The following is a 278471-nucleotide window of genomic DNA, read 5'->3' on the forward strand; positions in this document are numbered from 1 at the left end:
CGTTTTTTTTCCGTAGCGTGGGCATGAGATTTTCTGAATCTCATCCACTTTGCTGCTACTGTAAACCCTGCGGAATTTCCGCACGCGTTTCCGTTGCGGAAATTCCGCAGCGTTTACGCTACGTGGGAACCCAACCTAAATGTGGTTACACAGGCAGATATTCGACCGTGTTTAACCACCTTTAACAGGTTCCCGACCGCTGGCCGTAAATATACGGCCAGCGGTCAGGGTCTCTAAAGTCCGGCGTATAGTATATATACGGCCGCACTTCAGAGACTGTGCACGCGCGATCGCGTGCACACAGCTCTATGCCCTGGCTGTTGCTAACAGCCATGGGCACTGGGCAGAATGTCAGGGGTCAATCTTTTGGCCCCTGAACATGTGATCGCTGTGACAACCAATCACAGCGATCACATGCATTTCTGCATAGAAAACAGTGTGCACGCGATCGCGTGCACACAGCCCTGTGCCCTCGCTGTTACCAACAGCTCTGGGCACTGGGCAGAGTATCAGGGACCAATCTGATGGTCCCTGAACATGTGGTCGCTGTGACAACCAATCACAGCGATCACATGCATTTCTGCTTATAAAACAGTGTGCACGCGATCGCGTGCACACAGCCCTGTGCCCGCGATCGCGTGCACACAGCCCTGTGCCCTCGCTGTTACCAACTCTGGGCACTGGGCAGAGTATCAGGGACCAATCTGATGGTCCCTGAACATGTGGTCGCTGTGAAAATCACAGCGACCACATTTGTTTTATTTTGAGTTTTCTGGCAGTAAATCTCCTGCCTCTTTTCTTCTCCTCAAATATTGTTTCAGTTTGAGGAGAAAAAGAGACTCGGGAGAATTGCTGCCAGAAGATTACAGTGAAAAAAAAAAAAACAGTTACACTATAAAACATTCTCTGTATAGATAGATTTCTATCTATCTATACAATCTATCTATCCATCTATCTTTTTTTCTATCTATCTACCTTTCTTTCTTTTATTCTATTAGAATAGGCAGGTAGGGAGTATATAATTATATATATATCCACATATATATAATATATATAGCAATAGCGGTTTATTTTTTTGTTAGCGGTAGTGTAGATATATATAGCAGTTAGGCCCCATGCACACGACAGCAAAAAACCTCCGTTTTTGCGGACCGCAACTGCGGTCCGCAAAAACTGAGCCATTCACTTTCATTGAACGCTGACACCTTTCAGTAGCACTACGGAAGGGTGTCAGTGCGGTGGAAATGTTCCGGGAATTATGGAACATGTCCGTTCTTTCGCATTTTGCGGGCCGTGCTCCCATACTTTGTATGGGAGCACGGCCCGAAAATGCGGCTGTCAGTCAGCGGCCGGCCGTGCCCGCGATCGCGGACAGCAATTGCGGGCACGGTCGTGTGCATGGGGCCTTAGTTTGTGTGTTTTATAAAAAAAATAAAAAAATAAAATTTGTTTAGTTAGTGTTAGTGTTAGTTACGTTATGGCGAGGAAGTTGTTTAGCGCCGAGGAGGCATACGCCATGCTGTGGTCTGAGTCGGAGACCGCATCAGAGATGGCGTCCGAGATGGAACCTGTTTTAGGTAGTGACGATGACAGCGTCACTTCAGGTTCATCTTCAGGGGACGTTGTCCCTGATGCAGTCGAAACTGCAGAACATGAAAGCGCAGGGCCAAGTAGCGCTGTAGCACGGGACAGCCTGGTCCCTCCAGTCCAGGCTCTTGTATGGGCACCTGCCCCATCTTTTGGGCCTAGAATCCACGGATTTACGACCACTCCTGGCATAACCGTGGACAATACAAATTTTGTCCAAATGGATTACTTCCATTTATTTATAACGGACGACATCCTAAATCAGATTGTCCACGAAACAAATTTATATGCCACGCAATATATAAGGCAGAAACCTTCATCCACCCATGCCAGAGATTGGACGCCCACCAATTTGCAGGAATTAAAAAAAAATTTGGGGCTCACCCTAAATATGGGTATTGTCAAAAAGCCCTCCATTAGGTCTTACTGGTCAACAAGACCCGCCCAAGCCACCCCAGTATATTCTGCAGTAATGCCCAGGTCTCGTTATGAGACAATAATGAGGTTCCTCCACTTCAATGACAACGCACAGGCCCCCCCAAGTACCGATGCAAACCGGGATCGGTTGTTCAAAATAAGACCGCTAATAAATTCCCTGAATAATTTATTTCTGCAACTCTACACCCCTGAGCAGAATGTAAGTGTGGACGAGCAGATATTTTGGAAGTGTTATAGAAACTCTGTTGAGTTTTGTAAAACCAGCTTTGAAAAAAAGCGATATGTGAAATAATCTTCTTCTATCCTCCGCCCTCCTACATCTCTATGTGATAAATAAGGCCACATATTTGGTATCCCCGTGCACGGGAGAAGTGGCAGAATGTGAACGGAGATTAATTTTGGCCGTGGTCTATGCCGTGTGTGAAAAATGCTGGTATAAACTGACGCATTTGCTAAAAAATTGCTAATTTTATTTTGTTCCATCTTATTCAAGAAACTTTCAGAAGAAAACTGGACTGTCTAAAAATATGATAAACCCCTTGAAGAAAACCTTGTGGGGTCTGCTTGCGTGAATGAAGTCATTTATGGGGTGATTCTAATCTTTCAGCAGCATTAGGCCCCCCAGAAAACAGTATGCGGCTATAAAGTCAAGTGCAGAATTCCTGGACCGAAAAGGCCAAAAAGCCTCCTTTTATGCCAAGCCCTGGCACATGCCCGCACAGTGAATAAGGCACACATATTTGGTATCCCCATGCACGGGAGAAGTGGAAGAACGTGAAAGGAGATGAATTGTGGCCGTGGTCCATACCGTGTGTGAAAAATACTAGCCTAAACTGACGCATTTGCTAAAAAAGTGCTGATTTTATTTTGTTCCATCTTATTCAAGAAACTTTCAGAAGAAAACTGGACTTGCTAAAAATATGATAAACCCCTTGAAGGAAACCTTGTGGGGTCTACTTGTGTGAACGAAGTCATTTATGGGGTGTTTCCAATGTTTCAGCAGTATTAGGCCCCCCAGAAAACAGTATGCGGCTATAAAATCAAGTGCAGAATTCCTGGACCGAAAAGGCCAAAAAGCCTCTTTTTATGCCAAGCCCTGGCACATGCCCATGAATAAAGCACACATATTTGGTATCCCCATGCACGGGAGAAGAGGAAGAATGTGAAATGCGATGAATTTTGTCCGTGGTCCATTTTGTGTGTGAAAAAGCTAGCATAAACTGACGCATTTGTTAAAAAAAAAAGCTAATTTTATTTTGTTCCATCTTATTCAAGAAACTTTCAGAAGAAAACTGGACTGTCTAAAAATATGATAAACCCCTTGAAGGAAACCTTGTGGGGTCTACTTGTGTGAATGAAGTCATTTATGGGGTGTTTCTAATGTTTCAGCAGCATTAGGCCCCCCAGAAAACAGTATGCGGCTATAAAATCAAATGCAGAATTCCTGGACCAAAAAGCCTCCTTTTATGCCAAGCCCTGGCACATGCCCGCACAGTGAATAAGGCACACATATTTGGTATCCCCATGCACGGGAGAAGTGGAAGAATGTGAAAGGAGATGAATTTTGACCGTGGTCTATACCGTGTGTGAAAAATGCTAGCCTAAACTGACGCATTTGCTAAAAAAGTGCTGATTTTATTTTGTTCCATCTTATTCAAGAAACTTTCAGAAGAAAACTGGACTTGCTAAAAATATGATAAACCCCTTGAAGGAAACCTTGTGGGGTCTACTTGTGTGAATGAAGTCATTTATGGGGTGTTTCTAATGTTTCAGCAGCATTAGGCCCCCCAGAACACAGTATGCGGCTCTAAAATCAAATGCAAAATTCCTGGACCGAAAAGGCCAAAAAGCCTCCTTTTATGCCAAGCCCTGGCACATGCCCGCACAGTGAATAAGGCACACATATTTGGTATCCCCATGCACGGGAGAAGTGGAAGAACGTGAAAGGAGATGAATTTTGGCCGTGGTCCATACCGTGTGTGAAAAATACTAGCCTAAACTGACGCATTTGCTAAAAAAGTGCTGATTTTATTTTGTTCCATCTTATTCAAGAAACTTTCAGAAGAAAACTGGACTTGCTAAAAATATGATAAACCCCTTGAAGGAAACCTTGTGGGGTCTACTTGTGTGAATGAAGTCATTTATGGGGTGTTTCTAATGTTTCAGCAGCATTAGGCCCCCCAGAAAACAGTATGCGGCTCTAAAATCAAATGCAAAATTCCTGGACCGAAAAGGCCAAAAAGCCTCCTTTTATGCCAAGCCCTGGCACATGCCCGCACAGCGAATAAGGCACACATATTTGGTATCCCCATGCACGGGAGAAGTGGAAGAATGTGAAAGGAGATGAATTTTGTCCGTGGTCTATACCGTGTGTGAAAAATACTAGCCTAAACTGACGCATTTGCTAAAAAAGTGCTGATTTTATTTTGTTCCATCTTATTCAAGAAACTTTCAGAAGAAAACTGGACTTGCTAAAAATATGATAAACCCCTTGAAGGAAACCTTGTGGGGTCTACTTGTGTGAATGAAGTCATTTATGGGGTGTTTCTAATGTTTCAGCAGCATTAGGCCCCCCAGAACACAGTATGCGGCTCTAAAATCAAATGCAAAATTCCTGGACCGAAAAGGCCAAAAAGCCTCCTTTTATGCCAAGCCCTGGCACATGCCCGCACAGTGAATAAGGCACACATATTTGGTATCCCCATGCACGGGAGAAGTGGAAGAACGTGAAAGGAGATGAATTTTGGCCGTGGTCCATACCGTGTGTGAAAAATACTAGCCTAAACTGACGCATTTGCTAAAAAAGTGCTGATTTTATTTTGTTCCATCTTATTCAAGAAACTTTCAGAAGAAAACTGGACTTGCTAAAAATATGATAAACCCCTTGAAGGAAACCTTGTGGGGTCTACTTGTGTGAATGAAGTCATTTATGGGGTGTTTCTAATGTTTCAGCAGCATTAGGCCCCCCAGAAAACAGTATGCGGCTCTAAAATCAAATGCAAAATTCCTGGACCGAAAAGGCCAAAAAGCCTCCTTTTATGCCAAGCCCTGGCACATGCCCGCACAGCGAATAAGGCACACATATTTGGTATCCCCATGCACGGGAGAAGTGGAAGAATGTGAAAGGAGATGAATTTTGTCCGTGGTCTATACCGTGTGTGAAAAATACTAGCCTAAACTGACGCATTTGCTAAAAAAGTGCTGATTTTATTTTGTTCCATCTTATTCAAGAAACTTTCAGAAGAAAACTGGACTTGCTAAAAATATGATAAACCCCTTGAAGGAAACCTTGTGGGGTCTACTTGTGTGAATGAAGTCATTTATGGGGTGTTTCTAATGTTTCAGCAGCATTAGGCCCCCCAGAACACAGTATGCGGCTATAAAATCAAATGCAAAATTCCTGGACCGAAAAGGCCAAAAAGCCTCCTTTTATGCCAAGCCCTGGCACATGCCCGCACAGTGAATAAGGCACACATATTTGGTATCCCCATGCACGGGAGAAGTGGAAGAACGTGAAAGGAGATGAATTTTGGCCGTGGTCCATACCGTGTGTGAAAAATACTAGCCTAAACTGACGCATTTGCTAAAAAAGTGCTGATTTTATTTTGTTCCATCTTATTCAAGAAACTTTCAGAAGAAAACTGGACTTGCTAAAAATATGATAAACCCCTTGAAGGAAACCTTGTGGGGTCTACTTGTGTGAATGAAGTCATTTATGGGGTGTTTCTAATGTTTCAGCAGCATTAGGCCCCCCAGAACACAGTATGCGGCTATAAAATCAAATGCAAAATTCCTGGACCGAAAAGGCCAAAAAGCCTCCTTTTATGCCAAGCCCTGGCACATGCCCGCACAGTGAATAAGGCACACATATTTGGTATCCCCATGCACGGGAGAAGTGGAAGAACGTGAAAGGAGATGAATTTTGGCCGTGGTCCATACCGTGTGTGAAAAATACTAGCCTAAACTGACGCATTTGCTAAAAAAGTGCTGATTTTATTTTGTTCCATCTTATTCAAGAAACTTTCAGAAGAAAACTGGACTTGCTAAAAATATGATAAACCCCTTGAAGGAAACCTTGTGGGGTCTACTTGTGTGAATGAAGTCATTTATGGGGTGTTTCTAATGTTTCAGCAGCATTAGGCCCCCCAGAAAACAGTATGCGGCTATAAAATCAAATGCAAAATTCCTGGACCGAAAAGGCCAAAAAGCCTCCTTTTATGCCAAGCCCTGGCACATGCCCGCACAGTGAATAAGGCTCACATATTTGGTATCCCCATGCACGGGAGAAGTGGAAGAATGTGAAAGGAGATAAATTTTGGCCGTGGTTCATACCGTGTGTGAAAAATGCTAGCATAAACCGACGCAATTGTTAAATTCTTGCATTTTTTTCCAATTTTGCCCACTTTAGAGAAAAAAAAAAAATGATATATACTGACAAATGCCACTAAAACAAAGCCCTATCTGTCCTTTAAAAAGAGTGTAAAATTCAAAGATGAACTTTATTCACCTGCTGAGTTATAGTCATCTAAAGAAGCGCATAGCAAAATTGTGAAATTTGCTCTGGTCATTTAGCTGTAAAACAGCCTAGTCCTTAACCGGTTAAGGAGTGTTGACAATAACAGCTTGTTGATCATCGCTTGTTTGCTCCATTTAAGTGGAGCAATCATCGGGAGCAAATCGATTGTTCGTCCCCATACATTTGCATCTTGTCAGCAGCACATACCCTGTTTATACGGGAATATGTGCTGCAGACACGTGACCATTTTTATGACTACAAACAAGATTGGATCAGCCGACGAATAAGGGCATGACCACACGTGGCGGATTTCCTCCGCAACTGTCCGCATCAATGCCGCACAGAATCTGCGTTGCAGATTCTGCTGCGGATCTGCACAAAATGTGCAGAAAATTGATGCGGACTGGCCGCTGCGGACTGCAGGAAAAGTGCTTCCCTTCTCCCTATTCAGTGCAGGATAGAGAGAAGGGACAGCACTTTCCCTAGTGAAAGTCAAAGAAATTCATACTTACCGCCCGTTGTCTTGGTGACGCGTCCCTCTTTCGGCATCCAGCCCGACCTCCCTGGATGACGCTCCAGTCCATGTGACCGCTGCAGCCTGTGCTTGGCCTGTGATTGGCTGCAGCCGTCACTTAGACTGAAGCGTCATCCTGGGAGGCCGGACTGGAGACAGACGCAGGGAGTTCTCGGTAAGTATGAACTTATCTATTTTTTTACAGATACATGTATATTGAGATCGGTAGTCACTGTCCCGGGTGCAGAAACAGTTACTGCCGATCGCGTAACTCTTTCAGCACCCTGGACAGTGACTATTTACAGACGTCTCCTAGCAACGCTCCCGTCATTACGGGAGCCCCATTGACTTCCTCAGTCTGGCTGTAGACCTAGAAATACATAGGTCCAGCCAGAATGAAGAAATGTCATGGTAGTAAAAACAATACGCTCCGCAGCACACATAAGATCTGCGGACTTCATTGCGGAATTTTGACTCTCCATTGAAGTCAATGGAGAAATTCCGCCATGAGTCCGCAACCAGTCCGCCACTGCTCCGCAACAGACAGAGCATGCTGCGGACACCAAATTCCGCTCCGCAGCCTATGCTCCGCAGCGGAATTTTACGCCTAGTCTAAACGAACACTGCTAAATTAAAGTGTAAGTCAATGGACAAACGGCACCGCTGCGGATTAACGCTGCGGAGTGTCCGCAGCGGAATTTCAGTGAAATTCCGCCACGTGTGAACCCGCCCTAAGAGTTTGCTCGTTCTTCACTTGATCGCTTCCCTGTTCACACACGGCAAAGATCTGGAAGATTCAAGTACAGTCTAGACTGCATGTCAGTGCTTAGGCCGGACTCTGTGGCAACAGGTACAGCATTTTGCATGACAGTGGCAGGAAAATTAGATAGTGAAGCAAATACTGCATTGGATGAATACGCTTTCTAGCTTTATTTTATAAATATTCTGTATTTTTGTAACTAGAACATAATAAAGTTGTAAAACGTATATTCTTCACCTGGTTTCTAACATATGTGCTGTTTAGGTATTAGTACATTTTCGTTGATGGTGGTGATGTGAGGTGAGCTAGACGGGAATGCCTACGGGAATGTGACTGCTCAGCAGATTTACAATTGTAGATTTACAATGCTGACAGCACAGAAAAGGAAACAATGAAATTCTGTATGTCACATTCTGTTTGTGACTCAAATTCTGAGTCATCAGATTATATACAGGAAATGCAAAGAGCTGGTACCTCATGTCTGCAGCGGCAGGATTCCTATTGCATATAGAGAATTTCTGTAGTGTCATTGGTGACAGCATTTAGATGTGGTTTAAATACTCCATAGCAATCGCTAGTACTGTATGCGTGACAGCCAAAAGCGATGTAGAAGAGAGAGGCCCCATAGTAATAATTTTAGTCTTCGGGGTTTGCCATCCTGGATGAAAGGGCCTCGTGTGCCCCCCCCCCCCTCATATCCTTTCCATGAACTTTGGGCAAATCCTCACCCCCTGTTGGCTAACAATGCAGTACCCCTAGAGAGGAGAGTGCTGCACAGCTTCTCACCACTTAGTAGAAAAGCGGATGGGACCAACATAGGCTTGGCCCCCACTTTCCAAGGGCCCCATACTCTGCATCTTTGATATGTATCCGTTGACGATAGCCCTGGCTACCTCCACAGTAGCTTGCTGTTCCTGTAGAAGGTTATGTTTTACAATAAGTGATTATAGTTTTGTTCCACTATTACTATTTTAAAATATATTCTACATGTTAAAAGGTCACATGTTTGGGGCAATCTTGGATTGAGGGTTTAGCACTCATTTCAAAGTAGCTATGAAGACACCAACGTTATCTAAAACGAAATTTATGAAAACTTATGAGTGCTCCGACTTGAAAGTTAAATAATTCTCATTGATATCAAAAACATTTTCAACATTTTCGGACTGTAGTTGTGCGTAGTGTATTAACACTTATTGTGATCTATTTTGTGCTGCAGCACCATCTCTTAGATTCTTCAAGGCTCCCAAAACCCTTTTTATAAACCAATGCCTCATATGCACGGTTGTTGAGCCACAGTTGTTGTACCATATATAAACGTTAATTTAGCTTAAATAATGTCCTCAAGCTATACCATATCTAATAGAATAATTGCAAGAAAATCCCCATAGTCCCATTGCCTTCAGATGTGCTTAGGAATGAACAATTAATTGAATTCCTTATTTATATTTTGAGTATGGTATATGAAAAGAGATTGATCTTCTGGAGGTGCTGCTGCGTGGTACGGTCAAAGAAATATCAGAGAGATTCGGTCCGATATAAATTATGTTTTACTGGAATGGTAGGCTACGCGTTTCAACGCCAGACTGGCGTCTTCATCAGGCAAGTTAAACAGACAGAAAATAAGCATGTATATATACAGATGTTGTGATAGTCTTAATTTGGTCAACAGCTCTGTCTGAATTGGCCCAATTAAGACTATCACAACATCTGTATATATACATGCTTATTTTCTGTCTGTTTAACTTGCCTGATGAAGACGCCAGTCCGGCGTTGAAACGCGTAGCCTACCATTCCATTAAAACATAATTTATATCGGACCGAATTTCTCTGATATTTCTTTGACCGTACCACGCAGCAGCGCCTCCAGAAGATCCATCTCTTTTCATATACCATACTCATCCTATCAAGCGGTTACCTATGTGAACCGGTTCGGATCTGGCAGCAGCACCTGTGGACCACTATTGCGAATTTATTTCTGGCTTTTGGTGAGCATGGTAACGTTTCTTCTTCACCTGCTTAACCTATTGACCTACACCATGTGGCGCCGTGGTTTTTGCTCTTTTTTTCATATTTTCAAATCTTGATAACTTAAAGTCTGTGTATCTATATATACATATACGCCTACTCTTGCTTTTGTACAATTGTTATGCATTTTTAGTACCTATGCCAATTTTACTATGATCTCAGTAAAATGTACCTTTAAAAATATATATTTGCCCATCTTCAATCCCGTTGCTCTTTATTAATATGTACCCCACAGACTCATACTGTATGTCTCACAGAAACTGCTGTCCAGGTCCCACAGCATCAACTCTTATGTTTATACCGTGTCAGGAAAATGTTCTCCATTGTGCATTGTGTATTCCGTACCAGTCCAGCACAATGCTTTTGTTTGCAGAAGACACAACTTCTTGTTTCACCTAATAACTCCAGCCAGTAGTAGCTGGAGCTCAAACACTGAAACAACAGGGTACAAAATATATTAAAAACATATATGGTGATGTCACTGCAAGTTCTTTGACCACATTTTCTTTCTCAAGGCTACTCCATCTGTGAATTTATTAAACATTATATGCCAGTTTTCTGGCATCGAAAAGACACAATTTATGCAAAAAATGTTGTAAATTTTTCATTTTTACGCCAGATGTTCTTATAGTGGAATGTGGTGTTAGCTTTATGCCGATGCAGCAGGACCCATGTTTTACAAAAAGTTCCACCTTTGACTTATCAGTACACTGAATATTTTCCCCAAAGTCTTGGGGGTCATGTAGATGTTTTTTGGCAAATATCAGATGCGTCTTTGTGTTAGTATTGGTCAGCAGTTATTTTCACCTTTCAACTCTCCAATGGATGCCATTTTTGCTCAGTGTCTTTCTTATTGTGGAATCAAGTACATTGACCTTATGCGAGGCAAAACAGGCCTGAAGTTTTTGGGATGTTCATCTGGGTTCTTTTGTGACCTCCTGGATGAGTCATCGATTCACTCTTGGTGAAATTTTGGTGGGCTGGTCACTCCTGGAACGGTTCACCACGATTCCAATTTTTCTTCATTTGTGGATAATGGCTATCACTGTGGTTCGCTGGAGTCCCAGAGTGTTAGCAATGGATTTGTAACCCTGTCCAGACTGATAGATTTTAATGACTTTGTTTGGCATCTGTATTTGAATCTCGTTAGAATGTGGAATCATGTGCTGCTTTTTGAGACCCTTTAGCCTGCTTCACATTGACAGAGATGTTTAGATTCAACTGGTCTGGCAGTAATTATGTCTGGTTGTGGCTAGTGACATGGAACATAATTGTCAATTGAATTTGGTTAAGTGGTTGATTTAGTAGCTAAGGGGGCAATTACTTTTATTATATAGGGCCAGATAGGGCTGAGTAGCATTTTCCTTCGATAAATTAAATCATGATTTAAACACAATATTTTGTACTTACTTGGGTTATCTTTGTCTAATATTTAAAGTAGTTTGATGATTTGAAACATTCAAGTGTGACCAATATGCAAAAATAAAAATAAAAGGAATTGGTAAGGGGGCAAATAAATTTTCACCACACTGCAGTTTAAAACTCCCATCTACCCACCTACAGGCTGGCACCCGTTGGAAATAAGTTCCCCATAGTTGGAGGTAATAATGATCCAAAATTATTTCTATGCATTTCAGATTAAAAGATACCTGCTGAGGCTATAGATCCACAACTTTATTTGAGAAGAATTCTACAGCCTCGCACTTCTTGTTGTCTTTTTATTAAAGAAGTTGTCCCCTTTCAACAATGCCTTTTTGTTAGAAGGGTCCTCCACTGCTAAGTTAATCATAGGGTGCTAGGACCCCAAGCAATCATCTGTAATCTGTGGTGGAACCTGACAACAAGTGTTTAATTACCCTTCAGCGCTAGCGCTGTCACTGTAAGGGCCAGTTCACATGGAGTTTTTTTACAAGTTTTTTGGACGCAGAAACCGCGTCGTAAAATGCGTCAAAAAACGGGCGAAAATGCCTCCCATTGATTTCAATGGGAGACGGAGGCGTTTTTTTTCCCACAAGTGGAAAAACCGTCTTGTGGGAAAAAGAAGCGACATGCCCTATCTTCGGGCGTTTACGTCTCTGACCTCCCATTGACATCAATGGGAGGCAGAGAAAGCGTATTTGGCAGCGTTTTTTTGCCCGTGGCGCTCAATGGTCACGGGCGAAAAACACTGCGAAAAACGCAGGCAGATTTTAAGACAGATTTTACGCCTGCAAAAAACTCAGTGTGAACCCAGCCTTATGTGGCACTGTAACTGTTAATGCTATGGGGTACTGTTGTGGTCACTGTTATGAGGCACTGTGGCTATCACTGTTATGGGGCATAGTGGCTGTTACAGTTTAGGGGGACATTGTAGCTTTCCATGTTGTGTGGGCATTGATGCTGTCATTGTTATGGGGGGCATTGTGACAATGTTCCATTTTAAGCAACTTTTTTGTCCAACGAGTTACATTTTTCGCCTATTCACACGGTAGGTGATACATTTATGATCGCAGCAGTTCCGACGGCTGGGACCACCAGCAGTCACGAGGGTCCTGGGTCTTGTGTTTTCATGGATCAGTGGTCACGCATGCGCACTAATGCTCTAATCATTGTTAATTAGACTGAGGGAAATAGCCTAGTACAGCGCTCGGCTATCTCAATAAGTCCAATAAAGAATGAATGGAATGGCAATGCACACGCGTGACCACCGCTCCACCCAAAGAGGGGACATGGGACCCACTTTTTCCCCTGTGGATAGGGAATACCTGTTTTTCATAGGTTAACCCCTTTAAAGGTGCCCTCTGGGAAACATTGATACACTGTGTTATGACTAGTATAGGGCCTGGGTGGGGTGGGCTGCATAACTTCTATCTTTGGTGTCTTTCAATCCCTGTGTCATACACCAGCCCCTCAGGACCTGCAATAAGCATAACACAGTGTATCAGTTTTCCCCAAATATTTCTTCAAGTCTCATTGTGGCCCTTGGAGGTAGTCCAATTTGTAATGTAGCATTCAGACCATTAAACGTTGTACAACCCTGCCCACACTAATCTTGTAAATTGATTGGACAATATTTTTCCATATATTCCCAATATATTCACAAGACAGGGATTCTTGGTCTATGGGGCCGTGCAAAGTGCATGGGAGAAGGAGGAGATTTTTTTGCTCCCTGTAGGAGCGGAATCCCCGGTCACAGCATTTCCGAAACTGCGTCCATATATGAACAGTGAAGTCAGGGACTTCTCCTGGAGTGGAATCACCAGGCCTGACGGGCCGCTGTGGCCTGGGATTCCGCTTTAGGTGCAGGAGACCGCTCCAGGAGTAGTCCCTAACGTCACTGTCCATATATGGATAGTGACGTCAGGGATTTTTTCTAGAGCGGTCCCCTACTCCTGAAACGAAATCCCCGGCCACAACGCAGGGTGATTTCGCTCCAGGAGAAGTCCCTGATGTCACTGTCCATATATGGACAGTGACGTCAGGGACTTCTCCTGAAGCCGTCCCTGACACAGCTGTGGCCGGGGATTCCGCTTCAGGAGCAGGAGACCGCTCCAGGAGAACAGCATATGTACATTCTCCTGGAGCAGTCCCCTACAGTGGCTCTATCTACAGGAAGGGAGGTTTGCCAACTCGGGGGTGTGTGCCATCTAAAGGATTGCTATGTACAAGGGGGCTTTGTCACACTACCTACAGGGGGCCTGTATGGCACTACCTACAGGGGGCTGTGGCAGTATCTACAGGGGGCTGTGTGGCATTATCTACAGAGGGCAGTGTGTGGCATTATCTACAAGGGCTGTGGCAATATCTACAGGGGGCTGTGTGGCATTATCTACAGAGGGTAGCGTGGGGCATTATCTATAGGGGCTGTGGCAGTATCTACAGGGGGCTGTGTGGCATTATCTACAGAGGGCAGTGTGTGGCATTATCTACAGGGGGGCTGTGGCAATATCTGCAGGGGGATGTGTGTGGCATTAGCTACAGAGGGAAGTGTGTGGCAAAAAATTGACAAATGAAATTCATCTGTTTGGAAACACGGTCTGGAAGGGAAACAGAATGGATGCAAAATGGCAGAGAAAAACGCACCAAAACGGCCGTTTTTATCGGCCGACACTCGGACCCTGTCGTGTGAATAGAAGACTATCCTTTAAATAACATACAATATATGTACCCTCGTCCTAGGTAAGGTAGGTGTTATGAGTTTCAGTCACAGGGCTTACATATGGAGATAAGGAACTGATTGAGAGCTAACAATGACCTGGCAGAACATAACACAAACAATAAAGCCGCTAAGATTACTTAATGAATGGAGAGATTATGTTACTGTGGGTTTCTCAATTATAGCTATGCTAATCATTTACAGTATAAAAGACTGATAGGTTTTCTAAATCTGTCACTCAAAATCTATGTATGTGAACCTAGTCTAAATAATAGCAACAGTTCATCATTACTATGTGCATATGGAAAGCACATTTTGAGAACTATTATATCATTTATGAGAAATTCGGTCCTTTTCGGTTGGCAAAGTCCTTGGAAATTATTCACAAGTCATCTCAACCTCCACATAGAAATACTGATGCTGAGCTCTTGGGACTGCTGCTCTATGGGAAGTGTGTTTATGGCTATGCATACACTCGCTCATACAGTGTACAGCTAAATCTATGTAGATGAAAATGAATGTACAGTCCTGGCCAAAAGTTTTGAGACTGACAAAAGTTTTAGTTTTCACACAGTTTGCTTCTTCAGTGTTTTAGATATTTAAGGCCTCATGCACACGACCGTAAAAACTCCCGTTATGACCTGTAATAACGGGCTCATAGACTTCTATTGGCCACGGGTACATTCCCGTTTTCTTACGGGAAGGTGCCCGTGCCGTTGAAAAAGATAGAACATGTCCTATTTCAGGCCGTAATAACGGCACGGGCAGCCCATAGAAGTCTATGGAGCTCCCGTAATGACGGGTGGCTACGTGTGTGTTTTTTAAAACATAGTGTTTCACGCCATTTCACCCATGTACATAAATGCCAATTTAATCAAATCACAGTTACACCTATTGAAAACATACAACATGATGTTCCCAATAGATTCAATAAGCTTAAACAGAGGGAAAACTATTGGATCTTTAAATTACAGACATTACATCCAGGGGGCCTAAACGATATCTCTGAATCTACATTAGATTAACCCACACCTTTAGTATCCGTTAAACCGCAAACTAAACACTTGAAGTCAAATACTCTGGATATATATAATTTCACAACAACAAATATTTACTAAACTTGAACGATAATATTTATTGATACACTATACGTTCTCTTTCTATTACCTTACTATCCACAAAGTTCATTCATGCAGTGGCTTTCTTCCTTTATTGTAAATACTAAATATGAAATAATGCTCAATCAACCTTCTTAAACATGAATAATAATAATTTTTTAATCATCCACTCACCTGCAGCATGCTTTGCCCGTCTCGTTCCCGTCCGTTTTGGGATCCTCTGGTCCCGTTGCCCGACAGTAGCAACCTAGCAATATAATTGCGAATTTTAACTGTGTTCAAGACTATTAGTTTAAAATTTAAAAATTCAAAACCTAATATTCCTTCTATAGAACTACATACTAGAGCTAAAAATACACTGTGTATTTCTACTTAAAATAGAACTACTTAAAATAGAACTGCTCATTTTTAAGAGTTCTGTAAGTTCCAATTTTCTTACTTGTATTTATCCTTGTAGCTTCAAAAGATTGATTAAGACTAATACAGTATTTATGCACATTCTCTAATCTTACAATGTATATTTTAACCTTTTTTAAGCTTTCAATATCTTACCTATAGCAAGCGCAGATCTCTCCATTGGTTCCGTCGCTTCGCTCTTTGCTCGGTTGCCTTGGCAACGAAACCGCGTCCCGGCTTCTCTCACTGTAATCCAGCAATACACTGATTTCTACTGTAGCCCTATGTCGAATCATTTCTTACTATTTCATATACTTATCCCATTGGTCTTACCATACTATGTTAACCGACTAATGTATGTTTTTATATCCGTATATTAATGACACTGAGACGTTTGTGAATATTTTACTTAACAATGTATTTATGTATTTATTATCGCTGTTTTTCACTGTTGCCCCTTCGTTTGTTTAACTGCACTTTTATATTTAACCTTTTAGATTGTATACTAAATTTAATATGTACTCATTGCTTCGCGGTATGAATGAGAGAAAAAAACCGGGTGTGACGTCACGATCGCACCTTGACCTTTACAGATTTGGCGGTTTTTTTCACTCATGGTAAATTGAACCTAGATGCTATATAAGCTATGTTGTTTGTAATGTGTACATAGCCTGAGGAAGACGACTGTCCGTCGTTGAAACGCGTAGCCACTCATTCAATTAAATTGAACTTATCAATATCTCTGGATTTCGCTCCCATTATTCCCACCACACAGCAGCACCCCTGGAATGATCCACATTTTTTTTCCTGCAATTGTCTACACCCGTCACTACGGCAGCGTTGCTAGGCGACGTCAGTGGATAGTCACTGTCCAGGGTGCTGAAAGAGTTAACTGATCGGTAATAACGGGAGTTTTTACGGTCGTGTGCATGAGGCCTAAGTCAGATGTTTCTATGGTATACTGAAGTACAATTATAAGCATTTCATACGTTTTTTAACTTTTATTGACAAATACATCAAATTTATGCAAAGACTCAATATTTACAGTGTTGACCCTACTTTTTAAGACTTCTGCAATTCGCCCTGGCATGCAGGATATCAGATTCTGGACCAAATCCTGACTGATGGCAACCCATTCTTGCCTAATAAGTGCTTGGAGTTTATCACAATTTCTGTGTTTTTGTTTGTCCACTCGCTTTGTTTGTCCACTGAATTTTTTGGTGCGGTTTTTTGCCGTGGAAATTGCGGTAAAAGCGGCTGAAATTGCCTCCTATTGATTTCAATGGGAGGTGGAGGCATTTTTTTCCCACGAGAAAAAAAACCGCTCGCGTGAAAAAGAAGCGACATGCCGTAACTTGAGGTTTTTTCCGCCTCAAAAACCCCATTGAAATCAACGGGAGACGGATATAAATGCATTTTTTGACGCATTTTTTGCAGCGATTTTTGAAGCGTATTTTGGCACATTTTTCGGCAAAAAATGCTCACGGTTATTCCCCGTCTGTGGAAGAAATAGGCAAAAAAAAAAAAAAAAGCCTAAAAAAAACGCGGCAAAAATAGCAGCAAAAAACGCATGTGGTGTTTTTCCAGGGACACAAAATTTTTGAATTAATACTGTAAATATTTAATAAAGTTCCTAATATACATTCTGTATTAAATCTGAACACTTTCCTTCCTATTCTCCCTATTTCTGCCGGAAGTTCTGCTTTTCATCTGTGTCTTTTTTTTATCTCGACACAGGCTTGTGCGCGAGAGAAAGGGTATGTTCACACGGTCTATTTTCGGCCGTTTTTCGGGCCGTAAATGCCTGAAAGATCGGAAGCAGAACGCCTCCAAACATCTGCCCATTGATTTCAATTGGAAAAATTGCGTTCTGTTCCGATGCGCCGTTTTTTTACGCGGCCGTTTTGAAAAACGGGCACGTAAAAAAACAGCCGCGAAAAAGAAGTGCAGGTCACTTCTTGGGACGTTTTTGGAGAAGTTTTTCATTGACTCTATAGAAAACAGCTCCAAAAACGGCCGTAAAAAACGACGGGAAAATGCAGCTAAAATCGTGAGTGGCTTAAAAAACGTCTTAAAATCAGGAGCTGTTTTCCCTTGAAAACAGCGCCGCATTTTCAGACGTTTTTGAGTTTGCGTGTGAACATACCCTTAAAGGGAATGTGTTGCTAGAAATTTTTTTTTTTTATTTTTTTTAAACAGTTAGTGTATACATGATTAGACATTGTTATAATTTTTTTACATTTTTTTCACAAGTCAGGAAATATTATAAATTAGATTCTAATTTATAACATTTCCCTGTGCTGGTCACTAGAGGGAGCAATTCCCAAAATTGCAGCATTGGCATGTGGTAAAGCAACCACATTGCTTTATGCTGCAAATTTGGTGTAAACACACACGCTCTGGTGAGCTCACAGAATCCCCCCTCCCTTATCCTGGCTAGTGCCAGAATTGAATGTTCAAGCCTCCTACACTGTGTGCCGCCATTTTTTGAGCGAATACACAGTGTAGTATGGCTTACATACAGTGGTAATTACACAGTAAAACATGAACAAACACTGACATAACTTACCTGCTCCTGCTGCCGCCGCTCCCTCTGGTCCGTCCGCTCCGTCTGCTCCCTCCGCTCCTAGTGCTTGCTTCAGAACACATGTCCGGAAGCCGCGAGCGGAAGACGTCATCTTACTGTCTGGCCGCAACTTCCGGTCCACAAGAAAATGGCGCCGGATGTCGCTCGGCTGAAGACCTTCCATTTGGACTGTGTTCCCACACAGACGGCGTACAGCATAGTGAATGGAACGGCTCCCGTTCGCATTCTCTATGGGGTTGTATGTGCCGTATTCCATTTCTGTATGTGTCGTTAATCGACACATACAAAGATGAAAAAGAGATGAAAAAGAGATGAAAAAAAAAAATGTAAAACACAAACACACAAATAAATCAATTTTTTTTAAATAAAATACTAAAAGCAAATTGATCTTAAAAATTTCTTTTTCGCGACACCCATCCTTTAAGGTATGTTCACACGCTGAGTCAAAAACATCTGAAAATACGGAGCAGTTTTCAGGGGAAAACAGCTCCTGATTTTCAGATGTTTTTTAAGCCACTCACGATTTTCGCAACGTTTTTCGCTTCGTTTTTTACGGCCGTGTTTGGAGCTGTTTTCTATAGAGTCAATGAAAAACGGCTCCAAAAACGTCCTGAGAAGTGTCCTGCACTTCTTCCTGCTATTCCTCAATTTTCAGTGCAGGCAGCGCACGAGCACTGAGGAATAGAATGCACGCAAAGAAAATTGTGCTGCTATTGAAGTAGAAGCAAAGAATGAATGGAGCGGACATTAAGGAGGCTATGGACCAATGGGATGCTTCAAACCTGGGACTTCTGACGGACACCCGGGTTTGAGGCATCCTATTAGTCCACAGTCTCCTCAATGCACATCCTGTTGAATTCTTTGCTTACGCCCCAATGCCCGCCCCATTTTCTTCCCATTAATGAAACTCCTCAGTGCTCGTGCGCTGCGCGTATAGAAGAAAATAGTGTCCCTGGAAAACCCCTTTAACCACAAGGCCTCAATGGAATTGAGATCTGGGGAGTTTCCTGGCCATGGACCCAAAATTCTAATGTTATGTTCACCGAGCCACTTAGTTATCACTTTTGTGTTGTGACATGTACTCCATCATACAGGAAAAAGCATTGTTCATCACCAAATTGCTCCTGGATCATTGGGAGAAGTTGCTCTTGGAGAATGTTTAGATACCATTCTCTATTCATGAAAGTGTTTTTAGGCAAAATTGTGAGTGAGCCCACTCCCTTGGATGAAAAGCAACCCCACACATGAATGGTCTCAGGATGCTTTATACCGCATTCCAAATTATTATGCAAATGTTATTTTTCGCTGATTTTCCTAAATAGTCGATGCAAATGACAGTCAGTATAATCTTCAAGCCATAAACCGTTGGAGTAAAATGCAAATTTTGTTGAACAAATCTCCTAATGATAACAGATTTTTTTTTAGAAGTAAAAAACTCAAAATGCAGTTTCAAATTATTATGCACAACAGAGATCAAAACATTTTAAAGGTTGTAAAGAGAACTAAAACGGTAATTTGTTGAATTTGCAGCATCAGGAGGTCATATTTACAGAAATCAAAAGCTCTTTCAACCAAAAAAAAAAACTTAGCAGGCCAAGTTACATGTTAACATAGGACCCCTTCTTTGATATCGCCTTCACAATTCTTGCATCCATTGAATTTGTGAGTATTTGGACAGTTTCTGCTTGAATATCTTTGCTGGATGTCCGAATAGCCTCCCAGAGCTTCTGTTTTGATGTGAACTGCCTCCCACCTTCATAGATATTTTGCTTGAGGATGCTCCAAAGGTTCTCAATAGGGTTGAGGTCAGGGGAACATGGGGGCCACACCATGAGTTTCTCTCCTTTTATGCCCATAGCAGCCAATGACACAGAGGTATTCTTTGCAGCATGAGATGGTGCATTGTCATGCATGAAGATAATTTTGCTACGGAAGACACGGTTCTTCTTTTTGTACCACGGAAGAAAGTAGTCTGTCATAAACTCTACGTACTCTGCAGAGGACATTTGCACACCATCAGGGACCCTACCAGCTCTCTCCCCATGATTCCAGCCCAAAACTTGACTCCACCACCTCCTTGCTGACGTCGCAGCGTTTTTGGGACATGGTGGCCATTCACCAACCATCCACTACTCCATCCATCTGGACCATCCAGGGTTGCACGACACTCATCAGTAAACAACACGGTTTGAAAATTAGTCTTCATGTATTTCTGAGCCCACTGCAACCGTTTCTGCTTGTGAGCATTGTTTAGGGGTGGCCGAATAATAGCTTTATGCACACTTGCAAACCTCTGGAGGATCCTACACCTTGAGGTTCGCGGGAATCCAGAGGCACCACCGGCTTCAAATACCTGTTTGCTGCTTTGCAATGGAATTTTAGCAGCTGCTCTCCTAATCCTAATAATTTGTCTGGCAGAAACCTTCCTCATTATGCCTTTATCCGAACGAACCCGTCTGTGCTCTGAATCAGCCACCAATCTTTTCACAGTACGATGATCACGCTTAAGTTTTCTTGAAATATCCAATGTTTTCACATTGCACTATTTCACGCTTTTCGGCAACAGAGAGATCCTTTTCCATATTGCTTGAAACCTGTGGCCTGCCTAATAATGTGGAACGTCCTTCTTAAGTAGTTTTCCTTTGATTGGGCACACCTGGCAAACTAATTATCACAGGTGTCTGAGATTGATTACAATGATCCAAAGAGCCCTAAGACACAATACCATCCATGAGTTTAATTGAAACACTAATAATTAAATGTTTATGACACTTAAATCCAATGTGCATAATAATTTGGAACACGGTGTACTGTTGGCATGACACAGGACTCATGGTAGCGCTCACCTTTTCCTCTCTGGGCAATCATTTTTTCAGATGTGCCAAACAGTCTAAAGGGGGCTTCATCAGAGAAAATAACTTTACCCCAGTCCTCTGCAGTCCAATCCCTGTACTTCCTGCAAAATGCCAGTCTGTCCTTGATGTTTTTCTTGGAGAGGAGTGGCTTCTTGACACCAGGCCAGCCTCACTGTGACGCCTGCCTGCTGCCTGCTGCCATTCCTGAGGAAACTCTACACTGGTGTTGAACCGATCTGGTAGCTGGACTTTCCTGGGTGCCCTGAATCCTTCTAAACAGCAATTAAACCACTCTCCTTGAAGTTCTTGATGATCCGATAAATGGTTGATTTATGTACAATCTTACAAGCAACAATGTCCCTGCCTGTAAAGCCCTTTTGATGCAAAGCAATGATGAATGCACGTTTCCTTGGAGGTAACCATGCTTAACAGAAGAAGACAATGAGTTCAAGCACCATCCCCTCTTAAAGGGAACCTGTCACCAGCATTTTAGCTATAAAGCCAGCAATACCTGGTGAAAGTGGGTGAAAAATCATTGTCATCTAAGCTATAAATATGTTCTAAGTAAGCTCTGTAACGTTAGCATTCCGTTTTTCAGTGGTCCCACGCCGTATGCAAATGAGCAGAAAAGAGTCAAATCTTCATCTGAAAAGAGTCAGGTTTTCATTCCTCCAGCATCTCCACCTCCTTCTTTTTGATTGACAGCTCCTTAGCCAGTCAGGGCCGGACAGGTGGTGGCAGTGGGCGTGGTTAAGAAGCTGCATCCCAGAGGGAAAAATAATTACCATAAAAGGCGGGAAAAGTTTAAACGACTATATTTACCGACAGAGGAGGGCTTCAGGAAAGAAGAGAACAGGAACGAACTCTGGACAGCTGCGGCCATTGAGGGGTCAGGTGAGTTTAACAGGTAAGATGTTGATGACAGGATCCCTTTAAAGCCTCTGGTCTGCTTTTATAATTTAATCAGCATGACAGAGTGATATCAACCACCTTATGCTCGTTAACACTTCCTCCTGAGCTAACGAGAAGATCACTGAAATTATGTTAGCAGGTAAATTTGTGACAGGCTCAAATGCAGTGGAAATGGGTTTTTTTTTCATTAAGTTTATTTTCATGGGAATGACTTTGCAAATAATTGCAATTCATCTGATCCCTCTTCGTAACAGTCTAGAGTTAATGCAAATTGTAACTATAAAAACTGAAGCAGCAAACTTTGTGAAAATTTGTTTCAGTACCAAAACTTTTGGCCAGGACTGTATGCGGCTCATCCGTAGAGTAAGCCGCATGCGCTGTTTGTATACAAACCTTATGAAACTTCAAGCACAACTAACCCCTTAGTGACCAGCCCATTTTAGGCCCTAATGACCAAGCTATTTTATTTGTTTTTCTATAGTCGCATTCAAAGAGCTATAACGTTCTTATTTTTTCGTCTACATAGCTGTATGAGGACTTGTTTTTTGCGGGATTAGTTGTGCTTTTTAATGGCACCATTTTTGGGTAAATTGACGCCGTTCACTATGCGACGTAAATAACATGTTACCTTTATTCTATGGGTCGGTACGATTACGGCGATACCACATATGTAGAGTTTTTTTTATGTTTTACGACTTTTGCACAATAAAAACACTTTTGAACTAAAATTATTTGCTTTTGCATCGTCGCTTTCCAAGAGCCGTATTTTTTTATTTTTCCATCAATGTAGTGATTTTTTGGGCTTGTTTTCTGCGGGACAAGACATAGTTTTGAATGGTACTGTTTTGGGGTGCGTGGGACTTATTGATTCATTTTTATTATGACTTTTTTGGGGGGCAATGGAAAAAAATTGCAATTTCGCCATGGTTTTTTGCGGTTTTTTTTTACGGTGTTCACTTTGCGGTTTAAATTACATATTAACTTTATTAATGGAGTCATTACGGTCGCGGCGATACCACATATGTGTACTTTTTTTTTTTTTTTTTACACTTTTACTAAATAAAACCACTTTGTATGGAAAAAAATGGTTTTATTTATTTTTTTACTGTACTTTTTATTAATAATATTTATTTCACTTTGATGACTTATTTTATTAGTCCCACTAGGGGACTTTACTGTGCGATGTTCCGATCGCTGCTATAATGCTCTGGTATACTTCGTATACCAGAGCATTATTGCCTGTCAGTGTAAATCTGACAGGCAATCTGTTAGGACGTGCCTCCGGCGCGTCCTAACAGGAATATGTCCAGGGCAGACCTGGGGGCTTTTATCAGGCCCCCGGCTGCCATGACACCCCATCGGAGACCCGCGATTTCATTCGCGGGCCGCCGATGGGTGACAGAGGGAGCACACTCCCTCTGTAAACAAAGTTAAATGCCGCGGTCGCTATTGACGGCGGCATTTAACGTGTTAAACGGCCGCGATCGAAGTAAACTTCGATCGCGGGCGTTGGAGCAGGAGCTCAGCTGTCATCAGACAGCAGAGCCCCGGCTCCTGCCTGCACGGGAGACCCGTGCAGGACTTAGACTAGGCTGACGTGAAAAGGCGTCAGCCTAGCCTAAAGCCCATTAGTGACCGACGTAAAAAGGCGTATTAGTGGTCACTAAGGGGCTAAAGGAGTTTTCCCACCATAGAGATTTCACCTCTGGGAACCTCACCTATTGGGTCCACTGACCTTCGTTCAACCAGGTGGGAAGGTCTCTAGTTACGGAAACAGTCTTAGTGAGCTTGATCATCTGTTTCCATGACCCCTATAGACTTGTAATGAAAAATTTGTCCATTACATTTTTGCCTGGATATGGTAGCCGCCTCAACTGGCAGGACAGGGGTCACAGACCCCGTTTGTCCCAATAAGTGGGAGTCCCAGACATTTATAACTATGGTAGAAAAACACCAATAAATATTAATCTCGTAGAACTATTTTTTATTATTGTAGATAGACACCAGGGCAATGGAAACTGTATCATCATGTTCCGGTAAAATGTGTCTCTGGGGTTTTCAGGCTATATATATTTTTTTTTTATATGACGTGCATGATATGTAATGTTATATTGTCAATTTTTATTTCAGATTGATGTCTTGGATAGAAAAAACTGAAATAGATCAAATCATAATTGATTCTCTTGGTTACATCTATCTACACACATGTTAGGGCTTATTCAGACGAACGGGATATACGTCACACGGACCTATATTAGTCTATAGGGCCGTGCAGACAGTTGCGTGATTTTTACGCAGCGTGAGTCCGCTGCAAAAAACTCACGACATGTCCGTTCTTTGTGCGTTTTTCGCGCATCACGCACCCATTGAAGTCAATGGGTGGTTGAAAATCACGCGCACCACACGGAAGCACTTCCGTGGGACGAGCGTGATTCGCACAACAGCTGTCAAACTATGAATGTAAACAGAAAAGCACCACGTGCTTTTCTGTTTACAAACATCCAAACAGAGTGTCATAATGATGGCGGCTGCGTGAAAATCACGCAGCCGCGCATCATACGGGGCTGACACACGGAGCTGTTAAGTACCTTTTGCGCGCGCAAAACACCACGTTTTTTGCGCGCAAAAAACGCACACGCTCGTGTGAATCCGGCCTTACCTATTGTAATTTTCTTTTATGACAAAATTGGGAACGTATCCCAGCAAAGGGGGAAAGAAACCTCTACTTTGGGAAAGGTTTTCTTACTTCCATCTGATAGGAACCAATCCCATTTCCATGAAGTCAGTGTGAGAAACCTTTTGATATTACTGTCTGAATTTCTTACATAGAAAAGCCGCTCTACTGAAATCCTTAGCATCTTAAATTCCAAAAATTGTGATCTAATGTTGCATACAATATTGATCTAGATAACACAATAAATCATTCTGTGTAAACGGTAATTTCTTCCATTTAAGCATTGAATGAAGGTGGACTTTGACCAGTTGCAAGTATAAGGCTGGGTTCACACGTGGCGGAATTTCACTTAAATTCCGCTGCGGACACTCCGCAGCGTTAATCCGCAGCGGAGCCGTTTGTCCATTGACTTACACTTTAATTTAGCAGTGTTCGTTTAGACGAGGCGTAAAATTCCGCTGCGGAGCATAGGCTGCGGAGCGGAATTTGGTGTCCGCAGCATGCTCTGTCTGTTGCGGAGCAGTGGCGGACTCATGGCGGAATTTCTCCATTGACTTCAATGGAGATTCTAATTTCCGCAATGAAGTCCGCAGCTGTCATGCACATGTTATGTGTGCTGCGGATCCGTCTTGCTTTTTTAACTTGACATTTCTTCATTCTGGCTGGACCTATGTATTTCTAGGTCTACAGCCAGACTGAGGAAGTCAATGGGGCTCCCGTAATGACGGGAGCGCTGCTAGGAGACGTCAGTAAATAGTCACTGTCCAGGGTGCTGAAAGAGTTAAGCGATCGGCAGTAACTGTTTCTGCACCCGGGACAGTGACTACCGATCCCAATATACATGTATCTGTAAAAAAAAATGAAGTTCATACTTACCGAGAACTCCCTGCTTCTGTCTCCAGTCCGGCCTCCCAGGATGACGTTTCAGTCTAAGTGACGGCTGCAGCCAATCACAGGCTAATAACAGGCTGCAGCGGTCACATGGACTGCCGCGTCATCCAGGGAGATCGGGCTGGATGCCGAAGGAGGGACGCGTCACCAAGACAACGGGCGGTAAGTATGAATTTCTTTGACTTTCACAAGGGAAAGTGCTGTCCCTTCTCTCTATCCTGCACTGATAGGGAGAAGGGAAGTACTTTTACCGCAGTCCGCAGCAGCTAGTCCGCATCAATTTACTGCACATTTTGTGCAGATCCGCAGCAGAATCTGCAACGCAGATTCTGTGCGGCATTGATGCGGACAGTTGCGGAGGAAATCCGCCACGTGTGGTCATGCCCTAAGACAAATACATTAGTGTTAACCTCATGGAAGCATAATGTATTCTTTAGTGCAAGGGGGGAAAATAATTTCCTTTGGAAAAGATAACATTTATTCAACGGTTAGGCTATGTTCACACGCAGAGTCAAAAGAAAACAGATCCTGATTTTCAGATGTCTTTTGTGCCACTCGCGAATTCGCAGTGTTTTGTTACGGCCGTTTTTGGAGCTTTTTTTCAATAGAGTCTATGGAAAACGGCTCCAAAATCGTCCCAAGATGTGTCCTGCTCCATCGGAACAGAACGCCGTTTCCCATTGAAATCAATGGGCAGATGTTTGGAGGTGTTCTGCTTCCGATTTTTCGGGCGTTTACGTATTTTTTCTATTTTTTGTGGTATAGTGGAGCTGGAAAAGCTACAGCTAGATACCTGCACCGTATGTATATACCACCTGGAGACCTTTTTTTTTACATATTTTAGGAGTTGTGTGCTGTTGATTTCTACATTATGTAAATTATAATGCGTATCTTATGTCCGTGTGACGGCCATCACAACGGCCGTCACACGGACGCATGTATTTCATAGGGGCCCTTCAAACAGCCGTTGTTTTAACGGAACGTGTGAAGGGTCCGTTGAAAAGTAGAACATGTTCTATTTTGGCCAGTTTTCATGGAACCCTTCATAGATTCGAGTCTATGGGGATCCGTGGAAAGGGAACCTGCACGGGGGCACCTCAAACGTGAAAAACATCACGTTTTTCACGTCCAAGTTTCCCCGCGCTCGTCTGAATCTAGCCTAACTATGCACTAGGATAAAAATGTTAATCAGCAGCTGAAGGGCGGGGGGTGTGAATATACTTGGACTTATACTTGCAGCTGGCTGTGCACCACAGATATAAGTTAGAAATTCTTCTAAACAACTTAACGTTAACCCCTTTAGGACACAGCCTGTTTTGGCCTTCAGGACACAGCCGATTTTTTCAAATCTGACATGTGTCACTTTATGTGGTAATAACTCCAGAACGCTTTTACCTATCCAAGCGATTCTGAGATTTTTTTCTCGTGACATATTGTACTTTATGTTAGTGAAAAAATTGGGCCAATAAATTCAATATTTATTTGTGAAAAACTTCAAATTTTAGCAAAAATGTGCAAAAATCAGCATTTTTCTAAATTTAAATGTATTTGCTTGTGAAACAGATAGTAATACCACACAAAATAGTTACTAGCTAACATCCCCCATATGTCTACTTTATGTTTGCATCATTTTTTTTCACGTACTTTTATTTTTCTAGGACGTTACGAGGCTTAGAACTTTAGCAGCAATTTCTCATATTTTCAATAAAATTTCAAAAGGCTATTTTTTCAGGGACCAGTTCAGTTCTGAAGTGGCTTTGAGGGCCTTATATATTAGAAAGTCCCCATAAATCACCCCATTTTGAAAACTGCACCCCTCAAGGTATTCAAAACCACATTCAGAAAGTATTTTAACCCTTTAGGCGTTTCACAGGAATTAAGGCAAAGTAGAGGTGAAATTTACAAATTTCATTTTTTTTGCCGAAATTAATTTGTAATAAAAAAAAATCTGTAACACAGAAGGTTTTACCAGGGAAACGCAACTCAATATTTATTGCCCAGATTCTACAGATTTTAGAAATATCCAACATATGGCCCTAGTGTCCTAATGGACTGAAACACAGGCCTCAGAAGCAAAGGAGCACCTAGTGGATTTTGGGGCCTCCTTTTTTTAGGACTATATTTTAGGCACCATGTCAGGTTTGAGGAGGTCTTGTGGTACCTAAACAGTCGAAACCCCCAAAAAGTGACCCCATTTTGGAAACTACACCCCTCAAGGCATTTTTCTAGGGGTATAGTCAGCATTTTGACACCACAGTTTTTTTGCAGAATTTAGTGGAATTAGTCTGTGAAGAAGAAAATCACCTATTGTTCTGTGGAAACATAGAATTTTTTCATTTTTACAAGGAATAAAGGAGAAAAAGACGCCCAACATTTGTAAAGCAATTTCTCCCGATTACGGCAATACCCCATATGTGGTCTTAAACTGATGTTTGGACCCACAGCAGGGCTCAGGAGGGAGGGAGTGCCTTTTGGATTTTGGAGCGCAGATTTTGCTGGATTGGTTTTCAGTGCCATGTCGGGTTTGCAACGCCCCGGAGGGACCAAAACAGTGGAAACCCCCCAAAAGTCACCCTATTTTTGAATCTATACCCCTCAAGGAATTTTTCTAGGGGTATAGTGAGCATTTTGGCCCCTCAGGATCTTTTTTATAGCTAAGGTGACCAAAAAACAGCAATTTTGGCGCTTTAAATTCTTTATTTATTACAGCGTTCACCGTGCGCAATAAATTACGTTTTCATTTATTCTGCCGGTCGGTACGATTACGCCGATACCATGTGTATAGTTTTTTTTACGTTTTGCAGCGTTTGCACAATAAAATTAAGTTTCTATAAAATAATTTATTTTCTGGGACACGCTATTCTGAGCCGTAACTTTTTTATTTTTTCGTCAAAAAGCTGTGGGAGGTCTTGTTTTTTGCGGGACGGGTTGTAGTTTTTATTGGTACCATTTTGGGGTAAATGCGACTTTTTGATCACTTTTTATTCTATATCTTGGGAGGGGTGGTGACCAAAAAATAGCGATGCTGACAGTTTTCCGTTTATTTTGTTTGCGGCGTTCACCGTGTGGAAAAATTAACATTATAGTTTCATAGTTTGGGCCGTTACGAACGCGGCAATACCAAATATGTGTACTTTTTTTTAACGTTTTCATTTTTTCCCTATAATAAATGACTTATTATAGGAAAACAAAACCTTTTATTTTTACACTTTTATAAAATATTTTTATTAACTTTTTTTTACTTTTTACACTTTATATTTTTGTTTATTAGATTTTTTTTTACTTTTTACACTTTCTTTTTTTGACCTGCAGCTCTGATCGCTGCTAGAATACATTACACTACCTAGGTAGTGTAATGTATTCCAACTGTCAGTGTGACGTCACAGTCACTCTGACAGTTGGTCTACGAGGATCAGCAGAGGCTGATCCTTATAGGTTGACATACATGGCAGACCTGGGGGCCGTTGTCTGGCCCCCGGGTGCCATCACAAGCATCAGAAGCCCCCACGATTGCATGGGGGCTGCTGATGCGCTACAAACCAGCTACATGCGGAGATCGCAATCGAGCCCCGCATGTAACGGGTTAATTGCCGAAATCAGCGGCGATGAGCCGCTGATCGGCAACACTGGAGAGTGTCAGCTGTCGGGGACAGCTGATCTCCAAGTTCCCGATGCACACTGTCGTCGACAGTGTGCATCGGGAACGGCACAGTGACTTTCTGTCACTCTGACAGGAAGCCTATCAGGACCAGCCGAAAGTTGGTCCTGATGGGCTTCCGTCCATGGCAGACCCGGAAGCCATTGTTTGGCTTCCGTTTGCCATACTAACTATCGGCAGACCCCGCGATTTCGGACGGGGGTCTGCCGATATGCTAGAAACCCCTAAAATTCGGCGATTGCACCCGATCGCCGAATTTAAGGGGTTAATTCGCCGAAATCAGCGGCAAAGGACCACTGGCCGGCAAGAGGGGAGTGTCAGCTGTCGGCGACAGCTGACCTCCCGGTTCCCGGTGCACACTGTCGCCGACAGTGTGCACCGGGAAAAACTCAGTAACTATACGTCCTCGTGCGGGAAGTAACCTCCCGCAACGACGGACAGTTACGTCCTGGTGCGGGTAGGGGTTAAAGTGGTTGTCTGGTTTCAGCAAATTGAATGTTATTTTTTGTATAATTAAAAGTTATACAATTTTCCATTTCCAGTGGATAAAATTCTGTCCCTGATGATGTGATGGACACACTGGTGCACCGCTCGTTACAGTACAGTAATCAGAGACGTGTCTTTTAATGAGTTATGGTCATGTGATGGACACACAGGTGCTGGGATTGTTAGAAGACACAGCTCTTGGGGTATGTTCTCACGCAAAGTCAAAAACGTCTCAAAATACAGAGCTCTTTTCAAGGGAAAATAGCTCCTGATTTTCAGATGTTTTTGAAGCCACTCGCGATTATCGCTGTGTTTTTTGCGGCATTTTTTACGGCCGTTTTTGGAGCTTTTTTCAATGGAGTCAATGAAAAACGGCTCCAAAAACGTCTCAAGAAGTGATCTCTGCACTAATGACAGAATTGATCTGATTTGATTGGATCTTCTCCTCAGTATATGTGCGTGAGGAAAACCTCATTTTCACCATCCGATTGTGCACATGAAGCATTGAGTTTCTCCAAATACCTTGCCATTCGTGAGGACATTCATGAACTTGATAACCTTTTGTCAAAAGACTCGGGCTACCAGATCGTGTCTATCAGTCGACGATTGTTCTGGCAAGAGCTCCTGGCGAATTTCTTTCCATGTTGGGTCAGGTCTTCCGTATTTTCGCACATATGTCATGGAGTCTTGAGTGTATTCGTGCATATGTCGAGGGCTCCCTGTGAAGCTGGAAGGCAAGATAACCATCTGACCAACATTGCTCGTGTTTCCATCGTTGACGACAGCATCTCGAAGGTGGATATAGCTTTCAGTGCAAAGTGCCTTCTGATTGAAACGGATGAAGCGAAGTCGCTCCATTTTGATTTTGGCATACATATCAACCAAAAACTGATGGAAAAGATTTCGGCACATCAAGAGGTGATTTGAATGGCTCGCCCGCATCATAATTCGATAGGCGTAGAAGGCCATGCACGAAACTTTTTTCCCGGCGGTAACAATTTCCGGTAATTGGATTTGTTTGGAAGATTTGAATATCGTCTTCGCCTTGTCAAAAGATCGGTGGGTACTGAAGTGCGTCATATGATCGATGGATTTCAGAAACTCTCTGCAGTTGATTATCACGCTTCTGCAGCACAATATCCCGATTTTCAAATTTCCCAACGATGACGACAGCAACTTCATTGACAGTTGGTGCGTTGTATCGCCGCTCATGCTCTCCTGTTGGCCTTCGGTCAGCCTTGATGACCACTTTGTAGTTATCCGAAGTCATCATTTCCAAAGAGCTCTTGAATATCTTGACATAACAGTGATGTTCGTGAAGCATCTGCTGTAGTTCCAGCAAAATGTCGGCCCGAGTTCCAGGGACAATGCTCTGTCGTTGCTGAACTTGAAGCTTTTCATCACCCATGAAATAAATCTGCAGAAACTTTGGTGGTTCATTGGGCAATGGCAGGAGCGATACAAGTCGATGGCAAACTTGTCCTTGAATTTTGAAGGTGGGCATGAAGCCTCTCTCTCGAATTTCGTTCACACCAAAGTCATCTGAAAACAAGAGTTGTAGCGCCTCACATTTCCCAGAAATTGCGTGGTTTGGGGAGTGTTCGCAGTCATCAGTGACTTGAGTGGTTCTGGTGGTGCAGTAAGTGGGGGGAGTTGAACCTTGCCAGCAGAGCAGCACATGCCAGGTGGCTCTGACTTCCCCTTCTGGGCTTCACAATGTTCACAGGTCGTGTCCATGTTTCTAATATTGACCAAGTCATGCAGATCATATTCAATTGTTGGGTCGTATTGCATAGCAGCTTTGTTCATGCAATCCCAAGATGTTTGTCGAGAAACAATATTTCTTGCGCCTTGTGCTAGAACCCGACGATCAGTTGCTTGAGGTGTTTCTTCAGCTCTTGCGGTCGCTTGTCGCAATCTTTGATCTTCAAGCCGAGCATTGGTCATTTCTGGTGTTTCTGCTGCTCGATGTATTCTTTGAGCCAAGCGTCGACTTTCTCTTTGTTCAGGTGTTTTTGTTTTGGGAGCCATGGTCAGTGAAAAGTCAATTTCAGTAAAAGTGACTTTTAAACCAAACAAAGGTGGCAAAAGGAGACAAACTTTGTTCGAAGTCCAATGCAATCACAAATCGCTATTGGTTTGTTTTTCAACCAATCAAAGTGACTTTTAAACCAATCAAAATCTACAAAAGCAGGCAAACTTTGTGAAATGTCCAATCCAATCAAAAATCGCTACTGGTTTGTTTTACAACCAATAAAAAATCGTGTTGGTTTGTTTTTCAACCAATCATAAATCGCAATTGGTTAGCTTTTCAAGCAATCAAAAATCACGATCAGGCAAGTGTGTACTTCGATGAAAATTGAAAAGTGAAAGGCAGTGAAAAGTAAATTTCAGTAAAAGTGACTTTCAGTAAAAGCGATTTTTAATCCAATCAAAAATCGCAAAAGGAGGCAAACTTTGTTCAATGTCCAATCAAAAATAGAAATTCCCTGATCGGGCTTCAAACAAACAAACTTTATATAGTTCTATCCAGTATCAGGCTGCTCACACCAACTGCCTTTGACTGTAACAAGATGGCTGCCATCACCATAGTAACCAGCACAGCACATTGAGCCGAATTTATCAAAACTGTTTAATAGAAAAACATATCCTGTGGCCCGTAGCAACCAATCAAAGCTCAGCTTTCATTTTTTTTTCCCACTGTGCTGGAAATATGAAGCTGCACTGTGATTGGTTGCTATGGTCAACAAATCCAGTTTTTCTATTAGACAGTTGTGTTAAATGAGGTTCAATCTTCTCCCATAAGTTCCAAGATGTCTGCCATTGCAACCAGCACAACACATTGTTCTCATATAAGGCACAAGATGGCTGGTATCACCATAGCAACCAGCACAATGCATTCTTCTGACATAAGCCCCAAGATGGCTGCTATCACCATAGTGACCAGCACAACACATTCTTCTCATATAAACTACAGTGGCTCTCATTATGAGACATATATAACATTGTCATTTTCAGTAAAAACTAACATTGAAAGTCTAATTTATATCAATAACCAAAAGAATTGTCTGTAACATGGATATAAAAATGAACGATATAATGGATTGTGTCAATAATAAATCTGGAGAAATTTCCATTACAGAGACGTCCCGTTACTGCACAGAGCGTTAGGTCTTATTCACACGAACGTATAATACGTCCGTGCTACGCACGTGGAAATCACGCTCGTCGCACGGACCTATGTTAGTGAATGGGGCCGTTCAGACTGTCAGTGAATTTCATGCAGCGTATGTCCGCTGCGTGAAACGCACAACATGTCCTATATTTGCCCGTGTTTCACGCAGCACGCACCCATTGAAGTCAATGGGTGCGTGCAAATTGCGCTCGGCACACGGAAGCACTTCCGGGTGCCGCGCGTGATTCGCGCAACAGTAGTAAAATAAATGAATGAAAACAGAAAAGCACCTGGTGCTTTTCTGTTTGTAAACATAAAAACAGAGTGTCATAATGATGCCGGCTGCGCGAAAATCACGCAGCCACGCACCATATGCTGATGACACACGGACCTTTTGCACGCGCAAAACGGAAACGTCCGTGTGAATAAGGCCTTAGTGTGTGGATGAACACATAGGTTATAATCTCACTCATACCCCTCCCCCGTACTATTTATCATTACCAATCAACCCAAATCCATATAGGACTGTGATGTCTCCCATGTTACATGTAGGAAGTTGTTCTGATCATGTCCCAGGTAAACACAGCAAAGATGGCTTCTCTTTGTAGCAGGAGATGGAGTATGGTCTTGTGAGGAATATTGTGCGTCCTCTCCTGGATGTGGAGTCTGGTGGCAGCACGCGGTGTATTAGATGTGTGTCTGGTCTCTGAATAATGTACCGGGAGGCAAATTATGATGTCAGCAGCAGCAGCAGTGTGAAATCACTCTGGTTTTAACATCCCTACCAGAAGCCAATCAGGTAAGCTTTTATAATTTCCAAAGCAGGTATTAAAAATCCAAGCAGCGATCTGATTGGTTTGTTATGGCTTACAGATGACGTGATCCTTTTTAAACCAATGAAAAATCGGGCTTCAAACAAACTTTCGAAAATATATAATAGATACTATGGCAGAGAACGGAGCTCCCTGCTCTGCCATTCACTAGGCTTCAGGCCACGTTAGGCCTGCAGCCTATAAAACACTCGGACATGATCCCTGCGCATGCCGGCACGATGAGGTCACTAGACTGCACCGGCTTACGCAAGGATCCGGTGCCTCATAAGCTGCAGGACTGAGGGGACTGTGGAACTCTGTTCTTCGCAGGAACGAGGCTAGGTGAGTATAAGTTTTTTTTAATTTGTTTTGGGGCACCCGGGCACTATCTACACGGAGGCAATGTGGCACTATCTATAAAGGGAGGAATGTGGCACTATCTATAAAGGGGGCAGTGTGGCACTACCTATAAAGGGGGATCAGTGTGTTGTACTATCTACAAAGAGGGGAGTGCGTGGCTCTATCTACATAGGCGGGCTGTGTGGTACTATCTATAAAGGGGGAGTGTGTGGCGCTATCTTTAAAAGGGGGAGTGTGTGGCACTATTTATAAAGGGGGGTGTGTGGGGCACTTTTTTTTAAAAGGGGAGTGTGTGGCAGGATCGAAAAAGGGGGAGTGTGTGGCACTATTTATAAAGGGGGTAGTGTGTGGCACTATCTACAAGGGGGGAGTGTGGCACTACCTACAGGGGTATGTGTGTGCCACTATACAGGGGTGTGTGGCAATATCAAAAGGTGTCTGTGTGTGGCACTATCTACAGGGGTGTGTCATTGTATACAAGGGGTGTGTGGCACTATTTATAGGGGTCTGTGTGTGGCAGTATCTACAGGAGACTGTGTGGCACTATCTATATGAGGCTGTGTGTGGCACTAACAAAAGTTTGTGTGTGGCACTATCTACAGGGGGATATGTGGCACTATCTATAGGGGGCACTGTGGCATTATCTACAGGAAGAAGTGTGTGGCAACATTTACAGGGAGCAGTGTGTGGCACTATCTATTGGGGGCAGTATGGGGCACCGTCTACAAGGGGCACTGAGTGTGGCACTATCTATGCTGGTTTTTACAATAACAGTCGTGGTCAGCACATATCACCTAGCCCTAGTGATAAAGAGAGACATCACCTGCCTGTAAACAACCATATAACCAGAGAGATTTACTGGCCACCATAGTAGTTGTCAGCCAAACTAGTGCGGAAATTTTTGTTTATTTATACGTATGCAGAAATTCTGGGAAGAAATCCACGCCCCATTAGCCACACCCACCAGAGTAACCAGGCCACCATAAGACACACCCACTAGATAAGCCACACGCTGAGTGTCCCTGAATTTTTTTTCAAAATGTTGACAACTACGCAACGTCTGGGCCCCATAGCAGTTGCTATGGCTATAGTTATGCCCATATATACCAGTACAACACATGTAGAAATCAGCCCTCTGAATACAATTTGGATGCTTCTACCACCCGCTTTACCAAGCCTTCCCAACCACTTTTTAACAGAATGGCAAGGGACAGTACCAGTAATGCCAAGGTTATCACTCTGCTGCCGGTTTCTGCTTACTTCTCATTGAAAAGCACAATAAATATTTGTATAACACAAAGAAGTCCTTTTATTGGATTGTGGTATTACAGAAGTTCTACAAGTGGTTCACTATCCTTCAAAAAGAAACAATCCAAATAAAACAATATTTTTGTGTAAGTATGAAAAAAAAATAGTCTGATGACACTTCCCATACACTGAATTTTTGTGGAATGGACTAATAATCTTTGCATTTTGCAGAATGTCATAATATATTTGGTTATGCCTCAGAACAGCTAACTGTAGAGACGTAGCAGATATGAATTACCGCTTTTTATTTCTTTGGAGCCCTGTTAATGCTATTTCTTTCGATTTCTAAATAGATCAATCAATAGAACTTTATGTGCTAAATTTGGGCTTATTACCTTTCCAGATATGTGCCTTAGGGAATTATCCAGAAAGCAAATGTTTTGTCGTTGACTGTAGGAGTGACACCTGGTGTCAGAAACGAGGTACTACATCATGTTAACGACAAAACAACATGCGTTTTCATTCTCGCTTGAGCTCTACCAAAATGCATCTGATTGTTTAGCAAAAATATAATGGTTATCAGCGGAGCCAATTACAGAACTGAATTGAAGGCTAGGTTCACACCAAATTTGTGCCCTCGATCACACCTTTTCGTTATAGAAACAAAAAACATTGCAAAACAGGAAGCCAATGTATGCCAACTGTATTTTTTTTTATTGAACATTTTTAAATATGTATTCAGTTGGCATCCATTTTTAAAGCAGAAGTTATAATTTTTTCAGGTAATATTCACATGTGACTAGTTAATACTATAAATAAAACTCACATATACTCTGAATGGCCACTTTATTAGACACAGCTGCCGTTACCAGTTTGGAGCTTTACTTTATAAATATTAGACAAGTAACCCCGGAGGGCAGCATAAAATAAACAAGTTTTCCGTGGCTCAGTTTCAGTGAAAACCCACGTTAGAAGTGGAAAATCGAGCGATCTGAGTGACTTTGTATGAGGCATGGTCATCGGTGCTAGACTATCTAGTATTTCAGAAATTGCCAACCTCGTAGGGTTTTCACGTGCAGTGGTTTTGAGAGTATACCGAGAATGATGTGATCGATGAAAAACACCCAGTGAAAGTCAAGAATCGTTCTGACAAATAGGCGGAGCACGGTCAAGCAAATTGCAGCCAAAAAATTGCTCCGGCTAAGGTGTCTGAACGCACAACTCGTCCTTCCTTAGCACGGATGAGAACACAACCAGTTCAAATGTCATTGCTGTCTAAGGGAAAAAGAAAGGCAAGACTCCGGGGGGAAATAAAGCACAAAAAGTGGCTCACTGAGCAGTGGAAAAGTATTGCCTGGTCAGATCGATCCACATTCATTTTTGTAGCACCATGCTGATAGGAGGGTCAGAATTGGGAGCATGAATCGATAAACTCTTCCTGCCACGTGTCAACAGATCAGGCTGGGGTGGGGGGTGATGGTGTGGGGAATGTTTTCTTGGTACACCCTGGGTCTTCTGATACCTGTGGATGAACATTTGAACAGTATGTCATACCTAAGCATTGTCGCCGACCACGTTCATCCCTTCATGGCAGCTGTTTGCTTAAGAAAGAAGGTCACTATAGTGGCAACTGCAAGAAACTAAACTGTCCGCAATGGCAAATGTTCTTTCAGAGAGTTATTAACACCTAGTGGAATCAATGCCACAACAAATTGCTGCAGTTCTCAAGGTTAAAGGAGGTTTAACGCGCTACTAGATAAGTGTCTCTAACACAACAGCCATTCCGTGTATGTACTAGAAGTAAACATGGTTAGATTAAAAATGACCCTTGTAAATAGTTCATGCAGCAAGTATTATGACATTTTTCAGTGAACAAACGAAACAATTTTTCTTCTGTATTTTATAAATTTTCCAGATAAGTGCATTCGAGAATTATCCAGAAACCAAATATTTTGTTGTCAACTGTCGGAGTGACATCTGGTGTCAGAAATGAAGTACTGCGTGACATTAATGAAAAAAATAAATATGCATTTTTATCAATTCAATGCAACGTAGATGAAGTAAAGGACAGCTGCTCTTATTTGCATTGCTAAAAAGATACATTTTGTTCTTTTAAAAAAGTAATTTTAAGGCCTGTTCACATGCTGGCTTCCGTTCATGTGTTCCGTTCAACCTTTCCGTCAGAGGAACACATTAACGGAAAGCCAAACGGAAACGATCGCTTCCATTTGCATTACCATTGATTGCAATGGTATTTTTTTGTTCACTTGCTTTCAGTTTGCCTCCGTGCCGCTAGGGCTCCGTTCTTTTCACGGAAACAATAGCGTAGTCGACTACGCTATTGTTTCCGTGAAAAATAAAACAGAATGGAGGGAAACGGACACCAACTGAAAGAAAAAAAATTACCATTGAAATCAATGGTAATGCAAACGGAAGCGATAGTTTCCGTTCATCTGACAAAAAGGTTGAACGGAACAGATAAACAGAAGCCAACGCTGGTGTGAACCGGCCCTAAAGCATACCTGCAATTTCATTGAAAAATTATTATAGTGCAGGAGTATGCACAATAATCGTTTTTCTAAATAATGTACATTACTGTTTCTGCCTCTAGCAGCAGCACGGACTGTATATAGTCCGTGCCGCCGGTAGCTCATAGCGCTGCAGTAGGAGACAGGATTCTATAGCGCTGGCAGTCATTCTGCATAAAGGAACCATGGAGACGAGCAGGACACTATGTCTCCTACTGCAAAGTTATGAGCTGCCAGCAGATGTAGCAATCTTTAACTTGACTCAACGCAGTAAATTCGATGCGGCAAGAAACTTTAACTTGACCTTTTCAATTGCATATGTTGTGTGATATTACGCAAGTTATCAGAGTCAAGTTAAACTTTGCTACATCTGTATCCTCAATCCGTTTGGGGGTACTTAAAGGCTATGGAAACTGTTGAAAGCAATTAAAAAAAAAAAAAATCTATAAAACAGTGTATCAGTGTGTTCAGTGCAACTTTGTAATTACGTTTTATTAAAAATGATTTTTACTTTTTCAGATACAGCTGCTTTCAGAACTGACGGGTTCAGTGACAACAGGAGACAGGCAGGATCGAGTTGTTATCAATCACATCTAAGTTCATAACTTAAATTAGATCGATAAAAGGTGGATCATGTATTTCAGAGACACGCAAGACCCGCTATCCCTGAACCTGCTGACCGGATGTATTTTTAAAAAAAAAGTTTTCAAAGGTGTACATATCCTTTAAGGGTTGAGAAACACTGATCTAGTGGACAGTCTCTTACTCCTCTGCTCCTTTCCAAATGGCAATTTCCCATGCACAGACTAGCTTACTGAACTCTAGAGCATTTAACTGAGTTAAAGTGTCCCTCCAGTTGTACTCTTCCGCCCAAACTGAAATCAGGTGTAGAGACACCCTTCTGTATGTTTGGCGGTAGAGACACCCTTCTGTATGTTGGGCGGTAGAGACACCCTTCTGTATGTTGGGCGGTAGAGACACCCTTCTGTATGTTTGGCGGTAGAGACACCCTTCTGTATGTTGGGCGGTAGAGACACCCTTCTGTATGTTGGGCGGTAGAGACACCCTTCTGTATGTTGGGCGGTAGAGACACCCTTCTGTATGTTGGGCGGTAGAGACACCCTTCTGTATGTTGGGCGGTAGAGACACCCTTCTGTATGTTGGGCGGTAGAGACACCCTTCTGTATGTTGGGCGGTAGAGACACCCTTCTGTATGTTGGGCGGTAGAGACACCCTTCTGTATGTTTGGAGGTAGAGACACCCTTCTGTATGTTGGGCGGTACAGTTTCCGTGTAAACTCTACGACGCCCGGAGAGTATGATGCCTGGGTCCTATTTATTAGAAAGAGACCCGTGCACAATACTATCCAGGTGTGCAGGATTGTCTCTCCACGTCCAATGTCAGTTCAGGCGAGAAAGTAAAACCAGAGAAACGCTTTAACCGTGCGCGTTCGCTACTGCACCACTATTGGACCAAAACAGCATGTTTGTATGCGTGGATATAAGGTGCGTAGCATTCCTGCTTTTAAGTTCCTAAAACAATTTCCTATTGAACACCACATGTAAAATCTTACAAGTGATTAGAAAAAAAATGCAGAAGGCCAATAAAACCATTGTGTCAAATTATAATTTCCCATTCACTCATAAGAAACATCTGGCAGCTAAGAACCACCGAGAACTCTGAAAACTGCAAAATGTGAATGTTGCCTATTCGGGAAACGGGAGAAGGGCAGAATAACCCTCTCACATGCTCATAAGTGTGTCATGTAACTTGTATATCTTGTTCTTGGCTATGTACGATTCACCATGCCACGACATTTATAGATAGACATCATTTGTTTTTCATTGTTTATTATCTTTCTCCAGGAGAAAATGAGACAACAGCAGATTTTCAGGCTGATAAATAAAACCTCTGCATAACTGTGGTGGGATGAGATCAGACAAGAAAAATGAGAAACAGAAAAAAATATTACCCTAACTATTCTTCCTGCAACCGTTCTATAGAACACATTTCAATGAGATCAGATTTGCGGTCACTTGATTCATTGCAGAAATTTCCTACACTGTATGTTATACATAAAACAGACCATGGCTACATGCAGTATAATGGAACAGAGTTCACCATACGAAGGATTTCAAATTGTACATTTAAATTTACATTTCTAACAGAAACACCTATGGATCTAAAATATGGAGTCCATCGTAAAATAAAAAAAATTAAATATATATAATTCCAATCAAACAAAACATTATTGCTAGTGAGAAGCGTTGTTGTCTTGTGTTACATCCACCAAAATGATTCTAGTTATTTTGTTAGGTGGAGGTTAAGAAACGTGAAGGGAAGGCCGGCCACAAGTCCAGCTTTGGCGCTGCCATTCTCTACTTGGTACGATCTGGAGGGAGGGAATCGGTGAGGCATTTCAGCTGTTCTTCTCCCAGTTTGATTTTGTCTTCCAGTTCTCGTTGCTCGAGGATGAGTGCGGATTTCATCTTCACAAAGTGCTCATAGTCTGCAAGGTTCTCTTCATTAAGATAATTAGCCAAAATGTCAAAGACGGTACGTTCACGGCGGTCCAAGTTTTCTTTCAGCTCCTTTGCGTCTTCATGCTGTCTGGTCAGCAACTTCCGCTTCTCAACTAATGTCCGCTGAAAAGATAGAAACAAGCGATGATTACTGTAGGAAATAGGAACAAGAGACTTTTGGCTTCATGTATCAACCAGAAGCCAATTTGAACACACAAGGTTCATTGCATATGCAGGGGCGTAGCTAGGGTGGGCAGGCGGGGCATGTGTCCTGGGCGCAACTTGAAGGGAAGGAAGGGGGGCGCCGCAGTGCCGCTACTGACCAGGTGCCGTTGGTACAGCTGCCTCCAGTGGCGGAGCTACTGCTATAGCATCCATAGCAGCTGCCAAGGGGCCCATGATGGCATGAGGGGGCCCATGCCGCCCAGAACCAGGCATCTGGGGCCCCGGATGACTGCCAGATTCAATTGTATCTGGGTTCTTAGGACGCAGATACAATTAAATACTATGGCGGAGCTAGCATCCTGCTGTGCCATTCACTATGGTGCTGGGACAGGATCAATGTTCAGGCCGGCACGATGACGTTAATGTATCACGCCGGCCTACGCAAGGGTCCCGTCTTATAGGCCGCTGAGGAGCTGCTCTGTTCATCGTGGGAACGGGTATAGGTGAGTACAAGTTTTTTTTATTACAACAGGCGGTCTGTGTGGCACTATCTACAAGGGGCGCTGTGTGGCACTATCTACAGGGGTGTGTGTTTGACATTAACTACAAGGGGGGTTGTGGCACTATCTACAAGGGGGGGCTGTTCATTATGTCACCAGAGTCACATTAGCCTCAGTTATACAATCTGTTTTAGTCAGGCACTGACCTCTTTAATATATTTTCTTCTAATATATTGTTATGTTAACTACCTTATATAACTATATTGCTTGTAAAATGTACAATGCTTGAGTTACATAAAACATTTTTATGCTTATGTTAGGAAAGAAGTTGGGGGGGGGGGGGAGCGCCAAACTAAATCTTTGCCCCGGGTAAACCTCCGGCATAGGGTAATTCAGCAAAAAAAAAAAAATACATTAAAAAAAATAGATGGACAATGACTAACATGTAGTCAGTATCCGTTCTATGCAGTATGTCATGGATAATCAAGAGAATCTAACTGCCTAGATAGATTTATATTATAAGAGTCATCTGGAAAGGCGGCTCTCAATCATTATACTTGTACATACCCTTTCTTCTGGGGAGGCATTCTCGTCCAGGTTATTAAGGGCATTTTCCACCCGAGCGAGCCTTCCAGAGAGCGACAACAAGAGATTCACAATTTTTTCCAGATCACCAATGAACATTCGAAACTTGTCAAATTCATTTGGTTTGCAGACTTCTTTCACTATAATCTCAACCTCCTCCCCTAAAGCGTTGTTACATTGGATATCCTCTAGGAGAGTTTCTCGAGCGTCACGTAGTACTTGTAGCTTCTTACTGATGCTGTCGATGAGTTCTTGCTGTGGTGAACAGAGAGAAAAAAAACATGTTAAAAACGACATCTACTGGAGTATTGCTTCACTGATCTCCAGTTTGTTTCCCCAGCATATTCAGAACAAATTCACTGATATTGTGTAGATTGAGATTTATTAAAATATCACTTTTGTTAATCAATTATTACCAAGCTCCAAAATGCATTCTAAACAAAAAGAATAAAATATTGGACTCCCAGATTACTGGGATAACTATATCGCTCGCTTCCAATCACAATTGTGGGTAAATAAAAAAGGTCAGATATAGATATATATCAAGTATATTTATATGGGGTATAACTCCCTGTCTATACAGCTGCCCCTACTATATGACTACCTTATTAAAGAGGTTAAAAGTGGGGTTATAATACTTATTTAGGAGTATTTGTATAGGGTATTACTCTCTATCTTGATACCAACCCCTACCATATGACTAATATATTATTCCCTAGGTTCTGTTCTGTTTGATGAACAATCCCAGTGATGCTGTCCATATAGATCCAGATGGATGGCTATCATTGAATTGACGCCGACAATCGGGACCGTGACCCTCATTACCAGGGACGTGTTGTTCTGTTTGGTGGTCAATATAAAGACTGTCCATATATTATTATTTTTTTCTTGGATATAGACCCAGAATGGTCTATCTTTGAACCGATGACATTTGGGACCGCGATCTTCGCCAATACCGGATTATGATCCTATTTGACTATTTTGGATAATGATTGCTATATTTAGGCAATGCCCCTGTTACCTTGCTAAATAGGGTTATAGGAACTGTCACGTCCTACAAATTGGGGATGCCCTTGTAATCCATTGTCTGGAAGCAGGAGTGAACTCATAATTGCACCCAGGGTTTGGTGTTGATCTACCACAATGGCAGGCAATGCAACCGATAGGCTCTAAAAACAAGCCTCCTTCCCTACTGACCACTTGATTCGTGAGGGGATGGTACGGAGATACACGGGAGGAGCATGCTCTTTAAATAATGAGCGTGCACACCACCACAAGCGGCCTGCATCTGTGCTGACTGGCACCTATAACCGAGGGTGCTATCGTAACTGTGTCTCTAATGAATATATGATGCCAAGTACCGGAGCCCCTGATCAGCCACAGAATGACTCAGTAATGAGGACTAGCAGTTATGGCACTCCCTGGTGTTTTTTTTAATTTCCTCTCAGCACATCCACCTAATGTGTCCAGTGCTGGTGGTCACACATGCCCAGTAGCTCAGTCCCACTGCCCAGATTCTCTTGTACGCAGGAGGTGGAGTGATTCCTGCTATTGTGCAAAACAGCCAATAGAAATCAGAGCATTAGATGCAGTTTCTTCTTACCAGTGCCGAATACATTAGATGGACATTCTGAAAGGGAATCAAAAGAACAGCAGGGGGCGCCATAACAAGTATGTAACAGCAAACACAGTAGCAATTTTTCAATTGTAACAATTTTAAAAATGTTTAACTTTTGAGTGATCAAACAGAGAAATTTAATATTAATAATGGGACAACTCCTTTAATGGTCTAAAGCGATGAAGGAGTTAATGTCTCATCCCTAGTGGTCAAGGGTGCCAATAAAAGTTTAACGTTAACATCTTGGTGGTCTAGAGAGGTAAAGTTGGTAGAATAACTAGTGGTCTAGGATATGAAAGGGTTAAAAGGTACCATCCCTGGTGGTTTAGGGCAGTGAAAGGATTCTTAGAGACATCTCTGGTCGCCTATTGTGGGAAGTGGGGTTTAATGGCCAAATTCCTGGTACTCTAGGGTGGTAAAGGGTTAAGAGACAGCACTGGTAGTCCAGGGTTATGAAAGGATTAATGGAGACATCCCTGGTGCATCCCCAGATATATTTATTTTGAGGGGCATTGTGTTTTCACATATCGTCTCTTTATTGTTTATACAGAGACGAGGAAAGGAATAGTAAATGGCTATTAGATTGAAAATGAATTCTGTGGTGATGCTTTACGATAGCAGGTTTCATTCAATTTCAGTCCGCTCATCTCCGAGGGAACACAACATAATAAGTCTTTTCAAGAGATGAGCTGGCCTGGCTTGTGCTCCAGAGATAATAATGTACTATAGCTGAGGCATGAATAATCTGGAGAGGAAAATCCCACATACAGAACATCAGTCACTAGCCGGTCTCAAAAAATGAGCGGCCCAGTATTGTGCTTTTAGATTTCAAGAAGAGAACACCATTTTTCCTTGTAATAAAAATTCAGTGCAACATGTTCCCCCAGGTTAACAGTCGGTGGATGCGGTAGTGGCAGCACCACTCAGAACCGCAGGCATTTCCCTTCTACATTGTACATGTAAGCGATCAACTGACACATTATATCGTCGCCCTTCAAATCACAGGAGCAATGAATGGCTCTACTTTTTTTTACCGTTTTATAGGAGCAGAACAACGAAAATGCAGATTCCGTTGAACGACGAAGACAACCAGCGCCTGACGGAACCCATTAACTTTAATGGCTTCTGTCAGGTTTTCGTCAGGGTGCCCATAGTTTTGGAGGAAATAATAGTGCAGCATGCTGCGCTATTGTTTCTGGTATTTTTGCCCCGATCTACGTCAGAGGCCCCTAACGGAGCCTCCAACACAGATGTGAACAGGCCCACCGTTAAGCACAATGGTGTGGTGTTCAGGAACATGGGAAGCTCTAATTCTACATTTATCTCTTAGTATTTACAAAGACAGACATATGGCAGAAGGAGACATTGCTTGATCATGGTCTTGATCTTACTTGTTCCTACCAGTTGGAACATAACATAGTTGAGAAAGCAGAGTCTGATCTCATAATATAGTATTAAAATACAATGTGCAATTCTCATGCACCTCTTTGGCATAACCTGATCCTATAATTTAATATAAATGTTGTGCTGTTAAATACCAGACGTTAAAAAGGGTGTGAAGGGTGATCAACTTTCCATGTCAGAAACTAAATTAAATATTTCAGTTCATATGATTTCTAAGTAGGTTGTTTGCTTTTGACGATCTCTACTTGTTAGAAGGGTCCTGATTAAAAGCTGATCAAAGTCTCGTCCTTCTGGGATCCCAGGCGATCAACTGTCATTTGGAAAGCCTAGTAGTAAGTGTTAACTTTCCCTGCAGCGCCACCACAGGGGAAATTAAGCATTACAGCATCCTTTCATATCAATGGATTGTCTGTGTAATGCATGACAGGACAGGTACTTCAGAGGGAGAGACGCTCTTTGTTAATGCGGTCTACTCTTACCTCCCACTATTCCCTTATAGGGTATATAGTAATGGGTTTTCTCAACTGGACAAGCCCTTTAATTAAGCATTATAAGATTGTAACATACAGTCTGACACCTTTTAATTACGAAAATGCAAGCATGATAATAGGGGGTGATGTTATCTGCCAGTCAAACAACTTTTATCCAGCTGTTATCTAATGGGTATTGACAGCTTCAATGGGCTACATATCTGGACATCAAAATGCAAAGGTGCCATTGGTTACACTTGTATTGACATCAATATTTTATACAACAGATTACTGTATTAATTAAAAGGTATCGGAGGCAATACAATATAAGACAAGTTGTGGCTCCTTGTACATGATATGTAAGGCCTATAAACGCCAACCGACATTTATAGTAGCAATGCACATTCTGATTGTTACCTTTTTCTCATATAGATTGTGATCCAACTCATCCTCAGAGCTCTCCTCATTGTGCTGATGTTCCTGCATATCTTTCATTTTAATAAGAAGCTCAGCTTTAGGTGCAGACGTGCTGTAGTATGTAGAGCTGGTTGTCAGAGAGATGGCGGCTGCTTTATTTGGCTCCTCTTTTCTGTAAGATAAAACGCGTAGTTTTTACTATACAACACAATGCACTCTATTCTGAGCAGCCAATGCCCAGTAGACGTTTTTCGTGAAATGGATTCTTGCTATCTGCCAAGTAATGGCATTGTCCACTAGGTGGCGACAATGCAGTACAGTATATCGTGTTTATAAAGGTCACTGTAGATCAACATATAACACAATGAATGTTGTAGAAATGTCACTGTAGATAAATATATAACACAATGAACGTTGTAGAAGCTGTATTTTTATTTTCATATACTGCTACATAGATATGTACTAAATTCAAAACGTGGTGCCAATTTGTGTCTTTACTTTGAAGCGTGTGCAGCTTAGGTAGCAATTTCCTAGAAATTTAGCAAACAGGTCAACAAGGTTGTGCTGACCCCGCTGCCAATATCATTCCAAACCTTCTGGATCACCCTTCCATTCCTTCTCTGTTTGGGTCTATTCATGCTGTGTATGTCGGTGGGATACGTCGGGAAATACCTCTGACAGATGCCACTGTATAGGTACACAGTGGTATCCGTCACCCATATACTCCCAAGCTTAAAAAACCCAAAACAAAAACATATACTGCGCGGTATACTTATTTTGCGGGATGCCTCTGTATGTAATAGTGCAGCAGACTGTGCATACGGACGCAGCCCGATGGAGGTCAAAGGGAAACTCGTTTGGCCTCCCTCAGGTGTATAGGGAACCATGGATACATTTGACGTACTGTATGCGCCAGGAGCAGTGTGAATTCAGTCTTCTTTTATGCCAGTCTGTCATCAGTCCTCCAACTATAGACTGCTGTAAAATCAACATGTCCCCTGAGGAAGCCACGTTGTGGCGATACGCGTCTGGCATCCCGACCCCTTCTTTCTCCTCCCCTTGAATATTCAATGATCTGGTAGTATTTGTATACCTCATGGTTGTATACCTCATGGTTTGATGCAATATTCGGTTTACTTAGATCTATACTACTACATTTATCGGTGAAGTCTTTAGGTAGGTCTTTTTCCTGTTTTTTTTTTGGAGACTGGCCACTTATCAGGGTGGCATTCCCCAGGAGACCAGCCCTAGCATACATTTGCTTTTTAAATGATTTTAACTATGTCTATGTGGTGTAATTGTTATCAATAGAATTAATATTTTTTGTGATTAATATAGTGTCTATACACTTTTTGCCATATACATACCCTTGTGTGTGTTTCTTGTCTCTACTATTGAAGTTGTTCAGGGTATGTGGCAATATATAAGCGGTGCCCGCCGGTGCGTTTTGTGTAAAGTCTACATGTGTTATAAAAAACATTAAGAATTGACATATCAATACATACTTTTCCTCCGGAGGCCTTGGAGATGGGACCTTTGGATGCATTTTTCTACGTTGCTGAGCTTCTTCAAGAAGATGCTCATCCTTTCTAAATATCCCTTCCATAAGGTCCATAGTGGTCATCATTTTGGCATTAGGATCTAAAATGTCCGCAAGAGTCTTATCTTTTCCTACAATTTCTCTCATCAGCTCCTCGGACTTCAGGTCTGCATAAATCAAATCTTTCTCCTTTGAGTTACCAGCTGTTAGAGATGGGTCAGGACTTGTGTTCTCAACAAATTCATGGACTGACTGACTGTTGCTTGCTCTGAACTGATCTTCTGGGTCATGGTCATGTCTTGTATAAGCACAAAAGCGGGAATAGGACTGTTCAGATGTGCTGAGAGTTTTGATTTGGTCTTTGGTGAGACCAGTGGGTAAGGCAGGCGGCTCAATTGCACTCAGCAAGTTGTTCCTGCTTTCCTTCTCTGCATGACTTTCAGAATGGATTATTTTGATGGGAACCATCTTCACTTTAGTGTTGTCTATTACCCTTTCAATTCTAAAAAAAAAAAAAAAAAAAAAAGTCAAGACTATATAGTGCCTTCAAACTAAATTTTCATAACAAAATGAAATTACAAAAAAAAAACAAAAAAAACATAAAATGCACCAAAACATAATAATAACAACAAAGCAAGTATATTGTGGATTGCAGGAATTTAAAATGAATCCCCAAGCTTTGCTAAAATATAGCTTAGATGTTAAAAAACATAAATGCTATGATTTTGTGTTCTATAAAATTACATGGAGGGTAACACAAACCTTGAGCAACTTGAACATCATTCAAGTTTTCTTATTTCTTTACAAAAATACACCCACTAAAATTGATAGTTTAAGAAAATGCTGAGGGTCAAGTGACGGATAAACGGATACATTCAACTTTAGTAACAAGGGGAAGGATTGTCTGTATCCTTATTCTACAGGTTTATATGATTCCAGCAATACCAAATTGATGTGTTTTTTTTTATGTTTTACCACTTTTAGAAAAAAAAATAGCTAAAAAAAAAAATTATTGTTTTGTGTCGCCATATTCTGAGAGCCATAACTTTTTTATTTTACGTCAATTGAGTTATGTGAGGGCTTATTTTTGTGCGGGGCAAACTGAAGTTTTTACCCATACCATTTTGGAATAAATGCAAATTTTTGATCACTTTGTATTCCATTTTTTCGGAGAGCTAAGGTGACCAAAAAAAAAATGCAATTTGCGTGTTTTATATATTTTTTTTTACGGCGTTCACTGAGCAGGTTAAACAATGCCATATTGTGATACTTCGGCCTCTTACGGAGGCAACAATACCAGTTATGTTAACATTAAAAAAATTGACATTGTTTTAGGAAAAAACTAAGAAAAGGGGGGGGGGGGTCTTTTTGAACTTTTAATATTTTATTTTAATATATATTTTTTGTAACATTAAAAAAACCCTTTATTGAACAGTTTTTTACTTCTCCTCCTAGGGGACTTGAACCAGCGATTTTTGGATGGCTTGCATGATGTACTGGAATACTAATGTATTGTAGTATATCGCTATACTGACAGTCTTTGAAGCCTTCATTAGGCCCCCAGGCTGCCATTACAACCATCAACACCCCCCGATCGCATCGTGGGGGGGCGATGGCACGTTGGAGGGGGTGGCCCCCCTGATTCTAACAATTTAAATTCTCACGGTTGCGATTGACCGCAGCATTTAAGGTGTTAAACAGACGGTATCAAAGTGATCTTTGATTCCGCCCGTTGCAGGACCCGCTGACACTGGACCCCGTCCGTTCCGCGAACCTGACGGATTAAGGTCTTAGCGAACGATACAGCTGCTCTGTATACAGAGCAGCTTTATACCATTTCAAAGGTGTACATAGCCTTTAAATTTTCCGCTGAATCCTTGTATAAGTATATATATGTCCTTTTTTGTGACTGATCCCATTTCAGTGAATAATATATTTTAATGTGTTTGATTGGCTTATGGTTGTACGGGACATCCCCTATTCGGAGTCAGAAATCTGCTCGGAGTTATTGACACGAAAAGTTGCATAATGGCTACAATTGTGCTTTAAGCAAACAGTAATGCTACGTGAAGCAGGGGCAAGTCACGTGTGGCCATGTGCTCAGAAGACCGCACCACATGTGATCTGTAAGTGACCTTTCCAAGGATAATCATTTTCTCCCTATTTCATTTTTTAATGCAAGCTGGAAAAAGAGCAAATGTTCAATGCCAACGAGAAAGGACAAAAACCCTATCGTTCAATACCTGCAAATGGAAAAACAATTAAATTTTTCCTGACTGAATTTTTCAGCAGCTTGTAACCGGAGGCTTCCCGTGTCACTGTACATTTCACATGGATACTTTGGGAATGTAAATAATCTAACCTTTCACTCTGATATATAAGAAAATATATCCTCCATTTAAAAAAAAAACAAAAAAAAAACAGCTATAAAAAAATATTTTTTGCGCCAACCATCATCCATAATCTATAGCTTTGTTCATCTACGGACCTGCATGCGAAGGGTCTACATACAAAAATGTGATCAGCATATGTTGGTTAAAAAGTGATGTTTATACCCGACAAGCAAAGCAATAAAACATCCTTAAATGATTGTTTACATTTTTATGGATGAGCTATCATTTTTGTCGATTGTTCTTTCATCATTGCTCATTTCCACATTGCAAATATCGTTCAGATCTGAATGATAACTGCTGAACATTAGTGGGTGTAACAACATATGTGATAAAACAATTATCCATCTATTATAGATCGATATATCTTAGATATAGAATGATGTCATAATCCCATGTCTAAAATCCATCGATCGATCGATCGATTGATATAGATATATATACACACACACATATCAACGATCTGCGCAGTTGTGCCTCACACAAGAAGATTAAAACAACCGGAGGAAGATGCAGTTGAGAAAAAGGTGGTCCAGTAGCTAAGGTAACCACATAATGCCGGAAGCCACTGCTGCAAAACTTTTGCCGAAGACACAGCTGCTATCATTGGAGGTGCAATTGAAATATTTTTTGTGGACCGATCCCTCCTTATGTAACACTGGGGGTCTCCAAACTGTACCCCGATGTCAGGGGAAGCGAGGATTGGGCATTTTGAATTTAAACACGCCCAGTCCTTTGTTGTGCAGGGAGGTAAGAAGGTGGTAAGAGTGTATGGCAGCGGCCGGTCTCTCTCCTCTATTAAAATAAACATGCATGCTTGGTAAAGCTGTGCATGCATGTTTATGTGGAGGTTGGGGAAATACTCCAGCTGTCATCCTGAACCAGCGTTCAACCAACAACTATGTTACGTGTATGACAAACGTATTGCTTTAGTTGTTTAGATATGTGCTAAATGTCGAAACGTTTAACTGTTAATGTTGGGTTAGGTCATGCAAGAACTTCCTAAACCATGTAATTAAAATCAAATTCCATGTTATTTACGTAAAATAAAGCTTTATGTATGAAATCTGTAAATTTAAAGATGTTATTTTTAAGAAACCTGTATCTTCCTCCAACCACCAAAACACTATGGGGGGGGGGGGGGGGACGACATTTTCATACGTCAGTCTTAATTTAAAGAGCGCTGGAGTAAGATGCACTTCATTTATTAATAGATTAATAAATTAGAGGCATTTCTGGCTGTTTGTGCACCAGAAAGTGAAATCTACTTTAGCTCATAGCTAGATTTGCTCTATAATTTACATCAATTTATGGCAGAGATTATAGATTTGTCGGCCTGTGTAAATCCACACCCACATTTTAGATATAGGGTGTGGGCGGCACAAATGCCTAATGCTTTTTAATCTCTTTTTTTTTTCACCGAGCTAAGTTTTTTTCCTTGTGCTAAGCATGGCGGATATTATTTTCTTATAAAAACACCATCAAAAGTGTAATATATCCTTATTACCAAATCTGTTGTTTTCCGGGTGAAAAATCTCTCTAAACACATTGCCACTATGTGTCTCACTTCTGAGCTTTTCGCAGTCCACACCCCGATGTCAGGTTCTTAACGTCTCTATTTACAGACAAGCTGGGGCCGGAAAACAGGAAAGGGAAGTGTCATAGCAAGCTTGATGCGCACAATCCGGACAGCACAGAGCTTGCTAATAACACTAGGTAATAACAGAGAGGAGGGGTTTCGGACCAAACAGCTTGCGATTCGACAGTCATAATGCGCGGAATCGGGTGCCAGGGACAGTGTCAAATAGAACATGGAGCGATAAAAACCACCTGTATTACACAGGTTAAAAAAACACCTATTAGATTATGATAATTTTCAAGTTTTGGTGAAATGACAGGTACTCTTCCATTTTGATCATCAAAACATCTGTTCTGTTTAATGCATTTTTTAACTATTTTCTTGAAATCACTTTAAAAAAAAATAAAAAAAAATCATAGTATTAGATGTTCCCAAACATACTGTCAAGGATAGATATTTTGTTTACAACCAGCATGTTGTGAAGACTTGGAATAAGAAATGTAGAATATATTAGGTTAGGGCAAATAAAATAAAAAGCAAAAAAAACATATTTATAGAAATCAGAAACAAGAAAAACTTTCTATTTAGCGGCCTTTTTGGCAAGCCTTTACCTGGCCAAGCTTTCATCTTGAACTAGAAGGGGAGGCTTATCTGTAAGCTTCTGAGGAGCAAATTGAGGAGATGGTGATCGTGATGGCTCCATCCCAGGTTTCTGAAGATAACCGGGTTTTGAGGACACTTCAGTCTCAGAGCTGTTGTGCTTCTTGTCTAGGTGCTGGCTCACATTCTCTGATGACCCAGAAAATTTAGGGTGGTGCAAAAGGACATTTAAATGTTTATCCGAAGGTTGCACGGGACTGTGGGCCGGTGTTACCTGCAGTTTTACAACATCTGTACTGCTGCCTGGGGAATAAGATGCACTTTTTCCATGAGATGGTGTCAGTAAAGATTCTGTAGATGTAGCAAGTGATGATGTGGAACCGTTCTGACGCCAGTACTTATCTAGTTTTGGCGGCGGTGGTCTTTGCGGAGCTGGTCCACGCTTCTTGTTCACTGGTACTGGGTCTTCCCTTCGATATTCTTCTCCCAACTTTGGGGAATTCCTAGTGCCAGATTGAGATTCTGAAATAGGGACAGCTGAGTAGCTGATATCTTTGCTCCTTAACCTTACATTTTCATTCACAAATCTGTAATCACTAGGCAGTGTTCCAGCCCTTGCCCTGCTTTGTTGGGGTACATTTAGTGTATCTGGTACTTCAGATGATTCATTGGGCAGCTTCCTTTTGTCGTCATATGTAATATCCTCTTCTACTACTGCTAGATCCCCTTTATCTTCTAGCTCCACAATCCTGAAACAAAACATAGAACAAATAGAACTTTAATCACGGTAATCTAAATGCAAACTATGTGTACGTAATTTGACATTATTCCTAAAACTAGCTTTATTAGTACTGATGAATCGGTCATAACATGATGAATTATGGTGCGTTGACGAAATGTTTCCTTAAATACAGTAATAAAGTTAGTAGCTTCAATAATAAATTATGTTGGCCACAAAGTCAAATCAAGACGACATTGGATGCCTAGAGTGGTTGCCTGGAATTTTTTTTTTTTTATCCAGCCGTCGTATTCATGAATAAAAAAGGGATTTGCAATTTACTGTTTTAATAAAACCTTGCTCCCTCGTGCGCCCCCTGATCTGAGCATCGTTGCATTTTGCATAAATTTTCCTGACTCTCTGTGCAATGTATGGGACATCCGTACTTTGCATAGAAAGTGTTTTCCCAGCATGTTTGACACGGCCACAGCGGGAACACACTCTCTGTGCAACACAGGGGTCTCCAGTACATTGCTCAGAGAGAGCGAGGGGGTGGCCCCATGACCTGAGCACTGCTGCAATGTTTACCTGCAGCGGCGGTTAGCTCAGCAAGCCCCAAAGGGAGGGAGAGAGGGTGTTTTAAAAAAAAAACAAAATAATAATAATTTAATTACAAAGCCCTTTACAAAAACATCATATTAAAAAAAAAAATATGTTATTATTTAATTCATTACCAGAATCCTGCCCTGGCCCTTCGGCACTACATGCCTTGTTATTGGTAGCCAAGAGGTGTGTACTTACACATTGGCTTACATCACAAATACCGACCATTCATGAAGTTTCGGTACAAATGAAGAGATATATTTTGATGGATAGACTGGAAACGGAGAGGGTGGCAGAAACGCAAACTGCACAATTTAAAAAAAAATGGAAGATATAGATCTATAAACATTTTCAAACCAGTGATATTGTAGAATTGATGACATCCTTTGGGCAAACTTCATGGTATCACAGTTAAAATTTGGCAGATACATTGGGAAGGTTGAAACAATGAAATTGGGGAAGGTGGGTCTTTATAATTTGAAATGATTCTTTTGGCTCGGACATATATGATCTGGATGTGTGCCTGAGATCCATTTGCATTGGGGGGTGGGAGGAGAACATTGGGTATGGTTGGGTGGTATTTTTGGGGAAAATACATACCACTGTTTTTTGTACTGCATTGTATAATCCTTTGATATGAGACCCTAATGTGGGGTGTAGTTGTGTATTATGTCCAGTCAAAGTGAATATATTGTACATATATATGTTTGTCTATGAGTGTTTTTGAAACTCAAATAAAAAAAAATATAAAAAAAAAATTACAAAAAAATGTTATGCACAAAATAAGTGATAGGTGAACTTCACTCAAACTGTACACCATAGAACACACTATTAAAGAATTATGGTTCCAGGGATTTGTTCATCTCTGCCAAAAAAAAACCCTGTTTTTAACTTAGGCGATGTTCACATCTGCGTTCAGTATTTCCGTTGCTCTGCTCAGCCATAGGTGCAGATCAACGAAAACACCAGACACACAGGTTCATTGCACCACGGACACCACCACCGGCTGACTGAACCCATTGAATATAATGGGTTCCATCTTGTTTATCTGCGACGGAGGCTCCTAACGAAGCTTTCAACACAGATGTATTTAACGAGGCCTTAGATTTCCATTTGTGGTTACTCATCTTAGATGTTGCCATGACAAATATACAATATCATTTTAATTGCTATATGGTCTGCAAAGATCTATCCCTGTGAGCTTCCTCACTCGAACAATTCGGAACATATGTTTGTAATGGTGAAAGATACATATTACGTACCTTGACAACTAGCAAGACCAACAATATGTTCTACAAGTGAATATGAAACAAAACACTAACAATGTGACCACTTTTCTCCATATACACACTCATTGTTCAGAAAACCTCAAGACAAATAGAGCTGTATACAGATTGGATTATCAGGAGGTCGATAATCACTCTATAGAGACTAAAAAGTCTATTTCTATTGACTAGCGGAAAAATATCTTATTAAAGGGGTATTTGTATTTACGACATTTATGGCAGATCCATGGCATATGCCATAAATGTCTGATCATTGCAGGTCCCAAATCCGGAACCCGAACCTATGTCCAGGAATGGGGGTTAGCTAACCCCCGTCCCGTCTGGTGAGGATGTGAATGAAAGGAGAGGTGGCCTCGCTTTACTTCTATAGGAGTTACAGAAAAAGATGAGCACGCTTGCTTGACTGTTTAAGTAACTTCCATAGAACCGAATGTAGAGAGCCGCGGCCATCTCTCCATTCATTTTCGACTACTTGCAGCGGTAACTCTTGTTCTGGTGATAGGTGTGGGGTCCAGAATTGGGACCCGCATCTACAGTATCAGGGATTTATGGCATATTCCATGGATCTGCCATAAATGTCTAAGGTGGAAATAACCCTTCAGGATTTGGTGAGGAAAGTGAAGCAAGTTGCAATGATGAAGCAGTATATATGGCGCAGCATAGAGCACATAGAAAAGCAGGGAATAAAATTGGAACGTAAAGTACCTCAGAGGCTCAGAAAGATCGCAGGGTTGTTGCAAATCAGGAGACTGGAAAGACACCGTATGCTGAGAGAAGTAGCTGAAAGTGGAGAATGCATTATTGGAATATATTTACATATTATATATTACACTGCAGCTATAGGGCAGTAAGAGGTCTATTTGTAGGAAAATTAGCAATGAAATGGTTTAAAATGAACACCTACAAAACAGACACACTGCATAAAATAAGAGATTTATAAAACAACATACAATGGGAAATATAATGTAATCTGTACGCGTTCCTACGGTGAATAAATACCATTACTGAAATATGACAGATCCCATTATAAATCAAAAGATTCTGTTACAAACTGAATTCACTGTGAATCTTTTAAAAAATGGAAACCATGATGTCAGTGTAAACAGGCCTTCGACATCATTCATGTATCACTTCCGTGCGTACCAAGATCAAATTTATGTAAAAACTGGGGAATTTACCATTTTAAATTTGCTCCTTAAATCTGGTAACACTAATTAATACCGCCATGTTTAATAACAAAATACAGTGCGGTATTTAAAAGACAAATTCTAATTTATTCCCCCAATTCCTTTATGTGGTTGTGTGACTTGCAGCCTACAGCGGATTGCTAGGGGCTCCAGACACACTGTGACCAGCTATTTGTCAGAGGACCCTTCTAACAAAAAGAGATTGTCCATAAGGGACGATCCCCTCAAAGTAGAATTCCACTTAAAATGATTAAACAAGAACTTTAGTCATTACACAATGACTGTGGTTGAAATCTTAAAAAAAAAAAAAAGGAATGTGAAAATTCCTTATTTTTTAATTATTTTAGTCCAGTCACATGATGCATAATTTGGACTTTTTACATGTTCAATAGACCGTGCTTAGCTATGACATGACGTTATACATAACGGATACCTAGGTAGAGTACACGGGCTGGTATGGGAAATGTGTCATGAAGATAACAGCCGTGAACTGCTACTTTCTAGAAACCATACTGGAACAGCAAGATCAGTGTGCACGAATCCTTTACAATGTACATATACTTTGGGATAGCCGATTTTTCATTTCTGAATGCAGTTTACATTTATGTGCATGATGAAACACTAAAGATACTGTAACCAGGAAAAATTATTAGTTATCTTCCAGGGAGAATGCCTATCCCAAATGTATGATTAATCTAATTTTTATAAGCAGTTGCTAAGACTGCTGGATATAAACTAGTGCTGCAGTAAGGAACATTTTGCAAAGAGCTCAGCATACATTGTCATTTCAATTCAGACCTGGGACTGTACTATTCTTTTTCAAAAATGACTTCTTAAAGGGACGGTGTCGAGATTTTTTATTTATTAATATTATTATTATATTGCTTTTAATATAATATTAACACAAATTGTATCTAATTGTGTTCTCATTTTTTACTTTTTAATGTATTTTTACTTTTACTTCTCTATGGGGGCTGCCATTTTTTTTCATCTCTGTATGTGTGTAGATTAACGACACATACAGAGATGGAATACGGCACATACATCCCCACAGAGAATGCGAACGGGAGCCGTTCCATTCTCAGAAGCGTACTCTGTCTGTGTGGGAATGGCGCATGCGCCTCTCCCACACAAACCAAAACGAAGCTCGTTCGTAGAGCAAAATCCGGCGCCATTTTCATGTGGACCGGAAGTCGCGGCCAGACAGTAAGATGACGACTTCCGGCCATATGTTCAACGAAGCGAAGGCGCAAGGAATAGGAGCGTAGACCAGCGTAGGCGCCGGCGGCAGGAGCAGGTAATTTATGTTCGTGTATGTGATGTGTGTATTATGTTCATGTATGTTCGTGTTATACTGTCTGCTGAGCACTGTATCTAATCCTCCTACACTGTGCAGTTGCTCAGAAAATGGCGGTGCACAGTGTAGGAGGTTTGAAGACATTCAAACCCTTCCTTCTCCTGGCACTAGCCAGAAGAAGGGAGGGGGGATTGTGTGAGGACACTAGAGGAGAGAGTGCCCACCCCAAATTTGCAGCATAAATCAATGAGGTTGCTTTACCACAGTGACCATGCTGCAACTTTGGGAACTGATCCCTCTAGTGGGCAGCACATGGAAATTTTATAAATTAGAATCTAATTTATAATATTTCCTGACTTGTGAAAAAAATTAAAACAATGTGTAATCACTTAAATACGAATTGTTTAACTGAAAAAAAAATTCTAGCGACACATTCCCTATAAGGCTTCGTTCACATCTGTGTTGGAGGCTCCGTTATGGGCCTCTGTCGCAGATCCGGCAGAGATTACAGGAGAGAATAGCACAACATGCTGCGTCTCTGCAAAAACTGCGGACACCCAGACGGAAAGCCAACGGTACCCTTTAAAGTCAATGGGTTTCGTTGGCGGAGGGTTGTATTGTTATGCTCCTCTGACAGAGAACAACGGAACACACCGACGCAGGTGTAAACTAAGCCTAAGTACAATACTAATAAAAGGTGCGCTGGCTTAAATGGGTTTTTGGCCACTTAGTAAAAACTTGCTGATGCATTGTTTTCTAAAATTCTAAGATCAGCCTATTTTAGATAGTGACATCTGCTGACATCTAGTGACAACCACATTTGAGAGCCAAAATATGGAACATAAAAGCATCTGTATTATGACTGTATAAAATGGACCTAAAGTACATACAGTTGCAAGAAAACATAAATGAATCCTTGGGAATTACCAGGATTTCTGCATTGATTACTAATAAAATGCGGTCTGATTGTTGTCTACAGTAAGCCACTATTATAGAAATTCACAATCTAACTAAAATAATAACACACAAACAGGTGTACCATTCATGTCTTTTACTGAGCACATTGAGTAACATCCACAGTGGGGGGAGAAAAGTGTCAGCAACCCTCTATAAGCTAATTGGCAAATTGTTTTTCAATTAAATTGGAAGTTTAGACATTGGAAGTGTGGGTTTCACGGGTGCTTTGTCCGTTAAATAAAGGCACACACAGCCTGGTTGATGACAAATCGGCTTATCTCAAGAAAAGATTGGCTAGTGTGAGCCATGCCTCAAGGCAAACAACTTTCAGAAGTCCTTAGATGATGTGTTATATAGACACATGAAGCTGGAAAAGCATCGCTAAAGACCTGGGTATACAGCAATTGTAGACAAATTGTCTACAAATTGAGAAAATTCAGGACTGTTGGTGCTCTCCTTAGGAGTGGGTGTCCTGTTAAGATCATTCCATGAGCACAACAATGGTCAATCCTGAATTAGGCGAAAAAGAACCCAAGGTGCCCCCCACTATATTGCACCACCATGGCTAGCTTTCACATACTGTACATTATATTGCATGAGAGAAGACAAAGAAGAAAAGAGGAAGAAGGGAAAACATCAAAAAGGAGGAAGGAAAAATGTTCAAGGAAGAGAAAGAAGGAGAAAGAATGAGGAGGTTGAGGAGGAGAAAAAAAAAAGTGGAAACTTTTAAGCAGCTTATCCATGAGGAGTTCGATCTATGCAGATTTTTCAATTTTTTTTCTTTAGAGGGGCTTTTTTGGGTTCCATAAATGTAATCTTATATTTTGTAAAATTAAAAGTTATACCATTTTCCAATATACTTTTTGTATTTATTCCTCAAATTTTTCAAGATCTGTGCTTGTTGTTATTCAGTAGGAGCATTCATTGTTTATTTCCAGTGGATAAAATTCCGTCCATGGTCATGAGATGGACACACAGGTGCACGGCTCATTACAGTTACAGTATGTGGATGAGAGCTCTGTCTTTTAATGATCCCAACACCTGTGTGTCCATCACATGACCATGGACAGAATTTTATCCACTGGAAATAAACAATGAATGTTCTTACTGAATAACAACAAGCAGAGATCTTGAAAACCATGAGGAATTCATACAGACAGTATATTGGAAAATTGTCTAATATTTAATTATACACAAAATAAGAAATTTCCTGAAAGTGGACAACCCCTTTAATTTTTTAGGAGCCAAAGCTATTATAGTGCCCTTTCTGAGGGCAGCGTAAAGTACTGACAGAGACCCTCAATACAGCTCTATGTAACTTACTTTGAAACACTTAAAATCCTGGCTTTCTAGTCGCAGCGCATGAATGTAGCGCTGAGTAGTCCTCGACATTCATGAGCTACCCACCCGTCATTGTTTGGCAGCTTTCTCCCTATGCACAGTATATGAGTATGTGGAGAAAGCTGTCAATCAGCAGAAGTAGACGGGGCTAGTCGCAGCTCATGAATGCGTGCTGCCGGAGAAAACCGTGATTTTATTAAAACCACAAAGTATTTAAAGTAAGTGACCACGCTGGAATCAGGTTCTCGGTCACTACTTCATGTTGCCATCAGATAGGGAGCATCCCGTTGAAGTGACATTTGTCACTTTTAAGTCAGGTTCAGACAGTTTTATTACCCGAACTCCAGTGGTTCTACTAAACCAGACAGATCAACATATGGGTCTAGAATGGGTCTATTCATGCAAAAATAGCTAGTTACAATACGTAAAAATTAGACACCTCTGTGCATTTATATATTGACATTTCTGATTATCACTTGGAATATTCTAGATCCTGTTTACTGGGACATGGGAGAACATTTCCAAACAATGTGAAGAAAAAATAGATAAGATTCTGATAGAAATTAGAGTTCAAAGAGAAATTACATTCGGTGGCCATTTCTCACCACCCTGAAGAGAGATCAGTTTTGGCCTATCCTCCAGCCGCTACTATGGGTTACATAGCTACAGACCCATAGGCACTGGAATATAAGCCAATAATGGAAGGAGGAACTGGCCTTGGGGGAGATAGGAGGACGGTGGTATGAACCTGCATCATATAATATAATACCCTGTGATATGTGAATGTTTTTGACAGACTTCTAGAAGTTGCACCCCATGTAAAATGAAATGAATGCAGATAATACAGTATGTTCCTGAACATAATTCAGATTTCTATTATCACAGCAGTGGTGACAGTGATGAGTCTCAATTTGGCTCAAATTGCCAACGAACATTCCACTTCTGAAAACCAACATAGACATATTACTCCTGAAAATGTGAACTACCGTCAGCCCACATTTGCTAAATTTTAGCTGAGATGCTATGATTTTTTTGTAAACCCATTGTACAATAAAATCATTAACATTGCCATCATTGACCGAGTTGTTTCAGTGCAAAAACTGTGAAACCTATTAAGAACTTTATCTTTAAAGCTCATAAATGGTCCTGTTCCCTTAAGGCGGTTTTACACTGGGCGATTATCGGGCAGACGATCGTTCATAGAACGCTCATTGCCGATAATTGCCCTGTGTAAACAGGGCAGCGATCAGCAGACGAATGAGCAAACGCTCGATCATCTGCTGGTCGTATCGTTTTAAAAAAGTAATAGATTGTTGTTGCCGGCAGCTCATCTTCCTGTGTAAACAGGGAGACGCGCTGCCAACATGATAATAATGTATTAGGACGAGCGATCGGAGTAACAGAGTATCCATAGCTCCGTGTGACAGGCGCAAACGAGCGCCGATCAATGAGGTCTCGTTGATCGGCGCTCGCTATACTGGCCGATTATCGGCCAGTGTAAAAGTAGGAACGATACTCGATTCCCCCCCCCCCAGTCACCTGATTGGCTCCTGTGCACTGGTCCTCCTATTGACGCTCTATAATGTTTTATAAGCCTCAGACTTGCGGTTTCCATCGCAATTGCCCCATTATACCCCTGAGGACGCCATCTTGGTCAAATATGTCAGGGGGGATTTGTTGAATGTTTTTAACATACCATCAGCTCAGAATCAATTCTGGGATAGCAGTCTGCAGACGCTTCCCTCTAGTATAGACAGCATATTAATTATATACATTATATATATATATATATATATATATATATATACTTATATATGTGATAAAGTTTCTGGGCTCATGGGTTGCTTTTAGAATATAGGCTACGTGCCTTTAATAAAGGTTATTTTCATTATTAGGAATTATGTGAATAGAACAATTCAATACCTTCTGTTAGTAGTGTGGAATATAGGGTTAGTTGCCTTATAGTATAATTGTGTTTAGTCATAAAATTTACCTGCCACCTACTAGGGCAATTATTTTTATTTATTTATTGTATTACATGTTCCCTTAGTCTGCATGGTTTATCACGTATTTAAAGAGGCTCTGTCACCACATTATAAGTGCCCTATCTCCTATATAAGGAGATCGGCGCTATAATGTAGGTGACAGCAGTGCTTTTTATTTTAAAAAAACAATCTATTTTCACCACTTTATTAGCGATTTTAGCTTTATGCTAATGAGTTTCTCAATGGACAACTGGGCGTGTTTTACTATTGGCCAAGTGAGCGTTGTACAGAGGAGTGTATGACGCTGACCAATCAGCGTCATACACTTCTCTCCATTCATTTCTTTAGCCCATATGGATCCTGTTAGATCAGTATGTGCGGTCTTATACCAACACATTAACGCTACTGAAGTGTTTAGACAGCGAATAGACATTCCACAGGATGTCTATTCACAATCTCTGCACTTCGTTACTGTTTCTGTGGTACTTACAGCAGAGCAAGCGTAATCCCGCGAGATTACGCTGTAAATGACAGGTTACAACGAGATTACGCTTGCTCTGCTGTAACTACCACAGAAACATTAACGAAGTGTAGGGATTGTGAATAGACATCCCGTGGAATGTCTATTCGCTGTCTAAACACTTCAGTAGCGTTAATGTGTTCGTATAAGACAGAACATAGTGATCTAAAAGGATCCCTATGCGCTGAAGAAATGAATGGAGAGAAGTGTATGACGCTGATTGGTCAGCGTCATACACTCCTCTGTACAACGCCCACTTGGTCAATAGTAAAAACACGCCCAGTTGTCCATTGAGCAACTCATTAGCATAAAGCTAAAATCGCTAATAAAGTGGTGAAAATAGATCGTTCTTTAAATATAAAACACTGCTGTCACCTACATTACAGCGCCGATCTCCTTATGCAGGAGATAGGGCACTTACAATGTGGTGACAGAGCCTCTTTAAGCAGAAGTTTGTGCTCTAGAGCTGCTCTTCCTACTATAGGATGGTACAGGAAGTTGCAGCCATAGTGAGACTTTATTACAGCTCTGCACAAATAGACTCACATTCAATTCTGTTCTCTTCTCCCCTTGTGAGACAAATGTGGGCTGATGGTAAGTTCACATTTTCAGCAGTTGTCATAGAAATGTTGATTTTTAGAGAAAGAATGCTCGTTGGCAATTGCAAGTCAAATTGAGACTCATCACTGTCACTGCTGCTGAGATGATTGAAATCTGAATTGTCATGTTCAGGAACATACTGTATTATCTGCATTCATTAAATTTTACATGGGGTGCAACTGCTAGCAGTCTGTCAAAAACTTCCGTCCTCAACTTGAGAAACGGGCACCTTTACCGCAGGAAGGCTCTTCGAAAATCCGTCCCTGCTGAAGTCAATGGTCACTTCAGTAAGGAAGTAGCTAGCTTCTCCTCTTACTTGGGTTTCTAATAGTAACCAATATAGCTGACGGCTTGGGAAATGACTGCATGAAAAGAAAGGTACAATAGGGGATTTCTTGCAAAAAAAATGAGCACTTCTATTGTACATCCTGAGACACACACTGAACATATTTTGCTCATATACCTGTAAATAGGCTTTTTCTACGGCTTCTTATCAGCCCTCCACAGACTATAGGCTGTTTTACAAATATCTGTCCCATTCATAGGATAAGATCAGAGGTAACCAGCAGCTACTGCTAAAGCGAACAGTACCGATAAACCAATTGTTAATAAATCAATGTCCTTACATATAAGTGTAGGTCCTTCATAGGTGGCTGTGCAATTCAGAATTCTTTTACTATGGGAAAAACAGTATTGAACTTCTGCAAACATTTTGATCTCACATGAGACTACAAAGATATCAAGCGTCAAAACCCCCCCACAAAAAAAACAGGTATTCAAAATACTGGTGATTCTAGAATATCGGAATGAAATAATCATGTTCTATATCTCATGGGATACAGTCAGTGAATGTGCCCCTATGAGATGTATATACAGCATGTTTGAAAATGTTAGTGTCAGAGAATAGTTATGGATACATGTAACATAGGAACAAGGGTGGAATATTAACACGGAAAGGCACCATGACACGATAACTTGTTTTATGTAGGGGTTCTTTAAACATAGTGAAACTTTGTTTCAGTAGTCATTATATTCTTCATTCATACATTCAGAAAATAGAACAAAACACACACACATATATATATACACACAAAAAAAAGTCACCCCAAAAATTATGCTATAATCCATTGAACACATAAAACATAATGGATTTGTGATTTAGGGATAAAACATATAGTAAAAAGTGAAAGATACACCCATGGTGCCACTTTTTCAGACACAAAATGCGTCGGGAAAGTGGGCTGGGCTTCAGGGTGGCACTCCATTACACTCATTTGTCAAGTTTTTGGCATTGTGATTTTAGCCCATGCTATAAATATAAAACGGAGCAAAAACGAATATTAATATTTTTGTAAATGGATGCTCCCCTATATAATAACACAGATTACAATATTTTGCTCCTATGCCCAAAATACAATAATGCATAATAAATGCAGCCGGTCCAAGACAGTAAAACACCTTTGAACTTTTGCTTATGTGTCGAATTGGCAACTACTACAATAAATCTTGCAGAAATAAATCTTGCAGAACTTGTCTTTGCCTGTTTTAAAAATATCAACCAACTGGCAAGTTTGTGCCAAGAGGACGCGCTGCCAATTACAGTCCAATTTATAAAATATGGATAGTATTTTCTTATAATTTTCTTCCTTTTATCCTTTATCAAATTCTTTTATATGCTTATAAAATATTACAACTTGGAAAACTTCCTTAAAGGAAACATTCAGCTGAGGACTTGTGTACACAGATAGCTGGCAAAGGAGGAATATTGCAGAATACGAACACAAAGTCGTGGAGAACATCTAATAATATATCTTCCGCTTTGCTTCACAGCATTTACAAATGATTATGCAAGGCTATTGTAAATCAACACTATGTAGTCAGCAACCTCCGGCAAATAAGAAAATGTTGATTTAGTCAATTTCTACACAGGGTATATGAGACTCGATATTTCTGATGACTTATTAAAGTTAAATAGGGCTGACGATACTGCATATGGTTGAAAACAATCGCAATGCCCAATGCTAGCAGGTGAGATAATTTGCAGCAAGCAAAGTCACGCGGATTCGCATAATCTCAGACTGATTCTGTTAGGCCACATGCACACGACCGTAAAAAGGCCCGTAATTACGGGCCCATAGACTTCTATTGGCAACGGGTACCTTCCCGTTTGCTTACGGGAGGGTGCCCGTGCCGTTGAAAAAGATAGAACATGTCCTATTTCAGGCCGTAATAACGGCACGGGCAGCCCATAGAAGTCTATGGAGCTCCCGTAATGACGGGTGGCTACGTGTGTGCACCCGTCATTATGGCAGCGTTGCTAGGCGACGTCGGTAAATAGTCACTGTCCAGGGTGCTGAAAGAGTTAACTGATCGGCTGTAACTCTTTCAGCTCCCTGGACAGTGAATTCCGATTAGAATATAGAGCAACCTGTAAAAAAAAAAAAAAGTCGTTCATACTTACCGAGATCTTCCTGCTTCCTCCAGTCCGGTCTCCCGGCCGTTGCCTTGGTGACGCGTCCCTGTCGACATCCGGCCCGACATCCCTGGATGACGTTTCAGCCCATGTGACCGCTGCAGCCAATCACAGGCTGCAGGCTGGATGTGAAGAGAGGGACGCGTCACCAAGACAACGGCCGGGTAAGTATGAATTTCTTTAACTTCTTTTATTACAGAAAGGGCTGTCCCTTCTCTCTATCCTGCACTGATAGAGAGAAGGGCTGCCGATTAGTGCAGTGCTATTTTGCAGCCAAAAACGTGCCCGTAAATACGGGTGGAATATGGGTGGAATACGGGTGAAACCGGACCCATATTTACGGGCACGGGTCCGTAAATACTGGTGCAAAACGGGTCGAATACGTGTGACACCGGACCCGTATTTACGCCAGTATTTCCGGGTGGGAAAAAATACGGTCGTGTGCATGAGGCCTAAGTGTGTATTTTCTGTGCAGATTTTTCTGCGGCAAATCCGCAGCGTAATACAATACCAGCAAAGTAAATACGATTTTAAGTAATCTCAAACCTAATAACCTAAAACGCATATGAAAAACAATAGAGTGCAGATTTCACCTGCGGTTTTGATGCAGATTTTCACCATAAAATTCCGCAACATGTGCATGTAGCCTTTATTTACATTTATGACGGGCCAATGATTGGGTAAACGAGCGTCTGCACGAATACTCGTTCCTGATCATTGGCTTGTGTAAATAGGGCAGCAAATAGCCGACAAACGAGCAAACAATCGATTGCCGGCGGATCATATCTTTAGAGCTGGAGAAGTGACATTGCGGTTCAAATGTGGTTTATTGGTGTGAACCGCAGAAATACTGCACTATTGCAGCGATTTTACAAAAATTGTGAAAGAATTACACGGTTTTGGCGTGATTTGTGGCAAAAAACATTTGAATCGCGACGTGAATTTTCGGCCTTATGCAGACCTAAAAATCTTTGTTGTCGGCAGCACATCTCCCAGTGTAAACATGGGATTTGGTGCCGACAATATGTAAACTGTATAAGGACCGAACGATTGTTACATCGGCCCATGTAAGGGACCTTAAAAAAATTAAAAAAATTAAAAAAACAGCCATCGATCTGTTATCAGCAATTGTTGCTCGTTATGGGACAAAATCTGTCCGTGTAAGACATCCTTTTATATATGAATATGATTGAATATAGGGAGGAGGGAGCAAAGGTCATAGCAGCACCTGGATATTGGTGTCTGAGGAGGTCCAACATTCCCTCTGGCACACAGGGACGATGGTACTATAAATGGCATGTGATTCGGATAAATTACAGATTCTACATCAGGGCCATGGAGCTCCCAGTTGCCTTAGGCCGACAGATTCACTATTCCTATGCTCTCATGACAACACATACAGTTCTACTGCTTCACCCTTGTCACAGGGACATTGTTTGAATCCAAACCACCATCCACTACTGTTAATATATAAGCCAAATCTTTTATGTACACTTTTAAAAATGCTATCAGTTAGATCTTTATCTTCCAAGTTGCAAAAATAATAATAAATTAGAAATGAACCGATACTGAAAGGCCCTATTCACACAACAGGTTTTAACAACCGTGTGATGGCCCTTCTTTAACGACTGTCACACGGTTGAATTAAAATCGGTTAATCCCAATGGGGCTCTCCACACGGCCAATTATTTGACAGCCCGTTTTACCGGGCCGTCAAAAAATAGAACATGCACTATTTTGGGCCATTCTCACGGCCCCTATACAATTCAATGGGGCCATGTAAAAAACTTCCTTCACTTGGATGAAATCCGAGTGACGGCCGTGGTTTCTGCCTCTTCCTCATTTTCTCCTCCTCCACACAGCGTGAAGTGCATGTGTGGAGGAGGAAATTTGGCCAGCATCGTAGTGAGGACATCGAGGAGAGTGTGTTAGACGTTGGTAAGGGGGCTGTGTGCCACTATCTATGGAGGGCACTATCTACAGAGGGCACCGTAGCATTATTTAACGAAAGTACTGTGGCATTTTTATAAGAGAGCACTGTGGCATTATTTAAAGACAGCACTGTGGCATTATCTAAAGGGCACTATGGAATTATATACAGAGGGCACTGTGACTATCTACAGAGGGCACTGTGGCATTATCTACAGAGGGCATTGTGGCATTATAAAAAAATCTAATGAAATTCATCCGTTCATAAAATGGACAAAACTTGTCACAATCGTCCATCAAAAACGGAAACACAGCCCAGAACAGGTGCAAAACGGCCATCAAAAACAGACCAGGGCCAGGGCTGTTTTTAACACCCGGACCCTGTCGTGCCAATAGAGCCGACATTCTGTATCCAAATATATACAACTGTGCCAGATATACAGGGATTTATTTCTAAAATCTTATCTTATTTATTTCTATCTTAATCTAAACATTAATGGGATATGGCTTTCATACAGCAATTTCTAATAGTTGGTGTCCCAGTAGTCAAACCCCCGTCAATGCCATGGTGTGGGGAGAGGCGGACGGAGAAGAATATTTATTTACTAACTTACATACATGTGTCCTTACATATATTTCTATAAACAGATGCCAGTCTGAATGGATGTAATAACAATTCTCCAGCTATCGGAACCGAGATCAGCACTCACAGACCCAATTCTTAAAAACACCTCATTGGAAACAGGTATTATATGTGCAAGTTATTTAAGCTTTACAGATGAATAAGTATAGGACCCCCTTACCTTAACTTGATACTATTGCTTGTGCTCCAATTCTGATAAAATTTCTACTGTATATCTTGTTTGAAAATGACTGTGTATAATATCAATGACAAGTTCAGTAGTATTCCGAATCAATGAGACATAGTGGAACGCAGAAATTGACTTTTTTTTTTAATGGTGAATCACTACTTTATTATTTGTTCTTAAATACATCTTGAGCAAAATTCAGATGAGACATTAGATACGTCAGTTGGATACGCATCTGAAAAGTTATCCTGTTTTGCTATGGGTGACGATCAGCTATTTACCTCAGTTCACAGCTGAATCTGTTACATTACTTCTAGTGTCTCTTCATACAGCGATTGCTTTAAAAGGCAAATCCCAGAAAACCTAATTTAAAGCAGATTTTTGGAAAGTGTAATAGCTGGTGTTTTCATTTGACATTACTAATAATGTCCCAGAACTAGTTTTCCACTTCACACTATCCAAGAACTGATCACTTGAGAATGTTGTGGCTTCCGGTCATATAATTTACATTTTTTTTGTGTTATTGTACTAATCATCCACAAAAAAAGGGAAAATACAGGCAGCACAACACTGGCATCATGTATAAAAAAGAAAAATCATTCATGGTGTGAATGATGTCTACAAAACTTGGGTAAGTACATTAAGGCAGATTTACTAACACTGGCGTTTCAAACGCCAGTCTTCGTATTAAGCCCACAAGAATAAGATGTGGCTAAGTTATTAAGGGGTGAACACCTCTTAAAAACTGTGTCACATCTTCACCCATCTGAACGCCAGTAAGGGAAATCCTCTAAAATTTCTTGTGTAAATGATAGTAAATATGTGTCAGGTTATAGGTGACCCTGCCACCCTGTGCTAAGAGCACTTTTTTTAAAGTTACGAGAGCGGCATGAATTTAGCCTAGAATATTTTATAAATTCCCTCCATTGTCCCTAGAATTCTGCTTACTGACAGGGCTACCCTTAGGGCTCATTCAGACGAGCATAAAACTCGTCCACGTGCTGTGCGTAGAAATCACTCACAGCACACGGACCCATTGATTTAAATGGGGCTTTTCACACATAAGTGTGTTTTCATGCAGCAAGAGTCCGTTGCGTGAAACTCACTGCATGTCCTGTATTGGTGCGTTTTCATGCTTAAAGTCAATGGGTGCGTGAAATCCACGTACTGCACAGCCGTGTGCTGTCTGTTATTTGCGCATCAATTCCATTGAAGTGCTTTGCGAGTGCGTGAAAATCAAATGCCACTTGCAAAGCACATTGATGCAAAACGCACGTTTTTTTAAGCAGGTAAATCTGACACGCTCGTGTGAATGTAGCCTCACATTGTCCTGCTAGACTCACTGTCTAGTTCCCAAAAGCCTCGGAACCCAGGAGGTGTTTTCAGAGCCTATTAAGTTTAAAGAGGCTCTGTCACCACATTATAAGTGGCCTATCTTCTACATAATCTGATCAGCGCTGTAATTTAGATTACAGAAGTGTTTTTTATTTAGAAAAACTATCAATTTTACGGAGTTATGACCTATTTTAGATTTATGCTAATGACTTTCTTAATAGACAACTGGGCGTGTTTTTACTTTTTGACCAAGTGGGCGTTGTAAAGAGAAGTGTATGACGCTGACCAATCAGCGTCATACACTTCTCTCCATTCATTTACACAGCACATAGTGATCTTGCTAGATCGTGATGTGCAGTCAGATACTCACACATTAACATTACTGAAGTGTCTTGACAGTGAATAGACATCACCGCCAGCCAGGATGGGATGCCTATTCACAATCCCGACACTTCGGTAACGTTTGTGTGGGGCTGAGAGCACAGCAAGCGCGATCTCGCTGTAAGCTGTCATTTACAGCGTGATCTCGCGAGATTATGCTTGCTGTTCTGTAAACCCCACTCAAATGTTACCGAAGTATCGGGATTGTGAATAGACATCACGCCCTGGCAGGAAGCGATGTCTATTAACTCTCAAGACACTTCAGTAACGTAAATGTGTGAGTATGTGACTGCACATCATGATCTAGCAAGATCACTATGTGCAGAGTAAATGAATGGAGAGAAGTGTAAGACGCTGATTGGTCAGCATTATACACTTCTCTCCACAACGCCCACTTGGTCAAAAAGTAAAAACACACCCAGTTGGGCATTAAGAAAGTAATTAGCATAAATCTAAAATAGGTCATAACTCTGTAAAAATGTATCTACATTACAGCGCTGATCACATTATGTAGGAGATAGGGCACTTATAATGTGGTGACAGAGCCTCTTTAAGTGTACCTTTCTGTTCTAAAAGAAAATCTAAATGAATCCCATAGATGTATATTATAAGTAGTTTAGCCAGAAACGGTCTTACTTTGTTTTTTGGGTCTTTTTCCATTTCTTTACATGCATTTTGAAAATGCAATTTGACCGTGGCAGCCATGAGGTGTGAGACGTGTAGTTGCACAGGAAACCTCACTCTCACTACTGAAAGGATGCGCCAGTAGCTCTGATAGAGCTTGCAACCCTGATCCCACACTTGGTGCCTGCATCTATGGAAAGACAGCCCCGCAGGGTGCAGTTACATTCCCTAGTGTATGGATAGAGCAGTTTCACTTAGGTAACTGTCTGGCGGCGTTATTTTGCCATCGTTCAGCACTGTATCATATTATTTGGGCACTATGTGAAATATATGGGGGTTCAATAGATGTTACTGTACAGAGGACCAACCAACTTAAAGCCTACATGTGAGTTTCTCCATGGTCTGATATTAATGCTGTGCTCAGTACTCTGTGCCAATTTAATGTTTGCCCATGTTTCTCCCCATCTCTTCTCACAGCATGCAGCCTTACACATACAATGACAGAGAAAACCTGCGGCAGCATACCACTCCTACCGCTTGTCTTTTATTTACTGTTTTACACTAGATGGATTTTTGGTGGACTGAGGAGGTTTCTGAAAGTCCCCGCATTCAGGGAAAGGGTGCTACAAGGCACAGGACGGTGAGGAAGATGCATCTTTCCCTTATTAAGATATATTACAAAGTTCAGTCTACTACTGATTTATGCAAAATAAAATAAAAATTACATTGAAGGCACCATTTAACCCATTGGGCGTCTTGAAGATTATATTGTTTATAGTGCATGTGTCTTATGACAGATGCACTTTAAAAATATTGTAGTAGTGAGTCAGACTAGATTACTGAAGTAAACAAATAGGTATTCTTGAGTAAAGAAATGGTATGTTAATGGCTTACTAAAAGGAATTACTGCACAATGAAAAGTGTTTACTAGAGGCAGCATAATGAAATGATCAGTCTATCGCTGATGAAGGAGACTATGAAACAATTACAGTTAATAACCTTTCTACGGAAGTTACGTATTGGTACACGACTCATGCACACGACCATAATTTTCACCCATAATTACGGAATCTGTAATTACGGATGAAATTGCGGACCCATTCATTTCTATTGGCCACGGACAGCTTTCCGTATATTTACAGATGTATGTCCGGGCCGTAAAAATGATCCGCAAATTATAGAACATGTCCTATTCTTGTCCGCAATTGCGGAACAGACTCGCCCATAGAAGTCGATGGGCTCTTCCGCAATTGCGTACGGCTACGGATGTGTATCCGTAACGGTCAGATCTGTATTTGCGGACAGTAAAAACTCTTACGGTGGTGTGCATGAGCCCTAAGAGAGATGACTTTCAAATTAGAAGATTTGACTTAAAATCACATGTTCGCTATAATACTGTTTTATATTTCAGACCAAAAGTGGAAATGACATGTTATAAGAGTCTTTCCGTATACAATTCAACGCAATATATATTCAGAACAAAATAACAGTATTGGAATCCTCTAAAATACTTAATATATTGCCAAAATATGTTTAGACCAACAGCTTTAGTTTGTCTATGGACATAGAAAAAAAAAATAAAAAAATATATATATATATATATATATATATATATATATATATATATATATATATGTCTGCGTTATATTTATCTTAAAGATAAACAAATCTTTCAATCTTACAGCTGTAACAATATAAAATAAAGTTGCATAAATGGGTTTGAGTGTGTGTATTAATGATGTATATAATCACACGTGTGTGTGTACTGTGTATATATATATATATATATATATATATTTATTCATGCCACACACAAAACTATATATGCAACTCTATTTGAAATGGTTACTAGACAGATTATTGAAGAAAAAAAAAACGAAACAGAAATTCATAGCAGATTTTGATCTTGAGACATGACTTGCCGTTAAAATCTGGTTGCCTAGCAACCTCTAAATATGTATGTCTCTGTCAGAGACATGGGCACCTCCCTGTTGCCAGGCAGAATGTTGCATTATTTTTTTCAATTGCATTGCAATTTCATCAGTCTTTTATCTACGGAATACCTTTTTTTCCCAGAGATTCTACAGCACATAAACAGTAAACAAAACAAAAAGCAATATTGTTTATACAACATTATACAAGATGAGCTTAAAGAGGACCTGTCCCTAGGTCATATAAGTTGAACTGGTTAACTGACCTGAATAGCGGTCTCCCTGATTCCAGCACTGTTTTCTTTCTTCCTGGAACCCATTCCAGAGATATGGACCACTGTTGTGTTGGCTCCCTATATGCTAATTTGCTGGTTAGAAAAGAGGGTGTGAACTACCCTCAAGCTGCCCTGTGCCGATTGATCAGCATCAGAGGCAGATAAGCTAGCTCCGCCCTGTTGGCTAACTACAGGGAATTAGCATACAGGGAGAAACAACAACAGTGGCCTATATCCCTGCAACAGTGCTGGAATCAGAGAGACAACGCTATACAGGTCAGTAAACCAGTTCAACTTATATGACCTAGTGACAGGTTTTCTTTAATATAGTCAGTGAGACATCTGTCTATCTTCAGTGCAGGAGAGTTCCAGCCTAAGGCTGTGTTCACATCAGCTTTGCCCTTCCATTGAGGGGTTCCATCGAAGGTTTTCCCTCGGGTTAACCCCTCAACGGAAAGGCAAACTGAAACCTTAGCTTCCATTTCCCTCATCATTGATCTCAATGGTGGCGGAAACGTTGCTAAAGGTTTTCGTTTGTCACCGTTGTGACAGGATTCCATTGTTTTGACAGAATAGCGCAGTCGACTGCGTTATTGATTCCGTCAAAACAATGGAACCCTGTGACAACGGTGACAAACGGAAACCTTTAGCAATGTTTCCGCCACCATTGAGATCAATGATGAGGGTAATGGAACCTAAGGTTTCAGTTTGCCTTTCCGTTGAGGGGTTAACCTGACAGAAACCTTCGATGGAACCCCTGAACGGAAGGGCAACGTTGATGTGAACAGGCCCTAATCCTTTCCTTTTGAATGGAGGAATAATTGTTCACTGGCACAGAGGTCTGAAGAACATTTAGTGCATTATCAATTGCTTCTCTTATTGCCAGAACTGGATATGCCTAATGCGGACAGTAAAAACTCTTACGGTGGTGTGCATGAGCCCCAAGAAAGATGACTTTCAAATTAGAAGATTTAACTTAAAATCACATGTTCTCCATAATACTGTTTTATATTTCAGACCAAAAATGGAAATGACATGTTATATGTATATGTCTGTGTGAAATCTATCTTAAAGATAAGATATAGTCAGAAACATATAGTCAGACTATTGTACAGTCTGACTATAAAATGGGCCATACAGATCAGCTAGGGTATCATCAGCTTTTTTATTAAGGATCTTACAGATATCTGGGTAGCGTTCATAGATATAAGTACACAGCCCACACGCAACATAGACCATGCATTATCTATAAACATTCCTCTTATATATTTAGATTCTAAGTTTAAAAAAGTCATAATCCCGAGCTACAGGTTACCATAGTCACAAGATAACGGCAAAGGAAATTTTGGCTGCCAGGTATCAGTCTGAATTCTTACAACTATACGGAAGGTGTATGTTATTTCAATAGAGAAGATGGACAGGTATCTGCCATAAAGCGCTCATGCTAGTTACCCCTTGGATTCCGGTTTACCCCTACAACACACTTGGGGGTCTTCCGGCTGTATGAACATTCCATTGTCAGTGGATTCTGTCTTAATAAGCGGAATCTTCAGATAAAAAAACCTAATATCTATAGTCCGCTTTATAAATTCCTGAGCAGATCATATCTAAAGTATATGTAAATCAGACAATTCAGACGTTCATACAACAAGATACACAAAGCATGTAAGGGCAGGCCAGAATATAAACATACTGGATGGCTGTGATGCTGCCCTATACTCAAGTCTCAAACACTGACCTCCTAGGACAGAGAAAGAAAGATCATGAAGCTGCATTCATTCCTACCGTCCGATGTGGTCTTGGAAAAGGAAATACAGGGATTCTTTGAAAAGACACTTCAAAATCCCTCCACGTCATGTTATTTGAGAACGGCTACTGTTGCCTTCTGGATAGGGCTGGGCGAGTTGGGTTTATGTTTAAACAAGATTTGTTGCAACAAAAGATACTGAACGGATTACAACATCCACCTTCTTGGCACTATTAAATAACTTCACGTCAAGCACTTGGCACCAAGCAATCTGGGTGGTTTAGTCACATTATAAAGGCTGCATGTAACACTAACACACACTAACACACACTAACACACTCTTCAGACTTTGTATTTAGATGATATCCACCCAGCAGCGGCCTCTGCATCTCATTTACTAGAATATTACACACATGGTTCTTCACAACAGCTGCCTCCTCACTGTCGCTCCGTGCAAGCGCCGTCAACTTTAACCCTGTTGACAGAAGGTTTTTGCTGCACACTGTGCCACTTCATCAGTACACTGCAGCACTGACCGCCCACATGAGCTGCCATGCTAATGATAGAATTCTTCACAGGAAATTTATACTCCCTGGAATTCCATCAAAACAGTAACAATATGATGGATTACTATTAACAGGAATGCTAAAGGTAAAATCTGCAACTTATAAAAATGTGGCTGATACAAAGTGACTGATATTCACACAGTCACATATGTACGTTTCTGCAGGTTCTCCGAACTAGACATATGTGAGGTAGAGTAGGGATAGTGATTGTAGACATTTTTATTTTTGTATTAATCCAATTGAAAAAGTTAGAATCTCCCCAGTGTGACATGGCTGCTTACAGAGAGCAGCAGATCACAGTCAACTGCAGAGCAAGTGGAGACTTGGATGGGTCCCTGGAAATCATTATAGGAGTGGGCGACTAGTCCAACCATTTACCGCCTCTAAAGCTGACTTTTCATTAGTCTTGTGACTCCTAAAAATAAACCTAGTCGCTGCTGTAGCTCTTCTAATAAATATCCAACTGATTCTCTTATCACACATTTATGGAAAATAATTTCTACGTATATGGAAAATAGGGCTCGGTATAGACTTTTTGGAAATCACAAAGTGGACCATCATCTAATTATAATATGACGTGATATTTGCTACTCTACAGGAGGACACAGACATCAATTTCTCTCGCTTATCTCTGTAGGGGTCTAATATTGTATACTACTAGAGGTACTAGCAACTACTCTCACACTATGTACATCACCCATGACTATATATTCAGAGTTTGTTATGTAATGTCGTGACTCCATCTCATACCTAATCGGGCACAAAGGAAGAATAGATAATGGAGGAGACTTCTGAAAATGGGAAGCTGCTCGCAGTGCTGAAGACCGGCTAATGGCTAACCTCAGTTGGTCACATGGATTACAATTATTCCCCAAACCCAAAACAAAAAAATGGCATGTCTACACTAATGTTCAGAATCTATTTTGCATGGTCAGTACCAGAAAGTCACAAGAGTAAGGACATTGATGTGTCAGTTTCTGCAGTGAAGGGGTAATGGCGCTCCAGTGTGCGCCGCTGCCCGTTTGTTCTGCTGACTGTGGAGGTCTCAGGAGAAGGCGGCCTCCTAAAGATAGCCAATCAATGTCAAATCCCAGGAGACCATTTTCACTTGTAGTTGCACCTATCTAAACCCACCAATCCTGACAAACTGTATTAAAGGCTGTCACAGGAGCTAAAAAAAAATCCAGTACGTTTATGTACGCTGCAAAAACAATAACGCACAGACCATTTATACCGTCAAATGACAAACTCCGCTCTGCCGCATTTATACATTTAACTAAACAGATGAAATACCGGCTATTTTGCAGAAGTCGATTTCCATACGAATACATTTCCAAAGGAGTTGTATAGGACTGCAAATTACATGACAATATGATGAGACTATTTTTCTAGATGCAGCTACCGTACATGGGATTTTTCGGCAATTTGCGTAACCAGTTTTTTTAAAGCGATTTTGATCATCAATGAAACAATCTATTAAAAGAGATTTATAGCAGGGAAAAAAGTATGTTTATCTATCATTGGGGAGAAAACCGCAAATACAAACTCATGCAATGTATATATAAATGCCTCTAAAGTGTATGTGTATGTCTCCTTGCATAAACCTGTCTGCAAATGATGTGTTTCACTGTGCCCAATAAAATCAATAGGTGTCCATTGATTTTAATGGAAGTCATCACAGTGCTACAAAACAGAGCACCATGCTTGGTTTGGCTCGGTCGGATAGAGGGTGGTCTTGATCGGAGGACTCCGCTCCATTACCTTAAGATGTCCTAATAGGGCATTTTAAAAAGGTCTCGTAAAAAATATATATTCAAAAGCATCAAAATTAATTCTAATACAAAAATAAAATTATGAGTAGTTCCATTAAATATATCTCACCTTTACTTTCTCGAGTCAAATATATAATGTTTCACTAATGCGGCCTCCAGCAGTTACACCATATTAACAGGTATTAAATGCTGACACCTTTCCCATAAATACCACAGTAGTAGGTTTTATTTCTAACTCAAAGCATGATTACATTAAAAAGTGATGACTTCAAATAAATCTGATCTGCTGTCTACTTGTGGGTCATTAAATAGTTCGATATAATACACCTTTTGCCCTTGGAGACCTTGAATAATTGCCATTTATTAATGTTGAGAATTAGAACTAAATTCCAGTAGAGATGACAGAAAAGCTCATTGCTCATATAACCGCTCCACTCACAGGGCAACGACATCCCCTAGCATTGGCTGCATCCGGCGTTGCCTAAGAAGCTCTTTAACCGTAACATCTATGCTTCATGTATTCAACCATGCCACTTATGTTACCCTTTACCGTACATTTTATATATTTTTCCAGTATATCATAGACAGGTCTTCGCTCCTCTTAAAGGAGTCTTCCCACAATATTAAGTGATGGTATAACACTATCTGATTGGGGTCTGATTACTGGGTCTCCCTTCGACTTTACCTCTGCACATTACTTCTTCTGACCAGTTGACATGCGGAGTTCTTGCCCAGCTCTGGGATGGGAGTAGAACAGACTAGAGTATTTCTTAATTCCTGCACGCCTAATGCACACGGCTGTTATACAGATCAATGTTGTACACAACAGTGATACTGTGCCCAAAGCCTACTTTTGGCCCATACTGTACTTTTATGTGCTTCTGATTTTAAAATGGAGGCACAAAGAAAAAATCATGGCATGTTCCATTGCATACCGTATTATGGAGGTATTCTCCTCTAGAAGCAATTAATCTAGGAGAGACTACTGTGTTGTATGTAGACACTATATGGCGACCCACGGAGTGCGGTAATAAGGAACTGTAGGGACCTGTATGCTTGAGTTTAGTGTTCTCTCTAGTACAGTTTTTTCCATGCAGGCTAGTAATAAGGATAATCCTGTTTTAGAAAGAGAAAATAATGAAGTTCAGTAGCTACCCAAGTTGATTATTACATTGAGCCTGATTTCTGGCATTTGGTTCTAAGTATTTCATTTCATTCTTTACGGTAATTCTTTTTTCCAGTAATCAATTTCTACTAGTGACTCCAGCCCAGTGATATTTCACAAAACCACATCCAGTAACAGCATTTCCAGGGTCGATACACATGATGATTACACGTCTTATGGAAGTCTATAGTTATATATTCCTTTACATAACCCTCTGTGTCTCCACAAGGCTCACAAACTCACACACTGACCATTAGGTTATGGCATAAGCTGGCATCGTAATAGCATACACAAACTCTACGTAGTTGTTGACCTAGATTTTAATGCATGGTGCCAGTACTGCAAGTCATCAGTGCGAACATGCTAAGTATCTTAGGATTCTGAAATGATATAGCTTTTTATATTACTAAATATCTAGGCCTCATTTACACAGCAGAATTTTCACGTGGAAAATCTGTGTGAAATCTGCTTGTATTTCACGTCTGATTGTAGAAAATTCACATTACAGAAAAAGAGTAGTGTTACTGCCGGACATGATTTCCGTGTAGCCACGAGCAGATTACCCTCTTTGAATGGGACTAATCCACGTGCGGATACACAATAGATGAATCTGCAAATTTGTGGCAGAAATCCGAGGATCAGCCTCGGATTTCTGCTGTGGATTCATGGTAAATCCACAACAGATATTTATCTTTAGCAATTTTAAAGCTGTTCATACACATTCGATAAAAGTTGGCTAAACCTGCCTATTTCAACATGAATAATCCATTTTTCCTCATAGAACATAAGCTGCTTCTAGAGAAGTCTGGCAGTAGCGTATTCCTCTCTCTCCATTGAAATAAAAACACACATTCTATTCAGCTTAGGCCTCATGCACACGAACACAGTGCTTTTGCCATCCGCAAAACCACTAATCCATTGCAGTCCATCTGTTTGCAAAAAACATTTGTTGTGCATCTGTGTGTCATCAGGATTCACAGTTTCGCAACATAAAACATTTATGTCCCCATTTTAGTCAAGCCGCAAATCCGGACCGTAAAAGGACTTGTCCTGAGTTTTTGCGGCCCCCACGCAGATCCGTGATATCCATGGACGTGAGAGTGGGGCCATAGAAATGAATGGGTCCGCAATTTATCCACAAAAATGAGGATAAATTGCAGACATAAAAGCACGGTCGTGTGCATGAGGCCATATGGTGGACTTGGAAGGAATAGCTGTCAGTATATAGTGCATGGGCAACGTAAGTATGCTATTATCCTATTATATATACCAGAAACAACTTCCATAGATAGTGGCCATGAGCACTATTCTTCTTATTCAATTATCTTGCATTATCCGTTTTCTTTTTTTACCCTAAAAGAATATCCACTAAAATAAAATAAACAGCAATAAATTAGATTTTTATTATATAAATATTTTGGAGTTTTAGAAATTGTCAAATTTTTAGAAATCTTGAAGGAACATGCAATGTCAGCGTGAATTACACATGTTATACATTATACATCTCCATAACCAACAAAAAAGAATAATAAAACGCTAAGATGAGTCATTAGACTTAAAGGTATGTTCACGTCCCGGCATTTACAGTTCACAAATAATCCACAACCAGATGTTGCTTTGTCTAAGGGCTGTAACCACAAGAAGACTAAGCTACAGCTCATCTTCCTGATACCTGGCTTCTTAGATGGACTTCGTAAGTAGAGAAATAATGTGTTAATTTGATTTTTAAGTTGTAGTTATTTATTTTGTAATTTTCAAAAATTCCCTGTTGCGGCCATATATGAGATATACCCTTCCTTCCTGTATTGTCTGTATAGACAGTACAGCAGGGTGTGTTTGCTTTATGGCAGTTGAAAATGAATAAGAACCAAATGAGAAAGAAAAGTCATAGATTATGTTAGCCTCCTGGAAGTGAGTACAGCCCTCTCCCCCAGAGACCATAGAGTAAGGCCCCATGCACACGACCGTGTTTTTGCGTCCGCAATTCCCCCGCAAATCCACGGGAGAATTGCGGGCCCATTCATTTCTATGGGCCCATACACACTATCCGTGTTTTCACGGGTCTCTGCATGTCCGCAAATCCGTGCCGCAGAAACTCAGGACATGTCTTATTACGGGCCGCAAATTCGATGCGGACATGCCAATAGAAGTCAATAGGCCCGTGGAAATTGCGGATACACCTCCGTGTGTCATCCGCAGTTTGCGGATATGTTGCTAGGCGACGACCGGGAATGAGTTCTGTCGTCATCCTGTTTTACCTAGGCTTTTTTTTTTTCATCCGCATTTTGCGGATTACATACGGATGAACTGCGGATTACATACGGATGAACTGCGGATGACATTTCACGGAACACGGTCCTGGAATTTGCGGACCAGAAAAACACTACGGTCGTGTGCATGAGGCCTAACAGGAGAGCTGCATACAGAGCCTTATCTGTGTATAGTGTTACTATCCTGACTTATACAGCAGTACAGTGGAGCCGTCATTAACTTACCCACCCTCTAATGATAATGTGATGACTTTCCTCATTCTTAAGGCCCTATTACACTGGACAATTTTGGCCGGTGAAACGAGTGCTGATCAATGAGACAGCTTGTTGATCGGCGCTAGTTTTCTCCTGTCACAAGGAGCTATGTATGGGGACGAGCGGTCGTTACTCTGATCGCTCGTCCCCATACATTATCATCTTGTCGGCAGCGCGTCTCCCTGTTCACACTGGGAGATGCGCTGCCGACAACAATAATATCTAAATGTTATAAAACGATACGACCAGCAGATGATCGAGCGTTTGCTTGATCATCTGCTGATCTCTGCCCTTTTTACACAGGATAATTATCAGCAACGAGCTTTCTTTGAAAGCTTGTCTGCATTATAATTGCCCAGTGTAAAAGGGCCTTTAGCTACATTCAGACGAGTGTCTCCGACTTGCGCGTGAAAAAATGAAGCGTTTTTCCTACATTTCTTGTCCATGTGCGTTGTGTATTGGCATCAAAGTGCTTTGGGTGTGGCATGCGTTTTTCACGTCTGTGCAAGCACTTCATTTTTTTTAAATGTATTTCTCTGATTCTTAATGTATTTGATACGTGGAGCACACAAATGTAGTCCGTGTGCTGTCCGTGGTTTTCACGCACCCATAGACTTCAAAGGTGAAAACGCACCAGTATAGGACATGCAGTGAGTTTCATGCAACGGATACAAGCCACATGAAAAATAATGCATGTGTGAATGGCCCCATTGAATTGCATGGGTTCGTGTGCTGTGAGTGATTTCAACCCACAGCACATGGACGAGTATTACGCTCGTCTGAATGAGCATTTACGCAGCAAAGGGCTGCAAAAAAAAAAGTAAACATGAGCCTCCAGTGGCCAGTGTGGAAACAAGAATATTTAAAGTTTTGTTTTTTTATGTGGATTGTTTAAAAAAACAAACCAAAAAAAACAAAACGGTTTATAATAAAAATCTTGCTTTATTATACTTAATTTTCAGGTTATACATTCCAGTTACATTAACACACTAATATGGTGCATGACTTACCTAAGTAGCTGTTTTCCCTCCTGTGTGCTGCTCATAAAACAGAGAAAATAAGAGAGCGCGGGATCGGGCTCCTAGGGTCCTGTAGTCAGTGTATTGATTATAATAGGAGTCACAGAGCAAGGCTTCTATACTAAATATGTGGGTCCTGTCTTCCACGCTGTCTTCATATTGCTCTGTGACTACCATTATAATCAACAGGAGCTTTGCAACAGAGGTTCTCGTAAGAGGACTAAAACGAGCAACAGAGATATATTCAAATTTTATGTGTCTTGGTAAGTCCTAGACCATGTTAGACCTCCCATAACTGGGGGAGGGGGTCAATTGAAGGATTTTATTAGTAGCATTTATGTGTATTTTTAGAATTCTAAATCATAATTGGAATACTACTAATAATAATTTGAATTGGAGAATGTGATAAATATTAGATTTTTTGCCAAAGTTGACGGTCAATGGACATATATTATGCAAATGTTCAGCTCTTAAAGACATAGGTCACTTTGTATGAACACTTGTTAAACGTGCATTAAATAGAAATGAACAAGATTTGCAAAATCATCATTATTTTACACTAGTTTTTATGTAAACAATGGAAACCTGCGGTCTCCTCCACCATACAAAGTAACACGTTGGCGGTCACATGAGAAACACGTGTCCACCGTCTCGGACTGTGCTGGTTTCTGTGCAGGTGCTGAACTACTAAGCCCAATGTAACAGGCACCATATGTTCTTGCAGATTCATTTGGGAAGAATGTGAAGATCTGTTGGCACAACCGGAATCTTAAAGTACCAATATGTTATGAGAGCTTGCCTAATATAGAAGGCCCACCTGGATGCAGGATAAACCAGAAAACATTGGAAAACCTAGCATCTCAAATATGCAATTCTTCTCTTAACTCACACAAAGGGATTGTGATCCTTCAGATGCATTACCAGCCATAGGAGTGTGGACAGCCGGAAGAGGTCTTATTAAATGTTTCATACGAGACTTGTCAACCTGGAGGCAATTCTGATTGTCAAATAATGTGAATAAATCATGAAATAAAATGAACCACCAACACAAGAGCGAGTACTTGGTACGTGTAGAGTTTGTGTATACCCTGGCATCATTCCAAACTTTTCCAACAGGTTAAACAAGTTTTAGTGATCGTTAAATGCATCTACAAATCCGGGTCAGAGCTCACAAAAAACATTTTAAGACCATTTCCAGAAAGCTGTGGAGGATAGAACATTTTTGCTTGATATTGTATTATTCCCAAGCCATCATGGGCTTATGGGCAAAAGTGAACGTCCATTCGTTGCAATGTAGCTCCCCCCATTGCCAACCGCACTCCCCTGCAATATGCTGCTTATAAACCTGTATAGGTATGAAAAGGATTAAGTCATCCATACCAAAGTATAATAATCTGATCACATAGAATAAGCAGAGTAAAAACGATACCCATTTAAAGAAAACGTATAGTACAGTATATAATATTTCAAAGATGTTCTTGTTTTCATTGCACTAAAGAGCCCCTTGAAATGTACATGGCTAGTGAACACGATAATCACAAAAATGACTGCATGTACATGACGGGCATACACAGAGGCGTATAAAGTGCCCAAGTCAAAGCATGACTTTTGCACAACGACCAGCAGTACAGAATTGTCCCATGACAATGATGGGGACAATATATTAGGGGATTTCCACCCAGAAGTTAAAATTGGCCATAGGTTAGTAAACCAGAAGTTTGTAAATGGCCAAGACTGGTAATGATGGTTTTGTTTGTTTTTTCAAATACAGAGATATTGGAATTTTTCAATAGAAATGCAGCCATATTGGTTGTCACTTTTAAATAAGACACAGTTCACACTACGTTTTTTTGATCTATATTTGATGTATACGCTGGGAAAAGCTCCCAACGTATATGTTAAACATAGGTTGTAACTAATGCGTAAGTTTACCCATAAACTATAATGGCATCCATTTAACATATACGTCATAATAAAACTATTATAAAGCTCATGTCTTATCAGTTTAATGGATGTCAGTGACATATGCCATACATTGGCATTCCTCATCCATAAGCTACCATATTAGAAAAACAAACAACATACATTTAACGGACTCTGTGGGTTGAAAAGGGGTATTACGCTATTCCATACCAACAAGCCAGAGGCTAAAAATATGCTATTTCATCCTGCATCTGACAATGGAAACCTATGGACATGTTTAGCATGTAAGTCGGGAACTTCCCCAAAATACAAACTAAACGTGAACAAAAAAATGGGATGTGCATGTGGCCATAGCTGCTCAGAAATGGATGGTAATACCGTCACTTTGTTTTTGATTTAATATGCTGCCAGTTTCAGATAAGTGGCAGCCAGCGTGGATGCAGTAATGGCTGCCACAACTGAATAGAGAATTACCAATATTTCTAGAAGTAAAAAAAATACATAATTAGCACTTTTTTTTTGCTATTGCTCTAACTTTTGATTTACTATCATGTTCATTTTTAGGTATTGAGTGGGAATACACTTTAACGGAACAGTCTGGCCAAATTACGATACACTGTGATATGACAAGTGAAGGGCCTGTGGGGGCATGACAAGGATCAAAAGAACACCATAGTGGGAATCCTTGAATTGGCCCTGCACTAGGTATAATACAGACTTACAAAGCAAAAAGCTTACATTTATGACATATCAGAAGGTCATTTTGACTAGATTTTCCCACTAAACCCATTATTTTAAACAAAGGGGCCGAATTATTTTTATGCATTACATTACTATAGAATAGAAATGTAATGGTCGCTAAATGCATTCCAGTGTTCCGGATGTACATAACAAACAGATAAATAACAAAAACGAAAAAAAAAATATCATTTTCTTTTATTTGCTTTAGACATTTCATTTTTGCAAACCTTTACTTTACATGTCTTTTTGCATTAGATTTATGCTGATAAACACTCAGCTCCGTGCCATGAGCCATTGAAATAGCTGAGAGCTGCAAATGTATTTGCACAAGTCTGCTAAAAAGAAATGCATACCCTCCGCTTTAATTAAAACACAAAAAGTTAAAATAGCAAAATAAATCTGACTCTGCACATTGGTATGCTAAAAGAAAACATGTGGCATATGTATAAAAAAACACATATATTCTAAGATGTTTGCCGCCCTGTCAAACCGAACACCACCCCGCTTATTACAACCCTCACTTCACTGCAGAGGACACTGCATGCGATTCACTCCTACACACAATGGCTTGTAATATAGGCATTAATGCTATTTTCCTGCTATATTTATACATCACTGTGACTATATACAAGTCACTTGTGTTTTCTTCTAAATTCAGCGCTGTCTTGATCTGATGAAAGAGAGGACAAAATTCCAATGGGGCAGCTGCCTTAATTCAGCTATTCATGCAGAATACCCTTCTATCCAAGGCCAGAAATTGCATCAATTCCCCTAATGTTTTGGCTACAGAGGAAATATTTTGTAAGGATATCCTGCGCACTATGTTCACACATGCTGGTGTATGCATTTTTAGGGAATATTCTGTTCTATCCTCCATGTTTTTGTGCCATTGATGTAATGGTCTTCAATGGGCAAAAAGTGACATCACAATGGTATGTAATACCAAAATCAATGTACCAGGATGCGGTTTTCTATAGTAGTTCTTGGAACGTTTTCCAGAACTAACGACATGTCTGAATCCAGTCTGACAAAGGGTTACATTTTTACTTCCCATCCAAGATATAAATTCCACTAGTTATATCTATAACTAAAGCTAGCCATACATACTGGCTTTTCTCACAGTGAGACATCCTTATCCCCCCCACCCCAACTTCACCTTTGGCATATTATATTAGGAAAGGATTGGGACGTCACAAGTACTTTGTCCTGCATAGCACTAAATATTCTGACAGGTCCCTTCATGATAAAATTATTAAAGGCCATTTACAATTAATGGATAGCTTATAATGCCCATAATGAAATTTGTCTTTTGCAGAGCATCCAGCCTGAAGGAGACATCAAGACCTTCATATCTTGACTTACCATGTTTGGATTTATACTAAGGGTCTATTCACACTAGGTTTAGGTGTATCTGTTGGACGTATAAGTCAGGGAGCACTCCGACATATGCAACCGTATGCCCACCACTATAAAAAAAAACTGCACTTTTATATGCAGCGGAAGCAAAGATATGCAATCGTATGCTAGCCTTTAGCATATGCCGTGTCCATAGGGCTCAATTAACCATGTCCCAACGCATACACCGAACGTACATTGCAAACACAGTGTGAATAGACCCGAATTGTTGAGGAGCATGACAGACGGATCATAAAAGGTCAGAAACATTTAGACAGAAGATTAGTAGTATGTGCCCACTAGTTATTTCATCTGGTGACTGTATTTAGGCCTCATGCACATGACCGTATCCATGTGCACGGCCGTGATTTTCAGGTCGGCCGTCCACGGAGTGACAGCCGCAAGCCGGCCGCAAATCGCGGGCCGTGCACATGGCCGCGGCTATTCTTTTCAAAGAGCCCGGACCGCAGAATACGGCCGTAATAAGACTTGCCCGTTCTTGCTGCGGTGCCGGCTCCTGGCCACGCACGGACAATCAAAACTAAGGTCGTGTGCATGGCCCCATAGGAATGAATGGGGCCGAAATTCTCCCGTGGATTTTCGGGGGAATTGTGGCCGCAAAAGCACGTTCGTGTACATGAGGCCTAACTCTATGTAAACACCAATTTCCATTGCTACATCTAAAGTCTGATCTGGTACTATGTATTAATGTGTCTAGTCAAACGATTTCCATATAATTAAATGTATTGTAAAATCTCCCTCTATAGTCATGCCATGAAAAAGAACGGTTTGCCAGCTGCCATTTTTCTATGGTCATTGCACGATTGTGATGGTAGTCTCCATTCTAGGTATTTGTCCTGATGCTGACTTTCTATGTATTCTCTCTTGAAGCTTTGATCTGCCATGTTGGATTTTTATTTGGCCGCCATTCTGTTGGGTTTAGATTAAAGAAAAATAACTTTGCGATTTATGTCAAACTGCCAAATAATGCACGTGCGATCGCTTGACATCGCTATGGATGTCACTTACGCCACGGCAGGAGAGAGTTACAGTGGGGGCCCAGAGTCGAATCATATAAGTAGAAGTGTATTGTAAAGTTTACGTTTTTCACAATTATGGTTCAATAAATTATATTTCTACAAATTGGATAAACTATATTGACCTAGATGCCTACTGCCAAGTCAACCATTTAAATCTAAAAATATTACTAAGAAAAAAAAGTGTTGTTATATGGAGCCTATGACCGGAGTACAACCTGCCCATCTTTTACTAATCTGTCACTAGTTTATTAATTCCCTATCTCCTAACTAATCTAATAGGTGCTGTGATGCTGATATCACACTGTAGTTATGTTCTCAAAAACTTTTATTTGCAAAGTTATGTGCATTTTTCTAAATATGCTAATTTGGCTGTACTTGTCAAATGGGAGGTGACTTTCTTTTCCCTCTGGGCGGTGTAATATTTTCTGTATGACGCTGTCATATAGTTCTTCTCTTCCCAGCCGCACAACACAGCGCGATCATATAATATACAGCTTCCATTCCCGACTGTGTATTTAACTGATGATATCTCCTGTTGTTTCACAGCTAGAACCCGCGATACTGGTGCCATATGAAAGATTAGAATAGTCTTTCATATGCCACCAGAAGCACTGTTCTAGGTGGTTCACAGTCGGAGATATGGCTATTTGAATTGATACCCCTTACCTCCAGCCTCAGTCTGTCATACTGTGTGTGAAGCAGCTTCATGCTGATAGGACAGTGTCAGAGGCTGTCAGGTAGCTCCACCTCAGGAGAATCGCTGGTGTTGACGCCCATTTGTCTAGTATAGCTTATTTGCATATTTGGATAAAAAATCATAACTTTTAAAATAATAACGTTTTGGGACACAATTTTCACTAGCATTATCAGTGTGGCAGCGTCTATTACATTAGCTAGGAGATTGGGCATTAATAAACTAGTGACAGATCCTCTTTAAGGTGTATTGCCAAATAGATGGACTAGAAATCTTTCCTTGTAAAATTGGCAATGAACTCAGGTAAACTTTATATGTGAGTTTAAGCTGTACATTTTGTACAAATAACCGCACTCTCACACAGCTGGTATGTACACCGATCAGCCATAATATTAACCCCTTGCCACCGCAGCCACTTTTCAGTCTTTCATTCTAGTTTTTTCCTCTTACATTCCAAAAGCCGTAACTTTTTTATTTTTCGTTGATATAGCCGTATGAGGGCTTGTTTTTTGTGGGGCGGGTTGTAGTTTTTTGTGGCACTATTTATTGTACCATATAATGTACTAGGAAACTGGAAAAAAAGTATTTGTGTGGTGGAATGGAAAAAATCCCCAGAGAGTCCCACATAGTTTTTTTGTTTTTACGGCGTTCATCGTGCGGTAAAAACTATATTTTAAGTTTATTCTGGGGATCAAAACAATTACGGCGATACCAAATTTATATTGGTTTTTTAATTTGTTTTACTAGATTTTCAAAGAATAAGTTAGCTGTGCGAGGACTTGTTTTGTGCAGGATGAGCTATAATTATTATTGGTACTATTTTGGGGTATATGTGACTATTTGATCACTTTCTATTTAATCTTTTTGTGGGAGATGAGGTGATTAAGAATCCTCAATTCTGGCGCTTTTAGGCCAGGTTCACACGTAGCGTAAAAACTGTGGATTTTCCACAACAGATTTCATTGCGGAAAGTCCGCAGAATGATACAGTATCATAAGAGTGGATGAGATTTGAAAAAACTCATCCACACGCTGCGTAAATAAGAAGCGGAAAAAAACGCTCAGAAATTATTAAGCCCTGCCTATTATTAGGCCCCCAGGTTGCCATGAAAACCATCGCACCCCCACGATTGGCTGTCGGAGGGATCCACCCCCTCTTTTTAATGGCTTGTTTAAGTCAAGTGTCGGGTGTAACATACAGCCAACACCCACTGAGTATGGAGAGGGCATAGCCCATAAGCCAGTTCCAAACGTACACGTACGTCAACTGTCGGGAAGGGATTAAAAACACTGAATGGTGATGTAAATAACAATTGTTATCTTGTTACAACGGCACCTGTCCAGGGTTGGAATATATTAGGCAGCAAGTGAACAGTCAGTTCTTGTAGTTGATATGTTGGAAGCAAAAAAATGGGCAAGCGTAGGGATCTGACCAACTTTGAAAAAGGTTTCCCAGTGGTATATGCGGTGGAGAGTACCTACCAAAAGTGGTCCGAGAAAGGACGATCGGTGAACCGGCAACCGGGTCAATGGCGCCTAAGGCTCATTGCATAGCAAAGGTTAGCCCATCTGGTCTGATCCCACAGCTACTCAAGCACAAACTGATGAAAATGTTAATGCTGGCTATGATAGAAAGGTGTCAGAACACACAGAGCAGCACAGCTTGCAGAGCCGCAGACTGTCAGAGTGCCCATGCTGACTCCTGTCCACAGCCGAAAGCACCTACAACGGGCATGTGAGCATCAGAAATGGACCATGAAAAATTGGAAGAAGATGGGCTGGTCACGTGGACGGTCATCGCTTAACTGGAGAAGAGATGGCACCAGGATGCACTATTGAGGAAGTTAAGCCGGTGGAGGCAGTGTGATACTCTGGGCAATGTTCTGCTGGAAACCTTGGGTACTGGCATTTTCATGTGAATGTTACTTTTACAAATACCAACTTTCTAAACATTGTTGCAGTACACCCCTTCATGGCAACGGTTTTCCCTACAACATTGCTAAAGCGGCCCACAACACTGCATAAATTGTTCAGGAATGTTTTGAGGAACATGACCGAGTTTAAGGTGTTGACTTGGCCTTGATATTCCTACAGATCTCAATCTGATTGAGTATCTTTGAGATGTGCTGGAAAACAAGTCCGATCCATGGAGGCCCTATCTCGCAACTTACAAGACTTAAAATATCTGCATCTAACGTCTTGACGCCAGATACCACTGGACACCTTCAGAGGTCCTGTGGAGTACATGCCACGGCCATCAGAGCTCTTTTGGTGGGACGAGGGGGACCGGCACAATATTACGCAGGTGGTTTTAACGTCACGGATAACTCACGTATAGCCTAGACAAGAAACATTGTAACTATTAACCCAATTTCCCTTATTTGATTTTCCAACAGCCCCGGACCACCATGGGCTATCATATGCACTGTGCCGAGTCTGTTCATAAAGATAAATCTATGCGTTAACAGCCTCTCTAGCTTATGCTTATAATCAATGTAAAGCTCCACCCTAAAAGAATAAAAAAATAATTGCATAATTATTTACTTATATAATTTTTCTACAAACATTAAAGGATTCTGATCATGATCTCAGAGGACTGCGACAGATTAAAATTCCCATACCGTCAGCAGAATACATATGCATTCTATTGACCGAATATTTTGCTGAAGTCATCTGGAGTGAAATAGCGGGGAATTTCAATTCTCTATAGCTCTGAAGAATTAAGATCACATAAGTCGATGATACGTACAATTACCTAAAACACCAAAACTCCAATTATACAGCATCGGATGGTCTAGAAATTCTGCTAATCCGGCATGCGAAAAAAACTGCTCTATGTTGGGTTTTCAGGAATTAACCAGGTAGTCCAACACATGACCCCCTCATAAACACTGCCTGATCTGCATTGGCGTGATCGCTGCCAGAAAACATATATGAAGGTGTATACATAGAAATGCATCTAATATATCATATACATCCAACAAAGGCTCTAACATTTAAGGCATTATATATATTTCTTCAGATTTATGAAGCCTATAAATAAGATCCATCATCTGAGTGACAGAACAGACAATACACACATTGCTATGTAATTAACCCTTTACAGTCAGGCTTGGATTTTGCACAGCCAAGTGAAATACCCACCCAGCAGTACTTTGATGCAGAAGACTGCATTCCACAAATCCTTCACAAAAATAAATTCACGTCGATCACATTCAGAGCAGAAATGGTAACGTCTTTCTATAGCTAAAACACTCGGTGGCTGGATTACACACATCAGACACTGCAAACAACTCTGGGCATGGTTATTTCAGACAGTGATTTATGCCTCCTACACGGATCTAGAAATCAAATGGCGGCAAGGAAGAATACAATATATACATGCAGCAGAAATAGGGTTCTGTTCAGAACAAGGGCCGATTGTGCAAGACACACAGGATGTTCTCTGCAAGGAATTTACTATTTTTTCTGTCTGTATGATTCAGTATATAGGAAATTCAATACAATACAATACTCTGTATCGAAGACACATTAACCTATTACTATATACACAAAAAAAATAATAGAAGCCATCAATGATCATGTGGGCATATGGAATAGACAGCTGGTAGCAACATGATAACAGAGAGTGTAAAGTGCAGGTTCCCCTTTGTTAAAGATAAATGGATACTATAGGGAATTTCATAGCTATTCCGTAATATAGGGTTTTATTGGGATCACTCCCTTTAACAAAGAGTGTGGATTTTCATAACATGCAAGGAATGCAAAAGCGAGCAATTCTGATACACTATTATAATACGGTATTGCTATATAGGGATTTCCCTAAAACATTCAAAGAGAATCTTCTCTTATTGCATACAATAATAGGATTTTATTAGTGGGCACAATATTTTGCAGTATTATTAGATGTAATATGGACATATAAATGGAAGAATATAGGTGACTAGTGTATGCAGTGAGTGGCATAGCATCACCAACCTCTGCCTTGGTAACAGAGGCAGAACATGCACCTTACCTTACAGGCGAGCCGTCTCTGTTATTGCTGCAGTGTGACAAGCGAGCGCTCTCAGCATTTTCCCTCTCGCTGGCAGTCTGCTTCGTTGACTCCACAACTGTTCCCTGCAGAAATGATTTCAAAGCACACAGTCAGTCAGACACCCAGTCATCAAGTTTCAGGATGGAGAAATTCTGTTATTATGGAAGCCTGTATTTGTGGGTTTGGTCTGCTCCAGAATGCACAAAGCCAATAGTATGCTGTCTTATCGTGCTAGCTTGGCTGAAGTGTAGCAATGTACCACATGACTCTCTGTGAGCAGATTTGCTGTGACTTTGCCATTATTCATTGTGCTCTTATCTTGAAGGAACGTGTAAACAGCACAAAATGAAGAGCCAAGAAAACTTCAGGCACTTGCAGTCACTTGTTTTAAAAAGTATTGCACGTAAAGAAAGCCCTAGGTATGAGAAAAAGGTGGCTTTTAAATGTGATCATTCTCAGTTCGTGATCGGCAACGATTCCAGAGGTCAATCAATCTATTAACGTTAAAACAAGCATTCACGCTCCCTAAGGGTGAATTCAGACGCTGCGAAATCATCGCAGATTTTCAGTAAGGATACTGCACTAAAAATCCGCAGCTATTTACAGTACAATACATCTAAATAAGGTTTGCAAAACCCCATCCCCATGTAGCGGAAAAAAACGGCATGGAAATGAGGGCATGCTGCAGAATTTTCAAAACTGCAGCATGCAACACGTGTGGGTGCTGCCGCAGTTTCCTTGCAGTATAATCTACCATGTAGAATAACCGCCATGTCTGGCCGAACATTAATAAGAAGAAGGGCAACTGGTGCCTAGCAGCACTTCCTGCCCCCAATGCCGGGGAGAGAAAGATGGTGGCCAAGACCCACTGATAGGTTTGTGTATAACTAATAAACATCTGAGAGGGATAGGCTTGGTACCAACTGGAATTTTTGTTCACCTGATGGAAAATATTTTCGAACCATCGCTGCAAGTATCTGCGCTTTTTTAATGTAGTAATTGTAAATGCTGGACAAGGCGCATTTACCATTATGCAAATTCATTTTTATTCGGTTTGAATGATCAAAAATAAACAATAGTTTTATCAATTATAATTATTTTGTGCATTTGGATTAGGCATTAAATATTATGATCGCTTGTAGAAAACAAAAAATTGTAACTATTACTATGTGTAACCTGGCCTTAACATATGAAATATTACGTACAATGTTTTGCTCCTCTCAGGGATCGGCAATACTCTTAAAGGGAAACTCCATTAAAAAGTTCCCCATTGTAATTATCAAATATTGAGATTTTCAGAAGGTGTTTATGCCCCTGTTTAGCCTCAAATGATACAGACTTCAGCTTACCAACATCTAGCATTATTACGAACATTCAATCGAAGTACTGGCAACGTAGAGGGGACACTCCTTGCTTAAGTTTATCTTTCAATTGGGACACAGGTGGATGGCATTATTATGTATAAATATATACAACAAAGGTTCACGTTTGAACTGGTCCACCAGAAGACTAAAAAGGAGCCAAGAAAGGGCCCATAAGGTCCAGCAAAGACAACTTCACACAGTGTCTGCCATCTGGTCCAGCCACACAGTGATTCCCATTAGTGTCAGCCACACAGCGATTCCCATTAGTGTCAGCCACACAGCGATTCCCATTAGTGTCAGCCACACAGCGATTCCCATTAGTGTCAGCCACACAGTGATTCCCATTAGTGCCAGCCACACAGTGATTCCCATTAGTGCCAGCCACACAGTGCCTCCCATTACTGCCAGCCACACAGTGATTCGCATTAGTGTCAGCCACACAGTGATTCCCATTAGTGTCAGCCACACAGTGATTCCCATTAGTGTCAGCCACACAGTGATTCCCATTAGTGTCAGCCACACAGTGATTCCCATTAGTGTCAGCCACACAGTGATTCGCATTCGTGTCAGCCACACAGTGATTCCCATTAGTGCCTGCCACACAGTGCCTCCCATTACTGCCAGCCAAACAGTGCGAGATTTAGCCATTAGAACTTACCTGTGCACCAATGCTCTTTTCTCTGAAATGAAAGATACATGTGAGCAGTCACCAAAGGGCGCTCACATGTATCTTCCAAGACCTGCACCGATATATTTGATCAGTGCAGGGAAGTGAAAATAGAGCTGCCGTCTAAGGACCACACTGTTCTCTGCATAAGAACGATGCCGCTGTATTTTAAGAACTGTGGTTTATTAAACTATCATGACACAGAAAAGCATGTCAGAACATAAGATGGATCATTCTGCAAATAATTATAAGAGTTGTGTAATGTCCTACTAGTTATCCATAGCAGATTGCTTTAAAAAGTGTGACAGATCCAGGTATTTCTTTGGATCACATAACTTGTAGTGGTATGTCCTTGCCTTCCTCTGGATCAACACACTTGGATGTCTTTTATTGAATTGGCCCTGTAATTACACCACTGCTCATTCATTTCAATACATTCTGAGGTCTGTTGATTTCTCTCTAAAGGATGAACGTGATATGTGTGATATCTACTGTTTTAGCAAGGAGTTATCAATCAAAAAGCGATATGTAATAGTCGCTTTAAGAAATGCAGGCCATAGTCCATGGGAAAATGGTCGCCTGGAGGTTTCTCTTGGTGGTGTGCAGTGTACCCTCTAGAAATACACTGAAGACAAGAGGGTCCGTGATCAACCACGACCGGGACAACCTCGAGTGACCACAACAGTAGGACAAATTTATCAGAGTGTTCTTAACGGGAAAAATGTAAACAACTCATCAGATACGTGCTGCTCCAATGGAAATGAGGAAGAAAAGCTTGTCAATTGTGAGTGCCATTCCCCGCCATTTAGTCAGAAGCTCGAAGGGATGTGTTGCAGCCTAAAAAACGTTCCTTAGGCCCATTAATAAAAAGAAGAGGCTATTGACGGTTATAAAGCACAGGAGCTGGACCACTAGTCAGCGGAAGAAGGTTCTTTTCACAGACAAATCAAAGTTTGAGGCGTTTGTGTCCAAGAGGCGAAAGTTTGTTCGTGTGTGACAGTTGAGTGCATGCTTCCTGCTTGCTCACAGTCAAGCATGGAGGAGCTTTTATTATAGTCTGAGAATATTTCGGAGGTGGTGCGGTTGGTGACTTACTAAAATTCAAAGGAGTCACAGACTCAAAGTGCTACCACAACATCCTGGTGCGCCATGCCATCCCTTCCAGCACACGTCTGATTGGTTGTGGTTTCAGAATACAGAAGGTGAATGACCCAAAACATGCCTTGTGTCTGCAAAAAGTATGTTCAGTCAAAAACATGGTTTGGCCATCCATGAGTCCAGATTGCAATCCAACTGAACTGCTTTGGGATCATCTGGACAGGTGTGTACGAGATGTGCAAATATACACTGTATATGTCATCAGTATATGATAGGTGGGGGTCAGACACCCGGACCACGCTGATCAGCTGCTCCAGCTGCCTCCGGGCACCGGACGTCCATGTCGTTAGCAGTTGGCTCTGGTCATGGAATAATGGCCGAGCTGCAGTACTGCAGCTCTGCTCCTATTCAAGTGAATAAGAGCAGAGCTGCGGTTCTGCAGCATGGCCACTATGCAAGGTACGGAGCCAACTGCATCCGGCTACGTACACTTTACAGTGTGCACGGACATCCAGCCCCCGCAGGCAGCCGGAGCAGCTTCTCGGTGCGGGATCCATGTGTTGGTGGATAGGTCATCACTTGTCTGGTAGTGGAATACCCCATTATTACTAATTGACTGACAGAATGTCCTGCGTTTGCTCTGCTGTGATCGCTACTATGAGTGAACACTTTGATTAAGGAAAGATTTAAGGATGAGAAGGCTCAATTCATTTGTAAACCATGTTTATGACCACAAAACATGTTTATTTGCCTAAATACATTAAATCCATACTCATCACAAACTAGCTTTTATTTCCAAGAAACTTGATGACTTGGGTGGTGTATTGAAAATAATGAGCAGTGGTGTATAAACATTTTGTCCAGCTTGAAGATATGATTGAGCTGTGCTCATTGTAAACCTGAACTTGTACCTATAAAATACATATTAGGTTTGCAATGACCTTTCTTCACAAATATCGGATCCCTTGGATAGGCATTTATAATTCGGTAATAGAAAACTATGCCACCATAATTTTCTATTAATCCATTTTATGTTAGCACAATCATCTTTATTTCAACAGGTCTACGGATAAGGGGAAGAGATAATTTCGAGGAACATAGAAAAATCGGAGCCTTTTTGCATTCACTGTATTATCCCGCCTGCAAAATTAAAAGAAACAACATATTCTTGATACTAGAGCGACAGATCATAACGTCTAAGAAACTAAAAAGTTTGCGACCATAAGAAAGTGACTTTTTCATCATTTATCAGTCATTTAGTGAAGGTGAATTTAAAAAAACATGTAGTACATGTAGCAAAAAAGACTTATCTTGGTCATGTAATTCTGAATACACCTCTCAAATTACTTCCATTTTGTTTTCATTGTTACTAAATTTTGATTGTCATTGTTAATTCATGAACAGAAAAAAAACAGGAAATAAAAACACGGATCCATCATTCACAATATTTATCTTGGAAACTCTGTTTTTGTGGCGAAGGGCTGTGCCCTCTCGGACTATGAACAATGTAATAGATGTGTTTAAGTGGCTTAGGTGTTGCTTTTGTACACAATAAGTTGTGGTTTCAATTCTCATGATCTGCGTGGACAGTCAATTATCTTGCTATCAGGAAATTATTGCCCCAAGTACCGTCAAATTATACAAGGAACTTACAAAAAACTGTAACAACAAATTCAGCTATTGTCAACTTTGTCAACAGTTGAAGCACAAATTTAGCCAAATTAAACTGTTGAAAACCAGTAATTCCCCTCGTAGCTTTTAATTAGGGAATCCTACAAACTCTAAATGAAATTATTTTTTGGCCTCATACTTTAAGTGCATCCTTAATATTTCGGCTATTTCTTCTCAATGCAAGTCATGCCAGTGGGTAACACATCTGGATCTCCACACTCTCGAGAAGATCTGGACTCTTCTATTCAGTAGAAGTACTGCTGGTGAGTAAAATGCACTGGATGTCTCATTAAATATTTGATATAGTATAAATTTCTCTTAATGGCACATTTCGAAGGGATGCGGTTGGTGATTTGTACAGGAAGCTCTTGGGTTTGTAATATAATGTTGGGTGGCAATGACTGTAAAGATGCACAGACTAAGGGGAAAAACTTGCCAAGGCTGATTGGAAAAGCAGCAGCCCCTTACTGTAGCCTACATTTCTAAATGCTTCTAGTGAGATTACGCAAAAAGGTGTAAAATTGGTAAAATCAAACAATAGTTCACCTTTCAACTATCTCAGGGCCACCCGTTTAACCTGTAAATATCTTGTATTTCTTTTCTCTAAAGGTCTAATAGACTTAAAGGAAGACTAAACCTAGAAATGAATGATAAACAGGAGATAAACTTGCTCATACTGTTTGTTAGTCTGCAAGATGTAATACATGTTCCTGAAACAAACAGTCTCGTATAAATCTTGCTGAGAACACAGGGGTTAATTTCCTGCTGATCTCTTCTATTTACAGCCAGTAAAAGACTGAGGGGTGGAGCTTAAAGCGACCCTCCGTTCTTGTGACAACATTTTAAATATGATGGTGTATATGGAGTAATATTACCTGGTGCCCTCCAGTTGTCCCCCTCTGCCGTTTCCGAATCCCCTCTGTGCTGTCCCAAAATGGCTGCAGCGCTTCCTAGAATACGAGTCTGAGACACTGTCACTGTCGTCAGATTGGCCAGAGATTATCACATAGGAAGTTCTGTCCCATCCATGAACAGAGGGAGTGTCTTAGACTCAGTCTGAGAAGCGCTGTGGCCATTTTGAGAAAACACAGAGGGGACCCTAAAACAGCGGTACCAAGAGAGAGGGGGCAACCGGAGGGCAGAAGGAAATATAACTTCATATAGCCCAACACATATATAATTTTGTCCTGAGCCCAGAAAGTAGCTTTAACAATTCTTGCGTCCTACTGCAGACGTGCAGAGGGAGGAGGCTCCTGTTGCAGCCAGTTGTCTTGCAGCCAGACATGGGATTGTAAGGACAAGAAGTAGGGGAAATTGCTGGAACACATGTAGAAGAATTCTTAATATTTTTCTTAGTATTGCAACATGAGACAAAATAGATCAAAGGAAAACAGAAGAGGGAGGAATTATATGTTTAGTGTTCCTTTAATTTATGTTTTATTTATAGTCCCACTTTATGAAGTAACTTTTACATAATACACATATTTGGCTTTAATACAGTAGCATCATATACCGCATCAACACCTATTTTTAACACGGAATTACTTAAAGAGGCTCTGTCACCACATTATAAGTGCCGTATCTCCTACATAAGGAGATGGGCGCTATAATGTAGATGACAGCAGTGCTTTTTATTTAATAAAACAATCTGTTTTCACCACTTTATTAGCGATTTTAGATTTATGCTAATGAGTTGCTTATGTCCAAGTGGGCGTGTTTTTACTTTAGACCAAGTGGGCGTTGTACAGAGGAGTGTATGACGCTGACCAATCAGCGTCATGCACTCCTCTCCATTCATTTAGGCAGCGCATAGGGATCCTTTTAGATCGCTATCTGCTATCTTATACTAACACATTAACAATACTGAAGTGTTTAGACAGTGAATAGACATTCCACGGGATGTCTATTCACAATCTCTGCACTTCGTTACTCTGTCTGTGGTAGTTACAGCAGAGGAAGCGTAATCTCGCGAGATTACGCAGTAAATGACAGGTTAAAAGGGATTACGCTTGCTCTGCTGTAACTACCACAAACAGAGTAACGAAGTGCAGAGATTGTGAATAGACATCCCATGGAATGTCTATTCACTGTCTAAACACTTCAGTATTGTTAATGTGTTAGTATAAGACCACACATAGTGATCTAAAAGGATCCATATGCGCTGCCTAAATGAATGGAAAGGAGTGCATGACGCTGATTGGTCAGCATCATACACTCCCCTGTACAATGCCCACTTGGTGTAAAGTAAAAACACGTCCACTTGGGCATTAAGCAACTCATTAGCATAAATCTAAAATCGTTAATAAAGTGGTGAAAATAGATAGTTTTTTTTTTTAAATAAAAGGCATTACTGTCACCTACATTATAGCGCCGATCTCCTTATGTAGGAGATACGGCACTTATAATGTGGTGACAGAGCCTCTTTAATGTTCAATATCCCTTTCACACGTGGAAAACCAAACACATTGAGTGAAAGCCAACCTGCAGCAACTGTAGATTGTGCTTTAACACAGAAATGTTAAGAAAATGCAGATGAAATCGAACTATGGTAGAGAAACAAATTTACCTGTGCGTAGAAGTCAGTTGTCGGAGATGATCTTGACCTCTCATGCATGTATTGTGATTTTGGAGTCTGGTCAAAATCAGAATCAAGAATGTTATCAGCTGAATGGCATCTGCCAGAATTCTTCCTTTCGAGAGGTTTCTTTTGCTCTTTCCAAGATGCTTGGTATTCTGCAAAAGTGCCTAACCTCGGAGGTTGTTGTGATGATATATTATCAGTAGAATTATAACTAATGCCATGATATTCATCTTTACGATTTCTATCTTTATCGGGTAGATGTTCAAATCCTAGGGATGCAGCCCGAGACCTCTTTTCATGCCATGATTCTACAGGTCTTTTTTCATAATCCTTGGCATTATGTGTCTCATACTTGTCAATGTGGTTTTCTTCTGTTACATTATAAGAAGGTGATTTTGGAGCAGCTTCAGGTTGTGCACTTTTGCTTGTCTCTTCAAAAAATTTCCATCTGTCTGCAAAAGAACCCACAGTTCCTCGTGTGGCATCTGGGTTTCGAAACTGGGGATTATCCTCATAAATCCCTACTTCATTCATCTTTTCAGGCTCAGAGTAAGATTTCACTTTTTGTTGCGCTGTAAATCTTTTTCTGCCACCAATGCGAGATATGTTTTGAGAATTGCTTGTTGCTGTATTCTGCTTTGGTTTAATAGTGTCAAATTGGAAAGAAGCACCATCAGTAGGTAGAACAGCTTTCGAAATGATATACCCCTGGTTTCTCCGTTCTGGAGAGAGTGAAGGATCAGCAAGACTGGGTTCTAAATCTCGGCGCTTAAAAGAAGTAGCCCTTAAAACTCTGGCCTGGGCTTCCTTTAAATGATTCTTGTATGTGTTTGAAAAAGATCCATCAGAAGAAGGGTTAACACTTTCTAGAGAATCTTGGTTCCAGTTTTCTGCATTCTCTCCGTCATTTGATTCAGTCAAAGCAGCTGTACTTTTACTCTTCTGTAAACGGGCCCGTCTTTGTTGTATTTCATTTCTCAATGTTGTTGCAAAGCGGTCACTTCTTCGAGAGTCTTTGGTTGATTCTGTGAATGGCTGTTTTTTATTTGTATCAGGGGAGCTTACTGATCGATTTCTTCCTTCCTGAGCTAGAGAATGTAACATAGGCGTAATCTGAGGTGTGATCTTGTGGTCTTCTTCTTCATTCCAAGAATAATCTTTCTGATGTGATCTATATTTACTGCTTGAGATAGCCCTGTTTGCCAGGTCATGCTGTGGAAAATTATGGCTATCATGTTGTAGTTCATAGTAATCACAATTTTTTCGCGGTTTCATCCGTTCATTACTACTTAAATGACCGTCTTTTTTTCCAGTCATTTTAGGACTATATTTCTCACAGTTTTCTGGGGAAGGCTGATTGATCTGCTGAGGTAGGCAATAGTTGGTCTTTAGGGCAGTATTGTCTTGAGAGATGGATCTTCTGTCAGAGACATCTACTTTACCATGCTCTTCTCTATATTGATGTTGTGTGATGGGTCCCTGAGGTGGCAGTTTTGTACCTGGACTGCTAACACGGCTCTGTCCATTACTTTCTCCTTTTACCTTTAATCCAATATTGCTTTCAGGAGAACTGGGGATTCTTGACTGATGTGTACTGTAAGCATGTGTTGGGTCTGCCATCAACTCATGAGTTCCAGAGTAAAAGGCCACTTGTTGAGGCTGTGCTTTGATGGAGGCTGAAGCTCTTGAATTTTGATAAAAAGTGCTTTCATCACTGTACTGACGCTGGTGATGGTAATTGTAAGACGGTTGTGCAAACCTTACATCTGTGGTGGACTGAGAGAGTTGTAATCTATTGGAATGAGGTGCGTTGTTTTGATATCGGTCTTGTAAGGACGATATTTGATCCAAATGGATTTCTGACTGATAAGAAGAATTACTAATACGTCTCACATCTGCTATGTTCCTATCTGTTCCTCCAATATGTCTTTGCTGATAATCAGGAAGATCTGAATTCCATTCAAGTCTTGAATGAGACTTATTTGCAACATTAAAGTGCTGAGTGCCTGTTAATTTTGAGTGTGTATGAGGAGGTTTCTCATGGGTTTTAGCAATGGCATAACTATCACTGCGGAGTGGAGGTGGTGGAGGGGGAGGTGAAGATGATGCAATTTTCTTATCAGGAACATGCCAAACTGGTCCAAAACTTGATCGTCCGGAATGTTTTGTATCTCCAATATCATCCACTCTTTGAGACTTGTTACTCTCATAGAATGTAGAGGGAGACTGGTATCCCTGTTTATCTTCTGTTCCCTTGGTTTCATGAAGAAACTGAGCAGCATTTCCATGTCCCTGTTTTGTATTTTCCCATTCATTAATTTTATACAATATATTTTCAGTTGAAACAGATCCAGTTTTAGACAGTGCATGCTCTGGCGTGATAAAGCTGGTAGAGAAAGAACCATATGCTGAATCCCTCTTACTATGGTTACCTACATAATCTATGCTGTTATTAGATTTTGCAGAAGCTAATCTGCCAAAATTGTAGGTCTGGTCAATACTGTCCATGCTTCCCACTGAACTAAAATGTCCAGAAGTTCTATGCAAGTTGTTTTGGTCCCAAGAGTTTGTTAAGTCATGAGATGATGAGCTATGAGAGAAAACAAAAGACAAAATATATTATGTAAGGTTCTGAATAAACATATTGCCTCAATTTATTCCTATGTTTAGTTTATCAATATAGTTAATGTAACCAACAGGGATAAGACTGTTCTTAAGTTATTTATTGTAATGGAGTTGGAAATGATGGCAGGTAGGTTTGGTTTCTGTAATCTAATGATCTATCCTCACCAGGGATGCACGATGCATCAAAACTTCGTTACTGTTTCGATACTCTGAATCCCGATAGTGTTATTTCATGTAATTCGATACTTAGCTGTGCACCCGCACAGCTCAGTTTTGTAACACATGAATGTATGAGAGCGGGGCCGCGGCTGTGTAATACCGTCATTGCCGCGCTCCTGAGTCCTGATAACAAGTGCGCGGAGTCAGGATGATGCGATGCGGCAGGCGCTGCACTAATGAGCGGCGGCACTGAAAACAGAACATGGCAGGCGCACTACAAAACACCCCTGTAGTGCCTGAACCGCCACTCGTTAGTGCAGCGCCGGCCGCATCTCCTCATGCTGACCGCACACGTACTTCCTGTCAGGAGCAGGGCAGTGGCTGTATTACACAACCGCAGCTCCGATGGCGGAGATCAGAGAAACCTCATCTCCGCCGTTATTCCCGTTGGCAAAGTATCGAATTGGTATCGAAATCGCAATACTAAACAAAGTATCGGTATCGAAGTCCAAATTCTGGTATCGTGACATCCCTAATCCTTACTTAGTTTTACAAATGACTGATTGGTATCATGCCATTAATGAAGTTTAATCCTAAAGCTTGGTTCAAACTTTGAAGTTTTTCTGTACATTTTATTAGCCAGAAGCAGGAGTGGAGCCTACAGGGAGGAGAATTGTAATTGAACGGTTTAGGGCAAATTCACACGCTGCAGAATTGCAGCAGATTTTTAGTGTGGATTCAGCGGTGAAAAACATGTGGATGGGGTTTTATAAACGCTATCCACATGTGGCGGAAATAATATTTGCGAAATTGGGAGCATGCTTTAGATTTCTCGAATCCGCAGCATATCAATCCTGTTGCGGATTTATGAAATCCACACTAAAATTCTAATGCAATACATGTGAATTTTGTTGTGGTTTAATTGCGGATTTGCTTATTAGTCTCCTCTTTTAGAGATTAATTCCCAGTTATGGCCACAAAAAATTGTGTCAAAATTAAGCATGTGAACTGGACCTAAATGCGAACCCTTTAGTAAGCTAGATATACACCCACCTGTACTGAATCTGGCCTTGCCAGATTTCCCTACAGATTCCAGCTGATCACTGGGGATCTCAGCAGGGGGAGATTTTGTGATCTATTTATTGTTAAGAGACCCTTCTAACAAGTAGTGATTGTCCAAAGGGGAGAACCCCTTTAAGCTGAGTTTATTATAAAGATATGAGTTTGGCTAAGGAATCAAAGTATCAAGCATCTACATGGGCCGCTATTATTAACAATTAGCTATTTAGACCTTTTCAGGTCTAAAGTACTAAAAGTTTTTGGAAGACATTTTCTTTAAAAAGTGGCAAAAGAAAAGGCATTCTAGAAGATTAAGGTATTTATACAGAACAATGCTCAAAGTACCGGTAGTTAGTCTTAAAGAGGCCCTGTCACCAGATTTTGCAACCCCTATCTGCTATTGCAGCAGATCGGCGCTGCAATGTAGATAAGAGTAACGTTTTTATTTTTAAAAAACGAGCATTTTTGGCCAAGTTATGACCATTTTTGTATTTATGCAAATGAGGCTTTCTAAAGTCCAACTGGGCGTGTTTAAAGTAAAAGTCCAACTGGGCGTGTATTATGTGTGTTACATCGGGGCGTGTTTACTTCTTTTACTAGCTGGGCGTTGGGAATGGGAGTGTATGATGCTGACGAATCCCTAACACCTGGCAGTGCACAGACACAGCGTGTTCTCGAGAGATCACGCTGTGACGTCACTCACTTCCTGCCCCAGGTCCTGCATCGTGTCGGACGAGTGAGGACACATCGGCACCAGAGGCTACAGTTGATTCTGCAGCAGCATCGGCGTTTGCAGGTAAGTCGATGTAGCTACTTACCTGCAAACGCTGATGCTGCTGCAGAATTAACTGTAGCCTCTGGTGCCGATGTGGCCGACACGATGCAGGACCTGGGGCAGGGAGTGACGTCACAGCGTGATCTCTCGAGAACACGCTGTGTGTCTGCACTGCCAGAAGCTGGGCGTTCTGAAGAGAAGTGGATGATACTTCTATACACAACGCCCAGCTAGTAAAAGAAGTAAACACGCCCAGATGTAACATACACAATACACGCCCAGTTGTACTTTTACTTTAAACACGCCCACTTGGACTTTAGAAAGCCTCATTTACATAAATATAAAAATGGCCATAACTTGGCCAAAAATGCTCGTATTTAAAAAAAACAAAACGTTACTCTTATCTACATTGCAGCGCCTATCTGCTGCAATAGGAGATAGGGGTTGCAAAATCTGGTGACAGAGCCTCTTTAAGTATCGACTTGGCCCCCTTTCTCACTAGATTTCGACCTGAAAACCTGTTGGATCTTTGTGAGATTTACGTAGAAGACAACATTTGTGAACAAATCATAAAAAACCACAAATTCCATGGCTGGGAGGTTAATGAATTATTGATAGAAACGGTGGCTAAAATAACAAATATTTTTTATTGGCAAAAATATTAATTTAATATAGATATTTATTAATTTATATATATATATATATATATATATATATATATATATATATATATATATATATATATATATATATATATAAATTATTCAACTGTCCAATACAATTACATTTTATTTTGTGGATGAACTGTCAGTCGACAACGGCTTAAAAAAATCGAACCTGACAGATTACATTTTTGGCAGACACTAATCTGCCATTGGCCATTTCGAACGATCGTTCATGTTTGATTTTCAAACGATGGTTAGCTGAAACGGTCAAAATCTTTCATTTTGGCCGACTTTTATCTTATGTGTATGTTTATGGGTTTCCACATACAGACTGCCACTGCTGTAAACTTCTTTCATGCTGAAAGTTTCTACAAGTGGAGGGGCACATGAGACCTACCATAAGAAATGTATAAGTGTATTTGAAAATATTACTTTGCTGATATATGCTTGCCTAAAGTTACATTGGATTTATAAATGTGCACATACACACAAACATATTTTCCACTACTCAAGCATACAGGATTCCTAAATGTTAGGATGTAGATATTTATGTAGATAATGATTTAACTCTACAAAAGGTCTCTACGTCAAATGGCTGTATTTTAGATGCCGATATTTTATTAAAAGGAATGCACATCAATAGTATATATATATATATATATATATATATATATATATATATATATATATATATATATATATATATATATATTTTAAATAAACGTAAGATAATACAAGTACCATACATTATTAAAGTTACCTGGAATGATATCTATTGTCCCATGTAGGGTTGAAATTTGAGTTTGCAAGCTGTACAGTCAAAGTATCCATTGGATTTTCAATATATTTTGTTGAGTGCCAAGAATGAGGTCTGTAAGCAATATCATTTTTCCTATAAAAATAAATAAAAAGAAAGTTCTTATTTATAGGAAAATACAAAAGAGACATTTCATTACAGTAAATGGAAACCTTATTTACCATAAAACTAGTAAAATACAACTCACGAACTGGTACACGCTAAACAATTGTCAATAATGATGTTGAAATAATCCAATTTTACGGTTCGAGATTTAATTTTAGGCCGTTTTATAACTGAAAAACACATCACACACAAATTATTTCCAGGATAAAAAGATCTGAAGCTAACAAACCCCTCAATAATATGTAAACTTACTTCATGCGAATGGGCCAGAGAAAAATAAAGTGGTGGAAGCAGATTTATGATGTGATGAACCAATAAGTATTAAAATAACATTTGACTACTTAACAGGGACATCTCAGAGGAATTTATCGACTGGAATCCTGTCAGAATGATAAATAGACACGAGTCATGATATCCGAATTAATTCCAAGATCATAGCGGTGTTTACATAGTGACCAATGCCCACTTATCACCACTTTTTTTTTTTTTTTTTTTAAAGTCGGAAATACCAGTACAAAGAAATAAAAAATCTGTTATGCATAAATCCCATAATCTATAGTCCGAACTCTAGTTGTGGGTCTATGCTTTTAGAAAAAGAACTGAATCGTGTAAGTAGGGGTGATAAATACCAGTTTTACGTGGTGTTCATACGTAGCGGGTTTTTTTTTTTTGCGTGGTTTTATGCCTTGTAAAACGCAAAGACCTAAACTCTATGTAATTGCATAGAATAGTTTGAACGTCACATTTATACACCGTGTGGTATTGCAATGCAGTTCCAGTTTTTAAAAACAGCAGCATGTCCTTTCCGAGGTTTTATCCCGTTGACATCAATGGTGAAAAGTACAAGCGCATTGCAAACCATATTGTTATTGGTTATTGACTATTTGCATCACAAAAATAAAATGCAACAAAAACGCATACAATTTAATAAACACATGCAAGTTTTACAATGCATTATAATATGTGTTTTTTAGTGCAGTTTTCTGACGCCACGTGTGAACGCACCCTAACCAGGGCTGTCCCATTTAACACTTGTAAGTACAATGGGTGACCAGAAATAAGACCCCAATGGATCACTAGAATAGCCAACTGATCCTCAATGCAGATGTGGTGACTCCCATGAAAATTATTGAAAGTTTCAGAGATTGAAAGCCCTTGGAGGTTTTTGTCATTCAAATTCAATAAGAGATGACCCTGAATGTATGGCCAGTTCTCAAGTAAGGCTGGGTTCACACGAGCACATTAACGTCCGTAATGGACGGACGTATTTCGGCCGGAAGTCCCGGACCGAACTCAGTGCAGGGAGCCGGGCTCCTAGCATCATAGTTATGTACAATGCTAGGAGTCCCTGCCTCTCTGCAGGACTACTGTCCCGTACTGTAATCATGTTTTCAGTACGGGACAGTAGTTCCACGGAGAGGCAGGGACTCCTAGCGTCGTACATAACTATGATGCTAGGAGCCCGGCTCCCTGCACTGAGTTCGGTCCGGGACTTCCGGCCGAAATACGTCCGTCCATTACGGACGTTAATGTGCTCGTGTGAACCCAGCCTAATGGTCATCCAAAGGACTGGATTATTCCCAGGATCTGAATTAACAAGGTGAGTAACTACTTCTATCTGTAATATTGTAAGTAAATGTGGGAGAGAGAAGATACAACCTGCTCAGACTGCCCATTAGGAAGGATGGACAAAAGTCCGTATATTGGAGCCAATATGATTTGGTTTTTAGCTTTTTTGTTTCATTTTTCATGCTATTTCTGGAGATTTGTCCAAACTAGAAATAATCGAAGTATTGCTATGAGAGGCATAATGAAAGAAATGTGCGGGGGATCTAAATGGAATTACAATCATCCATCTGGTTCCCCTTTAAGGAAAATTTTCGCTTGGAGTTTGTTTCTGCCATTGGCCGAGGCATATTTTTTCCCGGGGATGCATGTCCTTGGGCCAGAGTTTGGGTCAGGTGACATAATGCCAGGGGAAAAATTTAGGTGGCCTGGTAATGGCCAGTTAATTGGTCTGGGGTTAGGAATTCTATTACTTGCATTTTCTATGTCAGACCATCAGAAGAGAATTATTAAGATAAGGTAATAATTTATGCATGTTACATCAAGGCTCTTTGTTCTACAGAGAGGTAATGTCAGTCAATTTGGACATCTTTGGTTTATATTTTGACTTGAGTTTATTGCTAAGCCTGAGCGTTGTTAATATTGAATTTTATATCTTGCAGAACATTTAAAATGGTTGGTAATTTTAAAAACATTTGATAAAGGGGTTAATTGTGTATGTATATATATATATATATATATATATATATACATATATATATATACATATTAGTGTGACCTGTAATCCCACGATTTCTCTGATGGTGGAATGGCTTAAGCACACAGATAAAGAGTCTACATGACAAACTATCTGGTTAGCTTTTGTGAAAGAGTGAATTACCTCAATAAACCTCTGTATTGACTGTGAAGGAGAGTTTAACACCCATAACCACTAGAAATTTGACTAAAATAAGACTCATATGATAAAGTTTGATAACAACTTACAGGAAAACACAAGAGCCATCGCTGACAATGGAATATGAAAATAATACAATACTACATATTTCACATGAATCTGGTACTACAGACTGCGGAAGGCATAAAGCACAGTCACTATTAGTTTAGATTTATCAAGTATGATAGAAGATAAATCTAAAATACATTAATACAAAGCGAGGACACATAAGGGAGGGGCACAGAAGTCTAACAGGTATTACTATGGGCACACCAACTACTCAACCATGGTCACGTATAAGGGACACTACACTGGACATCAATACTGTACCTCATGGAACTTCTCAAGATGTTCATGAGAAAACTCCTCGCCACAAGAAGATCTTTATCTGATGGCATGTTCTTTGTTATAATATTCACCATAACGTGCCTCTTCCTGAGCAGCGGAGCAATAAAGGGGACAAACCAGTTTGAGACGTGGAACCATTAAATAAAATATATTATATAGAAAAGTCCCAGGCTATAGCAAGTTGTACAAGAATAATGAATAGTATAATGCAGCAAATATTTTAGAACTTATTCCTTCGGCCTCACACCTGCACAATATACCAGATTTCTCTACTCGGATACGCTCTACTTTTCTGCCCACAATAGGCTAGGGCTTCACCATGACGTGGCATTGCCCACAAGATGTGGTACAGTGTAAAGTTGGCCAGAGACATTTGATAGCTGTTGGCTAATCGATCATTTGGGCGATTATCCCCAATCTGCCATGAACCTGCAAACTTAGTTGGGTGTGGTGGAGAGAAGCAGCTGCCAGGTCCTGACCATCTCCACAGAACACAATAGGATCAAATAAATTCAACTAAGGTGGCTTGGCCTGGCAGCAGGGGTGCTTCTGGGCTTCTCCTTATGTGGGTGCAGTATTGTGGTGCTGGGCGCCTCCACGCAATGCTGCAACCAATAGAGTAGGGACCCACAGTTTGATTAAAATGTTAACAAAGAACTTTATGTTCATGTTTATTGATTAATATTGTGGATGTGCGGTCCTGAATGGCACGTGTTTCCCCAACTTTAGACTTATGTCTACGTAGAGCTGGCCATAAACATTCAATTTTTCATGGTGATCCCGAGGAGATCTGAGTGGGCATGTTCAAGAGTCAGAAAACACACATTTCTTTGTAATTTCTTTGACAGAAACGTAAAAAAATTTTAAGCCACAAATATTCCAAAGCCCAGATAATTCAAGATAATTATCTGAGCTCTGAATTCCGGCAGAGATGTGTTGCTACCATGGAAACAATTTTTACTGAAAAATGATTTCCGTTATAGCAAAAGAACTGGTATTCTCCGCACTGGGGTAGTTATCTGTGTTAATGATCATAGAAACAACAGTAATTTTCAGGGAAAAATATTAAGCAAGCCTGAAAAATGCCCTGCCCTTAATGCATACAATTATTATTATGCCCATTTACACACGGTGAATCTTGTTATGAGACTTTTTTTTATTAGATTGCAGCGCAAATTGCTGTGAAAAAATACGCTTAGTAACGTGGGTAGGCTTCATCCAAATCCTAATAGTAAGAACATCTATAGTTGTCCAGCATTTTTTTATGCACACACTCACACATTTATATCATATCCACAGGATATGCCATAAATCTGTGATCGGTATTCCTAAAGGTGGGAGAACGAAGGTCCCCCGAACCGTCTGGGAGAGTGAATGGAGAGGTGTGTGCGGCTCGCTCAATTCAGTTCTATAGGAGTAACAGAAACAGATGAGCTCACTTGTGCCACCACCTAGGGCTGGGCAATTATGACCTAAATCAAAATCACGATTAATTGAACATGTAACCTCCATTACGATTATTGAACGTTTATTTAGGCCACACCCTTTTTGCATACCACGCCCCCTATTTACATGCTACGCCATTGAATTAATATTTATCCCCTGAGCCTGCTGTGTACTATTAGTATATAATATACCCCCGGAGTCTGCTGTATACTACTAGTATACAGAAGGTTTAGAGCCAGGGGGTATACATACAGCATATATATTATACAGCAGGCAGGCCCAGGGGGTATATATTATAAACAGTAATATACCATTCCACTAACACTTGGCTGAGGCATCTCAAAGTCAAGTACTTCCTGACAAGCGTGTTCTTAATCTTCGAAGTCCTTCTAACAAGCTTCCTTCCAGCATCAAGAAAAGTACACACATTGAAGCGTAGCAATTTATACGAGAGGAATCACAGGCCTGTTTCACATACTGCATGTCGCCAGAGGTGGTCAGGCCGTGCTCGGTTCGCAATGTCAGCTGCCTCGCTCGCCACTCAACCCCCCCCCCCCTTTGGACGGTCCTGATGCTTTTTGCTTTGTTTTGTGCTGTAACTGATAACCCCTCCCCTCCAGGCAGCCATACATTCAGCGTTCTGGAGGTGTAGCGGTGATGCCGTCACATTGAGCCTGTTCTGCTATTGGCTATCTCAAATGTCAGTAACTATATGCTATCCAATCAGAATCGCTGATATGTTAATCACATATCAGCGATTCTAATTAGATAGAATACAGTTACGGACGGCAGAGGCTGGGCTGCATGTAATAACCGAACCGAAAAACCAGAAATGCGAAGAGGATGTCGGTTATCTGCACTGATTTTCGGTTTCGGTTATTTTCTTATTAATTGCCCAGCCATACAACCACCTCTCCATTCCATCTCCACCCAAAAGCGGCGGCCGCCTCACTAGACGGGACAAGGGCGGAGGATTCCAGTTCTACACATAGTGGAGGGTCCAGAGGTGGGGCACGCACCTATCACACGATGATGGCATAACCAGTGTACATGCCATAAATGTGTGGGTTGTGAATATCCCTTTAAATGAGACTGGAGCCTGGATAGAATATAAGCGACTTTGTGTTGATGCATAACAATCAAAAGGGACAAACATTACAGGAGCTTTCCTAAGTATGGGCCATCAATGTGTCAGTGGTTGGGTCCGAACCCGAGGGAACCCTCTAACCAGCAGAACCGCAGGGGTGCTCACAGGAATACACAATGAATGGTTGCGTGCATGCTGGACACTTACAAACTTTTGTATTAGGTTTTTGACTGATCCTTTTTGCTTTGTGCTTAAAAACCAAGCAGGATTTAGGACTGCACATTTATTTTAATTCTGAGTCTAGCTACATTTTAAGTCTGATTGGGAAAAATGCCACATAAACAGTAAAAAACGCAAATGATAAAAGCAATTTGCACCTTGACGAACAACTACAGGATGTCATAAAACTGTGTGGAGCTCAAATGCATAATGTGAATGGGGCTCTTGAAAATCCTATTCCCAGCCTTGTAACATATAGCTGCTTAACCTAAAATAATGCAGAGGAAAAAATGAAAATATGGTATAAGTAGACAAAAAACAGAGAACCGCAAAAACTGTGAAACATGTATGTACCCTAACCCTATGTGATTCAGTTGTGAACAGATGTTGTAATACCTGTGATTTGCATCCGTACTTGATGGTTTCCAAACACATTTATATCAAGGTTATGCAATAAATGGTTTTATAATGTTTATTTTACCGCATCCTCCAGCAAAGGCGGCTTGCTCCTAGAACTAACAAAAGCATGTTGAAAAGCAATAAGCTGCTAGATAAAGCGAGCAAAGGGCGACCTTTCACGCATATTTTAAAAATCAGTGAAGAAATCTACGACTGCAGAACAACAAAGGTGTTGCACATTTAACAAAGGAAAAAAACACAAAAGAGCTATTGTTTTCGGGTCCTCTATTACTTACTGAAAGTTGTGGTTTAACTGTTGTGAACCAGTCCTTTATAATTGCTTCCTCTTCATATGCCTTAGGGGTAAGTGGGAATGGTCCAAACGTGGATTTGAACTACTGCTTGTTTACCAATTAAATTCTGCCACCTTGTGGCTCACAGTGGGAACTGATGAATTGAGAAGTAATATACAAAACAGCCACTAATGAGCACTCTTTCGCCATTCTTATAGTCATTAGGTAATACACACCTGTACGTGGTCATTTATTAAAACAAAATATAGATTGCTTTTAATATAATAGCATTAAAGTGTTTATGTTTAAATAAGAAGAATGAAAGAAAAAAAAAGATACATTGAATTAACAATCCTTTTCAATTTCCGTGTGGATGCACGGCAGGATGTGGAATGGCACGCGCTTTCATATTTTCTGTCGGTCATAACATCTCCAGTTGTGTCTTCCTCAGATTCACATATATCTCAAGAGTCCTTTTTGGAGGAACAGTCCTTGCTTTTGATGCAAATCTCCTTCTTTGCTCCTGAAATGTCCTTCTTTAGGAACGGATATGACAACTCCTGTCCATATGCGCGAATAGGGCAGAGGGAAGTCCTATAGAAGGGTGAAGGTGACCTGTTGCTGCATAGCGGCTTTTGCTCGGTGGACTACCCATGACCTTGTAGAACTTGGTTGCCCATTGATTTAAATAGGAGCCGTGTAATGCTACCACTGCAGGAATAAAAATTAAGAGGCCCCCCCTTTAGAGCAATTAGCACGGAGGACACATGAAATCACATTGCCCATCTTGGCCCCTCCTTTTTTCCTACCTTTTTCTCCCTTTAATTTAGTTTATTGGTTTGTTCCGGGGTGCGGTTAGTTCTTACTTTTCTGGAAGTTTCCACAGACACACGCGTGACCAGGCAGATTCTGGCAACAGTCCAGGGATTGGTGGAATCAGCTGAGCGGCGGGAAAATCCTGAAGATATAAACCCGCACTCTGGTCCGGTCGGCTGCTTGTCTGAGAAGAGGATTCTGGAAGCAGCCCGGCCCTCCCTCCCTGATTTTTGTGAAGAACATTGTCGCTGTGTTTTTTAGTAGGTTGTCGCCCAGCTAACGCTAGCTGGACAAGGGATTTATTTAATATTGGACATTTTTTCTTGGACATTATATATTGGTTTATGAAGATATGCCATTTGGTTTTTAAATAATTATTGAATTGTTTTTAGGTTACCCATAATAAACATTGCGGCCTTTATTTCGAAATATTCTTCTTATTCAGGTTTCGTGATCCCACGATCACTGGAGGATTCAATGATCGGACCTGTGGTGATCCTGCCATGACTTGTCAACATGTAAAATACACTTCTTCAGGGCTCGATTAAATCTAGAGATCTAGGTGGCCATGTGCCTAAATATTTGATTATGATATCTATGGAAGTACGTACTAGTAACTGCTGGGCTAGTAAAAATTCCAAATTGGCTCCTAAAGTCTACTTTACATGATCAATCCCTGTACAAATTGTTATTGCGTTCATACGTTTTGCATATTCTTTTTAATGTTTTATATCTCTGTTTTAAAGCTGAATAAATTTACCTATAAAAGAAATATGTGAAATGGTCCAGATTTCTTCTTTTGTTATCTAGTGTGTTATGTGTTCCAGGAGAATACTGATGTTTGATAGAACTCCGTGTAACATAATACATCACATAACCATGATTATTCAATGGAAATGCTCCAAGATGAGATGACTGACTGCATAGAGAGACGGACATGGAGAAACACTAGACGGAGGCAGCCATATTAATCTATGTGTAAGGGAATAGCAAGGAATAAACTGCTCAGTTACAATCTGATCTATTAAGCTAAGGGCTCGTCCTCACGCTGCAGAATTGACCTGTTTATCCATCCAGAATTGCGAACGGAAAAAACACAGCAGAATCCAGTAGAAGCATAGTGGATGAGATTTAACAAATCTCGTCCACATCCTGCGTAAAAATTCAGAGCAGAAATCGTCCTGCGGTGCCTATTTTTCGGACCGCAGCATATCAATTCCTGCTATGGAAAGTGGCAAGAATTGCTGCGTTTTTGAGGAGATGTCACCAACTCCTAACATTGTTAAAACCGCAGCAAAATACGCTCCATTTTCTGCCGTAAAAAAAGCAGGAAATGGTGCGTTTTTGCCGCAGTGGAAAGTCTGCGATTTTCAACGGAATTGCTGCAGAAATTTTCTGCAGCAATTCCGTTGTGTGTGAACAAACCCTAATAGTTAAATCAGGTTGTCCCATCATGTCTTATTATGAAATATGGAACTGAGGGCGGGAGGCTTTATGAGCCAGGGGCAAAGAGATGCCGAGTATCAGTGGCCCCTGCTCCAGTGGACACATCCCCTCCACGTATTACATGTATGGCTATACATCTGAATGGCCGTCATGAGAAACTACATTTCTCAGCATCCTCTGCAGGGAAATGTATGACTCGTGAACATACATTTGCTTTAACACTATACATCAGTGCTTCTCAGGAAGTGCTGACAATCAGGCCTCATGCACACGAACGTGTTTTTGCGTCCGCAATCCATCCGCAAAAGTGCGGATCCATTCATTTCTACAGGCCCATGCACACGATCGTGGTTTCCATATTCTGTGCATTGGCCAGGAGCACGGAACGCAAAAAAATAGTACAGGTCATTTTACGGTCCAGGCTACTTAAGATTCAATGCACATCTTGTATGTGCATGGTCCGTGATTGCGGACGGCCCGCGGATGACAGCTACGACGTGTCAGCTACGGTCGTGTCCATGATGCCTCAATCTGTATGACGGGGAAAGCGGGACTAATATGACACGTATATATTTAATGTACATGTCGATCTGACGCAGCAAAAAATTGCTCCATGTAAAATTATTTTTTTGTTTCTTTTTGCACTTTTCTTCCATTAGGTCTTTGCTTAGAAAAGCTGTGACTTTTCCTTCTTGATCACTCATAGACTTCACATAAAAACATAGCGCCACCTTTGATTAAAATTGGCGATATAATCCGAGAATGTCCAAGAAATCTTATTTATATTTTTAATTGCAATGTCCAAAAATAGGTTAGTACTTGGTTGGGACCCGGCTGCTGTTGGCAGATCTGTTACTCTGTTCAGTACTTTGACTTCATAATGCTATCCAAATGGGCTTATTGATACTGGACAGAACTAGTGCGTTCTGGCCTCTGCGGGAAAGTTAGTTATACTACAATGAATATGATTTTTAGAAATCTGGTTCTCAAAATGCACTTGAACAAGTTTTTTAGTGGAAAATAACACTGCATGTCCTAGCACTAGTTTTCTTGCATTTCGAAGCCCTTAAGGACGCAGCCTAGTTTGGGACATATTAAAGAGGCTCTGTCACCAGATTATAAGTGCCCTATCTCCTACATAATCTGATCAGCGCTGTAATGTAGATAAGTGTTTTTTATTTTGAAAAACGATCATTTTTGAGCAAGTTATGAGCAATTTATTTATGCTAATTAGTTTCTTAATAGACAACTGGGCGTGTTTTTACTTTTTACCAACTGGGAGTTGTACAGAGGAGTGTCTGACGCTGACCAATCAGTGACCAATCAGCGTCATACACTTCTCATTGTTCCAGCCCAGCTTCTTTCACTGTACACACAGCGTGATCTGATTGGTCAAAAGTAAAAACACGCCCAGTTGGTCTTTAAGAAACTAATTAGCATAAATCCAAAATTGCTCATAACTTGCTCAAAAATGATAGTTTTTCCAAATAAAAACCACTGTTGTTATCTACATTACAGCACCGATCAGATTATGTAGGAGATAGGGCATTTATAATCTGGTGACAGAGCCTCTTTAAACACAACTATTTTTTTCTAATATTTTATCTCCGCGTTCCAAAAGCCATAAATGTTTTATTTTTTGTTGATGTATGAGGTCTTGTTTTTTGAAAGAGGAGTTGAATTTTTCAATGGCTCCGTTTTGGGGTACATATAATGTATTGTATAACATTTTTGTTAAAATATTTTATTAATAGGATTTTCAAATAACAGTAATAAACAGGTGAATATACAAAAAAAAATATGCATCATAAATGTAAGTGCTCACTGTACAGAAAAGCATGTCCTTAAGAAAATACGAAATAAAAAGAGACAGCACAGTGGACACCTCAGAAGCCTCAGCGGACTTTGTGAGAAGGAGAGTTCCGCTATGTAATATCACTGTTGCTCCCTGCCTCACACCACCTTCATAACCAGCCATATCACAAACACTAATGTGTCCTCCCCAACCTGCACGGCCACTAGACCAGCGGACAGTATACAGATAATCAACTAAATAGACGAACATCCTAATCAATCTGTACAGGAATTTATAGAATTGTCTCCTTTAATTCCAACCATCTATTCTAGACCGTATTTTTTCAAATTGTTGCAGACAGTGCCTGTAAAATGGGACATAGTTATTAATTAGACGCAGCCAATGGATTCTGTACATTTCCAGGCCATAATGTGTTGTGGAACTTTTATCAATTTTTTATTTTGGGGAGGGACAAAAAACAAACAGCAATTCCGCCATTGTTTTTTTTTGGGGGTTTTGTTTTCACTTTGATCAGTGTGCGATATAATGGACATCGTGATGATTATGAATACCACATTTAGTTCACACAGAGTTTTTTGGAGGCAGAATAAAATCAGATTTTGACCTGCCTAGGATTACTTGACGCGGTTTTCGCAGCGTTTTTCGTCCGCAGCTAATGAGGACCGCTGGCCAAAACCAACAGAAAAAACGCTTGGAAACGAGTGTCGCAGTTTTTTTCTGCCTCCCATTGATTTCAATAGGTCAGAGGCGGAACCCTGGCAGGAAAGGACATGCCGCTTTTTTTCCCCCGAAGCGGATGAAAGCCGCCCAGGAAAAATAACGCCTCTGCCTCCCATTAAAATCAATGATGGGGGGGGGGTGATTTCGGATGATTTTTGGCGCCGATGCGGTTACCTTTTTTACATAAAAAAGAAAAAAGATTGTGTGAACATGGCCTTATAGGTTTTTTTGTTTTACTACTTTCGCACATAGATGATTTTTTTAACAAAATAATTTGTTAATGTGTAGCTGCAACAAACGATAGCATTTTTATTTTTCCGTCGACGGAGCTTAATGACGGCTTGTTCTTTGCAGGATGACTTGTAATTTTTCATTAGCACCATTTTGAGGCACATACGACTTTTTGATCACTTTTTATTCCAGGAGGAGAGACTTTTGGGAGGCGTGATGAACAAAAACAGCAAATTTGGCATCACTTTACTCCCTGTACTGCACTCCCTGCATGGGAAATATGTTGTTCATGGATTGTTATGGATGTAGCAATGCAAATTATGTATGATTTTGTTTTTTTCCAATAATAAATGATTTTGTAAGAGGAAAAAACTTTTTCTGTGATTGTTTTTTATTTGAAGTTCTGTATATTTTTTTCCCCTTTTTTTAAATATTTAGTTTTAGTCCCACTGTGGGACTTGCAAATGTGATCCTCCGATCGCTTCTATAATACATTTCCATACTACTGTGATCTCAGTCGGCTGTATAATACGGACTGCACACGCAAGTGATGGCGCGGCACAGCTTCTGTGCTCCCATCATCACTGGGACAAACAACTACATTTTTACAAGTACGTCATAGGGCGGGAAGAGGTTAATACAATTTTCCCCCCATTTTTTTCAACAGAACTTTCTCTATTTCCTTAAATTGACATAACGGAACTAAAACCGCATGTATTTAACCTTTTGACGCAGTTTATCTAGTGATACAGTTTCCTGTTGTACCACAATGCACAATGAGCCATATAAACATACCTTATTACCCTCTGCAGTCCTGATCACCAACATATGAATACTCAATGCATGTATTAGGTATTCATGTGTTAATCAGACTATTAAACTATGCATATATCAGATCTATACTAAGATCCATTAACAGCAGTTTATATATATATATTTATTTTTTTAAATACCCGCAAAAACAATACTTACACAGTAAAAAAAAAAAAAAAAAAAAAAAAAATGAATAAAAAGTATATATATATATATAGAATAAGAATATATGTAGTGCATTCGTAAAGCGCTCAGACCACTTTTTTCCAACTTTTGTTACATAACATCCTTGTTCTGAAATGGATCATATTAATTTATTTCTCATTAATCTACACATAATATTCAATAATGACAAAACAAAATTTGTTTTTATATGAAATTTCTGCAAAATGTGCTAAAAAAAAGAATGACATTTGACATTTACTCTGTACTTTGCTGAGGCACCTATGCAGCAATCATAGCATCAAGTCTTTTTGGGTATGATGCTACAAGCTTGGCACACCTTTATCAGAGGATTTTCTCCTATTCTTCTCTGTAAATCCTCTCAAACCCTGTCAGATTATGGATGGGGCGCATTGATGCACAGATCTATTCATAGATGTTCAATCAGGTTCAAATCCAGGCTCTGGCTGGGAAACTCAAGGTCTTGACTGCGTGCTCAGGGTCATTCGCTTGTTGGAAGGTGAATCTTCACCCCAGTCTAAGGTCCACAGCGCCCTGGAGCAGGTTTTCTTCAAGGATTTGTATGTACTCCATTCATCATTCCCTCAATCCTGTCTAGTCTCTCAGTTTCCTGCAGCTGAAAAAAAGATCACAGCATGACGCTGCCCCCACCATGCTTTACCGTAGGGGTGGTGCCTCCCATTGTGGAGTGGCTTGTGTTTGGTTACTGTACCCGATGGATGTCCTTCTGGATGGTTCTCCAATCTACACAGAGGAAATCTGGAGTCCTCTCAGTGTGACCATGGGTTTTTAGTCTGCTTGACCAAGACCCTCTCTCCGGAAATTGCTCAGTTTGGCTTGGTGGCCAGCTCTAGGAAGAGTCCTTGTGGTTTTGAACTTCTTTAATTTAAGAATGATGGAGGACACCATGTTCTTCAGGATCTTCAATGCTGCAGTACTTGTTTGTACCCTTCCCCAGATCAGTTCCTCTAAACAATCTTGTCTTGTAGGTCTACAGACAATTCCTTTGTTCCTCTGACTTGCACTGTCAACTGTAGAACCTCGATTAGAGAGGTGCATGCCTTTCCAATTTAGCAGAATCAATTGAATTTACCACAGAGGAACTCCAACCTAGTTGTAGAAATATCTCAAGGATGAATGGAAACAGGATGCACTTGAGGTCAACTTTCAGTGTAATAGCAAAGGGTTTGAATACATATTAATAATAAATTTGCACACGTTTCTACAAAACTTGATCTCACTCTGTCATTATGGAGTTTTTGTGGATGAGAAGAAAATGAATATTAACCATTTTAAATAAAGTTTGTAATGTAACAAAACGTGGAAAAAGTAAAAGGGTCTGATTACTTTCTGAATGCACTGTATTAGGCCTTGTTCACATCAAGTTTACAATATAGGTTTAGTGTGTATGCCAGGAAAGCTCTTGATGTACATACTAAACGTGTCCATAGTGCTTCATTAGCCCGACGGAGGCCAAAAGAGTGTCCTCCTAGCTTCTTTTGGGCCGGTCTACGTAAATATACCACAAGAAAAATAGGTATGGACGAGTGTGGTACGCTACGCAATTTCATACAATGGAATCAAGTTAAAAAAAACAAAAATTATACCGCGCGCAGTATTTATATATATTTTATTTTTTTAAACATGGAGGCCTATGGGTGACGGATGCCACTGTAAGTCATCCGTTACAGGTGTCCGTTTAATGCATATATCATGAGCTTTTCGCCTAAAGGTGACAGATGCCAATGTATGGCATCCCCACATGCATCCGTTTAATGTATACGTTGGGTGCTAAATGTTAAACGGAGTAAAAAAATGTGATGTGAACACTACCTTACAAAGATGCCAGATTTTACAATTGCACATCATCCCGACAGTGGGCAGCAGGAAAAAAAACAACAACAAAAAACAGATAGTGATTTACTTTTTCAGTTCGACCCAATGCAACAGTCTCCACTGCTTATAACTAGACCAGGGGAAACTTTATTTTGAAGTGTCATAATGTACTATAATTCAAAGACTATATATTTTTATTCTTTATAATAAGAGCCAACGTGACTTCAGTAAATGTATAAAGGAGATTGGTCTATATAACGTACTAAAGCGAATCACGCGTAACACATTTTTTTTCATGAATTTAGAGCAGAGAACAAAACTTGTTTGAAGAATCTACTGCACTCGAGAAACTATTCAAAAAATGTTATTGTACCTGGTCGGATCATGTGCTTTACATGGACTTTATCTTGTGTAAATTCTCCTTAGGACAAAGCGTTAATCCAGACTTTTCTTGCCTTGTTGAAATTAATTATGTCAGTTACACATTGGCAGCCAAGTGGAAAGAGAAGGAATTGATAACTGTATAAAGACTGAGGAATGTGAAATAGAGAACATTCCTGCTGAAAACGAGAAAAACTAAAAGGTTCTTGAATCCTGCCAAGGAAAAAAACGGTCTTAAATATTTCAGTGCTTTTCAAAATGTGAACTTAACGCCAGTAAATGGCTAAGAAGCAGTTTCAATTATTGCATTAGTGTAGTGATCTCCAAATTGTGGTTCTCCAGCTGTTGAAAAACTACAATTCCCAGCATGCCCTGAGAGCCTGAAGTATTGTAGCTCAGCACTATTTAATTAAGTGAATGGTGCGAAGCTGCAATACTTGAAAAATTTAATGGGGCGGTTTCTGGGGAGGGGGGGGGGGGCAACTAACTCTTATTTCTAGTTTTATAAAAAGGTGTATTGAGAGTAATATTTCCTAGATAGGATTTGTCTAGCTTTCATTCAGTTTAATATAGTAACATACGGTGGAACTGGCAAAAAAGCTAGGCCTAGGTATAGCAATTCTGCTGCTACATAGAAGAGGGAGGTATTGTGACTATCACTCTGATAGAAGTCATGTCACGGCTATGGAGGGCACTAAGGCCATCACTTATGGGAGGGAGACTGTGGCTGTCACAGTGATGGGGGCAATGTGGCCATTACTATTTTTGTGGTCACTGTGGCTTTCACTGCAATTGAGGCTGCCATTGTTATGGGGGCATTGTGGCTGTCACTGTTACATTTAAAGCAACTTGACGCACTCTGGATTAGACGGATATGTTGGTTTCATTTATTAATAAAATAGGTCTTACCATGACACCTAACAGGGCCTTTTTCAGTTCGGTATGCAGATGACGGTCATCTTACACCAGTCTTGGAAGGTATCAATCATTTACTTATTGTGTCTGTGTAAATGACCAGCGTCTGATATCAATATTGAATGGCATCTGACACAGGTTTCATTGGGCTAGCATATAATCCATGTGCAGGTGAATTAAAATAAAAGGCTGATGTCTTACAAGACTGACAAAAAACTCGGATCTAAAACGAACAAAAGCCAAGTCTGAAACTCTAGACTAGTGCTGGTAGCAACTGATGGAGAAGAATCTCCAGTCATTGTGTGACAGAACTGTACTGCTGTCAATGATCCTTTTTAAATTAACACATTACTAAAAGAAAAATACATAAAAGTTAAGAGTTTTGATTAAAAATCTGGTCCAAATTTTCCAAGAAAAAAAAATTGTAAATACAGCAAGACCGCTCCAAAATACCATCTCCTTGTCAAGACCACTCCTGGATCTAGGAGAGGTTTTCTGTAACAACTTTTTGATTCCATTATATCCAAAGTCGTCTGAAAAAGGTTTTACTGTATCAGTCCATAAAAGAGTGATCAGTTCCTAGTGGGCTTTTTCGCAAAGCTTTCAATTGCTCGTCCATGGTGTGTTTTCAGAGTTCCCATGGTAACTTTTGCCACCGGGTATTTGTGGAGACAAAGCAGGACTTAAATCTATTGTCCACCAGTGATAACAGTACAGAAGCAATTTTTAATCAGAATCAGCAGCATTCTAGAGATCTGATACAACAGGCTATCGAATGGATGTTCTGAAATTTCCAGCAAATACCATAAAGGCCCTTACGGGGTTGAAGAAACATTAATCGTAAAGCCAGCAGCCAATATGAGTGGAACTATTATAAAAAGACTTTATGTTTTCCGAATGGGAGAAATCACTTATCACATTTGGGAAAAAATATGCAACCTCTCCCCAACCTGAAACTGCTGCTACCAGCAACAAAGCAGGATAACAGCACAGTAAATAGATATATGGTAGACCAGGGGTCTCAAACTCGGCCGGGTAAGTGGGCCGCATATAGAAAAAATAGGAAGTTGACGGGCCGCATTACTTTCAAATTTGATACAATACAAAATTATTGTTAATCAATTAGTTATTTGATCTACTATAACACTATATTACTAGAATAATAATACTACATTACTATAATAATAGCGCTAGGTTTAAAATTTGAGATATTTCTCCACGTGCTTATTTCAACAATCCAGCTTTCCAGTTTAAGGGTATGTTCACACGGCGGGGGTCCGTAACGGCTGAAATTACGGGGATGTTTCAGCCTGAAAACATCCCCGTAATTTCAGCCGTAGCGGCATGTGCAGGCGCTTGAACGCCGCGTCAATTACGGCCGTAATTAGCGCTGCTATTCATTGGAGTCAATGAATAGCGGCTCCAAATACGGCCAAAGAAGTGACAGGTCACTTCTTCTACGCGGGCGTCTATTTACGCTCCGTCATTTGACAGCGGCGCGTAAATATACGCCTCGTGTGAACAGACAAACGTCTGCCCATTGCTTTCAATGGGCAGATGTTTGTCAGCGCTATTGAGGCGCTATTTTCAGACGTAATTCGGGGCAAAAACGCCCGAATTACGTCCGTAAATAGGCCGTGTGAACATACCCTAAGTGTCGCTAAATGCAGTACGGCGGCTCAGTTAGCACACATGTCAAGATTGGGCAGCCCCTTTTTAGATAGTGCCGCAATGCCCTCTGTGGATGCTGCCGCAGTGCCCTCTGTGGATGCTGCCGCAGTGCCCTCTGTGGATAATGCAACATACCCCTAGATAAGGCCACAGTGCCCTCTGTAGATAAGACCACAGTGCCCTCTGTAGATAATGCAACACACCCCTAGATAATGCCAGTGTCCTCTTCAGATACTGTCACACACCCACTTGTAGATAACGCCACAGTGCCCTCTATAGAGGCTGCCACAGTGCCCTCTGTAGAGGCTGCCACAGTGCCCTCTGTAGAGGCTGCCACAGTGCCCTCTGTAGAGGCTGCCACAGTGCCCTCTGTAGAGGCTGCCACAGTGCCCTCTGTAGAGGCTGCCACAGTGCCCTCCGTAGAGGCTGCCACAGTGCCCTCTGTAGAGGCTGCCACAGTGCCCTCCGTAGAGGCTGCCACAGTGCCCTCTGTAGAGGCTGCCAAAGTGCCCTCTGTAGAGGCTGCCCCAGTGCCCTCTGTAGAGGCTGCCCCAGTGCCCTCTGTAGAGGCTGCCAAAGTGATGTCAGGGGCTTGCCCAGAGCTGGAGTCCCGGAGGAGAGCAGCTTCTGGCACTCTGCCTGGGATTCCAGCTCTGATCCTGACATCACTGTCCATATATGGACAGAGATGTCAGGGGCAACCCCAGAGCTGGAGTCCCAGGCAGAGCGCTAGTAGGCTCTTCCTGGGACTCCAGCTGTGCTCCTGACATCACTGGGACTCCTGCTCTGGGAAAGCCCCTGACATCATTGTCGATGTATGGACAGCGATGTCAGAGGCTTCCCCAGAGTCCCGGAGCAGAGCCTGTACTAGCGCTATGCCCGGGACTCCGGCTCTGGGGAAGACCCAGACATCGCTGCTCATATGTGGACAGCGATGTCAGGGAATTCCACAGAGTCCCGGAGCAGAACCGACACCAGAGCTCTGCCCGGGACTCCGTCTCTGGGGAAGCCCCAGACATCGCTGTTCATATGTGGACAGCGATGTCAGGGAATTCCAGAGAGTCCAGGAGCAGAGCCGACACCAGCGCTCTGCTCCGCTCTGGGCAAGACCCTGACTCACTGTCCATATATGGGCAGCGATGTCAGGGAATTCCACAGAGTCCCGGAGCAGAGCCGACACCAGCGCTCTGCCCGGGACTCCGGCTCTGGGGAAGCCCCAGACATCGCTGTTCATATGTGGACAGCGATGTCAGGGAATTCCAGAGTCTCGGAGCAGAGCCGATACTAGCGGCTCTGTGTCCCGCGGGCCTCAGATGACAGCCCCAGGGGCCGCATGCGGCCCGCGGGACCCGTGCTTGAGACCCCTGTGGTAGACTGTAGTTATAGTGTCACTTTAAACAGGCTCTGTCACCAGATTTTGCAACCCCTATTTCGTATTGCAGCAGATCGGCGCTGCAATGTAGATTACAGCAACGTGTTTTTTTTTTTCAAAAACTAGCATTTTTGGCCAAGTTATGAGCATTTTTATATTTATGCAAATGAGCCTCTCTTAAGTACAACTGGGCTTGTTTAAAGTTATGTCCAAGTGGGCGTGTATTGTGTGTGTACATCTGGCCGTTTTTACTTGTTTTACTAGCTGGGCGTTGTGAATAGAAGTGTATGATGCTGACGAATCAGCATCATCCACTTCTCTTCGTTACCACCCAGCTTCTGGCAGTGCACAGACACACAGCGTGTTCTCGAGAGATCACGCTGTGACGTCACTTTATGCCCCAGGTCCTGCATCGTGTCGGACGAGCGAGGACACATCGGCACCAGGCGACAGAGGCTACATCGACTTACCTGCAAACGCTGATGCAGAATCAACTGTAGCCTCTGTCGCCTGGTGCCGATGTGTCCTCGCTCGTCCGACACGATGCAGGACCTGGGGCAGGAAGTGACGTCACAGCGTGATCGCTCGAGAACACGCTGTGTGTCTGTGCACTGCCAGAAGCTGGGTGGTAACGAAGAGAAGTGGATGATGCTGATTCGTCAGCATCATACACTTCTATTCACAACGCCCAGCTAGTAAAACAAGTAAAAACGCCCAGATGTACACACACAATACACGCCCACTTGGACATAACTTTAAACACGTCCAGTTGTACTTAAAGGAACAGTGTCACCAAATTTTTTTTTTATATCAGTTTTATGTTAGGGTTTTATTAAAAACGTTTATATTTATTTGTGTGTTTGTGTGTTACTTTTTTTTATTTTTACACTTTTTCTTCCCTATGGGGGCTGCCATTTTTTTTTCCATTTCTCTGTGTGTCGATTAACGACACATACAGACATGGAATACGGCAGCTCCAGTCCCATAGGGAATGCGAACGGGGCCCGTTCCATCCACTATGGTGTACGCCGTATGTGTGGGAACGGCGCATGCGCCGCTCCCACACAGTCCAATTTGAAATGCGCGCCGTCCGGCGCCATTTTCCTGTGGACTGGAAGTGGCGGCCGGACAGTAAGATTACTACTTCCGGTCGCGGCTTCCGGACCTGTGCACATGGAGCAGGAGCAGCGGCAGCAGACGAAGCGGACGGACCGGAGGCGACTGGAGCAGGTAAGTGATTTCTGTGTATGTAAGTGTTATACTGTGTGTTTACTAGTGTATGTAAACCTTCTACACTGTGTGTTAGCTCAAAAAATGGCGACACACAGTGTAGGAGATTAGACCGATCAAACCCCTCGTTTCTCCCGGCACTAGCCAGGATAAAGGAGGGGGGGATTCTGAGAGGTCACTAGAGCGAGGGATTTTTTCCCAATTTTGCAGCATAAAGCAATGTGGTTGCTTTACCACATGCAATGCTGCAATTTTGGGAATTGCTCCATCTAGTGACCAGTGCTGGGAAATATTATAAATTGAATCCAATTTATAATATTTCCTGACAAATGAAAAAAATTAGAACAATGTTTAATCACCCACACACTAATTGTTTAACTAAAAAAAAAAAAAACAAACATGTTTTGCTGGCAACACATTCCCTTTAAGAAAGGCTGATCTGCTGCAATACGAGATAGGGGTTTGAAAATCTGGTGACAGAGCCTCTTTAAGGCACTTTTCACATAGCGCTTAGAGGCTTCGTTCTCCATGTACGCCAGGGAAACCTCCCAGAGTATGCACTGAACATAAAGCCCCAAGTTATGAATATATGCCACTGTATGTTATCTATAGGCCCCCATGCCGCTGGGTACTGTTACCTACACAGTGCTAACCTCTGAGGCACCGTGCTGACACGATTTCAGATTCCACATGAACAATATCTGAGCAGATATACCATATATGGAGCCTATATGGACAGTGACACCAGGGGCAACTCCTGAAGCGGAATCTCCAGCCACAGCCTTGCCGACACTCTGGCCAGGGATTCTTCTCCAGCAGAAGCCCCTGACATCACAATCCATATATGGACAGTGACATTAGGGGCAACTCCTGAAGCGGATTCTCCGGCCAGAAGGATTCCGCTCCTACAGGGAGCTACAGTGGTGCTATCTACAGGGGAGTATCATCTACAAGGGGGCTGTGTGGCACTACCTACATGGGGGCTATGTGGCACTACCTACATGGGGGATGTGTGGCACTACGTACATGGGGGATGTGTGGCACTTCCTACATGGGGGCTGTGTGGCACTTCCTACATGGGGGCTGTGTGGCACTTCCTACATGGGGGCTGTGTGGCACTACCTACAAGGGGGCTGTGTGGCACTACCTACAAGGGCAATATATACAGGGAGCACTGTGGCACTAGGTACAGGGGGCACGAGCTACAGAGTGCATCAACATGTGTGATTGCTGTCCGAATTGCCAAGAAATCAGCCAAAGCTAGAGTACACTGTTCAATGGTTGTGAGGACAAGTAAAAAATAGCAGTAAAACAGCCAGAAACCAATGCAAAAAAGCTGAGGGATCAGACCAAGCTCTCTATACTCTGAAAGCAAGAGAAAATGGTGACTGGGCGATCATGTGACCCTCCTGTGGGTGTTTTTAGTGGTTTGGGCCCCCAAAAAATTGACAAATGAAATTAATCCGTTTTTAAAACGGACAGTGAAATGGGCCACAAATCGGCCGTTAAAATTGGAAACACAGCCGGAAACGGAACAGATGCAAAACGGAAGAGAAAAACAGACCAAAACGTCCGTTTTTATCAGCCGTCACCCGGTCCCCATCGTGTGAATAGAGCCTTAAAGAGGCTCTGTCACCAGATTCTCAAATCCCTATCTCCTATTGCATGTGATCGGCGCTGCAATGTAGATAACAGTAAAGTTTTTGTTTTTTTTAAAACGTTCATTTTTGGCCAAGTTATGAGCTATTTTATATATATATGCAAATGAGCTTTGAAATGGACAACTGGGCGTGTTTTTTTTCGTATGTCCAACTGGGCGTGTATTGTGTTTTTAAAGAGGCTCTGTCACCAGATTTTGCAACCCCTATCTGCTATTGCAGCAGATAGGCGCTGCAATGTAGATTACAGTAACGTTTTTATTTTTAAAAAACGAGCATTTTTGGCCAAGTTATGACCATTTTTGTATTTCTGCAAATGAGGCTTGCAAAAGTCCAAGTGGGCGTGTTTAAAGTAAAAGTCCAAGTGGGCGTGTATTATGTGTGTACATCGGGGCGTTTTTACTACTTTTACTAGCTGGGCGTTCTGACGAGAAGTATCATCCACTTCTCTTCAGAACGCCCAGCTTCTGGCAGTGCAGACAGCGTGTTCTCGAGAGATCACGCTGTGACGTCACTCACAGGTAATGCATCGTTTCGGCCACATCGGCACCAGAGGCTACAGTTGATTCTGCAGCAGCATCAGCGTTTGCAGGTAAGTAGCTACATCGACTTACCTGCAAACGCTGATGCTGCTGCAGAATCAACTGTAGCCTCTGGTGCCGATGTGTCCTCGCTCGCTCGTCCGACACGATGCAGGACCTGTGAGTGACGACACAGCGTGATCTCTCGAGAACACGCTGTCTGCACTGCCATAAGCTGGGCGTTCTGACGAGAAGTGGATGATACTTCTCGTCAGAACGCCCAGCTAGTAAAAGTAGTAAAAACGCCCCGATGTACACACATAATACACGCCCACTTGGACTTTTACTTTAAACACGCCCACTTGGACTTTTGCAAGCCTCATTTGCATATATACAAAAATAGTCATAACTTGGCCAAAAATGCTTGTTTTTTTTAAAATAAAAACGTTACTGTAATCTACATTGCAGCGCCTATCTGCTGCAATAGCAGATAGGGGTTGCAAAATCTGGTGACAGAGCCTCTTTAAAGAGGCTCTGTCACCAGATTTTCCAACCCCTATTTCCTATTGCAGCAGATCGGCGCTGCAATGTAGACAAGAGTAACGTTTTTGTTTTTTTTTAAACGAGCATTTTTGGCCAAGTTATGACCATTTTTATATTTATGCAAATGAGGCTTTCTAAAGTACAACTGGGCATGTTTAAAGTTAAAGTACAACTGGGCGTGTATTATGTGCGTACATCTGGGCGTTTTTACTTCTTTTACTAGCTGGGAGTTGTGAATAGAAGTGTATGATGCTGACGAATCAGCATCATCCACTTCTCTTCACAACGCCCAGCTTCTGGTAGTGCACAGACACACCGCGTGTTCTCGAGAGATCACGCTGTGACGTCACTCACTTCCTGCCCCAGGTCCTGCATCGTGTCGGACGAGCGAGGACACATCGGCACCAGAGGCTACAGTTTATTCTGCAGCAGCATCAGCGTTTGCAGGTAAGTAGCTACATCGACTTACCTGCAAACGCCGATGCTGCTGCAGAATCAAATGTAGCCTCTGGTGCCGATGTGTCCTCGCTCGTCTGACACGATGCAGGACCTGGGGCAGGAAGTGAGTGACGTCACAGCGTGATCTCTCGAGATCTCTCGAGATCTAAGTCGATCTTACCTGCAAACGCTGATGCTGCTGCAGAATCAACTGTAGCCTCTGGTGCCGATGTGGCCGTCACGATGCAGGACATTCTGAAGAGAAGAGGATGATACTTCTCTTCACAGCGCCCAGCTAGTAAAAGTATTAAAAACGCCCCGATGTACGCACCTAATACACGCCCACTTGGACTTTTACTTTTAAACACACCCACTTGGACTTTTGCAAGCCTCATTTGCATAATTACAAAAATGGTCATAACTTGGCCAAAAATGCTCGTTTTTTTTAAATAAAAACGTTACTGTAATCTACATTGCAGCGCCGATCTGCTGCAATAGCAGATAGGGGTTGCAAAATCTGGTGACAGAGCCTCTTTAAGTGTCGCTAAATGCAGTCCGGAGGCTTAGTTAGCAGCGTTTGGCAGACACACATGTCAAGATTGGGCAGCCCCTTTTTAGATGCTGCCGCAGTGCCCTCGGTGGATGCCGCCGCAGTGCCCTCTGTGGATGCTGCCCCAGTGCCCTCGGTGGATGCTGCCCCAGTGCCCTCGGTGGATGCTGCCCCAGTGCCCTCGGTGGATGCTGCACCAGTGCCCTCGGTGGATGCTGCACCAGTGCCCTCTGTAGATGCTGCCACAGAGTCCTCTGTAGATGCTGCCACAGAGTCCTCTGTAGATAATGCAACACACCCCTAGATAAGGCCACAGTGCCCTCTGCAGATGCTACCACAGTGATGTCAGGGTCTTGCCCAGAGCTGGAGTCCCGGAGCAGAGCCGCTTCTAGCACTCGAACTACAGTAGATTTGTGACTGCAGCTCTAGATTTGTTTGGAGTATGGGACCTGATGTTACAGTACAGTTGTGACTGCAGCACTGGATGTGACTGGAGTATAAGACATGATGTTACAGTAGAGTTGTGACTGCAGCTCTGGATGTGACTGGAGTATAGCACATTATATAATAGTAGAGTTGTGACTGGAGCTCTAGATTTGTTTGGAGTATAAGACAAGATGTTTGCATCTGCATCTACTGATCTTGCAGTAGAGTTGTGAGTGTAGCTGTGGATGTCTCTGGAGTATAGTACATGATGTTACAGTAGAGTTGTGAGTGTAGCTCTGGATGTGACTTGAGTATAACATGTTACAGTAGAGTGGTGACTGCAGCTCTGGATGTGACTGGAGTAAAGTACATTATATAAAAGTAGAGTTGTGAGTGCAGCCTGGGATTCCAGCTCTGCTCCTGACATCACCGTCCATATATGGACAGAGATGTCAGGGGCAACCCCAGAGCTGGAGTCCAGGGCAGAGCGCTAGTAGGCTCTTCCTGGGACTACAGCTGTGCTCCTGACATCACTGGGACTCCTGCTTTGGGGAAGCCCCTGACATCATTGTCGATGTATGGACAGCGATGTCAGAGGCTTCCCCAGAGCAGAGCCTATACTAGCACTCTGCCCGGGACTCCGCTCTGGGGAAGACCCTGACACACTGTCCATATATGGACAGCGATGTCAGGGAATTCCACAGAGTCCCAGAGCAGAGCCTATACTAGCGCTCTGCACGGGACTCCGGCTCTGGGGAAGCCCCAGACACCATGTGTCAAAACATGGACAGCGATGTCAGGGAATTTCAGAGTCCCGGAGCAGAGCCGATACTAGCGCTCTGCCCGGGACTCCGCTCTGGGGAAGACCCTGACACACTGTCCATATATGGGCAGCGATGTCAGGGAATTCCAGAGAGTCCCGGAGCAGAGCCTGTACTAGCGCTCTGCCCGGGACTCCGGCTCTGGGGAAGCCCCAGACATCGCTGTTTATATGTGGACAGCGATGTCAGGGAATTCCAGAGTCTTGGAGCAGAGCCGATACTAGCGGCTCTGTGTCCCGCGGGCCGCAGATGACAGCCCCAGGGGCCGCGTGCTTGAGACCCCTGCTCTAAAGGAATGTGTAGCTGAGCATTTACTTAAACAGCTGCAGAGTAAATCCCGTTTTCTGCCAGGTGGGCCCATAACACATGGTAAAGTCACATGAGATACTACTCCATGCGCCCTATTGTCACAATTGCCATTAAAGTATGAAATGTGAAATACTAAAACAAATTCCTCCAATTCAAGTTCAACGGGTTAGGCCTCATGCACACCACTGTGCAGAATTTATGGTCAGTAAATACTGCACGGACGGGGCATTGTGTCCCCCGCATTTGTAGACCGTGCTCACAGTAATAAGTATAGGAGCACGGTCCGTAAATGCGAAAAATAGGACATTTCCTATTTTTTGGGGTCATTTCTACACCCGGCGCACACCCGTAAATACACAATTTAGAAATTAATGTTTCAGTATTTTATCCGCAATTAGGGATTCGTAATTGCGGGTAAAAATTACGGAGGCCTTATCCATGATTTTAAAATTGATGGCCTATGCTTAGGATCGGTGGGGGTCCGACTCTCAGCACCCCTGTCGATAAGCTATTTTAATAGGGCTGTGGCGCTCGTACGAGCTTCGCAGCCTCTTTATTTGTTTGTATAGGTTTCATTCCGGTTCGTACTTTCACATGCTGTTACTTTCGAAGCGGCTGTGCGTGGTATTGCAGCGCTGTACCATTCAAGTGAATGGAAAGTATGGCAATACCTTGCACAGCTGCTACGAAAGTTTACTTTAAAATGACTAGTTATGACACGGGTTATGAAAAATAATCATAAAATTTTAAGCAATTAGAAGACCTTGAGAAACCTCAAAAACATAATACAATTAGCAACCAATGTGTACACATGCGCATCAACCGGATAATTCATGTTTCAGCCATACAGTTAAAAAAAAAAAAAAAGGATGTAAATGTATGCAACTGTATGGCTACAGAGTTGCACGTCTGCAGAGCTGTACGTCTACATAGTCGCTAGTCAGTAGCACAAATAGAGCAGCGATTAGCTGATGAATGGTCACTAATCTGCAGCCACGTCTCCCTGTGTAAACATGATGCAAATGCATGGGGATGAACAATCGTAGTTACCCCAATACATAACCGGCGATTGCTCCTTATGAATACAGCAAACAGCCACTGATCGGGTCTCGTTTTCACGGGCAGTATCAAGCCATGTAAGGCTGGGTTCACACGACCTATTTTCAGACGTAAACGAGGCGTTTTACGCCTCAATTTACGTCTGAAAATACGGCTCCAATACGTTGGCAAACATCTGCCCATTCATTTGAATGGGTTTGCCAACGTACTGTGCCGACGACCTGTCATCTACGCGTCACTGTCAAATGACGACGCGTAAAAAAGACGGCTCGTCAAAAGAAGTGCAGGACACTTCTTGAGACGTAATTTGAGCCGTTTTTCATTGATTCCAATGAAGAACAGCTCCAAATTACGGCCGTAATTGACGCCTCGCAAAACGCGAGTACATGCAATTACGTCTGAAATTACGGAGCGGTTTTCTCCTGAAAACAGCTCCGTAATTTCAGACGTAATGGTCGTTATCATGTGCACATACCCTAAGACGACCTCACTTATGTCAGGGAGATCCAGGGTGATAACGGTTATCTGCGATACAATAATTTGCAGCAGAGATGTTATTAGAATATATCACAAGTTCAATATTCACCATAATGTCGAGCGTGGATTTCATTGGAACATACTTTAGTACCAGTATTTTTCTAAATTTGATTGTCAAAAAAAGCTATATTCCTTCTGTTCATTATAATTATAGTTGCTTTCAGACCACATCTTTAAAAAAAAAATAAAAAAAATAGTCAGGTCAGGTGGCCATGACATACCTGACAATTTTTCTGCAGGAGAAACTGCCAGTTAGGCCCCATGCACACGATCGTAGATTTGGTGCGTAATGGCAGACCGTAAATACCGCCCGCAATTATGGACGAATTCATTTTGTATTGACCACGGACACCTTCCTGTATATTTGCGGGAAGGTGTCCAGGCCATAGAGAGACTCCGCAAAAGACAGGACATCGTACTCGTACCTGCTCTGTGCCTCTGTTAGGGTGCACGTGCGTGCTCTTCCCCAGCCTTAAAGGGCCAGCGTGCGCACCAATAATGTGTTCCCTACCCAATCCTAAGATCACCCTGGACTACTCAAAGGACTCTACCCTTCCCCTCCTTGCCTGAGCATCATTGTTGTCTACCCATGTTCGTATTGCAAACGGTCCCTTAGTTGTAACCTGCTCCCAGTGTTCCCGTATCCTGCTTCCCGTATCCTGTTGCTGTGTTTGTTTCCTCTAGTAGAGGTCTCCACTCCTCCAAAGCCAACTTGACGGCCAGTAACTCCCGATCCCCAATGGAGTAATTGCGCTCTGCAGGAGAGAATAGTTTTGAATAATAGTTGCAAACCTCTGCCCTACCCTTGGAGTTTTTCTTTAACAGAAGTGCTCATGCACCAACAGAAGAAGTGTCAACCTCCATAGAGAACTGTCGAGATACGTCAGAATGGTGAAGAACTGAGGCTGAAGTGAAAGCACTCTTGAGACTGGAAAATGCGGACTCTGCCTCTGGGGTCCAGACTTTGGCGTTCACCCCTTCTTAGTAAGGGCAGAGATTGTAGCAGTCAGAGACGAGAAGTTTGGGATAAACTGCCAATAAAATTTTGCGAATCCCAGAAATCGCATTACAGCTCGAAGACCCAGAGGACATGGCCACTCCAAGACAGACTTTACCATTTCTGGATCCATCTTGAGTCCACGATCGGAGACAATGTAGCCCAGGAAGGGCAGAGAGTTCTTCTCAAACATGCACTTCTCAAGTTTAGCATATAGACGATTCTCCCTGAACCGCGACATGATTTGGCGAACATGCTTCCGATGAGTCGCCACATCCGGTTAGTAGATCAGGATGTCGTCCAAATATACCACCACACAGACATAGAGGAGATCCCGGAAGATGCCATTCACGAATTCCTGAAATACTGCTGGAGCGTTAAACAGGCAAAAAGGGCATCACAATATACTCGTAATATCTTGAAGATAAACTCAAAGCACGCCTCAGGTAAATTTTGCAAAAGAAGGATTTTATTCGAAAGGCAATATATAGAAGTGGGTGTAAAGTTTCAGCCATAATCCGGCATTCATCAAACTCTATTGCCGCCGGTCAATAGGAAAAAACGTCCTCAGAGAATTAACGCTGTGTAGTTGGGTAACTAGTCCCATAGGAATGCCCAGTTCCTGCTCCACTTCAGTCCAGCAGACAAGAATGTGAGGGCCGATGCTCTATCTCGGTCATTTCAGACGGATGACTCTGAAGATACTCCCCAATATATTATAGATCCTTCCAGGATTATTGCCAGAAATCTTCTACTGATTAGAGAAATTCCCCCAGGGAAGACTTTTGTTTGTCCTGCAGACAGGAAAAACATTCTACACTGAGGACACTTTTCCAAGCTGACTAGGCACTTGTGTCCGTAAGACACGGGACTTTATTGCTCGCCAACACTGGTGGCCCACGCTGCCAAAGGATGTGGGTTCCTCTTGTACAGACTGTGTCTCGAATAAGCCTACTCATTCCAGACCTGCTGGTCTGCTCCAACCCCTACCAGTCCCTGATGCCCCCTGGCAACATATCGGAATGGACTTTATTACCGACGTTTCTCCTTCAGCTGGGTGTACGATCGTCTGGGTAGAAGTGGACCGTTTCTCTAAAATGGCACATTTCATCCCTTTAACCGGTCTTCCTTCTGCTACTCGTCTGACAAATCTGTTCATACAGCACATCTTTCGTCTGCCCGGCTTACCCCCTCCATATTGTTTCTGACCGAGGTGTACAGTTAACGTCCATGTTCCGGAGGGTCCTTTGTAAGCTGCTCGATGTGAAGTTGGATTTCTCTTCTGAATATCACCCTCAGTCTATTAGCCAAGTTTAGAGAACTAATCAAATACTGGAGAATTTTCTTCGTCATTTTGTTTCTGCCCAACATGACAATTGGGTACAGCTTCTGCCTTGGGCTGAATTCTCTTAGAATAACCCTACAAGTGAGTCTACTGCTTCTAGTTACTCTGGTATATGTCAGTTTTGTTTTGAGGATGGGATAAAGAGTATACTACGCTATTTCACCATGAAGGATCCTGCAAAAATGTATACGGTATTTAACATGGGAGCCTATGTGTGACAGATGCCACTGTATGGCATCCTTCACAGGCGTACGTTAAACGTATAGTTCGGGAAGCTTTCCCAGGGCCAGAATCCCCGGGAAGAGCATCAGGTAGTGCTCAGGCAGGGGATTCCAGCTATGAGGCAGCCTCTGACATCACGGTCCATATATGGACAGTGATGTCATGAGCTTTCCCAAGACAGGAGTCGCCAACCAGAGCACTTGCGATGCTCTGGCCGGGGACTCCATAATTGGAAGCCTCTGACATCACTGTCCATATATGGACAGTGACGTCAGTAACTTCCCCTGGGCTGATCGCTTAAAATAGCGCTGTGCTTGTGGAGTTCAGGTGAAGTATCGCATTGTATACCTTTACAATGGGATTTGTCAGTGCCTTTCGTCTGAGAAGTCCCGACGTATACTTCCGAAGGAAAGAAAAACCATGATGTGAATAGTCCCATATCTGTTACAGTATTTAGAGTTAGAGTACAAATTATTATATCAAACAGCAAAATATGCTGATAGCAGGAATGTTGTGCATAAAACATAAGTTTTTGCTCACATTTCTGTTAGGAGCCTCCAAATGGGATTTTGTTGGGGTTCTGTTACTTTAATAACACGAAGCATGGAGCACTCTTCTCTTTTTTTTTTTTATCACTTGCATTTTTTATTGAATTCCTTCATTTAAAATACCCAACATACTCGGAGAAAACACAGAAAAGTGACAAAAGTCTCTATCAGAACAAACAGGGCATCATACAATATCTATAAGGACCCTCCTAAACTATACATCTTATATAAGCCAGCTGGTATAACCAGCTAGTAAGGCAGAAGTACCGAAGTCATGAAACCTCTTTAAACCAAACCGACCGTGGCGGCGCCTATAATCTAGCCGCAGGACTCTTCTTGTCCTCTAAACAACAACAATCTCGATTAAACTCCGACTGACCCCATTAAAATTCACCAGTCGCTATTTGGATCTTTTGTATGTGACACGTTAAAAACATAAGCAAGGATACCAGTGTTAACAAAACCTTACAAGATCATTTGCAATAAAGTAAAACATAATACTAAATACTAAAAATAAATATATTCATATGCACACATACATACAGTAAAACACACACTTATGTCACAGATGTCAAGCATAAATATGCCTCATCCTAATCAGGACAGCAATCTATCTATAGGATATATGATTAATAATGTGTCGATTACATACCGTACAAGCCAGTCCTTATATAAAGGGCCGGGAGCCGTCTGATCGTAGATAAATGCTATACAAACACATGTTGCTGCTGCTACTTATAACATGGGACTTCTTATGAAACTCCCCTGGTTCCAAAGAGAGCAGCTCTGGTCCTACCTTGACAATGGAACATTCCATTGCCTACAACATATGGGGGGGGGGGGGGACACAGGACAAGGAGCTGTGAAATTCCCATGCGAACAATGCATTTTAAGAGCACAGAAACTACTTTAGTGCATAGCAATGTAGCACCATTTGTGGCCCTGTGACAACTGTCACTCCCAAAAAGTGAACCATCATTGTTTTTCCTGTAATGAAGCTGCTAAAAGCTAAGGATGACAAAGCACACCCCCTGCTGGCTCGTGAACTCACAGTAGCCCCCTCCTCGCTGGTAATCTGGGCCATTCTCTAAGCTTAGTGGATATAATTAACCTAACAAAGCAGCGCAACTGTACCTGAGAGGGAACAATGCTGAACCCCTCCAGAAATCACACACTAATACATGAGATTTTTTTAACACTTTTTGTTGTTTTGTTGCTCGTGGACCTATGTTATTCAAAAAATAAAGGAAACAGCCAGGTTGCCCACAGCAACTAGTCTAAATTTAAGTTTTCCAAAAACTTAGAAAAAGACAGCTCCATTATATATATTTAAAAAATGTGTCTGTGTTTGTACATATATACATACGTACACACACACACACACACACACACACACACACACACACACACACACACACACACACACACACTATGTAAATATTGTCGCAGTGCAGCTGCTGGAGTGGCACATTTGTGCCACAAAAGTGACTTATTTTAGGCAACCAGGGCGTGTAAAGCAGAGAAAGAGATGCAGGTTGAGTCCAAAACCCGGAATATGACAAAGAACCCCCTGGTTTGCTGTAGTAGGGGGAGCGATGGCTGGCCTCCCGCTCCATCCAGATAGTACATGCTCTGGGCTGTCTGATAAATCTCATTAGCTGCCAGCTGTGAGGGCTCCTTTAAAGGTAATGTGTCGCTAGAAAATGTTTTTTGTTTTTTTTAGTTAAACAGTTAGTGTATACATGATTAGACATTGTTATAATTTTTTTAATTTTTTTTCACAAGTCAGGAAATATTATAAATTAGATTCTAATTTATAACATTTCCCTGTGCTGGTCACTAGAGGGAGCAATTCCCAAAATTGCAGCATTGGCATATGGTAAAGCAACCACATTGCTTTATGCTGAAAATTTGGTGTAAACACACACGCTCTAGTGACCTCACAGAATCCCCCCTCCTTTATCCTGGCTAGTGCCAGGAGAAAGGAGGGGATTGAATGTTCAAACCTCCTACACTGTGTGCCGCCATTTTTTGAGCGAATACACAGTGTAGTAGGTTTACATACAGTGGTAATCACACAGTAAAACACGTACATACACAGACCTAACTTACCTGCTCCTGCCGCTCCTTCCGGTCCGTACGCTCCATCTGCTCCTAGTGTTTGCTTCAGAACACATGTCCGGAAGCCGCGACCGGAAGTAGTCATCTTACTGTCCGGCTGCGGCTTCCGGTCCACAAGAAAATGGCGCCGGATGTCGCTCGGCCGAAGACCTTCCATTTGGACTGTGTGGGAGCAGCGCATGCGCCGTTCCCACACAGATGGCGTACAGCATAGTGAATGGAACGGCTCCCGTTCGCATTCTCTATGGGGCTGTATGTGCCGTATTCCATGTCTGTATGTGTCGTTAATCGACACATACAGAGATGAAAAAAAAAATGGCAGCCCCCATAGAGAAGAAAAAGTTTAAAAAAAAAAAAAAAAGTTAAATACAAAACACACAAATAAATAAAAAATGTTTTAATAAAACACTAAAAGCAAATTGATATAAAAAATTTTTTCTTCGCGACACCCGTCCTTTAAGAAAGGTGTGATCTACTCACACATGGATCCCAGCCTGAAGAAGACGGGCATTGCCAGACTGTAGGAGTCATGAGTTCTGGTAAGCATAAGTATTTATTTTAAGGTGCTGGGCAGTAGGCCTTTCACCCTGATAGCGAGGGAAGCTATATGTTTAGTTAGAGGCTGGACGGCCTAGGGTTTGGTTTGTACTGTGTTCTAAAACCGCTTTGTCCTGTGTGAAAATAATAAAGCTAATTGTGGCCCGTTTTCTACCTAATCCACTGTGTTGGAGAGAGATTTTCCCGTGTGTCAACCATCTTACCAAGTTGTCACATTATGTATGTATTTGGCCATGTTTCCATGTTGTCAGGATTTGAGAATGGATTCCCTGTCTAAAACCAGACCGAGTCCGCAACCATTCCACCAGCAATGAACGGGAATGGCGATTTTACAATCCGCTTCATGCTCATTATTGACACGAAGTCTGCTCTGCAGGGCCGTATATTAGCTCCATTGAACTTCATCCACTTCCGCTTGTGGATCTGCATCTGTGACAGAAATCCGAATTTCATCTGTTAATTTCGGGCACGGATTATGCTCAAAATCCACAGCAGGTTTGCCTAAATCCTGATCATGTGAAAATAACTCAAGAGTTAGGTCTGTAGTGATGTCCGTCATGTGATGTCTCTCCATTTTGTTGAATGGCTCAGGGAGCTCACAGGTGGAAGGGGCATATATATACATATGCACACGCACATACATATACACACCTCCCAACCGTCCCAAATTCAGCGGGATAGTCCCGGGAGGCCGGGGGTATGTCCCGCTGTCAACATAATTCTGAAGCTGGGAACCATCAGCTCCCTGGTTCAGAATTAGTTCACCGCGGAGGAGCAGAGGGTGCTCCCCAGCGTGCGGAGGAGCTCCATCTGCTCCTCCGCTCTGAACTAATTCTGAATCAGGGAGCTGAGGGTTCCCTGCTTCAGAATTAGTGGCTACTCCTTGAGTGGAATCCCCGTTGCCGATGATCTGGCCGGGGATTCTGCTCCTAGAGGAAACCCCTGAGGTCACTGTCCATATATGGACATTGACGTCAGGGGCTCCTCCTGGAGCGGAATCCCCGGGCAGATTCTGCAACGGGGATCCAGCTCAAGGAGCAGCAACTGACGTCACGGTCCATATACGGACAATGACATCAGGGCTTCCCTCTAGGAGCGGAATGCCCGGCCTACGCTCTGGCTGGGGATTCCGCTCCTAGAGGGAGTCCCAATGGCGCCATCTACAGGGGGAGGGCACAATCTTCAAGGGGGGTGTGGCACTACCTACATGGTCACTGTGGCACTATATAGGGGCACTATCTACAGGGGACACTGTGGTGCTATGTACATGGGCACTATGTCACTATCTACAAGGGCACTGGCACCAGGGGCAGCTATGGCGGCATTATACTGTATGGGGCAGCTATGGGGCATTATGCTGTATGGGGGAATTTGTTTGGGCATTATACTGCATGGGACGATCTATGGGGAAGTATACTGTATGGTGGCATTATGCTGTATAGTGGCAGCTAGAGGGCATTATACTGTGTGGGGGCAGCTATTTGGTATTATAGTGTGTGGGAGGCACTATGGGAGCATGACACTGGGTAGGCTGAATCGGGTGTGTATGTGCGGGGATTGGGTGGGATTAGAGGAGTGGCTTAAAAGAAAAAAAAATTTACGCCATCGGTTGTCCCTCTTTGTGATACTTGAAAGTTGTGAGGTATGCTGTAAAAAAAAAAAATCAGGCTATTTATAGAGTCACTGTAAATGTTTATATTTTTGTAAAAGGGAAAAAATTAACAAAATATGAACCCTTTACTAACGGTCTTTTAAAGGTGGGTGGTACTACAGTGACGTCTATGGCACAGCTGTAGAAAAGGCTAATGAGCGCAGCAGTGAGTACTCATTTTCTAAGAAGAAGTTGTTGCTTACAGCTTCTGTTAACAATATACTCTCTCGAATACGGCCGGGATCGGATGAACCTCTGGTCCCGGCCATTTAACCCTTTGATCGCCACGATTCGTGACTGCAGCATCATCAAAGGGGACTCCCCTCTACAAGCGTGACACAATCTGAGACTGGTGGAACCCTTTGCAGTCAGCCCTGGGGACCTAGAAAATACCCCAGGGCTGTCCGTTTGGTTTTCCTGCGGGAGGAGCACACTGTCATAGTGACACATTATAATGTATTAGCATACAGAAGTATGTTAATGCATAATAAGTATAAATTAGTAATCCCTTTATGAGATTTTTAAAAAAAGCGTAATAAACATTAATAAAAGGTCAGCAAAAATAAATAAAAAGTGATTATTTAGTATAAAATAAATTTTATTGTTCATACCATACATAAAAACAAAAAACCTGCACGTTAGGTATCCAACGGAGTAATTTACCAGTTTATTTAGTGTAAAACGTGAACAGTGAAAAAAAATCAAAAAAAAAAAATCGAATTGTATAAATAAAAAAGTAATTTGTATGTATCCCCAACATGCGGCAAAAAAAAAAAAAAAATGTAGCTGGTCATTAAGGCCTTTTCAGGCTTAAAGGGTTAAAGAATAGTGTAGCTGTTTATAAATGGCAGTTCTTGGATATTTGCAATAAACCTATTTAATAACAGACTAAAAGGGTTTATTATGCCATTTCAGTAGGACTATGTTGCTAGCTATACCTAGATTAGGAATCTATCTTCGATCTTAGGGTATATACACACAGGGCGGATACGCTGTGTAAACGTACACAGCATATCCGCCCTGGTCTTCACAGGGAATTCTGGACGAAAAACCGCACCAAATTGTGGTGCAGTTTTTTGGCCGGAGTGTCCACTGCGAAAAATGGCAGGTAAAGACATTTTTAAAAAAAGCCCATACTTACCGGTAGTTGTGGCGATGTATCCCTCCGACGTCCTGCAGCCCGGCCTCCTGGGATAAATGCAGCCTGTGATTGTCTGCAGCAGTCACATGGGATGAAAAGTCATCCCTGGAAACCGGGCTGGACGCAGCAGCATAGAGATCTGGGTAAGTATAGACCTTTTTTTTCTGAGTTGTGATTTTTACAGCGGAGTCGCAGATTTTCTGTTGCAAAAATCGCAACAACTGCTATTTGTTGCGGTTCTTACCTCCCCGTTGAATTCAATGGGGAAAACTTGCAACAGAAAACCATTAATTGACACGCTGCGGATTAAAAAGCCGAACTGCAAGTCAATTTATGTACTTTTATTACGCTATTGGAATGTGCTGATCAAACTTTGTTTTCGCTTATGTATTGCATATATGTGGGGTTAGTGACTGCCTCCATTTTTGATCTTGCACTCCTCCCATTCTGCCCTGCGTGATTTTAACTAGTTTAATATTGGTTCCTACCATCCCCAGATATATGTAGGTTTAGTCCCAGTTCTGGGTGTATGTGCAGTGTTAGGTACCCACCTATGGAGGACGCCTTGTCGTGGCAGGTGGGCTCACACAATTGGATCAAAATGTGCGCTAATAACCTCACTATTGTAAGCAGATTCAGCAGCAATGCATATTTATTTATAGTGTTTAGGTGGCATTAGTGTTCGCAAAGTGCTGTTGCCATTTTTGGATATTACATGGGCTGAAGCGTCATCCGTGGCACCTGGGCTGGACGCAGCAGCATAGAGATCTGAGTAAGCATAGACTTTTCTGAGTTGTGATTTTTACAGCGGAATCGCAGCTTTTCTGTTGCAAAAATCGCAACAACTGCTACTTTTTGCGGTTCTTACGACCCCGTTAAATTCAATGGGGAAAACCTGTATCAGAAAACCATAAATTGACACGATGCGGATTAAAAAAGCGCAGAGTATACAGTACGCACTCAGCTGCTACTGTATTACGCTGCAGATTTTCAGCAATGAAATACGTTGAAGTAATTACGCTGCGTGTGAACATGCCTTACAGTTCCTGAAGTCTCCTTCAATTTTGATTTTCTTTCCTTTTAATCTCATTTTTGTTTAAATATAATATGGAAGAAATTTCTTTGTTGTACTCCGTTTTTTACAGCTACTTCATATACTTTATTATCATGTATATGTCTGACTATATATATATATATATATATATATATATATATATATATATATTGTGAACACTCTTCAAAGAAAGATCTTGTTTGACCATAAAATTGATGGACTGCCTATCCCTATTATGCCACAAGGGGGAGTACACCCCATGCGTATTTTACAGATCAAAAAAAAACATGTAAGAAAATTATTATAAGAACAGAAAAAAAAGTGTTATGGTCTTTATTAGTACAGGGTTCATACTGGGATGGAGGTGGTTTCGTCCATTGACCACGTCCCCAAGCCATGGTATTGTTGTTGTTTTTTTGGTAATGCTTAGCATAAATGGATACTGATAATATATCCATATATAAAAGGTAGTGAGACATCATAAAATATACAGCCCAATATGCAACACTGTAAAAAAAAAAAAAAAAAAAATAACATCATCCTGTGAATCGTTACCATCGTGCTAATTGGGATTGAAAGGGTTAGCTGGCCACGATTCTGTAATTTTGACTTTTTCACACACGAGCGGCGCTATATTTATTAAGCAATGTGTTTCAGGGCAGCTGCTTTTTTTCATTTGCTTTCTTGGTCCAGCTGCAGGACATGGCTTGGTAAAATCTGCCAGGCCATGGAACAGATGTGGTCCCCTCGTGCAGCAGAAACCCCCCCCCCCCCGGTACGGTGTATACAGGATATTGTAATATAGCATATCTGCCTGCTTTCTTGCATTGTTCAGGAGACTTCTGGGATTTAGCGAGAACTCCTGGACTCTAGGTAGAGCAGGTGAGTGTCCTACACGGCCTGTCCGTAGTGTTACTGCAGCTTTGAGTTTGATTTTTATGAGTGCAGCAAAAAAAACCTCCACAAAACGTTGCGTGGTCTGAGTATTTGAGGCAGGAGCGATGATAAAATTGCTATGGTGCACTACGAATGTCCTGTGGGAGATAGTCCAGACCTGTTAGCACCCAGATATTCCAGACTCAAAGTGACGACCTTCAGCAATTCTAGCACCAGACACAGGAGCAAAATGGCTGCTACTAGCTAGTGATGAAAATGTACAGTGAAGGAAATAAGTATTTGATCCCTTGCTGATTTTGTAAGTTTGCCCACTGTCAAAGACATGAACAGTCTAGAATTTTTAGGCTAGGTTAATTTTACCAGTGAGAGATAGATTATATTTAAAAAAAAAACAGAAAATCACATTGTCAAAATTATATATATTTATTTGCATTGTGCACAGAGAAATAAGTATTTGATCCCTTTGGCAAACAAGACTTAATACTTGGTGGCAAAACCCTTGTTGGCAAGCACAGCAGTCAGACGTTTTTTGTAGTTGATGATGAGGTTTGCACACATGTTAGATGGAATTTTGGCCCACTCCTCTTTGCAGATCATCTGTAAATCATTAAGATTTGGAGGCGGTCGCTTGGCCACTCGGATCTTCAGCTCCCTCCATAAGTTTTCGATGGGATTAAGTTCTGGAGACTGGCTAGGCCACTCCATGACCATAATGTGCTTCTTTTTGAGCCACTCCTTTGTTGCCTTGGCTGTATGTTTCGGGTAATTGTCATGCTGGAAGACCCAGCCATGAGCCATTTTTAATGTCCTGGTGGAGGGAAGGAGGTGGTCACTCAGGATTTGACGGTACATGGCTCCATCCATTCTCCCATTGATGCGGTGAAGTAGTCCTGTGCCCTTAGCAGAGAAACACCCCCAAAACATAATGTTTCCACCTCCATGTTTGACAGTGGGGACGGTGTTCTTTGGGTCATAGGCAGCATTTCTCTTCCTCCAAACACGGCGAGTTGACTTAATGCCAAAGAGCTCAATTTTAGTCTCATCTGACCACAGCACCTTCTCCCAATCACTCTCAGAATCATCCAGATGTTCATTGCAAACTTCAGACGGGCCTGTACATGTGCCTTCTTAAGCAGGGGGACCTTGCGGGCACTGCAGGATTTTAATCCATTACGGCGTAATGTGTTACCAATGGTTTTCTTGGTGACTGTGGTCCCAGCTGCCTTGAGATCATTAACAAGTTCCCCCCGTGTAGTTTTCGGCTGAGCTCTCACCTTCCTCAGGATCAAGGATACCCCACGAGGTGAGATTTTGCATGGAGCCCCAGATCGTTGTCGATTGACAGTCATTTTGTATGTCTTCCATTTTCTTACTATTGCACCAACAGTTGTCTCCTTCTCACCCAGCGTCTTACTTATGGTTTTGTAGCCCATTCCAGCCTTGTGCAGGTCTATGATCTTGTCCCTGACATCCTTAGAAAGCTCTTTGGTCTTGCCCATGTTGTAGAGGTTAGAGTCAGACTGATTAATTGAGTCTGTGGACAGGAGTCTTTTATACAGGTGACCATGTAAGACAGCTGTCTTTTTAATGCAGGCACCGAGTTGATTTTGAGTGTGTAACTGGTCTGGAGGAGGCTGAACTCTTAATGGTTGGTAGGGGATCAAATACTTATTTCTCTGTGCACAATGCAAATAAATATATATCATTTTGACTATGTGATTTTCTGTTTTTTTTTTTAATATAATCTATCTCTCACTGGTAAAATTAACCTAGCCTAAAAATTCTAGACTGTTCATGTCTTTGACAGTGGGCAAACTTACAAAATCAGCAAGGGATCAAATACTTATTTCCTTCACTGTATATCTGGGGGAGCATTAACCTATTTATTTTAAGACTGGATTCACACAGTGTTTTGCTGCAGTTTTCGGTGGCTTTTTTTTTCCCAGGTTAAAAAACACTGCAGCTAGAAATTACTTTAAAGTTTATAGTGAAATTTTGAAAAGATTACTTACAGTTTTTTTGGTTTGTGGTGTTTTTTTTTTACAAAATGCAGCAGGTTATAGGTATGCTGTTTTTCCCATAGCCTTCTTTATGGAGGTTTAAAAATGGAAGGAAAAAAAAAAAAAAAAAAAAAAAAAGACCTTTTGGCTTTAAAACCTGCAGAAAAAAAAAACCTGATCAAAGCCTGAACGTGTGAATATACCACCTAAGGGTATCATTAGAAGGGATGAGGGAAGATTTTCTGTAATACATATTATAAAATAGAAGCACATAAAAGTATATATGGAGAACATTATGCAGGCTTGTAACTGTAACCGCAGAAAGCCAGGAGATTACAGAGAAGTATTCCATTATCCAGACGGTACTCATTTTGCTTTCCTCAGATGTGGAACGCCTAGAAACTCTGAGTCTAATCCCCAGATTTTACACAGCATAGACATAATGAAAAAAAGCATGAGGATAAAGGTGCAGACCTGCTGGCTCTGCTGTCCCAAGGTTATCAGGATCCAGTTGGCGCAGGAATGCCGGGTATTTATTGGTGTTAGTATGCCTTTAAACTGAACAGGAAAACTTCACGCTCCCACTGAAGAATGAATTTGGGCTTTAGGACCTATTGGCAAACAGGTGATGGACTGCAGAGATACCAACATGTTCTGTCACTTGTATAAAATGAACTAAGCTGGGGGAATCTAATAATGATGCAAAATCATCCATGAATAGGCAAAACATACAAGAGAGATAGAAAAATAATTACTTGAAATGGAAAAAGGCAAATGGGCATACTATAAATACAATGATGGAACATTGCCATCTGAAACTTTTATACCATAGTCTTAGGCCGGGTTCCCACGTAGCGTAAACGCCGCAGAATGGAATTCTGTGCAGCGGAAACGTTAATTGACCTGTGGTGCGGAAATTAAATCGCCAGCATGTCAATTTATGCTGCGTTTTCGTTGCTTTTCTGTTGCAGGTTTTCCCAATTGAATTCAATGGGGATGCAGCGACCGCAACAGAAAGCCAAGTGGTGCGCTGCGAAAAATAGACGGAATGTGCTGCGAGTTCCTGGTCGAATAGCCTGCATAGTTTTTACGCAGTGTATCCGACCAGTGGGAACAAGGCCTTAGTATTCATAGGGAGTAAGACTAAGTTGTCATGCAAATGACCGCACTGGTTTTGTGGACCGCAAAACAACGGGTCCGCAAAAAAAACATATTGTGCATCCATGTGTCACCGGCACTCACAACAATTCACCAGTATTGGTGATTCCGCAAATCCGGACCGTAAAATTACATGTCCTGAGTTTTTGTGGTGCGGGTTTGCGGCCCACCGTCGTGTACATGGGGCTATAGGAAACAATAGGTCCACAATTTATCCGCATAAAAAAAGTTTGCTCCCGTAATCACGACTTTATCTCACATTTCTTGAATCTACACTAACTTTTCAAAGAACTTGTACTAATCTAATAGTATACCGAATATATATCAAGTTTGTACTGTAATGTACACTTTTGAAACAAATTTATTTGTTTGATCAATGTTTTATGCGATTTTCCTTCACTTTGGACTTTTTTTTTTTACTTTTTAGGATACATAGAAGCTGTATCTTAAAAGTAAAAAAAGAAGTCAATTTAAGTTGTTTTAAATCACTTGAAACATTGATTTATTAAAAATATATATTTTTAATTCAAAGGTGTATATAGCCTTTAAAATGTAGTTGTTTTATCCATGCAAATTCTGTGTGAATTTACTGCCACTAGGTGTCTCCCTTCCTGTAATCTGCTGTCCGAGCAGAGGAGACAGACTGCAGGAAGCAGGGCTGTGTCTCTTCACTGACTGCCAATACAAGTCTGTGGAGAGGGAAAAGGGGAGGTGGAAGGACCAAGAAAAGAGAGAGAAAGAGAGAGACACTACGCCCATAGAAGTCAATGGAGAAGGGAGGTGGAGTAGGAGATGGGAAAAGAAAAAGAGACGCAGACACGCTGCCCTTATAAGTCTATGGAAAGAGGAGGAGGACAGGAGGAGGGAGCAGAGAGAGACACAGACACACATAGGAGTTGCTGCAGATTCCTGGTAAGATTTATACGTAACCCCAGTGCTGGATTCTCAGCTAGACTGCTCATTACTACTGTACAATGTCTTCCATGCTGCTGCTCTATCTGTAATTCTCTGTTGTCTCTGAGCTAGTGGGGGAAGCATAACTACGATGTCTTCTATGCACTGCACACCGAGGAGAAACCTGCTCTCCTATGAGATTATATATATATATATATATATATATATTTATTTATACTGGGATATTGTTTCCAGCATTTTGGGCCGGATCTGTGACGGAGGCCCCTAACGGAAACTCCAATGCAGATGTGAACAGGCCCTAAGGCTCCCAGACCTCAGTGGCAAAGCACGCTCAGTATGAAGTCACTCTCCCAAAATCACATGTTACCCAGGTATTTACCAGGTCTGTGAAGTCTGTAAGCTACATTTTTCTCCTGTCTGAATCAATCTCCGATTTCTTCATGAGTGGCTCATGTATAATAATTAGTAATATCAAATTTACTGTAGTAAAATGGTAACATTAGGTTTTTCATCACGATCATATAAATAATCAGGCTACTAATCACATCAGCGTTGTCTTTCCATTGAAGGGCTTTGTCGGAGCTTTCCGTCGGGGGAACCCCTCAACGGAAAGGCAAACAGAAACCATAGCTTCCGTTTGCATCACCATTGATCTCACTGGTGACGGATATTTTGATAATGGTTTCCGTTTGTCACTGTTGTAAAAGGGTTCAGTTTTTTTTGACAGAATCAATAGTGCAGTCGATTGCGCTATTGATTCTGTTAAACCTGAACCATTTCACAACGGTGACAAACGGAAACCATTACCAAAATATCCGTCACCAGTGAGATCAATGGTGATGCAAGCGGAAGCTATGGTTTCCGTTTGCCTTGCCGTTGAGGGGTTCTCCTGACGGAAAGCTCCAACAAAACCCCTCAACGGAAAGACAACGTTGATGTGAACAGGCCCTTAGATAGAACATAAAGAATATTTGTTGGAATACAATTTCTAAACAAAGTCTTTTCTAAATTCTTGTGAGTAAATATGCAACACATGTGCAACAATATGCATATAAAAAATGAATACAATATAAGTAATATATAATATTTTTATTTTGAAGCCAAAGTTGGTACATTTCATGGATTCCACGACATCGATTCCAAAGCCCAGATATGTACACTGCCAGTTTTGTGGTGTTTTTTTGTCACCACTAAAAAACCTCCACAAGACAGCCTGTGAAAATACATTCTGATCCTGTCTGGTATTTTTGGGTGGAAAAAGTGGCAAGCCTAGATCGACGGTGTATGACTGCTGAGACCCCACCAATTCTGAGAAAGGTGAAATCTGTATCTCCCAGAGTTTAATCCAGACAATATGGACAGCTTTTACATTCGTTCTACGAATCGATGGAAGTACCACAGATATTTATGCCAGGTTAACGTCAATTGTGAGAAAACCCTTTTAAGACCATGCTAAACTGACATTATGTAAACATTTATAAGTAGCAGTAAAAAGAGTCCTGTCCATGTCATTTTATCCTAACATGAATATATGGTGGAAATTATGTCACATGTAAAATTCTGAACAATTGTGCTTTTGCGGCATGCTTTTGTGTCGGCACATGCCATACATGAATATAAAAGGGCAGTTGAGGGCCTGTTCACATTAGCGTTTGCTTTCCGTTCCGGGGTTCCGTCTGAGGTTTCCGTCGGGTGAACCCCGCAACGGAAAGTGAAAGTGAAACCACAGCTTCCGTTTCAGTCACCATTGATATCAATGGTGACGGAAACATCGCTAATGGTTTCCGTTCGTCACCACTCTGGCAGGTTTCCGTTTTAACGACGGAATCAATAGCAGAGTCGACTGCGCTATTGATTCCGTCGGAAAAACGGAAACCTGCCGGAGAGGTGACAAACGGAAACCATTAGCGATGTTTCGGTCACTATTGAGATCAATGGGGACTGAAACTGAAGCTGTGGTTTCACTTTCACTTTCCGTTGCAGGGTTCACCCGACGGAACCCCGGAACAGAAAGCGAACGGTGATGTGAACAGGCCCCTACTTCTTGTCCGAGTTGGAATATATATTAGAAACTTACCAGATTTAAAAAACGAAGAGTACATTCACATATCAGTTGCATCAGCTTTTTTTTGTCACTCAAGTGATTGCAACTGATGCAAATATATATCGGTTGCTATCAGGCTTTTTCACAATTTTTACAACAAAAACCATCAGTTGTCATCAGTTTTTACCATACATTTTTAACATCAGTTTTTACCACAATGGTCCACCAAAAAGGTAGTCTAGGGTCTGAAAATATGCCAATTTTATCAGAGTGGTACATAGTTTGTGATGAAGTCTGACACACACATTGTAATGTTACGTGAGTCATATTCAGTGCAGCGCCGAGAGGGTGAGCCCAGATGGCATCTGCTATCCACTAACCTCAGATCAGATCTTCGAAGCAGCTTTGTGAACCTGCAAAGACTCCAAACACTAGCTTCCTCTAGGAGCGGATCGCCGGGCCAGAGCGTTGCCGACGCTCTGGTTGAGGATTCTGCTCCTAGAGGGAGCCCCTGACATTACCATCCATATATGGACAGTGACTTCAAGGATTACCTCTAGGAGCGGAATCTCCAGCCAGAGTGTTCATAATACATTTCTACAGTGCAATGATCGATGAAGACGAACAATAAATAATAGCTTTCTCGTTTATTGCTGATTTTTTTATTACACTGGGCAATTTTCCTACTGATAAAGATTTTACTGAATCATACCGATAATTCATCAGTGTAAACCAAGCTTTAGTACTCACTCTTACTTAACTGGGTGCCATAAAACCCCCAAAAATTTTTAATGCTAAATTAAATGGAACAATATATATGGCATGTTTCACTTTCGCATTGCCAATGAGATTTCCAAGAGCCATAATTGTGAAAAAAAAAAAGCAAAATGATGTTCAATGATCACTGTGGACTGCACTATGCATTATTATATGTATGCCCACTTTTATTTTCATCTTAAACCCTGTAGATATCACTGCACACAATGGTCATATCATCAATAAGAAACAATGGGTTAATTATTAACTAATTAACCTACCCCAAAAAATACCCACACCATTGGGGGTTTCAGGCAGGGTTGTCCACTGCTATACATCATAGACTTTTTTGTGACAGAACCCTATTTTTATGTCCAGACTAGGTGGGCCATTCGGACATAGTCTATGTTCCGAGATGACAATAATGGAAGTAATAATAAAAACGATTAAAAAAAATACATAGACATTACAGAACACAAACCACAATCCTGTAATTGCAGCTGTGAAGCATTAAACATAATTCCTGTTGTTCTTTGCTTTGTGCTGCTATCTTATCAGAAGGAAGCTGCACTTAGGCCTCCCAAAAAAAGAATTCTATTTGTCACAGGAAACCTGCAAGTCTGAGCATCATTTTAGATTACATATAAATAATGTATTACCCTTTTGTGCATGTTCATAGAATCATGGGCTGTGTTTACTAATGGTGCTCCATTAAATTTAAAGGAGTATTCCAAAAATCATAAATTATCACCAATAACAAATCGGTGGGAGTCCCAGCGGTGGGGCCCTAGCGATCAGAAAATTATCACCTTTGGATAGGTGATATTTTATGATTTTGGGAATACCACTTTAAGAGAAAATGGTTTATTAATTGAAAAAAAGAAGGTCAGCAATATAGGAAAGATCGGGGGAAAAAAAGAAACTAAAAAAACGAATTTATATTTTAACTATTAATTCAAGTGTACATACATCATATAAAAATTTATTAAATAGGTGGTTATTTTGCTAGACAATGCCCAAATACGTTATGGTGGCAACCTAGAAACAGGTGTTGCCTCCAGTGGGTGACAAGTTAGGTAAACTCTAAAGGAGCTCAAGACTTTCTATAAATAAAACTTTTCAGTCATGAAATAGGCATTCCATATGGTACAAAAAAACTAAACCATATATTTTCATTTTTAACAGTTGTATGGGAGACTGTAGGGGGGATATAGACATAATGCAGAAAAACAAGGTCCCTAATTTAGTTTTAGCATCTCCCTCCATTACTTTATATGCAGCATCTTCACTCCCGTAAAAGCATAGGCATAATAGTACATAGGGATGAGATTGGGTATGCAGAAATTAGAGAAACTGATGTCATTTTTCATAGATCCGGGGTGAGAATGATGGCGGATATCTATGATGATCAAGCTGAGAGATGCTTTTTCAAATAGTTGGGTTATTTGTTTTGTTTTTAGGGAAGGCATTTTTGTATTTATTTTACTTTTATTGGTGATTTTTTATTTGATTTTTTTGCAAAATTTAAGCTCTTATGCACGATAGGGTTTCCCGGCCGTGTGACGGCCGTTCAAAAAAAACGGCCATCACACAGCTGCAGTAGGTACAATAGACCCCTAATGGGGCTATTCACACTTCAAGTTCCATTTACCTGATTCTATTGTTGTACACAGACACGCAAGCCCTCACATACTGCATACAGACGAAGTACAGACTCACACGAATGTTGTATACGTCTGTGTGCGGTCAGTGAAAACAACGGAAAGCACACAGACCTATGCAACTCAATGGGAATATTCAGACATGTGTGATTTTTCGCGCAGCACGTTTTCGTTGCGTGAAACTCAATGCGTGTCCTATTCTGGTGCGTTTTTGCAGATCACGCACCCATTGAAGTCAATGGATGTGTGAAAATCACAAACAGCACAAGGATGTCATCCAAGTGCTGTCCGTAATTCATGCACGAGCTGCTGAAGAAATGCAGAGAAAAGAGAAAAAAAAAATGTGCACCGACACGGACATCAAAAACTGATGCCACATGGAACACACACTAATGGAATACGGAACTGTAATGCAGGAAAAATGATGCATTATTTGCGGACGCAAAAAGGACATGTTCGTGTGAATGTGGCCTAAAAATTATTTAAATTAATCTGGAACACAAACACACACATACATACACATATACATATATATATATATCCAAGTCCGGATAAAGTGGCAAACTGAGATAATAATGAAGCTAATATGTCAGGAAATGTAGACAGACATAATCTAATGCATTTCGTGGAAGAAAGGTTCTAATCTAACAGAAGCTGTCACTCATTTTTACAGACATCCCTTAGAATGAAAATATCAACAAAACTGGTTCTAAAAAAGAATAAATTGAGGTTTGGTAAATAAAACTTTTGAAATATCTATATTTTTAAGCATTCATGATTGGGATAATTTGTTAAAAACAAAGTCTGGACAAACCCAATATCTAGGCACATGCATACACGCAATTAAATGCATATGTTTAGTAATCTGTAAGGCTCTGTTCGCACTACCATTTGTGGCGTTCACATATTTTTGATTGCTGCAGTCTGCAGCGCTATTCTAGACAATAGAAGTACTGAAACTCCAATGGATCACATTAAAGGTGTTGCCTTGGTTGAAAATCTATTCTCATAAACCCTATTAGGGAATTGCATTGATAGAGGGGAGGGGGGGGGGCGCGAGTCCCCTGTTTAGGATCCTCATGTTTTGGCCAGAGTGGAGAGCGGTTACAAAAAGCGTCTCTTGCTCTAGAGGACCTGTCCTGCATTGTGTAATGCTTTATTTCTCCTGTGGTAGCACTGCAGGTAAATTGAACACTCACTTCCAGGTTTTCCTACAGATCACACCTGATCGCTGGGGTACACGTTGTAATCTGATTATTGTCAAAATAACATTATGATAAGTAGGAATTGTCCAAAATAAACCCTTTTTAAAGTGATTGGGGTCGGTTGGGGGGTTTACCAGTATTCATTTGAAATCCAATCCGGCACAACGGTCAAGGTTCTATAAATGGAATGAATGATGCTGTGTGAACAAAGCCTAAACTCTGGTCAAGGAAAGTCTTTCACCTATTCAGTACATGGATGATTTGTACTATACACCGACCGTGTAGGATAAAAAGATTGAATAGTAGAAAACGTGCACAGAACACAAAAAAGTAAAAAACCGTCACACCTTCCCTACACTACATCCAAATAAATAAAACCTTCCTAGCAAAGGCTGCCAACCTAGCTTACAATGGTATCGTTTTATCTTGGAGGTGACCCGTCAGAGTAAAAGATGATGGCATTTATTTAAAGGACTTCTCTATTAGTAATAGATGTGGTATTTTATCATTTAAAATAACGTAAGTAGCTCAGTCTTACAGTAGCGCAGCATTGGCCAAGTTATCACAAGATTTATACCAAGAACAAGCCCATACATTTTCCAGAATTATTTCAATGTTTTATAGTGTGCAGCCAATAACAATGAAAATGAAAAACTTGAAGTAGAATAATCTTGAGGGTTTCTTACCTTTTCACAACCATTTTCAGTGTTTTGTGAGATCCTTTCACCAGACAGATTGCTTCCTGGCGGTAACCAGAGAGTGGTATATCATTTATATTCACAATTTCATCTCCTGCCATTAATATCTCGCCAGCTTTGCTCCCTTCTTCAACCTGCAACAAAGAATAAAATAGCCTGTAAAATTTACAACAACAAATCGACCCGTCCTATATATTATTAGGCGTAAAACAGCAATTGTACACAGACTAAACACCCAATGACGCGACAACCTTGGGACTGGTTGGAGGCTGAGAATATCCAATGAACTATTATATTTTATGGTTTCAGGGTTTATACCAACCTAGGGGTCTACCACAAGTCATCACCTGATCCCTCCTGTCCTGAGTGTAAAGTTCTTACGGTTGATACAACGCTTCCGATCAATGTATGTTCATATCCGGTATAGACAGTGACCGATATGCACCCAACTCCACGGGAGTAGCATTCAGGACTGAAGTACAAGGTATACCAAGAGAAGATAGAGGACTGCATGTGCTCTATAAGTTCAGCTATATAAAAGGCATTCTTACGTGTACATACAGACAACTCGTGACTAAATACACCCAGGAACAAATTACTGTCATAGCTGCCCTGCGGTAAATTAAAGCGAATAACTATTTACTGGATATGATAAGTGATGGTTGTGTCTCTCTATTTTTAGAGTTGTGTATACATGCAGCTATAACATCAATAAGTCACATATGATATTTGATCTGGTTAAGTAGGCCAAAATCAAATTTACAACCAGCAGAGCCGTGTGACATAAAAAGAAAAAAAAAAACAGGTTACTCAACACATTCGGATTTAAAATGAGGGGAAAAAACAAAACAAAACAACTCATGCTATTACTTTATTTACCAAAATTTGATTTTATCAGTAAAGTTTATGATTTATTCTGCACTAGCTCACAATATAATAAAAGGGGGGTCTAAACTTTGTATGTCTAGGGCTCCATGTCGATATGTTTTCCTATAAAGGAAAAAGTCAAGGATGGCTTGTCACGATCACAAGAACTCCGATCCATATCAGATTGTTGCACAACTTTTCTTTGTATAAGGAAATATTGAGGTGGATTTTACGGCAAGATGCAGAAGACCCCGTATCGCTGTGGAGCCAAAGCTCTAGTCATGAAATGAGAAAAGTTTTTGTTTTTTTAACATAAACTGTATTCCTACCGTGCGCTACTATTTCTAGTACTATGAATGCAACCAGTAATGTAAACAATTAATGTTTTCATACCGGTCTCCATGACTACGTCCAGGGACATGTATATGTGCATGCTAAGAAGGACAATTAATCAAGTACCTTATAACATATTTTCATATAGAAATACTATATATCTCCTAAGTAAAGATTAGGTGCATGAACTACATATTTACACAGATGTGCCTGGTCATAGCTATAGCAAACAGACATGGCTCCATAATAAATGCCACGTTTGGTTATTTTTCCCTATTACGGTATGTGAGTTATCTACAGTATATGCGTTATATTTGATGTGATGCCACAATGAAAAATCTGGCTTCAGTCTCAGCCTGCTGCACTTTTGTCAGACAGATGTCCAACACGAACAGTCGAATATGACCTTTCATTATTTCCAAAGTAATTCTTCAAAATGTAATTCTAATAGAATCAGGTGACAATACCTCACAGAGGCGCCATAGGGGGTTACGCTTAAAAAAAAAAAAGGCGTAAGCATTTCAAATACGCTAGCACTTTTGTAAAGCACTTTTTAAACTACAGGAGTCTGATGCGTTTTGTGCGCGCTTTCGGCAAGTTGTTTTGGGTGCGTAATTAGGACTTCCAATGACTATGGGAACTAGGGGCGTTTCACGTGCCAAAGAATTGACATGACACTTCTTTTTATACGTGACGCGGTTTTTAAACACGCGTGCCTTAAAAAAAGTGTTGTATGTACTAATGGCGCGCTTTCCTATGTGTTTAAATCATGTGTTTTTTAGCGCATTTTACACGCTAAAAAACACATCAAAAGCACGCCGTGTGAACAGGGCCTAAAAACGCTCATTTGGATGAGTACAGCACAGCGATGAGCCGACAAACAAGCAACACTCGCTTGTCGAATGATTAAATATTTTATAGAGACTATAAAAACATAGTTTTCAAGGGTATATCTCCCCGTGTAAACAGGGGAGGTGCTGCCAACATTGATGCAAACGGATGGGGACCGAACGATCGTTCATCCCCATACAGTATAGTATCGGCGCAAGAAAAAAGCGCCTGTTAATGAGCCAATCCTAGTAATTTGCCTAAACTAGTGAATCTAGTTATTCCCAATACAATCCACCAAAGATTACCATTTACAATGCCAATTTCCAGCGTTAGACGTATCCCAGCAGCCAGGTAGCCAATGCGCCTAGAAATTTGCTTTGGCGTCTAACTTTTTGGGTTCTTTGTTACTGATGTTTATGTTAGTTGCACATATATATATATATATATATATATATATATATATATATATGCTCCTGTTGGGGTATAACAGGCTCCTTTCTAGATTATCTAATTATTTGTCTACTCCTACTCATAATACACAACTTCCCATCCTCGACACATGAGCACAAGCTCCCAGGGCCCAAACCAGCAATATAAATAAAGCATAAGACCTACAAAAAGTAGGGCTGAAAAATAACTTTTAAATCTTTAAAAACTGAACAGGATTATCATAACGTGAACAAAGAACAATTCCATTCATTGTCCAAATATCACCATACAATCCACAGAATAATGCCATTACAATGCCCAAGTAACAGAGCTATACAGAGCCTAAATAATAATGCCAAACAATGTCTTAACAATACTGCCCTAAACTGACTGTTCACATCTGCGTCGTGGCCTCTTGTTTATAACAGAAGCAACAATGCTACGTCTTGGTATCCATCTTTTTGCCAGCAAGAATTGCTCTGCATGGTGCATTGTTCTTCCCGTGACGGAACTGCAGACGAAAGGCTCCAGCTCTGTAAACAGAGCCTAAGGCTGTGTTCACATCAGCGTTGCCCTTCCGTTGAGGGGTTCCGTCGGATGTTTCCATCAGATGAACCCCTCAACGGAAAGGCAAACTGAAACCTTAGCTCTCGTTTCCCTCACCATTGATCTCAATGGTGACGAAAACGTTGGTAAAGATTTCCGTTTGTCACCGTTGTGACAGGGTTCCGTTGTTTTGACGGAATCAATAGCACAGTCGACAGTACTATACAATGCTAATATAATCTTGGCTTGAAGTAGCTATCTTGAAAAAGAGGTAAAGGTCTCAGAGCACTTGCCCCTTTTGCCCTCCCTATAATAGGCCTTACTTATCTGATTCAAATACTTTACTCTAATACTTTAATACTAATACTTTACTCTAATTAAAAGGATACTAAACTAAAATATGCATCTCAGGCTGTGTTCACATCTGTGTTGAAGGCTCCGTCAGGAAGATTTCACCGAAAATCCCAGACAAAATAGCGCAGGGTTCTGCGTCCAGCTGGGAACGGGTTTTCACCCACCCACCCACTTAGTAAGTATGGCCTTTTTTGTGGTTTTGAAAATAGCGCAGCATATAGCGTTATCTTGTCCAGTGAAATGATGGACACCATGAAGGAGACCAACGTACCCCATCAGAATCAATGGGGTTCATCAGGTTTTGCTGGGGTCCATCACACAATGGATCCGTACAGTGAAAAAACAAAGCGGACATAAAGAACGCAGATGTGAACGGAATCTTATAACTGCAGATCATAAAAATGGTGTAAAAACAATTCACGTACACGGAAAAATTTGTGGAGATCATCAGATTCTGAGATATGTGGGATACAGCAATGATCATGAGAGCACACATTATTTTCGACTTCTGGTCAGTAATCCCATTGAAAAACATTGTAGTCTACACGTCTCACATTTCATAAAGGGTGGTTTTCAATGCTATAATGGGTATGATCGTGCGACAACGGTGGCTCAACGATTTGTACGGTTGCCTTGTAGCACTGGGTTGTTTGGTTTAAATCTAAACCAAGGAAAACATCTGCGTGGAGTTTGTATGCGGTCCCCGTGTTTGGGTGGCTGTCCTCCTATACTCCAAAAACATACTGATAGATTGGCTTTGATTGAAAATGGCCCTAGTGTGTAGGGAAATTTAATAGGGTATGTTCACACGAGGTCATTACGTCCGTAATTGACGGACATGTTTCGGCCGCAAGTCCCGGACCGAACACAGTGCAGGGAGCCGGGCTGCCAGCATCATAGTTATGTACGACGCTAGGAGTCCCTGCCTCGCTGCGGGACAACTGTCCCGTACTGTAATCATGTTTTCAATACGAGACAGTTGTCCGGCAGCGAGGCAGGGACTCCTAGCGTCATGCATAACTATGATGCTAGGAGTCCGGCTCCCTGCACTGTGTTCGGTCCGGTACTTGCGGCCGAAATACGTCCGTCAATTACGGACGTAATGACCTCGTGTGAACATACCCTTAGGAAGAAATCCACAACTAGCGGACCGTGGTACGAACCCGAACACCAGGTGTCCAGACTTGTGGCATCGCAATTGCCACAGTCAATTGTTTCTACGTCCTCAGGACATAAAAACAATTGAATACTATGGCAGAACAGAGAGCTATCCGCTCTGCCACGCTAGGCCTGCAGCCTATAAGTCGCTGGGATAGGTTCCCTGCGCAGGTCGGCGCGATGACATCACTACATCGCGCCGGCCTGCACAAGGGTTCTGTCTCGGCATCTCATGGGCTGCAGGCCTAACCTGACTGAGGCCTGCTGCGAAGCTCCGTTCGTCGCGGAAATGGGGCTAGGGGAGTACAAGTTTAAGGGACACTATCTACAAGCGTGGCTGTGTGGAACTATCTACAGGGGGAACTGTGTGTCACTCCCTATAAGTGGAATTGTGACAGATAAGCCTTGAATTTCTTCTGCAGATCCACAGGTTGGAATAGTCTATGGCAAATCCGATCAGTATGAATATAGCCTTACTGTTGGTGTTCAGCTTGGACCTTCACCTGACGGACATTCGCACAGGAATATTTACATGATGCGATATTTGAAAGCGACTATCGTATTTACTCTATCATACATGTTATGACAGCATGTAAAGCCACTCAAGACCTTGCACTTGCAATATAAGTCTTTACAGTTGAAGATATTTTACAATGCTTATTACTGATTGAATATTAGGAGATTGACTTTTGCTAAACAGGAAGTATCACAAAAAAAAAATAAAAATGATAGAGGTCTTTAAATATCTCAAGGGCACTGCTGATGATCTACACACACCATCGAAGACTCATTAATATTCTGCAATTACAATCTTTGAAAAAACTGCCTCGGGCATACGCTTTAAAATAAAATCAGGCATGCCATATAATAGTAGTAGTATAATGTATTAACAGTCAAGGCAAATTCCATTCTGAACCCGTGATTACAAAGCAGGATATGTGCAAAGCTAACATGAGCAAGCTTGTCAGCAGAAGCGCTGACCCACTTGTGTATCAGCAAAAATGGCTGGTGTAGGCCAGTGACTTATTAACTATAAAATATGCTGCATAATGGTGGTTAGGGCTGTTAACTATTACTTATTTTCTTGGAAAAGTTTACAATTTTTTTTTAAATCTTTTAGGACTGTGATTCTATTCCATTATTTATATGGCAGCTTGTTTTATTTATAATGTAAACAGAATCGTACAAATCCAGCCAACTCCCATCAACAAGGAAGCTTGCACAATCGGCACTGCACAAGTTCTGCTCGGTTATTGGCAAATAGGAAGCAAACACTCCAAGGGCAAACATGGGAAGGGTGGTGACACATTGAAAATGGTAAAACCTGTTAATATGCACATTAATAATGGTCTTCAGTCAAAAATGAAAACTTAACTGTGCTCCTGAAACTTGACATGTAATATTAGTTATGTTTTTCTCGTAAAGGGAATTCAAAATATTAAAAAAGTCATGACTATTTATCATCTATAGACAGTATAGGTGATGAATGTTAGATCGTGGGAGACTGCTGGAGGGTTGTATGGAGCGGTGGCCGAGCATTTGCTGCTGCCAAACCATGAAAGTCTATGGAAGGTACACAAACAGCCGAGTGACATCGATCTATCCTAAGAATAGGTGATAAATGTCCAAGGCTGGAGTGCTCCTTTAAGCTCGGCCGTTTGTGCTTCAGTCTTCACCAGCTTTTCGTTTCTGGGACAGGAAATAGTTATGACAGCTGCCACAGTCCACCATACTAACACTCATGGGATTACACAATCACAATAAGGCCTCGTTCACATATGAATTGGAGGCTCCGTTAGGCCGGGTTCCCAAGGTCTGACACGCTGCGTAAAAACACTGAAGCGTATCCGACCTGGAACCCGCAGCACCTTCCATCCGAAAAACCTCACCATATTGTAGTGCGGTTTTTCAAATGGAATTTCCGCTGCGGAATGCAGTGCTGGGTTAAAAAAAAAAAAATTACCATACCTACCCCCTTTCTCTTTTCTGCGCATAGTCCAGCCTCCCAAGATAACGCTGCAGGCCATGTGACGCTGCCGCCTGTGATTGGCTGCGGCGGTCATATGGGATGAAATGTCATCCCAGGAGGCCAGACTGCAGGAAGAAGAAGAGAATTCTGGGTAAGTATGTTTTGGTTTATTTCCAGAGTTGCGATTTCTTGCGGCGGATAGCTACGATTGCGCTGCAAAAGTCGCACCACTTTGGCTTTCTGTTGCGGGTTTTGCATCCCCATTGAATTCAATGGGGAAAACCCGCAACAGAAAATCAACAAAAACGCAACATAAATTGACATGCTGCGGATTGAAATTCCGCAACGCAGGTCAAATTATAAAGGGGCCCCCTTAGAAAGTATTATAAGAGGGTGCCCATTCTGGTGCTGGTTATCACGATCCCGTGCCTAACCAGCTGGAAGAGGACAACTTAATGCTTATTTGCGTCCATCTACCTTTCCGCAAAGCTTGGGTTGATTCCCCACACGCTTGTTTGCCAACGTGGTAGGATCTGCACTGGTTCTCACCACCTATTAAAATAAAGGATGCAACTAAACCAGTTAAAATGTCCATTCTCCAGGAGCCCTATAGAAACCGTATGGTGTGCCTCTGATACGTCTGGCCTCTATATGAGATTTTGTACAGTATGGCCCTATAGATTAATCAATAGGTGACTTATGACAGATCAATAATACAGTCGTGTGCAGGGGGCCTTATCGTACATCCCGTTACATATACCCTAAACAGTCTGCACCTGTGTTATGTATGTATATTTAAAGTCCATACACAGCTGACACTATTATGCACTGAAAATATACATAAGGGCCTGTTCACATCACCGTTCGCTTTCCGTTCCGGGGTTCCGTCGGAGGTTTCCGTTGGGTGAACCCCGCAACGGAAAGTGAAAGTGAAACCACAGCTTCCGTTTCAGTCACCATTGATATGAATGGTGACGGAAACATCGCTAATGGTTTCCGTTCGTCACGATTCCGGCAGCTTTCTGGTTTTCTGACGGAATCAATAGCGCAGTCGACTCCGCTATTGATTCAGTCGTTAAAACGGAAACCTGCCAGAATGGTGACGAACGGAAACCATTAGCGATGTTTCCATCACCATTGATATCAATGGTGACTGAAACGGAAGCTGTGGTTTCACTTTCCGTTGCGGGGTTCACCTGACGGAAACCTCAGACGGAACCCCGGAACGGAAAGCGAATGGTGATGTGAACTTTTTGTATGCCGCACCCGCCTAAAGGTATAGGAAATACATCAACAGCAACTTCTTGACCGTTTCTATTCAGCAACACTGCAAAGCATAAGGACTGGAAGGCAAGTGAAACCGCAAAATGCAAAATGCATGATTGACTGACTAAATAGCCAATGGGAACAAGAGGTGGCGCTTTATCTGAATAATCTGGACATCGGTCTGAAAGGAACCTTTATCATTCCGTGCATCCTTGCCTTTCTTCCATTGATTTATAGTAATGTTTTGGTTGTTGTAAATGACAGAAAAGGAAATCCAGCAGAAGACCAACAAACACTAAATCCGATGCTTTTATCCCTTACAGTCTTATCTATAGTACCCAGTAGACAGTGCACATTTATTGCACAGCTTTCAAGACTAAAAGGCTTGCGGGGACTTTAAATTGAAGAATTAGAAAAGCAAACAAGATACAGTATTTGTACATATGTAAACGGTGTAAAAGGATTTAGCTGCCAGAAACGGTTACCTACTTAAGTGTTTCTTTCCGTTGAGGAGTTCCGTCAGAGGGTTCCGTCGGGGGAACCCGTCAACGGAAAGGCTGTTTGCATCACCGTTGATCCCAATGGTGATGGAAACTTTGCTAACGTTTTCCGTTTGTCACCGTTGTGACAGGGTTCTGTTGTTTTGACGGAATCAATAGCGCAGAGATCAATGGTGATGCAAACGGAAGCTAAAGTTGAGAAGTGTTTTGTTGTCTGCTGGGGTTGCATGTCAACACCGGACTCCGTACAGTAAAGTAAAATGTTTTGTCACTACTCCTGGTCTCCATACCATCTTTACCATGACTATCCTGCCTAGGCCTGGAACACCACAGACCTGTTCTTTACAGAGTCATCAAGCTCACGGTCACAAAATGCTATCAGTATAAATAATCAGTGCTTGTGACATATTGATCAGATTCTCGAACACCAACTTATTTCAAGAATAAGATAAGATAGTATAAATCAGGGGTGACCGGCTGTCATTTGGAAGCCACAATGATCGCTAGCTGGCTAAATTTTATTCTACATCATGTGATCAATGCAATAATCTTAGAATGAATAAATGCATGGACTATATTTTTAAATCATTAAAGGAGTGTTCCCATCTTAAGCATTTATGGCGTATCAACAGTTTTCCGATTCCATCAATGGGTCATTTAATTTATTTAGTTAGTTTTTTATTTACAAATAAAATTGAATTCCCAAGTTTGAAAAACGTCTTATATCCTTTTATGATTTTGAAAGCTTACAGTGTATGATGCGCGGCCGCGAGATTTTCTCGCAGCCGCCATCATTATGACACTCCGTTTGGATGTTTGTAAACAGAAAAGCACGTGGTGCTTTACATTCAGAGTTTGACAGCTGTTGCGCGAATCACGCAGTTCGCACGGAAGTGCTTCCGTGCGGCATGCGTGGTTTTCACGCACCCATTGACTTCAATCCGTAAAGTAAACCAAAATATCTGGAGCAAAAAACAATAATCTGGTCAATGTAAACAGCTGACCTACAGCATCACGTTGTCTTTTCTAGGACAAGTTCCAATGATTGAGATGTAGGCGTCCGGCATGAATGCACACAGCAGTCTAATAGTAGTATTTGTACATTTTTTTGTAGGCCCATAAATCAGTCCTTCTGTGTTAGTGTTGAGGTGATGAGAGCGTCAGTTTATAACTGTACTCTTTATTACGGTTATTTTCTTAATCATTTTTTTGCTTCTAGGAATCTTACCATCCATAATGACTCTGAGAAAAATGTTAACATATTTAACATGTCAGGACGCTGCGGACCCACCCAAACAGGTCATAGGTGTGATAGCGAAACTTCCTACGGTAATAGATTGAGTAACTGCATATAAATATGTACATGGGAAAACAGTATAATTTACAACCAAAATGATATGGTATAAAACTATATGTAGCTTTTTTCATGGAGTATATTCACACACAGTTCCCAGAACATTATTAACTATTAGTACAGCCCTGCTTGTATGACCATCAAAAGGCAAAAGCCTTTTCCAAATTATGTAGACCTCAAAAACAGGTTAACATCTGGATGCTATATTCCCACCCAAGACATTTATAACATATCCTTAGGATATGTTGTATCCTTAGGATATGCCATAAATGTCTGATATATGCAGGTCCCAGCTCTGAGAACTGCATATATATATATATATATATATATATATATATATATATATATATATATATATCTCAAGGACTGGGGTCCGTGGTTTTCTTCTCTTCTATGGGAGATACAGAAAGAGCCAAGCGTACTCAGCTGTTTCCGTAACTCCCATATAAGTGAATAGAGAAAGCACAGCGACCTGTCCATTCATTCTCCATCTGGATGTGGCAGCCATCTTCCCAGGCAGGACATGGATTGGGGCACTCCCATTCTTAAAATAGGTTTGGGTCCCAGTGCTGGGACCAGCATCTATGGGACATTTATGGCATATCCCGTGATTATGCCATAAAAGTCGTAGATGGGGATAACCCTTTAGGTCTTTTCAACCAGATGTATTCTCAGACTAGTACCATCCTGATTGCTTCCTTTTCATAGTTTTGTTCTTAGGGCCAGTTCACACGTTCAGGATTTGATGCGGATTTGCGTTGCGGAATACGCAGCGCATATCCGAATCATTTTAATTTACAATCCCAAATCACATGCAGCGTATTTTTACATTGCGGATTTATAGATGCGGATAAAAAATTTAAATCCTCAGCATGTCCCTTTCCCACCCCCCGCCCTGAATTCAATGCGTATGAATTGCGGATTTTCCTCATAGAAATCAGATGCTAAATTCCGCAATGAAATCCGCACCATAAAGAAATACGAGATTGCCGTTTTCAAAATGCGGATTTGATGCAGATTTCAGCCACATCAAATCCTGAATGTGTAAACTGACCCTTATACCAGTAAGACCGCATTCACACAGCTATGAGGACTGTACAGTCTCGCCAAAAGAAGGAGCGGATACCTGGAAAAAGTTTGTTTGCTTTCCTAGGATGGGATCATAAGTTTACATACTAAACTTCATATTATAAAGTCAAGCATTGTGTGTACTTCTTGAGCAAGCAGATATCTAAATGGAATTGTAATAATTGAAGGCTGTAACCATATTAATTTTTATATTAAGGAATGCACAGTGGGTGCAGCGAAATGTTACTTTAAATTGCTATAAATCCATTATCTATAAAATCAAGAATGTGAGCATATAGTCATGTCACAGGGACAGACTATGATATCACCTAAATGGAATTAGGGCTTTATTGCTGGAAAGCATTAAACTTGTATACATTATATAGAGTCAGACATCAAGGGTAGGCAACCCCTACAAAGAAGTGAACTCATAACTGAGTAAGGAGTAATATCTCTGGATCTGAGCACTATCATATAGAACCTAGCATATGTTTAGAATATGGATATGTAAGCATGCCCCAATAAAAGGGTGTTAAAACTCTTAAAATAATAAATAAAAAAATTATTTGTAATAATAAGAATAATAAAAAATATATAAATTGATGGCATATCCACGGGATATACCATAAGGGTAGGAACACACTGGGCGCATACACTGCGAATTTTCCGCAACAGATTTCATTGCGGAAAATCTGCAGCATAATATAGTAGCAGCACTGTGGATGAGTTTTGAACAAATCTCATCCACACTAGGATTGTCACAATACCAGAATTTGGACTTCGTTACCAATTATTTGTGTAGTATTGCGATTCTCAATACCAAAACAATAACTTGCCAATAATAAAAAAAAAAAAAAAAAAAAAAAGAGAGTTCTTCCATTTTCTGGTGAGGCACAAGGTGAGATGAATTTTCAACCACCATGTGCCTCATATTAATAGTCATTACCCCCATGTTTCTCACAGTCATAATGGACCACATTGGGTTGATATGTCAGGTACATGATGGGGTTGATTACGATTAATGTGAGGGACATGGAGGTTAAAAATTCATAATACAGTGTGCCTCACATTAATAAGAGAAAGAATGCGGTTTTTTATTTTTGTTTTTTTTACAGACTACCCTTTATAAATAAATGACGCTATAAATTAGTTGTGCATGTTATTACTGTCCCGACGATACCGAATATGTGTATATTTTATGTATTGAGACTTTTATTTTAATGTTTATTGTAAAAACGTGTATGTGTATATTTTTGTTTTCTTTAATTTACTGGCATATATCTAAATGCCAGTGTATTAGCCGGTGTACTGATAGTACACAGGCAGTTGTTAGGACAAACCAAAGTATGTCCTTCAATGGACCATTGGCTTTCTGCCTATATATGGTATATTGTCATAGGGATTCCCCATGACGCGATCAAAGGGGTATCCCCCACTTCTCATTTCCTTGAATGCTGCGGTCAGCTTTTATCGCGGCATTCAAGGGAATAACGGCAGAGATAAGAGGCTACTCTGATCTCCGTCATTAGGTCTTGTCCACACGTAGCGTAATTGCTGTGTATTTTCCATCCAGAATTGTGGACGGAATATACGCAGCAGAATACATAGTGACGTGTCAGAAGTTTTGATTGGTGGGGGTCCGAGCATGGAGACCTCCACCAATCGCTAAAACGAAGCAGCTGAAGCACTTGTGTGAGCACTCAGCCGCTTCGTGTCTGTTCGCCTTTTTCCGTAAATAAATATATCGGCGTACGGGCTCATAGACATAGACATTCTATTGAGTCCATACTCCGATACATTAATTTCCAGAAAAATTTCAGCTGCTTCGTTTTAGCGATTTGTGGGCGTCTCAGTGCTCGACTCCCACCAATTAAAACTTCCGACACGTCACTATGACATGTCAGAAGTTTGTTAAACGTTTAGTTGCACTTTAACGTGTGGACAACCCCCTAGTGCGGGGCTTCGGCTGTATGTTACAGCCATTGCCCCGCTCCTGATCGCATGTGCATACTTGTTGTGCCCCCCCCCCCCATGATGTGATGCGGCCCGCGCTGCACTAAAGACAGAAAGTGGGGGTGCTTTGCAGTGCCTTAGTATCAAAATACATGAATTAACGGTATTAAACCGTTTGAGGGTGCGCTGCATCTAAATAGTATCAATATTACGATGCATCGTGCAACCCTAAACACAGTGTAAAAATTCTGCTGAGAAATTTTTCATAAATTGAACTGCGGTGCATTGTTTTTTTTTAATCCGCAGCATCACAACTTATGTTGCGGAATTCAGGCTCTTCTGTTGTGGATTTTCCCTATGTAATCAATGGGGAGGTAAAACCCGCAACAAAGAGCTAGGTGTTACAACTTTTGCGTCGGGAATTCCGCCGCAAAAATCAGTAAAAAAAAGTACAAATTAAGAAAAAAGCTTATACTTACCACCGGCCGTAGCCATGGCGACGCGTCCCTGTGTTCTGAGCGCAGCCCGGCCTTCTGGGATGAGCCAATTAAAGGCTGCAGCGGTAACATGGACTACAGCATCATCCCAGGCCAGGCTGCGTTTAAAACAGAAGGACGCATCACTATGACTACGGCTGGGTGGTAAGTATTACCTTTTTATTCATTTTACATAAAAAAAAAAAAAAAAGCCGTTTTTTTTTTCTTTCCTACAGTATTTAAGCAGCAGACATTCTGCCCGGAAAACTGCACCACAACTAAGTGCGGTTTTTCGGGCGGAATTCCCTGCGGTTTCCAGGACAAATATGCTATGTACTTTCACACTGTGAATCCATCCTGTGTGTTTCCACCCTAAAAGTCTGAGAACATAGGTCCCAGCTCTGGGACCTGCACCTTTCTCCAGAACGGGGGGTCAACCTTTACATACAAATTCTTCAAAAGAATATAAGCAGTTAGTAGCTTCCACTTGTAGGGTATGTTCACACGCAGAGTCGAAAACGTCTCAAAATACGGAGCTGTTTTCAAGAGAAAACAGCTCCTGATTTTCATTAGTTTTTTGTGCCACTCGCGATTTTCGCTGTGATTTTCACGCCGTTTTTTTTCGGCCGCTTTTGGAGCTTTTTTCACTAAAGTCTATGGAAAACGGCTCCAAAAACGTCCCAAGAAGTGTCCTGCACGTCTTTTTCGCGGCCGTTTTTTTACGCGTAAAAAAACGCCGGGAAAAACGCTCCGTCGGAACAGAGCGCCGTTTTCCCATTGAAATCAATGGGCAGATGTTTGGAGGCGTTCTGCTTCCGATTTTTAGGGCGTTTACGACCCAAAAAACTGCTGAAAATAGGCCGTGTGAACATCCCCGTAGAGGGAGCAATTTTAGTAAAGGTTACATATTGGGCAATTGCTGTTTAAGTAATTCCTTAACATATTGGTGTACGCTCATCAAAGGTGAACCCATGCGTCAAACAAATGCTGTACTCAAAGTCTTGGCATGCACACAGTAAGATATTGCACCACATTGCAGTTTACTTTTTAGTTTGGTTCCACAATGTCAACATGATCGTAATCGAGACAGGTTTATTTCTTTTGGGATGGATACAAGGTTTGTTCTTGCTGTGGAATGTGATGATTTCTCATCCTGTTTATTTTAACACTGTCAAAGCTGCAAACTATGCAGTTTCTGGACTTAATTAGGACCTGTAGTCCACACTTGGGAAAGGGGGGCGAGGAGGACATATCACTGGCCTGCTCCAAATGAAAAAAACCACTGGATGCATATTTGATGGAAAAAAATACCGCAGCCTGGACCAGGACGGAACCCAACAGACCCCATTAGTTGGTGTTACAACTTTAACTCCATTTTTCTTCTCCTACTATATGATGGAATAGAAAAACAGCGTTCACAACACAGATTTGAAAGGACCAACCTTTTCATATAGCACACCGTTTTTCTAAAATTTGTAAATTCAAAAATTTCCACTGATTTAAACTTACATTTCTTTGCTAAAGGGTATGTCTACATTTCAGCACAATAGTACAGTTTAGACTGTGCGAACATCATGTTTGAGCCCTGTGTTTGCGTATATGCCAAACGTACCCATAGGTCTCCATTTACTCGACAGAGGCCAAAATAGTGCCCTTTTGACCTCACTCAAATTTGTATATATTTGTAGCCTATGGGCGACATATGCCACTTTATGCCAACATTGTATGCCACTGCATGCCCATACAGTGTCATATGTCAGAGGTATTCATTGGGCAATACTCCCAACGTTACTATGCCACATTTCCACTATAATGAATCATTTCGGGCTGTGGATGGCCACGTCCACTTCCGCTAAGCTAGACCCACTTTTTTGAAAAGTGACAAGAGCGGGGGAAGAGGGGGTGGGCGACATTTCTACGGCCAGTAAACGTGTGTAAAAACGTTGTTTCCTTTCACCAGTTGAGTTACGGTCTGTATTATAATCAAGAACTGGATTCACAGTTCTGTTGGTTTTCAGTAAAAACAGTTAGGCTTCATGCACACAGCCGTAGCCGTGTGCACGGCCCGTGATTACAGGCACGGACGGCCAGGACTGTCACCCACTATAAAGTATAGGAGCACGGTCCACAAATTCAAAAAATAGTACATGTCCTATTTTTTGCGGGTCATTTCTACGGCCCGGATACTTAGCCGTTAATATACGGGAAGTTGTTTGTGGGCCATAGAAACGAATGGATCAGTATTTTCAAAATGACGGTGGTGTTAATCTGGCCATAACAAGTGTGTCTTCTGACATATCATCACTAAGCGTATCTTCATGCGGTTAGGATTTGTAGTAGGCAAATCCACCGTGAAGTTTGAGAATTAGGGCCTGTTCACATCACCGTTCATTTCCGTTCCGGGGTTCCGTCGGAGGGTTCCGTCAGGTGAACCCCGCAACGGAAAGTGAAAGTGACAGCACAGTTTCCGTTTCAGTCACCATTGATCTCAACGGTGACGGAAACATCGCTAATGCTTTCCGTTCGTCACCATTCCGGCTGGTTTCCGGTTTTCCGACGGAATCAATAGCGTAGTCGACTCGCGATCAGATTTAGCTAATCCCTTCCTGCACCTGGAACTAATAGTATGTCAAGAGACTGCGTTAGTTAGAGCCTTGGCATACTAATAGGTCAAGATGACCGCACAGACACTGCCACTGTACCCATGCGGGATGATGGCTGTAATACACAGCGCATTACATGCTGCGGTAAAATGATCGCCGGGCCTGGCGTCACTATGGAGACCTAGAACTTGACAAAGGTCCCAAGGGCTGTCTATTCAATGCACAGACACAATATACTGGCATAAGTGTACCCTTTGGAATTAAAAAAACATCTACAGTGCAAAGTAAAGTGAACTCTTTAAGAACCTGTAGATCCCCCTTGGCAGCAATCACTTCCACTAAACGTCTCCTGTAGCTGTAGGTTAGATTTGTACCACGTTGAGGAGAAATTTCGGACCACTCCTCCCTGCAAATGTGTTTCTGTTCATCAATATTTCTGGGATGCCTTGCATACACAGCCCTCTTCATGCCACATCGTCTTGATAGGATTAAAGGGGTTTTCCAGCCAGTAAAAATTGATGGCCTATCAATGCAGGAGGAAAATTCTGCCTCAAAATTCTGTTTGGGATTTTGAGGCAGATTTTGACCTGCTTGCACGCCGTTTGCCACGTTTTTTGCAGCGTTTTTCGCTTGCACCCATTGACTGCTACGGGCAAAAAACGCCGCAAAATACACTTTCTTTGCCTCCCATTGATGTCAATGGGAGGTCAGAGGCGTAAACGCCCGAAGATAGGGCATGACGCTTCTTTTTACCTCGAGACGGTTTTTCCGCTCGCGGTAAAAAACCGCCTCCGCCTCCCATTGAAATCAATAGGAGGCATTTTCGGCCGTTTTTTGGCGCGGTTTCCGCGTCCAAAAAAACTCTGTGTGAACAGGGCCTTAAAGGTCATTATTTTGAATTGGCCATTCCAAAAACACAAATCTTCATCATTAACCATTGTTTAGTTGATTTACTTGTGTGCTCTTGGTCTTGTTGCATAACCCAATGTTTCTTCAGCTTGAGGTCATAGACCTCTGCCGATTCAAAGGGTTAACTTACTTTTTCTTGCAATTGTATGTCAGTATATTGTTAGAAGAAAATAAAATTATTGTATTCCCCCAAAATATATTTTATTTAGTAAAACCTATATAAAACTTATACAAACCCCAAAATGGAACATGTACAAATTTGACTTAATCTACAAAAAAAGACCTTCATATTGCGGGGTTGATGCAAAAATAAAACAGTTAAAGAGGCTCTGTCACCACTTTATAAGTGCCCTATATTGTACATGATGTGATCGGCGCTGTAATGTAGATTACAACAGTGTTTTTTATTTCGAAAAACGATCATTTTTGACGGAGTTATGACCTATATTAGATTTATGCTAATGAGTTTCTCAATGAACAACTGGGCGTGTTTTACTATTTGGCCAAGTGGGCGTTGTGGAGACGCTGACCAATCAGTGACCAATCAGCGTCATACACTTCTCCCCATTCATTTACACAGCAGATAGCGATATAGCTATATTGATATGTGCAGCGTCTCTGTGATATTTACAGCAAGGCAAGCGTAATCTCGTTTGAAATGACAGGTTACATCGTAATCTCGCGAGATTACGCTTGCCTTGCTGTAAATATCACGACGCTACAGAAGTGACAGAATTCTGAATACACATCACGTCCTGGCTGGCGGTAATGTATATTCATGGTCAGGACACTGCAGTAATGTTATAGTGTGTATATGTGGCTGCACATAGCGATATAGCTATATCGCTATGTGCTGTGTAAATGAATGGGGAGAAGTGTATGACACTGATTGGTCACTGATTGGTCAGCGTCATACACTTCTCTCCACAACGCCCACTTGGCCAAAACAGTAAAACACGCCCAGTTGTTCATTAAGAAACTCATTAGCATAAAGCTAATATAGGTCATAACTCCTAAATAAAAAACACTGCTGTAATCTACATTACAGCGCCGATCACATCATGTACAATATAGGCCACTTATAATGTGGTGACAGAGCCTCTTTAAGACTTCTGGAATGCCAATATTTAAAAATATTATGTGGTCTTGATGCCCAAAAATTGCTTGGTCTTGAAGGAGTTAAAAGGGGAATAATAAGACAACTGCTTTCCACGTGCCCTACTGGGGCCTATGGACATCATAGAGAAGGTTAACCTAGTGCGGCCATTCCTCTGTTAGCCAGAATGGAGAGCCACTAACTATGAATAGTTCTTGACCTAGCTGACTCATTTTGGCCACTTACTACTTTGTCAACTAATCGGCAGCCACAGCTTCCCCGTAACAACAATGGATAGCCGGCGGGCTTTAAAAGGCAGACCCACAGATCGGCTGATCTCTAATTTCACTGTAAAGAAGGGTTAGTTAATGAGGCAACACCTTAAAAATACCATATTCTACAGTTAATGGATATGCCATAAATGTCTGAATGACAAAAGCCTGACTGCTAGATTCTCCACCAATCCTCCGAATGGGGGTGTCTGGTGAGGAATGGAATATTGAGGTAAAAAGGTCTTATGCACATGGCTTTATTCTGGCACAAACAGAAGAGAATGGGTCCTTACTGTAACTAGATATGCCTCCATTTTCACAAAGAGGCATACGAGGTCCTTTTCGCTGGATTTCACACGAGGACATAATTAAGACTTCGGGCTCTGAAATTTCCGTAACTCCCATAGAAGTGAAAGGAGTTGACCCGACACATGTGCGATCACGTCTCCATTCTTTCTGCTCTTGGATACGGTGGCGAAATAGGTGCGGATCTCGGAGCTGGGCTCCGCATCTATTCAGACAATTTTGGTATATCCTGTAAATATGCCATATATTAACTTGCCACTGAACATAAATAATAGAACACGAAAAATTTTGTTGTAAAGTATCCATGAGTAAACGCATGAAATTTTAATGGACTAGGCTCTATTTTCATCTGTGTCGAAGGTTTCGTTAGGAGCCTCCGTCACAGACTCTGTAATGTTTGCTGGAGAAAATTACAAAGCATGCAGCGCTTTTTTGTCTCTGACAAAATGAAGGAAACCTTGACGAAAACCTCGATGGAGCAGATGTAAACATAGCTTGTTAGATGATACAACGCATGAAACTGTGCAATCAATGTACACTGTATATGTAGAGCAGTCTACAAGTGCAGTCTTTTAACCCATAGGAACAAGGTCCAGTTGGGTTTGGTAAACTTGAAATTAAAAAAAATAAGAAGCTCTAAAAAGTGGAGATTAAAAAATAGTGGGAAACAGATTTGTAAAATTTTTTAATTTATTGCAAAATGGAGAATTTGTAAAAAAATATATAAAATACAACAACCATTATCTGTACTGAAATGTACCCTCTATGCTAAACGTCCTCTGATGTAGGAGTACAGTGCCTCATAAAATGTGTAAGACTGGGGCAGAAAAACTGGAGTAGTTGGCCATAGCAGCATGGTGGCTCAGTGGTTAACACTATTGCCTTGCAACACTGGAGTCCTGGGTTCAAGTCCGGGTACTCTGTATAGTTTTGGGGTGTGGGTGGAAACCAGATAGGGTATTTAGCACCGAAACCTGTATCCGTCGGGTCAGCGGGACTGGCTGGTTCAGCGACAGCGGGTCCTGCGTTTCTCGGACACGCAGGATCGAGCTGTTAGGGTATGTGCACACGTAAACTGCATTTATGTCTGAAATTACGGAGCTGTTTTCAGGAGAAAATAGCTCCGTAATTTCAGACGGAATTGCTCGCCCTCGCATTTTGCCAGGAGTCATTGACGGCCATAATTTAGAGCTGTTCTTCATTGAATTCATTGAAAAACTGATCAAATTACGTCCAAAGAAGTGTCCTGCACTTCTTTGACGAGGCAGTCATTTTACGCGTCGTCATTTGACAGCTGTCAAACGACGACTCGTAAATTACAGGTCGTCGACACAGTACGTCGGCAAACCCATTCAAATGAATGGGCAGATGTTTGCCGACGTATTGGAGCCGTATTTTCAGGCGTAAATCGAGGCATAATACGCCTCGTTTACGCCTGAAAATAGGTCGTGTGAACCCAGCCTTACCGATCATACCGAATTTCATAACTTAGATGTGATCGATAACAGTTTGAGCTTGGTGTCAGAGACACACAGGACCCTCTGTCGCTGAACCCATCAGTTCCGCTGACCTGACAGATACAGGTTTCAGCGCTAAAGACAGCTGCTCTGTATACAGAATACAAAGCAACTGTATCTCAAAAAGTAACAATCATTTTTAATATAAACTAAAGTAGAAAGTTGTACCAGACACACGAATAGACATTTTTATTTAAAAAAAAGAAAAAGAGAAACTCTTTTGAAGTTTTATATAGCCTTTAGGAACCCAAATTCTACTCTAGAGCAAAAACAGCTCTCGAGACAGCTAGGAGAGCCACTACAATCACAGATCTGGAGGGTCCAACAACACAGGCTTTTATGGGCATCTTGCAAGTATGGCAAGAACAATAACCAACTAGGAAACATTTGTAAGCATCTTTATCTTGCCTGTACTCTGCGAAGAAGATGCTAGTGGAGCTTTTGCAATGTGCTTTAGTAACATAGCGGATGCCCTTAATCCATGGATATCGATTTTTTGGGATAAAAAATAAATATATATTATATATTACACAGACTATGAACAAAAAACATTGGGTCCCATTGCCACAGGTGTATGAAATCCAGCACTTAGCCAGGCAGTCGCCTTTAGGCCTCATTTACACGAGCGTATTATACGCGCGTGCGACGCGCGTGCTTTTCACGCATGTCGTACGCACCTATAATAGTCTATGGGGCTGTTTAGACGATGCGTGAATTTTGCGCAGCGTGAGTGCGTTGCGTAAAACTCACGACATGTTCTATATTCTTGCGTTTTTCACGCAACACGCACCCATTGACTTCAATGGGTGCGTGAAAACAACGCATGCCACACTGACGGTCCTGCGTTGCATATTATTGCATATTAAATGTCTATGAATTTAGAATGGGATATCATAAAAGGTCCTACAAGTATAGTGTAGTGTTGGTATCCCGATACTTTTGTTTATATACAATACACACAAATCCCAGGAACCGGGTAGCCAATACGCCTAGAAATTGGCTGCTGGTGCCAAACGTTTCGGGCTGTAAGGTCTATGGCAATTCTTACGATTTGACTACTAGTATAATCAAATTCGCTTGCAGGGCTATAATTATTTATTAGAAGACAGCAAGTAACCAGAGTTTCTTAACGTTTTCTAAAGACATTTGTCCACTATATGTTAATGAAGAAAAGTCTGCAGTGACTAACATATCTTATTAGCTGTGTTCCGCTTCAATGAACAAACTGCAAAGCACACTAGAATGCCATTCCTCAGCGTGCACGTTTAAAAATCCCCCATGACACACAAGGTTACGGGATCAATAGCCCCATACTGAGCGATTTAATTATGTACTGAATCCGTGGAAAGAGACAACAAAGTTAATGTGCTCCCTTTCCCAGTAAACTTGTTTTTTGGATAAAGGTAAAGGCATACTTCCGAAAATACTTCATATATTCAGGATATTTATAAAAAAAAAATGTCTTGCCAGTTTGTGTATACTGATTTAGTAGGAGTTACTTTTTTGCAACTATTTCTACCTCATATATAGTTTTAGGATATTTGGCAGTGGGGGGTAACAACGACTGAGCACTTTTAGGGTCCATTCCGATGTTGCAGGTAGGTGAAAATCACTGGATGAGTTTTTACTACGATTTGGTGCATGATTCAACCAGTTGCGTTTTTTTAACCAGCGCTGCATTGAAAAATGCACCAAAATGCGGTAAAAACTGCATACGGTAATTGATGCAGTTTTTACAGCACCTCAATCGCAACGTAGAAATAGAGCCTAGGGTCCTATTACACGGCCTTGTTACTAGTCACTTGTCCCAATACATTTTCACCATGTCATGTTTACACAGGGAGATGTGCTGCCGACAACGTTGATTTTTAATGTTGCATAAAAGAGCAGATCAGCCGATGTACGCGTTTACTCGTTCATTGGCTGATCGTTGCCCTGATTACACAGGGAAATGATCACCGATCAAAACTTCTGACATGTCACTGTCTAATGGAGCACTTTCGGCACGTTTAGCCTGTACATCGAAAGTTTCCTGACTTATGCTAAATGTAGAAAACAAAAAAGTGATGTGAACAGGGCCTTACTGTGCTATTTAATCCATATGTGTATATTATATACAGTGTATACACACATACACACACACACACACACACACACACACGGACACATATATATCATATATGCGCAAAGCTCATGACTAGGCAGTACAGTATTATGCAGAGGCAGGCCCTCTCCTCACAGTTTCTGCAGCAGAGAAACCATATACAGCATATGAAAGCACCAGATACGGAAACCACAAACACAATGAGCAGAGACAGCTAGTAGTAGACATTACAGGAGCAGTCATGTAACGGGAGAGCGTGGGGAATAAATGCTAAATAAAAAAGGTAAAACACATGATGGTACAAGGCACAATTCAATGAACTAAAATTAACCCAAATAAGACATAGAAAACAGATATGTGGATAAAAAAGGCTGCAATGTTTTTATTAAGGGTTACCAAAGATAATTAATAATAATAAATATTTAAAAAAACAAAATACTTAAAACCAATATAATAAAAACCGCATATAATAAATAAACTGTTTTAATAAATCGGTCCATCGAGCAATAGCTGGGAGACAAAAAGAAATAAAAAAATTGCAACAATAAAGGATAAATAAATTATTGGGAGGGCGGGTGGGCTCTGGTCACGGAAACGCTCAAAAGCTGGCACCGGCCCTCCAAAACCGTGGATTTATAAAGGAGCTGCCAATAAAATGTAAATCCTGGTGCCGGGCAGATTATCGAACTTCAACATCTTTCCGTTATCGACAGCTACCAATCAGGTGCAGACTTCTGGTGATTATCAGAAACTTCCAGACGCCGACAGGTAAGTATCAACTGAAATTTAAAAAAAAGAGGGGGGGGGACCAGCACAAACCTAAAACAGCATTTAATTATCATAAGCAGTAACAATTTAATTTAAATATGCCTGTACCATCATGTGTCCCCCCCCCCCACCAATACAGGGGGCCCCTGTCATAATACGCTAGGTTCCTGTTGTCGTGCTCTACTTCTGATTCGTGAAAAGTCCTTTATAATTAGAGGTACACTACAACAAGATTTGTTTTTTAACCCTTGTGTACAGCGGGTCTAATCTGCAATTCTTCATTTTGATCCCTTTTCAAGGAACCATGCAAAGCGTACAAAAAAAATTTTTTGGGTGGAGTTGCCCTTTAAGTTTACAAATAATTTTAGGACTATTTTATATTACTTTGAACACTTTATTTATATCATAACGGCACAAACTTTCAAGTAAACTTTCAAATTGCATCATGTTTCAATTGCTCCCAAGCCTTTTTATAATGAGATTTCTATAGTGTTTGTGTATGCAACAAACTTAATAAATTACTTAGCAACCAGGTCACTTGAAACCATAATTAGGTGCACTGCTATATCACCTTCGCTGTTCTACAGAAGCTCAGCAAGTGCTATGAAAGGAACAGAATAATTCACGACGATTCTAAAACTCTATGATGGTGGGTCAGGTTCACACATATCAGTACTAAGCAAGACTAATGCAAGACGAAAGCGGTGAACATGTCCATAACCAATCATATTTGAGCTTTCATTTTCCAGAGGCCCTTTTAAAAACGAGAGCTGGAATTTGATTGGTTCAACTCCTTTGTGTGTGTGCGTGCGTGTGTGTGTTTGTGTGTAAAATACTAATTTATCCTCATGCACATACAGATTTTGGCTTTATATAACCTCTCAGGCATCTAAAGGGCCCCACCGTACTTATGTGTATGCCTCTGTTTTCATACCGAGGTATTTCTGTTAGATTACATCCAACAGAAGATACTGTACTATATAACTGTTGCTTCTAGGGGAGAATATCTTTCCATTACAGCGTCATACAGGACCGCAGTGACCCTATGGAACCACTGGATTTTTTGTTCAAGTTCGCAGCGCAGAAAGATAGAATATTAGAGTCATATATGAGGAGAATAGAGCTGTGACTCTTCATAATAAAAGCGGCATAATAATTATTTCATATAGCCATGTCTTGCTGCCGGGAGTGTCTGTGAAGAGCTGGAGAGAACTTGGTGGTGGAGGTCCCCTATGTCCCTGAAGTGTTGGAGGCCCCCTATGTCCCTGAAGTGTTGGAGGCCCCAGGGCATGTGCCCCCCTATAATTTAGTCCTGTATGTGCATGAGGCCCAGCACTGCAAATAAAAAAAAATCTAATCTTGCCTGCTGTAGATCCTTTGTAAAGCACTATTGGCACTACACCTACTCTGGGCAAAGATAACATTATTAGTTTCTTTCTAAGCTGAACACATATGGATGGATTACACTTTAACTTTAAATTAAAATCCTACATGGGAAGACGGGGACCACACAGAGGCGATTGTTTTATATATAATGAACTTTCTGTCTGGTCCCATGTACGACATAACTTGTAGAAATAGTCCTAAAAAAATACCAGGAAATAACATGTAATAAATCCCTTTTAGATAATCTGTATTAAAATGGCCCTTCAATCTAAGGGAGACAGGTGTACAGGAATATAATGACACATCAAAGACTTTCCAGGAATTATAAATTTTTCGCATTAAATACATTCTGCCCAAATGAATCAACATATGAATCGGGTAACTTTAACTTTGGTGAGCAACAGCTTCCAAATTCGTGAATTGCATTATACACAGGGATGGACAAATTACGTTAAACCTTGTGACACATAGGTCAACAAAAAGCAGGCCAAAACGTTAGGCCTCATTCACTCGGTCCGTGATTATGGCACAGACGGGCCGCGGAGTGTCATCCACGGGCCGTCCGCAATCACAGACCATGCACACACAAAATGTGCATCGATTTCAGTGAGCCATGTCCATGACATGTCCTTTTCTTTTTGTGGTCTGGGCTCCAGGCAATGTACGGACCGTGGAAGCCACGGTCGTGTACATTGGCCCATAGGTTAGCATGTGTTTTATGCTAGCCACAACTGCTGCTCCGCAAATTGCGGATATTATACGTCCGCAAACGCACGGTCGTGTGCATTATGCCAGAGGCACCAGTTGCAATTTTCTAGGCGCATTGGCTTCCTGGACTTAGAGAATTGTTTAACACTGGACAAATCCCAATCATACTTATATTATCAAAATAAGCCTAAACCGGCTTCTATGGCAATTTCAAAACAAACACATAGATAGTCCATAAAAAGTACTATGGTCTCTAGTAGTCCAAATTGCATCAGTATTTCTATATGTTTTTTTTATGCCGTCTCTCTTTCAAGTGGGTTTGGCCGCCAGCGATTCTCAATGGACGGAGCTACCACTGAGCCTCTGACGCTGACCTATCAGTGTGAGGCTATTTCCTAAAGACAGTCTTAGGCCAGCGTCATCGCGTGAGACCACGCTGGCTGAAGACTGACTCATGCGATGACGCTGGCCTAGGACTCTCTTTAGGAAACAGCCTTTTCTCCACAGATAGTCGCCCATTATATTAGATTTGTTACAACTTATAAAAGAGAAAAATTTGTGTTTCAGAACTATTTTAGGGGATTGCTTAAAGGGGTATTACCAGCTTAGACATTTCATATCCACAGGGCATGTCATAAACGTCTGATAGATGCAGGTCCCAGAGGACCTATCTCCAAACGGGGGTCCTCTGACCACGATCCGCCGGCTGCCATATCCAAGTAGAGAACGAAGGAAGAAGTGGCCGGGATCACGGAAAATAGCAGAGCTTGCAGTGCTACACTAACTCCCAGACAAGTAGATGGGTGTTCTAGAAACAGCTAAGTTCGCTGTGCTCATCGGTTTACGTAGATCCGATTAATTTCTATGGGCGTTGCTGAAACAGCGTAGCACAGCAAGCTCTGCGGTTTCCGGAATCCTGACACCTCTCCATTCATTCTCAACCAGACGGAATGGGGATGTGGCACTCGCATCTCTCAGACTTTTTGTCATATCCTGTGGACATGTCATAAATGTCTATCATGGAATGCCCCTTTTATATGCAAATTCCTAATATACAATCTGTTAGTATAATCATCAACTATAGGCTAAGTAACAGTTTGGGCAATGGAGGAGGCTGAAGGATGACATCATGAAGAACTTCAACTCTTTCTGAACTTTGCAAGATATGCTTAAAATTAAAACTTGGCTGGATACCAAGATGTCATTTTCACAAATTCAATAAACCCATTTAGGTAAATAAATACACATTCTCGGAAAGAGCATAATGCTAAGAGAGGCAACCTAAACATACATCACTGGCGTGCAGCCATGTTTATAGAGTGGTTATGAACGTTACAATCTGTAAAGCAGGAATATGATGAACACATGGCTCTTGGTGCCAATGCTAAAGCTTTTACTATTACGGTTCGGGGTGCACTATTACTGTGTGGCGCACAAACTGGGCACTATTACTGTGTGGCGCACAAACTGGGGCACAATTATCGTGTGGGGCACCAAGAGGGGTAATTATTACCATGGCGATCAGTAGATGGCAATCATTCAGCCGCTATGTGGTAGTAAGCTGTGGTCATGGTGTGGCGGTAGAGTTTGTCCCTTGTATAGCAGTTTCATTGGTAATATTGGCCTTGGTATACTGGGTTTTGTTCAGTAACAGTATGGTGATATTTGTTTCTTGTACAGTGGTGTTATTTTCTAACTATATGACTGTATTATTGTGTGGTACACCATAGATAGAAAATTGTCTTTAACATATATTTCAAATTAACATTTTTTTGGGGGGAGACGACATATGTCTTGGGACTTGTGCCTCTGATCTTATTAGACCTTTGCAACGAACCTGGGGCTTGAGCAGTAAACTGCTGGGGGGGACGGGACCAGATCCATAATCTGGACTGGGGCCCATAGGACTTTATTACACCACTGCATTTGGTGTATACGCCAGGAACTTTCCCAGCCCATACGCCAAGTGAATACTGCAAACGCAGTTTTATGTCCACAGGTTTCCCTGTAGCTCAATTACAGAGAGAGAACCTTCACTCTCCCCCCTGACTGATATGATTGTCTGAATCTATGCTGGTCTCATATCAGTCGTGGTCTTCATCCCCAATGTATAATTTAACAGTGACATAAGTATGGGAGAAGTTGCAAGTCACTCTTAGGGCACTTTTACGCCGGCCAATTATCGGGCAAACGAGTGTTCGCAAAACGCTCATTCCTGATAATTGCCTGGTGTAAACAGAGCAAACACTCGCTCATCGGCTGATTGTATCGTTTACACACCTTAAAATATTATCGTTGTCGGCAGCACATCTCCGACATGTTAGAAATGTATGGGGGCGAGCGATTGCAGTAACGAGCGCTCGTCCCCATACATTACTAATAATAGCTCCTTGTGAAAGGAGAAAACAAGTGCCGTTTAACAAGCTGTCTCATTGATCGGCGCTCGTTTAAACAGCCCTTATTAGGCCATCTAAAAGGGACCCTTATTATTTAGGTATAATAGAAATCTGGCAGTCTGGGGAAGGATTTCCGGAAAAGAAGGGTAAAGCTGGCCATACACTGGAGATTATACTCACTTGTAATGACAGATTTACACCATCCATTGCCATTGATAGGCCCCTTATCATGACATAAAAGAACATGTCTGATGCCCACTTAATGCAGGCGTCTGCTAAAATCTTGACTTAAAGGGAATGTGTTGCCAGCAAAACATGTTTTTTTTTTTTTAGTTAAACAATTAGTGTGTAGGTGATTAAACTTGTTCTAAATTTTTTTCACGAGTCAGGAAATATTATAAACTGGATTCAATTTATAATATTTCCCAGCACTGGTCACTAGATGGAGCAATTCCCAAAATTGCAGCATTGCATGTGGTAAAGCAACCACATTGCTTTATGCTGCAAAATTGGGAAAAAATCCCTCGCTCTAGTGAGCTCTCAGAATCCCCCCCCCTCCTTTATCCTGGCTAGTGCCGGGAGAAACGAGGGGTTTGAACGGTCTAACCTCCTACACTGTGTGTCGCCATTTTTTGAGCTAACACACAGTGTAGAAGGTTTACATACACTAGTAAAACACACTGAAACACGAACATACATAGAAATCACTTACCTGCTCCAGTCGCCGCCGCTCCCTCCGGTCCGTCCGATCCGTCTGCTGCTGCTGCTCCATGTGCACAAGTCCGGAAGCCGCGACAGGAAGTAGTAATCTTACTGCCCGGCCGCGACTTCCGGTCCACAGGAAAATGGCGCCGGACGGCGCGCATTTCAAATCGGACTGTGTGGGAGCGGCGCATGCGCCGTTCCCACACACACGGCGTACACCATAGTGGATGGAACGGGCCCCGTTCGCAGTCCCTATGGGACTGGAGCTGCCGTATTCCATGTCTGTATGTGTCGTTAATCGACACATACAGAAATGGAAAAAAAAATGGCAGCCCCCATAGGGAAGAAAAAGTGTAAAAATAAAAAAAAGGAACACACAAACACACGAATAAATATAAACGTTTTTAATAAAACCCTAACATAAAGCTGATATATAAAAAAAAAAAATGTTGGTGACACTGTTCCTTTAAAAGGTAAGAAGGAATAGAAAAAAACTCCTGCCAGTCTTAATGGAGAATATCCGGGATGCCTGACTGCAATTTCAAAAGAGTCTTACAATATGGTATAAGTGCATTGGATTGTAAAAGCATATGGGTTTTAGTTAGGTCCAGGATCCGCAAAAGATTCTCTAATTTGGAGTGGACTAGCGACACCAAACTGCGCCCTAATGGAACGTACAAAGCATCTACCATCCTTAACATAATATCCTGACAAAGATCGTGCTTTATAGAGGAAGAGTGAAATACCCATTTGTGTTTCTGACATCAAGGACAACACACATAAATATCCACATTCCATAGTGCCAAGAAATCACTAAATTATATTATTCCACGCAAACAAACGAACATTCAAAAGACAAAAATAAATCAAAACTGTCATTGATGAAAACAAATGATAATAAATATCAATCATTTACACTATTTCATAATCTAAGCCTAGTGTGTTATACAAAACATCCAACGTAAAGCAGAGAACAATATTCATTCCAAGAAACGGCACAAGAGTAATAACCAGAGATTGGATGCTTTTTGAGTTATTTAGATAAAAATGGACTTTTCTAGTTGCCGTGCCGTAAGAACTGGCATCTATTTAAAGTAAAGGTGTTACAAATTTGCTTTAATTTTATTTGATATGTTTTAATATATGGGCAAATTTTAACTAATTATATTACTATGTGCTCTAATGTTACTTTATTTATTCACGGTTTTGTCTTCCTTTAGGGGCAGCCAACTGTGCAAGACACATACACAGGTGACAGGTGCTATACTGCACACACGGCATAGGAGAGTAGGGACGGCGCCGACCCGATCCTCCATTCTGGAGCCATTCTAGCTCTATGCTCTGTGGCATGCGTAATTCACAGCAACCCTGCAGGGGGACTTGTTTATAGCGAGAAGACCGGCGCCATATTCTGGAAGAGCGCACAGCTATGCCCATTGCACAATGGCAGGAAATTTAAAAGACACCCACCCACCCGGCTTTTAGCCAAAAAATGGGAAGTTGAGTTTGGTCACTAGTAGGTAGAGTGCCCCTTCCACATTTACAGCTACCGTTGCTACAAGTTGCTTTGTCTGATACTCCCTCTGGTGGCCAATATAGGGGAACATTAAAATATTTTATTAAATTTTTAATATTTCCTACCTTGTGGAAGCAAAAGAAAATACATCCGACATTTTTTACAAATATAATAAAAATAAATAACTTAATAAAAATTAAATCACATTTGCGACACATTCCCTTTAAATGCTGGCTCTTCTAAATCGTTCAGGCAGTGTGCCAGTGTTGCGCCTGTCTGCATATTACTTTGTTGTACTATTTAGGGCATGTATAATTTGTACGTGCCAGTAATGAAACTGGGGAAATGACACCCGTTAAGCAAAATAAATTAGAATTGAAAGATGAAGTTCACACTAATGATTTTTCTATTAGAAAAGAAAATATCAAAATACCTTCATTTCTATGGGTGTAAAAGGGATTTTTAGAGTGCATTAGGCCTTATCAATTACATAGTGAACAGTTTTGTTTTTTGTTTTTACAGGTTCCGTCATCCGTTCTTTTTTATTAGGTGATGGGATTTAAAATATCAGTTATTATCAGTTGCAAAACAGAAAATAATGATAAGACCAGATGTAGTGGATTTTGATGTAGATTTCACCCTACACATTGCAAAGATGACATCCACCATTAAAATCTGCAACAGAATTGACATGCTGCAGATTTGTGCAGATTTTTTCTGCTACATGTGGATGGAGATAAAATTTAAAACAAAAAAAAAATAACAAAAAAACATACCCCAACCCAAGTTATTCAAACTTTTGCATAACAACCTGCATGGCCATGTTATAGCCATGAAAGAGATAATACAAAAATCAAAACCTTTTACCCTCCCTTTTCCCATAATCCCCAAAACTTCCATCCACCCCATTAAGAATGAAGAAAGAGGGAAAGAAAAAAAACCCACAAAAAAAAAAGTTTATATATTAAACTTCCCCCGCTTGAAGGAAGAAAACCTTACTCTATCAGCCTCATACAGGCCCTCCAAATCCTATTATAGAGTTCACTCTGATCTTTATGGTCATATACCACCTTCTCTCATTTTCTATTATATTCCAATGCGTCTATTCATTCCCTTACTGTGGGGGCTACTGCAGATTCTCATTTTTTGCAATTAATAGTCGAGCATGAAATAATATTCTGTCTAATCAGGACTAAGTTCTGACTTTTTTTCCGTCCCATCCTCTTCACCCGTCCCAAAATACAAACTTTCTGATTCATAGTGAAAGATTTATTCAATATTTTATTAATACTTTACACAACGTTAGCCCAGTACCTGACCAATTTCGAACATCGCCAAATAAAATGGATTAAACCTTGGTCATTTTGCTGGATCCTGTACTCCTATTTTATATAGAAACTTAGGTGTACGACATAATCTGTGCATCAGAAAGAACTGTAAAACCCTGTGTGAGGACTGCCGAGATATTACCAGCATCCCCGTTATTGCCTCTTCCCATTCTTCCTCCGAAATCCTTCCAAGGTCCTTGGACCACTTCTCCTTACATTTCAACTCAAGCTCCCCTCTTTTATCACCCCGTTCCAACCTATAAATCCTCGACATAAAACCCTTTACTCTGGTGTCCTGTAAAAATGTTATCGAAGATCTCTGAAGAGAACTTCTCAAAGCAGAATTTTGTATCCGTTTTATTCATTGCATTTTCAGTTGCAGATATTTGAATAATTATCTCTGTGGGATATTAAATTATCTTACAAAGGCTCCAAATTCTTTCCTCACACCTCCCTCAAATGTGTTTTCAATCAAATAAATTCCCTTTTTTCATCCCACATATTCCAGTATTTTTTTTTTTATTTCCATCAAGTTAAAATTATCCCACAGGGAACTAGACCTAAAAACACCTGTTAATTCCAAAGATTTTTTTTCACGTCACACATTTTATTAAAAAAATGTTTACCTGCAATATTTGGGGTTTTTGTTTTTGGAATTCAGGAATCCCATTTCCAATGTCTCAAATATTGATACAACCCAATGATGCTCTCTAGGAGGCGCTGGAGTTTGAGTATTGCCCTAGCTACCAGGTCACTAACTCGCTGATTTTGAACCCACTAGGCTTCCTTAAGGCCCTTTACACCGGTCAATTATCAGGCAAACTAGCGTTCAGAAAGCATTCATTCACGATAATTGCCCTGTGTAAAGAGGGCAACTATCAGCCGATGAACAAGCAAATGCTCGCTTATCGGCGAATTGTATCGTTTAGGCAGCATAAAATATTATCGTTGTCGGCGGCACATCTCGCTGTGTAAACAGGGAGATGAACTGCCGACATGATAGAAATGTATGGGGACGAACGATCGGAGTAACTCGTGCCTATACATAGCTCCTTGAGAAAGGAGCACACGATCGGCAATCAACGAGCTGTCCCGTTGATCAGCGCTAGTTTACACGGCCCTCGTCGGGCCGTGTAATAGGACCCTTACTTTTTTCCCAACTGCCTACTCCCCATAACTACAGAGATGCCCTGCAGTTTCATTTACTTTATTTATTTTTATTTTTTTAAAAAGCAACAAATTTTTATGCATTTTTTTTAAGGTTATCCACAGTCACCGGTGACTTTTTCTACCTCAAATTTTATTCATTTCTTTACCCATTACTGACATTTTATCAACTTGTATTTAATATTATATGTCGTTTAATATATTTATGCTAATGCTTTGTACCTATTTCTATCACATCTCCACTTTTTTCCCAATATCTACTGCATTGTATTTATTTTGTTGCGTTATCTGCATTTTGATGAATTGATACTAATGAGCCCATCTACCCTTCCACCCTTATTGTACTTGGCAATTTTTTTATGTATTTATATGTGACCATGACATGTTTGCCTTATGTATAATGCCTGATGAAGGTACCGATTCAGTAGACTTCAATAAAATGTTTGGAAACCTACAAGCATGGTCTTTTCTTGAGATATTATAAAAAGAGCAGCACTAGAAATAGTCAATTTTTCGCTCTTTCTACATAGCTATCCGGTATTTTTTACTGCACAAATCTCCGTCATTTTCTTTAGGCCCCATGCACACGACAGTATTTTCATCTATCCTGAAATACTGTCAGTAAATACGGATCCGTAGGCATCCGTATTTCATCCGTATATACGGAAAGGTGTCCGTAAATATGGTCCGTATTCCATCTGTATATACTTAAAAAAAGAGGGAGGTCGCAAATGATGTCATCAACATGTTGCCTAGCAAGGCTTCCGTAAATATGGCCAGTTTACGGATGCACATCAGTAGCCGTCCGTATTTACGGAACCTCACATAGACTTCTATGGGAGAGTCCTTGCTGTAATTACTGACAAGCATAAGACAGGTTCTATGATTTTTTTCAGCACGGACACTCATCAGTAAAAATACTGAAAGGCGTCCGTGGCCAATAGAAATGAATGGGTCCGTAATTACTGATGAAAAATACGGTCGTGTGCAACCTTCTTGGTTGTGAAAGTTCTGGTGGCATTATTCTGCGGAATGGGGGATGACAAAGGTAGATTAAGGTGCAGTGGCATTGTCTTGCACAACCCATTGCTAATCATTATGTCAGGTTGACGCAGTGCAGTTTTTCATGCCTTTTTTCTCCCACCAAAACTAAAAATTTACCCTGAAGACAGGAAAATTATAAAGGAAAGTCTTCAATTTTTTTGTTTCCATTTCTTGTTTTGTCAAAAACTTGACCCAATTGTCCTTCCCTGGCCTAAAGGAGTTTGAAGGAGTCATTGGTATGAATCTTTCTGATTTCAACAGTATCTACCAACAGTTAAATTCTTATAGGACTTGGCAGATCTTTGTTTGAAAGTTGCCCTTTATTGGATACATGTATTTTTTTCTGGCTATCAAATGTCTAATGCAAAGGTGTGTTAAGGATTTTGTACAGGGGGGGGATCATAGTAGATGCATACACGCCCAAAAAAACAGACATATGCAGTATATACATAGATTAAAAGGCACACACATACGGTATATTCAAACACATGCACACTGTGACGCATATATACATACATACATTCAAACAAACAAACACATACGGTATATTCAAACACATACACACTGATGCATACATACATACACATACATTCACACAAACACACACATACACACTGTGACGCATATATACATACATTCATTCACACATACACACACATATACACACTGTGCTATATACACAACTCAGCTGGATTTCTCTCACGGGGGGCGGGGTTGATCGGAGTCGCGGCACAGCAGAACATGACTGCTCCAGTCAGCAGTGCTGTACGCTGGAACGCTCCCTCCCCCTTCCTCTTTGACCGGACTCTTGTCTGTATGTATTGCTGTGCGCCGTCTACTGGTGAAACGTAAACATCTTGTATGCAATGTTCAGCTTTTATCAGCAGATGGAAGACATTACATGGAGACTGCATGGACAAGAGTCTGAGAAGGAGATCCAAGGCAATGAGGAGTGAAGGCACAATGGAAAGGTTTTAACCCCATAACACCCGTCTATTGCAGAACTCGACTAATTAGTACTCTTCTAATATTGACATAATTCATGTTTGAAAATCTTTTGAAAAGACAATGTAAACCAACAGTTTAAGACATAGACTAGTTATGGTCAATTTGCTTTGCTTTTTCCATTATTCCCATAGACTCCATACAGTTCACTGGGGAGGTATCCATGCGGCTCTCCATATTGAAGTGTACTAAGACCGGGAATCAGTAAACGGGGGTCACTGCAAACCGGTTCTTCCAAACAGGTTTTTATGGCATATCCTGGTTAAGATGGAAATACCCCCTAATCCAGCGGTGTGATGTAAAATCCACCAATGGCAACCAAACCTCTCTCGGGACCATTTGGGATATCATCCGCTTATCATTGACTTTCAGGTCACCTTGAAAATGACTAATCACCTGCCAAGCTTCTAAATCTTCTGATCATTTATTTTGTGGTGTAATATAATTATAATCCAGTCCAAAATTTTATTTTCCTGGGGTGCGGTTTTCAGGGTGACTAACCTCTTCTACACAACTGCTACACACGTGGTTGACTTAATTGGACTAGCCTTATGCCCAAAAGCTAGCTCTTTTCCTTAACTCGCAGCATCCACTGAAATGATGCAGTTGGGAGTTGGTTGGGACTAGTAGTCTGATATTGGGAGGAAAACCAGAGATCTCATAGCGCCATACGTAAGTAATGTTATGTAACCTGATTATTATTATTTTTTCTGTTTTGTTTCTTCATTCCTGCCAAAACTGATCGAGGAGATTTTGAACACATGCATAAAATGGAGATTTATTAATACATTTTTGTATTGTTTTCATATTTCTAATACATTTCAGTGTTATTGAGCCCGTGGGTGGTATTACTATTTCTTTAGATAATGCGATTATTAATTAAAGTTCATTGGCTTTTTCAGACCTGGATAAATCCCAGGAGCCAATTAACCAATATGCTTCAAAAAATTGTTACTGGTGCTTAAAGGGGCAGTCCAGCATTAGAAAAACATGGCTGCTTGCTTCCAAAAACAGTACCACATATGTCCTCTGGTTGTGTGTGGGTTTGGAGGCCAGCCTATTGGAGGAAATTTCTTTTTTTTTTTTTAATTCTGGACAACCATTTTGTTAAGTTCTGCATTGGTGTAACTTGCTCCTAAATTGTACCGTATTCTGGCGAGTCCTGGACATGTACGTCTATGATATATGACTGAATTTTCTGCCTAATATCAGCCCTGTTAAATTTAAATCAACTATAGATTCTAATGTGTAAATTTGTATAGCGCCCTCCTCTGAAGAGTAAAAGGTATGCACTCTAGAAATATTAGGGCTCATTCAGACGAGCGTTATCCTTGATTTCAATGGGGCTATTCACACATGCGTGCGTTTTTACGCAGCGAGTGTCTGTTGCGTGAAACTCGCCGTCTGTCCTATATTGGCGCGTTTTCACGCACCTAGTTGCCCATTGAAGTCAATGTGTGAAAAACACATGCCACTCGCAAAGCACCCAGATACAAAAACGCAACGCACACTGACAGATTTCCGTGCATTTTCCGTGTGGTTATTAGAATTACAATACTGTGGCGCAGGCAGGTCTTCTATTGGCCGGATAGACTATATGGGGCTATTAGCACGAACACTAAATAAACAAAGACTATTAATAAAGGCGAGCTAGTCCCAAATGTTTACTTTTGTTAATAGAATGAAGAGAAGCCTTTTTTCTGGCTTCCCGTACATTCTTAAGCAGGCTCGCACTGGAAAATCGCTTCATTTACAATTTTAAACATGTAATCCTGGAGGTTATTTAAACCAGTTTTACAAGTTAGTAAAATGGAAACGTGCGTAGAATTAAATAAGGGATGTAAGCGTCGAGGGAACATAAAGCATTGTACGTGAAGGGCCGTGTCAATTTGCAGCCGGCTTGTGGAGACGTAGCAGAGGCCATCTGGTTTAGATACCAACTTGATTAAATGCACAGAGTCTGGTTTAACTGCTCAGCTGCTATGGGAATAGTAAAGAGATAAAAATGTAATACAGTATTAGACGCTGAAATCGGTTAAACTTTGTGTGTTTTGGTCATCTGAAATGCAGTACATTCTGTATTTGTCATATAGGGTAGGTCAATGAATCATTTTACCTTTTTTATGTTATATTTTCACATCTATAGGCTTTGATAATACGAAACTATATTAACCCTTTAGTGGCCAGCCTATTTTAAACCTTAAATGACCAAGATATTTTTTCAGTTTTTCCATCGTCGCATTCCAAGAGCTATAACTTTTTTATTTTTGCGTCGACATAGCTGTATAAGGTCTTGTTTTTTGCGGGACAAGTTGTATTTTTTATTAACACCATTTTGGGGTACATATAATTTATTGATTGACTTTTATTAACTTTTTTTTTTTGGGGGGGGGGGGAATAGAAAAAAAAACAACATTTTTTACACTTTTTTGCGTCCTAAATCTACGCCGTTTACAGTGTGGTACAAAATAACAATAACTTTATTGAGCGGGTTGTTACGATTGCAAGGATACAAGATTTGTATGTTTTACTACTTTTGCACAGTAAAAACACTTTTTTTTTTCTCCATATTTGAAGAGCCATAACTTTTTTTATTGTTCCGCTGATGCAGCTGCATGAGGACTTTTTTTTTCGGGGACAACTTGTAGTTTTTATTGGTATCATTTTGGAGTAGATGCGACTTTTTGATCACTTTTTAATCACATTTTTTTAAGGCAGGATTCACAGAAAACAGCAATTTTTCCATTGTTTTTTATTTTATTTTTTACAGCGTTCACCATGCGGATTAAATAATGTAATAGCTATAGTTGGGGTCATTACGGACGCGGCGATACCAAATATGTTTGACTTTTTTTTACTTTATTTTGTTTTTTTTTTAATAGTAAAGCATTTTGCAAGGGGAAAAAGTGAGTTTTTAATTTTTTTTTCACTATTTTTTTTTTATTAACTTTATTACACTTTTTTTTTACTTTTTTAGTAGTCCCACTAGGGGACTTTAATATGTCATCATCCGATCGCTTTTATTTAATACACTGCAATACTTTTGTATTGCAGTATATTACTGCCTGTCCGTTTAAAACGGACAGGCTTCTGCTAGGCCATGCCTCTGGCATGACCTAGCAGGCATTCACTACAGGCAGACCTGGGGGCCTTTATTAGGCCCCCGGCTGCCATAGAAGACACAGACACTCGGCGATCTTGTCGCCGGGTGTCGGTGGGAGAGAGAGGGAGCTCCCTCCCTTTCTCCAAAACAACTCCGATGCGGCGCTCGCTATTGAGCGCCGCATCTGAGGGGTTAAACGGGTGCGATAGATACTTATATCACAGTATACACAAAAATGGCGACAGCACTCTGCGAACACCAATGTCACCTAAACCACTAAATATAAATTAATATGCATTACTGCTAAATCTACTTACTTACATGTGCAGAGTAGGTACCCACCTATGGAGGAGGCCTTGTTGTGGCAGGTGGGCTCACACAATTTGATAAAAATGTGCACTAACAACCTCTCTATTGAAAGTATATTTAGCAGTAATGAATATTTAATTATATTTAACTTGTGGCATTGGTGTTCGCAGTGTTCTGTCGCTATTTTCCAAAAGCACCATTAATATTCTGCTGGGAAAGTTTGGGTCCTGGCATTCATGTGGACTGAATGATAGCCATGACTAAGAGCACTTGAGGTGCTCAAAACGCGTAGGCTCAGAATACCTACTTGCTTCTGCCTTGTTACAAAGTCTGCCTGCACGTCCAATTTTATACGTTTTTTGATGCCGAATAAACTTAGGAATACATTCCTTTTTAAACACTCCGACAGCGCTGGATCAATTTCTTCCATTTCCATTCATGTGGACGTTACGGTTAGGCTGGATTCACACGAGCACATTACGTCCGTAATGGACGGAACCTATTTCGGCCGGAAGACCCGGACCGAACACACTGCAGGGAGCCGGGCTCCTAGCATCATACTTATGTACGATGCTAGGAGTCCCTGCCTCGCTGCAGGACAACTGTCCCGTACTGTAATCATGTTTTCAGTACAGGACAGTAGTTCCACGGAGAGACAGGGACTCCTAGCGTCGTACATAACTATGATGCTAGGAGCCCGGCTCCCTGCACTGAGTTCGGTCCGGGACTTCTGGCCGAAATACGTTCTGTCCATTACGGACGTAATGTGCTCGTGTGAATCCAGCCTTATATGTATGACCTACTTAAATGTTATTGCAGACCAATTATACACATCATGGCAATGGTATTCCCTAATGGCAATTGCCTCCTTCAGCAGGATAATGTACCCTGGCACACTGCAAAAAATGCTCAGGTATGGTTGGAGGAATATGACGAAGAGTTCAAAGTGTCGAGTTGGCCTCCAAATTCCCCAAATCTCATTTTGATCGAGCATCTGTGGGATATTCTGGAAAAACAAGTCGGATCCATGGAGATCCCATCTTGCAACTTCCAGGATGTAGAGGATCTGCTGCTAACGTCTTGGTGCCAGGTACCACAGGAGAACTTCAGAGCTACCTTTGGTGACACGAAGGGACCTACACAATATTAGGCAGGGGGTTTTTGGTGTTATGTCTGAACAGTGTAAGGCTATAGGCACACGACTATATTACGGCAAGTTCCTAGTTTGATTTTATATCTGAGTTTTTTTCTGGTTCACATTTTTTGTTTGGTGATGATGCAACTCTGTGCGAGAAAACGATGTAACTAGAAGTATATGTAATCTCGTGAATGGTAATTGGTCATTTGATAATTTTGTATGAGTGACAGCGATAATTCCAAAAGTAATAATGTATGTAAATTGGACAGGAAGTGACTGAGTGCAAATAAGATAATGTGTAAAAGCGCAACACTAGTACAGCAACCTTATTATTTTCAATTTATTTTCTTTTGTCTAAACTTGGGTGTGTCTTAAATCAAATAAACACAAAATACGCAGCAGCACCTTGCAGGTGCCAAGATATAAGTAGACATTTTAATATTTTTATTTAAAATTGTGTTATATTTACTATACTTCTAAATCAAAAACTCATTTTTTTAAATCAAATTACATGAGACCACCTGACGTTACAAGGCGACCTAATTCAGAATGGTCATTACACTAAACAGTATACCTGTACAACAGGAAACTCAGCTCCGTCTCAGGCCTAGGACTCAAATGTATTTGGAATAGGTCGGAACCAGCTTTATTCTATAATAATTAAAAACTGCTTTGGACCGGTGATAAGTGGTGTACCATGTTGATTCTGGTCATGCTCACTGTAAGGGCTTATTTAGACGAACGTGTAATAAGTCCGTGCAACGCACGTGATTTTCACGCGCCTCGCGCGGACCTATATTAGTCTATGGGGCCGTGCAGACTGTCCGTGAGTTTCACGCAGCGTGTGTCCGCTTCGTAAAACTCACGACATGTCCTATATTTGTGCGTTGTTCGCGCATTGCGGGTACGGCCGGCCGTCGACTGACAGGCCGCATTTTCGGGCCGTGCTCCCATACAAAGTATGGGAGCACGGCCCACAAAATGCAAAAGAACGGACATGTTCCATAATTTTCAGAACATTTCCATGGCACGGACACCCTTCCGTAGCGCTACGGAAGGGTATCAGCATTCAATGAAAGTGAATAGGTCCGCAAAAACGGAGGTTTCTTACGCTCGTGTGCATGGGGCCTTAGGCCTCATGCATATGACCGTGTACATAAATACTGACCGTAAATACGGTTCCGTATTGCGTTATAGACATCAGCAAATCATCAGCAACATACCCATTTCTGCTGAATGCGATCCGCAAATACGGTCCGTAGTGCATCCGTATTGAATCCGTATATACGGATCCGCAAAAAAAAAAAAAATAAGCCTGGTTGATGGGAAATCCGCTTTGTGTCGCTTAGCAACACTTCTGTATTTGCGGATGGCTATCCGTATTTGCGGACGCACCTCCGTAGCCATCCGCAATTTCGGCTTCCCCCATAGACTTCTAAGGAGGAGTCCGTGCCGCAATAGCGGACCAAGAAAGGACATGCTCCATAATTCCCAGCACCGTAGCGACACGGAAAAGTTTCAGTGTTCAATGAAAGTGAATGGGTCCGTTTTTGCGGACCGAAATTGCGGTCCGCAAAAACTGAGGTTTTTTACGGTCGTGTGCATGGGGCCTAAGGGTATGTGCACACGACAACGCCAAATACGTCTGAAATTACGGAGCTGTTTTCAGGAGAAAACAGTTCCTAAATTTCAGACGTTTTTACAAGCGTTTTTCGCGGCGTCCATTACGGACGTAATTGGAGCTGTTTTTCAATGGAGTCAATGAAAACCGGCTCCAATTACGTCCCAAGAAGTGTCCTGCACTTCTTTGACGCGGCCGTAATTTTACGCGCCGTCTTTTGACAGCGACGCGTAAAATGACAGCTCGTCTGCACAGAACATCGTAAGACCCATTGCAAGTAATGGGCAGATGTTTGTCGACGTATTGAAACCGACTTTTCAGACGTAATTCGAGGCGTAAAACGCCTCCATTACGTCTGAAAAGAGGTCGTGTCCACATACCCTAAGGCTTCATGCACACGACCGTGCCCATAATTACGACCCGTAATTACAGGCATGGACAGCCGGACGTTTTTACGGGCCGTGCTCCCATTATAAAGTATAGGAGCACGGTCCGTAAAATAAAAAAATAGGACATGTCCTATTTTTTTCGGTCGGTTTCTAAGGCACGGACACCCTCACATAGACATACGGGAAGGTGTCCGTCGGCCATAGAAATTAATGGGCCCGTAATTACGGCGATTTTACGGTCGTGTGCATGAAGCCTAACCCAGCTGTGAAATTATGAGTGGAGGCCACCAGGAGACAATTATCTCATTGCTAAAGGTTTTATTTACATTTTACTGCATCAACAAAGAAAGCATAGGAGAGGACTCCGGTAGAATGCTATAAACTAACTTTATCGGTTAGAGACTAAAGGCCTTATTACACGGGCCAATGATCGGGCAAACAAGCTCGTGCCTGATCATTACCCTGTGTAAACATCAGCCGATGAACGAGCAAACGCTCATTCATTGGCTGATCTGCTCTTCTATGCAGAATTAAAAATCATCGTTGTCGGCTGCACATATCCCTGTTTACACAGGACGCCGATATGATGAAAATGTATGGGAACGAGCGATCAGAGTAACGAGCTTGACAAAAAACGGCTGTAAATTACGGAGACGTTTACAAGGGGAAAACAGCCTCGGATTTTCAGCATTTTTTAATGCGTTTTTTATGACCGTTTTTCTATTGAGACAATGAAAAATGGCTCCAAAAACGGCTCAAGAAGTGATATGCACTTCTTTTTTACGGGGCTTTTTTTTATGCGCCGTTTTTAAAAACAAAATCGCATAAAAAACACCCCGTGGAAACAGAATGCCATTTTTCCCATTGAAGTTAATAGGCAGATGTTTGGAGGCATTCAGCCCCCGTATTTTCAGCCATTTTTCGGGGCGTTTACGACCCGAAAAACATCTGAAAATAGGCCGTGTGAACATACCCTTACGCTGGAGATCTTCCATCCACTAATCCGGAAGGAAAAGCTGCTACGTGTGAACATAAAAGGTCTGCAGGTCCTTAAACTGTTAGGCTGGATTCACACAAGCACATTACCTCCGTAATGGACGGAACGTATTTCGGCCGCAAGTCCTGGACCGAACACACTGCAGGGAGCCTGGCTCCTAGCATCATAGTTATGTACGATGCTAGGAGTCCCTGCCTCTCCTTGGAACTACTGTCCTGTAGTGAAAACATGATTACAGTACGGGACAGTTGTCCAGCAGCGAGGCAGGGACTCCTAGCGTCGTACATAACTATGATGCTAGGAGCCCGGCTCCCTGCAGTGTGTTCGGGCCGGGACTTGCGGCCGAAATATGTTTCGTCCATTACGGACGTAATGTGCTCGTGTGAATCCAGCCCTAGGGTATGTTCACACGGCTTAGCAAAATACGTCTGAAAATACGGAGCTGTTTTTGCCTGGAAACAGCTCCTGATTTTCAGACGTTTAACAACTCGCGTTTATCGCGGCATATTTTACGGACGTTATTGGGGCTGTTTTTCAATGGAGTCAATGAAAAACGGCTCCAAAAACGTCCCAAGAAGTGACATGCACTTTTTTGACACGGTTGTCTTTTTACGCGCCGTCTTTTGACAGCGACGCGTAAAATGAAATCTCGTGGGAACAGAACATCGGAAAACCCATTGAAAGCAATTGGCAGATGTTTGTAGGCGTAATGGAGACGTTTTTCAGGTGTAATTCGAGGCGTAAAACGCCCGAATTACATCTGAAAATAGTGCGTGTGAACATACCCTTAGGCTGTTAAATATGTTCCTGTGAATAATACATATAGACTATGATCAAAAAGATCAGTCACATACACAATGTTTTGTTTTTTTACTCATGCGCACATTTATGGCAGCTAGTTTTTTTGTGATATGTTGATATGGTTATTATAATGTCGTGCTTAACCACTTGCAGACACAGGACGAGAATACTCGTCCTGAGCGGCGGGTACTTCGCGCATTAGGACGAGTACTCTCATCCTGTGTGACAGAAGTGTCCGTCCGCTATCAGAAGCGGGGCAACGGCTGTAATAAACAGCCGCAGTGGCGCTTTAACGACAGAGGAGAGAAACCTATCCTCTCTGCTGCTAACCGATTGAATGCCGCGTTTAAAGCTGATCGTGGCATCCAAAGTAAATAAGAGGAGGGGGGACTGCCCTTTGATCGCTTCACAGAAAATCCCTGTGCTGCGATCAAAGCCCACAACTTGCATGGCCAGACAGCCCAGGGTCCATTGAAGGACCCCAGGGCTGTCTGACCATATTTCCTGTTGTTAGGGCATACTTAGGTATGCCCTAACAATTGCCTCTGTGCAATCAGTACACAGGCTAATGTTCTGGCATATAGGTACATGCCAGTACATCACAGTTAAAAAATAAAAATCAAAGTGAAAAATCCCTTTTTCAAATAGAAGTCCCAAGATTTGAAATAATAGACATATTTGGTATCGCCACGACCGTACCAACCTGTACAACAAATGTATAACATTATTTATGATGATTGGTGTATGGTGTAAAAAACTAAAATAATAAAACTGCAGCGGAGCTGCTTTTTTTTTTTATGCATTTTCGCCAAAATAAAAATTTATATGAATTAAATGATAATGTATTTGTACCAAAAAATAGTACCTACATAAAGTACAACTCGTCCCGCAAAAAACAAAAAGTCTCATACAACTACGTCGTATGAGTTATGAGCGTTGGGATGCAAGGACGGAAATATAAAAAAAATTGTTCTGTCCTCAAGGCCAAAATTGGTCATGTCCTTAAGGGGTTAAAAACAGGGAGAAAAAATGTCCTATAAATGCTCTTTAATTGCCATCTGCTACCAAAATACTCAGTAGATTTGTGAAGCCAGGGCTTCTGACAGACCATTTAATTGTGATGCTAGACAATGTGACCAAGCCATCTGCACAGCGTGACACTCCGGCTCATCCACTTTGTCATAGGAATGTGGCAGGAATCACACTAACAAATGAACAAGCTGCTAGACCCGGCATGACTGTAGATCCAGACATGAGCAAGACTGGTTCATTTACATAAATGTGACAGACAATGACACTCAGCTCTGTACATAGAAAAAGAACTATAGACATCTGGAATTAAGAGCCTAAAAATATATAGAAAAGACAATAACCATAGCCAATTTACTATAAGCAGAAAGTACATAGGAGAAAATGTACAGGATATTACATACGATGTGCATTTAACATCATATAGATCATTGTTGCTCCGGTAGAAAGCACACGACCGTATCCGCAAATACTGACCGCAAATACGGTTCCGTATTGCTTTATAGTCATCAGCAACGTACCCATTTCTGCTGAATGGTATCCTCAAATACGGTCCGTAGTGCATCCGTTTTACACCCGTATATACGGATCCGCAAAATAAAGAGGTCTGGTTGATGGGAAATCCCCTTTGTGTCGCTTAGCGACACTTCTGTGTTTGCGGATGACATTCCGTATTTGAGGACGCACCTCCGTAGCCATCTGCAATTTTGGCTTCCCCCATAGACTTCTATGGAGGAGTCCGTGCCGCAATTGAGGACCAAGAACGGACATGCTTCATAATTCCCGGCACAGTTCTGCGGAACGGACACTCATCCGTAGCGATACGGAAAGGTGTCCGCGTTCAATGGAAGTGAATGGGTCCGTTCTTGCGGTCCGCAAAAACTGAGTTTTTTTTATGGTCGTGTGCATGGGGCCTAAGATTTATAAGCAAATTCAGAATAAACGCAACAATATTTTACAAAATTATACAACCCTAATTCCTGACCAATTAAAGGGCCTTTTCACATCAGTGTTGGCTTTCCGTTGAGGGGTTCCGTCGACTGTGCTATTGATTCTTTAAAAAAAACGGAAACCTGACGGAATGTTGACAAACGAAAACAATTAGCAAGGCCTCCGTCACCATTGATATCAAAGGTGATACAAACGGAAGCTAAGGTTTCCGTTGAGGGGTTCACCCGACAGAAATCTCCGACTCAACCCCTCAACGGAAAGCCAACGCTGATGTGAACAGGCCCTAACAGTTTAAGGTTATTGAACATGCACAGTGAACAAAAGCATCAAAGTGATTTATACATTTTAGAGTGTTCCTGGAGAGACAGGAGCCTTAAAAATTAGATAAAGGAGAAGAGGGAAGCAGGGTATGAGCATCAAATATAAGTGTATGTTCACACGGCCTATTTTAGGCTGTTTTTCGGGCCAAAAAACTGCCGAAAAATCTGAAGCAGAATGCCTCCAAACATCTGCCCATTGATTTCAAATGGGAAAAACTGCGTTCTATTCCGACAGGGCATTTTTTGACGCGGCCGCTTTGAAAAAATGGCACGTAAAAAGTCGCCCCGTAGAAAGAAAAGCATGTCACTTCTTGAGCCATTTTTGGAGCCATTTTTCATTGACATTCTAGAAAAACAGCTCCAAAAACGTAAAAAAAAAACACTGTGAAAAAATGCGAGTTGCTAAAACAACGGCTGAAAGTAATGAGCTGTTTTCCCTTGAAAACAGCTCCGTATTTTCAGACGTTTTTTAGTAAGCGTGTGAACATACCCTAAGTAGGGACCATGGAAGAGAGGATGCTTTCAGGATCAGACTACACAGAGTTGGTTTGTAGTCAGTTACCATGGGGACACATTGGTCTCCATACAAACTGTAGACACAAAATAATAGAAAAATAGCATTTAAGACTTTGCATAGTTGCTTTAGGGTGGATGTACATCTACGTTGGAAGTTACGGTAAAATGACGGACACAATTTTCTCCGGTATAATAACGGAGATCATGAGGGAAATTGGACATCATCACGGCGCTGTTTGTGTTATTCATGTAACAGATCTGGCACTGCTGTTATTTTATTCTTAGGCTATGTTCACACAGAGTATTTTGGGGGAGGAATATCTGCCTCAAAATTCCGTTTGGAACTTTGAGGCAGATTTTCCTCTCCCTGCACGCCGATTTTCGCGCCGTTTTTCGCCCGCGGCCATTGAGCGCCGCGGGCATAAAACAGCGCGAAATACGCTTTCTCTGCCTCCCATTGAAGTCAATGGGAGGTCAGAGGCGGAAGCGCCCGAAGATAGGGCATGTCGCTTCTTTTTCCCGCGAGGCAGTTTTACTGCTCGCGGGAAAAAGACACCGACGCCTCCCATTGAAATCAATGGGGGGCGTTCTCGGGCCGTTTTTGCAGAGTTTTGCAACGCGGTTTCCGCGTCAAAAAACTCGGCAAAATACCCCGTGTGAACATAGCCTTACTCCTCCTTTGATGGAACAGAAAGACTAAATACAAAATGCAGATGTGAACTAATGCCTTATATTTCATTTTAGATGTATTGGGTCAATAAAAAAAAGAAAATGGTTGGGAATGTGTACATGGCCTTTAGATATCTAGTTCTGAAAAGTTCCTAAACATATTCTGCAAAGAACGTCTTTATAAATATAATTCAAACAACTTTAATCTAAAGAAAGGAAAAACATTTCTTATTATTTCGATGTGAATGAAAAACTGAAACGCACTATAATGGAATGCCATTGTCTTAATGATTCAGGCTATTCCTATCATCTTACTGCCAACTAAATGTTTTCCTGCTGCAAGATCATGAACACATCACTTATTAGGGTATGTTCACACGGCTTATTTTCGGGCTGTAAACGGGCGAAAAACGTCCCAAAATTCAGAAGCAGAACACCTCCAAACATCTGCCCATTGATTGCAATGGGAAAACGGCCCTCTGTTCTGACGGGCCGCAACAAAAGTGCATATCACTTCTTGAGCCGTTTTTGGAGAAGTTTTTCATAGACTATTGAAAAACAGCTCCAAAAACGGCCGTAAGAAACGCCGCGAAAATCGCGAGTTGCTATAAAAACGTCTGAAAATCAGGAGCGGTTTTCCCTTGAAAACAGCTCCGTATTTTCAAACGTTTTTGAGTTTGCGTGTAAACATACCCTGTGTCAATCTATTTTCACATATGAATAAAAAACATGAACACAAGAGCAGAATGCGTCGTAGCTGTAATACCAGAAGCAGCCAATGGCCAGGAGTGGCGCTGTGTCTGTAAACAATTAGACCCTTTTTCTAATCTCATATCTGCTTATGCAATCAAATGACATGCTGATAAATTTCTAGTGAATCATGTCTGCACAGGGCAGGAGCTTATACTCATGTCTGTGTCATCCCAGGATCAAGAAAGTCAGTCGTTAAATAAACAAGAAAGTGCTGAAATTACTCAAAGGTGCATTCCAGTTTACTCAACTACTTCAGTTTCTGCTTTACTGACAGCAGGTAATCAAATTAGGGCTCAATAAAGAATAATGTTGTGTGGATGAGTTTTGTATTGACACTATGTAAAACTACGAAAAACGTCAGCAGTGTCAGACATAGGCTATGTTCACACGGGGTCTTTTGCCGAGTTTTTTGACGCGGAAACCGCGTCGCAAAACTCGGCAGAAACGGCCCGAGAACGCCTCCCATTGATTTCAATGGGAGGCGTCGGCGTCTTTTTCCCGCGAGCAGTAAAACTGCCTCGCGGGAAAAAGAAGCGACATGCCCTATCTTCGGGCGCTTCCGCCTCCGACCTCCCATTGACTTGAATGGGAGGCAGGAGAAAGCGTATATCTCGCTGTTTTATGCCCGCGGCGCTCAATGGCCGCGGGCGAAAAACGGCGCGATAATTGCTGTTCACACGGAGTATTTTGGGGGAGGAATATCTGCCTCAAAATTCCGTTTGGAACTTTGAGGCAGATATTCCTCCCCCAAAATACTCCGTGTGAACATAGCCTATATTCTTTCAAATGTCTCACGGCTTGTGACAAATGTCTGATATAACACTCGACTATAAATTCGGCCCTGCATCAGGTTAAACTGTGCTATAGCTCCACATGCCAGTTTGCAATTAGATATAACAAATATAATTAGATATAACAAATATAATTAGATATAACAAATATAATTAGATATAACATGCTTTATGTAGATATATGACCATAATTAAAGCAATGATGTGCCGTATATACTGAGATGACAGCTGTCACCGGTAGGCGTGATTACGCGCTGGCACATCAGACCGGGGGGGGGGGGGGGGGATCATGGACTGATGGCAGATTTAAAAAGAAGGTATGGGTTTTTGTTTAATGTTATCCCATACACGTATGCCAGTTTGTCTTACTTAGGCCGAATTCAGACGCCCCTGGTATACGTCCGATAAAACAACGGCCGTCACACGGACGCATGTATTTCAATGGGGCCGTTCGCACGGCTGTTGTTTCAACAGACCATTGAAGGGTCCATTGAAAAATAGAACATGTCCTATTTTGTTCACTTTCCATTGATCCCTCGATAGACTCAAGTCTATGGAAATCCGTGAAAACGGGACCGGCACAGGTGCCACTCGGACGTGAAAAACTGCTGTTTTTCACGTCCAAGTTTGCAATCGTTCGTCTGAATCTGGCATAAAAGCTTGGAAAACACCATTATGGTGGGATTTTTATTGAACAGTGCAGATACATAGGGAAGAACTACATTTCTACTTGTCGGTTATCAGTTGTTTGCACGAAATGTGATCAATAAATGGTCGACACTTGGGATAAACAATAGAAATCAGACATTTCCACCAACATTTAGCTATTCTACGGCTAGCTTTACAGGTGTGGAAATCACATGGAATGAATTTATATTGTATACCTAGCTTACATCAGGCTTTGGCCAATTTCCAATGCAAAAATGACGAACATATTTGTGTAATAGGTGAGACTACGGTTTATTCATAAGCAAAATGCCGCTTCCTACAATTTATGTATTTCTGACATTAGCAGAACTTCTGAACAGATGAGGAGCCGCTGATCAAGAGTCTGATAAAGGTATGAAGGAATTTCCAAAGGGCACATCACCTAGAAAACTCCCACACAAAAATGTTTTCAAGCACGGCTCTTCCCACACAGAGTCTATGAACTCCATGCTGTCGAATATCCCTGCCTATGTAAATCACTAGAAATAGGGGAGGTCACCAATTCATAGTGACGTCACCACTAGTACACACTGATCATAGGTTTATGTCACGCAATCACCAAGTTCCGTAATATTATTATTAGTCATAATAAACAACAGTAAAAGATACTAGCAACACTTGCCACAATATCCTCCACCTCCTGACCCTATTCCATATAATAAATTTAAAGGCAAAATTATTCGGTATGTGTCCCATTTTGCCTCACCTTCTGCACCCCTTTCAATGTTAGAATGTATAAAACAATTAAATTCTGGAAAAAAGGGAACATGGCTCACATCGGCTTTGTCTCCTGCTGGGAGGAAGCTTGCTGCAGCGCAAACCTTTTCCCCCGCTGAACTGTTGGTAATATAGGTAAAGCAAGTGAAGCTCTTTACCCTAAGCCAGCTTGTTTCCGGAGCTTGCAGACTGACAAATAGCTACATTTTGTTTTGTCCCATTCATTTTTAGATTTACTGTCCCTTTAAGAGTTAAACTAAGAATGCTCTTCATCACAATAATCAAGACAGAAGAAAACAATAGCATCTTTTATCACTTTACGCTGAGTACATCCTGTCCTTTCACTATCATTTCAATCTGTTGCTCTATGGAGTCAAATATTTTTCCATTCATTGCGCTCTGTAAAAAAAAAAATCCTTGAGAAATTTGTCAGGAATTAGATCTATCTACAATTAAAAGACAATTTCTCACTCACCAGGTATTTTTTCTATTATACTTTTAAAAGGGTAAAAGATGAATAGAACTAATTTAAAAAATGTAATAAAAAAATTGTTACCATTTCATACTGAGAAACACAATGCAGTGTGTTGGTCAAAGACAGTATTTAAGAGCGTTGTCCATTTTAGAAAACCCATTTTCCTATTCCCTATTAGGGAATTCTGTTAATAGAGGGAGCGTCCCCTGTTCAGGGTCCCCATATCTTGGCCAAAGTGAACTGTGGTTACGGAGTGTCTCTCAATCTGAAGGACCGGTCCTTTATTACATGGACAATTGACCATGAATTTGAATGGGCACTGTGTAATGCTTCATCTCTCCTGTGATGGTGCTGCAGGGAAATCGAACACGCCTTTTACACCTGCCGATATTCGGCCGATGCAGCGAGTGCGGATCAACGAGACATTGTTGATCGGTGCTCGTTTGCTCCTGTCAGAAGGAGATATGATTGGGGAGGAGCGGTCATTACTCCGATCGCTCGCTCTTTTTACACAGGACAATTATCGCCAACGAGCGTTCCATTGTTTTCTATGAACACTCGTCTGCCCGACAATCGGCCAGTGCAAAACCCCCTTTACCGCCAAGTTTCCCAACAAATTAAAGCTGATCGCGGGGGTTCCAGCAGGGGAACACTGTGTGATCCATCCATTGTGAAGAAATTTTTAATTCAGGATTTATAAAAGTGGAGAACAACTTTAAGGGGTTGCTTACTTTTTAGTAAAAGTTCCCCTAAAAACCAGCCAGTGGAAAACAGTGAAGGTCCCATTGCTGGTATTTCTTGCAATCAGCGGTTAGGAATGGAGCAACCAATCATCTTCTCTCCAGAAAAAGTAAGCATTACATAGTGTCCACTGAAATTAATGGCATTCCATGTACTTCATGTAGAGAGAGCGACTCTCTGTAATAGCCCTCTACTCTGAATAATCCAGGGGGCCTCAAATTAGTTATTTAAGGAAATGGGTTAAGTTCAATAAAAAGGACAGCCCCTTTAAATGAGATTTAATACGGCTACACGTGAACATATTCTGTGAATCATTATGCAACGTTGCCACCTCATTATAGGGAAATGCACTGCTACTGTACAATAGACATGTGAACACATGAAACTTTGTTATATATCTTATTAGAGAAAAGGGACAGCTTCTTCACCTTCCATCACCATGTAGTTTACCTTTCCTTGTCTTCTGGCTCCCTATAAATATTCAGAAACCACCGCAGTCATCAGAAATCTAAACACAAAAGGGGTTGTCCGGAATTTATTTTTTTTAATTGCGAAGAGCCGTAAAATTGATCAAATAAAAGAAAGATAAAGAAAAATACTTACCTGATGAATCCCCTGCTGCTCCATTGCTGCCACTCCGATGGTCACCGCTGATCTTTGTTAATATTTTCTGTAGCGATGATGGGCTGCTCATGCATGTTACTGCTGCAGCCAATCATTAGCCTCATGCTAGCATCACAGCTCAGACCAGCGATTGGCTGCAGCGGTTTTTCGTGCATGTCATTCCTGCAGGAGAAGTCAACAAAGAGAAGAGTGGACCGTCGTAGCGGCGCCGCTGGAGAGGCGGAAAATTGATCAGAATTATTGTGTTTTTTTTTTACTTTATCTACTTTTCTGTTCTTTAAAAAAAAAAAACCTGAGCAACAACTTTAATAAAAGACGGGGGAGGAGCAGGAGGAGGAAGATATAGCTGCAGCTTCTATCTCTGCAAGAAGTAAAAAGGTTCAGATACCTTTTTAAGCAGACCTGTTGCAATCCACATGACCTATGACCACAGAACTAGCAGGCACTACCGCTCCCACTAAAAATGGCAACAATAGATCGAGCTGGAAATAGTTAATGCCAGCCAATTTGCACTACTCCCCCCTCTGAAGAACAAGAGGAGTCTGATACAAGAGGCTTCTGGGCAGTTAATGTAGGAGCCCTAGTGATGCTATACTCATATATATTGCTATGAAGATACCAGAAAGTGTGGACCGGTCTGAATATTTCAATAGTAAGGGTCAGTTCATACCTTGTGTAAATACTACGGATATTCCGCAACGGAACTAGTTGCGGAAAATCCACAGCAAATACAGTAGCAGCAAAGTGGATGATATAAAACAAATCTCATCCACACGCTGCGTAAATACTGAGCAGATAAAACGCTCAGAAATTGACCTGCGGTGCGGAATTATTCCGCAGCATGTCAATTGTATTTGCGCAAATACTACTTATTTGTTGCTTTTTTGCAGCGGGTTTGCAGCGATTCCGCTGCAAAAGAAACGCAATTTAGGGAAAGAATATTCAACTTATACTTACCCAGAAGACTGTTTCTTCATCCAGGCCGGCCTCCTGGGATGACGTTTCATCCCAGGAGGCCGGCCTGCTAGCAAGCCAGCTAAGTGCTGCATTTTTCCTCTGCGGACATTCCGGGTGAAAAATCTGCACCACAGTTAGTATCTGCCCCGTGTGAACTCAGCCTGAATACGTCCATGTCCCTTTCTAGCATTTCAATGTATTATTTTAGAACCTGTATCAGCAGAGATGTAAACGTTGATAATTGTCTACCGAAATCATAAAAATACTACAATTACAATGGGAAGCACCAGTCATAAAATAAAACCCAGTGGGGATTTTCAGAATGGTGCAGTGAGCAAGTCGGAAAAATTTTCCATGTAACACCGTAGGAAACAGAGTATAGTTTGTGCTGCTTAGGGCAGGACAGCGCTGTCTGCCAAAGGTCACTCTGTGCAAAATAATAATAATAGGTTATCTTTAAAGGAGACACTGTTCCAAAAGTGTACACACAGAAGAGTCCAATTCTGCTACACGAATATGAGATTTTTGAGACTACTTTTGGCATATCACATGATCTGACTTAATAGCTCACGAAAAACATCCTTTATAGTACAGCCATTGTTAATATGTAACAGTGTCACCGGTAGTGCAAACATGTTGAATAGTCGCTTCCCCTAAGTCTGCGTTCACATCAGCGTTGGTTTTCCATTCATGGGTTCCGTTGCAGTTTTCCGTCGGAGGAACCCATGAACGTAAAGCCAAACGGAAACTAAAGCTTCTGTTTGCACTACCATGGATTCCAATGTTAACGCTTCTGTTTGCCTTGGTTTCCGTTCCATAAAGTTTCAGTTTTTTTAGTAGAAACAATAGTGCAGTCGACTACGCTATTGTTTCCGCAATTTTTCCTTTAAACTTTATGGGTTCAAGGGCTAAATCCGATCCATTCACACTTGGTGTCAGCCGTTTTTTTGCAGTCGACATCTCGTTCTAAAGGCCAGGATCGGAGATAACTCAGATCCCCGTTTGTTTAACCAATGATATGCCGCGGTCAATACCGGCATCTAAGCCATTAGACGTGGGGGGTCTGTCATTCTATCACAAACCCACTATCGTGGGGTAGATAAGTATTGCAATGCATTACAAAACGATCCAATGATCACATGTTCACGTTTCCTAGTGTGATATATATGCATACACTGCTCACAAAAATTTAAGGGAAAACAAATCAAAAATTGGATCACAAATTGCATGAACAAAAGATTCAAGTTAAAAATCTTTATAGATGTAAGTTAAGTAATTAGTTAAAAACAAAATCAGCGGTCAATAGAAACCAAAATCATCAACAAATTGAAGGCTGGATTCCAAATCCACCCGAAAATCAAAGTAATAAAATTTAAATTACAGGCAGAACCAATTTGTGTGAATTTCATCACAACAACGCATAATGTGACCCAGTAGTGTATATGGCCCCACGTGCCTACATGCACTCCCGAGAAGGTCTGGGCATGCTCCTGATGAGGCGGCGAATGGTGTCCTTAAGGGAACTCCTCACAGACCTGGATCAGGGCATCAGTGAACTCCTGGACAGTCTGACACTACCTGGCATAATCAGAAATACCGATTCATAGTGACCTAGAGGTTTTCAATTACATTCTGGTCTGGAAAACCTGAGGGCTTGTCAATGGCATCAATACCCTCACCATCCATGGACTGCCTACACACTCGGGCCACATGAGGCCAGGCATTGTTCTACACCAGGAGTAACCCAGGGTCCATTGCGCCAGCGTAAGGTCTGACAATGGCTCTGAAGATTTCATTCTGGTACCGAACAGTAGTCAGGGTATCATTGGCTATCACGTGGAGGTCTGCAGGGGAAATGTCTGGCTAGCTGCAGTTTTAGCCGTTATTGCCGGGGCTTTCTAAAGCCAGACCCCGCAGCAATAAGCTGGATCACTGGGTCGGATTCATTTTCAAAAGTTGACGTCGTCATGAAACAACCCCTTTAATAAGCGCAAACCCCCCCCCCCCCCCCCCCCATTATCGGGCCGTCCACTAGCCCTGGCCTGTGACAATAAATTCACAGTGCGACAAATTCTCAAAATGTGTTACAGCTGAGCTCATGAGAAAAGAATTCAGCTATTTAACATACTTCTACTAAATCTCAAATTTCTTAAAGAAAAATAAGTAAATTGCATAATGGAAAACTTTGAGGATCTGGCTGAAGAAAGTATCCAGTGTCTGAAAACGTTCAAACACAAGTGTGTGCTTAATCTGCAACCTGACACACAAAACCCTCTACAAAGGGCAAACATAAAATATACACCGGCCCACTCAGCAAAGTGCTCATGTGATGTAAAGGTGAAAGGTAACGTCCAAGACGGAGTCCAGCTCCCTGACAAATAACTTACATTCACCATGAATCCCATCCGTTCTGTATAGTTTATATTTCAAGGCATATAAATGCAATATTACTGTGCCAGAATACATCTACACCGTATATACACCCTGTGATGTCATTCTATGTAGACTGCAGAAAGAAGGACCATTGCAGTGCACACTGGGGCACATTTAGATTGTTAGCTCTTACGGGCAGGGACCTCTTTCCTTTTGTCTCATTGTTTGTTCAATTTGTCATTTTTTTCCTGTTTGTTACTTCTCCAATTGTAAAGCGCTGCAGAATTTGTTGGCACTATATAAATAAAGATTATTATGATTAATTGTGCCATAAGAATAACATTTTATAAAGGGAATGAACATATAATTTGTCTAATGGCACCAAATTATGAAAATGACACACAGACACATTACACATACTAAGGCTCAACATATACTGTGCAATATCCATAGACTTCTATGCGGCACCGATGTATGCCAAAAGGGTTTATTTTTGGCATACATCTGGCAGGTTTAGGTCTGGATACCTTTTTTTGACTGTATTAGGCTTCGTTCACATCTACGTCGGGGCTCCCTCTGAGCTTTCCGTCAGGTGAACCCATGAACGGACACCAAACTGAAACAAACGGAAACCATAGGTTTCCGTTTGCACCACCATTGATTTCAATGGGGACAGATCTCTTGCAAATGGTTTCCGTTTGTCACCATTGTGCAAGGGTTCTGTGGTTTTGGCGGAATCAATACCGCAGTCGGAAACCATTTGCAACGGATCCGTCACCATTGAAATCAATGGTGATGCAAACGGAAAGCTCCGACGCAACCAATGAACGGCTTCCCGACGCAGATGTGAATGAAGCCTTAAAAATGTGGGCTTCAGAACTTTTTAAAACAACAGGACACCATGACCATACATTTGGATCAGCCTCAAAAAACAAATAAACGTTGTTCAATTCCACGTGCCAACTTTATGGCATGTGTATACCTTTTTGGACAAAAAAACATGAACAGTTGGCATACATCCCTTTTTGGCAGTATATAGTTTATTTTTATTTATTTTTTTAAAGTATATGGCCGAAAAAAACAAAAACAAATAGACACAAACGTGGCATGAACCATCTGCGTTCAAAGCACCGGAAAGGAGCCTCAATTACAGATTCCGGCTGCTACAGAACACTTTAAAGTCAATGGGGTCCGTTAGTCACCATTGGTGTCCATTAAAATGTGAGGTGTCCGGCGTTGCTATTATTTTTGTGTTTCTGTTCCTAATAGAGTACACAGCCTTTTATGTTTTCCTCCACTTCTCTGCTCAGATAGCGATTGTGAACATCACCAGATACAATCTACCGTAGATCACTAGTTTGCACCCTATCTTTCTACGTGAGCATACGGTTTGCCATACCATGACCGCACTTTGGATTATTTTTATCTTACTGTAATAGGGTAAACACTTATGTTGGCAGAGCCGTTTTAGCTTCAAGGTAATTATGTCTATTGTTTAATATAAAAGGCACTGGGAATAATTAATAGATTTTTAGATATTAATCTCGGGACACAATGGCAAGTCACATTACGAAACATGCTTTGGTTTTCTGGCTTCCTTTGAAGTCGGCCCATGTGTAAAGCGTGTGTGTATATGTGTATGAACCAAAGGCTGAATTCACACACCGTAGTGACTCGCGCTTTCACTGCCGTTTTTAAGCACTTTTTATTTTTTGCTCAAAAATGATGCAGCCGGATGTTACTTTAACGTCTATAGTAGAATATTGGAAATCCTACATTCACAGCTTTTAGGTTTGTGGCATTTTTGTAGTCTTTTTGGGGTAAGTACACTTTGGAAAGTGTTTTTTTTTCATAGGCTCTATGGATCTCTACAGGATTTTAAAAAATGCAGAAAAAACGCACGTACAAAAAGACAATAGATAAAAAGCGCCACTTAAAACGCATGTAAAAACATCCGGAACTGCAGCAAAATCCCCAACTGAGGATTTCAATTATTTAAATCAGCACGGTGATCCACAGCAGAAAGCACTGTTTAAACAGGGCAGCGATCAGGCGAGCAAATGCTTGATCATCAGCTGAACACCTCTTTTATGCTTGTTACCAGCCAAGGTAAGTGAGATGCAAAAAAAAAAAAAAAACACAGCCATTACTCACCTCACAGATCCCCCGTCGTTCCAGCGCCGCCCCTCTGTTCCTCCCTATCGCCGTTTATTGACATAGCTGCAGTGATGACGTGCCAGTATACCCATGGGATTGATGCATCCAAGTACTGGCCTCAGCGATCCTGTGCCATATATGCACTGAGACCAGTGATTGGCTGCAGCAATCATGTGGGTATACAAGCACATCATCGCTGCAACTATGCCAATACACAGCAGCGGGGAGGAACAGAAGCGGCGCCGCTGGAACTACAGGGATCCATGAGGGAAGCAATGACTCTTTTTTGCATCCCTCCTACTATGGCCAATTTTTGAAATAACTCGGAAAACCCCTTTAAGTAAAAATATAACTGACCTAGACATCACAAGTTGGCTAGATGAAGGTATATCGTCCATAGACGATTTGTATATAAATAACACTATGTTGCTTCTCTGAACTCTAAAATAAATACAATTTAAAAAACACAGGTTTTACAAATCCCTACAGATTAGGACTTTTCTAACTATGTCCACTAATCTCTCTACCTACACATGTTGCTACATTCCTGCTACATTCCTAAATACCCAAGTAAAGACCCAAAAAAGTATAAGTATCGTCTACCAAATAGGATCCCAACCATCAGACTTTGAACTTCAATCCCACATATCTAAATGGCACAAAAGATCTAAACAAACAATTCTTGCAAACACAATGGATGAAAGCTTTCTCTAAATCTCTAAAATCCACTTCATATACTAACCATCATAAACTATACCAGTGAGGAATGTCGTTTGGTCTGGCCCGACCTCACTCATACTGCACTGCCGCCAGGTCATTCGCTACTTGGCTCCGTCTGGTCTGAGTGAGGCCGGCCCGAGGGTGGACCAGTCCGGTCACCTAACCTGAGTGACATAAGGCCAGGTGACTGGACTTGTCCATTCTCGTCACAGCACGCACCGACCTCACTGACCGCCAGTACAGCCGTGTCATTTTCTACTCGGCTCTGTCCGCCCTACTCACATTTAGGATAAGGTCGGACAGAGCCAAGTATGGCAGCGGTCTGAGTGAGGCCACTGCGTGCCGGCCCGGGAGTCTACCAGTCCAGTCACCTGACCAGAGGTCAAGAGATTCGACTGGTCCACTCCCGGGTCGGAGCGCACTGACCTCCTCACTCAGTAGTGATTGAGAGCACTTGGATCCATCTGTCCTCCTCCTGCTCCTGACCTAAAATTTAGAAACTTAGCGGAGGCCTAAATGTAGAAATTTAGCTGTAGTGTAGACATAGGACCTGTCCTAAACGCATGAATTAAAGGAGTTTTCCCCATCAAGGACATTTATGATATATCCACAGGATATGTCATAAATGTCAGTTAGGTACGGGTCCCAGATCTATCTCCAGAATGGGGTCCCCTAAACCCCGTTCTACCTCTTTGTGTTGTGGCTGAAGCTAGTGATTTCCGACCATGAAGAAGAAAACAGCGTAGCTCGCTGAGCTACGCTGTTTCCGTAAGTCCCATAGAACCACATGGTAGTTACGGAAACAGCGTAACTCACATGCTTCCCTGCTTCCGTAACTACCATTCACTACTATCACTGACCGACGCAGTAGCAACATCAATACCGGATAACATCACACGCCTCACCAAAGAGAAGCAGTTCCAGCCATCACATTAGAGGTCAGTTAATTAAATGTTTGACCCAATATAGAAGGCTCATTTTTAAGTCGATCATTTTGTATGGCCCGCGAATGATGTTATAAATATCCAAATGGAACTTGGCAGAAACTATACTATAAAACATTATACAGATGGTATTATACTCCCTATAAGTTTTCAAAAATATATGCAAATATTCCTTCCCAATGCTGCAACAAAGCGGGAACCATATATTTTGGGTATGCCCTTTGTTACATACCTTTTGGCAATGCACCAAACTCCAAAACGCGTGCACTTGTAAAAATGTCTGAAATTCAGGAGCCGTTTTCTCCTGAAAACAGCTCCGTAATTTCAGACGTATTTGGCGTTGCCGTGTGAACATACCCTTATATGTCACGTCTCGTCAGCGCATTACGAATGTCAACCATAGATTACAGATAGAGATCACATAATATACCCCTGATTTCTGACATTATCAAAAAAGTGAATACAAACTACCATTGTGAGTACATATATGCCTGCAGCATATAGAAATATAACAAATGTCATGATAACTGGCCGTGTTGGGAAAAATCTGCTAATGCTTCGGTCACACCTGCGTCGATGCGTTCCGTTGTTCTGCTCTGTCAGAGGAGCAGAATAAGGAAATAACGGAAGTCACGGTTCCGTTGCACAATGGACACCACCGACGGCCGGTGAACCCCATTGACTTTCCATCAGCGTGTCTGTGATTTTACACGAAACAAACAATTATTCTGCCACATTGGTGACCCTTAGTTTTAGCAATAGTTATAGTTAGGGTTACTGTTAAAGAGGCTCTGTCACCAGATTCTCAAATCCCTATCTCCTATTGCATGTGATCGGCGCTGCAATGTAGATAACAGTAAAATTATTTTATTTTTTTCTAAAACGTTCATTTTTGGAGTGCATGATGCTGATTGGTCACTGATTCGTCAGCATCATACACTTCTATTCACAACGCCCAGTTAGTGAAACAAGTAAACACGCCCAGTTAAAAACACAATACACGCCCAGTTGGACATACGGAAAAAACACGCCCAGTTGTCCATTTAAAACCTAATTTGCATATATATAAAATTGCTCATAACTTGGCCAAAAATGAACGTTTTTCAAAAATAACAAACAACGTTACTGTTATCTACATTGCAGCGCCGATCACATGCAATAGGAGATAGGGATTTGAGAATCTGGTGGCAGAGCCTCTTTAACAATCTTCTCAAAAGGTTAACTAAAAAATCTTATCTTAACTTTTTAACCCCTTTAGGACACAGCCTGTTTTGGCATTGCGGACACAGATGATTTTTTTCAAATCTGACATTTGTCACTTTATGTGGTAATAACTTCGGAATGCTTTTGCCTATCCAAGCGATTCTGAGACTATTTTCTCGTGACATATTGTACTTTATGTTAGTGACAAAATTTGGTCGATAAATTCAATATTTATTTGTGAAAATTAGCATTTTTCTAAATTGAAATGTATTTGCTTGTGAAACAGATAGTAATACCACACAAAATAGTTACTAGTTAACATCCCCCATATGTCTAAATCGTTTTTTTTTCACGTCCTTTTATTTTTCTAGGACGTAACCAGGCTTAGAACTTTAGCAGCAATTTCTCATATTTTCAAGGAAATTTCAAATAGGCCATTTTTTCAGGGACCACTTCAGTTCTGAAGTGGCTTCGAGGGCCTTCTATATTAGAAAGTCCCCATAAATCACCCCTTTTTGAAAACTGCACCCCTCAAGGTATTCAAAACAGCATTCAGAAAGTATTTTAACCCTTTAGGCGTTTCACAGGAATTAAGGCAAAGTAGAGGTGAAATTTACAAATTTCATTTTTTTTGTCGAAATTCATTTGTAATAAAAAATATCTGTAACACAGAAGGTTTTACCAGAGAAATGCAACTCAATATTTATTGCCCAGATTATGCAGCTTTCACAAATATCCGACATGTGGCCCTGGTGTCCTAATGGACTGAAATACAGGCCTCAGAAGCAATGGAGCACCTAGAGGATTTTGGGGCCTCCTTTTTTTAGGAATATATGTTAGGCACCATGTCAGGTTTGAAGAGGTCTTGTGGTACCTAAACAGTCGCAAACCCCTCAAGGCATTTTTCTAGGGGTATAGTTAGCATTTTGACCCCATAGTTTTTTTGCAGAATTTCGTGGAATTAGTCTGTGAAGATGAAAAACACCTCTTTTTCTGTGGAAACATAGAATTTTTTCATTTTTACAAGGAATAAAAGGAGAAAAAGCACCCCAACATTTGTAAAGCAATTTCTCCCGATTACGGCAATACCCCATATGTGGTCATAAACTGATGTTTGGACCCACAGCAGGGCTCAGGAGGGAAGGAACGTCTTTTGGATTTTGGAGCGCAGATTTTGCTGGATTGGTTTTGAGTGCCATGTCAGGTTTGCAAGGCCCCGGAGGGACCAAAACAGTGGAAAAGTGACCCTATTTTGGAAACTACACCCCTCAAGGAATTTTTCTAGGGGTATAGTGAGCATTTTGACCCCACAGGATCCTTTTTAGAGCTAAGGCGACCAAAGAAACTGCGATTTTGGCGCTTTAAATTCTTTATTTCCTACAGCGTTCACCGTGCGCAATAAATTACATTTTACTTTATTCTGCCGGTTGGTACAATTACGGTGATACCATGTGTGTATACTTTTTTTTAAGTTTTGCAGCGTTTGCACAATAAAATTAAGTTTCTATAAAATCATTTATTTTCTAAGCCGTAACTTTTTTATTTTTTCGTCAAAAACGCTGTGGGACATCTTGTTTTTTGCGGGACGGGTTGTAGTTTTTATTGGTACTATTTTGGGGTAAATGCGACTTTTTGATCACTTTTTATTCTATATCTTGAGCGGGGTGGTGACCAAAAAATAGCGATGCTGACATAGTTTTCCGTTTATTTTGTTTGCGCCATTCACCGTGAAGAAAAAAAAAAATAACATTATAGTTTGGGTCGTTACGAACACGGTGATACCAAATATGTGTACTTTTTTTAACGTTTTCATTTTTCCCTATAATAAATGACTTCTTATATTAAAACAAAACCTTTTATATTTACACTTTTAGGCTATGTTCACACGGAGTATTTTGCAGGAGGAATATCTGCCTCAAAATTCCGTTTGGAACTTTGAGGCAGATTTTCCTCTCCCTGCACGCCGATTTTCGCGCAGTTTTTCGCCCGCGGCCATTAAGCGCCACGGGCATAAAACACTGTGAAATACGCTTTCTCTGCCTCCCATTGAAGTCAATGGGAGGTCAGAGGCGTAAACGCCCGAAGATAGGGCATGTCGCTTCTTTTTCCCGCGAGGCAGTTTTACTGCTCGCGGGAAAAAGCCGCCGATTCCAACTGTCACAGTCACTCTGACAGTAAGTCTACGTGGTCCTCTTAGGCTTCCATACATGGCAGACCCGGAGGCCGTTGCCTGGCCTCCGGATGCCATCACAAGCATCAGCAGCCCCCACAATTGCATGGGGGCTGCTGATGTGCTACAAACCCCCTAAATGTGGTGATCGCAATCGAGCACCACATTTATCAGGTTAATTGCCAAAATCAGCGGCGATGAGCCGCTGATCGGCAACACTGGAGTGTCAGCTGTCGGGAACAGCTGATCTCCAAGCTCCAGATGCACACCTTGTCGCCGACAGTGTGCATCGGGAACGACACAGTGACTTCCTGTCACTCTGGCAGGGAGCCTATCAGGACCAGCCAAAGGATGGGCTTGCCATGCTAACTATCAGCAAACCCCGCGATTTCGGACCAGGGTCTGCCGATATGCTAGAAACTCCTAAAATTCGGCGATTGTAACCGATCGCCGAATTTAAATGGTTAATTCGGTGAAATCAGCGGCAAAGGACCGCTGGCCGGCAAGAGTGGAGTGTCAGCTGTCGGCAGCCGACAGTGTGCACCGGAAAAAACTCAGTAACTGTATGTCCTCGTGCGGGAAGTAACCTCCCGCGACGACATACAGTTACTTACTCGTGCGGGTAGGGGTTAAAAGAAAATGCTTGGAAACGTTTACAAGTGAAAAAGATTGAATTTTTTTTATACATTTATCTTTTATGTATTTCTACCTATACATATCAGAAAAATGTGTACATAAAACTCCTGTTCATACGTAATCCCAATAACTTCTGCCTGCGAGTAGAACTGAAATGTTGGATTTATAGAAGTTTTCATGTACCTAATAAAACTATTCAAACAGAAAAATTGTGTGTGTGAAGAAGGAGGCCTAAGGGTTTATTGTCCTAAATTTATTATAAACCCAGCCCCTTCTCAGCCAAAAGAACGATGACCTCTTCACTGCCATGTGGGGGGTGGTTACAACCACATTTCTGCAGACCCCGCACCTGGGCATTATTGGAGTTTGCTTGTTTTTCAAACAGAGTAGATGAATAAGACGAATGCGGCAGTAATAATTGTTTTCTGGTTTAGTATTCGTACCCTCTATGAATTTCATAATTTACGTTGATCAGAATTATCTAATGTATGATATCAAAAGTTACGGGATATAAGTTCCCGCAGAATGATAGGTATAAATGTTCTAAATAAGAGAAATGGCGATCTTATTATTACAATTAGGATTCACGTCAGGGAGCTCTCCAGTACATTATCCCAGAGTTTCCCAGCAACAACACAAGAACAATGAAGCAAAGAGCTGGTAGTTTTCCACCGATTCTCTGTTACGGCAGCACTGACAGCAACATACGTGAAAAGAACCTTTTGAGAATTCAAGGCTGACAAACCAAAAACAAACCCTCACATACTTCAGCTTCGTGAACGGATAGTGGTGCTGCTTTATCGGCTACTCTTGTGATTGTAAAATAAACACATCTCCCTTATTTATACATGTAAACCACAAATTCTCAAACGTTTAGTAAGCAATATACGCATGACCCACTAGTTTGGGCGCAAGCATAAAATGCAAATGGTCAAGCTGGACAAAAATCCTAACAATGATTAAACTTCATAGTATCAAATTAATGTCAAAATGTTATAATGCTGTAAGAAAGTATTTACACCATTCCAGACATCCCCTAGTAATAGAAGGAATACTGTAAATACGTTACTCTCGTGCGGATCCGGAGCTGCATTCATAGGCCTGCTGGTTGTACTGGAAACCATCGGCAAGCTTATAGACGGACGCATACCTTAACGAATATGTGCACTTTTGAAAACCTTTCGTTTTTTTGTTATTACATTTTATTAAAAATTATTTTTACTTTTTGAGATACAGCTGTTTTGTGCCCCGTATACAGAGCAGCTGTATCTTGCGCCGAAACATGTATCCGTCGGGTCAGCAGGACTGACAGTTTCAGTGACAGCTGGTACTGCATGTCCCTGAAACGCAGGATCAAGCTGTTATTGATCACATCTAAGTTCATAACTTACATGTGATCGATAAGGGCTAGTGGCGTAAATACTGCAGAAAATCCGCAGCATAATACAGTAGCAGAGTGGATGAGATTTTAAGAAATCTCATCCACGTGCCGCGTACATGATATGCAGAGATTCTGCACACAAATGGACTGCGGTGCAGTTTTTTAAGCCGCAGCATGTCAATTGTGGTTGTGGAATAGCCGGTATTTCGTTGCGGGTTTTCCCTATTGAATTCAATGGGGATCTAAAACCTGAAAAACAGTCAAGTGTTGCAACTTTTGCGGCGGAATCGCAGCTATTATGCCGCAAAAATCACAACTTGGAAAAAAAGGCTGTAGCGGCTGTCACATGGGATGAAACGTCATCCGAGGAGGCCAGCCTGGATGACGTTAGAGGGCCAGCCTCCTGGGAGGACGCAAGAGGGCGTCCCAGGAGGCCGGCCTGCCAGCAGACTGGCTTATGCTGCAGTTTTACGCAGAGGACATTCCGGGCGAAAAACCGCACCACAATTTGGTGCGTTTTTTCTCCCGGAATGCCCAGCGGCCACCGGGGCGGATACGCTGTGTACCTTTACGCAGCGTATCTGCCCTGTGTGAACTTACCCTGACAGGTGGATGCTGCATGTTGACCCGATGTCACTAGTCCTGCCAGTGCCGCTGAACTGACGGATTCAGGTCTCAGCACAGGATACAGCTGCTCTGTATCCAGGATACAAAGCAGCTGTATCTCAAAAGGTAATTATTTTTAATAAAATATAATTACAAAGTTGCACCAATCACACTGATACACATTTTTATTTATTTTTTAAAAACTGACATTTCAGCTTCTATAATGCAGTGGGATGGTTTGTTTCCCCTACATCAGAATACTGCACAGTGCCTACTGAAAAGACTACACTTCCCAGAATGCAAATTACCATATTAAGTCGAGAGCAGAAAGCGATAAATCTAGGAAATTTTACCCTGCAATCTGGAGCCTGTGAATGCAGCTACCCTTATTTTACAGAGTACACACTTTAACCAAATCTTAATATAAAAAAAAAAAAAAGAAAGGAAACCAAGTAAATAAATGTAACAATTTTATTAACAATTATCGCATAAATAATATCAGTCAGGTCCAAGTGGCGTTAGAAAACCAAAGTATGAATATAAATAATTATAGATAACGACCAATGAGAAACAGTTAGACATCTAATAAATTATACACACACACACACACACACACACACACACACACACGTGTTAAAAGAACATGCTACCCACCCCCGTGAAAAAGGCATTTACAACCGTTATCACACAATAGCATCACTATAGCACATTGAATAGTTTACTAAAACCTAAACACAGGGCTAACAGACTTATGCTAAATTTACACGAACGTGTGCATTCCGTGTGTCATAAGTGTTTGGTGCGTGGCTGTGTGATTTTCACGCATATGCCATCCTTATGACACGCGGTTTTGAGGTTTAGAAAAAGAAATGAAGGAGTTGGTTTTATTTGTACCTTCATTTCTTGATCTACTGTTGCGCGAATCACGCGCAGCACATGGCAGTGCGTCCGTGTGCTGCACGTGATTTTCACTCACCCATTGACTTCAATGGGTGCGTGATGCGCAAAAAACGCTCAAGTATAGGACATCTCGTGAGTTTTACGCAGCGGACACACGCTGCGTGAAAATCATGGACTGTGTGAACGGCCCCATTGAGTTAAATAGGTCCGTGCGACGCGCGTGATTTTCACGCGCGTATTACGGACTTGAAACACGTTCGTGTAAATAAGGCCTTAGAGGTGTTTTCCCATCTTGGACATTTGTGGCATGTCCACAGGATATGCCATAAATGTCTAATAGATGCTGGTCTCAACTCTGTGACCAGCACCTACCTCTAGAAATGGCCACCCTCACCCCTGTCCCACCTTTGCTTCTCCCCATCCCTGACTGATGAGGTGGTCGGGGGTACGGAAACAGCCAAATGCTGAGCAACGCTGTTTACGGAACTCCCAGAAAAGTAGCAAAGCGAGCTACACTGTTTCTGGAGCTTTCGCGCTCCAGGAGGTGGGACCCGCATATATCGGACATTTATGTCATATCCACAAGATCGGAATACAGGGAGTTTCCAGGTGGATGACAGCGATTACCACAACGGGATATATACACACACCTTATTTCGCAAAATCAATTTAAAAGAACTGCAGCACTCGCATTGATTACACAAGCAGAGCAACTCATCTGCATGAATAGCTGTGCCTGGCACTGCAGCTCATCCTATTCATTTAAATTGCATCGGCTGCAGTACCAGATACATGTTACGCTGATCGGCCGATTTCCAAGATATCGAACCTCCACCAATCATATAGTACATTGATGACCTTCCTAAGGATAAGCCATCAATGTCATAGTCCAAGAGAACATCTTTAAAGGGGCATTGCCATCTTAGACTTTGTCGGGTGCACCTCTAGGACCCACACCTATCTTGAGATTAAGGGTCCACAGACCTGTCCCTTCCTGGTGAGGCACTAGGACCAACATCTATCAGACATTTATGGAATATCCTGGAGGGAATACAGCCAAACCAATCCAGTAGCCATCTCTATTTTTCATAAGCCAGACAACAAGAGCTTTTGAAGAGATCAGCAGAAAAGAACCTAAAAATGTTGTGGTTATAGTAGCAAGGTTTTTGGTTTCTGGTCTCCTGGAATTTATGTAACTGTGCCTGCATGTATATAAACGTTGTGGTCAGAATTGAATTTCGTGTTTGAAGCAGAACTCCGAACTTAGACTTGTCTGAAGAAGTATAAGGCAACTCTATTGACTTGTGTACTTGTTTACCATCACTTCCCCCATAGGTGTGAAACCACACGATGTGACTATATTGGGGACCTACTCTGAGTGTAGTCCATAAGGCCTACTTTTTTTCCTGAGGAATTTTTATGGTGGAGTTGGTGGGGGTGAACAGCAGTCCTCTCAGGTCTATACTGTATAAGCTAACTATGAGCTTAGGTTGTGTGACTCATGAAAGGTCAGACAAATCGATGTCCTACAGCCACATGACAACGCCACTATTATGATAGGCCTATGATAGCTATTGAAGACAAGTCCTCTGACACAGTTGACACCAATATTTCCTAATCTCCGCCATAGCACCTCCTAAAAAGAAAATGATAACAACAAGCTGTCTCTGTTCAGCGACACTCGGGAGCGGAAGGGTGTAGGACTGACAGGCCTTACTAACATATTATTATTATAAATGGGTAGTTTTATCCACCCCTCTAATTATTTCCTTTCATACATGTCACTTGTTAGACAACACTAGGCTTTTGAAGTAATATAAACCTGAGGATTGGCCCCTCTATTTGATGCTATTAGCCTGGGAAGATAGCGACAAAGATGGAAAACAGTGGAAAGTGATAATTACGTCTGTGAAGACCCGAGATCAGACGCTGGAAAACGTCATTAAATAATTTAGGTGATAAGATTTTAATGGTGCTTTGAGGACACTGTATGAGTAGCATGTATGTGTGGTAATATATGTATACGAATACCCTATATAACTCGAATACATGGGGCAGATTTGTATCAAACATGCAGCATATATACAAAAATGTAAAAGGAACGTCGGATAGGAAGCCACGTATAATGCCGACACGCTGTCACACATTTCCAAGTTTTCTTCTTCACAATGTTGTCAAAACTTGTCAGTATTCTGGTTAATGTATAAAGCGCTCACAACTACAGCATTGTTAAATATTCCCTTACAGAACAACAGTCAGCCAAGAATTTGCATACATAACCCCATTGTATACATCTGTCATACGCAAAGATAATTTTATACGACATTAACCAATGCAAACATAAAGGGTATACCGTAATAACGCTAATAATACATTGTACATAAACAAAATATATAGTCTACGGTCCATATAGAATCTATGTTTCATCATTTAATATGTTAGTGTAGTTCATACATATATACCTGGGCTCCCCGTTTCCAAGATCTTAGGAAGTCAGGAGCCTGTGATGTGCCCGACATGCCTCCTTTCTCTTTGCGCATATTCTGACAGTGCCAAGGCCGCCCCCTCTGCCATGTACAGTATATATTAAATACGCCCATGGATACAGAAATGTATATCACCTATTGCAGGGCATGGGACACTGTATGCCTGCCCAAGATCCACAGCGAAAGGGACGGGCAAATCCGAGGACCCCTTTAGTATACAAGTGGAGGCAACAGACATTTTTGGAAAAACTGAATTTTTATTTTGCCCAGAGAATCTCTTTAGGAGTGGTTGGCACACGAGTCAGGCTCTGTAAACATCTGTATCACGTATGATGGCAGCCTTGACGCATTGCTGGATCCGTTGTACGGCGGATACCACCAGCACCTGACCGACCCTATTGACTTATAATGGGGTCTATCATTTAGATGGTAAAAATGGCACCGCATGTAGCACAATCTTTCCCATCAAATCAGGTGGAATTTGCGATGGTGCCTTTAATGTGAACACGACAGGCGTTTATCAATGCTGTAACTGGTGGTACAAGTAGTATTTATTGCAGCAATAAAGTTCAAAACATTCGCTTTAGGTCTGTGATCCGTAAGACTCAAAATATCACACAACACTTACAGAATACAGCATGTACTATAAACAGCGACTATCGCAGGTCTATCTGACGGTCACGTGTCTTAGTGACGTAACCTTTTTGTATCACTTGGACAAAGACATCACATGCGTCTTGTATCATTGTAACTTTCTCAAACCCAATAAAACATAGCGAGGTGTCGTAGGTGCTACAACAATGGCGCAGTTTATTCTTACACAAGGCGCACATTTAATCACAATACTTTCCATACTTTTGACAAGTATAGATACATGTCCCCCTATCCGGCTTGTAAGGCTCTGTTCACACTGGTGTGTGTCATGGCTTCAATCTTATAAAATCTATGAAGAACATGACGGATCTATTATGATGGTCTATTGACTGATCCATTCGGTTCCGTATTTTTACTGTATAGAATTGCGCAGTAGACTACGGTATGTTGACTCTCAAACTTCTACGACACAGTAAAACTCGCCACAAAAGTTTCCTTACCTTAGTGATGATAAGAAGTTCTCCATGTTCTTTACCACCCTTCAAGGTAAATCCCCAAGGAGCTCCTCCAGTAAGAAATACATCCACAAACCGATGCCCTTCCACTAGTTTCCTCTCCATCATCATCATGCTCTGTCCTTGGTCCACCATGCCAGGGTGAGCTCTCATGTCATCAGGCAGGAAGTTCTCATGCCCACCTCTGGTCTCGAGGTTCTCCATGGTGCTGGGCAGCGATATTCTATGTGTAGGTAGCAGATACTAGAGACTTCTCAGCTACATATCAGATGCTGCCTACACTCCTGCTGAGGAAGCGACAACCTACAGCATCCAGCAGACAACTGAGAGTAATAGAATGCCTGGAGCGGGCCCTGCTAGTGCTCCCAGCACGATGGCCATTCCCCTCCCTCCTCAGGATCAAACATGGTGAGCAGGTAACACCACGATCAGGACCAACCCGAGCTCCGATCGCTGCTCGCTCACGTCCCAGAGCAAATCTCCAGATCCGGGATCACTTTCCAGACTGGTCCACCTGTTCCAATAAGCAGCCGGGATATTAGTGATCGGGACTCGTTCACCTTCTCCAGGTCCCCACAGATGACAATTTCCTCATTGTGTCCCCTCCCCGCAGCAGCAGTGCAGGATCTGATCTCCGGGAGAGGTGCAGCCAGGAACTCGAGAGGACGATCAGCGCCGGCTCTTTCCTGTTCCCTCTCGGCAGCCTGTTGCTCGCTGTTGTGTGGGATTGGACAGCACGTACATAATACACGGCCTGCAGGAGCTGCCTCCCTTCCCCCTCCCGACCAGCAATCACTCACTGATTATCCCATGGAGAGAATGGATGTGTCACTGCCGTGTGTACATATGGGGCCGGGGAGGGCTCTTCTACCCACATCAGCTCTTTACCTGGATTCCGGGCGTTTAATAGTTAAAAGTATTCAGGTTATGTCACTATTCGCAATGTTATTGCTAAAAGTTTTTGTTTAAAAAAAATGTGACCATGATGATCTGCCAGTGGATCCTATTTGTTCGATCCCTGCGCGCATAGCGGATTTGTTGCAGATTTTCCGTGCAGGTGGAAAATACTTAATGGAAAAATTGTTGAAGGCATGTGATTTTTTTTATCCACATGCTGCTGAAAAGTTTCCACACGGAAAGCAGAGCATGCTGGGAATTTTCAAAATCTGGATATTCTGCGGATTTCACCTTTTTTGGTACGGCCACACGTAGCGTAAACACTGCAGAATTTCCAATCATTTCACAGCGTTTTCGCACGTAAAATTTACATTCTTGAGATTTAGAATCTGTACCGCATGTGAATTTTCACGTCTTTTCTGCAAACTTTTTGTTCAAATCTCATCCACTTTGCTGCTACTGTAATGCGCTGCAGAATTTTCACACATGGAAACTCTGGGGGGAAATTCTGCAGCTTGTGGACGTACCTTTTCACTGTAGAAGGGGTAAAATCCGCACATAAAGCATGCAGATTTTTTTGGGTGGAAATGCTGTGGAAAATCCAGAACAAATCGCATGAAAATGGTGATGTTTTGTGGTTACCCGCAACGTGTGAACCCAGTCCATGACTATATTCGCACTTCATATGTTCTGGCTGATAAATACGATGCTGATTACACGAGAAAGCAGCCTCTGAATCCAGGCGTTGATTTTGGCAAGCGTTTTTAAAGTGTAGTTTGAGGCGTATTTTTGCAGTTTAAATGGGAAAAAACATCTTGTAAAACGCTGACCCGTCACTTCTTTTTTTCGAAGCGTGTATTTGAGAGGCGTTTTTAATTCAGCAGCATAAAAATATGCTTTGTATTAACTACACTGTATTTCTTATTGAAATCAATTCAAAGCTGTTTGCAGGCGTATTTCAAGTATACTTTGGTGTGTAATACGAGCGTTTTATGCTTCAAATTGCGCCTGAAAGTATGCCATGTGAACATTCACACAGCACGGAGGCTGTATGGCAGGACGTCGTGTCCTCTGTGACTCCGTACTATACCGTACAATCATAAAAAATAAGCTCTGTATGATATTAGATGCATACAGAGGTATATCAAAGGCCGCATGCAATGCGAACCCTATTATGGCTTAAAGGGGTTGTCCACTACCAGACAACTGATGACCTATCCACCGGATAGATTATCGACACGGGTCTGACACCCAGATCCTGCACCGATCGGCCGCTCTGGTGGCCTACGCGATGTACGGTGCCGGAAGCAGTTGGCTCTGTACATAGCAAAGCAGCCGTGCTTCAGAACTGCGGCTCTGCTCCTATTCACTTGAATAGGAGCATCACCAGTGATTTCAGTGGTGACTGATCCGGTGCCAATGATTTCCGTTTGTCTCCGTTGTGCAAGGGTTCCGTCGTTTTGACGGAATCAATATTGTAGTCAACGGAAACCATTGGCACCGGATCCGTAACAATTTAAATCAATGGTTTCCGTTTGTGTCTGTCAGGGCTCCGTTCCAACGGAAAGCAATGACAGAACGCAGCCATAGAGCTGATGTGAACGAAGTCTAAGAGGACATTTTGCCCACAACAACGCGTGGCCATTGACCGGCTATTTGACAGCTGTGCCGAACATGGTGCCGGTTGTTGGCCGGGTCAGCGCCGCTCCGTGTGGCCTTACCCTACGTGTGTGCCAGGATCAAACAATAATACTCTAGTTTGACGTTGCTAGCATCTTTTATGCAGACACAAAAATCATTGTCAGCATAAAATCCTCTTGTGTAAACAGTCATTCTGTTGTCTACATTGCAATGAGGGTGGGAGGGGGAGGAACGATCGCACGAACGATAATATTAACGGATAAAACTCACGATTATTTTATAATGTTAATGCAAGTAAACGAGCACTCGTTACAGGACGTTTATCTGCCCATATGAAAGGACCCAGTACAAATGAGGACTCATGCACGCCGTACACGAACCTTGTCCTGCTACACAATAGTCCTTACAGGTCCCTTCTACTCCGTGTCCACCCCTAGGATCAATACCTCTAGTGAGTACCTGTGCAATATAACATGCAGTAGAACATGTCACGTTTAGATTCATTTTGAATCTGTGAGAAAAAAAAACCCTCTGTCTGCCTTCGTATAAAATCAGATGTACCCGTAGCAGGCTTGGAGCGCTGTATTGCGGATTTGTACGACACGGGTTTGAAATGCGCTGTGTATAGCAATTATTGTGTAACAAGAATGTGTATGCAAATCTATTCTGTAGCTTACTCAATGTTTTTTTTATGGGGCAGACGTATGTCATACATGTTTGGGTTATATAGTTGATATTTTTTTAAAGGTAGCTTTTTAAAAAAAAAAAAGTATACACTCGGAATATGTAGTTGTTCACACCATGTTTCTAATGCAAACTGCAAACAAATGCATACTGCAAGAAACAAAGGAAAGAAGGGATGTAAGAGGATGCCTATGCAGTTGGATCATGTTGCCATTGACTTCCCTTCCATTGTAAAAAACAGTATGTCTTTATAATGTTTTTTGACTGGACAGAGAAGTGCAACCTGATACAAAAAGTTCTAAACACATGCAATGTCATCTGAATTTGTCAACGTTACCTGACGTCATCGTATTAGCTTTTCCATTGGTTGCATTTAAGGTGGATGTCACGGACACGGAGGCAGCTGACCAGGTCACAGTCTATGTGAAAGTAAGATAGCAGACAGTAAAGCTTAGGTACCTGAAATAGTCCGGACGGTGACTGTGGCTTCAGCACGGATGGAGGCAGGTGCGGAAAGTGGCGCCAGACGTGGCGGGCAGTATCCGATGAGCAGATGGCACTTGACGTGGCAGATGGCACTTGACGTGGCAGATGACACTTGACGAGGCAGATGGCACTTGACGAGGCAGATGGCACTTGACGTGGCAGATGGCACTTGACGTGGCAGATGATACTTGAACACGGGTAGGCACAGGAACAATGCGGAATACAGGAACGGTAACGGCACGGGTAACAGCTGGAACGGGAGACATTAAGGGACCATTTGCGAGACAGACAGGGAAAGACTAACAACGCTCAGGCAAGGATCAGAAGGGCTGGGGCATTCTTATAGGGCAGGGAATCACATGGGTTAATGATCATTGTTTTCATGTGCGCGCGCTGGCCCTTTAAGAGCGGGCACGAGCGTGCGCGCGCACCCTACGGGACCCGGCCGGACGGAGCGGAAGTGAGCGCTGGCATCTCCTTGGAGGGAGACGGAGGCCAGATCCATGGCTGCGGGCGTCGGGAGGTGAGTGAACCCATGGGCGCTACAGTGGATTTTGCGTTATTCCATGGAGTTACGATATTTTAAACATATGATATCCCGCACGCTGCTCTGCATGTGTTTCAATACGACACGAATTACCAATAGAGTCCGCAGTACTCGTAACAGGGTGCATAATACCGCATCTGCTCGCAATCATACTAACCACAATAAAGTTCCGTATTGCACACCATATTACAGAGGGAAGTTCACATGTATGAATGGCCATTTTTGCCTCAGTTTTTCTACACGTTTTTAACATTTATGTTTCAATCCTGGGGTTTTCCCTATTGCTGCTGATGGGGCCGAGGGGCAGTTGCCTGGGCAATGGAGAGTTTGTTGTTCTGCTGATCGGCAGGGGTCCTCGGTGTTGGATCACCAAGGATCACATATTAATCATCAATGGCCATGGGAATGATGTGTATAAGGAGAGCAGTACAATGTCTTGTCAGCTTACCCCTTCACTGGCTCAATGCAAGACTTACTGATGATAGCTCTGCCCCCTGGGGTCCCCTCTCCTCCCCCACAACCAGCCACCCCAGACTCTTCTGATTGATGCAAATGCTCTTGAGGCTGGAGACAGGAAGCTCGCATGCAGAGCATTGGCTTAAAGCATCTCCAATTATAAACCAAGATTGAAAGATTTTTTTTCTGCAAAGCCAATCCAGTAACCAACATGATAGTGAGAGGAACTGTAGTTTGCAGATGGTGAGATAAGTAAAAAAAATAATTCAACTCTGTATGTGTCGATTAACGACACATACAGAGATGGAATACGGCACATACATCCCCATAGAGAATGCGAACGGGAGCCGTTCCATTCACTAAAGCGTACGCCGTCTGTGTGGAACGGAAGCCGCGGCCGGACAGTCAGATGACTACTTCCGGTCGCGGCTTCCGGTCATATGTTCAAGGCAGCGAGGACGCAAGGAATAGGAGCGGCGGCGGCAGGAGCAGGTAAGTTATGTTTGTGTATGTGATGTGTGTTTTACGTTCGTGTATTTTTGTGTTATACTCTCTGATTACCACCCTGGCACACAGTGTAGGAGGTTTGAAGATTCAACCCCCTCCTTCTCCTGGCACTAGCCAGGATAAGGGAGGGGGGATTGTGTGAGGACACTAGAGCAAGTGTGTCTACCCCAAATTTGCAGCATAAATCAATGAGGTTGCTTTACCACATTGCCAATGCTGCAATTTTGGGAATTGCTCCCTCTAGTGACCAGCACATGGAAATGTTATAAATTAGAATCTAATTTATATTTCCTGACTTGTGAAAAAAAAAATGACAACAATGCTTAATCATTTACATAATTGTTTAACTAAAAAAAAATTAAAAAAAATTCTAGTGACACATTCCCTTTAAAGAGGCTCTGTCACAAGTTTATAACTGCCCTATCTCCTACCTAATCTAATAGGCGCTTTAATGTAAATAACCACTGTTTTTTGTTTTAAAAAAAAAAGTACAAATTTGACCAAGTTATGAACATTAAGATTTATGCAAATTTGTTCTTTATGCCCAACTGGGCTTTTTTATTACTTTTTTTTGCGTTGTAAAGAAAGTGTATGATGCTGACCAATCAGCGTTATACACTGCTCTTCATTCCAGCCCAGCTTGATCCACAGCACAGCGTGATCTCGCGAGATCACGCTGTGCCGTCTCTTCCTCCCACAGGTCCTGCGACGGAAGAGTGAACAGACATTGCCTCCAGGACGTTTATCCGAATCAGCAGCGGCTGGAGGCGATGTCTGTTCACTCTTCCATCCCTCTGGTGAAGGACCTGCTCAAGGAAGGGACCTCACCGCGTGATCTCTTGAGATCACGCTGTGCTATGGATCAAGCTGGGCTGGAATAAAGAGAAGTGTAAAACGCTGATTGGTCAGCGTCATACATTTTTCTTTACAACGCCCACTCCATGAAAACTAAAAAAAACGCCCAGTTGGGCATTAAGAACAAATTTGCATAAATCTGAAAATGTTCATGACTTGGTCAAAATTAAACGTTTTAAAAAACAAACAAAAACAAGCAGTAGTTATCTACATTAAAGCACCTATTAGATTACGTAGGAGATAGGGCAGTTATAAACTGGTCACAGAGCCTTTTTAAGGCTAGATTCACATCTGCGTTGGAGGCTCCGTTAGGAGCCTCTGTCGCAGATTTGGTGAAAAATGCAGACCGCTATTTTGTACGGCAAAATGACGGAAACCCGACAGAAACCATTAAAGGGTTCCGTTGAGTGGCATTCATGTCCGTTATGTGATGGATATGGCTCCTATGATAGCGCAGAACAACGGAAAAAATGGACGCTGATGTAAACGGAGCCTGATAAGTGATCTTGGCAGTTTAATTGGGTGAAAAACGTGTATAGCAACACCTTCCATAAAATAATAAAACATATATAGTCACGCCTCATGCACACGACCGAGAGACTCGGACCATTTTTCACGGACCCGATTCACCCGTCAAAGTGAATGGGTCCGTGAAGATTATCGGGTGCCACCCGGATGCCGTCAAAAACGGCCCGAGTGGCACAACGATCGTGTGTAAGAAACTTTAGTATAAGTTATATAGAAAACATATATAGTTAGTATTAGTCGTTTTTCTAATTTTATTTTGCAATATTTTTATTTCTAATTTGTCGACACTTTCTTTTTTTTATAATGTCTCCTTTCAGTGTCACTAAATTATTTAATAGCCTGGGGTTGTTTCCTGATGACAACCCCTGTCCATATGTCCTATTAGGAATCTTCCACTTGAGATCCCCGTGTATTATATGCTCTTTATGTATTCCAAATGAATGGGTGCAATGTAACATTTCTCTAGCAATATCAGCTGATAGTCGGGGGTTCCAAGATCCAAGCCGACAGCAAATGGCTGATCACACTAGATGGATTTTGTCATGGTAAGACAACCTCTTGTCAAGGAATCACTACTTGACCTATTCCCCAGAGTGCATGTTTATGGAATTGCTATATGAGCAATTCCTCAAAGGCAGCTGGAGACTGTCTGGATCAAGGTACAGGTAAATCAGCTACTTGAAGTCCATCACCATTCTGGTTAGCAGAGTCTAAGGCTACTCTATGGTCTTCACCAAAGCCTGCCGCAAGGCAGATTGTATTTGGCTGCATAGAACCCAGGTTGCTTTTACAGAATAAGGCACCATGCACACAACTGTAAAATCGTCCGTAATTACGGGCCCATTCCTTTCTATGGCCGACGGACACCTTCCCATATGTCTACGGGAGGGTGTCCATGCCGTAGAAACCCTATAACGGTTCTCACCGGTTTGTTCGTGGATCCTCGGTGTCGTCTGGGAGATGGTGCTTGGAAACCAGGCAACGCTTGGCACAGCGGGTAGAGGCAGTCGGATGGATAGGCAGAAGTCAGGACAGGCAGCAGACGTTGTAACGGGTATGGCAGCAATAGGTCAAGGCAGGCAGTAGACGTCGTAACGGGTTTGGTAGCAATAGGTCAAGGCAGGCGGCTGGCGTCGTAACGGGTATGGCAGCAATAGGTCAAGGCAGGCGGCAGACAAGGATAGTCAAGTTCAAGCAGAGGTCAGTAACGGGAAATAGAGACAAAGGCAGAAGGAACGGAACTAGGGCACAGGGAACTCACGGGGAACTTGGTTGAATAAGCAGGGATGGAAGGGAGGAGGAACCTTAAATAGGAAGTTCTTGGTAATTAAGGTGCGCGCTGGCCCTTTAAGGCAGGATGAGTCAGCGCGCGCGCGCCCTTTAGCGACTGCAGCCGCATATCGAGGATGCCGACCGTGGAAGGAGGTAATGGGTGCACTCACCTGACGCCGTCCAGGGCCAGCAGAGCGTCCGGACCGGGTAAGTGGAGATCGGGATGAGCAGCTGGCGAGGGAGGGCGCCGGAACTGGAGCAGAGGCCGTGGGGACGGCGGGGAACGGCGCGGCAGCCATTACAAACCTGTCGAAAAAAATAGTACATGTCCTATTTTTTTTATTTTACGGACCGTGCTCCTATACTTTATAATGGCAGCATGGCTCATAAAAACGGCCGGCTATCCGCACCCGTAAATACGGGTCGTAATTACGGGCACGGTCGGGTGCATGAAGCCTAAGGTGTTGGACAGGAGGTGCACATGCAGGCAATACCAGAACGTATAACCAGACAAGCCAGAGGGTAATCAACAAACAGGGAGATACTAAAAGTCCAAATCGCAAAACAGAAAATACCAGGAGTTGCTGAAGTCAAAACCAACCGAGAGCATAATGTCCAAATCAGTGAGCAGAGGGTAAATCCAAAGACAGAGCAGAGGGTAAATCCAAAGACAAAGCGGAGGTCCATTTCAAATTGTCAAGGTGACTCAGGGTGTAACCAGGAGCTTGATCAAAAACATGCATACACAAGAAAATCACAAGCGACAATGAGAAAACTGAACAGATTCAAATACTCCACTCTTGGCCCTGATAGATTGCAGCCAGAGAAATGAGATTGGCTCTGCATCTCAAACCAGGGCCACCCAGAAGCTTGGCTAGTGGTCATGACAACCTAAGGCCTTATTCACACGAACGTGTCTGTTTTGCGCACGTAAAAAACGCAGTGTTTTTCCGGCTTTGCAGTTTCGTATGACATCCATGTACAGCGCGCGTCTGTGCTTTTACGTCAGCAAAAAAAACTGAAGGAGGTGTTTTTCTTTTTCTCATCACTTCTTTAGCAACTGTTGTGTGAATCATGGACATTACTCGGATTTGCGACGTGTGCTGTCCGTGATTTTCACTCACCCATTGATTTCAGTGGGTGTGTGATGTACAAAAAACGCACAATAATAGGACATGCAGTGAGTTTCACGCAGCGGACACACGCTGAGTAAAAACACTGAATGCCTGAATGGACCCATTGAATTGCATAGGTCCGTGTGACGTCCGTTGTTTTAACGCGCGTAACACAGACTTAAAATACGCTCGTTTGAATAAGGCCTTAAAGTGACAGACGTTTCCTAACACCTCTATAAGGTCACAAATACATTGTTCTGCCTCACTCATTGACCACATTAGGAATCAGGTGATATAGGCAAGATAGTGATCTGTCTGTTTTCATCCAGGATCTGTTCTACATGCTCTAAAAGAGATCTCATTACTCCCTGATGCAGGAAATCCTCCATAGCTATAGGATGTCAAAGGGTTTCCTAATTATATAAGAAAACATCTGTATTGTTACTTCAACATCTGGAAAAAATTGTATTGTCGGGATTGGTTTACTGTCAGCATTTTTTAGAAAAATATTTTTGGGTGTGTTTGTTTTGTTGTTTTTTACATTGTTTTTGTTTAGTACCATCTAGTATCTGAGAACAAATTGAATATCAATTCTAAAAGTTTACAGGATAAAATTCACCCAAAAAGTAAAGTGATTATCAATATCTAAGAAAACTCTCTTTTCATCCATTTTGTTTGCATGCCACTATGTAACTACAGGTACAGCAAAGCTGAAACCAAGGAGAGCAAGCAGCTCAATGTACAGGTCGCCAAGTGTTTCAATTGTCCTCTTAGGAAACACATCCACCATATACACAAAATGTAGAGGTTAAAAGATTTTCCAGTACCTAAATATTGATGGCCTATCTTTAGTCTGACTCCTGGCCGATCAGATAGTGGCCACTGCGTAAGGATAGGTAAAAAATATTTAAATCCCAAAAACCCCTTTAAATCTCCCATTCACTTTTCTCCACCATCTTCCTCTTTTTCCAGCTATATGAATGTGTGGTGTACTTATTTAATCCGGTTGTGGTCCAGGCTGTATGTTTGCCAAGCTGAAATTTTGCATCGGTCAACTAATTGTACCCAGTTTGCCACCGTGGCCCCATAACCTTTTGTTTTACCTTCGAACTTAGGGGTTCAGGACTCAGAACTATCTAATGGAAATCAGTTCAGTTGTACATTAAGAACACACAATAAGCCATTGTAATGTCCGTTTCACAGGAATTGATCTGCTAGTGTGCTTTTGAACTGAAGATCGAAACCAAAGCACCTAGAAGAAACATAAGGAGAATGCTCATGGTGCCCTGGTTCAAATCTCACCCAAGGCATAAAGTATACATTTTAAATTCAAGGCTTCTTGTAAGGTCAAACCTCTGTGCTTTAGTGTACTAAATTTGCCAAGGATGGATCCGGTACAGGGAACTAACATAATAAACTTTAGAAGGAATTTGATAGAACAGACGGAATTCATATGTAAAAAGATAAATGCTTAAATCATCATTTCAGTGATACAAGAATATACAATGTCATTTATTTTCTTTTGTTCCCATGAACTTTACTGCCTGGATCAGGAGACAGGAGATATTTCCCAGCTGGTGAATTCCAAGCCCTTTTGTATATTCTCCTGAAATTCTTTTAGATTCCATGCGTAGCAACTTTAACCTTTTTTCTAGTTAATTAATATCTGCCTCCTGATAGTAATGAAGTGTTACCTGTGAAGTGAGTGCTCAATATCTGCACACAGATGCACGTGTAGCTCACTTATGAAGCCTTTTTTAATAACTACACGTATCACATACTTCAGTTCGGATTTCATTCAGAGCCTTGGCATAGCATGCAGCACTAATCCCATTATAAATGGTCCATTAGCTACGACTTCGATCTGTCATATAACCGATCCCACACAGCACCATGACTTTCAGTAGGATGTGAACAGAGCCTTAGACCTTCATGTTTTTGTAACGCCCACTGGGAAAGTGGACCCACTGGGCTACTCTGCCATAACAGAGGAGCAGCTGGCCAGACAAGTATAGGACAGTCACTGGTCAATGGTACCTTGATGGCAGGCTGGTACCAGATTACTGGGGGGGTAGGCTTGTGCTGGATTATAGGAATGTGGCTTGCGCTGGATTATCGGAAGGTGGCTTGCGCTGGATTTTAGATGCTGGCTTGTGCTGGATTATTGGAAACTGGCTTGTGCTGGATTATCGGAAACAGAGCTGGTCACGAACACTGGACATCACAGACACTGGACATGGATACTGGATTTGTCACGGATACTGGACTCGACACAGATACAGGACTCATCACGGAAATGGATACAGGACTCGTCATGGACACTGTACTCAACACGGGCACTGGACTCAGGATACAGGACTGAACACCGATACTGAATAGTCACAGACACAGGTTACAGGAAACTGGATAGGAAACATTGCTCAGGCACTGGGGAAAGGGACATGGTCAAATATAAGGGCCAGGGTGTGCAGGGATAGGCTGGGGACGACTTTACAGGTGCGCGCGCTGGCCCTTTAAGAATTGTCATGAACGTGCGTGTGCACCCTACAGGACAGACAGGGAGGGGAGGCAGAGAGCAGAGCGCACCAGCATCCCTGGGAAGGAAGATGCTGGCGGAAGGCATAGTCCTGCAATCACGGCTGCCAGTAAGAGGGGGTTGCCGGCAGTCCGTGGCCATGGGCATTAAAGTCCCCCCCTTGCGCCCCCTCCTCTTAGGTCCAGAGCGTAGGAGGAACTTCTTGATGAGTGCTGGGGCGTCAATATTCTCTTAAGGCTCCCAAGATCTCTCCTCAGGACCAAAACGCTTCCAATCTACAAAATAAAAAGTCTTCCCTCCTACTTTCTTGTGGTCCAGAATCTCCTTGACCTCAAAGACGTCTGAAGAAATGCTGGGACAAGTTGCAGAGTTAGATTATTTTCTGTACCGGTTGAGAACTACTGGTTTCAGAAAGTTGGGAATTACGACGGTAGGAGGCAGACGCAGTTTGTAGGACACAGGATTGATTTGTTGCAAGACTTCAATTTGTAGGGAGGAACCTTCAAGCAAATATTTTTAGAGGACAACCAGACCTTTGCCACAGGGGAAAATTGGGGAGGTGGCCTTCTCTGATTATCAGCGTATCTCTTCTTCCGTTCCACCGCATGCAAGATCGCTAACTTGGTCTGTTGCCAGATATGGATAAAGTTTTCATAGGAAACATTGGCTGCGGGAACTTGGTAGGTAGCAGGCACAGGGAGAGTCACACAAGGATGTTGGCTGTAAACTATGAAAAACTGAGAAGTAGCAGTGGATTCACTTGTATGATTATTATACAAGAATTCGGTCCACGGAAGGAGATTTAACCAGTTGTCATGTTGAGCTGATACAAAATAGCAGAGATAGTTATCGAATACTTGATTAATTCGTTCAACTTGGCCATTGGATTGTGGATGGCGCTCAGAAGAGAAGTCCAGTTTTACATCCAGAAGTTTACATAGAGATCTCCAGAATTTGGATGTGAATTGGACGCCACAGTCGGAGACAATATGAAGATCCATGCTGAATGAAGAGTCTTGCCAGGCAAGGAGCTGAGGGAAGACCAGACTGAGGAATTAAATGTGCCATATTGGAAAAATTATCTACAACGACCTATACAGTGCCAGCATAGGGAGGAAGATCTGTAATAAAATCCATGGCAATATGCTGCCATGGACTATCCGGAACCGGAAAAGGTTGGAGAAGACCCGCAGGCTTAGAATGAGCAATTTTGTTTTGGGCACACTTGGTACAGGTGGAGACAAAGTCTTGCACATACTTGGGTAGTGTGGGCCACCAATAGTAGCGGGTGATGAAATTCCAGGGTTTTCGAATGCCAGAATGGCCTGCCAACTTGGAGTGGTGACTCAAGGAGAGAATCTTCCTGTCTGCAGGAGGGACATAGGTTTTTCCTGGAGGAATGTCTTTCATCTGCAGAGGAGTAACAGCTATAATGTGTGAGGGGTCAAGGATGTGCTGTAGATCCTCTTCATGGTTGATAGTCTCAAGCAAGCGAGATAGAGCGTCTGCTTTGATGTTTTTGTCCTCTGGACGAAAATGAAGTTGAAAATCAAACTTGGCTCAAAGAGAAGTGACCACCTGGCTTGAGGTGGATTTAAACGTTGTGCCGACTGTAAGTAAGTAAAGTTGTTTGTGATCTGTGTAGATGACAACTGGATGTGCAGATACTTCCAACAGATGTCTCCATTCTTCTAGGAATAACTTGATGGCTAGGAGTTCACGATCACCATTGGAATAATTTTTTTCCGCTACCGAGAAGAGTTTAGAGAAAAAGCCACAGGAGACAGATTTTTCCTTCGAGTTTTTCTGGAAAAGGAGTGCTCCAGCACCTATAAAAGAGGCGTCAACCTCCAACGAGAACTGACGTGAGACATCTGGATAGTGTAGAACGGAGGCAGAAGTGAAAATGGGAGAAATAAATTATTTTCAAAGATGCATTTCTCCAATTTAACGTATAGGTTGTTCCCCCTTAACCACAACAGGACTTGGCGAACATGCTTCCGGTGTGTCATCAGATCAGGTGAGTAGATCAAGATGTCATCCAGATAAACCACCACCCAGACATACGGTCGGAGAGCTCAGAGATAAGTGTCAAGGGGTATTTATTTTTGACAGTAATCGTATTCAGTCCACGATAGTCTATGCAGGGCCAGAGGGATCCACCTTTTTTTCCTACAAAGAAAAATCCAGCTCTGGCTGGACATGTTGACTTCCTAATAAACTCCCTCTTGAGGTTTTCCATGACATATGCTGACATGGCTAGGGTTTCGGCCAGAGAGAGAGTATATACCTGTCCACGAGGAGGTGAAGTCCCAGGAAGAAACTCTATAGGATAGTCATATGGGTAATGCGGAGGCATGCCCTCAGTCACCTTCTTGCTGAACATAGCAGGCATATTGCGGAGGTAGACCAGGGAGTGACTGAGACACTGGAGGTCGATCAAGACGAATCAGAGGCAGACAGCTGTGTTGACAACGGGGTCCCCACTAAAGAATTTCCCCAGAATTCCAGTCTAGAATAGGAGCATGCTTGAACTAAAGGTCTCCCTAGAGGAATCGTATGCAAGTGGAGATGATCTACCAAGGCCTGGTGTATGGAGATACCGGACGCTCCGGAATCCATATAGGCTGAGACTGAATGAGATGCTTCACCAGTGAGGATAGAGACTGTGATCGAGAGTTTAGGAGAGGATTTTACAGAAGGTATTGGTCCATCTAGGGTAGTCTCTCCTATCAACCCTAGGTGCTGGAGTTTCCCGGGTTCTGAGAACACTGACGTACAAAATGTTTCCCACAGTACATACACAAATTACCTGTGTGTGCTGCCGCTCCTGGTCCAATATTCTGACCCGATCAACCTGCATAGGCACTTCAGAGGCAGTAGAGGAAGGAGGAAGCAGGGGCCTTTTGAAAGTTAGGTGCTAGTCTAGAAAACTTTCTATCTTACAGAGCTTCTTGGAGCGTTCCCAAAACCTCAGGTCTATGTGGGTGGTCAGCAGAATCAGGGCATCTGTAGTAGAGGGGAGATGACAATCTGCCTGTTAAGCTTTGATCCTACTCGCTAATTCTTGCCAGAAGGTCGCCACCATGGCCTCATTATTCCAGCCAAGCTCCGCTGCGAGGGTACGGAAATTGGATGGCGTATTCTCCCACAGTCGTACTTGCTTGGCGGAAAGTAATAATGGAAGCAGCATCTGGTTCTTCAAAAACGGTACGGACGGTGTTCAGGAAGAGCTGCAAATTAGTTGGCTCGGGTCCCTCACATTCCCTGAAGGGATTCGCCATTGCCAAGGTCTTTCCAGACAATAGGGAGACAATGAATGCTTTCTTCGTCTGGCCTGTAGAGAACAGATGGGCATACAATTTAAAGCGAATCTTGCAGTGGTTGTGGAAGCGTCGACTGGATTTGGAGTCCCCATCATATCTGGGTGGAAGTGGCAATTGAATTCTGGCTCCGGAGCGGACTGGAACTACTGCTGGCTGAGGAGTAGATGGAATTGCAGCTGCCGGAGTAGAAACAGGAGAGATGTCCAGACGACTGCCTATGGTGTTAACCGCCTGCAATAGATGATCCTGGCTTACTAGGAGGTCTCTGTCATATCGTCTTGCATGACTTGAGCTGCCGTCTTAGGTTTGCCAGCGTGGTCCATGACCTGAGCAAACTATAACGTCGACTGGGAAAGTGGACCCACAGGGCTACTCTGCCATAATGGAGTAGCAGCTAGCCAGAGAGGTACAAGACGGTCACTGGTTGATGGTACCTTGATGGCAGGCTGGTGTCGGATTACTCGAGGTAGTTGACGCACCCATGGCCGCGGGCCATCGGGTTTACTCACCTCCCGACGCCCGCAGCCATGGATCTGTGAGCGCTGGCCTCCGTCTCCCTCCTAGGAGATGCAAGCGCTCACTTCCGCTCCGTCCGGCTGGGTCCCGTTGGTTGCGCACGCTCGCGCCTGGCCTTAAAGGGCCAGCGCGCGCAATTAGGAAATCATCATCATCAACTGCCACGATTTCCTGGTCTATAAGAAGGCCCCTGGCCTTCTAATCCTTGCCTGAGCGTTGTTAGTCTTTCCCAGTCTGTCTCGCAAATGGTCCCTTAGTGTCTCCCGTTCCAGCTGTTACCCGTGCCCTGTTACCGTTCCTGTATTCCGTATTGTTCCTGTGCCTACCCGCGTTCAAGTGTCTTCTGCCACGTCATGTGCCATCTGCCACGTCAAGTGTCTACCGCTCATCGGATACTGCCCGCCACGTCTGGCGCCACTTGCCGCACCTGCCTCCACACGTGCTGAAGCCACAGCCACCGCCCGGACTAATTCAGGTACCCAAACATTACTGTCTGCCTTTTTACGTTCACATAGACTGTGACCTGGTCAGCTGCCTCCCCGCTACGGCGGAGCGGCCTAGTGGGTCCACAAACCCAGTGTCCGTGACAGTACGCTCAGGCCATGGAACCCACTGGCCAGCCCAAGACCCCAGTACAGAAGATTTAGACAGAGATGCATGACCTACGCACACGTCAGGATCAACTCCTTGAGGCGGTGAATTCTATTCTGGTCCGCCTGGATCTACACGCGGTTCCACCCCCGGTTCTTCCTCCTGAAGTTGTTGCCGTACCACTGCCTGTTGCTCCCCCTGTTTGTTCCGGATCCTCAGTTCCTCTGCCTCTTCCTCCTCGCTACGACGGTGACCTCAGAGCATGCAGAGGATTTCTCAATCAATGCACGGTGCATTTTAGGCTACGGCCTCATCTCTTCGCCTCCGAGGAGGCCAAAGTAGCGTTCATTATCTCCCTCCTCGCTGGCAAGGCCCTCGCATGGACGAACCCAATCTTGGAGCAACAAGGACCTGTATCCTCGGACCTAGCCTTGTTCCTGCAGTCCTTTCGTGCCGTGTTCGAGGAGCCGGGTCGAACATCCTCTGCCCCAGCCACTCTACTGACCCTCAAGCAAGAAGGCTCCACAGTAGGGGAGTATGCGATCTCCTTCCGTACCCTAGCAGCTGAGCTGGCATGGAACAATGAGGCACTGGTGGCGACCTTCTGGCAGGGACTGTCCTCTCACATCAAGGACGAACTGGCAGCCCGCGACCTTCCTTCTACCTTGGATGCCCTCATCCTGTTAGCCACCCGGGTTGATATGAGAATCCGGGAGCGCTCTCAAGAGGTTCGTCAGGAGAGCCGGGCCCACAGACCAGCACCCTCTGCCCAGAGACCACTATTGCCCACTCCTAGTGCGCTACCTGAGGAACCCATGCAGGTAGACAGAGTCCGGTTATCTGAACAGGAGAAGCAGCGCAGACACTCCTCTGGTCTTTGTATGTATTGTGGCCTCAAGGGTCATTTTGTGCGCCAATGCCCACAGAAACCGGGAAACTCCAGTACCTAGGGTTGGTTGGAGAGGCAACTCTAGGTGGAACGTCTCCAAACGTTAAAACCTCTTCCAAATTATCGATACCTGTGGCCATCGTCACCGAACAGATATCACATCCTTCCTCCGCCTATCTTGACTCTGGAGCGGCTGCTAATTTTATCCACCAAGATCTAGTGGATCTGTTTCAACTACCCACAGTCCGTCTGGAGAGACCCCTGGCAGTTGCCTCTGTGAATGGTCTACCGTTGCCTGATCCAATCATGCTCATCACTGAGCCGTTGACATTACGGGTCGGAGCTCTTCACTCAGAACAGATCTCCTTCCTGGAACTACCCAAGGCTATCAATCCTATCCTGCTGGGTCTGCCATGGCTCCGTCTACACGCCCCGACACTCGACTAGAGTTCTGGAGAAGTTCTTCAATGGGGTCCCAGATGCCATTGCCTGTCACAAGTCCGTCCTGTTGTGCCCCCTCTGCCTCAGTCACTCTCCGATCTACCTTCTCAGTATGCCAGTTTTGCGGATGTCTTCTGCAAACGAGAGGCTGAGACGTTGCCTCCACATCGGAATTATGACTGTCCCATTGAACTGGTTCCCAATGCTTCTCTTCCCCGTGGACGAGTATATCCTCTCTCCTTGCCAGAGACTTTATCGATGTCAGCCTATATCAAGGAGAACTTGAAGAGGGGTTTTATTCGAAAATCTTCCTCCCCGGCCGGGGCAGGATTCTTCTTCGTCAAAAAGAGAGATGGATCTCTCCGACCCTGCATTGACTACCGTGGTCTCAATCAGATCACGGTCAAGAACAAATACCCGTTGCCACTCATTTCCGAGCTGTTTGATCGCATACGAGGAGCCAAAATTTTTTCCAAGCTAGATCTGCGGGGGGGCCTATAATCTAATCCGGATTCGCCGGGGTGACGAATGAAAGACGGCATTTAACACCCGCAATGGGCACTACGAATACCGAGTGATGCTCTTCGGCCTGTGTAACGCTCCCGCAGTATTTCAGGAGTTCGTTAATGACATCTTCCGAGATCTCCTCTATACGTGTGTTGTAGTTTATCTCGATGATATTCTAATTTTCTCCCCTGATCTGATGACCCATCGGAGGCATGTTCGTCAAGTTCTTCTGCGACTAAGAGAGAATCGCTTGTATGCCAAGTTAGAGAAATGCACCTTTGAAAAGAGGTCTTTGCCCTTCCTGGGCTATGTCATCTCGGATCAAGGCCTTAAGATGGACCCTGAGAAGTTAAAGTCAGTCCTGGAATGGCCACGTCCTCAAGGCCTAAGGGCCATACAGCGGTTCCTGGGTTTCGCCAATTTCTACCGCCAGTTTATTCCGAACTTTTCTTCTCTGACCGCCCCCATCTCTACCCTTACCAAGAAGGGTGTGAACGCCAAGGTATGGACTCCAGAGGCAGAGTCCGCATTCATTAGCCTCAAGAAAGCCTTCACTTCAGCTTCGATCTTCCATCATCCTGACGTATCTCGGCAGTTCTCACTGGAGGTGGACGCTTCCTCTGTTGGTGCAGGCGCACTTCTGTTCCAGAGGAGCTCCAAAGGAAAGGCAGTAGTATGTGGCTACTACTGAAGACTGTTTTCCTCTGCTGAGCGCAATTATTCCATTGGAGATCGGGAGCTACTGGCTATCAAATTGGCTCTGGAGGAGTGGAGACATCTTCTGGAGGGTGCTGCTCACCCCATCCTGATCTTCACCGACCACAAGAATCTCACTTACCTTCAGTCCGCTCAAAGACTGAATCCTCGTCAAGCCAGGTGGTCACTGTTCTTCACCCATTTCCAATTTCTGCTCCACTACCGTCCCGCTGACAAGAACGTGAGGGCCGATGCCCTATCCAGATCATTTGAAATGGAAGACACGGTGGAGTCCCTTCAGACGATCATAGACCCATCCTGCGTTGTCACCGCCAATCCTCTGCAGCTTAGGAATATCCCTCCGGGGAGAACTTTTGTTCGGTTGGCAGACAGAAAAAGAATTCTCCGCTGGGGACACAGTTCTAAACTAGCTGGGCACGCCGGTGTCCGTAAAACCCAAGACCTGATCGCTCGTCACTTCTGGTGGCCCACACTACCTAAGGATGTTCTGGACTTTGTCTCTGCTTGCACGGTGTGTGCCTCTAACAAAGTGACTCACAGCAAGCCTGCCGGCCTGCTTCAACCTCTGCCTGTACCCAGTGCCCCCTGGCAGCACATCGCTATGGACTTCGTCATGGACCTTCCTCTCTCCTCAGGATGCAACACCATCTGGGTGGTGGTGGACCGGTTCTCTAAGATGGCACATATTATCCTGCTGACCAGCCTACCCTCTGCTCCTCGACTGGCAAGTCTCTTCATTCAGCACATCTTCCACTTGCATGGCTTGCCTCTCCACATTGTGTCCGACCGGGGGGTTCAGTTTACCTCCAAGTTCTGGAGAGCCCTCTGTAAACTCCTGGATGTTACATAGTTACATAGTTAGTACGGCTGAAAAAAGACACAAGGGAAAAGGGAAGGAAAAATTTCTACACATAGGAGCTAATATTTTTTTCTAGGAAATTATCTAACCCTTTTTTAAAGCCATCTACTGTCACTGCTGTGACCAGCTCCTGCGGTAGACTATTCCATAGATTCACAGTTCTCACTGTAAAGAAGCCTTGTTGCCTCTGCAGCTTGAACCTTTTTTTCTCCAGACGGAGGGAGTGCCCCCTTGTTTTTTGAGGGGGTTTTACAAGGAACAGGATTTCACCATATTTTTTGTATGTGCCATTAATATATTTATATAAGTTAATCATGTCCCCCCTTAGTCGTCTTTTTTCAAGGCTAAATAGGTTTAATTCTTTCAATCTTTCCTCATAACTTAAATTCTCCATGCCCCTAATTAGCTTCGTTGCTCTTCTTTGTATTTTTTCCAACTCCAGGGCATCCTTTCTATGAACTGGAGCCCAGAACTGGACTGCATATTCTAGATGAGGCCTCACTAATGCTTTGTAAAGTGGTAATATTACATCCCTGTCCCGCGAGTCCATGCCTCTTTTAATACACGACAATATTCTGCTGGCCTTTGAAGCAGCTGATTGACACTGCATGCTGTTATTGAGTTTATGATTTACAAGTACACCCAGATCCTTCTCAACAAGTGAATCCGCCAGTGTAGCTCCCCCTAGGACATATGATGCATGCAGGTTGTTGGTACCCAGATGCATAACTTTACATTTATCTACATTAAACTTCATCTGCCAAGTGGACGCCCAAACACTTAGTTTGTTTAAATCTGCCTGTAATTCATGAACATCTTCCATAGTCTGAACTATATTGCATAGCTTGGTGTCATCTGCAAAAATAGAAATAGTGCTATTAATCCCATCCTCTATATCATTAATAAATAAGTTGAATAATAGGGGTCCCAGCACTGAACCCTGGGGTACACCACTTATAACCGGTGACCATTCAGAGTAGGAATCATTGACCACAACTCTCTGGATACGGTCCTTGAGCCAATTCTCAATCCAATTACAAACTATATTTTCTAAACCTATAGTCCTTAATTTACCCATTAGGCGTCTATGGGGGACAGTGTCAAATGCCTTTGCAAAGTCCAAAAACACTAAATCCACAGCGGCCCCTCTGTCTAGACTTCTGCTCACCTCTTCATAAAAACAGATTAGGTTAGTTTGACAACTTCTGTCCTTAGTAAAACCGTGCTGGCTGTCACTTATAATGCTATTTATTGTCACATAATCCTGTATATAGTCCCTCAATAGCCCCTCAAACATTTTCCCCACGATGGATGTTAAGCTTACTGGTCTATAATTACCCGGGGAAGACATAGAGCCCTTTTTGAAAATAGGCACCACATTTGCCCTGCGCCAGTCCCTTGGCACTATACCAGTCACTAGAGATTCTCTGAATATTATGAAAAGGGGGACAGAAATAACTGAACTAAGCTCTTTAAGATCTCTAGGGTGTAACCCATCTGGTCCCGGGGCCTTGTGCACATTTATTTTATTTAATTTAGCTTGGACCATCTCTACATTCATCCAATTCAGTATATCAACTGATATATTAACAGCACTGGCACCGGCTACATCAGCTGCTCCTTCTTCAGTTGTATATACAGAGCTAAAGAACCCATTTAGTAACTCTGCCTTCTCTTGATCCCCTGTGATCAACTCCCCATTACCATTATCTAGGGGTCCTACATGTTCAGACCTGGGCTTTTTTGCATTTATATGCTTGAAGAATTTTTTGGGATTTGTTTTACTATCCTTGGCCACCTGCCTTTCATTTTGTATTTTTGCTAATTTTATTACATTTTTACAGATTTTATTAAGCTCCTTATATTTTACAAAGGCTACAGCTGTACCCTCAGATTTGTATTTTTTAAATGCCCTTTTTTTGTCATGTATTGCCCCTTTCACAGAATGTGTAAGCCATGTGGGGTTTAATTTGAGTCGTTACCTGTAGGAATAAATTTTGCACTATAATAACTCAAAGTCGATTTGAAAATCTCCCATTTATCATTTGTTCCATTATTTGACATTAGTTCTTCCCAGTCTATATCCTGAATTGCAGCCCTCATCCTGGGGAAATTGGCTTTCTTAAAATTAAATGTTTTTGCCCTCCCAGCCTGCATTTGTTTTTTGCAGTATAGGTAAAATGTAACTATATTATGATCACTGTTACCGAGCTTTTCACGAACATTGACATTCCCAACAAGATCTGCATTATTAGAAATGACCAGATCCAACAGAGCTTCACCTCTAGTCGGGTCTTCCACAAACTGGCCCATAAAATTTTCCTGCAACAGGTTGAGGAAATGTCTCCCCTTTCCAGTTGAAGCCGAACCATGACACCAATTAATATCCCGGAAATTAAAATCTCCCATTATCACTACAGTACCCGCCTGTGCAGCCCGCTCCATCTGTTTATATAGCTGAACTTCCATCTCCTCAGTTATATTGGGGGGTCTATAGATTACACCAAAAGTATTTTTTTCAGTGTTTACCTCCCTTTCTAGTTCCACCCACAAGGTTTCAACCTCCTCACAGTATTCACCCACTATTGTCTCTTTCACACTCGCCTTCATATCATTTCTCACATACAGACATACACCACCACCTTTCCTATTTGTCCTGTCTTTCCGAAAAAGTGTAAAACCCTGTAGATTTACAGCCCAGTCATGTGAAGAGTCCAGCCATGTTTCAGCAACACCAACTATATCTATATTTTCTTCCAGTATCAAGGCCTCCAGCTCCCCCATTTTGCTTTCTAGACTTCTGGCATTTGTGAACATACACTTTAACTTGCCTGTCAGTTTTTCACTTTTATTATCAGAAATGTGATTTGACATTAATCGGGCCTTTTTATTTACACTGATGTTTTGTAACGAAAGGATCTCCTTATCTTGTTGTCTAGTCCTCTCCCCACATTCTGTTTTTCCCCCCACCAATATAGTCTGACCCCTCTCTAACCTGGCTACCCCTTTTTTTCTACATTGACCTCCCTCCTCAGCCCTAGTTTAAATACTCCGCCACCCCAGCTAGAATTCTCTCCCCCAGCACAGCGGACCCCCTTCCATTTAGGTGCAAATCATCTGCAGAATACAGTTTGTACCCCAATGAAAAGTCAGCCCAGTGCTCTAGGAACCCAAATCCTTCTCCTCTACACCAAGACTTTAGCCATGCATTTAACTCCCTGAGCTCCCGCTGTCTTTCCTGTGATGCGCATGGCACAGGCAGTATTCCTGAGAATACAACCTTGGAGGTCCTTCCCTTCAGTTTGTAGCCTAGTTCTTTAAAATTATTCTTAAGGCTCCTCCACCTACCATTTATTCTGTCGTTGGTACCGACATGGACCACGACAGCTGGATCATCACCAGCCCCTCCCAGCAATTTGTCCACCCGTTCCACCACATGCCGAACCCTGGCACCAGGGAGACCGCAAACCATTCGGTTGAGGTGGTCTTGGCGACAAATTATTCTATCCGTCTTCCTGATTATAGAATCCCCTACGACTATCAATTGTCTTGGCTTACCTGCATTACCATCCCGCCGACTACTAGCTGGGCTGTTCTCCCGGCTGTTAGGGAGATCAGTATCCACTAGGGCTGCCATTTCGGAGACTGACACCCTCGCATCATCACCCAACTTGGCAATTTTGCCTGGAATGTCAGAAACCGGATCGGCCTTCCTTGTCTTTGACCCCTTTCTACTGCCCCTAACTACATTAACCCAGCTACTTACCTGATCCTGCTCACCCATGTCTTCACCCTCCAGTTGTAACCCACTAACTGCATGCTCTGTGAGAGCAAGCTCCGCTCAAAATTGTCTATCCTCCTCAGTGTTGCATTCTGCTCCTCCAGATCTCTAATACGAGATTCCAGGTGAACAACATGCTCACATCTGCCACAGAGATATTCACCCTGGAACTCTGGCTCCAGTCGTGCATACATATGGCAAACTGTGCACTGAAGAAAACCTCCAATCTTGCTATCCATTATCCAAGTTACAAAAAACAGCAAACAGGTGTTAATCAAAAAGAAAAAGAAGTAGAAGAGAACTTACTGGGGCTTTAACTCCTCTTTTCAACTCCGGTTTTTGGAACTCCACTTGATATACAAACCACTTGTTTTTTCAAGCCACAGAGCAGGCTCTACAGAGTAGTGAGGCCTGATTTATAGCACCTGGTAGCAGCTAACCCCTCCCCCTTACTCAGCTACTCAGGAAGGAAACTGCAAGGGAAAAAATGGTTTTAAATAATGTCACTTTTGCAAACTTTGTAGCAAGCAAGCAATCAATACATATATCACATACAATGGCCCCCCACTTTGTCACACACAACACAGTAAATCAATCCGGTTTTTGGAACTCCACTTGATATACAAACCACTTGTTTTTTCAAGCCACAGAGCAGTTTGGACTTCTCCTCTGCCTATCACCCCCAGTCCAATGGGCAAGTTGAGAAGATCAACCAGGTCATGGAAAATTATCTCCGCCACTTCATCTCTTCACAGCACGATAACTGGGTACAGCTTCTTCCATGGGTGGAGTTTTCATATAATAACCACACAAGTGAGTCCACCACCTCCACTCCGTTTCACATCGTGTACAGTCAGCATCCCAGAGTCCCTCTTCCAGTGTCTACTTCTTCTCAGGTACCCGCTGCTGACTCTGCATATGGGGACTTCCTGCAAATATGGCAACAGACCCGGTCCTCTATTTTGCTGGCGGTAGATCGCATGAAGCGTAAGGCAGATACCAAGAGAAGAGAGCCGCCTCAGTATCCTCCTGGGACTAAAGTCTGGCTGTCCTCTCGGAACATTCGCTTGAGGGTGCCTTCATACAAGTTTGCTCCCAGGTTCCTTGGTCCTTTCGAGATCCTGCAACAAATTAACCCTGTTTCCTATAAGCTGCGGCTGCCTCCTACCCTCAGAATCCCTAACTCCTTCCATGTGTCCCTCCTGAAACCTGTGGTCCTGAACCGCTACAGCAAGACCTCTAGTTCCACAGTTGCTCCCAGCGGCCCTTCTCATGTATTCGAGGTAAAGGAGATCCTGGAAGGACTTTCTATTTGGTGGACTGGAGAGGGTTTGGTCCTGAGGAGAGGTCCTGGGAGCCAGAAGAGAACCTCAGCGCTCCTACTCTTATTAAAAAGTTCCTCTCTCACTCTGGCCCCAAGAAGAGGGGGCGTAAGAGGGGGGATACTGTAGCACCCATGGCCGCGGGCCGTCGGGTTTACTCACCTCCCGACGCCCGCAGCCATGGATCTGTGAGCGCTGGCCTCCGTCTCCCTCCTAGGAGATGCCAGCGCTCACTTACGCTCCGTCCGGCTGGGTCCCGTAGGTTGCGCGCGCACGCTCGCGCCCGGCCTTAAAGGGCCAGCGAGCGCAATTAGGAAATCATCATCATCAACTGCCACGATTTCCTGGTCTATAAGAAGGCCCCTGGCCTTCTAATCCTTGCCTGAGCGTTGTTAGTCTTTCCCAGTCTGTCTCGCAAATGGTCCCTTAGTGTCTCCCGTTCCAGCTGTTACCCGTGCCCTGTTACCGTTCCTGTATTCCGTATTGTTCCTGTGCCTACCCGCGTTCAAGTGTCTTCTGCCACGCCAAGTGCCATCTGCCACGTCAAGTGCCATCTGCCACGTCAAGTGTCTACCGCTCATCGGATACTGCCCGCCACGTCTGGCGCCACTTGCCGCACCTGCCTCCACCCGTGCTGAAGCCACAGCCACCGCCCGGACTAATTCAGGTACCCAAGCATTACTGTCTGCCTTTTTACGTTCGCATAGACTGTGACCGGGTCAGCTGCCTCCCCGCTACGGCGGAGCGGCCTAGTGAGTCCACAAACCTAGTGTCCGTGACAGTAGGCTTGTGCTGAATAGCTGGAAGCTGGCTTGTGTTGGATTTTTCGGAAGCTGGTTTGTGCTGGATTATCGGGAGCTGGCTCGTGCTGGATTATCGGAAGCAGAACTGGACATGGATACCGAACTCGTCACGGACACTGGACACGGATACTGAACTCCTCACGGACACTGGACTCGTCACGGACACTGGACTAGACACGGATACTCGATTCAGGATACAGGATTGAACACGGATACTGGATATTCACGGACACAGGTTACAGGGAACTGGATATGGATCCTTTGCAAACTAACTCTGGGTTAGGCACTGGGGATAGGGGCAGGGTCACTTATAAGGGTCGGGGTGCGAAGAGATAGGCTGGGGACAACTTTACTGGTGCGCGTGCTGGCCCTTTAAGAATTGGCATGAGTGCGTGTGCACCCTACGGACATCTACATATCCAGTACATAATCGGACATCACATTCAGTAAAACCATCAGATTAGGAAGGTCCAAATATAAGCAGTACAATAGTTAATCAGAAACCTATGTAGATGTTTTCAACATATACAACCTAGTGATGAGATCTGTGAGTCATTAAAGGAACAGTGTCATCACAATTTTTTTTAAAATATGTTAAAGATGTTAGTGCTTTATTAAAAACGTTTATATTTATTTGTGTGTTTGTGTTTTACTTTTTCTTATTTTTACACTTTTTCTTCCCTATGGGGGCTGCCATTTTTTTTTCAATTTCTGTATGTGTCGATTAACGACACATACAGACATGGAATACGGCAGCCACAGTCCCATAGGGACTGCGAACGGGGCCCGTTCCATCCACTAACATGTACGCCGTCTGTGTGGGAACTGCGCATGCGCCGCTCCCACACAGTCCAATTTGAAATGCGCGCTGTCCGGCGCCATTTTCCTGTGGACCGGAAGTCGCGGCCGGACAGTAAGATTACTACTTCTGGTCGCGGCTTCCGGACTTGTGCACTTGGACCAGCGGCAGCAGACGGAGCGGACGGGCCGGAGGGAGCCGCGGCGGCAGGAGCAGGTAAGAAATTTCTATGTATGTTTGTGTTTGTGTACGTTTACTACTGTATGTAAACCTACTACACTGTGTGTTAGCTCAAAAAATGGCGACACACAGTGTAGGAGGTTAGACCGTTCAAACCCCTCGTTTATCCCGGCACTAGCCAGGATAAAGGAGGGGGGGATGCTGAGAGCTCACTAGAGCGAGGGCTTTTTACCCAATTTTGCAGCAAAAAGCAATGTGGTTGCTTTACCACATGCAATGCTGCAATTTTGGGAATAGCTCCATCTAGTGACCAGCAATGGGAAATATTATAAATTAGAATTAATTTATAATATTTCCTGACTCGTGAAAAAAATAAAAAAAATTTGAACAATGTTTAATCACCTACACACTAAATGTTTAATTTAAAAAAAAAAATTTTTTTCTGGCAACACATTCCTTTTAAGGTAGATATCGACAACAGAGGAGGGGTGAGGGGGCTAATCTTATAGAGGACGATGCGCGAGTCACTTATAGGCAAGCGAAAGGCTCAATCATTAGAGTAGTATAGTTTAGGCAATTACACAACCGTCAACAAAGGGTAATTGGTGGAGCATGGCTACAGACTGTTCAAGATACCATGTGGTATACTGGAAGCAGGTGTTACGTTTCTGTTTTATCCTGGATGGGAGCGTGTCAATAAAGGTTTCCCATAAGGAAAATAATTTTGTAACTTTCGCTTCTTTGTGCAGCGTAGCCTCCACCCAGTCCATCCTGAAAATATGAGAAAGCTTTTGTAAAAACCATTTCAGGGGTGGAGCCTGAGGTGAAAGCCATTCCTGTAGGATGGTCTTATGGGCTGCACTAGAAACTATAATCAGTCAGTTTTTCACGTTTGAAGCATATGGAGGAGCGTCTGAGTCCAAAATACGAAAAATTGCCCAAGAATGGGAGAGCGGTACAAAACGAACTAAGTTTTGTAATGCAAAGGCTTCAAATCGTTTCCAAAATTGGTGGATAATAAAGCAGCCCCAAAAACAATGATAGAGGTCAGCGTTCATTTCAGAACATTTGGGGCAAGCTGATGTGGGAACTCTGCCCATTAAGAAGTTTCTCATTGGGGATATGTAGGCTCTATGGACGATCTTTAGTGCCATATCCCAGTAGGATGCTGATGGAAGAAGTCTTGATGTGGTGTATAAACTATCCATAATATCTTTGATGGATAGTGCAGGAAAATGTTGTAACCAGGAATGTGTACCAGTTGTGGGGGTAATGTAATCAATAGGAGATCTCAGGAAATTATAATACAATGATATTATTCTCTTGGTATTTTTAGTTTTGAGAATTAGGTTAACCACTAGGTTTTGTGAGGGATCAGGGGAAATCTGGCGTATGATTTTTCTAACGTAACTAGAAGCCTGCAAGAATGGAAAAATGGAAATTCCCCAAACGCCAGTGGACGGGAGGCATCCGTCAGCAATAGATCGGAGATGTATTTCACACCTCCCCCCTCCCAGCTAGTAAATATTCCAGCAGGATATCCATGTTGAAAATCATAATTATCTACAAATGGCAATAACAGTGAAGCATGGGAGATTAAATCGGCTCCTTTGCGCACAACCCGCATGTCTTGATGAGAGTGTTAAGGCACACCTCGTCTGTCAGGCTGTCACTAGGGGCATGCAGGATGTATAGTAAAACTGGGGTTTGGCAAAACTGGGGTTTGGCAAATTGTGCCTCCATGAGAAGTTCGGAGTAGTGCGAGGTGTTGTGTGTCCAATCTGCCACAATTCTCAGATTAAACGCCAGGTTATAATCGCGGATGTTTGGAAAGTTAATGCCAACATTGAATTTTGTTATCTCTGCAGATTTTGACACACAGACATGTTGGTTTCACGCTTTTCCAGCACCCTCCACACCTATACCCCATCCTCTAAACAAACTCGTAATCCACACTGCCCCAGATGGTAATAATGATCCCTCAGTGCTCGACACAATAAAAGAGCCCCGTCAGTAACCGTGCCCCTTTCGTGTCCCCACATGAATAATGCCCCCTTTGTGCCCCCTGTTGATAGTGCCGCTGCGTCCCCTGTAGATAGCGCCACACACACACAGTCTCCTGTATATAGAGCCACACACAGCCCCCCTCTTGTAGATGGTGCCACACAGCCCTCTCCTTTGTAGATGGTGCCACCCCCTCCTTGCAGATAGTGCCACCCCCCCTTGTAGATAGTGCAAAATCCCCCTTGTAGACAGTGCCATACAGCCCCCTAGGTAGTGCCAAATAGCCCTCCCTGTAGTGCCCTACAGCCCTACCCCTGTATAGAGCCACAAAGCCTTCCCTCCCCCTTGTATAGTGCCACATAGCCCTCACCCTGTATAGTGCCACACAGTTTCCCCTAGTAGATAGTGCCACACAACCCTACCCCCTGTATAGGGCCACACAGCCCTCCCCCCTGTATAGTGCCACACACACTCCTTGTAGATAGTGCCACACAACCCTCCCTGTATAGTGCCACTCAGCCCCCCTTGTAGATAGTGCCACACATCAATCCCCACCATTTTAGATACATAGCCCCCCCTTGTAGATAGTGCCACCCAGCATTCCTGCCGTTTTAGATACACAGCCCTCCAATTTTATTTTACTTACCTAGCCCCGTACCCAGAGCGTTCCACGGCCTCCAGACAGGACACATGCGTAGGCCAGCGTCATGCAGTGACGTCATCACGCCGGCCTGTGCAGGGACTCTGTCCCAGCATCTTATAGGCTGCAAGCCTAACATGGCATGCAGCCTATACTATTCAATTGTATCTGTGTCCTGAGTGCGCAGATACAAGTAAATGTGGCAGTCGCTAGCACTAGGGGCTTCCCCGATGCTAGCGACGCCACCGGGCATGAGGGGGCTCGTTCTGCCCGGCGTATAAATGTTATGGGCTGGACGGCGCGGGCCCCTCATGCGGTGGGCCCCATAGCAGCCGGGGGCACCAGAAACGCAAGTGGAGGGGAGCCAGTGCAGCGCCCCCTTCCACTTGCTGAGGTGATATGCCTTGTGCGATCGTGCATGTCACAAACCACAAAGGATGGCCCTGGGTGTCATCTGCCATGTCCTTGTGTCATCTGCCACAAATCATCTGTGCCAAGGCTTCTGCTACATCTCGTGTCTGTCTGGACTTTCATACAGGTACTCTTGTGCTTAGACTTTCCATTGACTATTGTTTGGTCAGCTGTCACTCCGCTACGGCGGAGCGGGCTAGTGGGTCTACATACCCCAAAACCGTGACGGTTTTGAGGAGGAGGGTGGAAATGGCTGATCTCCAGGGACACATATAGAAGAAGTCTATATATATTTCCCAGTAATGATTGCAATATGAGACGAAATAGGATCAAAGGAAAAGAGGAGATTAAAGGAGGCATTGTCAAAATAGTTTTCATTTTTTTTTGTGTCAAAATGTTTTGGGGTGTAATTGCAAGGTTTTTTAAAAAAAAATAAAGGGGTCTTTCATGTAAAAAAAAAAAATGTATACAAATGTCACCATTTATTAAGCACAAAAATATTGAATTTCCCCCTTCAGGTCACTGTTTAGTATAGATACTTTTGCCAGCAATAACAACCTCTACTTTACCCAACTATTTAAAGAGAAATTCCCATCTCTGACATTTATAGTAAATCCACAGGATATGCCATAAATCTCCGATAGATGCAGATCCTATTCACGTATAACCTTCTCCCGCTGTTGCTGGGCTCCAGCCACTGACGAGGCTGGCCGTACGGAAACAACAAAGCTTGCTGAGCTATACTGTTGTTGTAACTCCCATTGAAGTGTCCATAACTCCCGTAGCTCCCAAGTTTTGGAAACCGCATAGTTTGCAGTGCTTGGCTGTTTTCGTAGCTACAATTAATTTCTATGGGAGTTACAGAAACAGCACAGCTCAGCAAAATCTGCTGTTTTTGAATTCTCTTAAACCTTAGCAACGGCGGGAGAAAGTTGAAGGGGGGGGGGGGGGCAGGTGGCTAGAGAAGGGATCTGCATCTATCGTACATTTATGGCACATCCTGTGGATATACCATATATGTGAATATTCCTTTAAGATGGTTGTATTTAATTGGAAAATCATGGCTGCTATTTTGCAGTAACAGCACCACTTTTTTCCCATAGGTTGTGTCTGGTATTGCAGCTCATCTTTATTAACTTGAATGGGGCTGAGCTGCAATACCACACAGAGCCCATTGACAAGAGTGGCGCTGTTTTCGGAAGAAAGAAGCCATGTATTTCTAATCTCATATAACCCATTTAAGGAGGTTATCCGGGATTTTAAAATTGATGGCTTATCCTTGGGATAGGCCAACGATATTAGATTGGTGGGGGTCTGACTCTCGGCACCCCCAATGATCATCTATTTAAAGGGGCTGTGTCCCTCGTACGGGTGCCGCAGCCTGTTCGATGTTTACATGATTCTCTTTCTGGTTTGTACTTGCACGCGCTGTTACAATTGTAGCGACTGTGCAAGGTATTGCATCACTGTCCTTCTGGTTACCACACCCATCATGTTACTGTTGAAAAAGTGAAAAAATGCTGAAGTCAAGTTATGTGAACTTTTCACAAATGACATGAATGTGTATGTTTATAATACTCCATCTTTATTTTTCCATTGCCTAGAATTATACATTGACTTGGCTTAGTTCCAGAAACATAAACAACTTAAAATATTTCTGTGAATTTGACACCATATTATTTCTTCACCAATCGACAGAAGTCTTACAGTATTATACTAAGCTGTTGTTGCTTACATTACATAAAACTTAATCTGGCCATAGGCATGCAAAATATTGGTCAACCTGGCAATCAGTTCAGACTCCCCAGAAACACATAAGTTTAGTTTTGGCTGAACGCTGAGGAAGGAGATAAGGCTATGGGTAGCATTAAGGGCCTTTTACACGGCGCCTGAAGGATCGTTTGTTCGAATGTTTGCCTCAAATCGTTGCCAGTGTAAAAGCCCCTTAAAGGAACAGTGTCATCACAAATTATTTTTTTATATGTTAAAGATGTTAGTGCTTTATTAAAAACGTTTATATTCATTTGTGTGTTTGTGTTTTACTTTTTCTTATTTTTACACTTTTTCTTCCCTATGGGGGCTGCCATTTTTTGTTCCATTTCTGTCTGTGTCGATTAACGACACATACAGACATGGAATACGGCAGCCACAGTCCCATAGGGACTGCGAACGGCTCCCGTCCCATTGACTTCAGTGTACGGCGTCTGTGTGGGAACTGCGCATGCGCCGCTCCCACACAGTCCAATTCGAAATTGGCGCCGTCCGGCGCCATTTTCCTGTGGACCGGAAGTCGCGGCCGGACAGTAATATTATTACTTCCGGTCGCGGCTTCCGGATTTGTGCACTTGGACCAGCGGCAGCAAACGGAGCGGACGGGCCGGAGGGAGCCGCGGCGGCAGGAGCAGGTAAGAGATTTCAATGTATGTTCGTGTTTGTGTGTGTTTACTACTGTATGTAAACCTACTACGCTGTGTGTTAGCTCAAAAAATGGCGACACACAGTGTAGGAGGTTACACCGTTCAAACCCCTCGTTTATCCCGGCACTAGCCAGGATAAAGGAGGGGGGGATGCTGAGAGCTCACTAGAGCGAGGGCTTTTTACCCAATGTTGCAATGCTGCAATTTTGGGAAATAGCTCCATCTAGTGACCAAAAATGGGTAGTATTATAAATTAGAAATAATTTATAATATTTCCTGACTCGTGAAAAAAATAAAAAAAATTTGAACAATGTTTAATCACCCACACACTAAAAAAAACAAACATGTTTTTCTGGCAATACCATGCCTTTAAAGCTATTGACCCATGAATGATAATTCACTCATCCGCCGTTGATCGTTTATTTTATGATGACATAAAAAACATTGCTTGTCTTCAGCGCATAACCTTGTGTAAAAACGGGATGTGCTGCCGACAATAGTGGAAACTGTTGAGAGGGGGGGCGAACAATCGCATGCACAATTGTTTGTCCGAAAAAACCTTATGATAATTGCAATATGTAAAAGGAAATAAATAAGCGCTGATTAACTTTCTATAACCGGTGATCGGCACTTGTTACGGGCTATTTATCTGTCTTTTTGCCACGTGCCAATGACTGCGACTCGGCAGCATTGTGTGCGGGAACCCTAAAGTAAAAGGTGTAATGTGTTATGCCTCATGCGCACGATCGTCGTGCCACTCGGGCCGTTTTTGACGGCATCCGAATGGCACCCGATAGTCTTCACGGACCCATTCACTTTAGCTGGTGAATCGGGTCCGTGAAAAATTGCCCGAGCCTCCGATCCAAGGAAAGATAGAACATGTCCTATCTTTCCTCGGATCACTGACGGGACTCGGACGGCACACAAGGTCGTGTGCATGATGCGTTCGCAAACGCTTTGTAGAGAGCTGTCTTAGAACATTTATTAGTGTCAGCTATTGGCAGTTTATTGCAACTGGACTCCCCATAATGGTTACTTGAGAAAAACACTAGGGCTACAAACAAAGTATTTATCTCACTACAAAATAATTGCTGTAATATCGCTGTGATAAATCGCTATCCTAAGAATGCATTGAATAGCTTGAAAATCTCTTCAAAATCACTCCAGCATTGCGATTTGCTAGCAATTTTTTTTTTCTTTTTTAATTGCTACATGCTGGGATTTTGGAGCTACTTGCTTGTCTGGAGTGATTTTGAAAAGATTTTCAAGCTACTTAATGCATTCCTATGAACCACGATTTATCACAGCAAATTTTTTGTAGGGAGATAAATACTCTGTGTGTAGTCCTAGCTAATGCATTCATATGGACAGCTATTTATTGCTTATTTAAAAAAAAATTCTTAGTCTAGCCCTAGCCTAAAAGGTTTTCTGCTGAGGCTTTTTGGAATGTTGAATAGTGAACATCTGATATTAAGCAGGCTTTGATTAATTATTAGGCTATGTTCACACAGAGTTTTTTGACGAGTCTTTTGACGCAGAAACCACGCCGCAAAACTCGTCAAAAACAGCCCGAAAATGCCTCCCATTGATTTCAATGGGATTCGGCGCGGTTTTCTCGCACGAGCGGTAAAACCGCCTCGCGGGAGAAAGAAGGGACATGCCCTATCTTCGGGCGTTTACGCCTCTGACCTCCCATTGACTTCAATAGGAGGCATAGAAAGCGTATTTCACTGTGTTTTATGCCCGTGGTGTTTTATGCCCGTGAAAAACGCCACGAAAAACTCAGAGAAAATCGGCGTGCAGGGAGAGGAAAATCTGCCTCAAACTTCCAAACTGAATTTTGAGGCAGAAATTCCGCATGCAAAAAACTCTGTGTGAGATTTGTGGAATATGCCAAAAACACATAAACTGACAAATACAGTGTAGTCAAAAAGTTTTTACCCCCTAATATTGCATACTGCAATATTGCAAACATCACAAGGAATGTTTTCTGATCTTTAAACGAAATGTAATAAAAGACAGGTGGGTCCTAAGTTAATAATTATTGAATTTATTTAAAGGTGGTTTTACACTGGACGATTATCGGGCAGACGAGTGCTCATAGAACGCTTGTTGCCGATAATTGTCCTGTGTAAACAGGGGAACGATAAGCAGATGAACGAGCTCGATCATCTGGTGGTCGTATCGTTTTAAAAAAGTGAAATATTATCGTTGTCGTCAGTACATCTCCAGGTGTAAACAGGGAGATGCGCTGCCGACATGATGATAATGTATGGGGACAAGCGATCTCGTCGATCGGCGCTCACTGCACCGGACACGTATCGGTCGGTATAAAAGGGCCTTAAGTGTATGTTCACATGTGTTGGTGCTTTTTGCAATAATTATCACAAAATTGCGGCAAACAAATTGCTGTATATACGAAAAGCCTGGGGAAAACCAATGTTGCTCTAATCGCCACTAAGTATACCACAAAACTAGAATATGTAATTATACCCTAAGAAGCAGAAGTTAATTTCATTAATTTATAAATTTAAAGGGAAAAAGTGACAGCAACCCTCTTAAAGTGGTATTTCCAGGATAGGCAAAAATTGTCTGATCACGAGGAGGGGTGTGCTGAATCCCCCATTCCTCCGTACTGCACTCCCCACAGTGAGGACAAGATTGAATGGAGTGGCGGTGGAGCATGTGCCCGCCGCCCCGTTCAAAGTCTATGAGAGGGACAGAAACAGCCCAGTGCTGTACTTGTCTATTTTCGTCATTCCCATAGACTTTGAATGTAGCACCAGTGCACATGCCCAACCGCCACTCCATTCAATATCCTCCTCACTGCAGTCTAGCAGTGTGGAGGAACTGGGTTCGAGACACCCGTTCTCACGATTGGTGGAGAGTGGTGGGTCCCGCAGCGATCAGAGAATTATCACTTATAATGTGAATAGGTGATAATTTTTTATTCTGGTAGGACCCCTTTTAGTAATATTTGCAGCCAGTTTTTCTATAATTTTGTTATCAGACTTTCAGAATGCTGTTAAGGATTGTTAGCCCACAATTTTTGTCACAACTGCATACATTTAGACACCCCAATAAGATTCAGTTGGGAACCCTATCGGTGAAGGAAAGAAATCCTAAAAATAAGTATATTGACGCTCGTTGCCTATAATTTCCCTGTGTAAACAGGGCAGGGATCAGCAGATGAACATGGAAATGTTCGATCATCTCCTCAGGGCCGGCTCCAAGTTTATGTGGGCCCTTGGGCGACACAGACTTAGTAGGCCCCTTTGCAGGGGAACTCACAGCGGAGGTAAAATGGCAGAAAACATCTCTTTGTGCTTCTATATATACGTTAGGCCCTGTTTATGCCCCCATATAGAAGTTAGGCCCCTAGTTTGTACCTCCATAAATTTGGTACCCTCTGTAGATGCCACACAGCCCCCCCTCCCAGGGAGTGCCACACAGCCCCCCCAGGTAGTGCCACACAGCCCCCCTCCCAGGTAGTGCCACACAGCCCTCCTCCCAGGTAGTGCCACACAGCCCCCCTCCCAGGTAGTGCCACACAGCCCCCCTCCCAGGTAGTGCCACACTGCCCCCCCGCCAGGTAGTGCCATACAGCCCCTCTCCCAGGTAGTTCCACACTGCCCCGCCTCCCAGGTAGTGCCACACAGCCCCCTCCCTGGTAGTTCTACACAGCTGTCCTCCCTGTAGGTGGTGCCTTTGGGTCTCTCTCTAGGAGTGGAATCCCCAGCCAGAGCATTGCTGACGCACTGGCTGGGGATTCCGCACTACTAGCACTCTGCCTGGGACTCCTGCTCTGCTCCTGATATCACTGTCCATATATGGATAGTGATGTCTGTAGCAGAGCTGAAGTCCTGGGCAGAGCGCTAGTAAAGGCTCTGCTCCGGTAGTCCGGCTCTGGAGAAGCCCCATATATGGACAATGATGTCAGGGGCAACCCCAGAGCCAAAGTCCCGGGCAGAATGCTACTGTCACGTAGGGTTCGTGGACCCACTGGGCCATACCGCCTTGGCGGTATGGCAGCTGGCCAACAGGGCGCAGGTCCCAGTCTATAGTTCGTATAGGGTACCTGGGGCAGCTCCGACAGTAGCAAGGCAGGCTCGGCTGGAACTAGGCAGCGGGTAGACGTCAGGCGCGGAGTAGCAGGACAGACGTGGAATACAGCACAGCACGACAACAGCACAGCACTTGACCAGGATAGCACGGGATACAGGATACAGGAAACACTAGGAACTGGAAATACTGGGAGACCATTTGCTTAGACAAACTAGGATACAACAAACAACGCTCATGCATAGAAGCAAGGGGCTGGGCCCCTCTTATAGTCCAGGGCACGCATGGACTGATTACATATCAAAGTCTGGTGCACGGCCGAGGTGAGTGGAAGTGAGCGCTGACGTCTCCTGAGGAGGAGACTGGGGCCAGCGCTCGCAGACCCATGGCTGCGGCCGTCAGGAGGAGAGTGAACCTGATTGCCCGCAGCCATGGACATAACAGCTACTAGCACTCTGCCTGGGACACTGCTCTGCTCCTGACATCACTGTCCATATACACCGCGTTCCAAATTATTATCAAATGTTATTTTTCGCTGATTTTCCTAAATAGTCGATGCAAATGACAGTCAGTATAATCTTCAAGCCATCAACCGTTGGAGTATAATTCAAATTTTATTGAACAAATCTCCTAATGATAACAGATTTTTTTTTTAGAAGTAAAAAACTCAAAATGCACTGTCTCAAATTATTATGCACCACAGAGATCAAAACATTTTAAAGGTTGTATAAAGAGAACTAAAATGGTAATTTGTTGAATTTGCAACATCAGGAGGTCATATTTACAGAAATCAAAAACTCTTTCAATCAAAAAAAACTTAGCAGGCCAAGTTACATGTTAACATAGGACCCCTTCTTTGATATCACCTTCACAATTCTTGCATCCATTGAATTTGTGAGTATTTGGACAGTTTCTGCTTGAATATCTTTGCAGGATGTCAGAATAGCCTCCCAGAGCTTCTGTTTTGATGTGAACTGCCTCCCACCCTCATAGATATTTTGCTTGAGGATGCTCCAAAGGTAATAGGGTTGAGGTCAGGGGAACATGGGGGCCACACCATGAGATTCTCTCCTTTTATGCCCATAGCAGCCAATGACACAGAGGTATTCTTTGCAGCATGAGATGGTGCATTGTCATGCATGAAGATAATTTTGCTACGGAAGGCACGGTCCTTCTTTTTGTACCATGGAAGAAAGTGGTCAGTCATAAACTCTACGTACTTTGCAGAGGTCATTTTCACACCGCCAGGGACCCTAAAGGGGCCTACCAGCTCTCTCCCCATTATTCCAGCCCAAAACATTACTCCCCCACCTCCTTGCTGACGTCGCAGCCTTGTTGGGACATGGTGGCCATTCTCCAACCATCCACTACTCCATCCATCTGGACCATCCAGGGTTGCACGGCACTCATTAGTAAACAACGCGGTTTTAAAATTAGTCTTCATGTATTTCTGAGCCCACTGCAACCGTTTCTGCTTGTGAGCATTGTTTAGGGGTGGCCGAATAATAGCTTAATGCACACTTGCAAGCCTCTGGAGGATCCTACATCTTGAGCTTCGTGGGACTCCAGAGGCACCAGCGGCTTCAAATACCTGTTTGCTGCTTTGCAATGGCATTTTAGCAGCTGCTCTCCTAATCCTATTAATTTGTCTGGCAGAAACCTTCCTCATTACGCCTTTATCTGAACGAACCCGTCAGTGCTCTGAATCAGCCACAAATCTTTTCACAATACCATGATCATGCTTAAGTTTTCTTGAAATATCCAATGTTTTCATACCTTGTCCAAGGTATTGCACTATTTCACACTTTTCTGCAGCAGAGAGATCCTTTTTCTTTCCCATATTGCTTGAAACCTGTGGCCTGCTTAATAATGTGGAACGTCCTTCTTAAGTAGTTTTCCTTTGATTGGGCACACCTGGAAAACTAATTATCACAGGTGTCTGAGATCTATTACAATGATCCAAAGAGCCCTAAGACACAATACCATCCATGATTTTAATTTGAAAAAAATTGAAAAACTAATAATTAAATGTTTGACACTTAAATCCAATGTGCATAATAATTTGGAACACGGTGTATGGACAGTGATGTCAGGGGCTTCCCCAGAGACAAAGTCCCGGAGCAGAGCCGCTTCTAGCGCTTTGCTTGGGACTCCTCCACTCCTCCTGATTTCACTGTCCATACATGGACAGTAATGTCTGGGGCTTCGCCAGAGACGGAGTCCCGGAGCAAAGCCGCTTCTAGCGCTCTGCATGGGACTCCTTCTATCGTCCTGACATCACTGACCATATATGGACAGTGATGTCAGGGGCAACCTCAGAGCCAAAGTCCCGGGCAGAACGCTACTGTCACGTAGGGTTTGTGGACCCACTGGGCCATACCGCCTTGGCGGTATGGCAGCTGGCCAACAGGGCGCAGGTCACAGTCTATAGTTCGTATAGGGTACCTGTGGCAGCTCGGACAGTAGCAAGGCAGGCTCGGCTGGAACTAGGCAGCGGGTAGACATCAGGCGTACAGTAGCAGGACAGGCATGGAATACAGCACAGCACGTCTACAGCACAGCACTTGACCAGGATAGCATGGGATACAGGATACAGGAAACACTAGGAACTGGAAACACTGGGAGACCAGTTGCTTAGACAAACTAGGATACGACAAGCAACGCTCATGCATAGAAGCATGGGGCTGAGCCCCTCTTATAGTCCAGCTCACTCATGGGCTGATTACATATCAAAGTCCGGTGTGCGCGCTGCCCCTTTAAGAGCGGGCACGAGCGTGCGCACCCTACGGGACCCGGCCAAGGTGAGTGGAAGTGAGCGCTGGCGTCTCCTGAGGAGGAGACTGGGGCCAGCGCTCGGAGACCCATGGCTACGGCCGCCAGGAGGAGAGTGAACCTGATTGCCCGCAGCCACGGACATAATAGCTACTAGCACTCTCCCTGGGACACTGCTCTGCTCCTGCCATCACTGTCCATATATGGACAGTGATGTCAGGGGCTTCCCCAGAAACAAAGTCCCGGAGCAGAGCCGCTTCTAGCGCTTTGCCTGGGACTCCTCCACTTCTCCTGACATCACTGTCCATACATGGACAGTAAGGTCTGGGGCTTCGCTTTTAGCACTCTGCCTTGGGATTCCTTCCCTCCTCCTGACATCACTGTCCATATATGGACAGTGATGTCTGCGGTTTCCCTAGAGACGGAGTCCCGGAGCAAAGCCGCTTCTAGCGCTCTGCATGTGACTCCTTCTCTCCTCCTGACATTACTGTCCATATTTGGACAGTGATGTCTGGGGCTTCCCCAGAACCGGAGTCCTGGGCAGAGCGCTATTAGCTACTAGCACTCTGCCTGGGAGTCTGTAGCGTAGTAAATGGCAGAGCGGCGACATACCTCCCTGCTCTGCCATATTAGCGTTCAATAGTATCTGCGTCCTTAGGATACATATATTGAATATTGAATGTGGCGTCGCTACCGCTGTAGCAGCCATTGCGGCTGCTAGTGGAGTCACTGGACAAGAGGTGGGGTGTGAGGGAGGGCGGAACGGGCCCCCTCATGCCGTGTGGCAGCCGCTATGGTTGTTACAGAGATAGTCACGCCACCTCCTAGACAGGGCTCCGTCTAAAAGCAGAATCCCCAGTAAGACTCTGGCCGGGGAATCCACTCCTGGAGGAGCCATGATGGCAGCGTCAGCACCCGACTGTCGAGTGGGCCCCCCCATGGGTAGTGGGCCCTGGCACTTGCCCGAGATCATCGGGTACTGACACCGACCCTGCATCTGCTGATCGTATGATTTAAAAAAAGTAAAATATTACTGTTGTCAGCAGCACCTCTCCCTCTGTAAACAGGGAGACGCACTGCCGACATGATGATAACGTATGGGGACGAGCGATCGCATTAACGACCGCTCGTCCCCATCCATAGCTCCATGTGACAGGAGCAAATGAGCGCCGATCAACGATTATCGGCCGGTATAATAGGGCCTTAAGTGTAAATCGGCAACAACATTGTAAACAGACGCATACCTAACAGCTTAGCTAAGCTCCTATAATGCGGTGGAATAGTTAACTTTTCGAAACTATAAAGAGAATGTCTCATGTATTTAATTTTCGTTATAGATTTAAGGCTCTGTTCATAACCTGTGTTGTTTCTTTTCTGTCAGTTGCTTCTTGCCAGTCAGAATATAGTAACATGCTGCAGTATTGTATCAAGCAAAAAAACACTAATACTTGACGGAAACATCACTGATTGTAAGGCCCGCAGCAGCGGTCCGTCGGCATTCCCCTCTTACAGCAGCTGTGACCGCAAGCCTATGCCTCTCCGCTGGCGTCTCCCTTCCCAGGGACGCCGGCGTGCTCTACTGTCTGCCTCTGCTCCCTGTCTGTCCAGTAGGGTGCATGCGCTTGTGCCAATTCTTAAAAGGCCAGCACGCGCACCAGTAAATTTATCCCCAGTCTATCCCTGCGTACCCTAGCCCTTGTAAGTGACCCTGCCCCTTTCTCTAGTGCCTGAGCAATATTGGTCCTAACCCAGTGTTAGTCTGCGAAGGTTCCGTATCCAGTGCTCTGTTACCTGTGTTCGTGACTATCCAGTATCTGTGTTTAAGTCTGGTGTCCTGTATCCGAGTCCAGTGTCCGTGACTTATCCAATATCCATGTTCAGTATCCGTGTCCAGTGTCCATGACGTGCCCAGTGTCCGTGACGACTCCAGTATCCGTATCTGATGTACGTGATGACTCCAGTGTCCGTGACGATTCCAGTATTTGTGTCTAGTGTTTGTGTCGACTCCAGTGTCCGTGACAAATCCAGTATCCGTGTCCAGTGGCCGTGACGAGTCCGGTGTCCGCGACCAGCACAAGCCAGTTTACGATAATCCGGCACAAGCCATTTTACAATAATCCGGCAGAAGATAGCGTGCGATAATCCAGCATAAACCAGTTTTCACCTATCCAGCACAAGCCTACCTCCAGTAATCTGGAACCAGCCTGCCATCAAGGTGCCATCGACCAGTGGACGGGTATATCTTCTCTCTCTCTACCCGAGACCCAAGCCACATCAGCGTATGTCAAGGAAAACCTCGAGAGGGGGTTTATTAGGAAGTCAACATCTCCAGCCGGAACAGGACTTTCCTTTATAGGGAAAAACTATGGATCCCTCCAGCCCTGCATAGACTATCGTGGTCTGAATAAGATCACTGTCAAAAATAAGTACTCCTTGCCACTTGTCTCTGAGCTCTTCAACCGTATTCATGGAACCAAGATTTTCTCTAAGCTATAAATTGGTGGGGGTTAAACTTGATCCGTATTCGCAAGGGTGACGAGTGGAAAACCGCATTCAACACCCGAGACGGCCACTATGAGTATCTCATGATGCCCTTCAGTTTGTGCAATGCTCCAGCTGTATTCCAGGAATTCATGAACGATATATTCTGGGGTCTGATGTATGTCCGCATAGTGGTTTATCTGGATGACATCTTGATCTACTCAACTGATCTGACGACACACCGGAAGCATGTTCGCCAAGTCCTGTCGCGGTTAATGGGGAACAACCTCTACGCTAAATTGGAGAAATGCATCTTTGAAAAGAATTCCCTGCCCTTCATGGGCTCCGATCATGGACTCCAGATCTATCCAGAAAAAGTCTGTTCTTAAATGGCCTCATCCCCAATGTCTACGTGTTATACAGAGGTTTCTGGGTTTTGTAAACTTTTACCGACTATTTATACCTAATTTTTCTTTGCTTACCGCTCCCATTTCTGCCCTCACCAAAAAGGAAGCAAATGCTAAGAGTTGGCCTCCTGAAGCTGAATCTGCATTCTCAGAGCTTAAAAGGTTCTTCACTTATGCCTCCATTCTACACCGTCCAGATATCTCCCATCAGTATTCATTGTAAGTTGACGCCTCTTCCATAGGTGCTGGAGCACTCCTCTATTCCAGAAAATCTATAGGGGAAACACTGTCTCCTGTAGCTTCTTCATTAAACTCTTCTCTGCAGCAGAAAATAATTATTCCATTGTGATCGTGAACTCCTAGTCATCAGGTTAGCCCTAAAAGAGTGGAGATATCTGTTGGGAGGTTCTGATCATCCAGTTGTCATTTACACAGATCACAATAACCTTACCTACTTACAGTCGGCGCAACATTTAAATCTACATCAAGCCAGGTGGTTGCTTTTCTTTGCCAGGTTTGATTTTGAACTCCTTGGTCGTTGTAGACCGTTTTTCCAAGATGGCACGTTTCATTTCTCTGTCTGATCTTCCCTCAGCTCCTCGTTTGTCAAGCCTCTTCATTCAGCATGTCTTTCGTCTGCATGGATTGCCTCTCCACATTGTCTCTAATCGAGGCGTCCAGTTCACATCCAAATTCTGGAGAGCTCTATGTAAACTTCTGGACATAAACTTGACATCTCTTCTGCATACCATCCACAATCCAATGGCCAACTTGAATGAATTAATCAAGAGCTGAAAAACTATCTCTGCCATTTTGTATCAGCTCAACATGACAACTGGTTAAATATCTTCCCGTGGGACGAATTATCTTATTATAATCATGCACGTGAATCCACTGCTACTTCTCCGTTTTTCATAGTTTACAGCTAACATCCTTGTGTGCTTCTCCCTGTGCCTGCTACCTCCATAGTTCCCGCAGCCAGTTTACTACGTAGTAGGTTCATCCTCCTATTATTTTATAGTCCAGAACCTCTTTTACCTCAAACACCTCAGACGACCTGCTTGGGGCAACTGTAGACCTAGGAGCTTTATTGAAGCAGTTCAGGACCACAGGCTTAAGGAGGGGCACGTGGAATGAGTTGGGGATTCTTAGAGTGGGAGGCAACCAAATTTTATAGGATACAGGGTTAATCCGTTGCAGGACGTCGAAAGGGCCTGAGGAACCTGGGAGCAAATTTGTGGGAGGGCATCTTGAGACCATTGTTTCTCGAGGATAGCCAAACCTTGACTCCAGGAGAGAACTGAGGAGGAACTTTTCTCCTTTTATCAGCATGCTTTTTCATGCTGTCCACTGGTTGGAGAATTGCAGACTTCTGCCAGATTTGAATAAACGTCCCAAAAGAAGAATTGGCTGCAGGAACCTGAGTCATGGCTGGCACAGGAAGAGGAACTCGAGGATGCTGGCTGTGCACGATGAAGAAGAGAGACGAGGCAGTAGACTAACTTGTGTGATTATTGTACAAGAACTCTGCCCAAGGCAGAAGTTGCACCCAATTGTCGTGTTGGGCAGAGACGAAATTGCGGAGATAGTTCTCCAAAATTTGATTGGTCCTCTCCACTTGTCCATTGGACTGTGGGTGATAGGCAGTGGAGAAGGCCAGTTTTACATCTAACAGGTTGCACAGGTCTCTCCAGAACTTGGATGTAAACTGTTCTCCCCAGTCCGAGACAATATGCAGGGGAAGACCATGCAGGCGGAAGATGTGTAGAATAAATAAATTTGCCAGGTGAGGGGCAGACGGCAGGCCAGTCAGGGGAACAAAATGTTACATCTTTAAGAAACTATTCACTACTACCCAGATTGTAGTACATCCAACAGAAGAATGAAGGTAGTGATGAAGTCCATCGCAATATGTTGCCATCAGGGACAGTCAGGAGTAGTAGCAGACCAGCAGGTTTGGAGCGGGTAGATTTGTTCAAGGCACAATTCGTACAAGAAGAGACATAGTCTGCAACATCACCAGGCAGAGTGGGCCACCAATAGTGACAAGCTATCAAATCCTGTGTCTTCCCGACACCAGAGTGCCCAGCTAGTTTAGAGTTGTGGCCCCAGCTGAGAATTTTCTTCCTGTCAGCAAGACGGACAAAAGTATTTCCAGGCGGAATGTCTCTGATTTGCAGGGGGTTAGCAGCAATAACCCTAGAAGGATCTATGATGTATTGAGGAATCTCCTCAAAGTCATTGGTTTCGAAAGAGCGAGACAGTGCGCCTGCCTTCACATTCTTGTCTGCAGGATGGAAGTGAAGCAAAAACTGAAATCGGGAAAAGAACAATGACCATCTGGCCTGGCGTAGATTTAATTGTTGTGCCGACTGTAGGTATGTGATGTTCCTTTGGTCTGTATATATGATAATCGGATGCCAAGCACGCTGCAGCAAGTTTCTCCACTCCTCTAAGGCCAACTTGACGGGCAGCAATTCCCGATCCCCGATGGAATATTTGCGTTCTGCTGGGGAGAATAATTTTGAGAAGAAGCCACAAGCCACCAATGCCTCATTGTTCCATGCCAACTCTTCTGCCAGGGTACAAAAAGAGATGGCATACTCTCCTACTGTGGAGCCTCCTTGTTTGAGGGTTAGCAGAGTGGCTGCGGCAGAAAATGTTTGGCCCGGCTCCTCGAACACGGCACGGAAAGACTGCAGGAACAAGGCTAGGTCAGAGGATTCAGGTCCCTGTTTATCCAAGAAGGGATTCGCCCATGCACGGGGCTTGCCAGCGAGGAGGGAGATAATAAATGCGACTTTGGCCTCCTCGGAGGGGATAAGATAAGATCGTAGTCTAAAATGAATGGTGCATTGATTGATGAACCCCCTACAGGCTCTAGGATCGCCGTCATAGCGAGGAAGAAGAGGCAGTGAAACTGTGGATCCGGAATATACAGGAGGAGTAATGGGCAGTGGAACTGCAGCAGTCTCTGGAGGAGGAACCGGGAGTGGAACCGGGAGTTGATCCAGTCGGACCATGATGGAGTTTACAGCCTCAAGCAGTTGATCCTGACGTGCCCATAAGTCATGCATATCTGTCTGTATCCTCTGAACTGTGGTCTTAGGTTGGCCAGCGGATTCCATGGCCTGAGCGTACTGTCACGCTCCAGGGGTATGTGGACCCACTAGGCCGCCCCGCCGTAGCGGAAAGGCTGTTGGCCAACTCAGTCTTTGCACAATGTCTATGGTAGGAGTGTAGCACACTGGTACCTGGGATAATCCGGATGGCAGCAAGGGCTCTGGCACAGATGGGGCTGGAGGTGGTGGGTTGCGCAAAGGCGTGGCGGATGGTATCCAGAAGGACAGGCGACAGCCGACGTGGAGAATTCCAGCAGGCAAGAGAAGGTACAGCTCAGGTACTGCACAGGCTCGGAACAAGGCACAGGACGGGATACAGGAGGCAGGATAACGGAACACTGGGAGCAGGGAAACACTAAGGGACCGTTTGCAATACAGACATGGAAAAACTACAACAACGCTCAGGCAGGGAATGGAAGGGTAAAGCTCTCCTTATAGTCCAGGATGGGCAGGGATTGATTAGGGAACTTTAAAGAGGCTCTGTCACCAGATTTTGCAGCCCCTATCTGCTATTGCAGCAGATAGGCGTTGCAATGTAGATTACAGTAACGTTTTTATTTTTAAAAAACAAGCATTTTTGGCCAAGTTATGACCATTTTTGTAGTTATGCAAATGAGGCTTGCAAAAGTCCAAGTGGGTGTGTTTAAAAGTAAAAGTCCAAGTGGGCGTGTATTATGTGCGTACATCGGGGCGTTTTTAATACTTTTACTAGCTGGGTGCTCTGAAGAGAAGTATCATCCACTTCTCTTCAGAACGCCCAGCTTCTGGCAGTGCAGACACAGCGTGTTCTCGAGAGATCACGCTGTGTCGTCACTCAGAGGTCCTGCATCGTGTCAGACGAGCGAGGACACCGGCACCAGAGGCTTCAGTTGATTCTGCAGCAGCATCGGCGTTTGCAGGTAAGTCGATCTGTGTCTGCACTGCCAGAAGCTGGGCGTTCTGAAGAGAAGTGGATGATACTTCTCTTCAGAGCGCCCAGCTAATAAAAGTAGTAAACACGCCCCGATGTACGCACATAATACACGCCCACTTGGACTTTTACTTTTAAACACACCCACTTGGATATTTGCAAGCCTCATTTGCATAACTACAAAAATGGTCATAACTTGGCCAAAAATGCTCGTTTTTTAAAAATAAAAACGTTACTGTAATCTACATTGCAGCGCCTATCTGCTGCAATAGCAGATAGGGGCTGCAAAATCTGGTGACAGAGCCTCTTTAAACATGTGCGCGAGCTGGCCCTTTAAGGTCAAGACCGCATGCATGTACCTTACCAGTGGGAGCAGGACCAGCTGACCGTGAGTGCTGGCATCTCCTAGAAGGGAGACGCCGGCAGGAGGACAACAGACTGTGGTCGCGGGCGTCGTTGGGTAAGGAACGGCGGCAGTCCGTGGCCACAGTCGTGACATGCTACTTGATTTATTGGTCCCTTTGAAGTCTTGTGACAAATTAATAGTGTGTCCTTCAAACGATGTCTGCACCCTACCTTAAAAATTCCCAACTCCTTCCATGTGTATCTCCTGAACCCGGTAGTTTTCAACCAATACAGCAAAACATCTAACTCTGCAACTGCCCCCAGCGGGTTCTTCAGACATCTTCGAGGTCAAGTTAGATACTGGAGTACAAGAAAGTATGATGGAAGACCTTTTATCTTGTGGATTGGAAGAGTTTTGGTCCTGAGGAGAGATCTTGGGTACCTGAAGAGAATATTGATGCCCCAGCACTCATCAAGAAGTTTCTCCTATGCTCTGGACCTAAGAGCAGGGGGCATACCCCTCTTACCGGCAGCCGCGACCAGAGGACTATGCCTCTTTGTTGGCATCTCCCTTCCCAAGGGGGGTGGCGCGCTCTGCTCTCTGCCTCCACTCCCTGTCTGTCCCGTAGGGTGCGCGCGTGCGCTCGAGACAATTCTTAAAGCACCAGTACAATTATTCCCAGCCTATTCCTGCGCATTCTGGCCCTTATAAGTGACCCTGCCCCATTCCCCAGTGCCTGAGCGATGTTAGTTCTAACCCAGTGTTAATCGGCGAAGGTTCCATAGTGTAACGTCTATGGCCACGTCCCGTCGTTCTGACTTACCCCTTGACGGCCGTGGCCCTGGACATCTGACGTGTGCAGCGTCGGCCTCCTGTGAGGCGCTGGCACTCACTTCTGGATACGGAGACTATCTCCGGAGGGCGCGCTCGCTTGCGCGTGCAAGGTCTTAAAAGGCCAGTGCACGCATATTGCAGGAAGTATGCAATCTAGCCCAGGATGCTCTGTGCTATAAAAGGGGCTCTGCCCTCTTGTTCCTTGCCGGAGCATTGTTTGTTTCCTGAAGTTTGTCGTGCTAATGGTCTCCTAGTGTCTTCCAGTTTCCCAGTGTACCCTCTACCTGTATCCTGTATACTGTTTCCGTGCTATCCTGTTCTAGTGGCGTGCTGAGCTGTTGCCGTATTGTGCTGTGTTCTACGGCTTTTCTGCTGCACCACACCTGACGTCTACCCGCCGCCTGGTCCCAGACGTGTCTGCCTTGCTACTGTCTACATTGCCTCAGGTATCCTCTCTGAACTATTGACTCTGTACTTTACCTGTTTGGCCAGCTGCCACCCCGCTACGCGGTATGGCCCATTGGGTCCACAACCTGCATCGTGAAAGTACGCTCTGGATATGGACTCCGCTGGTCAATTCAAAGGCATGTCACCTTCCCAAGCCATGCAGGCGGACTTGCTGGATCTCCGAGCTACACACGACCAACTTCTTGTGGCAGTGGACTCTATGGCACAGCAGCTAGAGACGCTAGTTGCTTCTCTTCCTGCCTCTATGCAAACTTCTCAGGTCGACCCTTCTGCTACACCTTCTGGCAATTCCGGCCCGGACCCTCGGTTCTCGCTGCCATTGCCCCCTCAATTCTATGGAGACGCCAGTACGTGTCAGGGGTTTCTGAATCAATGCTTTATTCATTTTACCCTACACGCCTGAGCATTTCCGTCGGACGGAACCAAGATCGAATTCATCATGTCCCTACTTGCCGGCAAGACTCTTGCGTGGGCGAACCCTATCTGGGAACGTCAAGAATCCGAGACCCAAGACTTCCAGGGGTTCGTGCAGTTATTCCGGACTGTTTTCGAGGAGCCAGGGCGAGTCTCGTCGTCAGCCACTACTATCGTCAACCTTCGCCAAGAGGACACCTCCGTGGGCAAAAAAAACCATCCAGTTCCGGACCCTGGCAGGAGAGCTATCCTGGAACAATGAGGCCTTGGTGGCATCCTTTTGGCATGGTCTGTCGTCCGAGATCAAGGACGAATCTGCTGCTCGAGATCTGCCACCTGCCTTGGACGACTTGATTCTGCTTGCCACTCGGGTAGACATAAGGCTGAAGGAGAGACCTCATGAAGTTTGTCAGGAGCGTCGGCGTCCTAAACTGGCGCCCAACTTCCAGCAACCCCTCTTGCCTACTTCTATTGCTTTGCCTGAGTTTCCGATGCAAGTGGACTGGCTAAAATTATCGGTCCAGGAGCAACAGCGCCGGCGCACCTCTGGACTCTGTTTATATTGCGGCCTCGCTGGCCATGTTGTGCGTCTGTGTCCTCACAAGCCAAAAAACCCCAGCGCCTAGGTTTGGTTGCAGAGACAACCCTGGGCGTCACTGCATTTAATCGAGAACTCTCTTCCAAACTATTCATTCCCGTAACCATCATTGCTGGCGAGAGGTCCCATCTGGTTTCTGCCTACCTGGACTCTGGCTCTGCATCCAACTTCATCTGCCAAGACCTTGTGGATCTTCTTCAGTTGCCTACTGTCCAGCTAGAAAGGCCATTGATCCTTGCCTCGGTGGATGGACTGCCATTGCCTGACCCAGTTGTGTCTGTGACCAAGCCGTTGAGACTCCAAGTGGGAGCTCTTCATGCTGAGCTCACTCCCTGTTTGTCCTGTCCAAGGCCGTCAACCCCGTGCTGCTGGGTTTGCATTGGCTCCGTCTGCACGCCCCTGTCCTGGATTGGAACTCTGGAGAGGTTCTTCAGTGGGGCCTGAAGTGTCTTGACCGCTGTCTGCATCATATCCAGTCACTACAGCCTTCTCTGCTTCAGTCATTGGCAGGGTTGCCTTCTTGTTTCGCTATGTTCTCCGATGTCTTCAATAAAAATGAGGCTGAGACCTTGCCGCCACACCTGGCTTATGATTGTCCGATTGACCTGGTTCCTGAGTCGTCTCCTCCTCGCAGTAGAGTGTACCCTCTCTCCTTGCCAGAGACCAGTATGTCGGCCTACATTAAGGAGAATCTGGAGAGGGGCTTCATTCATAAATCCTCATCCCCAGCCGGAGCGGGGTTCTTCTTTGTCAAAAAGAAAGATGGATCGCTACGACATTGCATTGACTACCGAGGCTTGAATCAGATCATGGTGAAGAACAGGTACCCTCTGCCTTTGATTTCTGAACTGTTTGACTGCATGCGGGGGGCAAAATTTTTCTCTACACTGGACCTACAGGGGGCCAATAATCTGATCCGGATTTGTCGAGGTGACGAGTGGAAGACGGCCTTTAATACTCGTGACTGGCACTACGAATATCTAGTTATGCCCTTCGGCCTGTGTAAAGCCCCCGCAGTGTTTTTTAAGAATTTGTCAATGACATTTTTCGTGATCTCCTTTATGTTTGTGTTGTGGTGTATCTCGATGACATTTTTATTATTTTTTTCCCCAGATCCAGTAACTCATCAAAGTCATGTCCGCCAGGTGTTGCTTCGTCTAAGGAAGAATCGTCTTTATGCCAAGCTAGAGAAGTGTGTGTTTGAGAAGAAGTCTCTATCCTTCCTGGGCTATATCATCTCCGATCAGGTCCTCAAGGTGGACCCTCAGAAGGTAAAGGCTGTTCTGGAGTGGTCACGCCCCCAAGGCTTAAGGGCCATACAACGCTTCCTAGGGTTCACCAACTTCTACCGGCTGTTCATCCCCAACTTCTCATCTTTGACTGCTCCTATCTTTACCCTCACTAAAAAGGGTATGAATGCCAAAGTGTGGACTCCGGAGGCAGAATCCGCATTTGAATCCATAAAGAAAGCCTTCACGTCCACCTCTATTCTGCACCACCCTGATGTATCTCTACAGTTTTCATTAGAGGTGGACGCTTCCTCTGTTGGTGCTGGTGCACTGTTGTTCCAAAGAGGTTCGAAAGGCAAGGCTGTGGTATGTGGCTACTATTCCAAGCTATTTTCTTCCGCAGAGTGCAACTACTCGATTGGGGATCAGGAGTTGCTGGCCATCAAGCTGACTCTGCAGGAGTGGAGACATCTACTGGAGGGCGCAGTTCATCCTATCCTGGTCTTCACGGATCACAAGAACCTGACCTACCTACAAACAGCCCATCGGTTGATTCCTCGTTAAGCCAGGTGGTCGTTGTTCTTTGCTCGGTTCATGTTCGAACTCCACTACCGACCTGCCGACAATAATGTGGGGGCCGACGCCTTGTCTAGGTCTTTTGAAACTGAGGACACTGTGGAGTCCCCACAGATTATTATTGATCCGTCCTGCATTTTCTCTGTGAATCCCCTGCAAGTTAGAGACATTCCTCCGGGAAGGACTTTTGTGCGTCTGGCAGACGAAGGAAGAATTCTTCGCTGGGGTCTCAGTTCTAAGCTGGCAGAGCACGCGGGTGCTCGTAAGATCCAAGATCTAATCGTCTGTCAGTTCTGGTGGCCCACGCTACCCAAAGACGTTATGGACTTTGTCTCCTCATGTACGGTATGCGCAGCAAATAAAGTTGCTCACTCCAGACCTGCTGGCCTGCTCCAACCACTGCCTGTGCCCATTGCTCCCTGACAGCATGTCACAATGGACTTTGTCACGGACCTTCCTCCTTCTGCGGGTTGCAGTGTGATCTGGGTGGTGGAGGATTGATTTTCTAAGATGGCTCATTTCGTTCCCTTGACCGGTCTGGCGTCTGCTACGCGATTGGCTGACCTCTTCATTCAACACATCTTCCATCTGCATGGCTTGCCCATACATATTGTCTCAGACCGAGGGGTCCAGTTCACCTCAAAGTTTTGGAGAGCACTCTGCTGTCTCCTCGGTGTAAAATTGGACTCTTCGGCCTATCATCCCCAGTCCAATAGGCATTTCGAGAGGGTTAACCAGACCATGGAGAACTATCTGCGTCACTTTGGTTCCAGGCGGCATGATGACTGGGTGCAGCTGCTCCCGTGGGCAGAGTTCTCTTATAATAACCACACTAGTGAGTCTACCACTTCCAGTCCGTTCTTGATAGTCTACGGCCAACATCCTCATATACCTCTTCCTGTCTCTACTATGTCCCAGGTACCTGCAGCTGACTCGACCTCCAGGGACTTTCTACAGATATGGCAACAAACCCGATTTTCTATCCCGCTGGCGGTGGACCGCATGAAGAGAAAGGCAAATACAAGAAGACGGGCTCTTCCGCAGTTTCTTCCAGGGACTAAAGTCTGGTTGTCTTCAAAAAATATCCGGCTGAGGGTGCCGTCATGCAAATTTGCTCCTAGGTTCCTCGGACCCTTCAAAATCCTGCTACAGATCAACCCGGTTTCTTACAAGCTGCGGCTGCCTCCTACCCTCAAGATTCCTAACTCCTTCCATGTATCTTTGCTGAAGCCCATGGTCCTTAACCGCTAATCCAGGACTCCTAGTTCCACATTGGTCCCTGGCGGCTCATCTGGGACTTTTGAAGTAAGGGAGATTCTGGCCACCAAGAAGGTGGGAGGAAGGACATTTTATTTAGTGGATTGGAGGGGGTTTGGCCCAGAAGAGTGGTCTTGGTTGTAATGTCCGTGGCTGCGGGCCGTCAGCTCCAACCTCCCCCTGACAGCCGCAGCCACGAGTCGGCAAGCGCTGGCCCCAGCCTCCTCCTAAGGAGACGCCAGCGCTTGCGTCCACTCACCTCAGCCGGATCTCTCAGTGCTGCCCCTTTAAGAGCGGGCACGAGCGTGCGCGCGCACCGGGCATTCCGATGACCCTTGACCCGTGATTACCCTGGACTATAAGAGGGGTCCAGCCCCCTGCTTCTATGCCTGAGCGTTGTTGTTCCCTATAGTTTGTCTATGTGATGGCCTCCTAGTGTGTTCCAGTTCCCGTTCCTGTTCCTTGCATTTCCATACCACCCTGTCTAGCACTGTGTTGTGCCAAAATCGTGTCATGCTGTTCCATGTCTGACCTGCTTCACGTCGTCTGACGTCTACCTGCTGCCTAGTCCTGCCGAGCCTGCCCTGCTGCTGTCCGAGCTGCCACAGGTACCCTATACAAACTATAGACATTGTCCTGCACCCTGTTGGCCAGCTGCCTTACCGCCAAGGCGGTACTGCCCAGTGGGTCCACAGACACTTCGTGACAGTACGCTCAGGCCATGGACCCTGCTGGTCGATTCAAGACTATGACAACGTCACAGGAGATGTGAGCGGATATGCTGGACCTCCGGTCTCTACAGGACCAACTCCTCTAGGTATTGAACATTCTTGCACGTCGGCAGGAGGCACAAGCTGCCGTTCCTCCTACTACACCTCCTGGCAATGTTGTTCCTCAGACTACTCCTCTTGGCAGTATTGACCCACGTGTTTCTTTGCCACTTCCTGACCGCTATGATGGAGAAGCAAGTACCTTTCGTGGTTTTCTTAATCAATGCCAGATCCATTTCTGTCTGTATGCAAGGACATTTTAGTCTGATGGCGCCAGGGTCTTTTTTATCATCTCTCTCCTCACTGGCAAGGCTCTTACATGGGCGAACCCTATCTGGGAGAGACAGGGACCAGAGACCCGTGACTTCCCTGCCTTCCTCTGGACTTTTCCGATGGTGTTTGAGGAGCCTGGACGGGAGGACTTTTGTGTGCCTGGCGTGGAAGAATCCTCCGTTGGGGACACTCCTCTAGACTGGCAGGTCACGCGGGGTTACGTAAGACCCGGGATTTGATTGCTCGTCATTTCTGGTGGTCCACACGGCCCAAGGATATTGTGGACTTCGTTTCTTCCTGTGCTGTATGTGCAGCCAACAAGGCCATCCACTCCAGACCTGCTGGTCTGCTCCAGCCATTGCCTGTGCCCAATGCTCCCTGGCAACATATAGCTATGGACTTTATCACGGACCTGCCTCTCTCTGCTGGATGCAGTGCTGTCTGGGTGGTGGTGAACCGATTTTCGAAGATGGCCCACTTCGTGTCTCTGACCGGCCTTCCTTCTGCTCCTCATTTGGCCAAGTTGTTTATTCAACACATCTTCCACCTGCATGGCTTGCCGCAGCATGTTGTGTCTGATCAGGGGGTTCAGTTTACCTCGAGGTTCTGGAGAGCCCTCTGCAGACTTCTTGGCATGAAGTTGGACTTTTCCTCAGCCTACCATCCTCAGTCTAATGGTCAGGTCGAGAGGATCAACCAGATTTTGGAGAACTACCTACGCCACTTCATCTCCAAGCAGCATAATGACTGGGTGCAGCTGCTTCTGCGGGCAGAGTTCTCCTACTATAATCACACCAGCGAGTCTACTAGGAATACACCGTTCTGCATTGTCTATGGCCAGCACCCACAAATTCCTCTCCCGATGCCTGATACTTCCCAGGTACCTGCAGCTAACTCCACGTTTAGAGAATTTTTGCAGATCTGGCAGCAGACTCGATCCTCCATCCTAATGGCAGTGGACCGCATGAAACGGAAGGCTGACACAAGGAGAAGAGAGCCTCCTCGGTTTCTTCCTGGCACAGAGGTCTGGCTGTCCTCCAGGAATATCCGACTGAGGGTGCCGTCATGTAAATTTGCCCCCAGGTTCCTCGGACCACTCGAGGTCCTGCAGCAGATCAACCCTGTCGCCTACAAGTTTCGGCTGCCTCCTACCCTCAGTATTCCCAACTCCTTCCATGTCTTCCTCCTGAAACCAGTGATCCTGAACCACTATTCCAAGACTCCCAGCCCTGCGGTTGCCTCCAGCGGCCCTTCGGACATCTTTGAGGTCAAGGAGATCTTGGACACGAAGAGAGTGAGAGGAAAGACTTTGTATTTGGTGGATTGGAGGGGGTTTGGCCCTGAAGAGAGGTCCTGGGAGCCAGAGGAGAATCGTAATGCTCCTACTCTTCTGAAGAAGTTTCTCTCTCGCTCTGGTCCCAAGAAGAGGGGGATTAAGAGGGGGGATATTGTAATGTCCGTGGCTGCGGGCCGTCAGCTCCAACCTCCCCCTGACAGCCGCAGCCACGAGTCGGCAAGCGCTGGCCCCAGCCTCCTCCTCAGGAGACGCCAGCGCTCGCGTCCACTCACCTCAGCCGGATCCCGTAGGCTGCACGTGCACGCTCGTGCCCGCTCTTAAAGGGGCAGCGTGCATCGGACATTCTGATGACCCTTGACCCGTGAGTACCCTGGACTGTAAGAGGGGCCCAGCCTACCTGCTTCTATGCCTGAGCGTTGTTGTTCCCTATAGCTTGTCTATGTGATGGCCTCCTAGTGTGTTCCAGTTCCTTTTCCTTGCATTTCCATACCACCCTGTATAGCACTGTGTTGTGCCAAAGTCGTGTCGTTGTGCTGTTTCATGTCTGACCTGCTTCAACTCGCCTGACGTCTACCTGCTGCCTAGTCCTGCCAAGCCTGCCCTGCTGCTGTCCGAGCTGCCACAGGTACCCTATACGAACTATAGACATTTTCCTGCACCCTGTTGGCCAGCTGCCTTACTGCCAAGGCGGTACGTCCAGTGGGTCCACAGACCCTTCGTCACAGTGTGAGCCAGGGGAGAACATCGATGCTCCTGTCCTCATGAGGAAGTTTCTCTCCCGCTCTGGTCCCAAGAAGAGGGGGCGTAAAAGGGGGGATACTGTAACGTCTATGGCCACGGCCCATCGTTCTGACTTACCGCTTGACGGCCGTGGCCATGGACATCTGACTTGTGTGCAGTGTCGTCCTCCTGTGAGGCGCCGGCACTCACTTCCGGATACGAGACTGTCTCCAGAGGGCGTGCACGCCCGTGCGTGCACGGTCTTAAAGGGCCAGTGTGCGCATATTGCAGGAATTCTGCTATCTAGCCCAGGATGCTCTGGGCTATAAAAGGGGCTCTGTCTGTAATGGCGGAAGGAGGTGAAGGGAACAAGTGAGCCCTAATCTACCCACCGCCCTGTCCCTGCCTACTTGCAACGACCCGCCCTAGGCGACGGGGTACAACTTGGCGGCGGTCCCTACGCTGACTAAGTGCAAGGGGATACAAACAGGGAACAAGCAAGGGAAGGGGCAGTAGCCCACGGAACACCGTGAGGGAACGGAGTGGTGAACGAGCAGTCAGGATCAGGATGTAATGAAGTATACAAACGCAGAGCACGGAGCAGGAAGCACGGCAGAAGCAGGCTGGAGCAAGGCAGCAGTGGGGCCAGGAAACCAGGAAGAATAACAAGCAATGAGGAAGAGAAAACGGCAGGTATAAATGGACAGGGGGCGGAGCTAACTCCGACTGACCAGGCCGCGATAGGCTCTCCCACTCCTGAGCCTGCCACCCTGATTGGTGGGAGCAGGTGTCAGTCTAAGAGGTCTGGCCTCAGGTGTCGATTGATTAATCCTGGGAGTATCCACAGACGTAGTGCCTGGCAGATCCTTTACAGTGTCCTCTTGTTCCTTGCCAGAGCATTGTTTGTTTCCTGATGTTTGTTGTGCTAATGGTCTCCTAGTGTCTTCCAGTTTCGCAGTGTACCCTTTTCCTGTATCCTGTATACTGTTTCCGTGCTATCCTGTTCTAGTGCCGTGCTGAGCTGTTGCCGTATTGTGCAGTGTTCTATGCCTTTTCTGCTGCACCACACCTGACGTCTACCCGCCGCCTGGTCCCAGACGTGTCTGCCTTGCTACTGTCTACATTGCCTCAGGTATCCTCTCTGAACTATTGACTCTGTACTTTACCTGTTTGGCCAGCTGCCATCCCGCTACGCGGTACGGCCCAGTGGGTCCACACCCCGCATCGTGACATATATCCAGTGCCCTTTAACTGTGTTCATGACTATCCAGTATCCGTGTTCAAGTCCTGTGTCCTGAGTCCAGTATCCGAGTCCAGTGTCCGTGACGTGTCCAGTGTCCGTGATGACGCCAGTTTCCGTGTCCAGTGTCTGTGATGACTCCAGTGTCCGTGTTCAGTGTTCGTGATGCCTCCAGTGTTCGTATTCAGTGTCCGTGAGGCCCCCCATTATCTTTGTCCAGTGTCCGTGACGTGTCGAGTGTCCGTGACGACTCCAGTATCTGTGTCCGTGACGACTCCAGTATTCGTGTCCAGTGTCCGTGACGATTCATGTCTGTGACGATTCCAGTATCCGTGTCCAGTGGCCGTGACGAGTCCGTTGTCCGTGACCAGCACAAGCCAGCTTCCGATAATCCAGCACAAGCCAGCTTCCAGCTACCCACCAGCCTGCCATCAAGGTACCATCAACCAGTGACTGTCCTATTCTTGTCTAGCCAGCTGCTACTCTATTACGGCGGACTAGTCCAGTGGGTTCACTTTCCCAGTGGATGTTACACTGATACATTGTAAGTCAATGGAGAAAAAACTATATTTGTCATAATGGATCATTACGGATAATAATGGATTCTTCATATACCACAAGGGTCCAGTATAAATTAAAATCATGTTGCAAGTATAAACAGAGTATAAGTCTTTAGAAAAAAAGGGTTTTGTTCTGCCTTTTAAATGTTGTAGCTATTTATTTTTGCATTAAAAACCTCCCTGGGAGCTGCCATATTGAACATACGCACTTCCTTCCTGCATTGTCTGTATAGCCAGTACAGCAGGGTGTGTATGCTTTATGGCAGCTGAAATTAATGGGAGTTAATTGACAGAGAAATGTCAATCTATAAGAGTCTCCAGTGAGTGATGCAGTTCCCCATTCCCCCAAAGACCAAGAATGGCAGGGCAAAGAGAGCATTACATGTGTGTTTAGTGATTAAATCCACTGTCCTCTGCTGAAACTGTCCCAGCCTACACAACACCGCTTATGGGGGAGCTTCAGAAAAGAGGAATGCCAGCATATTGTGACTACTCTAGGGGCCAGTGTGAAAACTAAAATCAAGATCTTTTTTTAAATGTTAAAGCGTGCCTAACTTTTCAGGTGACTTTTCAGAATAAGCTGTCATATATGTGTACATAAGGAACAACACTATTTCTGGCCATTATATGACTTGTATTATGATTTTTTTTTAGCATTGTTCCCCTCCTCAGGCTCTGTCTCTAATTTTCTCTCCGGAACCAAGCTCGGAACATATATACAGCACCAAAACCAAGACCAGTACATATATACAGCACCAAAAACCAAGCTCAGTATATAAACACTGCCCTAGAACCAAGCTCAGGAAATATATACAGCACAAGCACAAATACGGCTCAATTTAGTGCAACCCCTGCCATATAGGTTTGTACGGCGTAAAACTAAAGCTGCCAGCATGGCCCGAACAATGACAAGGATATGTTCGGAGATGCTGTTTCACAAAAAAAAAACATATCATAATCAAACCACCCATCATCTCGCTGCAAATCATACAGTGACTATATTACTGATTAGAGGCAGAATAAACATTTACATTAGGTGACTCACCGGTGACAATCTCAGATTCTAGTTGTTCTTTTTCTCTTTTCTTCTCCATCCGGTCCAGACCTCTATGATGACTACTCCCAGCTACAGCCAATTTCTGCAGTTTGCCACGCAGATGTCTTCTGCGTCTCACTTTTAAAACATTTCTGCACCTATAAACAAAGATAAAATTCTTAACGCCCGTAAATATAATAGCGCCATACACTGCACCTCTAATTATAATAGCGCAATACACTGTTTCCCTGATTATAATATTATGATACACTGTGCCCCACACACAAATTGTACCCCCTGTAGATAGTGCCCTCATAGCCCCCTGTAGATAGTGACCCCCATAGAAGCCTCTAGATAGTGCCCTACATAGAAGCCCTTGTAGATAGTGCCCTACATAGAAGCCCCTGTACATAGTGCCCCACATGCAGCCCCCTGTAGATAATGCCCACATATGGACTCCAGTGCTGCAAGGCAATAGTGCTAATCACTGAGCCATCGTGCTTCCCTAAATATAGCTCCCCCTAAAGATAGTGCTCCACATATAGCCCACCTCTGTAGACAGTGCCCTACATATAGCCCCCCCTGTAGATAATACCCCACAGGTAACCCACCCCTGTATATAGTGTCCCACATATAGCCCTCCCATGTCGATAGTGCCCTAAATAATGCTCCCCGTATAGATAGTGCTCCACATATAGCCCACCCCTGTAGATAATGTCTCACATATAGCTCCCCCTGTATATAGTGTCCCACTTATAGCCCACCCCTATAGATAGTGCCCTATATATAGCTCCCCCTGTAGATAGTGATCCACATCCTCACCAATAGACCCCCCCTGAAGATAATGGCACTCACAGTTTCATTAGAATAAAAACAACTTTACATACTCACATGATCCCGTTCCCGCGCTGTCCGGTGGCAATGCAGACCTGCTCTCTTCTGAGCAGGTCTGCTGGGTCTGAATGACGCAAGCAGCGCGATGTTATATAGCCACTTGCGTTGTTGAAAGGTGTGATGACGCCAATCAGCACCTTTCATTCAACAGAAGCGTCATCCCGCCGCTAGTGTCGTTGAAAGGCACTGATTTTCGGGGCAAGTCGTTTTGCCCTGTCAATAAGCGTCATTGTAAGGCACTGAATGTGCCCGACCATTCAGTGCTTATGCATGTAATTGTATCTGCATCCTATAAACACAGGTACAATTAGTGTAGGAGGTGGGGGGTGGCGGCTGGTCTCCGTGTCGCCTCCCCCCTCAAAGATGGGCAGCAGGCCGCTGCATGAGGCGAGAAGTTCCTCTCGCCTCATGGAAGGTGCGGCCCTGCCCCCAACTTCTGCAGCCCCTCTGTAACCAGAGATGGACTTTGCTTGACAATAGCGGGTGGACAGAAAATTAAAGGAAGGGAGAGACCTAGTGGCAGTAACTTCACACAGAATTTGCATGGATAAAATGACTACGTTTTAACAGTATGTTAATTACAAAGTTAATCTATATCAGGTATACTATTATATTAGCAAAAGTTGTTTGAAAAGTTAGTGTCCAATCAATTGTCAGATAGAAAAATAATTTATGCTTAAAACCTGATTTAAATAGTATTTAATATTTTGATCATACTTTCCATTTAATGAACAGTGTCTGAGGTAAATATACATACTAATATTTAGATTT

General features: G+C 42.7%; 1 protein-coding gene across 3 annotated transcripts; it reads right to left on the reverse strand.

The window, feature by feature from the left end:
• Positions 1 to 39508: 39508 nt before the first annotated feature.
• Positions 39509 to 220435, reverse strand: SHROOM2 (shroom family member 2). Of its 3 annotated transcripts, XM_075853972.1 has the most exons (11): positions 219693 to 220435; positions 151468 to 151613; positions 103763 to 103894; positions 97705 to 100309; positions 90318 to 90421; positions 54778 to 54852; positions 51477 to 52214; positions 46862 to 47398; positions 45357 to 45528; positions 41430 to 41702; positions 39509 to 40320 (listed from the first exon to the last, which is right to left on the reverse strand). In XM_075853972.1, the coding sequence occupies exons 1-11, from the start codon at positions 219909 to 219911 to the stop codon at positions 40054 to 40056; spliced, it is 5268 nt and encodes a 1755-aa protein (XP_075710087.1). In that variant the 5' UTR covers positions 219912 to 220435; the 3' UTR covers positions 39509 to 40053. The 3 variants fall into 3 exon arrangements, with proteins under 3 accessions (XP_075710087.1, XP_075710088.1, XP_075710089.1); XM_075853973.1 differs by lacking the exon at positions 54778 to 54852; XM_075853974.1 differs by lacking the exons at positions 151468 to 151613; positions 219693 to 220435 and adding an exon at positions 106755 to 106822.
• Positions 220436 to 278471: the final 58036 nt, after the last annotated feature.

Source organism: Rhinoderma darwinii, chromosome 2, assembly GCF_050947455.1.
Source record: "Rhinoderma darwinii isolate aRhiDar2 chromosome 2, aRhiDar2.hap1, whole genome shotgun sequence".
Lineage (NCBI taxonomy): Eukaryota > Metazoa > Chordata > Amphibia > Anura > Rhinodermatidae > Rhinoderma > Rhinoderma darwinii.

Bases quoted from the DNA above. Each gene is read 5' to 3' on its own strand.
- SHROOM2 (XM_075853972.1), bottom strand. From the start codon at position 219,911: ATGGAGAACCTCGAGACCAGAGGTGGGCATGAGAACTTCCTGCCTGAT. The intron at 90,422-97,704 runs GTAAATTTGTTT...TCATTTCTGCAG, and splicing joins CAACTGACTTCTACGCACAG to GGAACAGTTGTGGAGTCAAC. The intron at 45,529-46,861 runs GTATGTATTGAT...TTTATCTTACAG, and splicing joins CCAAGGCCTCCGGAGGAAAA to AAAAGAGGAGCCAAATAAAG.